Source organism: Dama dama, chromosome 19 (assembly GCF_033118175.1).
Source record: "Dama dama isolate Ldn47 chromosome 19, ASM3311817v1, whole genome shotgun sequence".
NCBI classification, from domain to species: domain Eukaryota; kingdom Metazoa; phylum Chordata; class Mammalia; order Artiodactyla; family Cervidae; genus Dama; species Dama dama.
Window position 1 is genome coordinate 90,856,473 of NC_083699.1, and position 249,813 is coordinate 91,106,285.

The 249,813-nt window shown below is 36.6% G+C and overlaps 2 protein-coding genes and 1 long non-coding RNA gene across 8 annotated transcripts; 1 reads left to right on the forward strand and 2 right to left on the reverse strand.

Moving 5' to 3' along the window:
* Positions 1-6,276: 6,276 nt before the first annotated feature.
* XRN1 (5'-3' exoribonuclease 1) lies at positions 6,277-116,084 on the reverse strand. 5 transcript variants are annotated; one of them, XM_061167774.1, is made up of 43 exons: positions 115,953-116,084; positions 104,144-104,376; positions 99,737-99,834; positions 98,527-98,636; positions 98,326-98,436; positions 96,724-96,806; positions 95,402-95,489; positions 95,152-95,320; positions 94,200-94,267; positions 93,741-93,878; positions 92,089-92,155; positions 91,774-91,879; positions 84,994-85,083; positions 82,939-83,095; positions 81,274-81,393; positions 75,627-75,796; positions 74,494-74,614; positions 74,297-74,395; positions 70,295-70,398; positions 67,414-67,545; positions 65,038-65,200; positions 64,227-64,340; positions 59,873-59,971; positions 57,096-57,211; positions 56,458-56,604; positions 51,386-51,475; positions 50,873-51,008; positions 47,659-47,715; positions 47,392-47,524; positions 44,403-44,472; positions 39,138-39,345; positions 38,565-38,660; positions 31,800-31,902; positions 24,968-25,029; positions 23,477-23,587; positions 23,198-23,320; positions 22,619-22,778; positions 20,591-20,769; positions 18,816-18,929; positions 18,628-18,730; positions 12,040-12,078; positions 11,528-11,688; positions 6,277-11,054 (listed from the first exon to the last, which is right to left on the reverse strand). In XM_061167774.1, exons 1-43 carry the CDS (start codon positions 116,025-116,027, stop codon positions 10,755-10,757), a joined length of 5,223 nt encoding a protein of 1,740 aa, XP_061023757.1. In that variant the 5' UTR covers positions 116,028-116,084; the 3' UTR covers positions 6,277-10,754. The 5 variants fall into 5 exon arrangements, with proteins under 5 accessions (XP_061023757.1, XP_061023759.1, XP_061023756.1 ...); XM_061167776.1 differs by having other exon boundaries at positions 11,528-11,649; positions 22,619-22,781; XM_061167773.1 differs by having other exon boundaries at positions 22,619-22,781.
* Positions 116,085-116,216: 132 nt separating this feature from the next.
* LOC133073790 (uncharacterized) lies at positions 116,217-131,933 on the forward strand. Its single transcript, XR_009697044.1, has 3 exons — positions 116,217-116,375; positions 126,671-126,758; positions 131,595-131,933. It is a non-coding gene; the product is annotated as an uncharacterized LOC133073790 (long non-coding RNA).
* ATR (ATR serine/threonine kinase) lies at positions 117,297-231,885 on the reverse strand. 2 transcript variants are annotated; one of them, XM_061167771.1, is made up of 47 exons: positions 231,746-231,885; positions 217,821-217,912; positions 216,537-216,686; positions 214,185-215,062; positions 213,176-213,354; positions 212,376-212,567; positions 211,158-211,348; positions 210,539-210,691; positions 209,644-209,836; positions 209,159-209,421; positions 207,244-207,434; positions 207,055-207,155; positions 206,696-206,867; positions 205,905-206,075; positions 204,129-204,323; positions 202,774-202,959; positions 191,884-191,976; positions 190,256-190,386; positions 188,742-188,885; positions 186,678-186,771; positions 185,564-185,689; positions 180,181-180,387; positions 175,626-175,739; positions 171,806-171,921; positions 168,948-169,068; positions 167,266-167,403; positions 165,442-165,652; positions 162,175-162,353; positions 158,530-158,694; positions 157,377-157,468; positions 152,171-152,262; positions 151,756-151,933; positions 150,208-150,387; positions 149,616-149,775; positions 147,661-147,840; positions 143,599-143,741; positions 135,661-135,758; positions 134,652-134,884; positions 133,565-133,699; positions 131,875-132,075; positions 128,027-128,170; positions 125,434-125,584; positions 124,680-124,836; positions 124,400-124,553; positions 122,989-123,140; positions 118,888-118,993; positions 117,297-117,663 (listed from the first exon to the last, which is right to left on the reverse strand). In XM_061167771.1, the coding sequence occupies exons 1-47, from the start codon at positions 231,802-231,804 to the stop codon at positions 117,490-117,492; spliced, it is 7,935 nt and encodes a 2,644-aa protein (XP_061023754.1). In that variant the 5' UTR covers positions 231,805-231,885; the 3' UTR covers positions 117,297-117,489. The 2 variants fall into 2 exon arrangements, with proteins under 2 accessions (XP_061023754.1, XP_061023755.1); XM_061167772.1 differs by lacking the exon at positions 128,027-128,170.
* Positions 231,886-249,813: the final 17,928 nt, after the last annotated feature.

Here is a 249,813-nt window from a genome sequence, read left to right on the forward strand (position 1 = left end):
AAAAGCTTTGAAAATGCCCTTCTCAGAACACTGTGATGAGAATTAAATGACAATACTATAAAGCACTTCGTCTGTAAGCAGTATTGTTGCTTTTCTTTGGCAATAGGCCAATTCTTAGAAGAAGAGGACCTGCACAAAGGTAATAACCAGGAGGATGGAGAGAAAAGAGCACCTATAGGAGATGAGATTGCATCACGGCTTGAGAACTACATGTGGGGGGTGAAGAAAAGGAGAAATCGAAGATGACTCATGTGATTGTGACCACTCTTATTTACCAGTAATAAGTGTAGAAATAATCATATGATGATACTTCAGCCAAAAATGATGACTTCCTTCACTTAGTGGCACTCAGGAAGTGTCATTGGAAAATTATCTTCTGACAACCCCAGAGATACTGTTTAAGAATCTACTGATGTTTGATTAAGTTATTGAGGTGGGGGAAGTGGTTTGTGTGTGTTGAATTCAGGAAGCATTTATCTAGCAATGTTGGAGAGTGTGCATGCCGGCTGAGTCTCTCAGTCATATCTATTTCTCTGCAACTCCATGGACTGTAGCCCACCAGGCTCCTCTGCAAGAATACTGGAGTGGGTTGCCATTTCCTCTTCCAGGGGATCTTCTTGACTTAGGGATCGAACCTGAGTCTCCTTTGTTTCCGGCATTGACAGCTGGATGCTTTACCACTGAGCCACCTGGGAATCTCTACCAATGGTGGACTACAGCTTAAAGAAGGAAAGCAAAGATCGCAAAAGCTGCATTAATCATTTGTCTCACAGCTTATTCTGCAATACATGCAGACCCTGGGGTTTTAGTTCCTGGATTCCTTGCTATGGACACCTGCATTTGTCTGATACAGTTAACTTGAGCTTTGCTTCATATTCTCAGTCAAGCCTCTTTATGGGGACTCTACATTACCCCTTATGGGTATATTACCCCTTATGGCTTTTTTCTTTCCAGAGAGTAATAAATGAAATCAATGAGTTCTGACTAATATCTACTGTTCTTAGGCAAGCATCTATGTGCTCATTCTCTAGAAAAGACATATTATTTCGCAACAAAATTCCCAATCAAAAGTCCCTCTTTGGCTGGAAATCGTCAGCTTACTTTTAAATGTTCTGATTAAAAAGAGAGAGAAAAAGAGAACTTTCCCTCAAGGGTCCTGAATGAGGTAGGAGCCTTGTGTGATAAATACACAGTCATCTCTTTGTGAAGGGAATAAAGACTGTATGCTGGCTGATTCCTGGCTTCTCTTCTTGCTCCTTTGAAGTTCTTTCCTGGAAACCCAGGTTTCCTGACAGCACTCAGCACACAGTAGGCCCTCAGCTAACACTCATGGAACCATATCAAAGCATCTCCCTCAGGTGGTGTTCCAGGTTCTCCTTTCTGCACTGCCAGCCCTGCTAAATCTACACCTGGTCTCTGCTGGCATTTCCTCCACTCATTTATTGCCTTCTGCTAGAAAGCTCACCTTTTCTGGTACTGTATCACTCCTTGCATCCTTTTTTTTTTTTTTTAAATAATCTTTCAATAGTATTTTTATTTATTTAGGTCATACCATGTAGCATGTGGGATCTTAATTCCCAGACCAGGGATCAAACCTGTGCCCCCTGCAGTGAAAGTGCAGAGTCTTAACCACTGAGCCACCAGGGAAGCCTCACCCCCTTCATTCTTGGAGGAACACATGTGTGGGAACACCCACTGGCCTGTTTGTACTTGTCACAGGCCCTATAACCCAAGTCACAGGAGTGGGAATGTATTCCTGGAAAGAACTGACCTTAAGCACCCCTACAGACAGAACTGCAACCAGAAGGCTGTATGCGCATTAAGTTTTGCTGCAAGTAGTCAAAGCCAGTTTCGAGATAATGTTCTGTTTTTAAAAATCTTGGTTCATTCATTCACTCCTGGCCACATTCTTTTAAAAATATCAGCTATGGAGGGCCACAAGACCTGGCAAGTTTGTGCCTAGAGATCTATACTGTCTTTGCAGCCTGTCCAGCTAAGAATCTTGACCACAAATTTTCTCTTGTCAAATGAAATAAAGATAGACATACTGTCATATATATGTTTTTCCAGTGGTCATGAATGGATTTGAGATTGGACTATAAAAAAGGCTGAGCACCAAAGAATTGATGCTTTTGGACTGTGGTGTTGGAGAAGATTCTTGAGAGTCCCTTGGACTGCAAGGAGATCCAACCAGTCCATCCTAAAGGACATCATTCCTGGGTGTTCAGTGGAAGCACTGATGTTGAAGCTGAAACTCCAACACTTTGGCCACCTGATGTGAAGAGCTGACTCTGAAAAGACCCTGATGTTGGGAAAGATTGAGGGCAGGAGGAGAAGGGGACGACAGAGGATGAGATGGTTGGATGGCATCACCAACTTGATGGACATGGGTTTGGGTGGACTCCGGGAGTTGGTGATGGACAGGGAGGACTGGAGTGCTGTGGTTCATGGGGTTGCAGAGTCAGACACGACTGAACTGACTGTCATAGATAGTGGTTCCTGCCATCCTGGTGCTGCAAATGGTTGTCTCTCTTGGGGCTGTTGCTCCAGAGGTGTGAGTTGGATAGGGAAAGACCTGGATCCATTTTGAGAAGCTATCAACGACGGGGGCTTCCTTGAGTATCTAGATTCCTGATGGTGCCGCCTCCAGAAAAGCAGGGACCCAGGACAGTTTGCTTTTGGTCTGATGAGTAATCCATTCTCTTTGGTCTTCCCAACTTTAAGTACAATTCTAGGCCATTCTGAGTGATTCCTTCACTCAAATAGTCTTGGGTGTCCTGCAGGGTAGGTTGTTTTTCTGTGAAGGACCTCCATTCCAGGATAGAGAACTCTGCTGACATCTAACAAACTCTTTGGGTTCCACAGGTAGTTTGACCCCTGTGCCCCACTTATCCAGTTAGGTGTCATATCAGTCATTTGACAACCTGAGCAGAGCTAATTGCTCAATGAGGTGCTTGAGGGAGCTCTGCTAATGTGGATGGATGGATCTCTAATAAAGCAAGCATAGTAATATGTTAATGGTATTATCTAGGTATTGGTTATGATCCCCTGGTAGCTCAGTGGTAAAGAACCTGCCTGCAGTGCAAAGGACACAGGAGACTCGGGTTTGATCCTTGGGTCGGGAAGATCCCCTGGAGGAGGAAATGACAGCCTACTTCAGTATCTGTGCTGGGGAAATCCTGTGGACAGAGGAGCTTGGCAGGCTACAGTCCATGGGGTCACAAAGAGTCGTACATGACTGAGCACATACAGGTATTGGGTATGTAGATGTTTACTGTATAGTATTTTAAACTTTGCTATCTATTAGAAAAGTTTCATAGCGAAACATTGGAAAAGAGAAAAAAAAATCCTTTCAAGTGTCTAGCACTGTGAGTGGTGATCAGCTATCTTTAGCTGTTCTACCTGGTGTTCAGAGAAGCCTGTGGACCTAGGAAGGGGAACATCATAGTGGCAGAGCATGCCAAGATTCAGATATACTTGTTGAAGGAAACGGACAAGTTTCAGAATGATGCCTAAAACATGACACCATTTACATGTGCAGATCGTGTGTGTGGCATCAAAAAAGGAAACATACCTTTACCTCTAGAAAGTAGTCAAAAGATTTTACTCTTATTTGCTTTCAAAATTTGTAGGAAACTTAGCCATGTAATATTTAAATGGTTAAAAATTAATTTAAAAGGAAGAAGTAGACTAGAACATGGATTTGGGCATTCAACAGATCTCTTCTGAATTTCAGCTCAGGAACATATTGTATCTTTGGGCAAGTCAGCCTTTTATCTTACTTTCCTTATGTGTGAAATGAGTTAATACTATTTTTATGTTACTATGTTTTGAAGATTGAAAGTGTTATATAAAGTGAATGGTACCTCGTGGATAGCCTGTACATAGTAACTGTTATTATCACTAAGCCTGGAGCACAAACCTTCAGTGCTATATTCATAGAGGCATAATGAATGATAGGATGTGGGAGAAAGTAATTCTCAGGAAGACTTGGAGCTCTTGTGTTGTTTCTAGATCCAATATGCCATGAACTGCAGAGAGAATCTCTGGTAAAACATTAATGGGTCAGCCTGAGAAGGTGATGCTGGAAACTCTGATTCTACATTTCTGGTTCTCTTTGCTGTCCAACATGCTACACAATATAGGGAGTTTCTAAGAGTTAGTGAGTTTGCATCATTCTTCCTGAATGACTGAAACGGCTTTCGGTTTGTCTATCATTTCCACTCTCTCTAATCTGTTCTCTGCAATGACACCAATTTTCATCTTGAAAGAAAACAACCCATTCTTAAAATCATGTGATGGCTGTTATGAGAATAGCATTTAGGAGTATGTCACATCCTTACCTTTTTTGCTTCAAAGAACATAGCTCTTTAGGAATGGGCTGCGGCAGCCACATTTGTGTCAGTTGATCTTACTTGCTTACATGGTGATGGACATCTGACCCAAACTTAGCTCATTTGGAGTTGAGATGGAGAGATGCTAGTCTTATGCTGGTTGCTGGAACTGAAGCAATGTCCAAAGGGAATATGGAAGCCTTGAGTGTTAAACAGAAAGGCAGAGGTGAAGACTAGAGAATGGAGGTATCTTCTGATAGCTTTCTATTCTTGGTCCAGGCCCCTGTGAAGCTCAGCCATGTTTCTGCTTTTTGGTTCTAGATTTTCTGCGTTCATATAATACATTCTATTCCCTCTTTATTTTTTTCTTGAGTTGCTTTAAATGGGATTTTGTTACATCCAAACAAAAAAGCTTGGACTAAGCTTTTTGTCTGAAACTCAAGACACTTTAGCATGATCTGCAGTGGTATGGTCTTATGCCTACCTTCACCTCCATTTTTCCTCTGATCCCTCTTAATCTGCACTATATCTAATTCAGCTCTGATCAATTTCCTTCCCTTGCTTGGCTCCTTTAAGTTTCAGTCCTCCAGAAGAGACCCTGATATCTTCCCAGTCTGTGAGACATCCCTTTCTTGTATGTACTTGTTATACTGGTATTACACTTGGTGGTTTAATTTTTCCTTCTCTGCTAGACTTCATGGATGATCAAGACTAGGTCTAGGTCTTATTCATAACTCTATGCCTGAACTAAACCCTTAAAAGATACCACTAAATAGCAAATGAAATGAATGAAATAATGTTTAAAATAAAACTAGAGAGAATTGGTATAGAAACTAGATTAGAAAGCCTAAGCTTTAGAGTAAAGCAAAGCAAAGACCATAGGATTTGGAATCAGACTACTGCCTACATTGTAAGGTCCTGAGAATTAAAGGAGACAATCTTCATAAACAAGGTAGTATATTGGCCTGTGATACTAAATCCCTAATAAGGATTTAATAATTAGTAGGTATATTTATTTATTGTTCCTATATTTAGGAAGTCAGTGAAACATGGCTAAGACTCTTACAACTGTAGGAATACATGACTGCATAAAGCACCTCAAGATTCTAAAGGCAACCATTTCCTAAGCTGAAGGAGTTTGACTGGGATTACCCTTGTATGAAGGCTGTTTGCAGGCACATCAGAGAGTAGGCTCCAATTACCATTAGGGCAAGGCTGTTTTACAGAGCTCCTTTTATGTATAAACTATAAGGACTGATTGCCAGCTCAGAATGTGGTTGTTTCTTAACAGCCTGCCTTTGAGAGGTCTAGGTTTCCTCAACAACCCACAGTCCAGGAGCGGTAGCCCCTCAAGGTGACCTGCCCCCATCCCCAACTATAGATGCTGGAACAAAGACCTGACCTACAGAGGGTCACGCCTCAGAGCCCATGGCCCCATGGAGAGTAAGAGTGTGAATTGGAAAGTAACACCTCAATTAAGGTTCAGTTCCTAATAAGCCTCCTTGTACTTCCTGGATTGGATTCTCTGAGACAGTCCTGAATTCTTAAAACAAATGTCCTTTTCTTAAGCTAACGTGAGAGGATTTTGATTTGTTTATTGATTTTCAATTTAAAAAGTGGCACTAAGTACCCAGTGCTTTAAATATATTACCCATACAAGGGGTGTTGTTTTCTTCCTTTAGGACATGAAGAAACTGAGGCATAAGCATTACATAACTTGCCAATCCTAATATAATGACATGTTTACAATTAGAGGCAGAGCCAGGATCTGAACTGTGGCCATCAGAATCTACAGTTCAGACTTTCTCCACCAATCATGCTGTCAAGTTTATGCTAATTGACACAGATTCAAAATACCAATATAAAAGGATATGAGGTTTAAGTGAATCCTGTAATCTATTTTTAATATCACTGCAAACATACAAGAACAAAAGCTTATGAAATCATTCTCAAATGTTTAATTAAAATCCATATAGCATTTAACATGTATAGATGTTTAAACTCTTTCAGTGACTCATATTTTAGAATCCTTTTACACAACATTTTGAGGCTAACTTCATGCCAAAAATCTACAAATGTACAGTTTAACACAAAAATACATTTGGAGTCCATTCCAATGCAAGTTGAAAACACTTTAATTGCAGACGATGTATAGATATTTAAAAAAGAAAAGCTACAAAATGAGCACATAAAAGTCTTCCCTTTTGAATTTTTAATAAAATACTGCTCTGTATAAGATCTAATGAAAAATTCCAGTTACTTATAAAATACTTATGTGAGGAAAAAAAAAGAATTAAGATCTATATGTATGAATTATACTTACTTACATTGTTTAAATGAAAAAAATGTTGAACTTGTTGATGATACAGTACACTATTACTCATATATCAAAATAGATGCAAACACTCAAAGAAGCAATTGGATGCAGGCAAAAGAAAATATAAGACTTAGGGCCAAAAGAGCCCCTAAGTTCCAAAACAAACAAAAAATTCACTCCTATTACTTCATGAGAAAACAGTATGAAGATTTGGCTCCAATTACTAAAACATCTACAGGCATTTAATTATTTGGCCTGGGCAATTTACTAGTACATCAACTGCTGAAATAACAGCAATAGGTGTATTGTTGGAAAAAAATTAATTTTTATAGGTTTAAATATGTAAAACTTTATCTACTGGAAACCAGAGTCTCCATCACGAATTGCACTTGAGATGGCTGAATGCATTGATTGAGCAAGGCATTATTGTTGGTTCACTGAAACACACAAAGAAACACAAAAGCAGCTATGGATTTCTGATATTCTTAACTCTGAAGACTACTGTCTGTGTTTTCCTCTCTCTAAAAGACGCATCAGTGGTGTTGGAGATAAGTCAGTGAAACTCCAGCCTGTCCTCGTTCTGATTGTCATGGTCTCTTACTGCTCCCTGGCGGAAGATGGAACAATCTGAGGGAAATATGAGCCAGCTCTGTCTGAAACATATTCATTTCTAGGATTTTTAAGCATTATCCCAACTAGGAAAGGAAGCTCCTGCAAAAAAGACTGCTTCACTGACAAAGCTTATAAGGTGTACAGAAAGAACAATGTCAGTTTAAGTTCTGTCACTCTCTAGAAAAATGATTGATTTTTTTTTTTCAGAGGTAGAGAATGTCTGTTATTTCTCTCCAATAAATGAATTCCCCTCCCCAGTAAAAACACAATTTGGAAGCAAGATGGTACTAAGAAATATAGCAAGCTCAAAAAGCTGGGAAATTGTACATAGTGGCTTTAAAAAAAAGAGGCTCTGGACAATGAGATGAAGTATATTAGAATGAACTTTAGTGGAGAGGGGGACAATTCTCGCTAATTTAAACTAGACAATCACTATGATAATGTATGATTTACTAATACAAACAGAACAGATGATTTGAAAGTGAGTAAACAAATCACTGCAATTCATCTATGTCCTTGAGCTAGAAAGAGTATAGTCTGAAAATGCAGTGAGGGACAGGTCTTATTTAACTGGTCTCCTTCCAACTGGCTCCCTATCTGTCCCTCCTCCCAAATCCAGATTAGTTTGAAAAATATCAGTTTAAAACCAAAGCAAGTACCTGATCATGAAAAAGGAAATAAACAAGAAAACCTGCACCAAGAGTTCTTCATCTCTCCCACCAATAGGAAAAAAAAGATCAAACTTTTGTTTTTCAGTTCTAAAAGAACTACTTACCCCTCTGAACAGCAAGGAAAGTCTTAAATTGAAACCAAAGTACATAGAGAGGTGAAATTAATTTTTCAGGCAACTGAGTCTCAGACGTTTACAAATGAGCCTGCATGATGTTTAAATCAATTAATACAGTCTATCTGTAAAATTATAAGACTCAGGTAATGTATGGGAAATGGTGAAAAGGACTGAAAGGACCAAACTTCACAATTCACTTAATCTGCTCAAAAACAAAAAAAAGAGAAAACTTTATTGAACAAGCTTATCTAGAAATAATGTTTTAGTAAGGAGAGGAAAGTTTAAATAGATTTAACTGCTCTTGTGATGTGGAAACATGAAGCATTCTGGGGAACCTGCCCTTCTGTGCCTTACACAGTCCAGGGTTTCCACACAAAGTCCACAACAGATTCAACAGTTGAATAAGCATATTTCTAAATTTTGGGGTAGTCTGAGTCTGTGCCATCCACAAAGGGAAAATTGTTAAGTTTCCCAAATCTTTCAGTGGATCTAGATTCCTCAAGACTGTCATGAGATACAAACAGTCTCTGCTTTTTACATCCTCTCCAGAGAGGGCGCATCTATTGCTCTCAGGCCCACCTCTGGAATAGGTGTACAAGGGAAGAAAATATAGATGAATGCATGACACCATCTAGTCATTATGGATTTCTCTCCCATTTTAATCTCTCTTTAGTCTTGAGTTGCTTTAGGAGAAGAATGAAAAGAAAACACTTTTATTGCCTATCCATCTAGAATTGTCAGTTTGCTTTGTTTGACTACTGAGAAAACCTCCTTATGTGGGTTCAGTGGTGCTATGCTTATCAAAGTTTCTCTTGAAGTTTTTGGAAGATGGCATGTGCTCCTTCGGTGCTTTAATAAAGATGTGGGCTGTACACTGTTTGTATAGGGGGGGTCACAGAGGAATGGTGAGTGAGGCAATTCTTCAATGCTGGAGTTTGTACAGTTACATAAGATGGAAAATATCATACACTTTAAAGTAGTAGAGGTTAACATAATCTTATTGTCACAATTCAACTTTTTTGTGTTTCCATAAAAGACATTTCCTTAAAAAAAACAACTTTGTGAGGCAAAAAGGACAAACTCTGAGAATTACTTGAGCCTCATTACTTCAGATCCTCCTACAGTGAAACATGTATTCCCAAAAACAAAATGTTGGGAACCAATGAACATCTAAATCTAGGAAAATTAACAGAAAACAAAATCACAGAAACTCACATGACTATCATAAATGACAAATAATGAACACTTATCTCATACTAAAGGCACTACTAATATACAAATATCCTATTAACACTTAGAGAAACTCTAACATTTAGCAGTTAGAGAAAGAAACCCATTTAACTCAATACTAGCATTTTAAAAAACAAATAGACTAAGACTCATGGCAGAGTTTTCAATGAGCCAAATGAAACTAGATATAATAATAAGCAGCTCCATACAAAGATTGTGGTTCCTACTTTTAAAATACTTTTTAAAAAGTATGATAACTTACTTCCTTAAAAATATAAGCATATCACAAAAACTAAAGCATAAATATATATATATATGTATGTATATAAATCCAGGCCCTGGTACCGCTGAGAAATTTTCATAAATTCTGATATAATTTCAACAGCCACAGACTGAATAACACACACCCACATATGACATGTACAGACAAAATGCCAGAGTCACTGCACAGTCCAGCATAAAGCTAAAAGTATCGAAAGAGAATGAGGACAGGCATTTGTCATGTAAATAATGCATATTATTTAGAATAATGCCTAAAAACTTAGAATTTCATCGTCCCAGGAAACAATACACATGGACCAACAACGGAGCTGTCATGTATGCTTAAGTGAGCAAGTAAAAAGCTAAACAAAAGGATAAAACACTTTAATTAATGACATGATTAATATTTTGTACTTCTATCAGAAGATTAATTTGTAATCATTATACCCTGTAGATTTTGAAACTTAATTTTTTATTAGAGGTTAACTAATGCTGGTTCTTGAATAATCTAAAAAATCGTAATTATTTCCTCAAATCTAGATCACTATGTATAGTTCTAAGCAGTTAAATGAAATATTCTGATCAAAATTCTGAAATTGCTTTGGTACAAAACGGAGAATAAAGCAAAACTGGCAGCACCCCACAACGTGATCACGTCACAACAGGTCTAAAGGACCCTCAGAGATAACAGAACGTAAGTTAAAATGCCTATAAATAAGCGCCACTCTTCTGACAATTCTATTACATCATTAAAAAGAGAAATAAAATCTACATTCAGTAAATTATACTTGAGGCCCAATTTTCATGCTCCATTTAATTATCCCTCAATGATAGTGTAAAAAAAATGTTTATTATTATTGCAGTACCATGTCTAATTCATAGTTCAAGATGCTTTTAATGACAAGGCCAATGGTTAGAGTGGTACATGTGAATGCTCCGTCCACTGATAGTATTTTAACACAAGGTTTTAGTTTTCTTTTTTTACACCTTTATTGAGGTATAATTGATGTAAAACAAATTGCACATACTTAAGATGCACAGTTTGATTTACAGTCTTTTAAATAGCATGAAAGTGCCTGACAACTAGAAAATTAAAAAATTTAATTGAAATATATTGTTTTAAAATAGTACATTGCAATTTCTCGTGAGACACAGATATGGATTTATAAAAAGGTGGGAGGAAAGGAAAGAAATTTAATTCCAAGTACCAAATTTATTCAGAAGGTTTAGAAACGCCAAAATTGACAGCCAGTTTTCTTGATTTTCTTCTTGAAGAGCTTGGTGCCGACTTCTGGTGAGGCATACTATGGCCTGGGGAGGCAGCTGCAACTTGGAAAGAAGATGCAGGTTGAGGGATCTGAGAGGATGGTAAGGAAGCTGATGAAGTCTCCTGTGGAATTCCTTTGGTGACATCAGAAGATGCTGACTGGCTAGTGTGAAGCGGGGTGACTTGATAACTCTGGGCCTCCTTATTCTCAAAGTTCTTTTTGTTTGCAACTCTTTTTTTAGTTACCTTTGAGGAATAAAAGAATGATTAATTAACAATGTAGTAAAAAAAAAACTAGTGTCAGAAAATACCATAAATCATGCTGCTAATACTTGTCAAGCACTGCTGACTTGTGACTTTCACTTCTAATCTCCAAACCAGACTTTAGAAATTCAAGGAATTTAGTTATGAATAAGATATCTTAAATTTATCCATAATTTCAGCATAAAGAAAATGTATATTCCTGATTTTAAATCACTGTTTTAGGAAAGGATATTATTACTTGCTACAATTATTTATTAGAACACAGACTCAGACAGCAGGAACTAGGTTAGACGGTTCACTAGTGGTCAAAACATATTCTCAGCACCGACTCCAGTACTGATCAGGCTTCTACTTGGCACTGAGTATGTTATCACTCAACAAATAAAATTTTGTCAATAGCTTTTGAACAGTAAAATATTCTCTTAAAAATACAGCAATTCTCTTCTAGGTCTCACCTGTAGAGGTATGAACTGATTGTGCACACCAGCTGGCATTCCCCCAGCCATGGGCATGGTCCCAGCATACGGTGTATGATGGAAGGGCTTCCCAGGAACTGGCATTGGTGGTCCCCATGGCACTGAGCCAAAGAGATGAGATGATGAAGGCATGATATTAGCTATTAAAAATCATGGAAAAGCTATTTTAGTAAAATGGCATCATTAAAGCCCTGAAATTTAAGACCTCCCTTTGCTACTTTTCCTTTTAGCTTATTTCACTTTGGCAAAGAGTATACACTTCAGTTCTGTTTAACCTTGCTTACAACATTCAAAGTCCTCTTAAGGACTGTGAACCACCTACATTCAGCTTATCATTATGCTGTCTGGCCTATGAAGGCCAATAGTACCTTATACTGATACAAGCCTTAGGAATATTTGTAATACTATTTAAAAAAAAATAATAGGGTCATAAATCTGTCCCTTGGGGGAGAAAAGCCAGGGCAGAAAGAGAGAAATCTTAAGGATCTCACCTGCCCCCAATGCTAAGTTGCTTCCATAGTGATCCCAGCCTACAAAAAAAAACCAGAAAAGCTCAAGTCTTGAAATTTGATCACTTTCATATGATACACACAATCTTTCTTTTCCCTATTCTAACATTTGTAATTCAAGAATTAAAAAAAAAAATTTCACTGCTTGTTTCCTGCTGAAAGTGCACCTGAATCAGTGGTTCCCAAAACTGATTTGTCTATCTGAATCACACGGAAGCTTGTTAAATACAGATTCCTGGGCAAAGCTCCAGACCTGCTAATCAGACTCTGAGGGCCCAGGAATCTGCATTGTTAATAAGCTCCACAAGTGACCCTTACACAGTCAGCGCCAGCGCAGTATTTGGGAACTACTGCATTGAACAGTAACAACCAGGACTCGCACACTGCCACCAAAGAAGGTCTGCACTGTGCTCAAAGCTGCTTTTTAGAGAGAAAAAAGCAGACAGAATTTAAGACTATATAGCTTCATTAAAACTCAGCTACGTTTGAGAGAAGCTTGTGAGTATACCTTTAGATATATGTACTAATTACTTAAAACTAATTTATATATAGTTTCTGGATTTTTTTGATGTGGGTAATTTTTAAAATTTTTACTGAATTCATTACAATATTGCTTCTGTTTTATGTTTTTGATTTCTTGGGCCATCAGGCATATGAGATCCTAGCTCCCCAACCAGGTATTGAACCTGCATTGGAAGGTGAAGTGTTAACCAACGGACTGCCAGGGAAATCCCCTGGATTCATCTTTGAAAGTGAAAAAGCAGTCAAAATAGATTTTCTAAGTTATAGTGGACTTACTACCTTGAGTTATATGAAAACATCAGATTTATTGTGTCACAAAAATTCTATGACTAACCATTGTTCATACAGGCAAAGGAATGCCAGTGTGGTATAGTAACAAGATTGTGGGTTTTGTTACCAGATAGATTTGCTTTTGAATGCTAGTACTGCTACTTAGTAAGTTATGGCCTTAGAAAAATTACATTTTTTAAACAAATCAAAGTAAAAATAATTATACACATACGGACTGTAATAAAAAGGGTTTTCAACAAAATATAGCAGTCATCTGGTCCATTCCAGGTTTAACTGTTTTAGCTATTTATTTGCACACTGTTCAATAATTTGCTTATACTACTAGCTGATTTTTCAACTTTAGGCATTTTTAGACTAAAACTACTATGATAGATCAAAATTCAGTTCTTTTATACCACCCTTCACTACTTTCCCTGTCCTCCCAATATATTATAATATTCGTTTAAAAAATGTAGAGTTTGTGGTATGTCACTATACACATATTATCACTTCCAAGTCAAGTAGGGTACTCTGATTATTTTTTTTTTCCTTCTAAAACATAAAAAACTCTTTTAAGAGTAATTACCTTTTACAAGCACTTTAGTCTTTTATACACCTATCCTTCACATTTTTTTCCAAATGCTGCCCATCTATCAGATCATTATCTCACCTGCCAAGACCTTCCCCTGCCCTTTCAATTGAGACCAGTTACTTTCTACACCTGCTGAGCAGCTAGCATTATGGAATTTCCATTCATCGCATAAGTATATTAGGTATTGTGTAGTTTAGTTTCATGTGTGTGTGTGAAAGTCGCTCAGTTGTGTCTGACTCTTTGCAACCCCATGGACAATTCTCCAGGCCAGAATACTGGAGTGGGTAGCCTTTCCCTTCTCCAGGAGATCTTCCCGACCCAGGAATTGAACCGGGGTCTCCTGCATTACATGCAGATTCTTTACCAACTGACCTATCAGGCAAGTCCTTAGTTTCATGGTTTTCTTTAAAACAAACAAACAAACAAAAAAAACTATTGCTTTGCTTTTTGGAGCGCAGAATTCAGTAACTTCTAAAGAACAGTGCATAATAAGTAAATCTGCTTGTCTGAAATGTCTTCATTCTACCCTTGCACTAGATTCACACTTTGGCTTTAGAGAGAAATCTAAGATGAAACTAATTCTGTCTCAGCATTTTGAGGTCATCAATGTTCAACTGCTTTCTAGCTTCTAGTCTATGCTCAATGATGCAATAACATTTTGATTTTTGATCTTTTATTTGTATTTTTCCTTCATCTCTGACCCTCTTTATTCAGTTCAGTCGCTCAGTTGTGTCCGACTCTTTGCCACCCCATGGACTGCAGGATGCCAGGCCTCCCTGTCCATCACCAACTCCTGGAGTTTACCCAAACTCATGTCCATCGAGTCAGTGATGCCATCCAACCATCTCATCCTCTGTCGTCCCCTTCTCCTCCAACCTTCAATCTTTCCCAGCATCAGGGTCTTTTCAAATGAGTCAGTTCTTCACATCAGGTAGCCAAGGTATTGGAGTTTCAGCTTCAGCATCAATCTTTCCAATGAATATTCAGCATTGATTTTCCTTTAGGATGAACTGGTTGGATTTCCTTGCAGTCCAAGTAACTCTCAAGAGTCTTCTCCAACACCACAGTTCAAAAGCATCAATTCTTCGGTGCTCAGCTTTCTATATTGTCCAACTCTCACATCCATACATGACTACTGGAAAAACCATAGCTTTGAAAAGATGGACCTTTGCTGGCAAAGCAATGGCTCTGCTTTTTAATATGCTATCTAGGTTGGTTATAACTTTTCTTCCGAGGAGCAAGCGTCTTTTAATTTCATGGCTGCAGTCACCATCTGCAGTGATTTTGGAGCCCAAGAAAATAAAGTCTCTCACTGTTTCCCCATCTATTTGCCATGCAGTGATGGGACCAGATGCCATGATCTTTGTTTTCTGAATGTTGAGTTTTAAGCCAAGTTTTTCCACTCTCCTCTTTCACTTTCATCAAGAGGCTCTTTAGTTCTTCTTCACTTTCTGCCATAAGTGATTCATGTCAATGTATGGCAAAAACCACTACAATATTGTAAAGTAATTAGCCTCTAACTAATAAAAATAAATGAAGAAGAAAAAAAAAAAAAGAAAACACACAACAACAATAAAATATGACAATATCATAGAAGGAAAAAAAAAAAGTGTGGTGTCATCTGAGTATCTGAGGTTATTGATATATCTCCCAGCAATCTTAATTCCAGCTTGTGCTTCATCCAGACCAGTGTTTCTCATGATGTTCTGCATATTAGTTAAATAAGCAGGGTGACAATATACAGCCTTGACTTACTCCTTTCTTGATTTGGAACCAGTCTGTTATTCCATGTCCAGTTCTAACAGTTGCTTCATGACCTGCACACAGATTTCTCAGGAGGCAGATCAGGTGGTCTGGTATGCCCATCTCTTTCAGAATTTTCCACAATTTATTGTGATCCACACAGTCAAAGGCTTTGGCATAGTCAATAAAACAGATGTTTTTCTGTAACTCTTTTTCAATGATCCAGTGGATGTTGGCAATTTGATCTCTGGTTCCTCTGCCTTTTCTAAAACCAGCTTGAACACCTGGAAGTTCATGGTTCATGTACTGTTGAAGTCTGGCTTGGAGAATTTTGAGCATTACTTTGCTAGCATGTGAAATGAATGCATCTGTGTGGTAGTTGGAGCATTCTTTGGCATTGCCTTTCTTTGGGACTGGAATGAAAACTGACCTTTTCCAGTCCTGTGGCCACTGCTGAGTTTCCAAATTTGTTGGCATATTGAGTGCAGCACTTTCACAGCATCATCTTTTAGGATCTGGAATAGCTCAACTGGAATTCCATCACCTCCACTAGCTTTGTTCGTAGTGATGCTTCCTATGTCCCGCTTGGCTTCTCATTCCAGGATGTCTGGCTCTAGGTGAGTGATCATACCATCGTCACTTTCTGGGTCGTGAAGATCTTTTTTGTATAGTTTTTCTGTGTATTCTTGCCACCTCTTCTTAATATCTTCTGCTTCTGTTAGGTCCCTACCATTTCTGTCCTTTATTGAGCTCATCTTTGCATGAAAAGTTCCCTTGGCATCTCTAATTTTCTTGAAGAGATCTCTAGTCTTTCCCCTTCTATTGTTTTCCTCTAACTTCTTTGCTTTGCTTTCTTATCTCTCCTTGTTATTCTTTGGAACTGCATTCAGATGGGTATATCTTTCTTTTTCTCCTTTGCCTTTCACTTCTCTTCTTCTCATAGCTGTTTGTAAGGCCTCCTCAGACAACCGCTTTGCCTTTTTGCACTTCTTTTTCTTGGGGATGGTCTTTATCACTGTCTCTTGTACAATGTCACGAACCTCCGTCTATAGTTCTTCAGGCACTCTGCCTATCAGATCTAATCCCTTGAATCTATTTGTCACTTCCACTGTATAATTGTAAGGGATTTGATTTAGGTCATACCTGAATGGTCTAGTGGTTTTCCCTACTTTCCTCAATTTAAGCCTGAATTTGTCAGTAAGGAGTTCATGATCTGAGCCACAGTCAGCTCCCAGTCTTGTTTTTGCTGACTATATAGAGCTTCTCCATTTTCGACTGCTAAGAATACAATCAATCTGATTTCAGTATTGATCATCTGGTGATGTCCATGTGTAGTCTTCTCTTGTGCTGTTTTTGTTACGACCAGTGCATTCTCTTGGCAAAACTTTGCTAGCCTTTGCCCTGCTTCATTTTATACTCCATGGTCAAACTTGCCTGTTACTCCAGGTATTTCTTGATTTCCTACTTTTGCATTCCAGTCCACTATAATGAAAAGGATATCTTTTTTGGGTGTTAGTTCTAAAAGGTCTTGTAGGTTTTTATAGAACCGTTCAACTTCAGCTTCTTCAGCATTACTGGTCAGGGCTTAGACTTAAATTACAGTGAAACTGAATGGTTTGCCTCGGAAATGAACAGAGATCATTCCGTCATTTTAGAGACTGCATCTAAGTACTGCATTTCAGACTCTATTGTTGACTATGATGGCTGCTCCATTTCTTCTAAGGGATTCTTGCCCACAGTAGTAGATATAATGGTCATCTGAGTTAAATTCACCCATTCCAGTCCATTTTAGTTCGCTGATTCCTAAAAGGTTGAAGTTCATTGTTGCCATCTCCTGTGTGACCACTTCCAATTTGCCTTGATTCATGGACCTAACATTCCAGGTTCCTAAGCAATATTGCTTTTAACAGCATCGGACTTTACTTCCATACCAGTCACATCCACAACTGAGTGCTGTTTTTGCTTTGTTTACTGTTTCCCTTTATTGCTGGTATTCTAAATCCCAAGGCAATCTGTGTCTCTTTTCATTTAGTGCTAAGCATCTGGTGGCTCTTTCAGTTTACAGATGCATGTCCCTTGGTCAGAAGAAACTATTTCTTTGATAACTTTCCTCCTTTCCAATGATCTCTGGTCTCTTTTTTTGGAACTCCAATTAGATAAGTATTGGATCTACGGACCATTCCTCTAAATCTCTCTTACTTCTTATTTTCCTCCTTTTATGTTGATCTTTTTCCTGAGATTTCTGTGGCTTTGCTTTACCTATTGAATTTTAAAATTTTTGCTTAACAATTTTTGTTCTCCAATTATTCTTTTATTGATGAATTCTTGTTCTTAATTTTTTTTGGGGGGGTTGCAATACTGTTTCATTTCATAAGAATGCTAACCAAAGCCGTCTCTGAAGTTCTTTTCTTTCTAACACTATCTCCAGGTCCCTTTCATTTATCTTTGTTTAAGCTCTTATAGAGATTTTCCTAAAGTGTTCAGTGGTTTCTCACAGTCTATTATTTCTTCATATTAAAGAGCAAGACATTAAAACTATGATTAGAAGCAGTGTCTGTGTTGGGAGGGTTCAGGGCTAGATGACTTGAGATCCTCAGCTTCTCTCTAGGATGACTGAATAGTGAGCCAGCCTTTTGGTTGGGACATCCTCCAAAAGTTGGTGGGTCTTTCGCTTGGAATTCAATGAATTTCTCAAAAAATCATCCTCTAACTTCCTATCTGGGCTAAGGCTTGTTACAGCCTGGGAATAGGATGGGAAAAGGAACTTCATGTAGCCTCAGTTTCCAGCCTACTATCTCATTTCTATTCTGTACCTGCTGTCTCATATGTATGGAGCTTTCTGGAGACCATACCTCCAGGCTTTTGCCTGAAGATGTTAACTGCTTGACTGTGTGGGGGAAGGCTCTGGGGAGGAGTTTCATCATTCTTGCTACACATGTTGAACTGATTCCCTCTTTTCAGGCCATGCCTCTGATAGCTTCTGACACTTTCAAGTTCTGAATCTCTTGGGAACTGTGAGGGACAATCTGCTCATCTGTTGGTTTGTATCCTCTTTTATACACTCTTCAGTTGAGCATAACCCTACTCTGTTGCTGGAAAAAAAAAATCGGTTTCTATTTCTCTTCTTTTCTCATCACAAACTCTTTTCAATTTCTAATGTGCTGATATTTCTTCTCTCATCTCTTTGTCCTTATAGGTTCACACTTAAAATAGTTCATTATTCAGTTTAAGGGAGTCTGGGCAAAGAGAAGAGATAACCAGTTTAATACTCCCTGAATTTCTAGATGAATCTGCAGGCTCTGGTTTCAGGCTTACCCCTTACAACTCCTTACATTACCGAGACATTTAGATCATTTTTTGGTTCCTTGAAGTGATGCTTCTTAAAAGAACTTTCTAAAAACAATAATTAAATGGTAAATATTTAGACAAGAAAGATACCTTACCAGTAGGTTGGGGAAAAACTGGAGGAATGGTTCCAGGTGGTACAGCTGGAGGATAACTTGGAAATATTCGTGGAGGCAAAGGGAAATTCACTCCTAAGGAGCCCTATGGAAGTATTTAAAGTTATAAAAACAATGCAGCAAAAACATCTACTTAAAGATTTAGTAGAGAATTCATGGACAGTTCTCACCAATTGTTGTATAGCAAAAAGTGCAGCTTTTTCCTTGGCTTCATTTTCAGAATGGCACTGTGGCCCATGTACCAGTAAGCCATTAGATAATTTTACCTGGCAAACTGTCATTGTCTAAAAAAAGAGAACAGGAATGTTTATGAAGTTATCTGTCCGGGAAGTTGACCTCCTCCTAGAAAGCTTAAACAAGTAGAATAATGTCATCTAACATTCTGTAAAGAACAATTTCAAGAATTCAAAGAAGGACTATAGCTTAAGTTTTCAGTTATGATGCAAAAACTTTAAAACTGTTCCCTTATCTTTCAGTGTTTACAAAGTTAAAATGATCTCTAAGCTAGCTGAAGGGTCAGGAATCCTAGTGTAAATGAAAGTCAGCTAAACTTTCTTCTTTACATCTAGGATCAGGAAACTAGGTTTCCTATTTGTTTTTGTATGTAAGATTTTATTGGAGCACAGCCAAGTCTACTCTTTTATGGTTTGCCTATACCTACTATAACTGCAGAGGAAAGCAGTTGTGACAGAGACCATATGGCCCACAAAGCCTGAAATATTTACTATCTGGCTGTTTATAGAAAAAATTTGCTGACCCCTGCTTTCCACCATCCTTTAAATAGCAGACATTTTGCTAACATGAATTAACTGCCAAAATCTTAAAAACACAGAAGTTCTGACTGATTTATATTTACATTTGAATGACAATTCTTTACAGTATACTTTTTTCCTTTATAAAAAAGACTTTTAGAAAAATGCTTTTTCAAAAAGTAGTCATATTTATGTAGTAGTATTACTAAGTACAGTATTATTACTGTCATTCTTAATATTATGTTCGTATCATTATACTAACATAGTATTATTACCATTATTATTAATGGTTGTTTTAGGTAAGAATATGTCAAGAGTTTGGATGTAAAAAGGATAAAACAGATTTCCTGTAGTGGTTCTCAAGGTGTGGTATGGGGACCTCAGAGGTCCCTGAGACCCTTTCCAGAGCTTCAAACTATTTTTATAATAATACAAAAATGTTCTTTGTTCTTTTCGCTCTCACTTTCTCATAAGTATAGAGAGAACCAAATGTTCATTAATATAATTTCAAATTCTACAATTGCACTAACTTTAAAGAAAATACCATGTTTTAATGTTGTTTATCAAAAAATATCCACAATGATATGAAAAGACTATTAAAATTTTCTTCCTTTTTTCCAACTATTCGTGTGAGGTCAGATTTTCTTCATGTATTTCAACCAAAACCACATATTACACGAGATGGACAGTAAGAAGCAGATATGAGAATTTAGCTTCTTCTATTAATCTAGAAGATGGAAAAGACTTGCAAAAATGTAGGGCAATAACATTCTTCTCACTAAATTTTTTCAAAAAGTCATTTTTAATTAACAACTTAAATTTTTTTTCATTTTTAATTTGGTAAATATGGATATAATACAAGTAAACAAAAGTTCTTTGGGGTTCTCAAAAAAAAAAGATGGGTAGTTTCTGAAACCAGTTTGACAGCTGCACTGTACACCAAGACCCCTACCCCTATCATCGCTCTGAAGAGTCCTGCGAGGCAACCTGCTGCTCAAGTTCCTGTCAGTGTCACTGAGGGCTCTGGTTATGCATACATGGAAAAGCCAGAGGGATAAGTATTCATCTATGCTTCTCATAAAGTCAAAAATACCAGCTCCACTATATTATTTCCAGCCAAAGATTTTCAGTTGATTTGCTTAAGCTCAGTGATCAATAACTTATGCAAACAGAAGAACAGTAGTATGCTATACCTGTGGTGTTCTCAGAAAGGAGAAATCTGGTTGTGGCATTCCAACAAGGGAACAAATTCGAGAAAGTTCAGTTACTGGTGTAGACACAGGAGGAATCTGGCCAGTAGGCCAGCAAACACTGTCCATAGACTGAACATTATGGTACTCACTAGCACTGTGAGGCTTGTTCATAAAAGATGCTACAAAAAAAGAGAAAAGGACATATCTACATTAAATGATACTTCAAACTACGCAATTATGGCAGGGCTTTACAGAATAGCAAGTAAGACACAGTTAAAAAGTGAAAAGAGGAACTTCCCATGAAGCAAATGTAAAAACTATTTAGTCTTGCCTAAAATAACTAGAACTAAATGAAGATTTTTAGATGATTATAATTAATTATTGACATATAATTAAGATAAAGATTTAAAAATATAAGTTGATGACTGCCAAAAATTAACATCATGAGAGATTAACACGTTGTAGGCAAAATCTAAACAAGCAAATGGCTTTCTTGAGCTGATTTATAATTAATTCTTAAGGTTTTTTTCTTTAATTTTTATTGGAGTATAGTTGCTTTACAGTGTTGTGCTAGTTTCTGCTGTATGGTAAAATGAATCAGTTATACGTATACATATATTCGCTCTTCTTTAGATTTGTTCCCAAAAATAATTAGTCACCACAGACCACTGAGTAGAGTGTTAAAATTCTTAAGTTTTGAGGCTTGTGTTAAAATTCTTAAGTTTTGAGGCTTCAGCTTTGGTTTTCTCAAAATCCATCTTACTTTCTGAGCCACATGGATCAATGTTTTTTGCTCTAAAATAGTGATTCCTGAATGTTTTTTTCTGAACTTAAACCTTCCAAGTGCCTTTATATAGAATATGATTTAAAAATTCTGAAAGATCACATTCTTTATAATCAAGAAACTCACCAACAGAACAAAAGCACACCCTAGTGGAGAATGAATCTAAACCTCTAACTATCATAGATTAAAAAATAAGTAGCTTGCCCAAAGTCACACATTAGTTCTGTTACATGGGCTGGATTCTGAGCTTTTCATTCTAAGGTATGTGATATTTTTTACTATACTGAAATATAGTAAAAGTTACTTGTTTTTGACAGTGGGATCATACTTACCTGATACTGTTTTAAAATTTTATTTTGCTCTATTTCAAGCATATATCTGTCACTATGATATATATTGTTTCCTGAGAGTTATTGGAATTTTAATTATTTATCCTGATACTCAGTGGATAAATGAAGTTAGGCTCTGATGTTGTTCCAGATTTTGATCCTTAATAAATTCAAATTGGCTTATTTAAAAATGTGTTTTACCTGAGAAACTTCTGTCCCCACCTACCATTATTCCTGGTGGACTTTTGAAGATAATTACAGAGACAAAATATTAAGTATAGTGGACACAGAAGTAGGGGCGATGATCGACAACTAGTGAAGTCCAGTTGTGTGCCAGCTGTTATGCTGTAGGCTTCACAGACTTATGGTAAGTGCCACTTTCCAATGTGTGCCTCCATTAATTATTTTTAATTGATTTTATAGCTTCTTTTTTATGCGAGTCAAGTTATTTTAACATAACACTAATACCAATTATTGGCACCTAGGATGTGTTAGACACAGTGCTAACTGCTTTATCTATGTCATATAATTATTGCAACAGACATCTGCAATGTTATTTCACAGATAAAAGAAAAGGTAAATAATATATTTAAATTACATAATAATTTTTAAAATATTGAGAAAAAGCTAAAATGTAAAAACTTTTCTAGGTTTGGAATCTACAGAATGAGTATATGATATAATTTAAGTAGTTACAAGAAGATAATGAGAGATCTACTGGTTACAGTTATTTAATACATTGTTATGTAATGACATAAGCATAAGAAAACATACTCTTATTACCCTTCATTATACTTAAAAAAATAAAAGTAGTCTTATCTTTAAAAATTACAAGATTAAAAAAACAAATGAACTGAATTTTTGAAGTTGGCTATTAGCTTACTTAATTTCTTATTAAGTACTTAGTTTACTTACTCAATTTCTTATTTTGTTTAGGTTGTGAGGAAGATCCATATTCATCTCTTCTACTAGAGGAAACAGTGACTTCATTACCAAACTGTTTCATTTCATTCTTACGGTCCATACTGTCAGAGCTGTCAATTTTTAGAATTTCTTTAAGCATCCGAGTTCCCTTCTGCTTTGAAAATGATTGGTATGAGATAGTGGGGGTAGAGAGAAAAGTTAAACAGAGTTACAGAGCTCACTGATCCTCCTTTTAATAAGTTCTATTGTTAAAAATTAAGACAATAACTACATTCAGATAAAGAATAAGGAAAATCAAGAGAGTTGAAAAAAAATCCACATTTCCTGGCAAAGAAATAATAATTATCATTCCTGCTTAATTTCTGACCAAATAGTCTGGGAACAATGTTTGAAAAACAAGGGAGTTATGGTGGCTAAACTGCCCAGGACAGCCCGGTTTTCCTCACAGGACGACAATAATACGCATCACATCAGCCTATGTAAAAGAAGCTGTCTTAACTGTTGCACAGGGAACGTGTGGCCAACAATAATGAAATTACCATAGTGTACAAGCTCCTACAAAATACGAACCATAGCAAATGACTGTGGTGACAAATGTTCTTCACTTGGAGGCTCTTCATGATGAGATGACTGTATTTCATTTTCTTTGGAGATATTCAAGGATGCTAAGAAGTTCTCAATTCCGGGATTAGGCTAAAAGAATAAATATTTTGTGCATGAAGTTTTGAAAGTACACGGACCTGAAAATCACTAAGAGTTTTATATACAAAAACGATCATTCAATTTTCACTCACTCGTCTTTCCAAGTGTTAAAGTGTGGGAAGAGAAACTGAATGAATGGTCTTTTACCTTATCAACAGCACTTGGATGACCAGTCACAACTTTTTGATTTTCTGAGACTTCTGAACCTTCATTTCTCTTCAGTAGCTTAATATTACATTTGGCAGGCCCTCCAAATGTCTATAAAAGAGTAAGAATGGGTTTTTGTGTAAATAAAATTATAGTTACTACTTAACAGTATTCTAAATAAATCACTGCAAACTTTTTGGAGTGTTATTTTTTCTTTTATATCATAGGAAAAAAAGGGTGGGGGGGCCCATAAACTTGATGAGGGAAAAAATTACATCTTAACCTCCATTAATCTCTAAATAAGATTTAGCATTCCCTTCAATTATGAATGTAGGCAATAAACTATTAATACAACGGTGGTGATTCTAATGGCATTTCAATATAATTGGTTTTCTCTCAAATCTTATGTATTTTATTGTAGCATTAATACTATTATTCTCAGAAAGAGTCCATACGCTTCACCAAAGAGGCCCACAGCACTAAAGAGTTTATGAACTCCTTTTCTAGAAGAAAGGAAGTTATAGCATAAGAGTTTCAGAAGGAGAGGGCTTTCAAAGTCATGTAATTCAACCCTTTATTGGTATCTGAAAATTAATGGGCTCCATTACTCAGAACCTGTTATGTGCCAAGATATCTGCTAAGATATCTTTTATAAATATATTATAGCTTATAAGAGATCTAACTTTTTAAAAAACTTTGTTATAAAACATAATATGTATATAAAATGCACAAATGAGAAGTATACACGTATATTTTTAGATTTAAAGTGTTTTTTTAATTATCAAATGTATATACACTGTTTATCAATCAGCAGAAACTCTTAAAATAAAACAGAAATGATCTCAGTTTTTCTTATTAACCTAACTCCACAGAATTAACTGTTAACTTTTCCATGTTGGTCTATATACTTTCATTGAATATACAAACATGCGTGCATGCTTAGCCGCTCGGTCGTGTCCAATTCTTTGTGACCCCATGGACAGCAGCCCGTATTTCCAAATATTTTATAAATATAAGGTACACACACTCATACAAGTAGGCATGTTTGTATGTATTTATATAGGGCTTTCCTGGTAGCTCAGCTGGTAAAGAATTCCCATGGAGAGAGGAGCCTTGAGGGCTGCAGTTCATAGGGTTGCAAAGAGTCAGACAAGAGTGAGGGACTAAGCACTAGCACCAGACTATACATAATGAATGAGAAGGACAAGTGATATATTTTAGTCTCCATTTTAAAGATGAAGAAATTGAGGCTGTGAAAAGTGCAGTGACTTGCTCAAGGCCACTGAACCATTAAACAGCAGAACCAGAATGTATCTCTAATTCCAAGTCTTAGACTCTAGCTGTGCAACCTCCCATCCAAGGGACTGACAGGCTCAGCAACCATCTTGCCACACACATTATGAATCTGGTTGAAAGGCTGCAAAGTTACGGCAGATGCCACCAATTCCAATAAAAAGTGGGCTACTAGAAATTTGATTTTAAGAAGCTTACCTGCCTATTTAACATTTTTTGTGACCGACTCTCAGTTTTAGGACTCTTACACTCTTCTTTAACTAGACAAAGAAAATAGAAATTCTGTTAAATGAAATTTGTTGCATACTTATTAAATTTACCAAATATTCACCACAGCAAGGCACAGTGCTAAAGAACTCACTGAATTTCACAGAGGGAGACAAAGGCCCTGCTTTTGAGGAACTTGTAATCTAGACGAGGGGGAGAAAAGATACAGGCAACAACAAGGGAAAAAGAAAGGTGGCATCTAATTGAGTCTTGCAGAACGGCATGTTTCCAGAGGGCAGAATAGGGGGCTAAGTATTCCAGCAAAGAAAATAATAAGAGAAAAGACAAATAACAGGAGAAGCAGAAGGCAAGGAATATTTGTGGCACTCTAAATAGACAAGTTCTGCTGGAGGCTAAGAAGTATAATGCAGCTTAGATGAACTAGAGGAGCAGGCTGCAGGCATAATCTGCCAAGGACTGAAGACTATGGAATTACACTGGAGGTAATGGGCATAATCACAGAAAAGTTTTGATCAGGTAGGAATCTGATCAGAATTGTGCTTTAAGAAAATTAAAATATAGCAGTGGCTTATTATATAGAAAGAGTAAGAGACCAATGAGGAAGCTATGTTAGTATTCTTGTTAAGAGGAAATTAGAACAGAAAGAGAATGAAAAAGGATAGATTAGAAGAGGAGGGAGGGAAGGGAAAAAGGATGAAGGAAGAAAAGATGGAAGAAAGAAAAAAAGGAAGGAGGAAGAAAGAGAAGGACACAAGAGGAAAGAGAGGATGAGGAAGGAAGTAGAGGGAAGGGATGGAAGGGAGGGAGGGGATGGAATGAGAGAAAAGGGAAGTAAGGCACAAAGATAAGAAGGGAAGGGAAGAGAGAGAACAGAGAGGGTAAAAGAAGAAAGGAAGGAAAGGAAGAATTCTTGCAAAAAAGGAGGAAAAGTAAAAGTAATATGACATGATTCAACATTAAACCTTTGTTGAGACACACAAGAAAACTAATTGGAATTCCACCTAATGTAAACGGCTTACATACTTTTATATAAAGAATAACTTGAAGAAGAATCACAAACATTTTAATTAACTATAAAATCTTGAAGCTTTAATTATCAGATTTATGGGGACATGAATCTATATTTAACTTAAAATGTAAAAGAAACAAAATAACATATAGATATTGGTGCAAAACAAAAACAAAAATCTGAACCAAAGTTATAAAACAAGAAAAGTTTTTTCAAAATAGTTTTTAGAAAAACATTTTATAAAGACTATTCTTAAACTATAGGAAATATATAAATACATAAAATACCATGTGCATATAAAATATAATCAATTAGATTCAGGACTCAGCACTTGGTATTTTCCTCTGCTGGAAAGCTCCTCAGCAAGCTGATTCCACTTCCCTTTCATTTGGGTCTCTATTCAAACGTATCCTTGGAGAGGTATTACTTGACTACACAATTTAAAACAGCATCTGCATCACTCAATCTTCTTACTCTGCTTTATTTTTCATCATAGATTTATTATTACTACAGATTATGGAATTTATTCTTTGCCTATTGTTAGTCTCAACCTTAGAATATAAAGTCCATTAGGTCAGAAAACTTGTCTGACTTATCCCCAGCACCTAAAACAATACCTTGCACATAATACAACTGAATAAATAGATAAATGAATAACAAAAGAGCCATATTTTGAACATGAAGAGCAATCTGATACAATTTAGGAATACTATGATCAAGAGAAGAGAAAAAGTAACTGTAAGATGAAGGTTCTCATCTGTGTATCTGTATTCCCTACTGTGCCTAAAACACAGTGGACTACTGAAATGAATGAAGAGTCAGAATATATAAAATATGTTAGAGAATATGAACAACAAAATACTTGCACATATTCTTAACAAAAATCTGTAATATAATTTGAATTTATTTATATATTTATTTTACATTTTTTGGCCATGCCTTGCAGCATGTAAGATCTTAGGTTCCCCAACCAAAGACTAAACTTGTGCCCCTGCAGTGGAAGCATGACGTCTTAACCACTGGACTGCCAGGGAAGTCCCTGGAGTAATGTAATAGGCAAGTGTTTATATACACAAAAAGGTAACTGGGTTACTCTAAATAAAATTTAAATTTATCTCAAAATGTGGTCAGTGAGGTGACATTAGCAAAAATACTGAAGGACCTCTACAAATTCTTTCCTCCATAAAAGCAATAAGAAAATGAATATAAATACTACCAGAATCCTAATTTTCAGAATGATGGAAATTAATCAAAGACCTGCAACAATCTGGGATGTATTTCTTCAAGAAAAAAGACTGAATCTTAGTAAAAGCAGTGAGCTTTGTGACATTTGAACTTGCCCAACTCAGTTCCATCCCTTACTCTCCAGTTCCATGAAGCCTTGGAAAAAAAAAAAGGTAGTATTTTTTTTGGTGAAAATCCACAGCCTGGCTGCTACTTGAGATTAGAATGAGGCTAGAGCTCTTTCAAAGTGTTATTCCAACATTCTATGAGCCCAGTATTACCATGATACCAAAATTAAAGACATCACAAGAAAATTACAAATGTCCTTTATGAATACAGATGCAAAGATCCTCAACAAAATACCAGTGAATAGAATCTTGTAGTGTATAAGGAGGATTATACACCAAGATCTAGTGGGATTTATCCCAGGTGTGCAAGGTTGGTTCAACATATGAAAAACAATCAATGAAAAAAAACACATCGAACGCACAAAGGACAGAAACCATGTGATCATCTCAAAAGTCAAAGAAACAGCATATGACAAAAACTAACATCCCTCCAAGGTTAAAAAAAATTAACAATCTAGGAATACAAAGAAACTTCTTCACCTAATAAAGGGCAGCTATCAAAACCCCACAGTTAACATTATATTTAATGATGAAAGACTGAAAGCTTACCCTTAAGATCAAGACAAGGATGCTTACCCTCACCACTTCTATTTAACTGGTGATTTTAGCCACACAATTAGGCAAGAAAAATAAACAAGGCATCCAGATTGTATAGGAAGAAGTAAAACTACATTTGTGGAAGCCACAAAAAACTAGGGCTAATAAATAAGTTCAACAAGGTGGAGGAATACAAAATTAATATACAAAAGTTAATTTCTATAAATAGTAATGAATAATATGCTCTCAAAATTAAGAAAACAGCTCCACTGACAACTGCAATAGAATAAAATACTTAATAATAAATTTAACAAAAAATTCAAGACTTATACACTGAATACTACAAGACATCATTGAAAGAAATAGAAAGGCTTACTGAAGATGACAATACTACGCAAAGTGGTCTACAGGTTCAGTATAATCCCTATAGAAATTCCAGCTGCCATATTTGCAGAAATAGACAAGCTGATCCTAAAATTTACATGGAAATGCAAGAGACCAGAACTTGACAATATAATCTTGAAAAACAAAGGTGGAGGATTCAAATTTTCCAATTGCAAAACTGATAACAAAACTATGGTAATGAAGATGGTGTGTTGTGCACAAAAATATGGAATATAGATCTGTGAAATGCAATCAGAGACTAGAAATAAACCTATGCATCTATGGTCAACTGATTTCTGACAAGGGTGCCAAGACAATTCAATGGAGTGCAAAGAAAATTGAACGAGCAAAGAACAGTCTTTTAATACATAGTGCTAGGACAACTAGATGTCTGTATGCAAAAGAGTGAATATGGACTTATACCACATATGCAGTTACTCAAAAATGGAAAAAAGACCTAAATGTTACAGATAAAACTGTAATGTTCTTAGAAGAAAACACAGGTGTAAATTTTTGTGACCTTGAATTAGGTAGTGGTTGCTTAGATGATACCTAAAGCACAAGCAACTAAAGAAAAAGTAGAAATAGATAAATTGGACTTGGTCAAAATTAAAAACTTTTGTGCTTCAAGGACACTGTAAAGAAAGTTAAAAGACAACCACAGAATGATAGCACATATCTGCAAATCAAATATCTGAACAGTATATAGTATATAGAACATAAAAAGTACTTCATAGGATATGGAATATTAAAAGTACTCTTACAACTCAAGAACGAAAAGACAATCTAACTTTTTAAATTTTATTTTCAAGCAATGTATTTTTAACTTGGATGCAAACAAACAACAAAAAAAAAAGAGAGAGAGAGAGAGAGAGAGAGAGAGAGAGAGAAAATCCCCTGGAGACCAAAACTGTAAATCAAGGTAGGATTAGTTGATTTGTCCCTCTGGGCAGTGTTCCTGACCTGGTTTGATTTAAACTTCGCTTTGCAGGTGAAGAACCGAAGGCTCATAAGGAGCGTGGCATTTCACATGGATGTGACTTCTTAGGGGCGTGGTTTCCTAGGAGAGGTGATCCGAGGCTTTGAATCAACTGCCACAGCATATGAAAGTGCAAGGTCATGGTTCTTATGCTCTCACACTAGTCCTCCCATTACTGTCATTACTACCATTGCTGCTGCCGTCATTAACAAAAGCACTGAGTATTCCTGATGGAGCCCAGAACCCAGTGGCTGTTCCGAGGAGTCAATAAGGGCAGTTCAGCTGATTCAGTCTTTTCTGGGTACAAACACCCTTAAACTTGACCACTGTCCACTGAGGACGAGGCTGTTGTTCCATCGTCCAGAAGAGAAGCCTGAGGCCCAGCGTGGAGGAGCCCGGTGTACAAGGAGAGGGCAGGCTGCATCCCAATACACTCCTGCTCCTACCAGAATTCAGGGTGGAGTGGCCACAGGTCACCAAGGCTTGGCCACTGACACAGGTACTCCCTTGCCAGGGCTGCCACTGCTGGGGGCTGGGTACCAGGAGCAGTGGGGTACAGGTTGGCACACTTTCCCAGCTGGGTGCATGCCTGAATGGGGTGCACGCTCCTTTCAGGGTACCCACACTTGCCTCCGGCCTACACCTTCCGGCCTGAGAGACACATTAGCTGTGACCCCCCATCTTCCGCCAGACCCTGGCAACCACAAACCCGCTCTTTATCTCTGTGGATTTTCTTGTTCTGGACACTTTGTAGAAATGGACTCACACATTCTATGGCTTTCTGTGTCTGGCTTTTCTTACCTGCATTGTATCTGGCGGCTCACCTGCTTTGCAGGGTGTGTCACGCCAAAGTTTGAATTTGTATTGCCTGCCCTGTGTCCCTGGGACCCCAGCAGCACTAGCACCTTCCCAAAGCCCAGGATCTGGAGAGGCACCCCACCACACCCCTGGCATGGAGCGTGGTATTGCACACACACTCTGGGCCCAGTGGCTACTCACACCTGGTCCTCTAACCTCTGCCAAGAACCCTTTGTCCTTTCCTTTCCTCAAGCTAACACTCACACACCCTCTTGGCCTCATCTCACATGCCTCCTTCTCAGGGAAGCCCTCCATGCAGGCATGGACCTCTGAGAGCTTGTCTCTTGGCTCTGTCCACTTCCCCCACCTCGTCCCTATCTTGTAGGGTTTCATCCTGCACCCTCTGTGCCTTATCTGTCTCCTGGGTTAGGCTGCAGATTCAAGTGGGCTGGGTGTGTGTGTGAGTCACTCGGTCATGTCCAACTCTTTGTGATCCCATGGACTGTGGCCTGCCAGGCTTCTCTGTCCATGGAATTCTCCAGGCAAGAATACTGGAGTGGGTACCTCCTCCAGTGAAGACAATCTAATTTTAAAATGAGCAAAGGATTTGAACATTTCTCCAAAGAAGATAAACAGCCAATAAGCACATGAAAACATGTTCAGCACTATTAGTTATTAATGAATTAGAAATGAAAACCACAAGGAGACTCCACTTTACATTTACTAGGATGACTATAACAAAAAAGTTGGATAACAACACTCCATAGCAAGTGTTGTGGAGGATGTGAAGAAATTGGACCCTCATATACTGCTGGTGGGAATGTAAAATGGTACATTTTGGAAAACAGCGTGGTAGTTCCACAAAAAGTTAGGCATAGAGTTAACTCAGTTAACTCAGTAAATAAATAAAAGACTCAGTTATTTCTTAACTTCATATATACTCAAGAGACCTGTAACCATATGTTCACACAAAAGTGAAGTCACTCAGTCGTGTCCGACTCTTTGCGACCCCATGGACTGTAGCCTACCAGGCTCCTCCATCCATGGGATTTTCCAGGCAAGAGTACTGGAGTGGGTTGCCATTTCCTTCTCCAGAGGATCTTCCTGACCCAGGGATCGAACCTGGGTCTCCTGCATTGTAGGCAGACACTTTACCATCTGTGCCACCAGGTGTTCACACAAAAACTTGTACATAAATATTCGCAGTAGCATTATTTATTATAACACAAAAGTGCAAATGACCAAAATATCCATCAATGGGAGGATGGATCAACAAAATGTTCTATTCATATAATAGAAAATTGTTTAGTCCTAAAAAGGAATGAAGTACTGATATATGCTACAACATGGATGAATCTTGAAAAGATTATGCCGAGTGAGTGGAATCAGTCTCAAAGATCACATATTTAATGTTTCTATTTATAGGAAATGTCCAGAACAGGTCAATCCACAGAGGCAGAAGTAATTAGCAGCTGCCAGGGATAGGGGAATGACTACTAGTAAGTACAGACTAATGAGTATGACTACTAATAAGTATGATATTTCTTTTTGGGGTGATGAAAATGTTCTAAATTTAGATACTAGCATTGGTTGTACAACTTTGTGAAAACACTAAAAAAACACTGATTGAACTATATAAGGATGAATTTTATGATATGTGAATTATAACAATAAAGCTGTTAATTTATAAAAATAAAAGGAAGCACTTAGCACCACATATATACTTTCTAACTCATAACTTACATTTTCTGTGAGGCTCATGTTTTCTCTGCTTAACGCTGTTGTCATTAAAGCCAGTTTTATGATGTTGAGTTACTTGACTTATTTCTTGAGGTAGAACTGCACCCTGAAAGTTAAAATTCTTATAAATGATTTAAATAAACTCTTAATATTAAAACCACTTCTCTTCCTCAATGCTTAATAGTTACTTTATTATTTTTTTGTAAAAATTATAGACTTCACTAGAAAAAGATTTAAGGAATTCAGAAAAGTAAAGATAATTTAAGAAAACCATTCAAATTCTACCACCCTTGAAATAACTATTATTGACATTATGATCATCACTCCAGACACTTCTCTATGCACTAGATATAAAGGTACATAGAAAATAATCACTTTATAAAAATGCTTTCAACAGAAAGAATTAAGTTTAATTTTGTTTGAAGTTAATTCAGAAACCAAAGATCAAACTTTAGTTGAATGTTTCTTCACAACAGAAATATCAGCCTCTAAAGATCTTTCTAAATTTGCTTCAAAGTAACCCTACCTCTAGAGTATGTGAGATGAGAGATGAGTAGGTGTTAAGAAGAGAGAACTGGACATGTTCAAGGTAAAGGATCAGTACTATTCTCTTCACTTCATTACTTTAAATATTTCCATTAATGAATTTTTAAAAATTTATCATTCCTGCCCCTATGTTATAAAAGTTGAGGACATTAGTCCTTCCACATCCCTTCCCCCAGCACCTGATCTTTATTAATTAATATTTATGTTGTCAAGGTATCCAAGTGCTGGAAGACTACTACTACCAGATAGCAAGACTGATTATAAAGCTACTGTAACTGAGACAGCACATGAATGGACAAAATTAGCAAAATGACATATGAGTAAGTTTCACATAAAGATCATACCTAATCTTTTTGCTTTCTGATAGGGAGAAGAGGCGTGAAGGCAAAAAGAGACAGATAACTTGCCATAGCTGAAGAGGGAGGCAGAAGCAGAGTAGAGGCTGGAGATGTTCAATATAAATTAATCTTCCTATAATGATTAATTTTGCTTCTGGTGGACCCTATTTATTTTCTTCTGAGCACAGATGAATGAACACTGGGTATGAGCAAAGGCATCTCATGTTCTAGTTGGCAGTGGACATGCTCCAAAACAGTTGTGATATGCACCAAAGTGTGAAGGAAGGTCTAGTGAATTCACATGCACAGGAACATCTAGGGTTCTTTGGTCTTTAAGACTAAAGAAAAGGGCCAGGAGATTTCCATCTGCACAGCACAATGGCTGGTGGGAATTTGGGCTATAGCAGTTCATTTCAGGGAATTCTGATGCTAAAAAGGGAATCAAAATATCAGGATCAATAGATTGGTTTGAACAAATATTGTGTGTCTATAATGTGCCAGGCATAGTAAGATGTACTTTGCATCCATTATCTTAACATCATTATAATAATGCTACAATCATAAAAATGCTATGGTGTATTCAGATTCTATGTTACAGATGACAGAACTGAGGCTCAAAATGATAATGGTTATAGGAGAGCTGACATCTGAGCCCTAATTCTAAAACCCATGTTCACAGTATGATTTCAGAGAAAAAGTGCCATAACTTTAATAAGAAAGAAAATATTCCACTTTTAAGTATAGTTTTTTGAATTATTCTGTTTGATGTCTACATGTCTATTTATGTTAGTTGTACTGTTACATTCTGCCAATAAAAACTTGAACGTTTCTTAAAAGACTTTTTAAAAAAGCAGTTTTATCAACAGGTTCACAGTAATACTGAGAGGAAGGTACAAAGATTCCCCTATCCCCCCCACCCCCACCTCCATACACGCATAGCCTTCCCCATTATTATCATCTCCCACTGGAGTAGTACATTTGTGACAACTGATGAACCTACACTGACACATAACTGCTACTTAAAGTCCATATTTTACATTGGTTCCACTCTCGTTGTTATATATTCTGTGGGTCTGGACAAATGTGTAATGACATGTATCTACCATTATATGGAATATATTCATGGCTCCAAAAATCTTCTGTGCTCCACCTATTATCTCTCCCTTTCCCAATAATCCCTGGCGACCACTGTTATTTTTACTGTCTCTGTAGTTTTGCCTTTCCCAGAAGCTTGAATACCTTAAAAAAAATCATGTTGAGTTCTCTTGAATTTGCTTATTAGATGAATAGCAGGCTGCTTATTAATGCTTCATGGATATAAGGGTTATATGTGGTAGCTCATAATTGTTAGAATATAGAGGAGAAAAAACATGGGAGTGTTCGGTTGATATGAATAATGAAATAGCACCTTAATAACAGGAGATGCATACAGAAGATTCTATGGAAATACAAAATATCAAGTGTTGGGTTCCATCTAAAGGAAATTGGCGGTAATATGCCAGTAGACCTTTTGGCAGTGAGAGAGGAAAGAGAAGGAAGGAACAATACAAACATGTAACCTGAAATGGAAATTATCTGTTTATGGGAGAGGGAAAGTAAGGAGATCAATTTGACTGGAAGAGAGCATTTTACCAAACAGCTGGACATATTTTATATAAGAACTGTGCAGGGTTGGATTATAGAAGACCTAGATATTAGTTTGAGTTGAGGCTGAACTCCAGTAGTTTTAAACAGGGAGCCCTATACATTCTAGAATATTTGAGTAACATTGTTTTAGGGTTTGAAAAGACCTGAGAGTTCATCTAAGTCCAATGCCTTAATTTTATACCTGAGGGCAAAGAAGCCCAGGGAAATTAGATTTGTGCAATTTGAGGCACAAAACCTGATTTCCTAATTCTGAGTCTAATATCAGGTTTATCTTCACTATACCGCCTCAGGGTATAAAGTGAGTACAAAACTAGGAATCTTGGACTTCCCTGCAGGTACAGTGGATAGGAACCTGCATGTCAACGTAGGGGTCATGGGTTCGACCCCTGGTCTGGGGAAGACTTCACATGCCGTGGAGCAACTAAGCCCATGTGCCACAACTACTGAGCCTGAGAAGCCACAGCAATGAGAAGCCTGCACACCACAACTAGAGAATAGCCCCTGTTCACTACAACTAGAGAAAGCCCACGCAAAAGGACAAAGACCCAACACAGCCAAAAAATAAATAAATAAAAATTATAAAAAACCCCCGGGAGTTCTTATTAATTAGATACTTGACTCAATTATGCCATGGGGCCAAATCAGGTGAAAAGATCTTTAGGAAAGATTATGTAGGTAGTACTACATAAGAAGGGCTAGAAAGACATAACAAACAGGAAGCACAGACAGGAGGTTTATCTAGGGCTAGGGGCACAATTTAAGGTCCCGTTGTAAAAACTGAGAAGGGGCAAAAAGATTTGGGATCTCAATGCAAAAAACATTAGAAAGAAGCAAAAACTTTTAACTTCATGCTTTTCAGATTATATGCCCAGGTAAATGGTTATGCTGGAAAGAAGGTATAAGAGGTTTTAGGTGAGGTCAGTTGTGAGATATCTTAAAGTTGAGGTGATGGTGTAGCATCCATCTATACCCGTCTTCTAGAAAGCGGAGATACTGCTTGATCTTGATTGAAAGGTTGGAATCAGACACAGACCGAGTGGTAAATAGCAGAGAAGTAAGAGTCACCGTTAGGCAATGAGGCAACAGGGAAAACCAATCTGTTGTGTTTTGGGAACAGTCCCCAGTGAAAGGTTGAAAGCATACAAAGAACTTGAACACAAAGGGAAGGGAAAGAGGAGACTCAGGGTAATGTTTTCTCTTAGAGCAGAATTCCTTGAAAGAATTACCTATATTTGCTTCCTCCGACTTCTCTCTTCCTCTTCTCTCTTAAACCCACTCTTATCAGTATTTCACTCCTATCATTCAACTGAAACTGCTCTTGTCAAGGTTCCCAATGGCCTTCATGTGTTAAATTCTGTATGTAGTCAATTCTCAGCTTTCATCTTAACTGATCCATCTACAGCATTTGACACAGCTGATTACTCTATTATAACATCTATTCTTCACTTGGCATGTAGAAACCACCCTTCCCTGGCTTCCTTCCTGTCTCACGGGCCAATCCTTCTCAGTCTTCTTTTTAGTCTCTCCAACTCTTGAAGGGTGGAATGCTCGAAGGTTAAGTTACTGAACCCCTTTTCTATCTATATCCAAGAAAGTGGATATAGATAACATCAGTTCAGTTCAGTCGCTCAGTCGTGTCCAACTCTTTTCGACCCCATGAATTGCAGCATGCCAGGCGTCCCTGTCCATCACAAACTTCCGGAGTTTACTCAAACTCATGTCCATAGAGTGGGTGATGCCATCCAGCCATCTCATCTTCTGTCGTCCTCTTCTCCTCCTGCCCCCAATCCCTCCCAGCATCAGGGTCTTTCCCAGTGAGTCAACTCTTCGCATGAGGTGGCCAAAGTATTGGAGTTTCAGCTTCAACATCAGTCCTTCCAATGAACACCCAGGATTGATCTTTAGGATGGACTGGTTGGATCTCCTTGCGGTCCAAGGGACTCTCAAGAGTCTTCTCCAACACCACAGTTCAAAAGCATCAATTTTTTGGTGCTCAGCTTTCTTCACAGTCCAATTCTCACATCCATACATGACCACTGGAAAAACCATAGCCTTGACTAGACAGACCTTTTTTGGCAAAGTAATGTCTCTGCTTTTTAATATGCTGTCTAGGTTGGTCATAAGTTTCCTTCCAAGGAGTAAGTGTCTTTTAATTTCATGGCTGCAATCACCATCTGCAGTGATTTTGGATCCCCCAAAAATAAAGTCTGACACTGTTTCCCCGTCTATAGATAACATATATATATATATACATATATATATATACACATATCTTGGGTATATTTAAATATATGTATATATATATGCACATATATTCACATCTGCACATACATAAAACAACTTCCAAATTAAATTTATCTCGCTAGCCTGAACAACATTTATGACCTTCAGACTCAAATGTCCAACTCTACATCTCCACTCAGATATCTAACTCTGATATCTCTTCTTAAATGTTTAACATGCATCTCAAACTGATCCTCCCCTACAGATCTACCAGACCTTCAGTTTTTCCCATCTCAGTTAACAGCCCACCTATCATTTTAGTTACTCAGACCTGAAGAGTCATATCCTTTAATACATTATTTCTCTTTTACCCCATATCCATTTCATCATCAGCTGGAAATCCCTTCCAAATATGTTAAGAATTTGACTACTTCTCACAGGGTCCTACTATCCTGATCCAAGTCAATATCAACTCAATCTTGATGATTTCAGTAGTTTCTGAACTACCCTGTTTCCATCTTGGTTCCTCTACATTCTATTCTCAAGGTAGCAGGCAGAGTGATAGAATTAAAATATAAGTCAAATCATGTCACTCTGCTGTGCAAAACCCTCTACTGATTCCTTGTCTGAGTAAAAGCCAATGTCCTTATAATGATCCAGAAGGACCTACTAGTATCTATCTGTTAGCTCTCTAATTACATTTCCTACAACTCACTGTACTGATTCAGACAAATGGTCTTCTTCCTTGTGTATGTCAGAGATCACCACTCCCAACAGGAGTTTTGACTTCGTCTGGAATACTCTCTCCTCAGATATTTATATATCCTACTCTTCATTTCATTCAAATCTTTGCCCAAATGTTACTAGAACATTCCATTTAAAATTACAAAACCTTACCTGCCCTCTCCACTAAATTCCCTATCCTGCTTCCCTACAATTTTTCTCAAACTTATATTATCATCTAATATCATTTATTATTTTTTTTGTCTTATTTATTATCCTCTTCTCCCTACTATACTAATTGTATGAGAGCCCGGATTTTTGTTTTGTTTACAGCTGTATTCTTGGTGCATAGAACAATGCCTGGCACATGGTAGGCACTTAATGTATTGAATGAATGAAAGAATGATTTAAAAAAGCACTCCTGAAGAATGAGTGGTTGGCAATATTAAATAAACAGAGGAAAAAAGGGTTTAAAAATCTGGATATGGGTTACATTTATGTAGAAAGCATTTATGAATGGTCTAAGGAAAGCGTAAAATATAGTCTATTGGCAGAGGTGACTTGTGCACTGTCACTCTCACCCTTTTTTTTTTAATTTTAGATTTTTTTCCCCCATTTTATTATTTATTTATTTTAAAATTGAAGTATAGCTGACTTAAAATGTTATCACTCTCATTTTTATTTACATTTCACCATCATTGCCTTTGCTATTTTCCCCTCTCTAGCACTGATAATGCCACCATGACTGGAGATAATTAGGCCCTCATGGTGCAGGCCACCATGAGAGGACATTCCTTTTTGACCGAAGCTGAGAAGAAGGTAACTAGCAAAAAATGTAGTAGGAATTTGTTCCTTTTCATCTTCCTTTGTTTGCTGCCTGAGTCTCCTCTTTTAGCAGAATTTCTTTCCTTTTCTTAATCTTGATCATGGAATGTGAATTCGCTCATTCATATTTAAGACAACCAACTGTCAGCATAAAGCTATACATTCAAGTGGAAGAGAATAAGTTAATGAATACCATTAAAGCCTTTATTAAATTTAAAATATAGTTATTATGATTTGTAAACAACTAGAAAAAAATCCCAAACTGATTTAAAATAAAAATTTTCTATAGTCTTACTCATTGGTCCAAAAACATATGTGGCTGAAGAGAACTATGAAAATTTAAGATCAAAAGTGTTATTTCTCTTTTATGAGATTTCAGAAGAAAAACTAATCACTGCATACCTAAAAGAGAAATATAAAATAAATTAACAAAAAATGAAATGTCCATTAAGCAAGGTATACTAACCTTCTCTTGTAGCAGTGGCTGAAAGTGTTGAACCTTTCCGGATCCTTGTAAGGACTGCCAAATGTTACAAAATTCATCATCATCTCTAGCAGGTACCTGAGGAAGTACAAAAAACTTCTTAAGGAAAACTGAAACATAAATATGCACCAAAAAGACCAGTAGTTACCTACAAGATTTGAGAGGATTTTTGCTTGTTTACTTTGTTATCATCTACTTACCTGTTTCCTAATTAGTCTATAATAAACCTGTTATTTGGATTTAAAAGTCTGGTTAAAATTTTAGGCCATGAAATTAAATCAAGTTAAGTATCTCACATAAAACAATTCAAGTTTTGCCCTCAGGGAGATGAAATAAAGGAAATCACACATGAGTTATATGGTGGGCATTTGAAAACTGCTTTTGATAAACATGATATAGTCCCCTCCTTTTTACCCTTCAAATTAATGTCATTTTGTAGGGGATAACATAGATCATTTGGGTGATATAATTCAAAATATAAGAGTTAATCCATGAGGTAAATGTATAAACAGAAAACAGTTATTTTCAAGCTCATTATTTAAATAAAAATCTTACTTGAGTAGGAACAAAAAGTGATTGAGGAGAATGGTTCAGGCCTCGCAAATGCCCAGATGAAACTGATGAATTTGAGCTATAGTGATTCACAGCTGGCTGTGGTTTCACAATGGCTGTCAACTTCTGATTTCCAGTTTCAGAGCGACTCCCATGAGAAAGGTTCACCAAGGCACTTGTTGGCAGTCGATAACCTCTACCAGGTGAGCACCTAAAAATAAAAAGTTGTATCAGGGTAAGAGGGAACTAAAACTAAATGTGCTAGGGAGAAGAATCAAGTAATTTTGGGTGGACTGTTCATAATTTAATTAATAAATATTATTTTTATTTTCAATTAACTGATTGATTTATGGCTGCACCAGGTCTTAGTTGCTGCGTGAAGGCTTTCGCTATTTGCGGCAAGCAGGGGCTACCCTCTCAGTGGGCGGTGGCTTCTCAAAGTTGGGCAGCTCTAGGCTGTGGGCTCAGCAGTTGTGGTGCACAGGCTTAGTGTCCTCCCCGCCCTCCTGCATGTGGAATCTTTCTGGACCAGAGACTGAACCTGTGTTCCCTGCATTAACCACTGGACCACCAGGGAAGTTCTGAATATTACTTTTAAATTCAGGAACTTGAAATTGGAGAAAGATCTCAATTTGTAAGATGATATATCTCTGGAAAGTTTTTGAATAGACTATTCAGTGCTATTAAGTGGGAGACAAATGTTGCAGAGGTGTAGGGGAGTGTGTGTGAGCTAAGCTTGTCCTTGAAAAGGCTTGCAACAGAATAGCTTAGTTAACTAATGAATTAAATTTCCACCTTCTTTAAAAAAAAAATAGTGGTTTATACAGTCTGGGTTATGCAGCTACCCAATGTGCAGCTAGTGTGGCTCTATTGATACAACAGGAAAAATGCTAGCTTTGATCACTTCCATTTCCTGATCAATGGTTGAGTTGAGCTCTTTTTATCCTCATCTTCCCATCTTAAAGTTCTAGACCTGGGAAGGCTAAGAGACAAGCATTTGTGATTTCTTCCTTCTTGGTCATGATGAAAGTGTTTAGATATTAAAATAAGCCCTCTGTGGTCAAAAGTTTTCAACTCTGTCACTTCTTTAGAATGTAATATTCTTATAGTCTGAGATCATGGGGAAGTAGAATTCTTTCATAAGAAATCTTTGTAAGATTTCCAGAAAATATTTTTGTGAGAACAATACTATAAGATTCTGCATTATGAAATGAATATACTGCAGGCAGGCAATCTTTTATATAACTTTCAATCAATCAAGAAATCCAGTGTCTCTACCTAGGAAGAGAAAAACAAACCCTGAGAAAGAAGTTAATCTTAAGAACATATTTCAAAAGTTATTTGGCTAAGGTTATTGGTAACCAACTGAAAATCAAAATCAGATATGGGATCCAGACTCTGCTGCTGCATTTAAAGGCACAGACAATGCCTTTGGCTAACAGGCACATTCAAGTTGCAAAACAATAATACCATTCTGAAGGTGATCACTTGCTGTAAGGACTGAAGATTGTGATTTTATGCAAAGAGATTAAGTAAGAGTAATTCACTTTTAATTTTAATTACCACTAATCAAAACAGAAAAGAAACTAAACAAACTTCAGTTGAGTTTTCCAGCTGGTGTTTAGAAAAGAAAGGAAAACTGGAAAGGATTTCACTGAATCCTCACAATCACCTAGTGAAGTGTACACCTTCATTATGGATGAGGATATTGAGGGTCAGAATGCCTTTAACTAACCTACCCAAGGAAACACCAAAGTTGAGTGAGAGAGCTCACAATTCTAATATTCGATGGTGCCTGTCATTCTAAAAATCCTTTTTTCTGTCACTTTAAACTTTCTATTAATGGCTGCCCAAAATAGACTTGAGGAGGTCTCTGCCATGGTAAGCTAAAAACAAACAATACAACCTTTTTGCTTTAAACCTCCTAGTTCAGTTCAATAGTTGTCATGTCCAACTCTTTGTGACGTCATGGACTGTAGCACGCCAGGCCTCCCTGTCCATCACCAACTCCTGGAGTTTACTCAAACTCATGTGCATTGAGTCAGTGATGCAATCCAACCATCTCATACTCCATCCAACCATCTCATCCCTTTCTCCTTCCGCCTTCAATCTTTCCCAGCGTCAGGGTCTTTTCAAATGAGTCAGCTCTTCTGGGCATCGGGTGGCCAAAGTATTGGAGTTTCAGCTTCAACATCAGTCCTTCCAATGAATATTCAGCACCGATTTCCTTTAGGATGGACTTGTTGGATCTCCTTGCGGTCCAAGGGACTCTCGAGTCTTCTCCAACACCACAGTTCAAAGGCATCAATTCTTTGGTGCTTAGCTTTCTTTATAGTCCAACTCTAACATCCATACATGACTACTGGAAAAACCATAGCTTTGACCAGATGGACCTTTGTTGGCAAAGTAATGTCTCTGCTTTTTAATATGCTACCTAGGTTGGTCATAACTTTCCTTCCAAGGAGTAAGCGTTTTTTAATTTCATGGCTGCAATCACCATCTGCAGTGATTTTGGAGCCCCCAAAAATAAAGTCTCTCACTGTTTCCTCATCTATTGGCATGAAGTGATGGGACCAGATGCCATGATCTTAGTTTTCTGAATGTTGAGCTTTAAGCCAACTTTTTCACTCTCCTCCTTCACTTTCATCAAGAGGCTCTTTAGTTCCTCTTCGCTTTCTACTGTAAGTGTGGTGTCACCTGCATATCTGAGGTTATTGATATTTCTCCCAGCAATCTTGATTCTAGCTTGTGCTTCATCCAGACCAGTGTTTCTCATGATGTACTCTGCATATAAGTTAAATAAGCAGGATGACAATATACAGCTGTGTCATACTTCTTTCCTGATTTGGAACCAGTCTGTTGTTCCATGTCTGGTTCTAACTGTTGCTTCCTGACCTGCATACAGATTTCTCAAGAGGCAGGTCAGGTGGTCTGGTATGCCCATCTCTTTCAGAGTTTATCACAGTTTGTTGTGATCCACACAGTCAAAGGCTTTGGCATAGCCAATAAAGCAGAAATAGATGTTTTTCTGGAACTCTCTTGCTTTTTCAATGATCCAGCGGATGTTGGCAACTTGATCTCAGGTTCCTCTGCCTTTTCTAAAACCAGCTTGAACATCTGGAAGTTCACAGTTCATGTACTGTTGAACCCTGGCTTGGAGAATTTCGAGCATTAGTTTGCTAGCATGTGAGATGAGTGCAATTGTGCGGAGGTTTGAGCATTCTTTGGCATTGTCTCTCTTTGGAATTAGAATGAAAACTGACCTTTTCCAGTCCTGTGGCCACTGCTGAGTTTTCCAAATTTGCTGGCATATTGAGTGCAGCACCTTTACAGCATCATCTTTTAGGATTTGAAATAGCTCAACTGGAATTTCATTACTGCCTCTAGCTTTGTTCATAGTGATGTTTCCTAAGGCCCACTTGACTTCACATTCCAGGATGTCTGGCTCTAGGTGAGTGATCACACCATCGTGATTATCTGGGTCGTGAAGATCTTTTTTTGTATAGTTCTTCTGTGTATTCTTGCCACCTCTTCTTCTTCTTTTAAATTAATTTATTTATTTTAATTGGAGGCTAACTACTTTACAATATTGTAGTGGTTTTTGCCATAGATCGACATGAATCAGCCATGGGCGCAAATGTGTTCCCCATCCAGAACCCTCCTCCCACCTCCCTCCCCACCCCATCCCTCAGGGTCATCCCAGTGCACCAGCCCTGAGCACCCTGTCTCATGCATCAAACCTGGACTGGTGATCCGCTTCACGTATGATAATATACACATTTCAACGCTACCCTCTCTAATCATCCCACCCTCGCCTTCTCCCACAGAGTCTAAAAGTCTGCTCTGTACATCTGTGTCTCTCTTGCTGTCTCGCATATAGTGTCATCATTACCATCTTTCTAAATTCCATATATATGTGTTAGTATACTATATTGGTGATTTTCTTTCTGACTTACTTCACTCTGTATAATAGGCTCCAGTTTCATCCACCTCATTTAAATGCATTCTTTTTAATGGCTGAGTAACATTCCATTGTGCATATGTACCACAGCTTTCTTATCCATTCGTCTGCTGATGGACATCTAGGCTGCTTCCATGTCCTGGCTATTGTAAACAGTGCTGTGATGAACACTGGGGTACAGCTATCTCTTTCAATCCTGGTTTCCTCAGTGTGTATGCCCAGCAGTGGGATTGCTGGGTCATATTTGCCACCTCTTCTAAGTATCTTCTGCTTCTGGTAGGTCCATACCATTTCTGTCCTTTATTGAGCCCATCTTTGCATGAAATTTCTCTTGGCATCTCTAATTTTTTTGAAGAGATCTCTAGTTTTTCCCATTCTATTGTTTTCCTCTATTTCCTTGCACTGATCACCAAGGAAGTCTTTCTTATCTCTCCTTGCTATTCTTTGGAACTCTGCGTTCAAATGGGTATATCTTTCATTTTCTCCTTTGCCAGTTATCCTAACTGCCAGTTAGCTTTTCTCCCCTTCAAGTTCAAACTTCTCAAGGGTCAGCTGTTTCTTGCTCCTTTACTCCACTTGCTGTTCACTCCTCAAACCACTCTAACCTAGCCTGAGCATCTACAATTTCACTAAAACAAATGACAAAGAGTTATTATGCCTTTCGACTCAAAGAATGTTTCTATTCCTCAAGTTATTTAACCATTAAAAAAATGCAATCTGATCATGCCACACTTCTGATTTGATAGCTTCACACTGCTTTAAGGGTAAAGACCAAGACACCACAATCCTTAGCATGTCCTGAAAGCGGGTTACTGGTTCCTGCAGTGTGGTCCTTGCTCTTTTCCCTTACTCTAATCTTACATAGTTGCTGAGGCTGACACACCTGCATTCTCTTAGTCTTTTAAATGAGTGAAAATGTCCTCTGCTGCATATGCTATTGTTTTTCTGACCACCTGTTACTACTCTTTCAGTACCTAGTCTTCATGTCCCATTTTAAACATCACTTCAAGAAAGCCTTTCTAGAACTCTCAGAACAGATCACACTCTATTATAGATACTTCTTCCCAGCACTTGTCACATTTTAATTAAAAATTATTGTTTTTAGTAATTAGTTATATCCCTTACTAAAGTGAAAGCTCTGTGAGGGAAGAAGCCATGTCTGTCTCATTAACTGTTACAACCCTAGTAACAATATGATGTCTCATACGTACTAGGAACTGAAACTGTGGACAAATAAGCAAGTAATGTAAAGTCACTGGCCATATGGACATATTTACGAAGTGTAATTATCCTCTGGAAATACACACCTTATTGTTAAGCCTCCAGGAAATTCTTCATCAAATAATACTTCAAATAGTACATCAGCTTCTCTATTAGCTGTTTAAAAAAGAGAGATTGAAAAATCATATGATTAAAAAAAATAGAATGTGAGTTTTTGGAGTTTTAGAAGCATACAACTATCAATACAGATGCAAATGAAAAGAAGATAACCTCACAGATTCCCTTACCGGTATTAACTTAAAGAAAAATAATACTATTTTAAATTAGATGCTGTGAGAATTAATTATATTTTTATCTGTTTTTTATATGTTGGAAATTATTCACAAAAAGAGAGTTAATAAAAGAGATAACTCTGGAATTTGTAGTTTAGAAAGTTTTACAGTTAGACAAAGGAAATGAAGATTTGAAGACATGGCAGTAATGAGAAAAAGAGAATGGACAGAAAGGATATATTACTAGATAGAATTGGCAGGAGTTTGTGACCTATATAGATAAAAAGACTGGAGATGGCAAAGATGACTCCAACGTTCTGGCAGGAGATGACTTGGTAGATAATGGATGTCATGATTGAGACATGATACATGTGAGGAAGACTATGGTACAATAAACCTTAAAGAGGAGCAGAGAAGAATAAATTTGGCAGACAGGATGATAGGATAAAACTGGAGAGTTTAAATTTACTGAGGTTCCAAGGTAAAGTGAAATCATTAGCTGTAACATTTGAATTCTAAGCCCAAACTAATCAGAGAGTCTATCACATAAGTTCAGAACGGAATCTCTCTCTCTCCCCACCTCCACCTCCACCCTTTCCATTCCTTTGGTTCCGTTTTTCTGGAGAACCCTGACTAATATCATATCTGATACTGTGTTAACCCAGGGTAGGCACTAGGGGATATGTCCCTCATTCTCAGTCTTTCATTGTCCAATTGGAACCAGGCCTGCAGAGCTTTGAAGGCTATATCCTTCATCTGACACTTTTACCCAAGAAAGTGGGGCTCAATGAGAGGCAACAGTCTCTTCTGTGAAGGTTTGAGATCCACTTTTCAGGTTTCTTTTCTTGTCTGAGGGAGGAGCCACTTACTGAAAAGATTATTGACCAAAGGATTGTTCACCCCCTTTAGTGGAGATTTCTATGGAGATGAGGCATCAGGGGAAGGCAGTAAGACAAATATTCCACTTTACATTCCATGTCCATGGGATGTATGCTTAATAAATGACAAAGCTTTTTCTACTCAGTGTAGATACAGCTTTAAAATTCTTCTCTAGACAAAATTCTAACTGGTTACTACTACTGACTGGGGTTGTCAGAAGAAAGGAAACTTCTGTTATCAGTACTAAGGCCTTTTCAGGACAACCTAATCAGACTAGACTTCACTAAGCTCAGAATTTGAACTGCCAATGCGTGAGGCCGGGCAGATAGCAGCAGGAGGGTTGCTTCATGACATGCATGTGCCCCTTACCATACCTAGCCTGGGTGTGTTAACCTACTTGACTTTCTTGTATTCATTTTAAGCACCAAAAAACACATCCAAAAAATTCAACGAAGAATCAGGGAAGAAAATTCTCTTTTAGAGATAGACCCCAAGAAGATGTGCAAAATATGGAGAACCAGCGCTCAAAGTTAGAAAAGAATCAGGGGAAAGAGTTCAAATCCCAGCTCTGTCACTTACTTCTATAAACTTGGGCAAGTCACTTAAACTCTTGGATGAAATAGTATCAGGACTTCCCTAGTGGCTCACTAGTAAAAAATTCGCCTGCCAACGCAGAAGACGTGGGTTTGATCCCTGATCCGGGAAGATCCGAGATGCCTCAGAGCAACTAGGCCATGCACAATTATTGAGCCTGTGCTCTAGAGTTGGAGAACCACAACAACTGAGGCCATGTGCTGCAACTACTGAAGCCCAAGCACCTAGAGCTGGTGCTCCACAACAAGAAAAGCCACCACAATGAGAAGCCCACGCACCACAACCAGAGGGTAGCCCCCACTCGCCACAACTAGAGAAAAGCCCACACAGCAACAAAGACCCAGCACAGCCAACAATAAATAAATAAATAAAATTATAATTAAAAAAAGAAACAGTATCTACTTCTCACGCAAACGGGAGGGTTAAACATAAACGTGCCCTGCACCTGAACACCGTTGCCAATAAATAAGCAGTTCTCTTAGGCTCATGGCCTGTCTGCTCTTCCATCTTTCTGGACAGTGAGACCAAGACTGAGTGCCTGAGATATGGAAGGACAGTGCTGCCGGTGCCCTAGCCTCTAGGTACCTGATGTGTTCCTTTGTGTTGGGTTGACTAGTTTTAGAATCTATATTGCAAAGCTTCTCACTCCAGGCATCCCTTTGAAGAATTTTTAGATTCTTAGCTAATTCTTCCCTTTTCTTTCCATACTCATTTTTCCTTTTCTTTTTGTAAAAAACACAACATAAAATTTATCATTGTAACCATTTTTAAGTGTACAGTACTATAGTGTTAACTATATGTACATTGTTGCACAATGGATTGATGGATTTCTTTTATATACATAATTTAGTTGTATTCATAAAATTCAAATTAACATGCAAATCTCTTAACTGTAAATAAGCTCATACATGTTTGTTTATTTCTCTGCAGAAATCAAGTGATTACAAGGACTATTAAGGCAAAGCCCCGGACATGGTTAGATGAAACCCAACAAAATGTTTGTTTTAGTTTCATGAAAACACATATATGTATTCTGACCAAGCTTTTAGATAATTTTAATGTGTTACACATAAGCTACCAAATTTTCAGCAGTCCTTCTCCAACTTTCACATCTTTTAATTATTTCCCAGATGATTACACAGACGGAAAAGGAGAATTTCCTTTGAAAACTGAAGCTGGAAAAAATTAACTAAAACATAAAAGGATTTAGTGTTTTTACTGAGTTACAGTTGCTTTCTGCTTGTATATAAGACATACGGTATATATATATATATATATAAGACATAGAGTATAAATGCAGATGGAGACATATCAAGTATTGAGTTATTACCCCCTTTAATTCCTATGATGGTGCCCCGAAGGCCAACTGGAACGGAAAAGTTCTCTCTCACATTTACAACACGGTCAAAGAGACGAAATTCTGCATCCCGATCAGGAATAACCCCATGTTGCTGTTCCAAAGGCTGAAAAGAAAGATGTAAATATATAATTATCAACTCTCATTTAAAATTTTTCTACTAATATACTGAAAACATTTTGTTCCTTCTGTACTTTCAAAGCAAAACAACAACTTTGAATTCTCTGAGAGGAAACTTACTCTGTATAGCAAATGGGGCTTCACTGTCACTCGAACTTTCTTATTATTCTTTCTTTGCTGAGGAAAAAAAATTTTTAAAATATTTTAAAAATATTAAAATTAAAAACGATTATCTAGTATTTGTACATGCCTAAATTTTAAAAAGCTAAAAGAAGTGAGTAATTTTAAGACTATATGACTTTCTTCAGATGCAAGCAAGGATGAATAAATTAATTCTTGAATCTTTTTCAAGTAAAACTTTTTTGTTGACATATAAGACATATAGAAAAATTTTTAATCTGATAAAAAAATGACGGTCTTACTGACAAGTTTTCAGCCCAAGGCAGATGCCTACTGAAAACAGCAAGAAAGAAAGATGTGAGAAGAAATTTAAAGCAGTTTAAAAGAACTGTGCCTGGAAGGTTGCATATGAAAATACAACCCATATGCTTAACACATCCCTAGGCATTATTACTCGGAGAAGGCAATGGCACCCCACTCCAGTACCCTTGCCTGGAAAATCCCATGGATAGAGGAGCCTGGTAGGCTGCAGTCCATGGGGTCACTAAGAGTTACACATGACTGAGCAACTTCACTTTCATGCATTGGAGAAGGAAATGGCAACCCACTCCAGTATTCTTGCCTGGAGAATCCCAGGGACGGGGGAGCCTGGTGGGCTGCTGTCTATGGGGTCGCACAGAGTCGGACATCACTGAAGTGACTTAGCAGTAGCAGGCATTATTACTATCAATAAAATTATAGCATTGATTAGAAAATATGGCATTCAAACCTGATTATGAGGCAAATTAACAAACAAGGGCATTTTCACTATAGGTCCCAATCCATAGCTACTGAATAAAAAATTATGGGGAATAACTACTCAAAGAGTGATCACTTGGGAGCTTGTTAGAAATGCAGAACATCAAGAGCTGCTCATCTGAGAGCTACTGAATCAGAACCTGTATTTTAACAAGATCCTCCAGTGATTCATTTGGACATAAAGTTTAAGAAGTCCTGCTCTGAGGGTGGAATCCAGAATGTGTGTTTTTTAAAATATTTCTCCAGTAATTCTGATAATTAGCTGAGTTTGGGAACCACTGTCCACTAAAAAAACTATGGATACTTTTAATCATGACCCTGCATTAAAATGAAAAGTTTAAATTATATTCAGAATGTTAAGTTCAGTTTTTAGTTTTTCTCCTTCTTTAATTACCTAATAACACTATAAAACTGAAAAGGGGAAAAAAAATCACTCATAACTGCTCCTCCTTGACTCGTTAACAGGTTTAAAAAAAAAATCCTTTCTTATCTATATGTACATACATTTTTTAAATGCTATCATCAAAATGACAGACTACAACTTTGCACGTGTATTATCAGTTTGCAAAATAAGGGGAGAATGTGTAAAACATTTTATAACGCTCTGCATCCAAATGGGTTCAGATAAAATTTGGGGACTTAAAAGTTATAAACTTTTGTTAAGTGGAAAACTCATTTCAAAAGTAATGCTGGACAAATAGACTTTACATTGAAAGACAATTATTAAAAAGAAATGCAGATTTTCTATCTTCAACTGAATATCATTAACCTTTCAAAATATCAAACTCTTGGCTCCAAGCCTTATATTATTTTCTTAAGAGTCATCTAGTGGTGATTTTTCAGGCTGTATTCACAGCTCTTCAGCACATGACAAAAGAATTCAAATAATAACAGCTAAGTATTATTAAACATCAGTAATAGCCAGGCATTATTAGGAGTTTATATGTATTAATGTAGGTAATTTTTTTTTTTTTTTTTGAGGACTATATGAGATGGTACTATTTTATTCTTATTTTACCAGTCAGGAAATGCAGGCACGGAAAGGTTAACTATCTTGCCTAAGGTTTTAAGCATTGAAAGAGGGATGGGGTACCAGGGCTTCAGACCCAGTTCTTAACTTACTCTGCTATTAGTTCAAACAAGAGAGCACTGTGTGAGCAAACAACAGTATTTTAATAAAAAGGCAAATGTGTGAAAAATAAAATTGTAGGCTTAGAAAAGGAACATAATTAACCCATTTTCTATTGCATCAAGGCAGAGAATCAAAATAGATAAAAACAGTTAAGCCTACATAGAAGGTTATTACTTTTTAAAATCAAGACATAAAAATGGAGAGTTTAAGTGGAATTTCTTTTTTTTTTTTTTTTAAAGTGGAATTTCAAAAATACACAGTAGTTGAATGAGTTTATCAGTGGGAAAGTACATTTTAGGAGTGATTCTGTAAAAGTGAAATAAACATAATTTTTATGTTCTATAAAAAGATGGGAACTTCCCTGGTGGCACAGTGGACAGGAACCCACCTGCCAATGATGAGAACATGGGTTCAATCCCTGGTTCAGGATGATTCTACATGCCGTGGAGCTAGGCATCATGTTCCACAACTTCTGAGCTCAAGCGCTACGACTATTGAAGCCAAGAGCCTAGAGCTTGTGCTCCACAACAAGAGAAGCCCCCACAATGAGAAGCCAGTGCCCTGCAACTGAGAGGAGCCCCCACTCGCAGAAACTAGAGAAAGCCCATGCACAACAAAGACCCAGTGCAGCCAAAAAATAAATAATTAAAATAAAAATGAATTGTATCTTTAAAGAACTTAGAATAGGAAAGAACTGAGAGTTAACCTTATTTCTCAATCACAAACTTTTTATTGACTAGACTCATAAAATATTAATTCTTAAAATCAGAAACAGTCCATGGAATTCTCTAGGCCAGAATACTAGAGTGGGTAGCCTTTCCCTTCTCCAGGGGATCTTCCCAACACAGAGACTGAACCCAGGTCTCCCACATTGCAGGCGGATTCTTTACCCGCTGAGCCACAAGGGAAGCCCAAGAATACTGGAGTGGGTGGCTTATCCTTTCTCCAGTGGATCTTCCCGACCCAGGAATTGAACTGGGATCTACTGTATTGCAGGCAGATTCTTTACCAACTGAGATTATCAGGGAAGCCCTCAGAAACACTACAAGGACATAAAAATTTAAACGCTATGGGCTTTCTTATATTGACATACATTTATATTTATGTAGACAAACTTGATGGACACTAGAAAAGGCTGGAATACTTTTTAAAATTATAGAATAATTTGATATCATTTAGAATCACTAAATAAATAAATTTGACTGATACAAATTATTTATAGGATAACAAATAGTTCATTTAACTTCAAATCTCATCAGTAATCTTCATTATTGAAAATCATACCTTGCACTTTTCAATTTCTTCTTCAATTTTCTCTACAATAGCTGCATCCAGAATTTGTAAATCGCAAGAAGACCGAGACAAAGTACTGACAGGATGTCCCTTTAGCCAAGTAATAATTTCTTGAACTTTCTCAGCACTATATTAAAAACAATAATTTTTTCACATTAATTAAAACTTTCTGAGGACTTATATAAAAAGCTTGATATAAACTTTCTGAAGGCTGTGAATTAAAAATGATATAAAATATTTAATTAACCACTATACTTAATTGGGACTAATTATAAACCTAATGTAAATATGGACATTAATTAAAAAAACACAAAAATTAGTTTAAAAGTACTTTACTGATATAAATGAAAGAGAAAAAATCATTTTAAGATCTTAAAGCAAGAACAAAACAATACAAAATCCTCCCCCCAAAAGTAATATAAATTCTTGAGAAACTAACTACTACTTAACAGTGGAACCACTAAATTGAGCTATGAGGCAATGAATCTCATAAATTTTGCTTACCCATTCTCATTTTCTCCAGGCCAAATGTCATCTTCATAGAACACATCCTCTTGGCTATTTTTGGCTATATAACTGAATAGTTCTGGAGCTCTAGCCAAAGAAACAAATGATAACAGTGCTTTTAAAAATATACAAGCCAAATTTCATAAAAACTTCTGATCAAATAATTCTGGGTCTTAAGGGGATATATTAAATACATTGAGAATTGATTACTACACACACATAAGGGATAGAGAGTAAAAAATTCAAAGTATTCACAGGCCCTCATAAAAAGATGGAGAAATGACAATTCATAAATATAATAAACTATTACAAATACTTATAAACTTCAGTCACTGATTCTGTCCTCCTTGGACTATAATGACAGGTGATAAATATACAAAATAATATGTACAGGTTCACAATAAAGCTAGAGCACTTCACAATAGAATGAATGAAAATCCATTAAAAGTTTCTTCTGATATTCTTTTTTTCTTCTGATATTCTTCAAAATTCCATTGTTCCCTGAACACTGTAGCAGTACTTCCAAATACATATACCAAATACATATACATATACCTGGTATATATGTAGGAATATATGTGCTTATTTTTGCTCCTTTCCCAGCCCACGATAAGAATAGTAAAGGATAAAAAAGGGCATGGGCCTAGAAGACAGATGAAGAGAGAAGCAGAGAAGCTGATAACATATGCGAGTTAACAAAACTTTAGAAACTGAAAACTGAATAGAGAAGTGTGAAATGATTTGACGGATGGGAATAAGCTGTACCCTAAGCCACCAGAGTGGGAAGTCAACAAGAAGCAAGTTGATGCGAACTGTGGAAGTCTGCAAAAGCTCAGGAGATATGAACTCTGTATGTTTTAATGCCACACTACGGGGTGAGGTTTATGAGGCTTTTAGTTGAAAAATTTGTATAATAAACAGGCAGTCATCTCTACCTCAGTGTAACTCCTGTAGTTTATTTTTGGAGAAGTTGAACAGGGGCTGCTCAAGCTTTGTATATCCCAGGCACAGGACATTGGATGCGAGGGGCATGAGGAGGAGAGGACAGGTGCTCTACTGAAAACAGGGCATAAATGAAAGTATAACTACTATACGTGCCACTAGGAAGCAGGCTAGGAAGTATAACATCTGTAAGAAGCAGACCCTGAGATGAAGATGAACATGGAGGAAGTTTATTAGTGTGGTCTGTGAAAATAACACCTGTGGAAGGGAAGGAAGCCGAACTGGGCACACTTAGAAGTTGGGCTGTGGTTCATTCTTAATGAACTCCTTGGCCAGCAGCATAAAGATCTCAAACCAGGATGGCTCCCCAGACTTATTCTGCACTGGGACAATCAGGTTGGCTGAGCCTTTATATCACTGTATTTATTTTTTTTAAACATATCTCCTTATTGATGAGGTACTGGATATGACGCTATTGCAGGAAAGGGATGTAACTACGTGAGGCAGTTCTCTTCTGCCAGGCAACTTCTGCAGAGGTCTTACTGCCGAGGGCTGAGAGACAGCAGCATTCCTGCTGCCCAGGGAATAGGTTTTCAGTCCTCAAGAGGCATCTGGGGGTGTACTACAGAATCCACTATGTAATGAAACCCCATTCCTCTGGTTAATTTCCAGAACACTTGAAGTTTGTTTTGTTCTCCACATCTGTGCTCCAAGTAAAACATTGGAGAACACATTTCTGGGAAAACTACTCAGCCCAACAGAAAAGATATACATATAGGTAGTGATATTTGGAGATGCTCTGCCAAAATAGCCCAGTCCCACTGAACAAGCCTAATTGAAGCACATTAAATTTCCAATCAGTTTTTTAACACTGCACACTAAAATATGGTAAGACACTAAAGAACTACCAGGCCAAAAAAAAAAAAAAAAAAAAGCTTCAAAACAAACAAACAACCTCTTCCCACCCCAAATCCAAAACACTTTAACATGAAAGGAGAGATAAAATCAAAAAGAAAAGAAAAAAAAGAAAAGCAATCTGTAGAAAACAGAAAATATTGAGAACAGAAGAAAATCTAGATTGCTATCATTAGATAATAAAAGATATTTCATTTATTATAAGAACAAGATGCTATATATTAGGAATGTCAGAGAATGAGGACACTCTTTTAGAAATTAAAAATGGTTAAATAAAAATAAAAAACAGTGTCAGTTAAAGGTGAAGAAATCTCCCACAGAGTAGAACAGGAGTATAACAATATAAAAAATGGATAAGAAGAGATAAGAAAATTAGGAGAATTAATCCATAGGTCTAACATCTATCAAAAGGAATCTTGGAAAGAAAACAACAACAAAATGGTGACAAGGAAATTATCAAAGAAATAATACGAGAAAGTTTTTTGGAATGGAAGGGCATCAGTTTCAAGTCTGAAAGGGCTGAACAGCAAAATGAAAGAAAAATGACACACCATCGTATTATTAAACAGCTTTGGTAAAGGAACATTCTAGAAAGGTTTCAGAAAATGAAAATAGATCATCCATAAAGATTCAGAATCAGAATGGCACAAGACTTCTTGACAGCAAAGGAAACAAGAGAATGGAGCAGTGCTTTTCAAATTCTGAACGAAGAGAATCTCCAATCCAGGACTCTAGACCCAGGTGAGCTATCAATCAAGTATCAGGGAGGTTTGAAGAAATGTCCAGATGTGTAGGCTTTCTCAGGAAGCTACCTGAATATATCAAGTTGAAAAGTCAAGAAAAAGCAGGCTAAATATGACATTTTAAAAGAAATGTGGAGGTAAATAGAAGAAATAATCTAAATTTTCAGATGGTAATTTGGGGTTGAAATGTATCCCCTCCATCCCTCTCAAATAAGAGTTGAAGTTTCAACTCCTAGTACCTCAGAATGTGACTTTACTGTGAAGTAGGTTTTGTAACCGAAGTACAGCTGATTTACAATGTTGTACCAATCTCTGCTGGAAAGTGACTTAGTTATAAACATACATACATTCTTTTATATTAATTTCCATTATGGTTTATCACAGGATATTGAATACATGAAGTAGGGTTTTAAAAAAAGTAATCAAACTAAATGTCATTAGGAGAAGCCCCAATCCAATATGACCAGTGTTCTTATAAAAGGGGAAATTTGGACAAAGAGATAGACACAAAGGAAAGATGATATGCAGCAAAGGAAACCATAGACCAAACAAAAAGATAACCCACAGAATGGGAGAAAATATTTGCAAACAAAGTGACTGACAAAGGATTAATCTCTTAAATACACAAAAAGTTTACATAGCTCTATGTTAGAAAAACAAACTACTCAATCAAAAAATGGGCAGATCTATGAGAAATAGACATTTCTCCAAAGAGGACACACAGATGGCCAAAAGGTACATGAAAATATGTTCAGTAGTGCTAGAGAGGGTGTGGAGAAAGGGGAACCCTGCTACACTGTTGGTGGGAATATAAACTGATACAACCACTGTGGCAAACAGTATGGAGGTTCCATGAAAGACTAAAAATAGAATTACTATCGGATCCAGCAATCTCACTCCTGGGCCAGTATCTTAAGAAAAACACAATCCAAAAAGATAAATGCACCCTAATGTTCACTGCAGCACTATTAATTTACAATAGCCAAGACATGGAAGCAACAGAAATGTCCATCGGCAGAAGAGTGGATAAAGAAGATGTATACATATATTCAATGGAATATTATTCAGCCATAAAAAGGTATGAAATAATGCCATTTACAGCAACATGAATGGACCTAGATTATCATACTAAGTGAAATCAGACAGAGAAAGACAAATATAATATGGTATCATTCATATGTGGAATCTAATTTTAAAAAAATGATACAAATGAACTTATGTATTTGTACACTATACAAATGTACAAAACAGAAACAGACTTTCAAAAACAAACTTATGATTACCAAAGGGGAAACGTGGGGGACAGGGATAAATCAGGAGCTTGGGATGAACACACATACACTACCATATATAAGATAGATAACCAACAAGGACAGAGGAGCCTGGCGGGCTACAGTTCATAGGGTCGCACAGAGTTGGACACAACTCAAGTGACTCAGCATGCATGCATAACCAACAAGGACATGTTATATAGCACAAGGAACACTATTCAATGTTCTGTGATAACCTGTAGGGAAAAGAATGTAAAAAAGAATGAATATATATATGCTTTAATATAACTGAATCACTTTGCTGTACACCTGAAAGACAATGCTGTAAATCAACTGCACTCCAGTAAAATTAAAAGAAAAAGATGGTATTAAGACACACAGGGAGGAAAACCATGTGAAGATGGAGGACTGGGGTAATACAGCTATAGGCTAAGGAACAAAACTTGTGAGGCTACAAGAAGCTAGGAGGGAGGCATGGACGGTTCCTTCCCTAGCACCTCCAGGGCAGGTATGGCCCTATCAACACCTTGATTTTGGACTCTGGTCTCCAGAACTGTGAGACAATAAATTCTTGTCATTTTAAGCCACGCAGTTTGTGGTACTTTGGCAAAGCAGCCCTAGAAAACTAATGATTCTCAAGTATGAGAGAGAAACCAGTGAAACAATGGAGAGAACATTCAATCATTTAACAGAAATAAGAGATATTTCCTGTAAATCTTTGACACTGAGTAAAATCAGTAAATCCTGGTACTCAGATTTCTTACTTTTATAATGAGGAGTTGAGACCTTTTGATTTCTCAGACTATTTCAGTAATAAAAATCAATAATTCTAGGATAGTAATCGACTGTCCAGCTGGAGTTTTAAGAAAATTCACTATGCCAAGGGTTGTTGTGTTTATACATATTAATTTTATTACTACTGACATAGACATTTAGACTAGTAAAAAATTTATGACAGTAAATTAAGGAAAATTTTAATTAAAAATTAAATTCTCATTATCCTTTTTCACTGTGAATAATTTAAGTACAGTATTTTCCCACTCTATTTTAGTTAATGTCTATAACACTCCATGACATTAAATTAATTTATATGTATCATGTTTTACTAAAGGAAACACTTTCCTTATCAGCAAGGGAAAATCCTTATCACATTCTTATGTTTTTGGATGCCTCGTAGGATCCTGCCATAGGAACTTACCTCTCCAAGTACTCTGCAAGAAGCTGTTCTGCTGCAGATGAATACATCCATTCGTTTCCAACTTTCTTAGTATATCCAGGTACCTCCTCATTTTTTTTGTTGAATTTGAGATTCAAACCCACATTTGCTTTATGGTCTCCATGAGGGCTGAATTTAAACCACACACACACATACACACAAAAGTTTTAAAATTTTGTTCAAAGAATACAAAGCTTGCTTTCAATTTTTAGAAAAGTTTTCTATGTTTTAGCTATCATGGTTATTTCCAAAGTAGTAGAAGTAGAAAAACTAGAGGAAAGGCTTCAAAACCCAAGTTATTAAAGCATATAAATAGATTATATAATTAGAGAGGAGAATGAAATAGGAAAATTCAGGGAAATATATTATGAGATTCACACACACCTTCTGATACCTTTTTTCAAGGTTCAATTTGTTAGCTGCTAAAAATAAGAACTGTCTTTCCAACCACCTACAGCACGTGCCATTTAGATGAAAGATCACCATCAGAGGATTTATATGTAATTTTTAAGGAAAATTCAAAGCAATAAGAGAAAATAAATACTGAAATATTAACCATTTTATTTTTATCATTTATTTTTTTCTGCCACTTTAAGTAAATTTCTCTAACATAAACTTACTTTCTCCTAGATCCTCTTCCAATAAAAATACTTCCTGTAAACCTTGAAACAAGGTATCCACTCACTCCAAGGCGACTGGCCAACACATATCCTGGGTTGTACTTTATAGAATATTTCTTTAAATATAAAAACAAAAAAGTCAATTATGGAAACAAAATGCATTAAAGCAGTATATCTTTACCTTTAAAATCTGGAGACAATCAAGACACCACTAACATTTTGGATTGTGGCAATGAAAAGATTTTTTTAAAAGTAAGTGACCTATTTTCCCACCCTACCCCCAACTTTTTTTAAAGAGGATTTATAGGTAGAATATTTCTGCTCTTTTCTATCCTTAAAGGACAGGATTCCCAAGGATGAATGAAAGAGGGAGGAAATAACACAGTTTGTGAAACTGTCTCAAGACATAAACTCTACTTTAAGTACTAAATGGCAAGTTCTATAGGTGAGGACTAATTTTAAAAAATTACTTTTCATATTCTAAGAAGGACCCGGTAAAGTACCAGGGACAAAATGAGGCCTTGATAATTACAACATTGAATTAAAACATGAGTATGTCATCAAAATAGCTGCTACTGAGCAAGACTGAGTGCCCTTCATATGTGGATATATGTAACATTTATTTCTCCTAATTATTAATTATCATATGAAAATAACAAGTATGTAGAGGCTCATAATAGCATCGTTAATATAATTCAGTCAATGAAATGTAACCTTTATTTATGTATTTAGGGGAAGAAACTATGAAGATAGTCAAATTAAAAAGAAGTATCAGATCATATAATTTTTAACCAGGAGGCAAATTACTCACACATTCAGTACCAACGTGGGTAAGCTATAACATACTATTAACACCATGTGTGCAATAATACACACATACTTATTTTATATAAATTTCATATACTATATTCTTGTAAATGAATATAGAAATATAATAAATGCTGTATTTATTAATAAATTATATAATTATTTTATATTCTTATTTCATGGGAATATAAGGATAGTTTATCATCAGTAAAGTGAAATTTCCAGAGATTTGTTAAGGAATTATTTTCCACCATTATTTTTTTAATGATCATGTCTATAATGACCCCTAAATGAACAAATTCTTTAGGCACTTGAGACATAGAGTCACTTTTTTTTAAAAAGTCACTCAGTTGTGTTCACTCTTTGTGACCCCATGGACTATATACAATCCTTGGAATTCTCCAGGCCAGAATACTGGAGTGGGTAGCCTTTCCCTTCTCCAGGGGATCTTCACAACCCAGGAATCGAACCCAGGTCTCCTGCATTGTAGGCGGATTCTTAACCAGCTGAGTCACCAAGGAAGCCCAAGAATACTGGAGTGGGCAGCCTATCCCTTCTCCAGCAGATCTTCCCAACCCAGGAATCGAACCAGGGTCTCCTGCATTGCAGGCAGATTCTTTACCAACTGAGCTACTAGGGAAGCCCCATAAAGTCACTATCACAATACATTAATATGCTAATAAAGAATGCAATTTTTCCATCAAAATCATTATCAGATTTAGAAATAATACAAACAAATCAAGTAATGCTTTCCAGAATAGAAAGAAAGCATTAAGGCAGTGGTTCTCTACCAGAGATCGTACCGCTTTTTGAATAAGCATTTGAACAACAACTAATGACACAGGCTACAAGTACTTAGTGTCCAGGGACCAAGGATGCCAACTGTCCTGGCATATACAGGGCAGTTCTCTTTAACACACAGTTGACCCACTCAAGAAAATAATTAGTACTCCTTGTGAAAAATACTGGGTTATAGTATGGTTAAAATCAATTAAATCACCATAAATATCCTAGTGTATGTAAAATAAGAAGTAGAGAAAGAAAAGGTTTGAGTGAAAGTTAAAGAAGGCATGTAAAGAGAAGGAAGATATACTGGAGAAGGCATGCCTGCACCCTTAGTGCTGGGCAGGCTGTTTCAGATCCAGAAAAAGCCAAGGGTGAAGCAGCACAAGCTCTGCCTCCACTGACTCCCACACAAAGCTCTAGCTTCTTCATTTAAAGGTTCACTTTCCTGATTTCCTGACTACGACTTCTGAATTATTTCTCCAAAAGAGACCCCATGGCAAGATTTTAGGGCCTTCTCTGCTCTTCATAAAGGTTCCTCATGTGTATGCTGATAACTAACGCCTTAAATTCATTTCTTAGGAAATAAAGTTTTAGATTTTACCACTAGTGAAAATAAAATATAAGTAGCAACAGTTGGCTAAATGTGAATTAATTTCAGTCAAGTTAATTATCTAATCAATCAGTATGAACAAATGACAGATATCAGGATTATCACCTTATTTTAAAAGGGAAAAATAAAAATGTCATGAACTTAAGTGCAGTTTCTAATTTTGTCCAGCGACTGTTCATCTTTACCTGAATAGAGATGCATAACCTTTGCAAGAAAGTCATTTGTCACTTGTAACCAAAAGTTCAGGCTTTAACTATGAAAAGCTTTAAAAAACCGGTCTATTCCCAGAAGGTATACTAATCAATGAGCCACTTACAAGCTTGAACAAAATAACCCATAACAACTATTACAGATTAATAATAGGATTTCAGCAGTTTTTTTCACCCCAAAGATCTGCATGAAGTTTTGAGCACAGATGCCATACTTATTTCTAAAAAATACTACAGGCAACTGTGAGAGAATTTAATCAGTGTTAAATAAAATATTTGCAATAACTCAAAGGAGGTACCAAAAATATCCTTCTAACATTTTAAAAGTTAATTCTAAATTAAACAATACGGACTATTATACTCACATGCTGGTTCTGTATTAAAGCATCAAGATTGGGTTCACATGGAATGCTGAAAACCACACGAATTCTGCCTTCTGTAATCACATCCCCTGAATCCTGAACCTTAGAGTCAAAAAAAAAAATCACAATATATTTGAGTCTCTTTCATTACATTTTATTTACTTATTCTTCTACTTATTTGAACAGTTTATTATTTCTGAAATACAGTAAAACAAGGTGGATAGTGGAAATTTTCTTGGAACTTATAAGTGAATGTGCTTATATTATAAATTTGAGTCACTGTACTTTGCTTTAACCAGTTGTTAACCAGTCTTTTTATTAAAAAAAAAAAAAAACACAAAAAACTAACTTCAATTTGCAAATAAGTTCAAACTACCAAAAAGTTGCAAAAATAATAAGTCAAAGAACATTTACCCAGATTCACCTATTATTAGCATTTTACTAACGTTTGTGCTCTATGTGTATTTGTGTGATTCCATACTCAGTCATTAAGTTGTGTCCAACTCTTTGTGACCCCAAGGACTGTAGCCCAACCAGGCTCCTCTGTCCATGGGATTTCCAAGACCAGAATACTGGAGTGGGTTGCCATTTCTTTCTCCAGGGGATCTTCCTAACCCAGGAATAGAACCCAGGTCTCCTGCTTGGCAGGAGGATTCTTTACTCCTGAATTACCGGGAAGCCCCCATGTGTGTATTTACATACACATAATTATTTTCTGGAAATTTCTGAGGGTATATTATATATATCATATATGGGCTTCCCTGGTGGTTCATGGTAGGGAATCTGCCTGCAATGCAGGAGACCCTTGGATCAGGAAGATCCCTTAGAGAAGGGAATGGCAAATCACTCCAGTATTCTTGCCTGGAGAATTCCATGGACAGAGGAGCCTGCAGGCTATATACAGTCCAAGGGGTTGCAGAGTCGGACATAACTAAGCGACAAACACTTTCATCATGTGTATATTTCAGTTCAGTTCAGTTGCTCAGTCGTGTCCGACTCTTTGCGATCCCATGAATTGCAGCATGCCAGGTCTCCCTGTCCATCACCAACTCTCGGAGTCCACTCAAACTCATGTCCATCGAGTTGGTGATGCCATCCAGTCATCTCATCCTCTGTCGGCCCCTTCTCCTGCCCCCAATCCCTCCCAGCATCATTTCCAATGAATCAACTCTTCGCATGAGGTGGCCAAAGTACTGGAATTTCAGCTTCAACATCAGTCCTTCCAATGAACACCCAGGACTGATCTCCTTTAGGATGGACTTGTTGGATCTCCTTGCAGTCCAAAGGACTCTCAAGAGGCTTCTCCAACAATACAGTTCAAAAGCATCAATTTTTCGGCACTCAGCTTTCTTCACAGTCCAACTCTCACAACCATACACGACTACTGGAAAAACCACAGCCTTGACTAGACAGACCTTTGTTGGCAAAGTAATGTCTCTGCTTTTTAATATGCTATCTAGGTTGGTCATAACTTTCCTTCCAAGGAGTAAGTGTCTTTTAATTTCATGGCTGCAATCACCATCTGCAGTAATTTTGGAGCCCCCCAAAATAAAGTCTGACACTGTTTCCACTGTTTCCCCATCTATTTCCCATGAGGTGATGGTACCGGATGCCATGATCTTAGTTTTCTGAATGTTGAGCTTTAAGCCAACTTTTTCACTCTCCTCTTTCACTTTCATCAAGAGGCTTTTTAGTTCCTCTTTACTTTCTGCCATAAGGGTGGTGTCATCTGCATATCTGAGGTTGTTGATATTTCTCCTGGCAATCTTGATTCCAGCTTGTGCTTCTTCCAGCACAGTGTATCTCATGATGTACTCTGCATATAAGTTAAATAAGCAGGGTGACAATATACAGCCCTGACATACTCCTTTTCCTATTTGGAACCAGTCTGTTGTTCCATTTCTGGTTCTAACTTTTGCTTCCTGACCTGCATACAGGTTTCTCAAAAGGCAGGTCAGGTGGTCTGGTATGCCCATCTCTTTCAGAATTTTCCACAGTTTATTGTGATCCACACAGTCAAAGGCTTTGGCATAGTCAATAAAGCAGAAATAGATGTTTTTCTGGAACTCTCTGGCTTTTTTGATGATCCAGTGGATGTTGGCAATTTGATCTCTGGTTCCTCTGCCTTTTCTAAAACTAGCTTGAACATCTGGAAGTTCACGGTTCACGTATTGCTGAAGCCTGGCTTGGAGAATTTTGAGCATTACTTTACTAGCGTATGAGATGAGTGCAATTGTGTGGTAGTTTGAGCATTCTTTGGCATAGCCTTTCTTTGGAATTGGAATGAAAACTGAGCTTTTCCAGTCCTGTGGCCACTACTGAGTTTTCCAAATTTGCTGGCATATTGAGTGCAGCACTTTCACAGCATCATCTTTCAGCATTTGAAGTAGCTCAACTGGAATTCCATCACCTCCACTAGCTTTGTTCGTAGTGATGCTTTCTAAGGCCCGCTTGACTTCACATTCCAGGATGTCTGGCTCTAGGTGAGCTATCACACCACTGTGATTATCTGGGATGTGAAGATCTTTTTTGTACAGTTCTTCTGTGTATTCTTGCCACCTCTTCTTAATATCTTCTGCTTCTTTAGGTCCATACCATTTCTGTCCTTTATTGAACTCATCTTTGCATGAAATGTACATAATTACTTTTTGAAAATTTCTGAGAGTGTATTAAATACCTCACACCTGTAACCACTAAATATTTTGGTAAATAAGGATATTTTATTATATTACCATAGTATAGTTATCAAGTACATAAACTTACAACAAATACTTTATTCTACTGCCTGGGTATCAATTTTGTCTGTTGACCTAAAAATGACTATATTTATAGAAAAGTCTTTCTCTCCCTCTACTACAGGACCAAGCAAGGATCAGATATTGCATTTTGTTGTCATATCTCTTTAGCCTCCTTTAATCTAGAATTTACCCAGAGTGCCTTTTATACACTAACCTTTCAAAGAATACATTTCATTCCTCCCTCTCCACCCTGTGTTTTAAAAAAAAGTTCTACAATTTGGATTTTTCTAGTGCTTTTTTGTGATTAGGTTAGTGTTATATATTCTCAGCCAGAAGAGTACACAGAGAACATGTCCTTTGTAGGCTATCCCGTCTGGAGGTACAGAATATTCACCTGCCCCTCAATGATATTAATATTAATCATATAATCAAGATGTCGCTCAACTTCTTAATTACACAATGATAGTTTTTTGTTTTCCCTGCAACTAAATAAACAACCTATGGGGAGACATTTTCTAAGACCATGAAAATATCTTGCTCCTGGATCAAAGGCTCCCCTTAGATTTATCTTCCAATGACTGTTGCCTGATCTAACCTGAATCACAATGCATATTAAACGGTGGTTTTCCAACTCCCTCACTCCCTCCACAATTACCCTTGAAATTATACTAGAAGCAAAAGCTCTTCCCCTCCTCATTTATCTATTTCTTATCATTATGGAATCATGCATTCCTAATGTTTTATAATTAACATGTACTCGATTAGTACTTAAACAGTCCCACATTTGGCAAGTTGGAAGCTCTTCAACCTGGTTCCTGTGTTTCTGTGATATGGTCACATCATTCTTGTGAATACTTTCTTACTTTCCCACATAACTAGAGGTTCTAGGCTCATCTTGAACTTATTCTGCCCCAGCCCTGTATTCAGCCTTTTCTTTGAGAAGCCTCATTCCTTTTATTGGGATATGGTGTTAGAGATCAAGATCAACATGTTACATGGTACCACGGTGTCTTTGCTCCAATTCTTAAAGCAAATACAGCCAGAAAATATATCTATGTGTGGAGACATATACATTTATACATCTACAAATATACACACACAGATATATACACACACGTGCCGATATACATATCTATAAACCTTTAAAGGTATTTTAGTAATCATGAGTTCACATTACTACCTCCAATTTTAATCTTTCCTCACACGTTCTTCCTTGCATTCTCCTGTTCTGTACATGCATGTACCTCTTCTCATGTGAGAGGTGGAGTTCCCCAAAACATCAACACGTATATAAATTCATCATAATTTACATCTAAAATACACAATAATACATCTAAAATAATTTCAGAACTGCCTCATGGATACTACCACAATAAATAAATCTACAAAAATAGAGATCAGAATCTGAATTCTTTTTCCATCACCTCCTGATCTCAATGTGCTCAACACTAAAAATATATAGCCAAATACTGTGCTTATAAATTAGATGAATAAATTTGTTCTTATTTTTCCCCTTCAGTATTACATTTTCACTTTACATCTAAATGAAGAGAAGTTAAATAATTGTATGAACTTGAAACCAGGAAGAATTTTAATTAGTAATAATAACAGAAACTAACCTCTCCAGCACATCCATAGTAGGGTGTTCCCAGCATAAAGACCATACTTCTAGGAGGAAACAAGTCATCCAATGTTTTTATACTGGAGAAACGGGAATCAAAAGCTCGGATGTCCTATGTAGAATGAAATATAAAAGTGAGTCATCATGGTCAAAATTTCTGTAGATTGCATATCAAGATTTTTGTCCTATGAGATTATGACTATGTGGTCTACAAATGTCAAATGTAAAGATTTTCTACATAACAATACTAGAAATGAAATTTTATCTCCTTATATGCCAGCCACTCTTCTAGGTACTTCACACATTTATTAGCTCACTTCATCCTCAAGACAACCCTCTGTAGCAAAGACCATTACTAGACCCACGTTATAGATGAGGAAACTAAAGAATGGGAAGAGGTGATCTTGTCTTAGCTTATACAGCTAAGAAAGAAACTCAGTCGGTGCTCTTACTCACTATGCTACACTATTTCCCCCAAATTACATTATCGCTACATGCTTTTAGAAAACTTGGCCCCCTCACAACATCTAAGATCACAAACACAATAGCAATAAATGTATTAATTTATTTAAAGCAAGATTTTTTTTTGAGGATAAAAATAAATAAATACAAAAGACAAGTTTCCTAGACATACCCAGAATGAGTACCTGAGCATGTTATAATCCTTTTAAAGACCATAGTATCTTGCAAATTACATTAAATAACAATATCAATTATATATTGCTGCATATTAATATGATTTAGTCTTTTCTTTATACAGTGTACAACAGTGTACATTAAGATAGGATGGAGACCTGATGGAGACTTACTTTGACAATGGTTTGATAAACAAATGGAAGAACTTGTTTTGACCACTGTTTCTCTAGACGGACTTCTCCATTTTGATTTATTTGATATTTACGACCTGTGAGTAACTGACCATATACAACTGCAGATGTTTCATTTATTATTATTCCTTTTCTTCTCAGGTAGCTCAAAGAAGAAATAAAAAATAAAGTTGTGTATGAGTGTGTATACATTCTATGATAGTCAACATCAAACCACCAACTCATAATCAAATGCATAAATAAATGTGCTAGTAGTTCTGAGTACCTAATAAGACTTTTTACACTATTCTGTGGCTACCCTTCCCAAAGTCTGTAAGATTAAATAAGAACTCAGAGAGTTATAAGAAACTCCCACGTTTTATACCCACTCGGCTGGCTCAAACAAAAAGCAGCAAAAACAAGAATGGTGGAAAGGATATGGAGAAACTTGTAAACTGAAACACTTGTACACTGCTGATGGGAGTGTAAAATGGTGCAGCCACTGTGGAAAACAGTTTTGACAGTTCCTCAGAAAGTTAAACACAGAACTGCTAAACAGCCCAGCAATTTCACCTCTAGGTATATAACCAAAGAACTGGAAACAGTTCTAAATATTTATAGGCCAATGCTCATAGCAGCGCTATTCACAATAGCAAAAGGGTGGAAAGAAACCATATGTCCACCAACAGATGAACGCATAAACAAAAGGTGACACATACATAAAATGAAATATTTGGCCATAAAAAGAAGTAAGTACTGATATATACTACAATGTGTATGAACCCCTTAAACATGCTATGTGAAATCAGCCAGATAGACAAGGTCACATATTATGTGATTCCATTTATATGAAATATCCAGAACAGGTGAATCCAAAAAGACAGGAAATAGAGACTGACTGGGAGAGGCATTCAGTGGGTCTTTTCAGTCTAAACCAGGGGTTGGCAAGCTATGGCCATGGGCCAAATTCAGACTGCTTCCTGTTGTTATAAATAAATTTTATTCATTTATTTATTTAATGTCAATGGTTGCTTTTGTGATACAACAACAGAGTTGAGTAGTTGTAACAAAAACCATAAAATCCACAAAGTCTAAAGTATTTACTCTCCAGCCTTTACAGAAAAAGTTTGCTGATCCTTTCTCAGCTTGATCTTTTAGCTCACTGATTCAGTCTTCAGTATGCCCATATTTATACTTAGAAGACCTACTGAACTAATTATGAAAATCACAGTTTTAACTTTTGTATACATGCTTATACTTAAACATATGTATTATATAATATGTATTATAGTTACCTACATAGTACATGGTTTAATAACATTACTATATATATTTTCTATAGCAAAATTTAAATTATGGTGAAAAAACCAGATGTGTTCCCTATCCTTATGGAGCATACTATCCATGAAAAGAATCATTAGAGTAATCACACTCATAAATCTATTAATATGATTCTATTTATGTGCTATAAAAGATAATTCAGAATAATGTGAGCTATGACAAGGGTATCTAACTTATACTACTGGGAGGCAAAAAATGCTCTACTTTTCCCTCTAACAGCTATGTTTATCTCCTTTTATGCTGGATAGCTCTTCATGGTCATTTAAAATTTTTCCTGTTTAATATTTTTAGAATAAGGATATTGTGGCCTGGTATTAGCTCTTAAATTACAGAAGAGATATCTTCTTGAGTTCTCATTTATCAGTAGATGCTATTACAGCTTAAACAGGAGGACTGATGGATATACATTTATAACAACACTTTATGTGCCACTGCCAGTTTCTATTACTCTATCTTGATTTAGGGAATTCCAGTGTTTGGATGAAAAAAGAGAGGTACTATTAAAGTAGGCTCATGGGACACAAAGCATCCTGAAAATTCAGGGTTAGCTTCTTCATTACTTAGTTGGTACAGAACTTACATTTCTGAATTCAGGGGCATAAAGGGTTTGGATATATGGAAGACAGAAGAGTAGGGAAGAGGGAAGGGTGAAAAACAAAGGAGAGTATTCCATCTTATTCTTATTACTTACATGTGGGCAAGAAATTTATGACCTTATGGTTAGTTAAATTAATGCTCAAATTCAGGCAACTTATTAACTGTGTATTCCTAGGGTAAGTGACTATGTCTTTCCTTCCTTCCTTCCTTTATTTTTTGGTACATCGTGAAGTATTTTACTGACAAACTGGACAAGGTTCTAACTGCTGCTAATTAGATATTATTTTAAATTAGAACTCATTACTTTTTTAATATATAAAATGAAGATGCACTCAGTATTCAGAGTAACCACAGTGTTAAGTGAAAAATCAGTTAAAGAATAAGTACATTAGACCACCACATTCTAGTTCAATGACATTAAATACTATTTATAATACTCACTATTCTGAAATTCCTTGTACTTCTTTTGTCCAATTACATTGTTCTTTGTCTCCGAGATGGACCACTTTAGATGGTGGTGCAGTTCTTCCCAAATAAAGCTTCTGTGTTCCTGGAGGTTCTTCCAAGTAAAACCTTGAAAATTAAAATAAAAATTAAATTACCCCCAAATTTGTGGTTTAACATAGAGTTACAGTAGTGTGAGTCTTCAAAGTGAAAAGATTTCTACATGGTATAATAGAAAGAAAAAAAAAAGCCTCCTTTTTTAAAACTGCAAAAGGAATTTCAGAACAAGGACTTGTAAAATATTTTAATCAATTGGGATGGGGAATACGTGTAAATCCATGGCTGATTCATATCAATGTATGACAAAACCCACTGAAATGTTGTGAAGTGATTGGGCTCCAACTAATAAAAAAAAAAAAAAATTTTAATCAAAATTTAAAAACAAATAGTATTCTTTCTCTTTAAGAAATTAAAATACATAATAAAATACAATTTTTTAAAGAATTAATACTCTCAAATTCAATACAATATTTTTGCGAAAAAAAAGTTTAACTTGATCCTAATCAAGCCACCATACCTAACTCCCAGTTTACAGGAAATACGGGGGATGGAGGACCAATTTAAATGACACTAATAGGAAACAACTACGTAAATTCAGAATTCTACAAAATAACTGACCTGAACTCTAAGAAAAAAAGGCAGGGAAGTAAGTTTAGCTAGGTCTTAGGATATAAAATTAATATACAGGATCAATTACATTTCTGTATACTAGCAGGGGAAATGGAACCTTAAAATATAATACCATCTATTGTTGTGGTTGTTTAGTCGCTAAGTCATGTCCGACCCTTTTGCGACCTCATAGACGGCAGCCTGCCAGGCTCCTCTGTCCATGGAACTCTCCAGGCAAGAATACTGGAATGGGTAGCCATTCCCTTCTCAAGGGGATTGGCCTGACCCAGGAATTGAACCTACATCTCCTGCACTTTAGGCGCATTCTTTATCACTGATCCATCTGGGAAGCCCAATACCATTTAGTTGCTTCAAAAATTTTAAATACTTATGTAGGTATAAATCTAACAAAATATGTACAGGTTCAGTATGCTGAAAAAACAAAATAGCGATAAAAGAAATCAAAGATTAAAATAAATGGAGCGATAAAAGGAGATTCATTCAGATCAGAAAATTCAACAAAGATGTCAAATCTCCCTAAATTATAAGTTTAATACAATTCCTATCAAAATCTCTCAAAGATTTTTTTATAGATATTAAAAAAATTCTAAAATACATATGGAAAGGCAAAGGACCAAAAATATCTTAAATAATTTTGAAAAGTAAAAAAATGGTGGAAGGAATCCTCTACCTAAGGTTAAGACTCACTACACAGCTACAGTAACAACACAACGTGGTGCTGGCATAAAAAACAGACACAGAGACAAATGGAACAAAACGGAAAACCCACAATGCAGATCCATACAAATATGCTCAACTTATTTTTGACAAAGATGTAAAAGCAATCTAATGGAGGAAGGAGAGCTTTTTCAACAAACAGTGCTAGAGCAAGCAATTCAATATTCATAGGTAAATATATGAAACTTGACCTTATACCTTATATAAAAATTGATGCAAAATAGATCATGGATTTAAGTGCAAAAGGAGGAAAAACTATAAAAAAATTTCAAGGTAATCTTTGGGACTTAGGGTTAGGTGAAGAGTGCTTAGATGCAAAAGCATGATCCATTAAAAAAAAAAAAAACAACTAATAAAAAACTAAACTTCAACAAAAAGGCAGGGGAAGTGAATTCTGGTGATTAAAAAAGAATCCTCAAGATTCATATTAGCACTGACTTCTCACCAACAAAATTAAATGACAAGACAAACTGAGATATGTTTGCAGAGATCTGAGGAAAAAGATTAGGCTTCTAATTCTAAACCTATGTGGGGGAAAAACAACACAAAAAATCTTTTGGATAAGTAATAATTCAGAAAGCATTAACATCCTTACGTTTTCTCTGGAAAAAAAATTACTTTAGGAAGTTTTAGACATGAAAAATAAAAGAACAAGATGTCAGGCCAAGTTTACATGAAATAAACATAAAAGATGTCAAAGAATAGATTGGCTAAATACTCACTGATAAAATAATTGTGAAATTTAATAAAGTGTTAAGAAATTATCTTTAGAATAGAAGATATGTATTTTAAAAATTACATATTATTTAAATGAAACCTGGGAAGGGTATGGAAAAGGTAAAGTTACCTTTACCTTTTTTGATATTCAGTCTTGTCAGAAATAAATATATTTGCTAACAATGACAACTGGTAGGAAAGAATTAGGCTATGGAACTTTCAAGCTATTAAAAGGAAAAGAAGGCAAAAGGGTAAAAATAATATATGCATCTAAAATATATGCATCTCAAGGGATGTACAATAAACTGTCAGCAGTGGTTGAACTTGAAGGGTGTGATTAGAGAACTTCCATTTCCACTATAGAGCGTAAATATTTTACACATATTGTATCAGTTAAAATGTATGAATGCTGCTGCTGCTGCTAAGTCGCTTCAGTTGTGTCTGACTCTGTGTGACCCCATAGACGGCAGCCCAGCCCACCAGGCTCCTCTGTCAATGGGATTCTCCAGGCAAGAATAATGGAGTGGGCTGCCATTTCCTTCTCCAAGGCATGCATGCATGCATGCTAAGTCGCTTTAGTTGTGTCCGACTCTGTGCGACCCTATGGACAACAGCCCAACAGGCTCCTCTGTCCACAGGATTCTCTAGGCAAGAATACTGGAGTGGGTTGCCATTTCCTTCTCCAAAATGTATGAATAAAAGCCATCAAACAGCAAAGCATACACACACTTTCAAATTACAAATAAAATCTTACTTAGTTTCTCCATCTGATACACCGACAACTCTAGCTTCTTCAAGATGAGGCCAATTAACAAAGACAGACTTCCCAAGCACTGACGAAGCTATATTTTCTACACTCTTAAAGTAAAAGCAGAAAAGTTCATTATTGTTTTAGGTCCAAGAGAAAATTTTACAGAGGCAAAATTAAATAATTAAAAACTGGTTTGTGTTTATAACTGTGTACTTAAAATCTACAAAACCCCACCTTAGTAATATAAAAATATTTGATCGCTCGAGCCAATTATTCCCTGCTAGTAACTGCTCTTCACAGCTTTATTTCAAGTTAATTATTCTATCCAGTCAAATTTTGTTTTTTAAATTTCTCTTCTTTAAGATGTGCCTTTATTTAAGCTAACTACTCTTTTTTTTTTTTCTTTCTAGTACATTTTCAAGGATTTCTGTTCCTTTAGATTTTTGGTTTTTTTCCCCTTTCCTTTTTTCAAAAAATAGTTTTAAGTTGTTTTTACCTATCTGCCTTTTTTTACTCTTTATAATTTATTATGAATCTGTGGAAGTTTACCAATATAACCTTCCCCTCTGCCAATCTCTTATTAGACGGGAACTATGACCAACTTAAGCACTTTTCAACAGCATAAACATCACACTAGGAAGCTTGCCTCCTCATTTCTTCAATGGCATTGGCAGTTATTAGTGATGTGTAGCCCACTGATTTTTTTACTTGGTGAGAAAACAGATTTCAGTAACTTCAAACAAAAGAACACTAACCTATAATGTGAGTATTACTGCTCATGATATAGCCAACATTAATAGAAATATTGTCACCAAGAAACTCAGGTTTTTAGTTCTGCTTCTAACTAGCTGAGCCAATGTCTGCTTTTCAATCTCCTTAATTTAATTTTTTTTAATTTGTAAAACTAATGAGCTGGATTAGTTGCTTTACAAAATTCCATCCAGTAGTAAAATTCTATGATTCTATTATTCTCATGATTATCTGTTTATTTTTCTCATGGGAACTGAAAAAAGTGAAAAGAACAGCACCGATGTCTAGAAAAGAGCTATTATTCATAATCTCATATCAGAGAGCATAAAAAGAATCTAAGAAATGTGATTTCATTTGTGATTGGTATGATTAAATAAGAACACTAGACTTATCTCAAGTTAGAAACCACGGGTTCAAAATTGGGTTCTAGTTCTTTTCAGCTATAGAGTGTTAAGCAAATCCTTTAATCCCACCGAGTCTCAGTTTTCTTTTGTGAGAAGCTGTAACATCTATCTCACAATATTCATTTAAGGATAAAATAATATACACAAAAACCTTTGTAAACTATAAAATGCTGTACAGTCAGCCTTTTGTATCCATGGGTTCCACATCTGCAGACTCAACCAACATCTGATGGAGAATACTTTGGGGAAAAAAAACAACTTCAGAAAGTTTCAAAAAGCAAAACTTGAATCTGCCAAATGTTGGCAACTACTTACATAGCATACAAATTGCATTTATAATTATTTATATTGTACTAGGTATTATAAGCAACAAAGATGATTTAAAGTGTAAGGAAGGATATATGTAGGTCATATGCAAACGTGATAGCTTTTTTTGGGGGGGGGGGGGCGTCACATGGATGTAGCTGTTCCGCAGGCATGTGGAATCTTCTCGTATCAGGGACTGAACCCACTTTCTCCTGCATTGGCTAACGGATTCTTTACCAAGGAAGCTGCAACACCATTTTATATAAGATACTTGAGCATCCACTGGATTTTAGGATCAATTGAGAGTCCTGGAACCAATGCTCCATGGATATCAACTGGTTACTGTATAAATATTCTGTATGAAAAATATCTTAAATAAAAATTCTTAAAAGGAAACATTACTACTATTGGTTAGACAACAACAACTTTGTAGTAGAAACTGAAGTTGAAATATAAATTTTAATCCCCTTTTTATTACGCTTGATCATTATAAGCAAATATTTCTTTAATAATTAGAGATGACTATTTTTAGACTTTGGGAGATAATTTTATTTTATTATATGTAGACATTTCTTACTGTGAACATATAAAAGAATGACTATTCTGATAAAACAAATTTCAACATTATTAGAACTAGGCGCCCTTGTACTTTTCCTTTCTATATATCTAATTTCATTCTCCCACACTTCCTTCATGTGGAGGAAAAGTTATCCTACTTGCCCAGATTAATCCTTTCACTTAAGCCCTACAGGAAATCCCTTATTTCCTCACATCCCTTCCCTCCCCGGTGACTTTAAGACCTCCGTTGTTCTTCAGCTCTACTGTTCTGCTTAACAAGCTCTACTGTTCTGCTTTGCTTAACAAGCTGCCTCTTCTTTACCTACAGCTGTTTCCAGCCTTTTCAATGAGAAACTTCTGAACTAAGGGCTTAAGATCTGCTTCCTTTGCTTTCCATCTAACTAGCTGCAGACTAGTACTCAGGAACTGGACTTCTGCCTCCAACAACCTACTGGAATGGAATTCTCAAAGTCCAATAATGGTGACCAAAGGACCTAGTTTAATTCACTAGGTCTAATTCACAGACCTAGTTTTCACTCTTCTTGAACTGCATGTACCATCTACTCATGCTTTTGTGATACTACTTAACTTGGGAATCATTCTCTTTCTTCTCTGAGCACTGTCACTTTTACTGGCTCCTTTTCCACCCTTTATATCTGTATTTCTTTACAATGAGGCCTTGAATCCTCAGAATTCCCTTTTATTAGGGAAGTCAGCCCCAAGGCCCCAGCCATCACTTCCCTGCTCATGACCTGCATATCCCTATTGCCCTCCAAGCCTTAGCTCTATGTATTCAACTGTGTATAATCATCTTTCTTGACTGAACTTTTTCATCTGAACCACAGAACACAAAAAACAATCTGACTAGGGATTTTATCAATTCTCCTAAGGATGATACTTAACTAGTACTATTCCAAATGCATAAAAACTAATTAAATTTTTATAAGCAAATGGATGACTTAGGGCATTAGGGCTTAAATCTCTTGTGGAACCCTGCTAAGAAAGGCTGACAGGGCAGCTCCAGATAAATGTTCTAGGACCAACTTAAAATTCTATTACTGATCATTTATCCCCTCAAACAAGTGCCTCTCCCATTTTAACCTCTTTATTCCAATAAACAGTTTAACTATTTTTCAATTGATTAGTCTGATATTTAGAGTCAGTCATATTTAATATTTTCTTTTTCTTTGCATCCCCTATTTTTGAACAAATGACAGAACTTGTGAATTTAGTCTTGTTCATCTAGATCTATTACCACTTTCATAGTTTATGTCTTTATTATCTAAGGCTTCTATAACCACAACCTCAACTTACAGGCTTTTCCATTTTCTTCCATTTCTCTTTTATGCAATTTAGTCTATTATGCTGCTACCAAATTAATTTTTATGAAAATATCAATTTCAAGATAACAGTCACGAAAAAATAAGTCCAAACTCCTTAGCCTGGTATTCAAGGTCCTCCATAATCTGGCCTCAATCTGTTTTTTCAACCTTCTCTTCTACTATTTCCCAACACAAGTCCTCTGCTTCAGTCAGGTTTATCTATTCCTTCTCCTCAAATACATCACATTTACTCTAAAAAAAGAAAAAGTATTAAAAATTTCAGATATACAAAAAGGTTAAAAAGATAATGTGTTAATACCACACTTACTTTTGACTATAATTTCCAACTCATGTTATTTTTTTCAACTGGCATACCTTTCCCCTCATTTTTCCTCTGTGATAATCTATTAGTACCCTGCTTAAGTCTATTCCCATCTATAGATCTGTATTTAACTTAAATTCACACAGCTCATCTTTTCAAAATTCCTCCAGAATTTTTTGCTCATTATGTCACAATTATACATATCCTTTAATCTGTATTAATGTTTCTTTACTCTATCCTTATTTCCTGTGAATTTCTGGAGTCCTACATGTTATATCACTTTGGCAAACACGTTGCAGCTAGAACACTTTTATGCATAATATACAATAAAGAAAATACTTACAAGCTCATCTGACTCAGCATTCACTAAGATTTCCAACATCATGTTTTCTCCACGACTGCTTTGCTGGAATACTTGAACCCCACTTTTCTTCAAAAAAAACTTTAAAAGAATTCATAGAATTTAATTTTTAATTATTTTTCCATAGTTACTTCACTTTCAATAAAGTAAAAAAAATTCTGAACTAAACAGCCACTGACTTTGTGTTTGATGTGTTTCAAAGTAGGAAATCCACAGAAATATAATGCCTTCTGGTCAACCTTGGTTATTTTGTTCTTGCTTATATCTATACGCCAAGCATCTAATGATATTATTTTATACCTGGAAAATAAATAAAGGTATTTGATTTAAAATTCATACATTACAAGCAATCACAGGTTTTCAGCATCCCTTCAGTATTTTGCAAGAGTTATCCTTGCTTTTAAACAGGAGAATAACAATTTGCCCTTTAAGACAAAGAAAATATACAGCAGCAGATTCTCCGTTGTTACTACTTCAGACACAACCATGACTGTAACATACTGAGTGGAAATTTTCCCATTTATTTAAAAATACATATAATATATATATGCATAAATATATAATACATATAAAATATATAAATTATACATGTATATATGATTTTTATACTAAAGGAATATATAACACATACTACAAATCTCTACATCCTCCATGTTCCAAAACCTAGAATGGAAAATAAACACTTTATAATGTCTATTTCATCTTTCTCTTTAAGAAAAGGAAAAATCATAATGGAGAGAAGTTTACTTTATCTGCAACTCAACTTCCATCTGTGTATTACTGCAGGGAAGATGAGAAAAGAGAAAAAACAAGGAAAACATTTTAATGAAGAAGAGAAAGAAGAAATGGACTGAAATGGATTTGAGGCAAGAAAACAGAGGAGCTCTTTTATTTCTTGTTTTTCTTCTTTCCTGTTGGGTGGTTAGGGAATGTAAAAGGTAAAGTCATAGCATGTCAAATAATGCTGGGAGCAGACACTGGCAATGAAAACAAAAATTCACACATTTCTTGAGGAAGAGAAGAGATAGACACTGTGGGGAATGCCAGGGGCAGTAGGGTAGGGAACAACTTTAACAGAAGACAGAAACAGAGAAGCAGAATTGGACCAAAGCAGAGAACTACAGAAACAACTGAGACAGACAGAGATGCTATGATCCTTGGAAAGCTGGATGTAATTCATTATCAGTTGCATACAAATGTCATAAATTATCTGTTAATTTTCGAAATAGATATTCAAAAGCTTTTTAAAAGTTAATTTTAACATTATTTTTTCTGCACTCTCTGTTTTTGAAGAATTACCACACAACATTACCTTGCACAGCATCGCTCTACGGGAGGAAACTTTTCTGGCCATGGAGAGGGGTAGGTGAACTCTGTGTTGCTGTCAAACCAGCACATTAGGCACTCACTATGTTGATTTCTTTTTCTCTCTTCTTTTTTGAGGGAGTGGTTACATGTCTCCATGGCTTCTAACAATCGCTTCTGAATATAAATATTGAAGAGAGGGGTCAAAAACATAAAAATTCTGTAATCTTATAGAATGAATCTTTTCCCTCAGAAAACAAATTTACTATTTGTGCTCTTAAAAAGCAAAAATCTTAGTAACAGAATTCTTTTCAACTTAATTACATGAAAAACTGATGTGCTATTCTTGTTTCTAAGGGCAATAGAATATTTCTTGTCACTACAAATTCCTCTGAAAATATTACTCCAACAGCAGCCACTAAAGTGTGGCTAAGAACAGCAGAGAATCAAAATTTAAATATGAATTTATCATAATTCACTGCTCCTTAATCTCTCACATTGCAAATGTGCATTAATATAGAAATGTTCATCTTTATGATTATCTTTTTATATTTAATGCAATTCCAATGAAAATCACAATGGTTTAAAATATATTTTTCAAAGGAAAAATGATGTTAGTGTTCATACTGGAAGAATAAAGGTTGAACTGCAAAGTTATCAAGAACTTGTCCAATGAGGTCCTATCACTTTTTATAAAATCACCTATAAGCAAAACACTTAAGTATGGACACCACAAAAGACCCACAGACCATAAGAACAAAATAAATAGTTAAAAAACAAATCCAAATATATGTCAAACATAGTATTCCAGACACTTAAAATAATGTTTTTGTCCAGTTGGAAAAGAAAGCACACATATATTTCAATATCATACTATATACAAAACAAGTAGTAATGAGACAACAAAGTATTAGAAGAAAATCTAGAAAAGTATTGATAATTTTTTTTAAAGTATTGATAATTTGTAGTGAAAAATTCTTAAGTAAGGCAGAAAAAAGCCTAGCCACTTTAAGGAAAAAGACATTTTTAAGTAAAAGAAAATGTATGTGATAAAAGAGGTCATGAACAAATCAACAAGCAAATGCCACACTGGGAAAAAATATTCCTAGCATACAAAGAGCTGCTCAAAATTAAAAAAAAAAAAAAAAATGAGGGGAAGGATATAAACAGACAATTTATAAAAGGGAAAATGCAAAAGACAAACACACATAAAAATATATCAAATTAGGGATCAGATAAAAATAAACTTGAATAATAATAAAATGGCATTCTTTATCATCAGTAGACTGGTCAAAATTAAACAGTAACATTCAGGACTAGAAAAGCAGAGAAGTAGGTACTCTCAAGTACTGATGGTGTGAATTAGACCAGTCTTTTTGAAAAAGAATCTGGTAAAATTAATTAAAACAAAAACCATACACTCCCATTAACCAAGCATTTCTGCTTTGGGGATTCTACCTTATAAAAATAAAACTACCAATACATAAGAATGTATTAACAAACAAAAAGAAAACATAAATACATGAGTACTTTTATCATAGCATTGTGTACAATAGCAAAAACATGAAGAGTTGTAAGAATTTGCAAAATCAGTATGGTGTGTTCCCATGTACTTTTCACCCAATGATAACATCTTACACACAGCCACAGTACGTTATCAAAACCAGGAAATTGACACTGGTACACCATCACTACAGACTTATTAAGATTTCAATGTGCTTAGTTGCTCAGTTGTGTCCGACTCTTAGGGACCCTACAGACTGTAGCCTGCCAGGTTCCTCTGTCCATGGGGATTCTCCAGGCAAGAGTACTGGAGTGGGTTGCCATGCCTTCCTCCAGGGGATCTTCCCAACCTAGGGATCAAACCCAGGACACCTGCATTGCAGGTGGATTCTTTACTGTCTGAGCCACCAGGGAAGCTCCAGATTTCACTAGTTTTTATATGTAAATACTGTGATGAGATGGCTGGATGGCATCTCCGACTCGATGGACATGAGTTTGAGTAAACTCTGGGAGTTGGTAATGGACAGGGAGGCCTGGCGTGCTGTGATTCATGGGGTCACAAAGAGTCGGAGACGACTGAGCAACTGAACTGAACTGAACTGAACTGTGTATGTACAGCAGTATGGAATTCTTATCAAAAGTGCAGATTCATATGTGTGCGCTCAGTCGCTCAGTGGTGTCCGATTCTTTGCGACCCCTATGGACTGTAGCCTGCCAGGCTCCTATGTCCACAGGATATTCTTCAGGCAAGAACACTGGAGTGGGTTGCCATGCCCTCCTCCAGGGGATCTTTCCAACTCAGGGATCGAACCCAGGTTTCCTGCATTGCAGGCGGATTCTTTACCATCTGAGCCACCAGGGAAGCTTCATGTAACCACCTCTAAAACTGGAATACAGGACTGTCACATCACTGTAAAGAAACTCCTTCACATTATCCCTTTATACCCATACCCATATATTGCTCAGTCGTGTCCGACTCTTTGCGACCCCGTGGACCGTAGCCCACCAGGCTCCGCCATCCATTGGATTCTCCGGGCAAGAATACCGGAGTGGGTTGCCATTTCCTCCTCCAGGGGATCTTCTCGACCCAGGGATTGAACTCAGGTCTCCTGCATTGCAGGCAGACGCTTTAACCTCCGAGCCACCAGGGAAGCCCTTATCCCTTTAGAGTCACACCCTATCCCCCAACGACCTGTTTTATATTATAATAATTTCATCATTTCAAACATATTACATAAATGGAACCTTCTAAGATTGACTTTTTCAGTCAAATGAACTTTTTCCCATCCGTTGTTTATAGAAATAGTTCTTTTTATTGCTGAGTAGTATGCCATTTTATGAATGTATTACAGGTTTTTTTAAATCCATTCACTCATTGAAAGATATCCGAATTTTTTTTCCAGTTTGGAGTTATCACAAATAACTTGCTCTGGACAATAATGTACAGGTTTTTACAAAAATATATAGCCAGCTGTTTCAGTACCAATTGTTAAAAAGCTTTTTCTTTACCTACTGAATAGCTCTGATGTCTTAAATGAAAATTTATTCACTGGTCAAGTATAGATGTAGGTTGTTTGGCTTCTATTCTGTTTCACTGATCTATGTCTATTATGATGCAGGAAACAGACTGCCTTGATTACTTTAGCCTAATGGTAAGTCATGAAATCAGATAATGAAAGTCTTTCAGTACTGTTCTTCTTACAGATTGTTTTGGCTACTCTAGATACTTTGCAATTTCATCAAAACTTTAAAACTGGACTTTTGATTTTTATACAAAAATTTGCTGCATTTTTGCTGGGATTATGTTGAGCCCAAAGATCAATATGGGAAGAGGTTATGTCTTAACAATATTAAATCTTCTATTCCCTGAACATGGTATATTCTTCCATTTATTTAGGTCTCCATAACTCAACACTATTTGCAGTTTTCAGTGTGCATGCTGTTAAATTTATAAATGTGAATTTTATATTTCTTAATGCTACTGAAAGTAAAAGTCTTTTTATTTAAAAAATTTATATTTTCCAATTTTTTGTTGCTAGTATATACAAACATAATTGAATTTTGTATAGATTTTATAGTTTGTGACCTTGTTAAATTTACTTATTGTTAATACTATCTTTTTGAAGATTCCTTGGAATTTTCTATTTTTGTAGTAATGCTATGTGCATATAAAAACAATTTTTCTTCTTCCTTTCTAATCTACATGACTTTATTTCTTTCCCTTGACTTAATACAGTGGACTCCTAGTACAGTATTAGAAAGAATTGATTAGAATGAACATCCTTGTCTTAAACTTGATTTTACAAAGAAAACATTCAAAACTTTACTACTAAGTATACTGTTAGCAGTGCACACGTGTGTGCTAAATCACTTCAGTTGCGTCCGACTCTTTGTGACCCTATGGACTGTAGCCCACCAGGTTACTCTCTCCATGGGTTTTTAAAGCATGCATTCGGTTTTGACTTCCCTGGTGGCTCAGACAGTAAAAACATCTGCCTACAATGAGGGAGACCCGGATTTGATCCCCGGGTCAGGAAGATTCCCTGGAGAAGGAAATGGCAACCCACTCCAGTACTCTTGCCTGGAAAATCCCATGGATGGAGGAGCCTGGTAGGCTACAGTCCATGGGGTCGCAAAGAGTCAGACACGACTGAGCAACTTCACTTATTTGGTTGAGGACGTTTCCTCTTATTTCTAGTAGTTAAGCATTTCTATTAAAATTGGACATTGAATACTCAAATGTGGTAAATCACATTGAAAACCAACACTGCATTTCTAAAATAAATCTCATTTGGTTAGGAGTATTATCCTTCTATATTACTGGATCCCATCTGGCTTGACTTTGTTAAAAGTTTTGCATCTACTTTAGGAGGGATATTATCAAGTAATTTTCTTTTCTTGTAGTATCATTGACTATTATGCTGGCCTAATATGATATACTGGGAAGTGATTATTTCTCTTCTATGTTCTCAAAGTTTGTATAAAATTGATATTATTTCTTTCATGAAGGCTTACCAGAATTCACAAGTCAAGACATCTGAGCCTAGAATTTTTCTCTGTGAGACGATTTAAAATTATGAACTAAATGTCTTTAAAAGATATAGGATTACGTAGATTTTTATGTTTTTTTTTCCTGTCAGTTTTGTTGAATCGTGTTTAAAGAACCGTGTTCACTTTATTTGGGTTGTTAAATTTGTTGGCATAAAATAGTTCACAATACGCCTTATCGATTTTTTTCGTAACTATAGGATTTATAGGACACCTCTTCTTTCATTCTAAATTTATGTGTTCTCCCCTGGTGCTCTAGTTTTTTTTAAGCCTTTTTTGATATGTCTTTCTAGGATTTATCAATTTTATTAATCTTTCAAGAGGATCAACTTTTGGTTTCATTGATTTTTCTCTATTGTTTGTTCAGTTTCCATGGATTTCTGCTCCTGTCTTTTTGTTTTCTTCATTCTGCTTAGTTTGGATATAAATTGCTCTTGTTTTTCTAGCTTCTTATGGTAGGAAGTTTAATTTACTTCAAAATATTTTCTTGTTTAGTATAAGCATCTAGAACCTTAAGTTTCCCTTTTAGGCCTTGCTTTAGTTTTATCACACAGATTATGATATGTGTTCTCATATCATTCATATAAAACATTTCAAATATTCCTTTAAGTTTCTTTAATATATGGATTATTTAGAAGTGTGTTATTTGATTTCAAAAGTTTTATACATTTTCAGAGATCTGTTGCTGATTTTTAACTTAATTCTATGTGGTCAGAGAACATTCACCTTATGATTTCACCCTTTTAAATTTATTGAGATATTTTTATGCCTTACCAAATAATCTTGGTGAACAGTCTTTCACTTAAAAATGTGTATTCCTTAGTTGCTAGGTATACTGTCCTACAAATATTAATGAGGTTAAGTAGGTTTATAGTGTTATTTAAGTCTTTCATCTTTGGTAATACTCTGTTCTGAAGCCTACCTGGTCTAATATTAGTAAAGCAATGCCAGCTTCCTTATAATTAGCATACACAGAAGTTTTGATGCACAGAACAAAGATGAGAATAGTTAAAACTCATTAACACAAATGGTGATTAAAATCCACTGCTCATTTATGTGAAGTAATCTCTACAACTGTATACATAACCATTTCATGTACTGACCTCATCAATAAAAGGTATTAGTACCACAGCTTCCCATTCCTGTTGTTTCCCATTTAGGTCAGTTTTAAAATCAGGTGGATAATATTCTATAATTGGCGAGTCGTCACTGGTCATCAAATGCTGTGAAAACATAAAATAGTGCAATAGAAATGTAAGAACTAATATCAATGTAGCTTTTTGTTAATATATTTATAATATTTGTTTACCTATTACAGTATAAAATTTCTAAGCAAGGCAAAAGTAAGTTTTCACATCTTAGATATGTTATAGTATACTTGTTATATTTTGATTTTCAAATATGAGACTTCTAATTTCACTGCCACTCATCACTTTCTTATTCCACTAAGCTAGCTATATAGCCAAACTATCCTTACTCTGAATTTTATCATTTCTATCTTCTATAGTCTTTTCACTCTACAAGGCTCATCTAAATTGTTTTTCCATTCAGATTTCAGTTCATTTCACACACTCCATTTTTAATCTTAGACAATTTATTTTCATGTCATAATCAACTAATTTTATTAAGTTATATAACTGTCATCTAAGATAATTTAAAAAGAAAAAGAAATCCAAAAATACAAGAATCTCCTTACCACCAGTAGCAAAGATAGAAAGCCCAATAAGACATGTTTTTATTAGAGATTTTATAACAGAAGTAGATAAAGAAACCTAAACCTAAAGATATCCTCTAGGAAATGAATATAGAAGATCATGACATAAAAAATTTTAAAGAAATAAAAGCATATTTCTCAGGGTAATATTCAAAATAAAATAGTCAGTATGTCATGGGTACAGAAGAATCAAAACATATGTGGCTATAAAAATCTGCATGGCTATATTAGTCCTGAGTGGTTAAATATCAATTCTTAATGTACTGAAGGTAGGAAAAAAAGCATCAAAGAAACTAAAGGAAGGAAGGCCATGGGCCAGGATGAAGGACAGGTTAAGTTTCAGAAAGATTTAGAAGGAAGCTGGACACTGTTCAAACGGCGAAGGTATGTGGTATGTATATATTTATGTGTGTCTATTTCAATTCCTGACACCAGACCACAGAATTAGAACAGACTGATGCTCTAGAAGAACTAAACTGAAGTTTACCCGCAAAATCAGTTTAGTAGGCTTAGTGTAATTTTGGTGACCCAATCACCCCTGAAACAGCTTTCTCCTGTTATAGGAAGTACGTTAATCAGAGAGAAGTTTTTTATTCCATAATTTGATAAATGAAATTCTTAAAATCCAAATATAAATGGAAGTAGCAATTTTGTTGAGATAAACAACTTATTAGAATCATCCATATTCTAATAGGTAAAGAGTAAAAGAGAACAGAAACGAAATCTGTAATATCTGGACAGAGTAGATGGCTTTAGATTTTGCCAAGCTCAATTTACTTTCATCAGTGCAGAGACAAACTGGAGATGTGCTTAAAGATACTGAAAACAAAGCTGCCATGCTTTGAACGGTTTATGAAATGTGTTTGCATTTTTAAAACAAAGTTAACTTTAAATCAAGGAATTACTTTTCAAGAGACTTAAGGAATACTATATTTGAAACTGAAAATAAATATATTTAGCTATTAAAGAAATTTGGGTATGATGTTTCTAGGTTTGGAGGAGGAACTCCTAAATATTAAAAAGAACACAAATACATTTTAATTCTAAAACCCACCTGGTAGCATGCAGGGAGTAAATTTTTGCTAGCTGCTGGAAGTACAGCAAGCAGCTGTTCAAATGGCTTAAAAGGTTTTCCCAGTTCAAAATGGATTTTGAGTGTACTGATGTTGCGGATATCAGACAGGAAAGGTGCATAATGGTACGGATAAAACCTGTAAGACAAAACTGAGCTCTAAACAATTGGCAAACTTTATGAAACAGATCAATAGTTAGTACATACTTTTCAATATTCTATTTTAATAGCTGTGCCTCTGTGGGTGTGTTCAAGTCATGTCCACAAACAGCAATAATTCTAAAGAAAAAAATCACTCATAATTCTGCCACATGAATATAAGAAATCAGCAATGTTGAAAAATGTAGATTATTTGATGACAACAAGTATTTTATTTCCTTAATTTTTAAAGTGCAGTTTGTATTTCAAAAATTTAGACGTATGTAATTGAAGGGTATATATATTAATAACACATATAAAAATAATTTCTTTTTTATATAAATAATACAATGACTCCAGTTTCAGAAGTATTGAGTGTCAATCTTCCAAACAATAGATTCTCAGAATGAACTAATGAGGCAGTCAGAAGACATTCAGTTACTTCATGTGGGCCTGAGCTTCTCTCACGAAGACACAGGGAAGTCTGAGCTCATATGGTTGTTACTAGTCAGCTCTAAGAATCATCATCTTTGAATTAGTGTGTATACATATATATTGTGTTTGTGATAAGGATTAAACCATTTGTCAATCATGCACACCAACTTTTTGTTTTTAAAATCTTCCCATATTTAACATGAAGAAATATTTTTAGAAATTTCAAACATATAATTTTTTCATTTTTTGTTAAAAATTAAAATTTTTAAAAAAGCCAATTACCCTAAACATATAATTTTTAAAAAATTTAAAAATAATTTCAATGTTCTTAAGGTCTGACTAAAAACATAAAAATAAAAGCCAACAAAATAATTTTATATTCCACAATTATGGCATACTTCAAAAGAATGGGAACGTTTAGGAGGCAGAATTGCATGCAGAACAATAGACTTTGGAAATCAGATAGGCATGCACTTGAATACTGGTGCGTGACACTGGAAAGGTTATTTAATCCTCTGAGCCTCATCTATCAAAAGCAGAAAACAAAATTTACTTTAAACAGCTTTGAGGACTATATGAGCACACGCTTTACAAGTGCTTGGCCTCAATGCCTGGTAATATAATAGGTATAACTTATACTCACTCTCTTAAAAAATGGCAAATCAAGGATATTTTTTGTCACTAGAGTGCTCTTCAGAGATGCCCTGAGAATCCTGTTAGTTATTGCAGATATTTTTTTAAAGGCTATTAGTAAGCAAAATTCTATTAATAATTAATGCCACATTATTCTGCACTGGTATGTTTTACTGTTGGTGCTTTAAAACAGAGCCTAGAAGGTGCTCTCAAAACAAAACAAAACAAGCTATCTCATCACTTAAAAGTGTCTATTTTTCCCTGTATCATTTTTTGACTTGTTTTCTATTTCAGTGGATGGTTTGGAAATGTAGATGGAACTTGCTGGAATAGGAAACATGAGATAAATAGAGAGTTATTACTATTCCAGGAGAAGTAAATTCTTTTCTCCTTTCTTCATTACCCTTCCCAGTCTAACATTCATATAATTCATTCTTCATTACTCCTAACAGAAAAAATTTTCAAACATATAAAGATGTAGAGAAGAATATAATAAACAATCCCACTTAACCATCACTCAGACCCAGTAATTGTCAAGACTTTGTGACACTTCATTCATTATGATAGAAAATTTAAATCCTTAGATTAACAGAGAGCTTTTTATTATGGGCCATCTACTACAGCTGGAAGTATCTTTGTTATAAAAGGATCTTTTTAAAATATTACAATACTAAAAAAGATTCTTTTTCCTTTAAACTTGGCTGTATGTACCTTTTTAAAAATACTATTAATATCATAAATAGAAGTAAAAAGGAGAGATTATCAAATGAGCTTACAGTAGAATGAGCCATTATAAAATACAAAACTTTATTTTGGTTTTTATTCCCTCACCAGCTCCAGGACTGAACGCCATGATAGTAATAGTGCAAAATCCACTGTATCGCCTGAACATAACATGCAGCTTGATCAGCCAGAAAGTCACTGAAAACAGAAAAGAATATTTTCATTTTAACATTATTTCCTGAAGACAGGCCATTGTGTTTAAAACATGATATCTCCTAATATCACATTCTGCCTCACACGTTTTATTTAATCAATGAATAAGCCAAAAACTGCAATCAGAAAAAACTCTAAAATATTATTGTAAAAAATTCTATCATACCAGATTAAAAATTTGCCTTATAGTTTTCCTAAACCAACTATTTGACTACTTAAACCTGCTGTGCATACTTACAGTCAATGTACTATATCTTTGGTATCAAGTTTGAAGGTTTAATGAAGCTTTCTAAACAGTGGCACTACCACTTTCTTAAATATTCAGAGTGTGATGGAAAACAAAGATGGAAATCTTATTTGGCAGGATGCCTGAGAGAATCACAGGAGGAAATCAGGAAGATTTTAAAATCTGGTTATAGCAGCTAGAACATATTTTGAAAAGTATTATATTCACTGAACAATATTCCCTTTAATGTCTTTTTCTCAAAAAACTATCATTTAAGGTAAAATAATCACACACACACAGCAAAAAAAGAGCACCCTGAGGACTTCCCCGGTGGTACAGTGGCTGGGAGTCCACCTCCTAATGAAGGGCACAAGAGACTGATACCTGGTCTGGGAAGATCAAGGCTATGGTTTTTCCAGTGGTCATGTGTGGATGTGAGAGCTGGACTGTAAAGAAAGCTGAGCACTGAAGAATTGATGCTTTTGAACTGTGTTGCTGGAGAAGCCTCTTGAGAGTCCCTTGGACTGCAAGGAGATCCAACCAGTCCATCCTAAAGATCAATCCTGGGTGTTCATTGGAAGGACTGATGTTGAAGCTGAAACTCCAATACTTTGGCCACCTGATGTGAAGAACTGACTCATTTGAAAAGATCCTGATGCTGGGAGGGATTGAGGGCAGGAGGAGAAGGGGACGACAGAGGATGAGATGGATGGATGGCATCACCAATCAATGGATATGAGTTTGGGTAGGCTCCGGGAGTTGGTGATGGACAGAGAGGCCTGGTCTGCTGCAGTTCATGGGGTTGCAAAGAGTCAGACACGACTGAGTGACTGAACTGAACTGAACTGAACTGGGAAGATCCCACAGGCTGTGGAGCAACTAAGCTTGTAAGCCACAACGACTGAAGCCTGCAAGTCCAAGCCTGTGCTCCACAAGAGAAGCCACCACAATGAGAAGCCTGTGCACTGAGATGAAGAGTAGGCCCCGCTTGCTGCAACTAGAGAAAGCCCGTGATCAGCAACAAAGACTCAGAGCAAACAAGGATAAAATTAATTAATTAAAAAATGAGCACCCTAGGTAAACCCCAAAGTGGCTATAACACTTGTTAGTGTTTGCTACCAAAATTCAGGTGGAGGTTTACCATCTGAGCCAACAGGGAGGCCCCCAGGCAGATATTCCTAAGTGAAATTGTAGATCTACGCATTTCTGGAAGTTACATTTTTTAAAATGAAATGCGTGACTCTTATTATAAAAGAACTGTTTCATTATTGAAAACTGAGACAATGATGAAAAGCGCTTTTATTACCTTATAGTAATTTTGGTATGTTTTGGTATGTAATTTTGGTTTGACATTTTGGTATTTTTCTCAGTCTTTTTATCCCCAAGTTTTTCCTTTTTAAATATAAATGACAGTATACTGTGTATATGATTTTGTATCCTCTTTTAAAATTTATATTTAATAATTTACTGAAAGTATCTTTCTAAATTTTTATTAACTTTTCATAACTACCAGTTTAACAGTTCTATATATTCTGGAAGCACTAGAGATGGCAGAGATAGTGACTGTAATGAGGAGGAAGTGGAGACAATTATGATGAATCTTCTCACTGGACACGTCTATTGTTTCTAATTTTTTACTATTTAAAAAAATTTCCTTGTGTATAAAGATCATCTGTGTCTAAGTTTATATTTTTATGATAGATTAACAATTAGAATGATTGGGTCAAAGGCTTTTAGATACATACTTTCCAAAATATTTTTTAAAAATAATTTCTATTTATTTATTTTTGGCTGTGCTGGATCTTCACTGCTGTTCAGGCTTTTCTCTAGTTGCAGTGTGTGGGCTTTTCATTGCAGTGGCTTCTCTTTTTACAGAGAATGGCTCAGCAGTTGCGGTTCCCGGGCTCTAGAGGACAGGCTCAAGAGCTGTGGTGCACGGACTGAGTTGCTCTGCAGCATATGGGAACTTCCCAGATCAGGGATCAGACTCGTGTCCCATGCATTGGCAGGTGGACTCTTTACCACTGAGCCACCAGCGAAGCCCTCCAAAATAATTTTGCCTACTTATATTTCCATCAGATATCAAGGGAAGAAATCTACCACCACTCCTGGACCACTGAATATAACAACTTAAAAAGATTTGCTTATTTGCTAGGCAAACAAACAGTATCTCATTTTTATAACCTCATATTTTAATAAATAAAAAGGAAATAAAACAGAAGAGTAGTCCCCTAGCAAATCAAGCATTTAATTGCAGCTACTATACTTCTCTATAACATAATCAAGGAAATATAAGAACTAAGGAATAAAGAATTAAATGCATAACTATTTTATTTCTAAGTCTCAAAAGTCCTACTTGCTAATGATATCTGACAAAACTTCAAATGACCTGATGGCTGTACTACAATTTCTTTATCTCTAGCTACCAGAAGTAAGTATGAATACAGGCCTTACACAAAGACGATGTCTAGACTAGAAAACAGTCTGAGTAAATGGAGCAACATGGAAATCTTGGGTCTTTCCTTGAGCAGTCTCTAGGAAACATTCTTAGTATTTTATTTTTTTAAAAAGTAAAAATAATAGTATAGAAAATATATAAGTATAGTGTATATAATAAGGGTACAAAGAATTTTATGAAACTTTATCTCATTGACAGAAAAACAGCCTCATTTCATGGTTAAGGATGGGCTCCGGGGCCAGATTGCCTGTTACTTATAGTCTGGCTTTGCCACTCATTACCTTTGCATATCACCTGGAGCAAATCACTTAAATCTCTCTATTCCTTAACTTCCTCTATTTTAAAATAATAATAATAATTCTACTTATCTTAAAAAACTGTTGTGAGAATTACAATTTAACATTTTCACATTATTACATATATTTATATATGCTTATATTTTTAAATTATAAATGAGTTAATATTTTTTAAATGTTTAGGATAGTGCCTGGCACTAGACCAATAGTCAATATTGAGATCAGATTGATTATGTTCTTTGCAGCCAAAGATGGAGAAGCTCTATACAGTAAGCAAACTGGAGCTGACTGTGGCTCAGATCATGAGCTCCTGAGTGCAAAATTCAGGCTTAAACTGAAGACAGTAGGGAAAACCACTAGGCCATTCAGGTACGACCTAAATCAAATCCCTTATGATCATACAGTGGCAGTGACAAATAGATTCAAAGGACTGCATCTGAAAGAGTGCCTGAAGGACCACGGACAGAGGTTTATAACACTGTACAGGAGGCAGTGACTGAAAGCATCCCAAAGAAAAAGAAATGTAAAAGGGCAAACTGGTTGGTTGAGGAGGCTTTACAAATAACTGAGGAAAGAAGAAAAGCAAAAGGCAGGAGAGAATGGGAAAGATATACCCAATAGAATGCAGAAGTCCAGAGAACAGCAAGTAGAGATAAGTAAATGAAAAATGCATAGAAATAGAGGAAAACAACAGAATGGGAAGGATGAGATCTATTCAAGAAAATTGGAGATACCAAGGGGACATTTCATGTAAGGACAGGCATGATATAGGACAGAAATGGTAAGGTCCTAATAGAAGTAGAAGAGATTAAGAGATGGCAAGAATACACAGAACTATATAAAAAAGGTCTTAATAACCCTGATAACCATGATTGTGTAGTCACTCAACTAGAGGCAGCCATCCTGGAGTGTGAAGTCAAGTGGGCCTTAAGAAGCATTACTCCAAACAATGCTAGTAGAGGTGATGGAATTCCAGCTGAGCTATTTCAAATCCTAAAAGATGATGCTATGAAAGTGCTGCACTCAGCATGTCAGCAAATTTGGAAAACTCAGCAGTGGTCACAGGATTGGAAAACGTCAGTTTTCATTCCAATCCCAAGGAAGAGCAATGCCAAAGAATGCTCCAATGACCAGACAATTGTGCTCATTTCACATGCTAGCAAGGTTATGCTCAAAATCCTTTAAGTGAGGCTTTAGTATACATGAACCGAGAACATCTAGATTACAAGTTGGGTTTCAAAGATGCAGAGGAACCAGAGATCAAATTGCCAACATTTGTTGGATCATGGAGAGAGCAAAGGAATTCCAGAAAATCATCTGCTTCATTGACTACATGAAAGCCTTTGATTGTGTGGATCACAACAAGCTGCGGAAAATTCTTAAAGAGATGGGAGTACCAGACCACCTTACCTGTTTCCTGAGAAACCTGTATGCAGGTCAAGAATCAACAATTAGAACTGGACATGGAACAACGGACTGGTTCAAAATTGGGAAAGCAGTATGACAAGGCTGTATATTATCATCCTGCTTATTTATTTTATATGCAGAGTTCAGTTCAGTTCAGTTCAGTTGCTCAGTCGTGTCCGATTCTTTGCGACCCCATGAATCGCAGCATGCCAGGCCTCCCTGTCCATCACCAACTCCAGGAGTTTACCCAAACTCATGTCCATCAAGTCGGTGATGCCATCCAGCCATCTCATCCTCTGTCGTCCCCTTCTCCTCCTGTCCCCAATCCCTCCCAGCATCAGGGTCTTTTCCAATGAGTCAACTCTTCGCATGAGGTGGCCAAAGTATTGGAGTTTCAGCGTCAGTATCAGTCCTTCCAATGAACACCCAGGACTGATCTCCTTTAGGATGGACTTCTTGGATCTCCCTGCAGTCCAAGGGACTCTCAAGAGGCTTCTCCAACAACACAGTTCAAAAGCATCAATTCTTCGGCGCTCAGCTTTCTTCACAGTCCAACTCTCACATCCACACATGACCACTGGAAAAACCATAGCCTTGACTAGATGGACCTGTGTTGGCAAAGTAATGTTTCTGCTTTTTAATATGCTATCTAGGTTGGTCATAACTTTCCTTCCAAGGAGTAAGCGTCTTTTAATTTCATGGCTGCAATCACCATCTGCAGTAATTTTGGAGCCCCCAAAAATTAAGTCTGACACTGTTTCCACTGTCTCCCCATCTATTTCCCATGAAGTGATGGGACCAGATGCCATGACCTTAGTTTTCTGAATGTTGAGCAGAGTACATCAAGTGAAATGCCAGGCTGGATGAATCACAAGCTGGAATCAAGATGGCCAGGAGAAATATCAGCAGCCTCAAATATGCAGATGACACCACCCTTATGGCAGAAAGTGAAGAGGAACTAAAGAGCCTCTTGAGGAGATGAAAGAGGAGAGTAAAAAGCTGGCTTATAACTCAACATTCAAAAAACTAAGATCATGGCATCTGGTCCCATTACTTCAAGGCAAATAAGGGAAAAAAAGGAAGCAGTTACAGATTTTATTTTCTTAGGCTTCAAGATCACTGCAGACAGTGACTGTAGATATGAAATTAAAAGATGCTTGCTCCTTGGAAGAAAAGCTATGCAAACCTAGACAGCGTATTAAAAAGCAGAGACATCACTTTGCCAATAAAAGTCTGTATAGTCAAAGCTATGGCTTTCCAGTAGTCATGTATGGACGTGAGATTTGGACCATAAAGATGGCTGAGTGCTAAAGAACTGATACTTTCTAACTGAGGTGTTGGAGAAGACTCTTGAGAGTCTTGAGAGTCCCTTGGACTGCAAGGAGATCAAAGCAGTCAATCCTAAAAGAAATCAGTCCTGAATATTCTTTGGAAGGACTGATGCAGAAGCTGAAGCTCCAATACTGTGGCCATCTGATGTAAAGTGCTGACTCACTGGAAAAGACCCTGATGCTGGTAAAGACTGAAGGCAGGAGGAGAAGGGGACGACAGAGTTTGAGATGGTTGGATGGCATCACTGACTCTGTGGACCTGAGTTTGAGCAAGCTCCGGGAGTTGGTGATGGACAGGGAAGTCTGGTGTCCTGCAGTCCACAGGATTGCAAAGAGTTGGACACAACTGAGTGACTGAACTGAACTGAACTGTTATAGAGGGCTGTAGTTCAGAATGTGAGCCACCATTTTAGAGGTCAAGCTGTTAAGGAACTTTTATACTAGTTCCTAACCTGAGGCTGAGCCAGGTAGCCTTTGAGATAAGTGTGATGTGAGCTTTAGAAGAAATGAAGCAAAACACTAACCATTTTCTATCTGGCAATTTTTATCATAGGCATACAGTTGAGACTTGAACAATGCAGAAGTTAGGGACGCCAACCCTCTTGCAGTAGAAAATCCACTCATAACTTTAGATAGCTCTCTGTATCTGCAGTTCCACATCTATGGATTCAACCAACTGGGAAAAATGCAGTACTGTATTAAGTCTTCAGTAAAAACAATCCACATGTAAGTGGACCTATGCAGATCAAGCCCATGTTATTCAAGGGTATACTGCATAATACATGCCAATGAATATTATCTTCTTCAAAACCACAGTAGTTGAAAGGTCTACAGTAATTTGCGAAACAAAAAATCCTTTCTTCCCATTACCGTAACCATCAAAATCATGCTGTTTTCTGTAGAACTGCAAAGTCTACTTTTTCCTACTTTAAAGTAAAAGCAATGGCAAGAACATACTCAGAAACTACGTCAACTCCCATCTTTGTCATGTAATATGTTCTTTTATATTGCCTAAACTCGGTTTCAAATAGGTCATCATCTTCCATCTCTTCTTCTAAATTATCTGGAAAAAAGATAAACAGACAGTGGCTGACAATTAAGAACATTCCATTTTTCCATTTAATGCTTTGATAAATACACGTCAAAGTAGATGTTTATAAACTATCATAGAAATCTGTTTCATCCAATATTACTGAATTAGTCCTAATAATGGAATATAATAACTATTCTGTCGAAAAAAATAACATATATTAAAATACAGTTTGTACTCACCCTTAGAAGTTACCACTTCTTCTCCATTTTTGTCTAAAGCAGCCCAACATATGGAATTTTCCTGGCCCTATTAAAAATTATAAATCAATATAAAAGCAAGATATACTTCAAGATGAGACATTTAACAGAAAGATTTACAAAATATTAAAGATAACTGAATGATCTTTAAGTGACATACTGTAAAAGTTTATTTTAAAAATAATCCTCAAATGCTGTGTAAATGTTTTTGGTTTTATATCACTTGTTTCCTGAAGCTAAAATCTTTATTATTACAACTTAACATTTAGGCCCCTCAATGATAAGTAACAATGCTCACCAATACAAAAGAAAAATATTTGTCTAAGAAAAAACATTTCAAAATCATTTCATTTACTTAGAGAAAAGTACACAATCAATATCAAATCCTTTCAACATTTTTATATGTCAAATTCCACGCTACTGTTAACAAGAAACAATCTGTTTATAACTGAATCCAATAATTACAACTATTACCTATTTTTTATATCTCTGGTTCCCATCGTTCCTATAACTCTACCCTCCACTTCTATTTTCTTCCACGCAACTCATCTGCTTTTCTAAAGTTCTTCCATTTCATCACATTGTTCATATCCTGCCCATCTATTTTTCCACTCTTGTAATTTCATCCTTTCTCTTCTCTATTTTCTGATTGCCTACCAACTGCCAGTGACTTTCACTAGTTCTTCCAATCTAGGGTCTCTGCCAATTTTTTTGTCTGGGCTGTTTCTCCAGTTTCTTTGTTTTACCTGTGTCTCTAAAGTTAACTACATACCCCCAGACGACTTGTGAAGTTTAAGGAATGAGCTGAGGTGGGTGGAGCCAGGGATTACTGATATTTAAGTTTGGAGTAAACGTCCCCCAAAAGTTGCAGAGCCTGTTTTATTAAGATAAAAAACAGAGTAGAATGCAAACTGCTGCTAAGTTCCATAGAGGAAAAGCTAAGCAGTTAGAAAGACTACACTAAGATCAGGATAGTTGCCCTTTCTGGAGCAAGAGCTATTAGGCTTGAACTTAAATAGAAGCAGTACAGCCAAGAGACTACAGGAAGCTCAACAATTTCACCAGAATCCAATAACTATGGACTGGCTGAGGAGAATTTCAGAAGAGGTTTATTTTCCAAGCTAACACACATAAGACATTCTTTACGGCTTACAAAAGGTGTTTTACAGGGTACTAGCATATTCTAAGTGGCTCTATTATTCATTTATCAAGCACCTAACATTTACCATATATTATGACACTGTATTTTATATATGATTTTATAAATTATTTCTAGAGAAAAATAAGTGATCTTATAACATTAAATGCTACTATAAATATCCACATTTTTAAAGAGATAACTAATTTTCTGGGTTCTTAGAAATGTCTCTACACTTATTAATAGAATGGAAGAGCAAAGAAAATGCAATGCTTTTCAATGGCAAAAATAAACTGCTTTTCAAAGATCAGATTTAAATGATGGTATCTAATACAGAAAAAGAAACCAAACAATTTTTAAAATGAACATAAAGGAAAAGAGGAAATGAAACCAAAATGAGGAACCCCAAAATCATAAGAAAGAAAATGAGAAACAAGGAATATCAGTTTTACCTTTACAGGTAAAAAAATGAAAGGACACCTAAAAAAATGGACACCTTTGATTTTTTCTTTTCCTTGAAGTTCTTGGCTTCTTCTGCTGCAACACCTGCTGCTTCATTGAGGTACTTGTTACCAACTTTGCTTTCAAACCACTTGAGGTCCACAAAAACTTCACTGAAGTGTTCTCGATCAAACTACACAGAAATAGTTAAATTTATTTTAAAATAACTTAAGTATGTCTAGAAGAAAATAAAACAAACTTTTAACAATGACTGCTTCTAGGGCATAGGAAATCAGAAGATATTACTTTTGATGCATATAGGGACTTTATTTACTACTCTGAAAACTAAAAATAAAAAGTGAGTAGAAACAAAAATAATTTAGATGAAATTATTCATACAAAATAACCAACTGGAGTAGAACTATAGAAATTTTTTCTTCTGGTATTATGTAACTGGTTACTGACCATTTATAGCTACCCTGGGACAGAAAAACAAAAACTTATAGTTACTTACATCTGATAGTTTCACAAGGTATTTCTCAAATCGAGGTAAGTTGAGATGCCCACTTTCATTAATATAACCTAAACGGAACAAAAAATGAATTTGCACTAAATGTTGACATTTAAAAAAAAATAATTTTATAAATTCTTTTTTTTACAAAACATTGAGTTTCGATTAATCAAGAAAAAACACTCAGTGCTGGACCATATAAGTGACCCTAGTTTCTACAGACTTGATGTTACTGTAATACACAATATGTAAGAATTGAAGCAAAATAGAAAAAGTTTCAGGTTTACATAATAAGAATCCTCCCAAATTTCCAAACACTGGGGTGACAGTTAATTAAATTAAGTCAAGTTCTAGAATTGAGGTCACTTATTTGATATGGTAACTTAAGAAGAAAAAGACAAATATCCTGCTACTCAATTGATTGATTGATTGATTCATTGTATGGTCTGCAAGATCTTAGTTCCCTGGCCAGAGACTGAACCCGTGCCTTTGACAGTGTATGTGTGGCGTCCTAACCCCTGGACTGCCAGGGAACTCGGCTGTCTGCTTCATTCAGCGTCAGCACCACCTGTCAGTTTCCCACCGTAAACCTAAAAGTCTCTCCCTGATAGTAAATACTCTGACGTTTATCCATGCAGAAAACTGAATTTCTACAGTTAAACATGAAAAGAGCTAAGTGAAACCAACAACCTCTGCAGGCTTTTGTAAGCCATTAAAGGTAGAGATTAGTTAGGTATCTATGAATAAATGAGATTGCTTAACTTGTGTCATCTTCTCTGTTTGTGAACCATTGAAAATTGCAACTTTAGAACTTGGTGCCTTAGACTAAAAGAAACTCTAAATTCTTTTCCTACTTTAGCTGTGCATACAATAATCTAATAAACTGAGTGACATTTCCAGGGTTAGTTGAGTTTTAAATTAAAGTAGCCTCAAATGGATATTAAACTTTTCTTACCCCCAAGTTCTGGCAGGATGGTAATATATGTTCCATAAAGAAGAGGCAGTGCATCATGATTAATATGTAAATGAGGTAGATGAGGGATAAAATCATTGCCAACAAGAAATCCCATCAAAATCCAATCATCTATTATCCTTTCAATATCATATTTAAATGTGATCTTGTCCTATAGCAATATGAAGAAAAGAGTCAAATCCTTTGGAAATTTCTGCATATTCACCTCTGATCTATTTATGTTAATACTTACTTTTAATGCTGAAAACTCATAGTCAATATACTCTCTCATTAAAGACAAGTGTAGGAGGTGAAATGTGGTTTCTTCTGGTGCGCATACCCTGTAATTAGTCAGATGATCAACACAGAGTTAATTATATTTTTAAGGTTCAAGTTTAAAAGTGTGGCTTAAAATAAAATTTATCACTACAGTATAATTAATTCTTGTCATTAAGGCATGTAATTTATATGTAAGCTGCAGGGTAATGGTAAGATAAAAACATAATAACAATTATAATAGATATAAAGTTCAAAATAATTGGTTTAGAGCACGCTTTCTGTGGAAGGACTCACAGAATTAAGAAAGTCTAAATAATAAATAACAAATGTAAGAAATCAATGGGATTTGTTCTGGCCCACCTAAGGATGGCTACAAGCAAAAAGCATATAGATTAGTGAGTATATATACTTTTATATCTACTGCAGTATAGGTTAAGGCTTCAATGGTGCAGCACTATTACTTTCTCCTCTTACCTTTCCCTGGCTTGGTCCAGGGGTCTATATTCCTCGCTGTTGGCTTATATTCCAAGATTAATTACAAGTAAGAATGTAAGTTTCTTAGAGCATATTAAAAGCATTTATCCACCATGAACAAGTGGCATTTTCACAGGAATGCAAAAATGGTTCAACATAAGATAAATCAATGTAATACACCATATTAATAAACAAAGGAAAAAAACCCACATACTCATTCAACAGAAAAAGCCTATGTCAAAATTCAACACCCTTTCATGATAAAAATACTCAGCAACGCAGAAATAGAAAGGAATTTCCTTAGAATGATTAAGGGAATTTATGAAAAATCCACCACTAAGAGCATAATCAATGCTGAGAGACTGAAATTAACTTGACATGGATCAAAGACTTAAATGTAAGAGTTAAAACTTATAAAACCCTTAGACTAAAATGGGAAAAAGCTTTATGACATTGGATTCGGCAATGATTTCTTAGACACTACACTAAGAACTGTACATGACTCCATGGACATGAATTTGAGCCAACTCTGGGAGACAGTGAAGGACAGGGAAGGCTGGCGTGCTGCAGTCCATGGGGTCGCAAAGAGTTGAACATGACTGAATGACTGAACAACACTAAAATGTATACACAACAAAAGAAAAATATAGACCGGAACTCATCAAATTTAAAAATTTTGTACATCAAATGACACTATCAACAGGGTTAAAAGGCAGCCCACAGAATGGGAGAAAATATTTACAGACCATATGCCTGTTAAGGGATTACTATTCCTAATTTAATTTCTGGTCTACCTCCCAATTTATAGGCAGTATGATTTACCTTTGAGTCTTTTTGCCACCAAATCGAACTTCTTCTCTTAAAAGAGAGAAATGTGCCTCATGACTTGTTAATCCAAGCATAATCTGTTGAAAAATGATTAAGAAATGTTTTTATTCTCTCATTTTTATAGCATCAGGTTCACAAAAGCAATCAACAACATTTCTATATAAAGAAGAACATGCTTATTTAAGGAAAATAATTAGCAAGTTAAATATATAAACCTCAAAATATGATCCATTTATAGGTGATGAATGGGGTAAATTGTGTGTACTTTCGTAAGAAAACAATGTTCACCTCAGACTCACATAACCTTTACAACCACACCACTGCATCCCTATAATAATAATCTCTCTTGGTTTTTATTTCTTTCTACTTGCCATGGGGGAATGGGAAGGAATTAGAGGCAATAGCATTTCCAAATCAGAAAAATACAGGACTCTTCTGGAGGTCAGGATACCTTTAGAAGGTGAAACCTTGGGGAAAAAAAAAACTGGGAAAGGATCTTTTCAGTTAATATTCTCACATAGTATTCTAATCCCCAAAGTAAGTCAAATAGTTTAGTGAGACATATCAACCAACTGCAATGCAGAGTTTAATTTAATCCTGATTCACACAAAATAAAACATTTATGAATCAATCAGGGAAATGAGAATGCTAAATGGTTTTCTATATATTAAAGAGTGATTTATTAATATTGTTTTATATGGGATAATGACACTGGAGCTATTTTATTATTTTTAATATTCTCGATCATGAAATATTTATAGACTAAATAATATAATGTCATATACTTCAAGAATCCAGAGGAGGAGGAGGAAGGATACAGATGGTTAGGAAAAGGAGCTGAAAGTAATCGAAGGAGGAAGGAGGACACAAAGACGTTCATTATGCTCGCTCTTCTATTTTTGTTCATTCTTGCAAATTTCTGTAATAAAAAGTTAAAAAATGTCTAGCAGGGACTTCCCTTGGTGGTCCAATGGTTAAGAATCCACCTGCCAATGCGGGGACACGAGCTCAATCCCTAGTCCAGGAAGTTCTGACGCTGCTGTGGAGCAACTGAGCCCTTGAGCCACAACTACTAAGCCCATGCTCTACAGCCCATGCTCTGCAACAAGAGAAGCCACTGCAATAAGAACCCTGCACGAAAAAAAAAAAAAAAGAACCCTGCACAATGCAATGAAAAGTAGCCCCCACTCACTGCAATCAGAGAAAGCCCGAGTGCAGCAATGAAGACTCTGTGCAGCAGCAACAACAACAAAGTCTAGCAAACTTGGGTTGTGGAGTTATCAGGCGGTATTAAAAACCCTGTATTAAGCATGAGAATAAAAAGGGTCCTCTACCCAGAACTCAACAGAGAATTCACGGCACTAGGGTCAGTCAGGTGTGAATACTAACTATATGCACCTGTTGATCATAAACAATGGCAAAAGAACACCTTTTCCAAATGTTTTGAACTTTGGTAACAGCAGAAGTAGCAATTATTATCATGTCGCTAATATTTCTTTCCACAACCAGAAATCTGCTAATATTAAGACTAAGTTTCCTAAACAGGTATTTATCATAATGGCATAAAACTACAATAACAATAAGCATTTTACCTACCAAGTCAGCATCTAAGCCATAAAGACAGTGCCTGGTGTTTGGATCATGATCTGGCTTTGCCTTCTCGGATCTGATAAACTCCATGATTTTATGCTCTCCTTCGCCAGGAGTCTAGATATAATGTTAAAAAAAAAATGCAGTAATATGCTACATTTCTCAAGATTCAGTTGAAAAACTGTTTAAATAAGAAAAGATAATAACCTCATGGCCTGAGAAGTAGATGGTAACTCCTTGCCACGATTTGTCTGTAGAAATTTTCATATTTACAAAGTACTTCAGATGTTCATGTAACCTGGCCATGAATTCAGTCCCTTTAAATAAAACGATTTTAGAAATTTAATCTGAATGAGATATAAAAACAGAGTTATCAGTGATAGCATGAAACTGGATATGGGTGGGGAGGCTGAAAGCTCTCTTGCTTATCTTGCAAAGCAAATCACAACTATTTCCAATTTCACTAGTCAGCCCTATGTGAGGTTAATGTCAGATATAGAAAGTCGAAGAATTTTACTACTGCCTTGGGACTATACTTCAAATATTTTCACACAAGGGCAGAGTTTCAACTATCTAACAAACGTCAATCTTCTATCTCCTCTGCTGGATTCTAAAAGTTTTTGTTTTCTTTTTGTAAGATTGCCAATAACAACAACAACTGTTATTATTACTACTTTTAACTAAAAAAAATTACTATTAATCTGGAAACAGAGTATACAATGATTATGTTTTAGGAAAAGCCTAGATGATCAACAGTCAAAGGCAACACAGTCTTAAACCATATAATGATAAACTGCTTATTAAATTGAGCAGTGTCATTAGGGCACGTAATGAAGAGAAAACTACCACAGTAAGAAATTAATGAGAAGATACAATTTTAAGACTTTTCTTCAATGTGAAGGGTTATAATGATGTTAGACTCTAGGAAGTGCAGACTATGCTATTGCATTTAAAATTAAACTTGTAATACTGATAATTAATCCTTAAAGTCACAGAAGTCTTAACCACCTCTGAGGAGCAAAACAGTAAGCATTCTAGATAAGGAAAATGGGTTTCTTATCCAGAATAAAACAAGCTGGCTAGATGAACTTGGGTGAGCTACAACCTCACTGAGTCAGTTCTCATACAAATAAATGCCAAGACTAGGACTGATCTTGTAAGTTCGTTCTAGGTCAGGAATTCTGTGCATGTGGGAGAATCCTGTCTATAGTTGCTCTTATCAGCATCTGTAAATTCCTACAGTGGGTCTTCATAAGGGCATTTATAACCAAGGTGACCAAACCATCTTATGAAGTGACATAACTGGGAAAATATAACAAATGGAATTCTAAGGACAAAAAAAAAAAAAAAAGAGGTTACAAAAGAAAACTAAATTTACATTTTAAATTTCCTAGAATTTTTCTCTCAGTGAATTTACCTGGTGTAATGCAGTTGGAATCAAATCTGGCCTCTGCAGGAAGAGTTTCTCCTTTTTCTATTGCCTTTTTAATTTTGTCTTCAGCCTCCTTTGCTGACCTTAAATGTTAAGGGGAAAAAAAGAATCCTCAACTTTCTGGGAAAAAAAGAGATCTCTATATACAGTAAACTGTCATTTAGAAGCTTTTGTAACTAAAATACTAATTCATCAATTTTAAGTTCAAAACATGTAAGTTTTGAAATGACTATAACCAATAAAAATGAGCCTCAGATTTGCTTGTTTTATTTATTTAAAGAATTAAGTTTTTCAGCTATGGACTATAGAAGCAGAACATTATAATAGTATAAAACTGACATAGAATGTTATCCTTTGGATTCCCTCATGAAAATATCTAAAATGAAAGCCTAATAACATTAATGACATCAGTAGACAAAATGATTTCATTTTTGAGGCAACAGAATTTGCTAGGAAGAAGATGATTATTTTAGAGTCTGACAGAAACAGCTTTGAATATCAGCATCCCAATTCCAGTATGGTTTCTCTGGTAACTCACGTGTGGCACACAAATATGCCACAAGGCACATAATTGAGTAAGTCCTGCTTTATGTACATTTTCTACAGCCCTGTTACTAGTTCTAACTACTGTGCTCTGTTGAATTCTATTTCTGTGATAAACTCCTCTTTGTTTGAAAGAAGAGTTCACCTCTCTCTCACCAACCTCTTCAATATAACAAAAACTTTGAAGATAACAACTCATTTGTAATCTCTCCAATAGAAGCTATTCTTTCCTCATTTCTCCTCTTTCTTCTTTGAAGAAATGATTATTCAATGTTACTATGTGATAAGTTCTTGGGCTACAACAAAAAAGAAATGATTCCTCTTCTTAGAGTTTACACGCTAGACAGAGTGTAAGAAAACAGTGAAGAGACAGTTGCTTAGTCGTGTCTGACTCTTTGCGACCCCATGGACTGTAGCCTGCCAGGCTCCTCTGTCCATGGAATTCTCCAGGCACTAGAGTAGCCATTCCCTTCTCCAGGGGATCTTCCAGACCTAGAGATCAAATCCAGGTCTCCTGCATTGCAGGCAGATTCTTCACTATCTGAGCCACCAGGGAAGCCCTAGAGTATAAGAAATAGATAGAAATTAAATACACTGTTTAATGTAGCTGTAATACAGAGAATGTCTGGGACAGGAATAAGGTAAAACTACTAGTCTAGGTAGAAGATTATGAAGGCCAGACTGACGCAGTAGCAGTAAAGATGAAAAGAAGTAAATAGATATGACTTAGATGTGAGGAATGAGGAAGAGGGAGAGGTCCAAATTTCTCTTGGACTTTGGAGTTGCGCAGCTATTTGCATGCTGCTTTCACAGAAATAGGGACATAGAAGGAAGGCAAGTTTGAGGCAAAGATGAGTTCAATTCTGAATATGTTAAGCCTGAAATGTATCTGTGGTATCCAGAAAGAGTCATTTAGCAGGCATTTGGATATATAGAAGTTCTGAGAAGAGATATCCACCAAAAGATAACTTGGGAGTCTGTCCAGTTTCAGTAATTAAAGCCAGTGGATAAAATCTCTCAGGACACAGGACAGAACCTTAAGAAACATCAGTTTTTAAGAAAAAAAAAGGAGGGGAAGAGAAGATAAGGAGATTAAGAAGGTAGAGTCGGGGACCTCCCTGGTGGTCCAGGGGCTAAGACTCTGGTGCTCTCAATGCAGGTGGCCAGGGTTCAGTCCCTGGTCAGGGAACTAAATTCCACATGCCACAACTAAGGCCCAGCACAACCAAATAAATAAACTTTTGTTTTTCTTTTTAAAGGTAGTGTTGGAGGGAATTCCCTGGTGGTCCAGTGGTTAGGACTCAGTGCTTCCATTCCTGGGGCCCAGGCTTGACTCCTGGTCAAAGACAGTAGTTACCTGAAGGTTATAGGAAAGAAGTTCAAGAGAGAAATAATGGTCAACACTGCTAAATACAGGAGATAAATGAAGCAATATAAAAACAGAATTATTCTTTAGATTTAGTCTCTTTAAGAAATTTATTTGTAATTTTGTAAGGAAATTTCAGGGGCATGAGGGGCATGAAAGGAGCAGACTTAAAAATGAGTAAGAGATGTGTAGAGATTATGATCAGAGAATACGAATGAAGGCAACAGTCACTATGGAGAATGAGATAGGGCTAGCTGGGGGACTTTGGGGAAACATGGAACGCGGGATACCACCACAGTATTGAGTAAACGCTTGTGGTGGTTATGGTGAATTGGCCCTCAACATCCACTCCTTTCTTCTAGTTCATCTTCTGAGGTGGGAAAGCTATAAAAAATTAAACTCTCAGGCTTCCTTCAGCTAGGTTTCTGGATGTGACTTAGATTTTGTCAGATGTTTCCATAAAACATTTGGAAGGGAGAAGTTTGGTAAGTGTACATGACAGTTGTGGCACTGGGGTTGTAGGCAGGGGTGTGTTTTACCAACAGCAAAAGAGATTTCAATATTTAGCAACTTTATAAGTGCTGAGAAGCAAGGTGCAGGGCATCTGTTTTTTTTTTCCAGTATAGATATGGCAGATGTATTGGGGCCTTGGGGCTAACAGATAAATTTATGGCTTCTTTATTGTTGAATTATAACTAAATTGACCCCTTCATGGATCACAGCCTTGTCATGGTGAAGGGACTTACATAACTCGATGAAGCTATGAACCATGCTGTGTAGGCCACACAAGACAGACGGGTCACAGTGAAGAGTTCTGACAAAATGTGGTACACTGGAGGAGGAAACAGCAACCCAGTCCAGTATTCTTGCCTAGAGAACCTCATGAATAGCATAGAAAGGCAAAGATATGACACTCGAACAGGAGTCCCCCAGGTTGGAAGGTGTTCAATATGCTACTGGGGATGGGTGAAGGGCAATTACCAATAGCTCCAGAAAGAATGAAGCAGCTGGGCCAAAGTGGAAATGACACTCAATTGTGGGTGTGTCTGGTGGTGAAAGTAAAGCCAGTGCTATAAAGAACAATACCACATTGGAACCTGGAATGTTAGGTCCGTGAATGAAGGTAAATTGGATATGAGCAAGGAGATGGCAAGCTTGAATAGCAACATCTTAGGAATCAGTGAACTAAAATGGACAGGATTGGGCAAATTTAATTTAGATGGTCATTATATCTACTACTGGGGGACAGAAATCTTTTGACTTTCACAATGATTTTATAAGTACCCAATTCTCTGTATTATATCCCTTTCTGCTTAGACCAAACTTCTATGACCTGTAACTGAACAGTGACTGACACAGTGGGCTTATATAATCCCTTTTCAACACTAGATTTTCTAGCCCAGCAGCTCCCCAAAATTAGTTTAACAATTATCAGGAGAATCTGGTAAAAAAAAAAAAAAAACAGTTTCCAGGGCACAATTTTTGGAGATTCAGATTAAAGTCTTGGGTGGTACTTGAGAATCTAAATTTGAGTAAGAGATGGCCCCTGTCTTCAAGGAGTTCATTGTTCCAGTATCTTCAGTGTCTTTTCTCTTTTGATATTTAAATCTCTATAGTTTACCATCCTCTTCCCATTCTCAGGGCTAAACTCCTCTGAAGTCCTCTCCCAACCTTCCTTGATCTTTTCCACGTTTGATTCAACAGAGCCCATTCTCTCCTTTACCTACGACTGTGATAAAAGGAAAGGACCCATTATGCTATGGACCTATCAAACTCACTAGACTCAGGGTTTCTTTCCTTCACCTCCAGCAACCCTCTTAACTCTACTTTTGCTACTCAAAACAAGGACACAGCATGTTTTCACTGTTATTTAGAAATATCCCACAGGTACAGGATTTTTACTTTAGCATCGTTTTTCTGTGTACAACCCTTTTCCAACCTTTTACTTCTCTTACTCCCCAAGTTATCCAAAGGGTTGATAATACTTAAGTGTCCTAACTCAGCTCTCTTCTACTCCCTAATCACCTTGCAGTTTCATTTGCCTTTCTATTCAGAGGACCCGTATTCAAGCAGAGTCAGAATCAAGCCCAGGGTCAAATTAAATGTCAGTGACATCCTCATTAGCACAATCTCTCATTCACTACACAGTTCCATAGCTCAGGATGAAATACTATAGGAACTTTACTACGACTATTCCAAATTACTAAGTTTTGAGAAGTCTGAAAAATTTGTGACAGAGAACAGAGTAACTTTATCCAATCCAACATATACCCTGAGAAATAACATGTCATTTGAATAATTAATTTGTTTACTTGGTAAAATGTGCCATGGTAAGTGTGAGATAACTTCCATTTCTGCAGGGGATTTAAGCAGAAAAGAAACATGAAAAGGAGGCGCACTGTGTTAAGCCAAGCCAGTTATCTTTAAAATATTATATTTTATTAATCTAAATGGCATTCTAAAACAAATCATAAATGTTTTACCTAAAACGCCTCCCACGCTGTTGGTTCATCTTTGCTCGAGGAGCCACACCATCAACAGCCATGAAGAATACTTTCCTGGGCTTAATAATGCGGAACAACACTTCCAAGTAGTGAAAAATATCAGTGAAGATTTTATCATCTGAAATTCTGAAGTGAACATCATCATCATTAGGATGGGAACACTGATGTATAATTCCATTCATATCCAGGTATAAGTTATCAAATTCAGGAATCTAAAAAACAAAAAAATGACCAAGACCATTATTATAATCACATATACATAAGCATCTGATAAAAAGCAGGATATAGGAGATTATTCTGATTATATAAAAACTCAGTAAACACAGTTGAATAAATAAACAAACAGGAGGAATAAGGAAGACAGAGACATATTATGTGGTTTCACTATGCACCAAAAGCTTGATCACATTTACTGCCAGGAAATTATTTACTTATTTAAAATATGATAACCTGAGAATACATCAAATAAAGCACTTGATTGATCTGGTACTCAAAATATTAGTCTCCTTTCTTCCGTTTGAGATTAATTTCTAAAAGCCTCAATTTTCTCTATAAATGGGTAACATGATACATATGTATATCAAATGGCTATATGCACATGGTCATTAAAAGGTTTTACAAGCGATTTAAAGCCTCATTGAATATCTGGTTTCACTGAAGTGTGTGTGTGTGTGTGTGTGTGTGTGTGTGTGCGTGCGCGCGCTCAGTTGCTTCAGTTGTGTCCAACTCTTTGCAACCCCATGGACTGTGGCCTGCCAGGATTCTCTGTCCATGGAATTTTCCAGGGAAGAATCCTGGAATGGGTCGCTATGCCTTCCTCCAGGGGACGTTCCCAACCCAGGGATTGAACCTGCATCTCTTATGTCTCCTGCACTGGCAGGCAGGTTCTTTATCACTAGCACCACCTAGAAAACTTTCACTGAAAATAGAATCACTAATTTAGTTATATTAATTTAAAAAGCTTAGATTATGCCAAGAAATTTAGGAAATTTTGAAAACTGATTTTTCATTCATGGATTAAATAATTTCTAAATTTTGGCTAAGAGGCATCTCCTATTACAGAAAGGCCTTCATGGTTCTGATTCCGATCTACTTTTCCTCCATTTAAATATTTATGGGCAAGGCTTCCCTCATGGCTCAGACTCAGGTAAATAATATGCCTATAATGCAGGAGACCCAGCTTCCTTCCCTGAGTTGGGAAGATCCCCAGGAGAAGGGAATGGCAACCACTCCAGTATTCTTGCCTGGAGAATTCCATGGACAGAGGAGCCTGGCAAGCTATAGTCTGTGGGGTCACAAAAAGCTGGACACAACTGAGCAACTAACACTTCACTTCAAGGCGAACTAACACTTCACTTCAAGGTGAACGCTCTGAAACAAATATACAACACAAAAAACTGAAACAGGCACAACTTAATATCTAGTAAAATAAAGGAACGTGAGAGGAGCCTGCCTTATATGCTAATGAAAGAAAGGTATTTTGAATTTTCAAATATAAAAACATAATGGGCTTTCTTAAACTTAATGAAAACTATCTCTGAAACAATTATTCAAATTTTACCACAGGCATAGGTAACAAAGGGGCTTCCCTGGTAGCTCTGCTGGTAAAGAATCCACCTGGCAATGTGGGAGACCTGGGTTCGATCCCTGGGTTGGGAAGATGCCTTGGAGAAGGGAAAGTACTCCAGTATTCTGGCCTGGAGAATTCCATGGACTGTATAGTCCATGGGGTCTCAGAGAGTCAGACACTACTGAGTGACTTTCACTTTCACTTCACTTAGGTAACAATATATTTTCTTATTATTGAGAAAACAGTATGCCTTTGAGTTTTAGGTGTAAAGTTTTGGTCTTTGAATCAATGAACACCACAAAAACATATTTATAAAATACCCCTTTACATAAGATTGTACTAAGTATTACACAAAAAATAATTTAAATGCTCTTACTGAGTAACAGGTTCAAATGAAATGACAATTGTGATCATGAGGTTCTAAATGTACATATAAGATTTACTGTTTGGGGCTTCCCTGGTGGCTCAGTGGTAAAGAATCCTCTTAACAGTGCAGGGGACACAGGTTCATTCGATCCCTGGCCTGGGAAGATCCCACATGCCTCAGGACAACTAAGCCTGTGCTCCACAGTTATTGAGTCCACATGATGCAACCACTGAAGCCCCTGTGCCTAGATCTCATGCTGTGCAACAAGAAAAACCACTAAGGTGAGAAACCCAAGAACTTCAACTAGAGAGTAGTCCCCCCTCACTGCAACTGGAGAAGGCCTACCCACAGCAACAAAGACCCAACACAGCCATAAGTAAATAAATCTTAAAAAAAAAAAATAAAAAAAATTACTGTTTCAAGAAATCTAAAAACCTCAATCAAAATCTCAATGTGGTTATTTTTTTGGAGGGGGTGGAGGTACTTTATAAAATGATTACAAAGTTTCCTTAGGAAATAATCTTGCAGGGATGCATATTAAAGGGAGAGTAATGACAGAAAACCTGCCCTATATGATATTTTAAATTAAAAAATAGTTTAATTGAACCAAATAGTTTTAGCTGTAGTCCAAGGAGACACAGAAAGGTAGTACATAAGAGACATTCCAAATCAGTGAAAAAAAGGGATGGGGCACCTAGCTAACTACTTGGAAACAAAACTGTAATTCAACTTATAACAAAATAATGTCAGAAGGATTAGACATTTTAATGTGAGAAATATAAGTCAGAAAATTATATACAAATACATTGGTAGTTTTCAGGTGGGGAAAGTCAGAAATCATAAATCAAACAAATGATGAAGTTGGCTACCTGAAAATGCCAATGAGGGGATCTAAGAGATGTGGGTTTGATCCCTGAAAATGTATTTTTAAAATCTTGTAGGGTTAACAAGAAAGTGTCATAAACAAACTCAACTGAAAAATGACAAAATGCAGGAAGATGCTTGCAAATTAGGACAAAGTCAATACTTCTAATATACAAAAAAACCCCTAAAATATTAAGTAAGAAAAACATTATATGTTAAAAGCATGGAAAATGCAAAGCAATTCAAAAAGGAAGAAACATAAAGTTTAAATCATATGAAAAAAATGTTCAACATACCCGATTTCTAATTAATATGATACATCATTTTTCCCATAATGTTGGCAAAAGACTAATGTTACCCAGTATAGGTAAGGGTTTGGAGAAATGCCTATTTCATGTTAATAAAAGCAAGAGCTGGCATTTATTAAGTACTTATTAGGTGTCAAACGTTGGGTTAAACACATATTCATTCTCTCAATTATGGTTAAAAATCTTAAAAGAAAAGATATTTAGATTTCCCATTTTACATTAGAGGAAAATCACAGAGTCAGAAAAGAGAGGTGGCATTTACACACAACAGTCTGGGATGGTAATATAAACTGGTATAATGAACATGAAAACATATATCAAAATCTGAGGTGTGCAATCTTTGACTCAGGATTTCTACTATTAGAAATTTATTCTGAGAAATAATCAGAAATGTGAAATGTGCAAAAATATGTAACTACAAAATTATTCACGGTAGTATGCTCAGAAAAGATAAAAAATGAAAACAATGCCTAATAATAAAGAAAACTGAAAATGGTACATTAACACAACTGAGTATTACAAAGCAATTACAAATTATGACATTATTATTCATATTTGGTACGGGATAATGTAAAAAATGATTTCCAGGTGGCGCAGTAGTAAAGAATCAGCCTGCCAATGAGGGGATCTAAGAGATGTGGGTTTGATCCCTGGATTGGGAACATCCCATGGAGGAAGGCATGGCAACTAACTCCAGTATTCCCTGGAGAATCCCAGGGACAGAGGAGCCTGCTGGGCTACTAACTGGGCATGCACACACAAAGTACATAATATATATGGTCAAGTGACAAAAGTAGGTTATAAAACAGCAGGTAAATTATTCTCCCATGTTTTGAAAATACTTATCTACATGTGTATCTGCATAGAAAAGCTAGAAGGATATAGAAACAAGATGCTACTGGTCTTTAATCCTGGATGATTAATCTCATTTGCTCTTTTCTTTCCTCTAGACTATACACTGGTCTTCCCAGGGAGCCCAGACTGTAAATAATCAGCCTGTAATTTTGGAGACCTGGGTTTGATCCCTGGGTTGGGAAGATCCCCTGGAGAAGGCAACGGCTACCCAGTCCAGTATTCTGGCATGGAGAATTCCATGGACAGAGAAGCCTGGCAGGCCACAGTCCATGGGGTCGCAAAAAGTACAAGACAACTGAGCGACTTTCACTGACTGACTGCAACTATATGATACCTTTCACATCTTTCTGCATTATATGAACTTTTATATAATGAGTACCTTTATAAACTAAAAAAAACGTAATTTTCCTTTTTGACAAAAAAATTTTAATTCCCTTAGGTTTCAGATTAGTAAGAAAGATACGGAATGATAATCATCGGCCAATGTGGTGAAGAAAATGATCACACACAGAAGAATCCTACTCTTTTACTAAGACATAATACTGAGTTCTTACATCTGCAAGTTAGAAAGTATCTTATACTTTCCCCCTCCTTCTACTCTATATCTAATTAGCCATAAAGATTTCATTTTGTTTTTAACATCTTAAATGTTCCCAGAATATCACCTTCCTACCCATTCTCATTGTCTCAGGCAACCCAATCTTTTTCCCCATCCCCAGATTTCCCACCTTACTTCATACCTTCAGTTTTCCATCTGTAGTACCTGTTTCTAGTTTTCACACCACAGCTTAGCCATTTTCCTAAAGCATAATCTGATCACATGGCTGCCTTTTTAAACTTATACTACAAATTCTTTTTTTTTTTTTACTACAAATTCTTAATGCCATAAAATGTCCTATATGATTTGGCTGTTATCTCTCCCACCAGTTGCCATATTCCTTCCTGTTTCCACATATATCCTACAAACTAAAGGCAGTAAATTACTCAGTTCAGCTCAGTCACTCAGTCGTGTCAGACTCTTTGCGACCCCATGGACTGCAGCACTCCAGGCTTCTCTGTCCATCAGCAACTCCCAGAGCTTGCTCAAACTTATGTCCATCGAGTCAGTGATGCCATTCAACCATCTCATCCTCTATCGTCCCCTTCTCCTCCCGCCTTCAATCTTTCCCAGCATCACGGTCTTTTCTAATGAGTCAGTTCTTCACATCAGGTGGCCAAAGTACTGGAGTCTCAGCTTCAGCATCTGTCTTCCAATGAATATTCAGTACTGATCTCCTTTAGGATTGACTGGTTTGATCTCCTTGCGGTGCAAGGGACTCTCAAGAGTCTTCTCCAACAACACAGTTCAAAAGCATCAATTCTTCAGTGCTCAGCTTTATTTATGGTCCAACTTTCACATCCATACATGACTACTGGGATGTCTAGCTAGTACATCTAGCTTTGACTAGATGGACGTATGTCGGCGAAGTAATGGCCCTGCTATTTAATATGCCGTCTCGGTTGGTCATAGCTTTTCTTCCGAAGAGCAAGTGTCTTTTAATTTCATGGCTGTAGTCACCATATGCAGTGATTTTGGAGTCCAAGAAAATAGGCTCTCAATGTTTCAATTGTTTCCCCATCTATTTGCAATGAAGTGATAGGACCAGATGCCATGATCTTAGTTTTCTGAATGTTGAGTTTTAAGCTGGCTTTTACCTCTCCTCTTTCACTTTCATCAAGAGGCTCTTCAGTACCTCTTCTCTCTCTGCCATGGGGTGGTGTCATGTGTTTCTGAGGTTAGTGATATTTCGCTTGGCAATCTTGATTCCAGCTTGTGCTTCATCCAGTCCAGCATTTCTCATGATGTACTCTGCATATAAGTTAAATAAGCAGGGTGACAATATACAGCCTTGAAGGACTCCTTTCCCAGTTTGGAACCAGTCTGTTGTTCCATGTCCAGTTCTAACTGTTGCTTCTTGACCTCCATACAGAGTTCTCAGGAGGCAGGTCAGGTGGTCTGCTATTCTCATCTCTTTAAGAATTTTCCACAGTTTCTTGTGATCCACACAGTCAAAGGCTTTGGCATAGTCAATAAAGCAGAAGTAAATGTTTTTCTGGAATTCTCTTGCTTTTACGATGATCCAACAGATGTTGGCAATTTGATCTCTGGTTCCTCTGCCTCTTCTAAATCCAGCATTAACATCTGAAAGTTCTTGGATCACATACTGTTGAAGTCTGGCTTGGAGAATTTTGAGCATTACTTTACTAGCGTGTGAGCTGGGTGCAATTGTGCAGTAGTCTGAACATTCTCTGGCATTTCCTTTCTCTGGGATTGGAATGAAAACGGACCTTTTCCAGACCTGTGGCCACTGCTGAGTTTTCCAAATTTGCTGGCATGTTGAGTGCAGCACTTTCACAGCATCATCTTTTAGGATTTGGAATAGCTCAACTGGAATTCCATCACCTCCACTAGCTTTGTTCGTGGTGATGCTTCCTAAGGTCCACTTGACTTCACATTCCAGGATGTCTGGCTCTAGGTGAGTGATCACACCATAGTGATCATCTGGGTTGTGAAGATCTTTTTTGTACAGTTCTGTGTATTCTTGCCACCTCTTCTTAATATCTTCCGCTTCTGTTAGGTCCATACCATTTCTGTCCTTTATTGAGCCCATCTTTGCATGAAATATTCCCTTGGTATCTCTAATTTTCTTGAAGAGATCTCTAGTCTTTCCCTTTCTATTGTTTTTCTCTATTTCTTTGCACTGATCATTGAGGAAGGCTTTCCTTCCTATTATTATTACTCCTTCCTATTTCCTTCCCCTTACTATTCTTTGGAACTCTGCATTCAAACGGGTATATCTTTTCTTTTCTCCTTTGTTTTTTGCTTCGCTTCTTTTCACAGCTGTTTCTAAGGCCTCCTCAGAGAGCCATTTTGCTTTTTTGCATTTCTTTTTCTTGGGGAATCCTCTTGATCCCTGTCTCCTATACAATGTCACTAACCTCCTTTGATAGTAAGGGGTGGTGGGCGGTGGCTGCATGGCGCTGGAGCGGTGAGGAGCCAAGAGGAGATAGCCCACGTCCAAGGTCAGGAGCAGAGGCCATGAGGAGATACCCCACGTCCAGGGTCCCAGCAAGATGGCAGGCACCGAGTGAAGGCGTCAGAGGGCAGACAGACAGAAACCACAATCACAGAAAACTAACCAATCCAATCACATCACCACAGCCTTATCTAACTCAATGAAACTATGAGCCATGCCACGTAGGGTCACCCAAGACAGACGGGTCATGGTGGAGAGTTCTGACAAAATGTGGCCCACTGGAGAAGAGAATGGCAAACCACTTCAGTATTCTTGCCTTGAGAACCCCATGAACAGCATGAAAAGGCAAAAAGATAGGACACTGAAAGATGAACTCCCCAGATCGGTAGGTGCCCAACATGCTACTGGAGATCATCAGAGAAATAACTCCATAAAGAAAGAAGAGATGGAGCCACAGCAAAAACAACACCCAGTTGTGCAGTGACTGGTGATGGAAGCAAGGTCCGATGCTGTAAAGAGCAATATTGCATAGGAACTGGAATGTTAAGTCCATGTATCAAGGCAAATTGGAAGAGGTCAAACAGGAGATGGCAACAATGAACTTCGACATTTTAGTAATCAGCAAACTAAAATGGACTGCAATGGGTGAATTTAACTTAGATGACCATCATATCTATTACTGTGGGCATATCTATTACTTCTTCCCTTAGAAGAAATGGAGTAGCCCTCATAGTCAACAAAAGAGTTCGAAATGCAGTACTTGGATGCAATCTCAAAAACAACAGAATGATCTCTGTTCATTTCCAAGGCAAACCATTCAACATCACGGTATCCAAGTCTATGCCCTGACCAGTAATGCTGAAGAAGCTGAAGTTGAACAGTTCTATGAAGACCTACAAGACCTTTTAGAACTAACACCCCAAAAAGATGTCCTTTTCATTATAGGGGACTGGAATGCAAAAGTAGGAAGTCAAGAAACACCTGGAGTAACAAGGCATATTTGGCCTTGGAGTACAGAATGAAGCAGGGCAAACGCTCAGAGTTCTGCCAAGAGAATGCACTGGTCATAGCAAACACCTTCTTCCAACAACACAAGAGAAGACTCTACACATGGACATCACCATATGGTCAATACCAAAATTAGATTGATTATATTCTTTGCAGCCAAAGATGAGAAGCTCTATACAGTCAGCAAAAACAAGACCGGGAGTTGACTGTGACTCAGATCATGAACTCCTGATTGCCAAATTCAGACTTAAATTGAAGAAAGTAGGGAAAATCACTAGACCATTCAGGTATGACCTAAATCAAATCCCTTATGATGATACAGGGGAAATGGGAAACAGACTTAAGGGACTAGATCCAATAGAGTGCCTGATGAACTACATTTGATCAGCTTATATGTAAAACTGGGTATAGTATCCTTATGTTACTCCATAAAGTACTACTGTGAAAAATTGTGATGGGAACCTAATTTCCTTTCCTTTAAAAGTCATAATTTTCTTTTTTCTAGGTGACAAAGCTTTTTTCTCTTTTTCTTTTTAAAGTCCATGAATTTTACTAGAACATACTAGAACATGTCTTGATGTTGGTCATCTGTGTCAATATTCTTGGGTACATGGTATATTCTTTCAACATGGTTTCAATTTGTTTTCTAACTTCAGGAAAATTTTAATTATAGTTTTCATATTTTTCTATTATTTTGCTTTGATTTCCTTTTTCAAGAATGCCTATTAGTGTTCTTTGACTATATTTATCATTACTTTCACTCGAATCTTTTTTATCTTTTAAAATTTTCTTTTATTTCCACCTTCTATCTTTTTTTTCTTATGGTTAATTTGCTTTTTCCTTGCTACTAGGCTTCATTTCTGACATGATTTTGTCATTTACATCTAATTTTCTCTAGGTTCTATCATCTTATTCCTGAATTTCTGTAATTGATTATATGTTGTTTTTCATGTCTTATATCATTTTCTTAGTGCCTTTTTAGCTCACTCTGAAATAGGAGGTTATCATTTTGATCTGTTTTGTGTGCATGTCTTTATTGCAAGCTTTTATTATGTCTCTGTGTGTGTGTGCTAAGTCACTTCAGTCGTGTCTGACTCTTAGCGTGTCTGACTGTAGCCCTCCAGGCTCCTTTGTCCATGGGATTCTCCAGGTAAGAATACTGGAGTGGGTTGTTATGTCCTCCTCCATAGGATTTTCCCAACCCAGGGATCGAACCTGGTCTCTAATGTCTCCACTGGCAGACAGGTTCTTCATCACTAGGGTCACCAGGATTATTGCCTGTACGAATGTTATTTTGTTCCCCTTTCCCCCGTAACTTTGCATACTATACACCCTTGACATTTTTCTATTGTTTATTTTTATGTAAATTTAATTTTTCCTGAACTTTTGGAAGAACGATGCATTTAGAAAAACTTTAAAGCTTCCTCTTCTGCTACTTTGGGATAGTATTAAAAATATGGTGGTTTGCTTGGTTTGTTTTCTAAGATTTCTTGACTCTGTAATTCTTCCCCACTTTTATCTTCACTTTCTTCTCTTATCTCTTGTCCCGTTCGTGATAAAATTTTATTTCACTCCTGGCAGTTTTTCTTTAGGGTAGGCTGTGCCTTAGAATGGTGCCTTGGCAAGTTAGTTCTGAAGGTTCACAGGAGTTAGTCTGCTCTTGCCATTTAAAACCCTTCAGTTACAGCTACTGCTACTAATAGGCCTGGGGAGTCTTAGTCTTAGTAAATATCCTGGAGTTCCATTCTCAGGTTCATCAGATGTTGCCCCATTTTCTTCTTCTTCCTCTTGCAGAGATGCCAATATCAACAAGGTCTAGAGGTTATTGGTAGTCTGTCCCCACTTATTTTATCTTGGAATTCTTGGGGATACCCTGTCACACGGTTTTCTTGCAACTGTTTTATCAATTTAAATTTTGCAATCTAGTATCTGTTTCTGTTTTTAAGTAAGTTTTCAGAGAAATCAAAAACTATGCCCTGTCATTACTACCATCATTTTACTAGAACCCACTCCTCCATTCAATCCCTTCCCCCAAGGACTAGCTTTTGAACTACTGTGACTTACTTAGCACTACCATCTTTTAAGTACTGCTTGAGAGAATAGCTAGTGATTGCTTTTTGAAAGACATCACTTTGATGAACAAAGTTTTAAACCTATTATTAGTGCTCATGTCATAAAACTTCCTGAGAGCTATTATTTTTGTTCAGCAACAAAATTTCTCAAGATGGAGAAAATCCAAGATCCTTACATCAAACCAAATTCTTTGCCAAAGGGTAGGGAGGTAAAATAATACTGAACAGATTGCGTATTATCAAGTTAGTCTGAATGTCTTAATTTAGAGAGAAAGTGACTGATACATGGCAGGTACTCAAATGTTTGTTGAGTGAAGGATCCAGGAAAAACCTAAGTTAGTTGTCACTATTTTCATCCTCTTCTCTGAAAGAAATGTTTTCCTGTCTAACTCAAACTACGTTTCAGATAAATTAAAGACAAACTACCATTCTGCAAGTTTTGGTAAGCTTTTCCTCATATACCAAATCTGATAGGAATCCGACAACAAAGAATACCTCCGGGAAGTTTAACCCTACCTTCACACTTACATAGTATTTTTTAAAAAGAATAAATCATAATTTAAGAGATTAAATCATAACACCAGCATGATGGTGTTCACTGGATTATTTCCCCTCATATTAAACAATGCTATCATCACAACTAAGTCAATTAGCTATACAAATTTTAAAAATAATTTTTCCCCTGTAAAATATAAAATGGACAAGAGATCTACCAAAACCATTAAATAAACACAAGCAACAAACACTAACCCCAGATTCTAGTTTATCTAATATACTATTGTCGTTCAGTTGCTAAGTCGTGTCGGAGCCTTTGCCCATCTACTGCAGCACGCCAGGCTTTCCTGTCCTTCACTATCTCCCGGAGTTTGTTGGCTTAATATTTTTTGCCACAGTTGCAATACATGAACTACATTTTTGAGGCGTGCACATAAACTCTGCTCTGGGGTCATTATATACCGAATAAGACGATTACAAGTATTAGTGCTCTTACAATCTGTTTCTCTTTCCGTTCTCCCTACTTCTTTCCCTCTCTCCCCCTTTCTCTAACACTAACACACACGCACGCACATACACGCACAATGAAGCCTTCAAATAAGTGCCCTGGTCCCGTCCAAATGTATTTTTATTTCTTTCGGAGCTGGGGATTGGTACGGTTCTTGGGGTAATAGAAAAAATGTACCGAAAGGCATCATAAATATGAACCATCAGCCACGTCAGAAAGTCTAGGCGTTGGGGGTGGGGCGGGATGCAGCTCGAGATAAGGGAAAGTAAACAGGGGTATTCAACGGCTGAGGCCGTTAGTAGTGTTCGTAGGTTGGTCTGCTGGCTCTGGTGGGGACCCGGGGGAGGCCCTAAGAGAACACCCACTCCTCTTCGAAACGTCCAGAAAGAAAACGAAACCTGCAACTTCCTGGGAAGGAAGGCGAAGCACTCCGGAGAGCGTCGCTCCCCCGGACTTGATGTCGGAGTCACGCAGGCCCTGCCCGGGCAGGAGCTGTCAGAACCGTCGCATCCCCGCGGCTCTGCCCACAGGAGGGCGACCTGCGCGTTCGCTCCCACTCAGATCACCAGGGTGTCCTCAAATGTCCTGCTCCCCTCCCTTCGGCGCTCAGCCAGCTGACGACGAGCAGCAGGAGGCGGCTGGGATCCCAGGTCCCAGGGTGGAGAGAGGGCCGCCGAGCCCCGGGTCCTCCGCCTTCTCAGCCGCTGACCCCGTGCTCACCCACCTGATGCTCCTTCACCACTTCGCTGAGGCAGGGATATCGCTCCGAGATCCATCGGTAAAACTTGGGGACTCCCATTTCGGCCGTCAATATTAACTCCAGGCAGGGCCAAACCGAAACCAAACGCCCCGCCGGGGCCTACGCAGCCGCCTCCGGCCGTCGCTCCGCGGATGACAACACACCGCCCGCCCGACCATAGAGAGCGGCCGCCGGGCCTAGAGCGGCCGGCTCCGAGGCCGCATCCCCGGGGCGGGGCTCTAGTCCCGGCCGAAAGGCTCGACGCAGAGCTTCCTGGTGGGTTACACGGCAGAAACCCAAAGTGCGTTTGAATGTGCGTGCGAAATTCAATCATGAGATTGTCCGTTGATGGAGCCGTGCGCTATCAGTGGATTTGGAAGTGGTGTGGAAACCCCATGAATGACGACTGTAAGAACCCTGGCTCTTTCCGTCTCTTACAAATCTCAGTGGTTTTCAACATGAATTTGTAAAGGTCCGATGATTTATTTGGTTTACTTTGTGAGCGGAAATTTTTCGAGATTACGACAGTTTCTTTTCAAAACTTTCTTTTTTCAAATTACTTGCTTAAAATAATTTCCTAATACCCCTCCATCCAGCTTACTCTACAACTCTTTACATTATACTTTCCTTGAATAGGAAAGTATATGTTTAGTTTTGACATTTATACCTCTTGGGTTACCCCCATCACACTTGAACTATACAAAAGGCAGAATTTTGTAAGGTGAACTTAAGTGAAATTACCTGTTATGAAAAGTTTTCCATTTATTTCTATATAATCTCATTGCTTTGTAATTACCATTAATTATTTTACATCTTCTGTAATAAAACATACCCCCAAGTTTATTATTAAAATTGTTTAGATTTTAAAACCTGTGAAATGTGAAGTACTGCTTTTCCCCCAAACTATAGGATTCTGCATTCTGGTGCACTTTTAGTATGGTAGTATCTTTAAAATTACAGAATGTTTTCATATTCATGCTAATTGACTAACTTTTCTCTCCTTATCATATTTTAAACCATACCAAAAAAAAAAAAAGGAGTTTTACTAAGTGAACTTAATAATGTACTATTTTTGTTTACATCTCTCTTACTAGGCAATTCCCAGAGGGCAGGGCAAGTATTGTTAGCTAGCTCTGTGCACAAATATAGCACAGTGTTAACATAAAGAGTATTTATTCAATGTAATTTTTTGTTCAAATGAATCCTTATGCTAGCACTTATAATCAGTGAAAATTGTGAAATGAAATTAGGCTGGCTTGTTTTTTGCAAATATCTTTTTAGAGCATAAAAACATACAATATTCCATTTCTCCAGTTATAATACACAGTATATATTAAGAAAACAGTTTATTTCATAACAACATATATTATTTTAAATATTATTAACAATCAGGGAGAAATACCAGTTACTCTGAGAATATAAACATATGTTGTACTTTGGAATTGAATAGATACAACCACAGATTAATGCACCAAATGCATTAAATTTAGATTATTAACATATTCTTTAAAGTAATTCCATTTTACATATATGGGGTCCAACCAAGGTACATCTGGCATAGCAAATTTTCATCAGTAGCTTCTTGTATAAGGTAATGCACGTGTCCTTCGATAGATAATGGCAGCCCTGTCACTCTATTTCGGGTCTTGATTACACCTTGCAGTCGCTGCTCGATGTCAAGAACATGAGTCTTGGCCTAAAAAGAAATGGAAGATCATAAGAACTAAGGACCCAATGACATGTGGATATATGTTTATAAACTGGAATTACTGACTTTCTGTTATTTAACAAATATTAATGCCATTTTACTGACCTTTACTGCCTTTATAAAAGCAAATAAGACAAAAGAGAGAAGAAACAAATATGATAACTCGAGCTACTGATCTTAAAACTTGCAATGTTGACCTAACATCAACTGCATGGATGTTTTTCAGGACTAAGTGAAATATCAATAATCTCTTCCACATTAGAAGTCTAGAACAATAATTAATATAAAAAAACTACCCTAAAAAGTGTTTAGGACATAAACATTTGAATATTAATATTCTAGGAATAGCAATAATACTCTGATGCCTAATATTTTCCATTAGTATATGCAAATGGGAGTTCTATATGAGCATCTGGAATCCTACACATTTCTCTCAATCAAAACAGCATATCAGAATGCAAGTGAGAATGATGTTATTAGAATAACAATCCTCAACCTATTCTAACTTATTTAAAATAACTATCTGGAAAATTTGAGTCTTCAACCAATATAGTCATCTCACTGCAGCCAATGATTCAACCAACAATGGATTGAAAAAATTCAGGGGAAAAAAATTCCAGAGAGTTCCAAAACAGAAAACTTGAATTTGCCATGTACCAGCAACTATTTACAAAGCATTTACACTATATTTACAACTATTTACATGGTATTTACTTTGTACTAGGTACTATACGTAATCTAGAGATGACTTAAAGTATATGGGATGATATACACAGGTTATATACAACGCCATGTCATTTTATATAAGGGATTTGAGCAATTCAGGATTTTGGTATCCACTCCAAGGGGGTCCTGGAACCTATCTCCAGTGGAAACCAAGGGAAAAGGGACTACTCTGTTAGTAGAGTGACTTCTACATATTGAAGCTGAGACCTGCTGCTCTATAAATTCAGGCAATTTGTGTTCACGTTTTTCCCCCTCTTTATCATATTGTGAATTGTTATGATTAAACAGGCATATCTTGAACTACTTTTATTACATGATGGATAACAGTGTTAACATTAGTAATGACAAAACTTACAGCATTGTCATACTACGTGGAGAACTAAATTTCAGTGTATTCAGTAGTCAGTCACTGAAAGTATTTAGAATCAGTTTCCATTTGCAGAGAAATACAATATCAATTCATATCAAGCTACACCTTCTACTAACCTTTTCATTGACAACTTCCCCTGTTTCATTCAGTGCTGCTTTGGAATGCCCTTTCACTGGTTTACTCCATTCCACAAGAGGATCATGTAGAAAAGTCTTTAAGACACTAAAATGGAAACAAATATTATGATACAGTGTTATTTTTATAAACAAGAATTCTCATTAAAGTCAACACTTAGGTGAAGGGTAACTGAAGGATGAGAAAGCTAATCCTAATACTTTACTAAACACATTACTACTATTTCAGAAAATGCTGTACTTCCTCTTTCAGAGAATTTGCCTTTGCCTACACATAACCAATGTATTCTACCATAATGCCTGGTAGACAGCTCTTAAATAAAAAAAAGTGGGTAAGTAAGCTTTAAATGTTTTTCTAAAAAACTACTTCCCACAACTAACATCATATGTAATGGTGAAAGACTGGCTTCTTTACCCCTAAGGTTAGGAACAAGACAAGGATGTAGATGTCTCCCCACTGCTATTTGATGTTGATCTAGCTAGGACAATTAGCTAAGGAAAAGAAAAGGCACTGAGATTAGATTGGAAAGAAGTAAAATTCTATCTACAGATGACCTGCTGTTGTAGAGAGAAAAACCTTAAGGCATCTATAAAAATAACTATTACAACAAATAAATGGGTTATGTAAGATTGCAGGATGCAAGATCAACATATCAATTTAGTTATGTTTCTGTACACTAGCAGTGAACAAACATGAAATTAAGAAAAAAATGCCTTTCAGAATAGCATTAAAAGGAATAAAATACTTAGGAACACATTTTTAAAAAGTTAACTACAAGATTTGCAAACTAAAAATTATAAAACATTGTTGAAAGAAATTGAAGAAGACTTAAATAAATAGAAAGACTTATCAACTTCATGGATCAGAAGACAATATTGTTAAGATGGCACTGCTCCCTAAATTGATTTACAGATTCAGTGTCATTCCTATCAAAATTTAGGCTGGCCATTGCTGAAAATGACAATATGATCTTAACAGTGTATATGGAAACGCAAGATACTTGTAACAGTTAAATAATCTTGAAAAAAAAAAATTGGAGGATTCACACTTCCTGATTTCAAAGTGAAAGCGAAGTTGCTCAGTCGTGTCGGACTCTTTGCGTCCCCACGGACTGTAGCCTACCAGGCTCCTCCATCAGTGGGATTTCCCAGGCAAGAGTACTGGAGTGGGTTGCCATTTCCTTCTCCAGGGGATCTTCCCGACGCAGGAATCGAACCTGGGTCTCCCTCATTGTAGGCAGACGCTTTTACCATCTGAGCCACCAAGGAAGTCCTTACTACAAACCTACAGTAATCAGGACAGTGTGCTGTTGGCATAAGGTCAGACATACAGATCAATGGAATAAAACTGAGAATCTAGAAATAAGCCTTTACATGTATGGTCATTTTGTTTTCAACAGAAGTGTCAAGACAATTAAATAAGAGAAAAATAATGTTTTCAAAAATGGTGCTGAAACAACTGGATATATATATTTAAATGAATAGAGCCCTACTTCACTCTAGATGCACAAAATAACTAAAAATGATCAAAGATTTAAATAAGAGCTACGTGGAGAAGGAAATGGCAACCCACTCCACTACTCTTGCCTGGAAAAGTCCATGGATGGAGGAGCCTGATAGGCTACAGTCCATGGGGTTGCAGAGTCAGACATGACTGAGCAACTTCACTTTCTTTCTTTCTATAGTTCCTTTTGGAGAAGGAAATGGCAACCCACTCTGGTACTCTTGCCTGGAGAATCCCAGGGATGGAGGGGCCTGGTGGGCTACAGTCTGTGGGGTTGCACAGAGTCGGACACGACTAAGCAACTAACACACACACACACACACATACTCTGCAAATATTGGTGCATGAGGTATGCAAACGTGTTTACTTTTATAAGTAAACAGCACAAAGTATTGTAAACAATCCCCCAAAAAGCCGTTTTGTATTATGGTTAGTTTGTTTTTTTGTATCCAGCAAATAGTTGCATTTTAATTGCAACCTGAAATTGTCCTTGTAAGAAGAGATTTCATCTGTTCACAATAAACCACAGTTTGGGTGTATTTTGTATATTTGGGTTTAAAAAAAAATTAAATAAGAGCTAAAACTGTAAAACACTTAAGACATACATGTGACTCTTCATGACTTTGAATTATACAGTAGTTTCTTAGATATGACACCAAAAAGTACAAATAACAACAACAAGTGTAGATAAATTAGTCATCAAAGGTAAAAACTGTTTTGCTTCAAAGGGCATCATCAAAAATGAATCAGCAATTCATATATCAGAGAAAATACTTGCAAATCATATATTCATGAAGGTCTGTATCCAGAGTATTTAAAGAACTCTCACAACTCAAAGACTAATAATCCAGTTTTTAAAATGGGCAAAGGATTTAAATAGACATTTGTCCAAAGAATATACGCAGGTGACCAATAAATACATGAAAAGATGATCAACATAATTGATCATTAGGGAAATGTAATCTGAAACAATGACATACAATTTCACACCCACAAACATTGTTATTGTTTAGTTGCTAAATCATGTCCGACTCTTTTGTGATCCCATGAACTGTAACCTGCCAGGCTCCTCTGTCCATGGGATTTTCCAGTCAAGAATACTGTAGTAGGTTGCCATTTCCTTCTCCAGGGGATCTTCCCAACCCAGGGATCAAACCTGCGTCTCCTGCATTGGCAGGTGGATTCTTTACCATTGAGCCATGTGGGAAACCCCAAATAAAATAGACAATAACAAGTTCTGGTAAGGATGTGGAGAAATTGGAACCCTCAGACACTGCTAGTAGGACTATAATGTATTACATCTGCTTTTCAAAACAGCTTGAAAGCTCCTCAAAATGTTAAGCTTAGAGTTAACTCATGATGAGGATTCTACTCCTAGGTATAACCAAAAGAAAACTTGTATCAACATGAAACTTGTACTCAATGTTCACAGCCACAGTATACACAATGGCTAAAACAATCCAAATTTTAACTGATGAACTGATAAACAAAAGGTGGTATATCCATATAATAGAATATTATTTGGCAATAAAAAAGAATGAAGTACTGATACATGCTACAGCACAGATAAAACCTTAACATTATGCTAGTGAAAGATGACACACATGAAAGGTCACATTTTGTGTAATTCCATTTATATGTGAAATATTCAGAATAGGCAAATCTATAGAGACAGAAGCAGTGACAGATTTTTTGGGTTCCCAAATCACTTCAGACAGTGACTGCAGCCATGAAAAGACACTTCTTGGAAGGAAAGCTATGACAAACCTAGACAATGTATTAAAAAAGCAGAGACATCACTCTGCCCACAAAGGTCCTTATAGTCAAAGTTTGGTTTTTTCAATAGTTATGTATGAATGTGAGAGTTGGACCATAAAGAAGTCTGAGCACTGAAGAACTGATGCTTTCGAACTGTGATGCTGGAGAAGACTCTCAAGAGTCTCTTGGACTGCAAGTAGATCAAATCAGTCCATCCTGAAGGAAGTCAACCCTGAATATTCATTGGGAGGACTGATGCTGAAGCGGAAGCTCCAATACTTTGGCCTGATGTAAGGAGCCGACTCACTGGAAAAGACCCTGATGCTGGGAAAGACTGACAGCAGGAGAGAAGGGGGCGGCAGAGGATGAGATGCGTAGAGAGCATCACGGATTTAGCGGAAGTGAATTTGGGCAAACTCCAGGAGTTAGTGTAGTCTGGCGTGCCATGCGGTTGCAAAGAGTAGCACACGATTTAGCAACTGAACAACAACAAGAAATAGAGACAGAAAGAGATCAGTGGTTACCAGGAGATGGTGGGGGAGTAGAATTGTGGAGTGACTGCTAATTTCTTTCGGAAGTGATGAAAATATTTTATAATTAGATAGTGATAGTCACACAATCTTGTGAATATACTAAGACCACTGTCGTATATGTATTAAGACTGAATTTTTTGTTATGTAAAATCTTATCTTAATGAAAGGTATTATTAAAGAAAAACTTCAACCAGTACAAAGTAGCTTCTGTATAAAGAAAACATACTTAAGAACCAATAGTCACATCCAAAGTTACTATTAAATTGTTTACAGAATATAAAGGATTACCTCATTAAAGGTTCTCTCTGATCTCGCATTAGTCTCATTGTAACTTCACAAGCTCTTCGAAAAAGACCTTCTGTTCCCATTGGACCCATTCCATTAACCATATTATGAGTCAGGCGAAATGGAACAATTTCTGGGACCTCAAAGGTTTCTCCCTTAAAACAAGGCATTTCATTAAAAAGTAAAAATGCTGTAATTTTAAGATATGCAAAAATTTTGGAGCTTCATATTTAGACTCTTAGCAAAGAGCAAACATACTCTCAACATATTTATATTTGCAACTTACATTAGTGGCCTATATCATGAGTCATATGACTACCTCTGCTTTTGAGGAATTGAAACACAACTCCTTGGATAAGATTTAGAGGATGGGTAGATTCATCTTTCACTGAATTACTAAAGTGAATAGCATTATAGAGAAATATTTATGATTCATTATTTAGCCTTATATTAACGGGGCTTCCCTGGTGGCTCAGACAGTAAAGAGTGCAACACAGGAGACCCAGGTTCAATCCCTGGGTTGGGAAGATCCCCTGGAGAAGGGAAAGGCAACCCATTCCAGTATTCTTGCCTGGAGAATTCCATGGGCAGAGGAGCCTGGTGGGCTACAGTCTATGGAGTTGCAAAGAGTCAGACATGACTGAGCAACTCACACACACAAATCCCTGAGACAGGAAATGTATATAACATGTATTATGATGAAGTCCAGTTCATTTATTTTCTGCCATTCTCTAACCTGCCTTTCCTAGAGTGTTTTCATCCCTCTGGTCAGTTTCCCTAAGTTCCTCTCTTGTATGAATCCCCTATACCAGTGGTTTATCTCTGATTTGTTTTCTGTTGAGTCTGTGGCTTTTCATGGTTTCCAAACAGCAGATGGCAACCCATAGAGAATCAGGATGAAGAAAAGAGTGGGTTTAATTATCAGTTTGCCTTTCAGGATCATGACATTGGAAAATTGGAGGGTGGCCTTAAGGAGAGTCCAACTACCTTCATTTATTACCAAACCCCAGTCTGGACTTACAGAATCTGAATTTCCTAGGTATCTGCATTACAAAAAATTTCTTAGATGATTCTGATGTGCTGCCAGGTTTGGAAACAATCACATAAATTACTATCTCTTTAAAACTGAGTCTTAGTAAAACAAACTGTTCATTTAAGAGAACTATGAGTCAGAACTTAGATCTATACTTTTGGATTTATAAGTTCAGTGCTTTAGTTTTACTGTATCACTCTTTTGAGTTCTCTCCAACCTAAGTTGCTTTACTGAGGGATATGGGATCCACTGACTAAAACCAACTCACAATGTCACTTAACTGAGACTGTAACTGCTACAAATTGTCTAGGAAGAACAGCTGTTGAGGAAAGGATATTAGGAGAAAACATACAATCAACTATGGTAAGTCATATCACATACCTTATTGAAGAGACAGTTGAAATCCACATGTACACATTCACCAGTCAAAGAATCAAAGAGAATGTTTTCACCATGACGGTCTCCAAGGCCCAGGATATAACCGACCATTGACATAACTGCAGTGGAACGACAGTATGCTGATCTGCTACTGTACCTAAAGGAAATATAATGCCTATCAAATATCCTTGTATCATATGAGGCAACATATATATATATATATATATATATATATATATTTTAAAGCTAGCCATAACAGTATATTATATTCTTGGTAACTAACCATGAAGTAGGATCAGGGAATGTTCTCAGAAACCACTCATGAAAAACAGGAGGATGCCTGGGCAGGAGAAATTCTTGGAATACTTTGAGTTTTTCAGACAAAGCTGCTGATTTTGGTAGCATACACTGCCGAAGTTCCTTCCCTGTCATATAAACTCCTGCAAGGTAAAGTGATTTCCATTAATCACACAAGCCAAATGGAAAAAGGGGCAATTTTCTTTTGGTGAAAATAGGACAGGAAAATATCTACTTTTAATCAAATTGTATTCAATTTTATTCAAATTATTTTATTCCATGGGTTATAATCTAATACTGTCACTGTTTATTTTGGTGCTTAAATTAGTCGAGGTTTGGCCTGTGGGAGAGTCTAATCCTAGTCTAACACTCTGGTTTCATTCTAGCTTTATCTTTCCTTTTCTTTCTCTAATAATGTAAAACTAGCTCTCATTAACCATAGTGTATTTATTTACTTACTCAAGTCCAGTTTACACATAAAGTAGTTTAAGAATTGCTAACCAATAACTCCTAAAAAAACATTTTCATATATATATTTGTAAGCTATCTCAAATCCTTTTGTAATAAATAAAAAGACTTAAAACACAAGGAAGGAAGGAAGGAAGAAATGTCTTAAGTACTTCTGTATATAGTACCTAGAAATTTTACTATGGCTTATACCCCCAAAATGTACAATGATATATGTTAATAATCATTATACCTATATTGTATGTTTATACCATAAGAATTAATTTTAGTACCCTTTTCTTTATATAGTTTGGTCAGAATAGGTCTCAAACCAGCAGTGTTGTTGACCCATTCAATAATCCCACATTCATCGTTCAGTGGAATAACTGCATATGTTCGAATATGAAGTTCTCTTCTACGAGATTCTGCATCTTTTCTTAAGCACTATTAAAAAAAAAAACACATACACTTAAAAGTTAAAAATTTCTAAATGTTAGGTCAAATCTATCTAAAGATTTTTCTTTTCATAGCAAAAGAATGTCAATAAAAGCTTACTATGTAGTATAGATGAATAATTCTTCAGAATGGTAGAGCAAGAAACTATTGGGACAGTATCCATAATTTATTTCCAAATCATTAAAAATGCCTTGGGTAAGTACTTCTTTAAATTATTCACTATTAATGTGACAACAATACAGTCTTCAAAATTATTATAATTATGACAAATAATGACAAAATAATCTTTAAAAATTGCTTCCAAGATATTCCTGAAACATTAAGTCCTCAGTCACAGAGAATCTGTTTAATTTTATCCAAAAGATGCATGATCAAAAAAATATGAGTTTTACGATATCCCCATATAGCTTCATTTGAAAAATCATCTAGCAGAGGAAAGCTTTTCACATCTCATCTACTTAATCCTAAAATACACTAGGTAAGGATAAACTGTTATTTAATTCTGGAACTGTATGAAATGAACAAACTACGCACAGATCTATGATTGTAACCTGTCAAATTCAAAAACACAAGCAACTGATCAAAAATACATTTTAAGTGTTACGAATAAATAGGCTACACAAACGTCAGCAAAATAGTATGGCATGAGAGTCGCATAGCAAGATCAGTAATATGGCCTCCTAGACCAACATAATGAGACTAGTTTTTTACCATCAGGCTATTTGACCATGTTAATGTGGGGGAATGGTAATGAAACAACTTAATTGGTAACAAAGCTGATTAAGGTAAATTTATAAATGAAATCCAGGCCACTTGATACTCCCAACTAGAAAAACACTCAAGGAGCTTTAGAACAAACACACTGATGGTTTAATATCAGTAAATTAAGTTACCAAACAACATTTTAAATAAAGACTATTCCTTCCCTTCATAATACCTTTGAAATGGGTTTTTAATATGGAATTAGTTTTTAAACTACCTTTGGTTAAACTGAGCACAAATCATAGTTCTCCTTAAAAAAACAAACAGAACAAAACAAAACTCATCTGCTGCTATATGTTTTCTATGTTAAAGGTCCATGACTTTTCCTGCTAATAAAAGAGATACCAGTAAAATGTAGAAAGGGGATAGAGAGGAAGAATGAAGAGCATATTAAAAAAAGGTAAGGTTTTCACAGTATGGTTTAATTTTTTACCAATATAAAAATAGATGCACTTATAAAAACCTGGCTAGAGAATAATTCAAAACACCTAAAGACCATACATTTATAATAACCTTTTAATGAGATTTTTCATACCATCTCTGAGACAGAAATCAAGCACTTACCAATAGCACTGGAAAAAAAAAAATAATAATGATCACCTTTAAAAAGAGTACTGGTAAAAATAGAACTAACATTTTTTTTCTAGCACTGAAACATAAAACACAAATAAATCTGATAGAAAAAGTACATTACAGATAACTTAAACATTACATAGAAAATATTATCCTTTATTAATATGTCTTTTACTTTTTTTTCTCAATATAACAAAAGTATCTTACTTTTAAAAAATTAAGTGAAACCAGCAATTCCACTTCAGGACACATTTCCAAAAGACAGCAGGGACTTGAATAGATATCTGTATCTATCTATGTTCATGGCAGCATTATTCACAACAGTCAAAAGGTAGAAGCAACCCATGTGTCCACTGATGGGTGAATGGATAAATAAAATGTGGTATACACATTCAATTGTATATTATCCAACTTTATAAAGGAAAGAAATTCTGACATGCTGTATATAACATGGATGAACTTGACGACATAATGCTAAGTGAAAAAGCCAGCACTGTGGGCTTCCCTGGTGGCTCAGATGATAAAGAATCCACCTGCAATGTAGGAGACCTAGGTTCGATCCTGGGTTGGGAGGAGGAGGGCATGACAATCCACTCTAGTATTCTTGCCTGGAGAATCCCCATGGACAGAGGTGCCTGGTGGGCTACAGTCCACAAGGTTGCAAAGAGTTGGACACGACTGAGTGACTGAGCAAAAAGGACAAATACTATTTGACTCCACTTACATGAGATATCTAGAGTAGTTAAATTCAGAGACATAAAGTAGAATGGTGGTTAGCAAAGCCTGGGCTAGGACAGGAATAGGGAGTTTACTATTCAATAGATACAGAGTTTCAGTTTGAGAAGATGAAAAAAGTTCAGGAGAAGGATGACTACACAATAATGTGAATGTACTTAATACCACTAAATTGAACTGAACACTTAAAAATGATTAAGATGGTAATAAATTTTATGTTAAGTATACTTTATCCTGATAAATTAAGTGAACATGAAAAAGGCAGTATAGTTTATTTCTTCTTCAAGCAGAATCTACTTGCCCATATCTCATTGATAGTAATTATGGCAATTCTAAAATAAAAGCAAACTGTATCCAAACCTTATTAATCAAGGAATTGAATTCCATTAGTCTACAATCCTTTCTCAAGTCATCTTTTGGCTTACACATCATAATGTAGAACTTTCCATCAGATCCTTTTAAAGAGATCTTCTTTGGTTTCTGAAGAGAGGCAAGAATTTCTACCTAAAAGATGATGAGTTATATATAAATTAAGGTCAAATTTTTTGCTTAAATTTCTTTTTTTTTTTTTTTGCTTTTTTAAGAAAAATTATTTCTTTTTAATTGAAGGATAATTGCTTTACGATATTGAGTTGGTTTCTGCCATACATCAACATGAATCAGCCATAGGTATATGTATACCCCTCTCTCTTGAACCTTTCTCCCCAAAACTTTTTGTTTAAATTTCTATGTGTATTATATTGTGTAACCTCACATAATTAAAGGAAAATATAATAACCTGTATTATATAGAAAGTTTACTATTTTATTAATTTATCTTTATCTATGATCTATGAAGAGAATGGTTGCCCATAAGTAGAGACACATTTTCACCCATTAGACATGCTACTGAAGTAAAAGGATTACTTTGTCAGCAATGTAAGCTCATATTATCCAAATTTAGGCAGCCTCTTAAAGCAGCCAGAATGTTTAAATGATTTTTGAAACATTTTCCTTAGAACTTTTCTGTAGAACCTAAGACAGTTTTTAAATACCTTTAAAGGTAAGAAATCAGAAAGAAATGGCAAGAAATCAGATTGATTATATTCTTTGCAACCAAAGATGGAGAAGCTCTATAAAGTCAGCAAGAACAAGACCGGATCTGACTGTGGCTCAGATCATGAACTCTTTATTGCCAAATTCAAACTTAAATTGAAGAAAGTAGGGAAAATCACTAGACCATTCAGGTATGACCTAAATCAAATTCCTTACAACTATACAGTGGAAATGACAAATAGATTCAAGGAATTAGATCTGATAGAGTGTCTGAAGAACTATGGATGGAGGTTCAAGACATAGTACAAGAGGCAGGGATCAAGACCATCCCCAAGAAAAAGAAATGCAAAAAGGCAAAATGGCTGTCTGAGGAGGTCTTACAAACTGCTATGAAAAGAAGAGATGCAAAAGGCAAAGGAGCAAAGGAGAGATATGCCCATTTGAATGCAGAGTTCCAAAAAATAGCAAGGAGAGATAAGAAAGTCTTCCTCAGTGATCAATGCAAAGAAATAGAGGAAAACAACAGAATGGGAAAGACTAGCTATCTCTTCAAGAAAATTAGATACCAAGGGAACTTTTCATGCAGAGATGGGCACAATAAAGACAGAAATGGTATGGACCTAAGAGAAGCAGAAGATATTAAAAAGAGGTGGCAAGAATACACAGAAGAACTATACAAAAAAGATCTTCACGACCCAGATGATCACGATGGTGTGATCACTGACCTAGAGCCAGACATCCTGGAATGTGCAGTCAAGCAGGCCTCAGGAAGCATCACTACGAACAAAGCTACTGCTACTGCTGCAAAGTCACTTCAGTAATGTCTGACTCTGTGCGACCCCATAGATGGCAGCCCATCCGGCTCCCCCGTCCCTGGGATTCTCCAGGCAAGAACACTGGAGTGGGTTGCCATTTCCTTCTCCAATGCATGAAAGTGAAAAGTGAAAGTGAAGTCGCTCAGTCGTGTCCAACTCTTAGCGACCCCGTGGACCACAGCCTACCAGGCTCCTCCGTTGGCAAGAGTACTGGAGTGGGGTGCAATTGCTTACTCCGACGAACAAAGCTAGTGGAGGTGACAGAATTCCAGTTGAGCTATTTCAAATCCTAAAAGATGATACTGTGAAAGTGCCGCATTCAGTATGCCAGCAAGTTTGGAAAACACAGCAGTGGCCACAGGACTGGAAAAGGTCAGTTTTCATTCCAATCCCAAAGAAAGGCAATGCCAGAGAATGCTCAAACTACTGCACAATTGTACTCATCTCACTAGCAAAGTAATGCTCAAAATTCTCCACGCCAGGCTTCAACAGTACGTGAACCATGAACTTCCAGGTGTTCAAGCTGGATTTAGAAAAGGCAGAGGAACCAGAGATCAAATTGCCAACATCCGTTGGATCATCAAAAAAGCAAGAGAGTTCCAGAAAAACACCTATTTCTGCTTTACTGACTATGCCAAAGCTTTTGATGTGTGAATCACAACCAACTGTGGAAAATTCTTCAAGAGATGGGAATAGCAGACCACCTGACCTGCCTCCTGAGAAATCTGTATGCAGGCCAAGAAGCAACAGTTAGAACTGGACTAGAACAACAGACTGGTTCCAAATCGGGAAAGGAGTACATCAAGGCTGTATATTGTCACCCTGCTTATTTAACTCATATGCAGAGTACATCATGAGAAATGCTGGACTGGATGAAGCACAAACTGGAATTAAGATTTCTGGGAGAAATATAAATAACCTCAGATATGCAGATGACAACCACCTTTATGGCAGAAAGCAAAGAACTAAGGAGCCTCTTGATGAAAGTGAAAGAGGAGAGTGAAAAAGTTGGCTTAAAGCTCAACATTCAGAAAACTAAGATAATGGCATCCAGTCCCATCACTCCATAGTAAATATGTGGGGAAACAGTGGAAACAGTGACAGACTTTATATTTTGGGGCTCCAAAATCACTGCAGATGGTGACTGCAGCCATGAAATTAAAAGAGGCTTGTTCCTTGGAAGAAAAGCTATGACCAAGCCAGATAGCATATTAAAAACAGAGACATTACTTTACCAACAAAGGTCCTTCTAGTCAAAGCTATGGTTTTTCCAGTAGTCATGTATGATGTGAGAGTTGGACTATAAAGAAAGCTGAGTGCCAAAGAATTGATGCTTTTGAACTGTGGTGTTGAAGAAGACTCTTGAGAGTACCTAGGACAGCAAGAAGATCCAACCAGTCAATCCTAAAGGAAATCAGTCTTGAACATTCATTGGAAGGACTGATGCTGAAGCTGAAACTCGAAGACTTTGGCCACCTGATACGAAGAACTGACTCATCTGAAAAGACCCTGATGCTGGGAAAGATTGAAGGCTGGAGGAAAAGGGGACGACAGAGGATGAGATGGTTGGATGGCATCATCGACTCAAGGGACATGAGTTTGAGTAAACTCCAGGAATTGGCGATAGACAAGGAGGCTTGACATGCTGCAGTCCATGGGGTGGCAAAAAGTCTGACATGACTGAGCGACTGAACTGATACTGATACTGAATGGTAAGAAATGTTGATCAATAGAAAGTAATTTGATTTTTGACAAAAGAACTCCTTCAAAATCAGGTCCAATTAAAGATATAAGTTAATAAGCTGAATAATATTCTTAAGAACAAAGCATGATTATAAGTAACAAGAATGATTTCATTATGTGGCTTAATAGCTGGATCTGAAGCTAACAGTTAAAACAGAAGTACTAGAATAAATCTAGAGTTTTCAAAAGTATTTATTTTGAAGTACTTTGGTACTATTTCTCTAAGATAGCAACAGCAACAATAAATCAAGCTCCTCCTAGCTGAATTTCACTTCTTTCCAAAACATAAATTACAAACAAAATTGTGTTTTGTTCTCTTTCTCTCTCCATTTTTAGGACAAAGAAGAATTTGGAAGAAGAAAATTATGGAAAAATAAAGATTTTAGTCATACTAAGAGAAAATGAACATCTGAAAAATCAAAATACTAGATTGAATGTGGGATTTTTATTACTTTTGTTCCATTAGTATAATAGAGTATTAATTTTCTGTATTTCTAATCATTTTTTTCTTTACAAACACAAAAAATTCACTTAGTCTCTGAGAAAAACACTTTTAAACTTAATTTGCAATTTTTTAACAATCTTAAAAACACAGCAACATAAAAATGCAGTTTACCGTATCATCAAAGCCTGCAATATAGGCCCAATGCCCAGGAAATGGCTCATGGTTAGCATGGGCACCCGGGATTGATGGAAGAGTAGGTATCATGACTGACTGTAAAGGAATGAGGATTTCACTAAACGTTGCTTCTTGTACCAGCTTTTTAAGCATTCTAAAATGAGTGCTCATGCTCAGTGTGGAACTACTTCCATCCACCTGGGGGGGGAAAAATAGTACATTTTAATTTCTCTGTTTACCTTCAATTACAGAATGCTTAATTTTACCCAGAGAAAAATTTCACTTCTATAATATCTTAACTTCAATGGCTCAGCAGTCTGTAGTTTTCTAATTTAAAAAAAAAATACATCATCTCATTTAAACCTCTTTGTATTCCTTGACCTCATCAATAATAACAGTACCTACATTATAGGATATTAAATGACAAGATAATAGTGGCCTACAATTTGTTAGCACACATTACAAATTCCGAAGGGATCCTTACATCAAACTTTTTTTTGTACCAAATTTCATTTGGTAGCAAAAAGATACCTGAATTTCTCACTTAGTGCAAATATTAACATGTTTCACTGCAGAAATAGTTATTATCTGATTATGGGATACCCTGTCAGATTACCCCTAGTGATGATACTTCAAAAGTATATGTATTATAATACCTTTAAAAATCTGAAAAATCCTGAGTTTCTAATATATCTGGCCATAAAGATTTTACATAAAGAACTAGAAGTTTGTACATGTAAAGCACTTAAAAAAGTGCCAGTGTTTTATAAATGCTGGCCATTATCATAACATTATCTTTCACAATGTCAAGTGCATCAGAGGTCACATAGGATTAATGCAAATAGCCAAAACAGATTACTCTTTCAAGATGTTTATTGAAGGGAAGGTGAGAAATAGGGTATTTTATATTTTCTCACCTGTAAATAGATGATAGAGTGATTTGTAAAGTGAGGTCTAGCTATTTATCTTATAGTCTGTCCCTCCTTATAAATACCTTTATCCTCACTTTTACCTTTCCTACACATTCTTTAGGTATTTTCCCCTCTAATTCCTTAGGAAGAACAGCAGTTCATTCCTGTAAGTACATCCATATTCCAGTCATACACCTACTAGAAAGGTAGCTATTACACTAGATGACAACCATCTGTGTGGTTTCCCATGTGACCATGAGTATCTCAGGGCAGGAGAACATGTCTTATTCATCTTTGTTTCCCTTAGCACAGTGCCTATCCCCTGGAAGATTATGAAATGTGTACTAACAAGAATGAAACTCAAAACTTTCCTCTTGCATGTGTACATTACTGTATATGAATTTTGAAAGTTTGAAGATATGACAGAAAACAGAGAGAGAACTCTGGATATTTTATATACTTATATTTCATATCTGCCACTTTAAAAAATTTCTAATAAATACAGATAATTCACTCTCAGAAGAATTTATATTAAGAACTTTTAGAAATTTAGAGAATATTTGAGAGAGGGTATAAGTTAGAAATTAAAAAAACAGTTTCATTAAGGTAAACTGCACATATTTAAAGTACATGGTTTGATAACTTTTGATGTATGTGTATACTAAGATGTGAGAATTTGAATTTAACTAATCAAAATAAAACCCACTAAAATCATATGGAAGTTTTGTATAAAGTCACCCAACTTGATTTATAAGTAGTAAAATTTATGATAGTACCGATTTGTTGCACAGTTCTAGAAGTTTATCTGTTAGGCGAGTTGCATCTCCAACAAACTTTTCTAAGGATTTTTTCATTTGAATAGCTTTATTTAGGATTTCCTTGCATCTGTTTACACGCATGGGATAAGAAGACTGTCATAAAAAAAAGTTCAATTGTTAAAAGATTTTTAAGAGATAACAAAATCTTTTTTGTTAAGATAACAAAACTTTGGTTGACAAAAATCAGCTTAAACAATAAACATGATGAAAGTTTACAGTGATACAAATTTCCTAGAAGTCAATTTGGCAATACTATCAACAGCCACAGAAATGCTGCTCCTGTGACCTGATGAATCCTCCTCTTAGGATCTACCCTGAAGAAGTAATCAGAAATGAGAATAAATACAGGTGTGTCCAGATGTTTTGTAACAGCAAAGAAAGTGAACAACCTTAATAATCCATAAGAGTTGAACATAGATGGGTAACCATTATAGAATTTTACAAAATTAAAAAAATTGTGTCTTCAAAGGAATATTTAATTACATGGGAACATGATTATGGTAACAGTCTTAAGTGAAAAATATGAAATCATGTACCTATGTAATCCAAATTTAGTGCTAAAATATGCAGAGATAATCAAAATACAAAAATACATCAAAATATTAATGATATAAACAGTGAATTTTAATTATCTTTTTTATATCTGTATATATTCTAAATCTCCTAATACACTAATTAAATATATTTACCAACTTGTACATTCCTATTAATAATGCACTAAAAACTTTCTAGTAATTTTTAATTTAAAAAAACTTGAAAAAAAAACTGGTTACCATTTTACACCAAGCACTAACAGTTTACTATATTTTCATAAAGAAAATGCATGATAAATCCTTTGATCTTAAACACACTATTTACTTAATTTGATATATATTTCTGAATTTTACAATGAGAAATAGTGCTACAATTTCTTTTTAAAAATACTTAAAATGTATTTCTTGCTACAAATCTAATATAAGAGAAACACCCTGGACATGTATCAGTATTAAATAATCAATGCCACATAAAATGGAAAAAGACAATGGCTTTGTGTTTAATATATCACCTTTGACACAGCTGTCATCATCCACATTGCTTGCTGAGGATAGGCCAGAAGCACTTTGGCTATAATTTCCATCAAGACAACAAAAACTTCATCATGAGAATGACAAATTCGGGAGATCAACTGTGAAAAGGCAGTCAAAAACTGATATGGAGCTAACTGATTTGTGTGCTCTGTGATAACTTTGTTTATTTTAACTAAATCATTTCTCATTTGTACACGATCAGAGCGGCCAGCTGGAAAAAAAAAAAAAATCAAAGTTAAAAATACCAGCAAAAAAACCCACAAAAAACCCCAAAACAGTGTCTCAGTTTCACAGAAAACAATTTTGCTTTAAAAACAGATTTAAGATATATGTTATTCCCAAGTCCAAAGCTATAAAACTTGCCAATTTGTGAAAAGATAATTTTTCTGTCCTTGTAGGAAACAATGGCAACCCACTCCAGTACTCTTGCCTGGAAAATCCCATGGACGGAGGAGCCTGGTAGGCTGCAGTCCATGGGGTCGCTAAGAGTTGGACATGACTAAGCAACTTCACTTTCACTTTTCACTTTCACGCACTGGAGAAAGAAATGGCAACCCACTCCAGTGTTCTTGCTTGGAGAATCCCAGGGATGGGGGAGCCTGGTGGGTTGCCGTCTATGGGTTCGCACAGAATCAGACACGACTGAAGTGACTTAGCAGCAGCAGCAGCAGGAAAAAATATTTAACTGAAATATTTTTTCCACTGAAAATATTTTCCACTGAAAAACTCAAGGCCCGTTAATTTTCACTAGAAGCAAAGAGAACAAGCCACAAGCCATAGTAATTTTTAAGGTCAACTATTTGGCTTAAACTAGTATTTTTCAATATGTATTAGGTTGACCAAGGAATGAGCAAGGCTTTGCAACTGCAACAACTTTAAAAAGTCTTTGTTTAGTCTTTCTCCTCTTTTTTAACACTTGATTTCTTGCTCACATGTAAATTATAATTCTTCTCAGTCCCTTAAAATTTTTTATCAAAAAAATCATACCTTTTTCCCATTCATATGCCTTAGCACCAAAATCAAGCCATAATGATAACATTCGTGGCATTGATTGATATATGAACTGATTTCCATACTGTAAAGATCTGCAATTATATAGAAAAGGTATTAACATAGTATTAATTTTTATATCATATGAATTAAAATTTAAAGACTCTACCACTTAAGGAATATACTTTTTATATTAAGGAAAATAATTTTTGCCCATAATTGTAGTATCAGTATTTTTCCTCTCTTCCCATTTGACTCATCTCTTCCCATTTTTTCCTTTATAACTTCCTCACTAAGTTCTACATTACAGGGACCAAAAATAACTCAGGTATTGACCAAGTCAAAGTCCTGTCAATACTTGTTTCAAATTGTCCTTGGGATTTGTACCTTTATTTGTATTCCATGGCCATAAGCGTAGGTTAGGCCTAATCACTTCATTTCTGGGAAACCAGAGTAACTTCGTCTTCCTAATTCGACATTTCTTCCTTTCAATAAATTCCAGACTAACATTCCTGAAATTCTAGCTTTATTATACTTCCTCCTCTTCAAAAACAGGAATCAATTAACTATATATAAGACTATATGAATGACTCTGCTGAGGATTCAAATATATACAACCTTTTCTCTCTAAAACTTTGCAGTCTTAGTCTCTCACTATTCACCAGCATACATCTTCTATCAAGTCTGATTTCCTCACCATCCTCTCAGCAAACCATGCAACCCTGTCTCTCTGCCAAATCTGTGAAAAGTTAATACAGGCATCAGTTCAGTTCAGTCGCTCAGTCGTGTCCAACTCTTTGTGACCCCATGAACTGCAGCATGCCAGGCTTCCGTGTCCATCACCAACTCCTGGAGCTTGCTCAAACTTAGGTCCATTGAGTCAGTGATGCCATCCAACCATCTCATCCTTTGTCATCCCTGTCTCTTCCTGCCTTCAATCTTTCCCATCATCAGGGTCTTTTCCAATGAGTGAGTTCTTCACTGACCAAAGTATTCACTGGCCAAAGTACTGGAGCTTCAGCTTCGTCCTTCCAACGAACATGATTGTCTTCCTTTAGGATTGACTGGTTGGATCTCCTTGAAGTCCAAGGGACTCTCAAGAGTCTTCTCTAACACCACAGTTCAAAAGCATCAGTTCTTCAGTGCTCAGCTTTCCATATGGTCCAACTCTCACACCCATACATGACCACTGGAAAAACTATAGCTTTGACTAGATGGACCTCTGTCAGCAAAGTAAGGTCTCTGCTTTTCAACATGCTGTCTAGGTTGGTCATAGCTTTTCTTCTGAGGAGCAAGCGACTTTTAATTTAATGGCTGCAGTCACCATGTGCAGTGATTTTGGAGCCCAAGAAAATAAAGTCTCTCACTGTTTCCAGTGTTTCCCCATCTATTTGCCATGAAGTGATGGGACCACATGCCATGATCTTAGTTTTCTGAATGTTGAGTTTTAAGCCGGCTTTTTCACTCTCCTCTTTCACTTTCATCAAGAGGCTCCTTAGTTCTTCTTCGCTTTCTGCCATAAGGGTGGTTGTCATCTGCATATCTGAGGTTACTGATATTTCTCCTGGCAATCTTGATTCCAGCTCATGCTTCACCCAGCCTGGCATTTTGCATGATGTACTCTGCATATAAGTTAAATAAGCAGGGTGACAATATACAGCCTTGAAGTACTCTTTTCCCAATTTGGAATCAGTCTGTTGTTCCATGTCCAGTTCTAACTGTTGCTTCTTGACTTGCATACAGATTTCTCAGGAGGCAGGTCAGGTGGTCTGCTATTCCCATCTCTTGAAGAATTTTCCACAGTTTACTGTGATCCACATAGTCAAAGGCTTTGGTGTAGTCAATAAAGCAGAAGTAGGTGTTTTTCTGGAACTCTTTTGCTTTTCCTATGAGCCAACGGATGTTGGCAATTTGATCGCTGGTTCCTCTGCGTATCTCAGAAATATTTCATGTTTGGTACCAGACCACTGTGACAAATTAAATGTCATAGTAGAGTGAGTCACACATTTTTTGGTCTCTCAGTGCATATAAAAGTCACGTTTACACTATACTGTATAGTCTACTAAGTGTGCAATAGCATGGTTGACTATAATGTTAGCTGTGGGTTTGATGTATATGGCCTCTACTATGTTGAGGTATGTTTCTACTATAACCACTTTATTGAGACTTTTTATAAATGGGTATTGAATCTTCTCAAATGTTTTTCTCTACATCTATTGAGAGGATCATATGGTTTTTACCCTTCATTTTATTAATGTGATGTACCAAGTTAATTGATTTGTGGATGTTGAATCATTCCTGCATCCTTGGAATAAATCCCACTTGATCACGTGTTTAATCCTTTTAATGAATTATAGCAGCTGATTTGCTAGTTATTTTATTGAGGATTTTGGTGTCTATGTTCATTAGAGATAATAGCCTGTAATTTTCATTTTTGTGTGTTGTCTTTGTCTGATTTTGGTATCAGAGTGATGTTGGCCTCATAAACAGTGTTTCTTCCTCTTCAATTTTTGTGAAGAATTTGAAAGGGATAGTGTTAAATCTTCTTTGAATGTTTGGTAGAATGGACCTGTGAAGCTGTCTGCTCCTGTTTCTTCATCATTCAGTCTTGGAAGGGTATATATGGTTCTAAGAATTTGTCCATTTCTTCTAGGTCATCCAATTTGTTCAAACAGCTGTCCATAATATTCTCTTATAATCATTTGTATTTCTGTGATATCTGTTGCTATTTCTCCTCTCTTATTTCTAATTTTGCAGAGGCTTCTCTCTTTTTTTCTTGGTGAGTCTAGATAATGGTTGGTCAATTTTCTTTACCTTTTCAGAGAACCAGCTTTTATTTTCACTGACCTTTTCTACTGTCTTTTTAGCCTCTATTTCATTTAATAATTTCCACTCTGATATTATTTTCTTCCTTCTATGAACTTTGGGCATTGTTTGTTCTTCTTTTTCTAGTTCCTTTAGGTTGTAAGGTTAGATTGAGATTTTTCTTGTTTCTTAAGGTAGGCCTGTACTGCTATAAATTTCCCTCTTAGTACTGCTTTTGTTGCATCCCATATATTTTTGGTATACCATATTTTCATTTTTCTTCAGGTAATTTTAAATTAAATTTAAATTTAATTAAATTCTTCTTTGATTTGTTGACCTAATAGTTGTTCAGTAGCATGCTGTTCAGTCTCCATATACCTGCCATTTTTTCACCTTTCTTCTTGTAGTTATTTCCAGTTTCATACCATACCTTTGGGATAGATACTTGATATGATTTTAATCTTCTTAAATTTACTGAGCTTGTTCTGTGGCTCAAGATATGGCCTGTCCTTGAGAACGTTCCATGTGCACTTGAGAAGAATATGTATTCTGCTGCATTTGGATGTTCTGTACAGATCTATCAAATCCACCTTCTTCTGCTGTTGCCTTGTTGAATTTCTCTATAGATGATTTATACATTGATGCAAGTGAGATGTTAAAATCCCCTGTTGTTATTGTGCTGCTGTCAATTTCCATTTGCTTGTACTATCATCTTCCATTCCTTCAATTTGAGCTTATGTTTGTCTTCAGAGCTGATCTAGAGGCAGCATATCATTGGGTCTTGTTTTTTTAATCCATCCAACCACTTTGTGGCTTTTGGTTGGTGAATTCAATCCATTTACATTTTTGGTGATAGATGAGGACTTAGTACTGTCATTTTAGCTTTCGTTTTCTGGTTGTTCTAGATCTCTATTTTTTTTTTTTTCCTTATGTGATGTCTGCCATTTTGGTTTAGAGGTTTTCTGTCTTTCATAGTTTCCTCCTTTTTTATGTTTCATGCTTCTACTCTAGATTTATATTTTGTGGTTCTCATGGAATCTGTATGAAACCTCTCATAGATAGGATCTGCTGGTAGGATCTTATCTTCATTTAACTACATAGGATCTGTCCTTTTCCTCTTTCCCTTTTGTATTTTTTGTTGTTTCAAATTATCCCTTTTATGTTGTGAATTTGTCACTGAATTGAAGTAACTATAGTTGTTTTTTCAACTATTTTCCCCCTTTAACTGCTATGCTACAACAGAGTGTGTGTTTAAAAACCTATTGTGAAATAGATGGAGAAATATACCATGTTCATGGATTGGAAGAATCAATATAGTGAAAATGAGTATACTATCCAAAGCAATCTATAGATTCAGTGCAATCCCTATCAAGCTACCAATGGTATTTTTCAGAAAACAATTTCACAATTTGCATGGAAATACAAAAAACCTCGAATAGCCAAAGCAATCTTTAGAAAGAAGAATGGAACTGGAGGAATCAACCTGCCTGACTTCAGGCTATACTACAAAGCTGCAGTCATCAAGACAGTATGGTACTGGCACAAAGACAGAAACATAGATCAATGGAGCAAAATAGAAAGCCCAGAGATAAGTCCACACACCTATGGACACTTTATCTTTGACAGAGGAGGCGAGAATATACAATAGAGAAAAAACAATCTCTTTAACAAATGGTGCTGGGAAAACTGGTTAACTACTTGTAAAAGAATCAAACTAGAACACTTTCTAACACTATACACAAAAATAAACTCAAAATGGATTAAAGATCTAAATGTAAGACCAGAAACTATAAAACTCCTAGAGGAAAACATAGGCAAAACACTCTCTGATGTAAATCATAGCAGGATCCTCTATGACCCACCTCCCAGAATAATGGCAATAAAAGCAAAAATTAACAAATGGGACCTAATGAAACTTAAAAGCTTTTGCACAACGAAGGAAACTATAAGCAAGGTGAAAAGGCAGCCTTCAGAATGGGAGAAAATAATAGCAAATTAAGCAACTGACAAAGAATTGATCTCAAAAATATACAAGCAGTTCATGCAGCTCAATTCCAGAAAAATAAGTGACCCAATCAAAAAATGGGCCAAAGAACTAAACAGACACTTCTCCAAAGAAGACATACAGATGGCTAACAAACACATGAAAAGATGCTCAACATCACTCATTATCAGAGAAATGCCAATCAAAACCACAATGAGGTACCATCCCACGCCAGTCAGAATGGCTGCTATCAAAAAGTCTATAAACAATAAATGCTGGAGAGGGTGTGGAGAAAAGGGAACCCTCTTACACTGTTGGTGGGAATGCAAACTAGTACAGCCACCATGGAGAACAGTGTGGAGATTTCTTAAAAAACTGGAAATAGAACTGCCATATGACCCAGCAATCCCACTCTTGGGCATACACACCGAGGAAACCAGATCTGAAAGAGACACATGCACCCCAATGTTCATCGCAGCACTGTTTATAATAGCCAGGACATGGAAGCAACCTAGATGCCCATCAGCAGACGAATGCTTAAGGAAGCTGTGGTACATATACACCATGGAATATTACTCAGCCATTAAAAAGAATACATTTGAATCAGTTCTAATGGGATGCATGAAACTGGAGCCCATTATACAGAGTGAAGTAAGCCAGAAAGATAAACACCAATACAGTATACTAACACATATATATGGAATTTTAAAAGATGGTAACCATAACCCTGTATGCAAGACAGAAAGAGACACAGATGTATAGAACAGACTTTTGGACTCTATGGGAGAAGGCAAGGGTGGGATGATCTGAGAGAACAGCATCAAAACATGTATATTATCAAGTGTGAAACAGATTGCCAGTCCAGGTTGGATGCAAGAGACAAGTGCTCGGGGCTGGTGCACTCGGATGACCCAGAGGGATGGAGTGGGGAGGGAGGTGGGAGGGGGGATCAGGATGGGGAACACATGTAAATCCATGGCTGATTCATGTCAATGTATGGCAAAAACCACTACAATATTGTAAAGTAATTAGCCTCCAACTAATAAAAAAAAAAATGAAAAAAAAAAAAAGCATCGTTTCTTCTGCGCTCAGCTTTCTTTATAGTCCAACTCTCACATCCATACATGGCTATTGGAAAAACCATAGCTTTGACCAGATGGACCTTTGTTGGCAAAGTAATGTCTCTGCTTTTTCGTTTAATTACGTCTTAAATCCTACCTTCTTCATGAGGCCTAACAAACTTCTGCAGCAATTCAGTGCAAAGAGCTATATTACTTTTGATATCATGACACCAGAGGCTTCAGTTTTTTTACTTCAGATTTGCCCCAAATCCATGGCTCCTGGACTTGTTTGGCTCATTTTTGGTATCTTGCTAATATCAAGAAGATATTTCTAATATCTCTACCATTTATTTTGATATTCGATCACATTCTACTATGTACCATTAGTTAAACATTTTGTGTGCTAATCTTTCTTTATCCAGTTGGACTGTAGCTCCTTGAGGGAAAACACTAATGATATTAGTAATAACATAGTAAGTCAGTCACTCGGGATAAGCATCAATAGATGAGTTTATTTACACCTTTAAACACACAAATGTTTTATTTTAACTACTATGGATAAAATATGTTCTAAAATAGTCTTACATTTTTTTAGCCCTGCTTTTTAAACTGTACTTTTAAAAATCTCACATTACCTAATAGTTTTAAGCAGTCAAGGACTCTAAATAACTCGTTGTTTTAGAAGAAATGTGTTAAATAAATTCTGTATATCAATCACATGGTACATGTCAAAACTAAAGAGCAAATGAAAGGCATTACTTATTTTAGAAAAGAAAAATGCATTTAATAACTATGCCCTGCTTATGCTTCCATTTCAAAATGCCAATATGCCAGAAATTCTTCCTCAATAACAAGCTATTAGTAATCAATGATAAATTAGGTTTGGATTTTATAAAACTTGAATTCCAAGGAGTTCCCTGGTAGGCTTAGTGGTTAGGATTCCAGGCTTTTCAGGATTGCTGTGGCCCTTGTTTAATCCCTGGTTGGGGAACTGAGATCCCACAAGCCATGCAGTAGGGCCAAAAAATAAACAAACAAAAAAACAAACAGCAAGAACAAAAACCCCTCTGAATTCCATTTTGGGAAGAAAGGCTTGGCCAAATCTTACAATCTTAACACTGACAATGAATAAACAAACACTGCCTTAATTCCTAAAAATACTGAATTGAGAAGCCAAAATACCAAATAATAGGTAACTTTATGTAGATTTATTGCTCTGAAGTAAGTTACTTTTCAAGGTAAAGCAATGGTACATGAGTATGATAAGAAGAATGAGTAGAATGTTATTATTACTTCTCAGGAATTAACAATTTGTAACAATATAAACTGTAGGCATGAGATAATATACTCTATGACTATAATACACTAATATATGAAATTCAGTTACATTTTACCTGTTATCTAGTTTAAAGATAAGCTCTTTCTACAAGTCTAGTGTCAGAACTGGGCTTCCCAAGTGGCACTAGTGGTAAAGAACCTGCCCGCCAATTTAGGAGACATAAGAGATGTGAGTTCTATTCCTGGGTCGGCAAGATACCCTGGAAGAGGGCACGTCAACCCACTCCAGTATTCTAGTGGAGAATCCCATGGACAGGGGAGCCTGGCAGGCTACAGTCCATAGGGTTGCAAAGAGTCAAACATGACTCACATGACTTAGCACGCACAATGTAAGAACCACTTTTATATGTACTACTTCTTAGCAGAATGGTCTGGAAGGAGACATTTCACTGCAATTAAATACAACCATTAAATACATTAGAATTAGGGTCTTCTAAAATTCTAGGGAAGGAGACTCAGAGGATGAGGGTCCAGAGTGGGAAGGACACAATTTTCATTGTATGTTCTTGGTACTACTGAACTTTAAAAACACATGAATATATTACTTACTCCATTAAAATAGTTGTTATTTAAAGGGAAGGGAAAAAATTGTATAAAGAAAAAACTTACATCTCATCTAAAGTGATAGTCTGAACCAATGGTAAAGCAAAAAACATCCTACGTATGCAAAGATCTGTGATAACAGTTCAGTATCAACAGAACCATCCTGATCTGTTTAATCAGCAAATATGCAGTTCTTACTCTCACCTTCCGAAGTGAAGAAGTATATATCGAATGAGATCACCCTGCTTTTCCATCTTGTTATCTGTGACCATGGGCATCAACTTGTCATAGTACTTGGCAAGGTAGAAATGTCCATCCTCCCACTCTGGCAGAAACAAGGTCACATCCTATAGAAGAGAACACAGAATACTCAGTTAAGAAAATCCCCCATTATGCTGGTAAAGTAAAGCATCAATAGATAATTAGGGATCAAAAGTATGAAACCCACATCTAGTCAGGGTAAAGTCAAAGGCAGACTGACACTTTGGTGTAAATAAGAGCTACTTTCTTACAAAGCTCTTCTCAGGATGGCTGATGTTCTGATGGGTTGCCCACTGACCAACATGTCATGATAATTAGCTATGTAGGGGGGAAAAAACTCCACTGGCACTCTATATAATACATCAGAATAATTTTCAGATGGATTAAAGTATTTCATATGTATGTGCACATGTTTATTTTTATTGTTTTTAAAAAAACCTCAGAGAAAGAAGTAATATCAAATCTCTGAAGAGGACAGGACTTTAAAAGCAAACAGATATGGTTAAAAAAACCACATATCTTATTTTTCTCTAAGATCTCTCATAAGTTATTGCTCCCCTCTTCTCAACTACTTCATAACCAGGCTTCTAAAAAGAATTCTCCATCTCACATTCATTCCTCAAACTGTTTCTTTTCACCTTCAGTCAACACCACTCCACTAAAGCAGCAACTTAAACAGATACTTTCCGATTCTGAACTCATGTGAGCTCTCTTCAGCATCCTGCTGTTGGCTATGCCATTTCTCCTTTGAATCCCTTTCTTCCTTTTGCTTTTGTGAGGCCACAACCTTCCAAGTTTTCTCCTACCTTTCTGGCCACTCCTTCTGAATTGCCTTTGTCATTTCCTCTCCTTTTCCTTTATATTTGTATATTTGTGTGATTTATTAATTTTTCAATGATATTATTTAAAATGTGATGAAAAATACATAGAATAGCTGAGTAAAAATTAAAAAAATAAATAAATAAAGCTGTGCTCTTAATTCAAAAACATGGTTTAGGCCAGGAACCTTTAAATAAGATCTTAAATTTTCTCTTAATTTAATCCTAAAACCTTCCAGATACAAACCTGCTTGTGGACAGAGGAGAGAATGACAGGACTAGATGGATGGAACAGAGATGCTGGATTCATGTGCCTAAAACTGGCCACAGGGACAAGGATTCCAGTGTGCTTTTACCATCTAGTCATGAAAAGTGTGACAGTGTTACTCAGTCGTGTCCAACTCCTTGCGACACCATGGACTGTAGCCTGCCAGGCTCCTCTGTCTAAGGAATTTTCCAGGCAAGAATACTGGAGGGGGTTGCCATTCCCTTCTCCAGGGGATCTTCCCAAACCAGGGATCAAACCCAGGTCTCCCGAAATGCACAACTGAGTAACTGAACAACAACAATTGCTATACATACAGTATTCCATTAAAGGAATATGTTATAATTTGTTTATCTATTCTATAACTGAATGACATTTTTACTTCCAGTTTAAAATCTACAAATAATGTTGGTACAAACATTTTTATTTCTTTGTATATGTCATATGCAGACATGTTGAGCATTGGTAAAGTGGCTATCATAGTGTTATCCCCTTTAGGAGAAAACATCAAGCTGTTTTCCAAAATGACTGACAATTTATACGTCCAGCAGCACTGTATGAGCATCTAAATGCTCCACAGTCTTTCTAACCCTTTAAAATATCAATCTTTTAAATTTTAACCATTCTTGTAGGTATATAGTGTTAGGTCATAATACCTTTAAAACTGAACTACAGTTGATTTACAATATTTTATTAGTTTTATCATAATACTTTTTAAATTTACATCTATTCTTATCTACTCAATTAACATTTTTTTTTTTTTTTGGTGGGGTCATTTATATATTTACTTCCGTGAAGTTTTCTATTCAATATTAAAATTGAGCTATCTGTATTTTTATTGCCTTTTAAGAGTTCTTATTATATTCTGGATATGAGTCTCTTGTCATTTATATATTGGAAAATATCTTGTAATCTACAGCTTGTCTTTACATTCTTTAAAAAATATTTATATTGGGGGCTTTCCTGGTGGTTCAGTGGTAAAGAATCAGCCTGCTAAGAGATACTGGTTTGATCTCTGATTTGGGAAGATCCCACATGTTGTGGAGCAACTAAGCCCATGTGCCACAATTACTGAGCCTCTGCTCTAGAGCCCAAGAGCTGCAACTACTGAGCCCACATGTCACAATTACTGAAGCCCACGTGCCCTAGAGCCTGTGCTCTGCAACAAGAGAAGCCACTGCAATGAGAAGCCTGCACACTGCCACTAGAGAGTAGCCCCTGCTTGCTGTACCTAGAGAAAAGCCCACACAGCAATGAAGACCCAGCATGGCCAAAATAAATAAAGTATTCATAATTATTAATAAATATATATTTATTTTAAATTGAAATACAGTTGATGTATAATATTATGTTAGTTTCAGGTGTACTACACAGTGATTTGACATTTGCATATACTATGAAATGATCACTATAAGTCTAGTAACCATCTGTCCCCATACAAAATTATTACAATATTTTTGACCATATTCCTTACGCTGTATATCTTCATGACTTATTTATTATAACTGAAGGTTTGTACCTCTTAATCCCCTTCATCTATTCCCCCTCCACCCACCTCCCCTCACTCTTGCATTTATCTTCTTAATGATACCTTTCCATAAACAGAAATTAATACTTTTAATTTAGTCAAATTTATTAATTGTTTCCTTTTATGGTTGTTGCTTTTGGTCTGTTTAAGATGTCCTGAGCTACCTCTAGGTTTGAAGATACTCTCCTATGTTCTATTTTGGGAAATTTATTATTTTGCCTTTTACATTTAGATCTATAATCTCCTTGAAGTTTATTTTTATGTTATAAAGAAGACATAAAGTTTGATTTCTCCCACATAAGATATCCAAATGACACAACAGCATTTATTGCAAAGAGTATTTCTCACAATTCTCTAATATCATCAAGAATACATTTCTGAGTTCTCTCTACTGTCCTACTGGTTGTCTAACCTATGTGAACACAACATCACTTGGAATTCTATACCTTTATAATAAGTCTTAAAAACACATGCTGGTTATTCTCGGTTGTTTGCCCTTCCAAACTATAGTTGTCACACTTAATTATTTTCTACCCTGCTCTGTGTCCCAAAAGACTGACACTGTTGATTTATATCAATGGGCCTACTTGCCTTCTGAAAATTGTTTTTCTTATAGTTTCCTCATGATTATTCCTGCCTTAGCAGCTGTTTCCATCTGGACTTTACATACAGTTTTAGTTATATGTATGTATATTGGTATTTAGTCAAAGAATCTAGAACTTTTCATTTAACTCCTTTTTCTCAGGTAGCCTGCCTCACAATTCTAGCCATCTGTCTTATTTTATTATTCTTTATCTTTTATATTCTAAGTTTTTAGGGCTTTTTTTTTTTTTTCCTATTCCTTTTCTAACGCCTTGAAATTGATTCTCAGCTCACTAATTTTGAGCTTTTATTTTCTTCTAACATATGTAAATAAAATTTCAAATTCTCTTTAAGAATGGCTTTAGCTGAATCCAAGTTTTGCTATGTCTTATTTTTATGACCATTCAGTTCAAAGTATTTTTAAATTTCTATTGTAGTTTTTTCTTTGACCCATGGGTTACTGAGAAGTATCCCTTTTGTAACACCATCTATGTAAGTCTTACTTTCTAGTAAGGAAGGTATTCATTGTGTTCAAAAATTTTCAGGCTAGGATATGGTTAACTTTGGGGAGGAGGGTGAAAGGGTAAGTTGAGTAGTGCTAATACTCTACTTCATGACATGAGTGGTGGTTTCATGAGTATATTTATTTTGTGATAATTCCTCCAACTATATATTTACATTACATACTCACTAAAAAGTCAAAAAAGCTTCCTGGCTATTTTTCTACATGTTCTTCCATATGGAATTTAAAATAACTTTTCTATTTTCAAAAACAACAAAAAAGTGAGAAATTGCATTATACATACACTTACCTTATATTTTTTCATAATTGCATTGCTTTCAAAGTTAGCTGTTTCTTCCATAAAACGGCCCACTAGTAGCGTAGCTCGACCATGGATTAACATGTTCTTACCCTCAGGTGGGGTTTTATTTTCAGGAAAACATAACTCAACACCCTTTTGAAGAACAATTAGTGCCTGGTGAACATCACCCTGAAAGAAAAAAGGCAATAAAAGATTTTTAACTTAGGAACAAATTTTCATATTCTGAAAAGTAAATAATATTGTTAGAATTTACAGTTCATTAGGTATTGTATGTATAAATCTGTTTGTAATTTCATGTTCATCTTGCATTTTCCTTCTATGAAAGTAAAATCCTAAAAAGAAATTATTGCTTCATTTCATGTAGAACTCCTATACTCATTTATTCAATTGTTTTTTTTTTACAATCAAAGTATAGGGCACTAAAGATATAAGTAGATGGTTAGAAATAAACATAAATATGTCAAAATCTCCAGCTTAAAAAAGTTCATTGTCAAGTGAGGAAATAAACTATAAAACAACAACACAATGTGCCAAGTGCAATTAACAGAAGAATATACATGGGTATTATGGAACTGTCTGCTAAATCTACCTAAAAATATAAGAAAATAGAGTTGAGCTATGGTCAGGCAGGATAATCAAATGAGGAAAACCTGAATTAGATCTTAAAGAACGAACAGTAATTTTCCTGGCAAAGAATTCAGTGAAGGACTTTCTTGGTAGAAGGAACAATGATTTTAATTGGGAGAAGGCAAGTAGTCTGGTTTTAGCTGAAGACTAAAAGGTTTGTGAGATAGTGACAAATGAAGCCAAAAAGGAAGTGTGGACTCAATGAGAAAGAGCCTTGTGTACTTAGTAGAGTTCTGACTTAACCCTAAAGCTGCAAAGAATACTTTGAAGGATTTTAATGGGGGAGCCGTGTGCACTTTAGAAAGAGGATAGACTGTAGTAATGAACACCAAGAAGTGGTGAGAGCTCAAGAAAAAAAAAAAAAATCTGTTAATATTGTCAGAGGCTGTAAATGCTAAGGGCACGAAGGAAAATAGTAAAGATAAAGTAAGAGAGAAAGAATTCAAAAGATATTTTTAAGATACATTTAGTCTTCCATTAGATGTAGAAAGTGAGGGAAGGAAGGGCCAGATTTCTGTCATAGATAAGAGGATGTGCCAGAGCTCTACTTAGACGAATTGGGAATATGGGAGGGGAAAGAGACACTGAATTTTATATACTGAATTGCATTTTGAGCATACTGAGTTTAAGGTTCTACAATATACACATGGACCATCATTAGTTCTGAAAATTATAAGATACTGACTAATGCAGGCTCTGCCTGCCATAAGCTATGCCTCTGTTAATTCTAGACTGGTGGCAAGCATGAAGAGATGTAAGGAAGAGCCATTTAAATCTGGGGCACAAGTTTTTCAAGGAGTTTAGATATTTTAAAAAGTCCCCTTCCTATAACTGTAGCTTTAATCTGAGGATTGCTGAGAATTTTTGTTCTGAAGCTAAGCCCTTCCTGACAGACTAGATTAAAAGTGAATTTTCACAGCAATGCTGGCAAGTCTACACAAAACTAATTATCTGCCAAGAATGTAAGTAAGGACAGGGTTATGCTCACTTAAATATTTTTTAAGTACCTACTACATGCACTCATGTAAACATATAGAAGGTAAAATCCAAGTAAAAATTGGTCATTTCCCTCAAGAAAAAAATGAAAGACAAGATGAAAACTGAAAGAACTGCATTTTCAGTCTTAAAATGGGAAAATATTTGGGACTTCAGTACAGAAGGAAGTTTCTTCCAAATGATGGTAGATAAATGATGCAGAAAGGTGACAGAAAAGGAAGGTTCTGAATTTAGATGAGGGATCATCTCTGTCAGGACTTTGTAGGAAGTACCCAATCTACAACAGAAGATATATATGATGATGTGCCCTTGGCCATTACCTTGGACCACAGCCACTTTGCTCTTTCCACATATAGTTCAGCGAGTCGTGAATCTCCAGCATTGAGGAGAGCATTATAGGCTGTCTGGTGGTGACCAGCCTTTCGAGCTACTCTGGCACTCTGTAGCCAGCATTCTCCAACCATTTCACTATAATCTGGTCTAATGAAATGTGACAAAACAGAGGGAAAAGAGCATTTTTAAGTATATTCAATAATTTAATTGTACTATCCCTTCCCAATATGGAACCCTCTCAGTGTATCTTTTCAAAGGAATCAAGATTAATTTGTTAAAAGACTAATTTTAATTTTCTTAGAGTTCTCCATTGTTATCAATTACAAGGCTATGAAGATTTTACTACTGACTTATACCTGTACCTCCCTCAAGTGTTTTTAATATCCAAAAATATGATATATAGCACATAAAAGTAATTTTTAAGTTCTAGGTTCAACTATATAGTGCAGTCTTGGCCAAAACTGACAATAGAAAAAACAGATTCAGAGACAAATTAGGAAAGACAAATACTCCAAATAGTATGAAAATATAATACTAAATACACAATAACTGACATTAAAAAAAAAAAGTGTGTAAAACCTTTTGTTGAGGCTTAATAAAGCTCTCCGGAGAGCCAGAATAGGCTCTTTCGCTCTGTAGGAATTCTGGGTCATTTCTAGTCGGGCTACCCAGTTTAGTGAATCTTCTTGAACACTGTCACCTGGAGACTGGTGAAAGAGTGGCTTGATGCTATGCTCCAACTCACACAACATGTGCAATCTGAAGACAGACAGAGCCTATATTAATATCTTGTCATATATTTAGTTACATTAATCTGACATATAAAGCATATACTTTAACCATGAAGAATATGGAATGTGAAGTTTTCTTTGGAAGAACTTTAACCGATATATATTCTTGATATATAAACACTAACATTTATAACATTTCAAATTGAGTATAAACACCAATTTATGTTGATTTGAATATTTAGTGCTATGTATGATTCCCAGATTACCCTAGTTAAACTGGAGAAGGGTATATAAAACTAAATTCAAATGTATGAAAGCCATTTGAATGTATAAAATTCAAATGTATAAATATAAAGAAGATAATGTTGTTTAGTTGCTAAGTTGTATTCAACTCTTTGAGACCCCATGGACTGTAGCCTGCCAGACTCCTCTGTCCATGGGATTTCCCAGGCAAGAATACTGGAGTGGGTTGCCATTTTGTTCTACAGGGGATCTTCCTGACCCTGACCTGCATCTCTTGCTTGGCAGAGGATTCTTTACCACTGAGTTACCTGGGAAAACTCAACATAAATATTTGTGTATATTGCTGGTGCTATTGTAAGAGGACCTGGTATGGTAGATGCCAGTAAAAAATTGTGAAATGAATACAATTTTAATTGTTATTTTTCCTCAGGCTGATGGAAACATTTGTGATGCATTCATATCAGCTTCTTCCCATTTCTATGACAGCATTCAAGCATACAGTTGAGTAGCTACAGAGCTAAATTAATCTCAGTGGTCCAATCTCTGGTTTCATTAAGCTGTTATCAAAGGGGCTGATACAAATTTTAATAAATTTTTCTGGACTAAAAAAGCAAATGCTTATTTTTCAATTCCTACAGTTCAGTTATAACATATTTTATCATTTTCTTCAGGTAAATTAACAGACCTAAAATGTTTTCCATCATTGCCTTCTTTACCTCTAAAAGGCAATATTACTTGTGAGTAATGTAATGCCTATATTTAAGGGGGGAAATTTGAGCTGGGAAATGTCAAATGCATTTCTAAATGAGAAAAAGGAAAAGGAACCAAAAGTACTGACACCAATGTGCCAGGCAGAGTAGGTGTCTAGTTATTTAGGCTATAAAGAAAAGAAACTATGACTCTATATCAGGATAAATGTAAGATCCTTTTACAGTTTTTTAGCAGTCTCATAATTGCCTTTCTAATTTAAAGGATATACATTAAAAAAAAAACTATAGATAGGGTGATTGTGAGGCTAAAAAAATGCAAGAGCCATTTTGTGTAGCTATGCATGACACCAAACATACTATCACTTATTTAGTAGGCACAAAATTCCAAGTCAGTCACATGACACCTGCAAACCAGGAATATAAAAATGGAAACCTCAAAATACCTAACAATATATTCATATCCACGTTGATAAGAGCCTCTTTCAAAGCTTGCAGCTGAAAGCGGCACAATTTGCTCTGCTCTCACTAGTTTCAATGTGTCATAAAAAACTGTGATATCTTTTTTCTTAGCTGATAATAATAGCTGTCCCAGTCTGACACTCCATGTTGTAGATTTCCCATCTGAAAAACAATTGACAAAGAGTCAAGGATTGCCATGATAGCTGGTCCCAGAACAAGCTTTATTTCATTTGGTAAAACAGTCAACAGAAATTTGGAACAGATGCTTTCATTCCACTTTGAACTAAACAAGGCAATCATAAGAAAAGCTGACAGATTAATTACAAATATTGCTTCACTACTTAGGTCTGAATATTTATGTCATATTAAAACTGGTTATTTTTTAAAAAGTAATTGTACCTTCTGCCAAATAGTTTTCTACTAAATCCCACTGTGACAATTTCCAAGCTGCTTCCACCCTGTATGTGTTTAATTCATCTGTCCATTCAGACCTATTAAAAGAAATCCATATCAATTAAACATTTATTTAAATATAAGGTGGTATTTACGGACTTTTCATTGGTTTAGATACTCTATTTATTATATTTTGTACTTAAGTATAAAATAATTAATTTCTATCTGCAACAATCCCAATTTTAATCTTTCCAGTCCCCAAAAATATTTTTTCTTTTTTTTTTTCTGTTTTTTATTTTATTTATTTTTTTTTTTTAGGCTTATTTAATTTTTTTATTAGTTGGAGGCTAATTACTTCACACCAAAAATATTTGTTCAATAATTACAATTGAAATTGTATTTTACAGCAATTACAATTGAAATTTTCAATAATTACAATTGAAATTGAATTACAATTTCAGTAATTCGATTATTTTCAGTAATTACTTCTGATAGGGCCATTTAAAAATATCATTTTTGACAAATTTGCCATATATTAAATCAGAATTAATGCCTGGATAATTACAAAGAACAGTTGCACGATTAGCTGCAGGTTTAACGTTAACAAAGAGCACGGAGGAAAAAGAGCCAACTGAACATATATGTATCACAGCTAAGTAATTCTAATAACCTGGGATTTTGAACTAAATTTAAGACAAAAACATAGAAACTCGTGGTGTGGATTGAGCATTAGGGAACACAGGACACTCAGTAAGGGCATAACCAAGTTACACATTATGTGTCAATAGTATAAAAAAAGATACAAAATTAGCTACCTAAAATACTTCTCTATTCTTAAATTATTTTCAGTTGCTTTAAAATTGGGGTTTGTAAAAGCAGTATGATATAGGTTACTATTTTTTCTAAGCATCCTACTTATGTGATACTAAGATGGCTAGTGATATTTAGATCATGACTGTATAGAAGAAGCTACACTTTCCCCATGTTTCTTCTTTATTAAATCATATTATGTGAATACCTGCTATATGTTAGACCTTAGGCCAGGCACATTTTTCCATTTAATTAGCTAATAATACCAAAATGTACCCATATCCCCATATTATAAATAAGGTAACAGATTCAGACAGGCTGGGATCAATGCCCTTAAAAGCCCTCTTTGTTCTTTCTGTGGTAAAAATACATAAAGAAAGCATAACAAAGGAATCAATTAATTATTTTAAAAAAATATAAAGTAGCAGCATAAATACTGAATATTTTCTAATTTCTGAATACCACCAAAAATGATTTAGAACAAAGCTAAAAGAAACACAACAGAAATATAACTTTCAAAAATCCAACTTTGAATAACTTCACAAGTTTATTACAACATGCTGAAGTATCAAAAATTTTAGGATCTAAATCTGAGTAGAATTAGCAAGAGCTGCTCTCCAGAGGGGACTGTTGTTTTCATTCAGTCACTATGCCATGTCCAACTCTTTGCAACCCCATGGACTGTAGCACATGAGGCTCCTCTGTCCTCCACCATCTCCCAGAGTTTGCTCAAACTCAAGTACATTGAGTTAGTGATGCCACCCAACCATTTCGTCCTCTGTCATCCCCTTCTCCTCCTGCCTTCAATCCCTCTGAGCATCAGGGTCTTTTTCAGTAAGTCAGCTCTTCACATCGGGTGGCCAAAGTATTGGAGCTTCAGCTTTAGCATCAGTCCTTCCAATGAATATTCAGGACTGATTTCCTTTAGGATTGACAGGTTTGATCTTGCAGTGCGAGGGACTTTCAAGTGTCTTCTCCAGCAACACAATCTGAAATGATCAATTCTTAAGCTCTTAGTCTTCTTTATGGTTCAACTCTCACATTCATACATGTCTATTGGAATAGCTTTGACTATATGGACCTTTGTCAGCAAAGTGATGTCTCTGCTTTTTAATATGCTTTCTAGGTTTGTCCTAGCTTTAATTGCAAGAAGCAAGTGTCTTTTAATTCCATGGTTGCAGTCACCATCTGCAGTGATTCTGGAGCCCAAGAAAATAAAATTGTCAATGCTCCCACTTCTTCCCCTTTTATCTGCCATGAAGTGATGGAACTAGATGCCATGACCTTAACCCAGAGGGTCACACCAAGTACTGTAGCAAATGGCCATAAGGATCAGGCTGTGATAACTTACTTCCATAAATGCATTAAAAAGATGACTATGTACTGCTGTATTTAAAATGGACAACCAACAAAGGACTTACTGTACAACAAGGGAACACAGCTCAATGTTATATGGAAGACTGGATGAGAAGGGAGTTTGGGGGAGAATGGATACAGGTATAATAAGCATGGCTGTGCTGTCTACCTGAAACTATTGTTTCATTGTTAATTAACAATGTTAACATTAATTAACAATGTTAATTAATCTGCTTTAACATTGTTAATCTGCTATACTCCAATACAAAATTTAAAAACAGAAAAGACTGTGTACTTTAAGCACAGTCAATAATTTTGGAGAAATATTTGTTTAAACGCAAGTATTCTCCCCAAGAAAAACACATCCCCTCAATGACCACTTGCACCAGTAACATAGTATCCTTCGTTGAATACTGAAGCTTGCCTTTTCACAGCCCAATGATCAGTAGGCTCTATGTACCCCAGATCCAAAAAGAAGAGCATGCAGTGTGCATCATAAGGAATTAAGACACACTGTTTGAGCCATGACAAACTTTCCCAAATTCCTGAAACCCTTTTATTCATCAGGTCTCTCAAATAATCTGGAGAAACAAGTCTAAAACATATATCCAATCTTTCCCTGCTTCTATAAAGCTTTTTTCCCCCATCATTTTATAAATTCCACTACTTTGAAACCACATAACTAAGACTGAGTTTCTCTGCTCTCAGACACCCTAGAACAGTGGTCTTTAAAATCATAGTTTGGAATTTATAGAACCTGTATTTAGAAGTACTGCATGAACTAACTAAAAACAGTGGCCTGTGCTCTTTGGTAAAGTAAGATGATCCCATCTGTTTGACCAGATATCACTGTCTGGACACTCACCTAGAGCCAGACATCCTGGAATGTGAAGTCAAATGGGCCTTAGGAAGAATCATTAAGAACAAAGCTAGTGGAAGTGATGGAATTCCAGTTAAGCTATTTCAAACCCTACAAGATGATGCTGTGAAAGTCCTGCACTCAATATGCCAGCAAATTTGGAAAACTCAGCAGTGGCCACAGGACTGGGAAAGGTCAGTTTTCATTCCAATCCTTAAGAAAGGCAAAGCCAGAGAATGCTCAAACTACCGCACAGCTGCACTCATCTCACACGCTAGTAAAGTAATGCCCAAAATTCTTCAAGCCAGGCTTCAGCAATACGTGAACCATGAAAACTTCCAGATGTTCAAGCTGGTTTTAGAAAAGGCAGAGGAACCAGAGATCAAATTGTCAACATCCGCTGGATCACTGAAAAAGCAAGAGAGTTCCAGAAAAACATCTATTTCTGCATTATTGACTATGCCAAAGCCTTTGACTGTGTGGATCACAACAAACTGTGGAAAATTCTGAAAGAGATGGGACTACCAGACCACCTGATCTGCCTCTTGAGAAACCTATATGCAGGTCAGGAAGCAACAGTTAGAACTGGACATGGAACAACAGACTGGTTCCAAATAGGAAAAGGAGTGTAAGGGCTGTATATTGTCACCCTACTTATTTAACTTATATGCAGAGTACATCATGAGAAATGCTGGGCTGGAAGAAGCACAAGCTGGAATTAAGATTGCCTGGAGAAATATCAGATATGCAGATGACACCACCCTCATGGCAGAAAGCAAAGAAGAACTAGAGAGTCTTTTGATGAAGGTGAAGGAGGAGAGTGAAAAAGTTGGCTTAAAGCCCAACATTCAGAAAACTAGATCATGGCATCTGGTTCTGTCACTTCATGGCAAACAGATGGGGAAACAGTGGCTGACTTTATTTTTGGGGGCTCCTATATCACTGCAGATGGTGACTGCAGCCATGAAATTAAAAGACGCTTACTCCTTGGAAGGAAAGTTATGACCAACCTAGACAGCATATTAAAAAGCAGAGACATTACTTTGTCAAGAAACATCCATATAGTCAAGGCTATGGTTTTTCCAGTAGTCATGTATGGATGTGAGGGTTAGACTATGAAGAAAGCTGAGCGCCAAAGAATTGATGCTTTTGAACTGTGGTGTTGGAGAAGACTCTTGAGAGTCCCTTGGACTGCAAAGAGATCCAACCAGTCCTCCTAAAGGAGATCAGTCCTGGGTGTTCACTGGAAGGACTGATGTTGAAGCTGAAACTCCAATACTTTGGCCACCTGTTGCGAAGAGCTGACGCATTTGAAAAGACCCCAATGCTGGGAAAGATTGAGGGCAGAAGGAGAAGGGGACGACAGAGGATGAGATGGTTGGATGGCATCACCAACTCAATGGACATGGGTTTGGGTAACTCCGGGAGTTGGTGATGGACAGGGAGGCCTGGCGTGCTGAGGTTCATGGGGTCGCAAAGAGTTGGACATGACTGAGTGACTGAACTGAACTGAACACTGTCCTGAAAAGTCATTTGGGGTCTGGCAAACATATTAAGGAAAAAGGCTTTCAGCCGGCAGAGCCAAGGAAGTTTCAAAAGCAAAACCAACCTTCCTAATTATTCTTTATATTAAAAGAAACATGCACGACTTAATCTTTGCCACATATAAGCACTTTCTGGGGGATATCATTTGGTTTGCTATAAGAAACCTATTTTCTTTAGGAAAGGAAGGTTGTTTTCATTTTTATTAGTCTTTTAGGGGAAAACAACCCCTAAATTTTAGAGTGGTATTCTTCATTCAGTCACAAAATTTCCCTCTCTCCAACACATAAAATAACTGGTGCTGATTATGTAGGCAGAGCTTAGATACCCTTTGGAAGTATGAATATGAACTCCACCCATAGTAGGTAAAGACAGGCAGGTTCCTGTCATAAAGCAAATTTAATTCAAAGATGATTCTTTGCACAAAAGATAAGCTGTTAAGTGCTAGACTGACTTACAAGAGAGAGAGTAGGACAAAATATTTTTTGGTGCTTATGTCCAAAACCATGAAAACAGAAAAGATTTCATTACTTTAGTAAACATTATTTCAACCCAATCAGTCAATTTAAAATTTCCCATTTCAAAATAATACAAAAAAAAATTCTTTTAAAAAGCATTACTTGGGAAAAAAAAAAAAAGCATTACCTGTTAGCATGCACTCCATTCACCTGAGTGATTACAGTAGACAGTTGACCAAGACCTAACATGGACTTCACAACACCATGATAGTGAATGATCTGGAAATTTAAAAGCATTTAAAATAGCAATTGTTACTTCAAATACATCTTAGGAACCAAAAAGTGTTTAAACTGCTAGTCCTTAGAAAATGCTATCTTCTTCACTGAGCCTACCTTTCTTAGTTTAACAAGTGACTTGCTTGGCTATATGGCAGAGTCCTCTGCCGACGTCCTATACACATCTGAATTGTTTTTTTTTTTTTAATTCAGACAACCTAAAAAATATCTCAGATTGAATTTATTATTTTTCCCAGATAAGGTCTAATTTTTGGCTCAGAACAAATATAAAAGTAACAGTATTTCTTAATACTTCGTTTAAAGACTGTCATTTCTCATGTAAAAATTAAACTCAAAGGTTACAATATTATTAGTATAGATTTTAGGCTATAGAAACTGAAAAGTTAAATAGGATTATGAAGTAGTCTTTAAAATTGAGAACAAGATTGTGAAAAATAAAGGCCCTATACACTGAACTTCTGAGAAAATGAACAGGCCAATTATGACAAAAAAGGAATACCTAAGATTAGAGAGATTCTAAGCCAATATTGTAAACCAGTGATTCTAAACCTCTTTCCTGTTCTAATATACATGAGAAACATGACATACCCCCATTAGTAACTGTAGCTCAGTGATACTAAGGAATCATTTCAGAGACTCCCAGATGGTGATGGGGCATGTGTAATCTGAACAAGTTTCTTATGCTATAGAGAATCACTATTATTATTAAAAATTGATGCAAATCTTATACTTTTAATAGTAAAGCAAAATTACATTAATTTCAGAGTAACTGAACATACAGCTTAAAACCAAGTATATATATTCCACAATAAATCTCATTCATTTGGGGGATTTGTAAGGTCATAGAAATTTGGTACTGGAAAGGATCTTTGAGATCATCTAACATGTCTATAATTTTATCAATCAGGAAACTCAAGTTCAGAGATGGTTAAATATTTTCCAGACACAGAGTGACACTGGTAGAGACAGTACTGAAATTAAGGTTTCCAGAGATTCTAGTTCACAGTTCTTTTTATTATGTTGCCTTTCATTTCTTTTCTTACCTCGTCTGGTTCTAACTGAATAGCCCTGTCATAACAAGCAGTGGCATCCCTCAGTAAGCCGATGCTTTCATGTTCAAGGATCTGTTCTTTCAGAGATGGTTCCGCCTTTCGAATTGCGCTTACTCCAGCCACTCCATCTGGTTCATGCATAGCAGCATATAATTTCTTTGTTCAATCATTAAAGAAACAATGAAATAAGAAAAAAGACACAACTAGAAATAAAACCACCCGTTCATGTAAAAAAGCATATAAGCATTTTTTTCCTCAAAGCAGCAATAAATATTTGTTTCAGGGTAGATTCACATTAAAACTGCAAACTTATTTTAAGTCATTCTGTTCCACTTAAATATACCCGTATTCCACTTAAATACAAATCTCTACTAGTAACTGCTAGTGACAATGAGAATGAGATGAGACAATGAGATGAGACAATCAGATGAGATGGTTAGATAGCATCACTGACTCAATGGACATGAATTTGAGCCAACTCTGAGATACTGGGAAGGACAAGTGAGCCTGTTGTGCTGCAGTCCATGGGGTCACAAAGAGTTGGACACGACTTAGAGACTGAATAACAAGAAACACAAGACACTAAATCTGGGTTCAAAGGAGATATTCAGGCTGAAGATAAAAATTTGGGACCAGTTAGCACAAAGATGGCAGGGGAAAGGATGAAATGATTTATGAAATGAACAGAGGGAGAGAAAAGAGGACACTAGAGTACTTCTATATTTATAGATGAGGAAGAACTAGCAAATGAAACTGAGAGGAGACTAGCTTGAAGAAACCTAGAATATGTGGTATCCCAGAAGCTGTGGGAGAAAAGAAAATATCTTAATAAAGGTGTGGTCAAATGATCCCATGAGGTTAAGAAAATGAGGACTGGGAGGTATTTATTATTTGGCAACATGGAGGCCACCAATTTTCTCTCTTTTTAAACTTTTATTGGTGAATAGTTGCTTTACAACGTTGCGTTAGTTTCTGTTGTGCAACTAAGTGAATCAGCTATGTCGTTGTTGTTCAGTCACCCAGCCGTGTATAACTCTTTGCAAACGCAGGGACTGTAGCACGCCAGGTTTCCCTGTCCCTCACCATCTTCTGGAGTTTGCCTAAATTCGTGTCTGTTGCATTGGTGATGCCATCCAACCATCTCATCCTCTGAAGCCCTCTTCTTCTGCCCTCAATCTTTTCCAGCATCAGGGTCTTTTCCATTGAGTCAGTTCTTCATATCAGGTGGCCAAAGTACTGGAGTTTCAGCTTCAGCATCAGTCCTTTCAATGAGTATTTAGGGTTGATTTCCTTTAATATTGACTGGTTTAATCTCCTTGCTGTCCAAGGGACCCATAGGAATCTTCTCCAGCACCACAGTTTGAAGGTACCAATTCTCTGGCTCTCTGGCTTCTTTATGGTCCAGCTCTCACAACAGTATGTGACCATGGAGAAGACCATAACCTTGACTATACAGACATTTGTCAGCAGAGTAATGAATCAGCTAACCATATACACATATCCCCTCTTTTTAAGATTTCTTTCCCATTTAGGTCACCACAGAGCAGAGTATTGAGTACAGTTTTCTGTGCTATACAGTAGGTTCTCATTTAGTTCAGTTGAGTTGCTCAGTTGTGTCCGACTCTTTGCGACCCCATGACTGCCGCACACCAGGCTTCCCTGTCCATCACCAACTCCCAGAGCCTAGTCAAACTCATATCCATCGCGTCAGTGATGCCATCCATCTCATCCTCTGTCATCCCCTTCTCCTCCCACCTTCAATCTTTCCCAGCATCAGGGTCTTTTCCAATGAGTCAGTTCTTTGCATCAGGTGCCCAAAATATTGGAGTTTCAGCTTCAGCATCAGTCCTTCCAATGAATATTCAGGGCTGATTTCTTTCAGATTGACTGGTTGTATCTCTTTGCAGTCCAAGGGACTCTCAAGAGTCTTCTCCAATACCATAGTTCAAAAGCATCAATTCTTCAGTGCTCAGCTTTCTTTGTAGCCCAACTCTCATATCCATACATGACTATTGGAAAAACCATAGCTTTGACTAGATGGATGTTTCTTGACAAAGGAACGTCACTGCTTTTTAATATGCTATATAGGTTGGTCATAGCTTTTCTTCCAAGGAGCAATATGCTGTCTAGGTTGGTCATAGCTTTTTTCCAAGGAGCAAATGTCTTTTAATTTCATGGCTGCAGTCACCATCTGCAGTGATTTTGGAGTCCCAAAAAATAAAGTGTCTCACTGTTTCCATTGTTTCCCCATCTATTTGCCATGAAGTGATGGACCGGATGCCATGATCTTAGTTTTCTGAATGTTGAGTTTTAAGCCAACTTTTTCCCCTCTCCTCTATCACTTTCATCAAGAGGCTCTTTAGTCCTTCTTCGCTTTCTGCCATAAGGGTGGTGTCATCTGCATATCTGAGGTTATTGATATTTGTCCAGGCAACCTTGATTCCAGCTTATGCTTCATCCCATGAACAGTATGAAAAGTTTCTCATTAGTTGTCTATTGTATACATAATAGTGTGTATATATATATACATATATATATATGTCAGTGATTTTCTTAGCAAGAATAGAGTCAGTTGAATGGAGAAAGAACTCTTATTGGAATGGGCAAAGAGTAAATAAGAAACCAAGGTCTATAGAGAAGATGGGCAATTCTTTTAAAAACTGGCTATGGAGGGAAACAGAAAGTTTAGAGGTATCTGAAAAAAGATACTGTAAGATCTTTTCAAGGGAATTACCAAAAAATTAAAATAGGTGATACCAGAACATGTCTATATACTCTATGTACTCTGGTTGAGAAAGAAAAGTTAATCATACTGGAGAAAGAAGGAATATCTGAAGGAGTAAAATACTTGAAATAAAAAATAAAAGTAGAAGAACTGAATTTTGGCAGGAAGGGATTCTTCCTTAGGAACAGAATAGAGAAGAAAAAGAATGTGGTGCAGAATCCAATGAATTTTCAGATTTGGTAGATTTGGCTTCTATTTTCCTAATGAACAATAAAGCAAGGTCATCAATTGAGAGTAAGTGAAGTGAGAAGAGACATGAAGAGAAGGTAAGAAATAGTCATCATGAAGAGAGGGAAAGTAGTCTTAACTAGAGACACATAGACTTAAGGCAGTGTTAAAGAGTTCTGCGGAAGTTTGAGATTATGAATGTAAAGGAAAACCAGTTAAATATTCACTGTGTGATTTTTCTATAGTGATGTTCAGCTGCTTACATGCAAACAATGGGAAAACACATGGGTGAGTTTATTCAGGACTGGAGTCTTACAAGGTGAATACAATACAGAGGGAGAAAGACATGGGAGTTGAATGCCCTAATAAAGGAATGACTTTAACAATTAAGAAGAGACTAATGCTAGACAAGGAGGCAAACAAAGACAGGAGAGACTGTCACCAAAAGACTACAAGCTACTTATTTTCCAGTTCTCTCACAGTATTCTGCTTTTCAACCTGAAAAGAAGCCCACCAATCTTGGCCTCTTATTTAATTCACTGTATTACCCTACTGGTACTAACTTTCTTTTCTTCTATACACAATCATAGTATTATCATCTAAACCAATAAAATGAACAATCTAAACATAAAAGACTAGCAATATTAAACATTATTATTAAGTTCACTATATTAATTTCAAACCTGTAAAAATCCAAGATGCTCTTGAATGTTTTGCTTCTTTTCTGTAATAAATGATTCAAAGTGCATTACAGCTCGTGTGTATGCTTTGGAGCGAAAGGATGCTACTGCCAGAGTATCCTGAGGTATGAGGTCTAGAAAACGAGATACACTCTGATAGTCTTCATAATCCACAGTAGACACTAGATCATAAAAAGATAATTGAGTAATTAAAAACTTAGAAGATAAAATTTTAAACGTATACATTTAAATTTATTTTATGAAATAAATTAATCTACATGTACCAGTGTATCTTATTTAGAATGTAACTACGAGCAAGATGACTGCTCAGAGGACTCTTGCTCCAACAGCAATTATTACTTACCTTACTTTAAACAGTCATTTAACTTATTTGGACTTCTGTTTCTATGGACAGAGGAGCCTGGGGAGCTAAAGTCCATGGTGTTGCAAAGAATCAGTCATGACTGAGCAACTAACACACACACTTTCCTATAAATACTAGCATCTGTTTTGCTTTCCTTAAAGGTTGTAAGGATTAAATGTAAATTCACATTAAATGTTGAGGATATATAAAGATGATACAAAAGATCTAGTGTGCAAAGAATCCTCCTGCCAATGCAGGTTAGACGTAAGAGATGCAGGTTCGATCCCTGTGGTGGGAAGATCCCCTGGAGGAGGGCAAGGCAACCCACTACAGCATTCTTGCCTGCAGAATCCCATGGACAGAAGAGCCTGGCAGGCTGCAGTCCAGAGAGTCGCACAGAGTTGGATACGACTGATGTGACTTAGCACACATGCACAAAAGATACAAAGATGAGTTATTTATTATTAATAACTATAAAAACTGATAAAATATGAGTTGGGAAAAAGCAGAATTATGGAAATAGCTTTCTTTTTAAAGTTTAGAATTCTTTATTAACAATCTATTTCTTTCCTGTGTTGCTGTATCTACAACATTAACTATTAAGCTGGAAATATAGAAAGTAAAAGTGCCTTTCAAGTAAAATCACAAATACTTTAAAATGGTAATTTTTTTTAAAAGAATCTAAGAAAAGACCTAACTGAGAAACATCTGGACTAGCTAGTTTAAGAAGTCTTATTTAAAAGCCATAGCTTTTAATAATGACTCATAACAGCATGTAGAAAACAGAAAACAAATTTCATAATCCAGATAGTAAATTTAAATGAAATTATATTTAAAATAAGTTTCTTACTTCCATCAAAATTTGTAATTCATTTCAAATTATGAGAAATGTTAAAGGTATTGTACTTTTGAAACATTACAAATGTTACTCTTAAAAGCTAGAATTTTCATTACAATGTTAGTAAGAAATGATAAACAGTTTGTGTTTGGTTTTTATGTACCATTTTCACATGCAGAAACAGAAAACAAACATTTAATTGTAGAGTTAACATAAAACATATCAATATGTTGTAGAGAAAAAAAAGTCATATTGTAGAGAAAAACATTCCCCTAAAAAGATAATTATTTGTCAGTCCAAAATGTCCTAAAAAAAATAAACTATTGTGCTTAACAATAGTTTAACAATTGTTAATAGCTTAACAATAACAATAGCTTAACAATAACTATTGTGCTTAACAGGAATGTATGTGTTTCCACTGATAGAGGAACGAGAAGGAGATGCTCACAAGTGGAGAACTTAAGTAAAGGCCTCTTTAAGGGTCTTAGTCAGTTTTTCCAATTAGTCTCAAAGCTTTGGGGGAAAATCATGTTTTCTCACTAAAATGGCTGAAGTACAGAGAAGCAGAATGATCACATACTTTACCCATTTGCCACAAGAATGAAAAGTACAAAAGTTTAAAGACATTAAGTGTATCTATTAATGTCTGAAGAATGTAATTCATCAAAATCTTACCAAATGCTTATATCATAGGGGAAAGTATCATTTTAGACTCTAATGAGATTCCTCTTTTAGTCACCTTAGTGGGAGTTGTAATATCAAAGGGAAAAAAAATAGCATGTTAGCAGGTATAACAGGGTATTAGTGTTGTAATATATACTAACCATATTTTTTTTTTTTTTTGGCGAGAGAATCTGTAGTTTATTTTTTTGTATTGGTGTTTTTTTAATTGTACATAATTGCTTTACAATGTTGTGTTAGTTTCTGCTGTACAACAAAGTGAATTAGCTATATGTATACATTTATCCCCTCCATCTTGGAGAGAATCTGCAGACTCAAAAGATATAACAATGCTGAACTGAAAGAAACTGTAAAGTGTGAATATTGTTTGTAAATTAATTCAAACAAATTATTTAAAAATATGACATTCATGAGATAATTAGAACTTCGGAAACTGGATATTTGATATTAAGGGATAATGACCAGTTTTTTTAGGTATCATATTTGCAAAGAGTCCTTATCTTTTAGAGCTACACTCTCAAATATTATAGATGAAATAATGATACCTAGGATTTGTTTACAAACAATACGGGGTAGATAAGTACACAGCAGTACAGATTAACAATATTACTAATTCCTTTTATTATTAATTAATTTTAATTGGAGGCTAATTACTTTACAACACTGTGGTGGTTTTTGCCATAGATCGACATGAATCAGCCATGGGTGTACGCGTCACCCTGCCCTGAACCCCTCTCCCTCCTCCCTCCCCATACTAAGCATATCTGGAGAGGCTGCTGGGTACCAAACACTACCAGAGACAGGGAAAAAGAGAATAAAATAAGTGAAATGAATAAAAAAAAAATAGGTCATGAAATGAATGAAAGTAAAACCTTTGAAATGTAAAACTTAAATGTGAAAATGACTATAAAGAGTATCTCATAAGTAAAAAAAGATAAAGAACACTTATTTACATACACATATACGTATACATACAATGTATACACACATTGAGGGAACATGGAATAAATGAGTTAACAGTGAGGAGTGGGTTAATAACAACATTAACCTAGCATTTATTTCACACTTTACAATTTACTATATATAATCATCAACCCACTTAATCCTCAATCTTCTGGGGGAGATAATATAAACCTTATTTTATGCAAAGAAAAATTAGGTATATGTTTTGCTTAAGGAACTGAGAGTAGAGTTTAAAGAGAGGCTTTCTTACTATAAAGTAACCACCTTTTCTCAGACAAGGCCATCTCCTGGGGAGGTAGGGGTAAAAGGCATGCAAGAAAATATAGGTCTTTTAAAATCTTATGCTTAAATTATAGAATTGATATAGGAAGGAGCTAACTGGTTAATAATAAAGAGAAGGAAGTATACAGAACTTATGACTTACCCACAGAGTCCACCTTCTCTCTATTTGATTTGCCTTGTGCAAATTTTTCAGCATTCAGTGCCTGAAACTTGTGCCTTGCCCACTGTGTGAGATGGTCAAGCATGGAGAACACAGTCTGTGTACTGAGTTGACACAGATCAGATGCACTGTCTTGGGTACTTAAGGTATGATGATCATCATGCTTTAGAACTGCCATAATTTCTGCATAAACCTAAGAAGAACCATTTTATGGTTAATGATTTATCTACATAATACCATTTTACTATTACCTGATATATAAGGTTGACCATTTTAAGGGAATAATTTTCAAAAGAAAAAAAATCCATGATAGATTAATAATAAATTATCTTTCTCATTAAAATTAAGCCAATAAAATGCTTCTCTGAAGAGAAAATATACTGTAAAATAGTCACAAAAATAGACTTGGCCAAGGTGGTTGAGACTATCCAAGCGCCTGTGAGAGATTATGATGTCTTTTTCGTGCTTTATCCGCAAACAGACACTTCAAACAAAAGGAAAGCCCGCTGCTCACTGTGGCAGTTTCTAGGATGTCACTGTCAAACAGGCAAGTAGATATTCATGTGCAAAGCTCTGTGGTAGGATTCAGACATTCTCCAGCTATGGGTTCTGCTCCAAGGAAGCCCCCTTGTGTGTACACATGATGTGCACACATGAACAATACAAGGTAACATATGATAAGGTGTAAATAGAGTGACAATATCATGGGGCACTTAAACCCTGAATATACACAGGTTCAAGGGAGGCAGTCATGAGAAGTTAGGGTCCTAGCCTGCAGTTTGATTTTCTTAATTAAGGTGGGCCCTTTTCTCAAAGCAAAACTTTTTTGCCTCCAAAATCTGATCTGTGTTAATTCTAAGGTCCCTTGTACTCAAAGAGTCTGTGTTTCCATGTCATTTAACCTCTCTGTGTCTTAATTTCCTCATCAATAAAATGGAGTTACAGACCATGCTCTGTAATGACACACCAATTTTAAAGCAAAACAAAATCACTCTGCAAAGTTGCTTTGTTGCCTTACTGAATCAGATCAAAAGGGCACAGAGTGCCCTTCTTCTCATTTTCTAAGGTTTCTTGGTTTTGACAGTAGGAAATCTGTCAAGCTTGAACCTGCAAGCCTCTTAAGGCCTTTTAAACTAAAATGATATATTTGAAAAAGTTAATAGTGACTTTTGTCATATTTTGGATTTGTGCCAAATGCTTAGTATATTAGTTAATATTTAAGAAAATAAAGCAGAGTTCCTATTAAAACAAACAAAACAAAAAACAAAAAAAGAGAGTCACAAAAATAAACACAGTATCTGCAGAAATCATTTCAGAGTAATTGAAGGGCATGTACAAACAAAAAAAAATCAAAAGAAAATATGTTCATGATACTGGATAAGAGAAGGCACCGCATAAAAGGCTTAACAATAAAAAGTTATAAAAGATATACAAATTTGGCATTTATATTTAAAATTTCTCATGGCAAAAGATATAAGCAAAGGTTAAAAAGAAAACCATAAACTGGAAAAAAATTTTCTACGACACGACTGGCACAAATTGGTATCCAGAATACATATCAAACTCCTACTAATTATTTAAAAAGGCACACACATACACAACCCCAAATAGGTAAAGGATATGAACTAGGCATTAAACAACTCTTTGATAAATAAAAGTTTAAAAAAGGATTTTGTAAGTGTTTAGATATGTCATTACATAGCATACATTGATCTACATTTCCAACTAATACATAGCCTTTTTAATACTAACTACATTTCCCAAATGTTTGTACAAACAGAAACCAAATAAAATGATGTATCTCACCTCTTGTTGATCTTCTTGATTACACCCCAACAAAACATATACTAAAATATGTGGAAGAAGATAGATGGTCACCTTGAAATCATGCTTCATCATAATGCTACAGCAAGTGAAGATTTTACTGGCAAGATCATGCCGAACCTATAAACTCCAATGGTTTAGAGACAGTGAGTAGTTTTGTACATTTTATTCTTTTGATTAACACCAAAACACAACATGTGAGCTAGTCTATCACTGTAGAGTAGGTATTCTCCTATGAAGAAAGGCACTCAAGTAGGGAGGATTTAGCTCACCATCCCTCTGGTCAAGTGTCTAAACTGCTGAGACCCCTACAAGAGCAACATAGCTACTTAGGCTGCCAACTATCTCAGCAAAACTGGTCTTTCCCCCCTAGACTTCATTTTAAAATGCAGCACGTTTTGTTACAGATTAACTTTGCTAATTATATTATCTTTTACTTAGCTACATTAAATTTAGTATATTTATTCCCTGAACAAATAGATGAGGAAAGTAACCAGAAAGTATTTCCTGGGCCAGCAAATTACACACAAGACCACATTTTTATTAAGTAATCAACAATGACTAACTATAGGAAAGAAAATAAAAGAAATAAAGTTTACATTACTTGGTGTTAGAGTCAAATTTTATTGGTATGATCCAACCCTCAATTTACCAGCATTAATGTTCTCCTATAAAAGTTTAAAGGTTTTTCCTTCTTCAAATACAAATGCTTCACTAAAAAAAAAAAACTAAATACAGCTAAATAAAATATTCCACAGCTGAAAGTAATTAATTTAATAGTATTAATTTAACATTTCACAGATTATATTTTCAGTATATTCACTAAAAAAGAGAAAAACTTTATTGAAATTATCAGATATAATTTATTATTAGCTTTAAAACACTAATAGAAATATGAATAAACAACAAAAGTTGTGAAATTTAAATACACATTAAACATTTTGGGGGAACACAAAGGTACCTTTTTTCTGTCAGATATGTAAAAATTTCATATTAACGAAAATATCAGGGACATATCTCTATTTTTCCATGAAATTTCATTTTTAAAAAACCTTTACTTTTATTTGGGTTTCCCTGGTGGCTCAGCTGGTAAAGAATCTACCTGCAATACAGGAGACCTGGGTTTGATCCCTCTGTTGGGAAGAACCCCTGGAGAAGGGAAAGGCTACCCACTCCAGTATTCTGACCTGGAGAATTCCATGGACGGGATAATCCATGGGGTCACAAAGAGTCAGATATGACTGAACAACTTTCACATTCACATTACTTTTATTTTGGAGGAAGTTCACATGATGTATTCTCTTTTAGAAATGGCCACCGAGGGATAATATATCTTTTTATTACCTGAGAAATCTTTTTATTTATATAAAAAAGTCTGATAAGGCATTTATATTCTTTTAAACAATATTATTTAAAACATAAAATGATAGGATGTAATGTAATAGACATTTTATAAACACACTAAGAACACAATTATTTGCTTGATTAGACAACTTCCTTCTTACTCAGAAACTGTTACAAAGAGAAACTCTCTATTAGTAAACGTTTTCTACAAAAATTTCTATCACTTTTCAGTACCTACTGTGTGTGCTATGCATTCAGATAAATGTTCTCATTTCCTTTACAATTTCTATTCAGTTAAATTCTGGACAAGGCTCTCTTACCTTTGTTATAAGATAACCTGCCCAAGACGCTGACCATTCCGCAAAATTATTACCTAATTTACTTAAGTAAATTGGCTTCTTTACTCCAGACCAATCTGTTGATTTCTGAGAACTCTTATATCTGTAATTTAAAAATTGTTTATAAAAAATTAATATATATCCATCTGTCTAGAACTTTAGTATAAGGAATTATATCAACTCTTTTGCTGACTACCCCAATACAGCCTTGCCTTTACTGAAATCTGACTAGACACCACTTTCCCTAAAGCCTTCTTAGTGATGGGGTGATAGGTCATTCTTGAACTCTCCAAGCACATCAAAGTATTTGAGTCTGCTTCTTCCCTTCCTCAATGCTCCTTTCAGATCCTTCCAACCCCATCCTGGAATAAAAAAGATCTGTTCCTTTGAGGTTCAAGTCATCCACATATATATACTATACTCTACTCATCATGGACATCTACCAACTCACTGATAAATTTAGCAGATTGTTCAGCATTTTCTTTCCTCCCCAAGTCTTATCATCCTGAGTGACTTCAATGTCTGGTTGGACCATCTAGTCAAACTGAAAACTTCTCAATGACCTTCTCCTCTACTTCTTTTTCAGGACTCCCTTGCCAAAACAGAGAAACTTCTTCACTTCCAAAATGTACTATTTATTTAGACCCCACTTTACGGCCACAGTTTCCCAAAGTTCCAGTTCTTTCACCCAGTTACTGACACATCTGTTCTCTCTCACTGAGATCTTCTGTCTCTTGATTCTGCTAAACTCTTCTAATCTATAATGCCTCCTTTTCATTTACTTCTTTTCCTAACCAGCTTGGTTTCTATGGTCCTTCACTTCAAGCATTCTCTTGGTAATATCCTCTATACACTCCACTGCCACACTGTCTTTACCAGCTGGAGCCATCCACCAAGCTTCAAATCTTGAATCAGTCTAAATGCTTGCCTTCACTGAAATGATATCAAGGCCACTGCACTGACAGAGGAAACATCATGAAATTGCTTATGAGATCAGTACTACTACATATCTTAGTTTTCAACCTCAATGGACTTCTATGCTGCCCAGAAATCCTATATATTCCTTATCAGCTCTCTCTTCTCTTTTCCACAGTGGCTATTTCAAATGATCATTATTCTCCTTACATGACCTATTACCACTGAACTGCTACTTTCAGCCAATAATCTTATCTCTTATACTTCTTACTTCATGGAGAAAAAAGAAACCATTAACACAACCCCACAGTTAAATGTGTAAATAAGTTCTATCCATCATTTTATCTTCCCCTATTACAAAGAAAGAGACTTCACTTCCTTTAATCACCCATGAGATATATGGCTAGTATTCTGGATGCTCCTTGGAGCCTTATTTTATCAATTATCACTTCTCTCTCTTGAGAGTGCCTTAGCACATACACATCAAAAGTTTCAACTCATACTCAATTTAAAGTAGATTTTTTCCAATATAACTTCAACATGATTCTTTCTATTTGCTCCTCAGCACTAACATTTAAACCTGTTCAAACAGGTCTCATCTTACACATGTATACAGCAATTATTGAGGTGAGTGGGTTCCTTTTTAATCACCAGTGTAAGGTTTGGAAATGACAAATATAATTAATGCCCTACACTCAAGGTTCTCAGCAAACATTATGTATTTCACTATATCGTAAATTGCTAAAAAATGAAAAATCCAGTGTCTCTCAGTTAACCATCATTATTTTGAACCATCATGAATATAATTCTCTGGATGATTTTTACAGGTTTTATGCTAAACTTAGAAAACTATGGATATTGGGGAACAAGTAAGGCTCTGTCAAGTCACATCCTGATATTTTCTCCTAAAATTATTTCTGTGGCAATTGTGAACCATAGTTCACAGATCTATCTATCTAGTTCACAGAAACTCTTAAGCATCTACAAGTGCTATAAAATACAGATAAAGAAATGGAGAAGTATAGAGTTCTCAAAACAGAAAAACCAAATTTTATTTTATCTTAATAAACTATATCTTTAAATAGTACTATTCATAAGAAATAAAATGATGTTTAAAAGGCTTCTAAATATTAAAAGGTATATAGCAAATAAGTATACATACTTAAGGGCTCTTATAAAGAATTTTACTATGTGCCTAAGTACTGTACTAGGATTCAAATGCTAATTTATCCAAGGTCAAATATCCAATAATTTTGGTACTTAGACTACCTAAAACTAAAGTTTCTAACTAAAAATAATTAATGGACTTCAATCAATCCTAACAAAATTTTTAAAATGGCAAAAAAAAAAAAAGGTAAGAAATTTTTTTTTTTTTTTTAAGGAGAAGAAAATATTTTCACAGGGCTTCGCAGATGGCACCAGTGGTAAAGAACCCGCCTGCCCATGTAGGAGATTTAAGAAACACGAGTTCAATCTCTTGGTCAGGGAAGATCCCCTGGAGGACGGCATGGCAACCCACTCCAGCATTCGTGCCTGAAGAATCCCACGGACAGAGGAGCCTGGCAGGCTATAGTCCAAAGGGTCACAAAGAGTTGGACACAATTGAAGTGACTTAGCACATACACATCAAAAGTTTCAACTCATACTCAATTTAAAGTAGATTTTTTCCAAAGTACTACTGACAGTTGAATTAAAAGATAATCCTTTCAGCTTCAATGAATTTGTCTAAATATCCAAAGTTATAGAATTTAAACAATGAGCAGATTGTTCTCATTTTGACTAGATTATAAACATAAATCATAGTGGAAAAAAATATCAGAATGTACTAAAAACACTTTTAATGCTAAAAAGTTATATCAAAAGTAACATTTATTTTATAAAGTTAAAAACAATTCTATCAAAATAATATTAATGAGTTTACAGACCTAGTATTTAGATGTGGTTCCAGTATTTCCCGAACATGCTCAGGAAATCGCCTCCACAATTGGTGACCGGGGCCATCAGTTTGCATCTCTCTGCAGTCATAAATGGAAAGTAACTCCTACAAATATATATTTTACAGTTGTAAATCATCAATGAAACAGATACATCTTTACATCCACCAACATTCTACATACTACAGCTATAAAAATACATAGAAAAATATATAAAATTATAACATTTTGCAATTATGAACTTGCTTAGATTTATCTCAATGCTTAAAACCATTCAGGTGACTTACTCAGGGTCACAAAGCTGTGGTAGTACCAATAATGGAACATGTAATTTGCATGCTACATATAACATGTTCTAAAATGACTAAGAGTTATTTGGAGGAAAAAATTTGAATCTTCTATACTTGCAGAATTTTTAGAGTGTGACCTTTTCTGAATTTTAATTCAGTTCAGTTCAGTTCAGCTCAGTTCAGTTGCTCAGTCGTGTCCGACTCTTTGCGAGCCCATGAATCGTGGCACGCCAGGCCTCCCTGTCCATCACCAACTCCCGGAGTTTACTCAAACTCATGTCCATCGAGTCAGTGATGTCATCCAGTCATCTCATCCTCTGTCATCCCTTTCTCTTCCTGCCCCCAATCCCTCCCAGCATCAGGGTCTTTTCCAATGAGTCAACTCTTCGCATGAGGTGGCCAAAGTACTGGAGTTTCAGCTTCATCATCTGTCCTTCCAATGAACACCCAGGACTGACCTCCTTTAGGATGGACTGGTTGGATCTCCTCCTTGCAGTCCAAGGGACTCTCAAGAGTCTTCTCCAACACCGCAGTCCAAAAGCATCAATTTTTCAGTGCTCAGCTTTCTTCACAGTTCAACTCTCATATCCATACATGACTACTGGAAAAACCATAGCCTTGACTAGACAGACCTTTGTTGGTAAAGTAATGTCTCTGCTTTTTAATATGCTATCTAGGTTGGTCATAAGTTTCCTCCCAAGGAGTAAGCGTCTTTTAACTTCATGGCTGCAGTCACCATCTGCAGGGATTTTGGAGCCCCAAAAAATAAAGTCTGACACTGTTTCCACTGTTTCCTCATCTATTTCCCATGAAGTGATGGGAGCAGATGCCATGATCTTAGTTTCTGAATTTTAATTAAAGTACTATAAATCCAAAATAGTTCAAAAATTCAAGATATTTCAAATTCTAGATATAACATACTGAGCTTAAAATTCTGAAAATAAGATGCAAATGTTTAAGACCAATTTATTAGTCAAATCCAGCAATGAAATGGTTATATTTTACTTTCCTGAAAATAAAACAAGTGGGATTTTATAGATGAAGGAAAAAAACCTTTCTAATATCAATCTTTAAAACAAGACAAATGTTAGGATATTATCTTTCATCACCTACTATTCTTTCTTTACAATTCCACTGTAAAGGACCATATGCAACAGATATATTCTTATTAATAACAATTATAAACACTAACAGAATATGTACTTTATATTTAGAATTAGATAAATCAAAAGGTACAAACTTCCAGTTATAAATAAATATTAGAGATATAATGTATAACATGATAAATATAATTAACACTGCTATATGTTATATATGAAAGCTGTTAAGGTAAATCTGAGTTCTAATCACAAGGGAAAACATTCCTTGTGCTAAAAAAATTTAACTTTTTAAAAATCTAATTTTGTATTTATATGAGATAAATGGATGTTCATTAAACTTGTGATAATCATTTCATGGTGTACCTAAGTCAAATCATTATGCTATGCACCTTAAACTTATACAGTACTGTATGTCAATTATCTCTCTACAAAGTTGGAAGAAAAAACAAACAAAAAACACTAATATACTTACAGTTGTATATCTTGTTTCATATTTCACTGAGAAAATAAGCAATCACAAGAGACCTCTACAACTTCCATGCTAATATCTCCCCAGCATGACAATACCACATCAGTGCTTATATGCTCTGCTTCCTCTCTTGTTACTAAAGATGAACTGTTTTTGCTTTTAATTAAGGCTACTCTTCCCACTTGTACACTGTATTCCACATCTCTTTACCTAGTTAAAATAGTGTTACATCAGTTCTCTTCTATATCATCACTATTCTCCCCTCGCTGAACTGTTCCCAAGCACATGTAAACACATTGTCATTTTTCCCATCTTTACCCCTATTTCCTCCCTAGCTACAATCTCATTCTTCTGATCTCCTTGATAGAACACTCTTTAAAAGAATTTCTGTAATTTTTCTAATTCCTCTCCTCCCACATGTTCTTAAAAATACTCTAATGAGGCTTTCTAAACTACACTGAAACTGCTTTTTTCAAGGACAGCAATGATCTCTATGTTACTATAGCCAATGGTCAACTGTTAGTCCTGAAATTATTATACCTATAGAATATGGTCAGCATTTAGATCACTCCATACTTCCTGAAGGGGCTTCCCTGGTGGCTCAGACAGTAAAGAATCTGCCTGCAATGTGGGAGACCTGGGTCATATCCCTGGGTTGGAAAGATCCCCTGGAGTGGGAAATGGCAACCCACTCAGTATTCTTGCCTGGAAAATTTCATGGATGGAGGAGCCTGGTGGGCTTTCAGTTCATGGGGTTGCAAAGAGTCCAACATGACTGAGTAACTAACACACACACAGACATACTTTCTGAAACACTTTCTTGTCTTCCAGAATGCCATCTTCTCCCACCTTATTGGTAGCTCCTTCTGCATTTTCTTACTTTTTCCCTCTTCTCAGTGACTCCTCATTATCCAGGTCTCAGTTACTAGAACCTTTTTACCTATACATACTTCCTCAGAAACACAGTTTTAAATACCATATCTACTACGAACTATGAACACCTCCAATTTGTATCTTTAACTCAGGCCTCTAATCATGAATTTCAGACCTGAATATCTAACAAAATAAGAAAATATTTTAATTGAAAAAATATCATGAAAAGGGGCAAAGAAAACTGGAAAAGTATTTGTTACATGTATGGAAGACACAGGGTTAATTTCCACTACATCCAAATAGGTCTTAAAAGGTCAATTAAAAAAATAGACCATTACCAAGTGAAAAATGGGAAAAGATCATTTAGAGAAAATTCACAAAAAAGCAATAAATATGTAAAAGATGTTATACTGCTCTTATAATTAAGCATAAATTAATATGAAACAGTATCATATTTTGTCTGTCACAGTGGCAAAGATTTAAAATTTTAATTAAAGGCAGGTTTGTCAAGGGAGTATAAAGTGGTGAAGCTTTTTTGATAATCAAATGTAAGCTCTGTATTTGCTCTGAGATTTTAATTTCAAGATATCTATATTATTGATATACTCACTCAAATACTCAGAAATTGTACATACGTTTTCTAAATAATTTTTTTGTAAAAACAAGATATTGAACAGAACCTGCTTATCTTAAATAAAGTTTTTTAAACAAATTACAGTATGTTATATTGAATATAAAGTCACCGAAAAGAATGAATTAGAGCTATATGTACTGACATGGAAAATTACACAAGATATACTATTAAACACAAAAGAAAATCAACAAATATGATCTCCTTGTTTGCTGGAGAACACATATATATTTGTATATAAATAGAAAAAATGTCAAAGTACGTATAATAATCGGTTAGGAGGGTGTATTTCTGTACTCTTCAAATTTTTGTCAAGAACTTGTATACTTGTATTATTTTGATAATAAAAATGATAGTTAAAAATGAAGAGTTCCTAAAGTATAGAATTTACAACTTTCTTAATAGAATTTAATAACATAAAGCCAGTAAGGTCTACATACACTCTTACCTGAATGGCATAAGCAGCTGAATCTTGAGCTCGGCTGTTATCTGCATACGCAAGGTAAGCTCTTGTTAGTTCCATCAATAATCCGTAGGCAAAATTTGAATCTTCTACTCCAGTCTCAAAAAAAAAAGAGAAAAAATTATAGGATAATTTGTATACATTTTCTTAAATTGTACAGTGCATACCATGGTGAATTCAACTTAGTTACTTAAGTGAATTTAACTTAGAGAAGGAAAGCTCAGTAAGGTTCAAACGAAGTTTGGTACCAAGTCTAAAATATAATCTGTAGCTAAGAAGCCAAATCTAATGCTTTTAGACTATTTTTAAAGTGTTAGACTCATTCAATTTTTACAGAGTCAGCAATTTGCATATTTTGGTTTTTTCACTCTTAAAAAGAAAACTTGTTCTACAGAATTTCCTAAATTGCATTCTACAGATTTCCCACATTCATTTGACCATGGAAACATTTTTATATACACACTATTAAAACATCCTGGGAAATTAGTTTCTCATGGAGACACTGAGCAATTGGGTTTAAATAGTAAAATTTAAATAATCAATTAGATTTTAAGTATTTGTCACAATTATATTAGAAAGTTTATTTAAAAGAATGCAGCACTCCAGACTAGGCTTCAACTTTATATTTTTTGGCTAAAGGTCTCTGCAGTAGTATTAAGGAATAAACTCAGAAATCACCTAAATTATCTAGTTTAGATCAAGTTGCCACTAAAGACAAAACGGGTCGGCGGTGGTCTGCTGCAGGGACAGGGGCTCTGGGTACAGTTGACTTGGGTATGGCATAAGCCCTCTTGGAGGAGGTCGCCATTAACCCCACCACAGAGCTGCCAGAACTTACACCGGACTGAGAAATAGACTCTTGGAGGGCACAACAGAACCACATGTACCAGGACCCAGGAGAAAGGAGGAGTGACCCCACAAGAGACCCCAAGTCCCGGACTTGGCTGTGGGTGTCCGGGAGTCTCCAGTGGAGGCCTGGGTCAGTGGTGGCCTGCTGCAGGGTTGGGGGCACTGAGTGTAGCAATACATGCACGGGATCTTTTGAGGGAGGTCACCATTATCTTCATTACCTCCACCATAGTTTGGCGCCAGGTTCCCTCCACCCATCAACATAAAATTGAATGAAAGATTTACTGAGCATGGCCCCACCCATCAGAACAAGACCCAGTTTCCCCCACAGTCAGTCTTTACCATAAGGAACCTTTCATAAGCCTCTTATCTTTCTCCATCAGAGGGCAGACAGTCTGAAAACCACATTCACAGAAAACTAACCAATCTAATCACAGGGACCACAGCCTTGTCTAACTCAAGGAAACTATGAGCTATGCCATGTAGGGCCACCCAAGACAGACGGGTCATGGTGGACAGTTCTGACTGTGGTCCACTGGAGAAGGGAATGGCAAACCACTTCAGTATTCTTGCCTTGAGAACCCCATGAACAGTATGAAAAGGCAAAAAGACAGGACACTGAAAGATGAACTCCCCAGGTTGGTAGGTGCCCAATATGCTACCAGAGATCAATGGAAAACTAACTCCAGAAAGAATGAAGAGATGGAGCCAAAGCAAAAACAACACCCAGTTGTGGATGTGACTGGTGATAGAAGCAAGGTCCGATGCTGTAAAGAGCAATATTGCATAGGAACCTGGAATGCTAGGTCCATGAATCAATGCAAATTGGAAGTGGTCAAACAGGAGATGGCAACAACAAACTTCAACATTTTAGGAGTCAGCGAACTAAAATGGACTGGAATGGGTGAATTTAATTCAGATGACCATTATATCTACTACTGTGGGCAAGAATCCCTTAGAAGAAATAGAGTAGCCCTCATAGTCAACAAAATAGTCCGAAATGCAGCACTTGGATGCAATCTCAAAAATGACAGAATGATCTCTGTTCGTTTCCAAGGCAAACCATTGAACATCACAGTAATTCAAGTCTATGCCCCCACTAGTAATGTTGAAGAAGCTGAAGTTGAATGGTTCTATGAAGATCTACAAGACCTTTTACAACTAACCACCACAAAAGATGTCCTTTTCATTATCGGGGACTGGAATGCAAAAGTAGGAAGTCAAGAAACACCTGGAGTAACAGATAAATTTGGCCTTGGAGTACAGAATGAAGCAGGGCAAAGGCTAATAGAGTTTTACAAAGAGAATGCATTGGTCATAGCAAACACCCTCTTCCAACAATACATGAGAAGACGCTACACATGGACATCACCAGATGGTCAACACTGAAATCAGACTGATTATATTTCTTTGCAGCCAAAGATGGAGAAGCTCTATATAGTCAGGAAGAAAAGACTGGGAGCTGACTGTGGCTCAAATCATGAACTCCTTATTGCCAAATTCAAACTTAAATTGAATAAAGTAGGGAAAACCACTGGACCATTCAGGTATGACCTAAATCAAATCCCTAACGATTATACAGGGGAAGTGAGAAATAGATTTAAGGGACTAGATCTGATAGACAGAGTGCCTGGTGAACTATGGACGGAGGTTTGTGACACTGTACAGGAGACAGGGATCAAGACCATCCCCAAGAAAAAGAAATTCAAAAAGGCAAAATAGTTGTCTGAGGGGGCCTTACAAATAGCTATGAAAAGAAGAGAAGCAAAACGCAAAGGAGAAAAGACGAGATATACCCATTTGAATGCAGAGTTCCAAAGAACAGCAAGGAGAGATAAGAAAGCCTTCCTCAGTGATCAGTGCAAAGAAATAGAGAAAAACAATAGAATGGGAAAGACTAGAGATCTCTTAAGAAAAGTAGAGATACCAAGGGAATATTTCATGCAAAGATGGCTCAATAAAGAACAGAAATGTTATGAACCTAACAGAAGCAGAAGATATTAAGAAGAGGTGGTAAGAATACACAAGAACTGTACAAAAAAGATCTTCATGACACAGATAATCATGATGGTGTGATCACTCACCTAGAGCCAGACATCATGGAATGCGCAGTCAAACAGGCCTTAGGAAGCATCATCATGAACAAAGCTAGTGGAGGTGATGGAATTCCAGTTGAGCTATTTCAAATCCTAAAAGATGATGCTATGAAAGTGCTGCACTCAATATGCCAGCAAATTTGGAAAACTCAGCAGTGGCCACAGGACTGGAAAAGGCCAGTTTTCATTTCAAGCCCTAATAAAGGCAATGCCAAAGAATGCTCAAACTACCGCACAGTTGCACTCATCTCACACACTAGTAAAATAATGTTCAAAATTCTCCAAGCCAGGCTTCAACAATATGTGAACCATGAACTTCCAGATGTTCAAGCTGGCTTTAGAAAAGGCAGTGGAACCAGAGATCAAATTGCCAACATCTGCTGGATCATCAAAAAAGCAAGAGAGTTCCAGAAAAACATCTATTTCTGCTTTATTGACTATGCCAAAGCCTTTGACTGTGTGGATCACAATAAACTGTGGATAATTCTGAAAGAGATGGGAATACCAGGACACCTGACCTGCCTCTTGAGAAACCTGTATGTAGGTCAGGAAGTAACAGTTAGAACTGAACATGGAACAACAGACTGGTTCCAAATAGGAAAAGGAGTTTGTCAAGGCTGTATATTGTCACTGTGCTTATTTAACTTATATTCAGAGTACATCATGAGAAATGCTGGGCTTGATGAAGCACAAGCTGGAATCAAGATTGCTGGGAGAAATATTAATAACCTCAGATATGCAGATGGTACCACCCTTATGGCAGAAAGTGATGAAGACCTAAAGAGCCTCTTGATGAAGGTGAAGGAGGAGACTGAAAAAGTTGGCTTAAAGCTCAACATTCAGAAAACAAAGATCATGGCATCTGATCTTACGAAGTCATGGCAAACAGATGGGGAAACTGGAAACAGTGAGAGGCTTTATTTTCGGGGGCTCCAAAATCACTGCAGATGGTGACTGCAGCCATGAAATTAAAAGACTCTTGCTCCTTGGAAGAAAAGTTATGACCAACCTAGATAGCATATTAAAAAGCAGAGACATTACTTTGCCAACAAAGGTCTGTCTAGTTAAAGCTATGGTTTTTCCGGTAGTCACGTATGGATATGAGAGTTGGGCTATAATGAAAGCTGAGCACCGAAGAACTGATGCTTTTGAACTGTGGTGTTGGAGAAGACTCTTGAGAGTCCCTTGGACTCCAAGGAGATCCAAGCAGTCCATCCTAAAGGAAATCAATCTGAATATTCATTGGAAGGACTGATGTTGAAGCTGAAACTCCTATACTTTGGCCACCTGATGCGAAGAGCTGACTCATTTGAAAAGACCTTGATGCTGGGAAAGACTGAAGGCAAGAGGAAAAGGGGACGACAGAGGATGAGATGGTTGGCATCACTGAAACGATGGACATGAATTTGAATAAGCTCTGGGAGTTCGTGATGGACAGGGAGGCCTGGCGTGCCACGATTCATGGGGTCGCAAAGAGTCGGACACGACTGAGCGACTGAACTGAAGGACAAACTGAATAGTTTCTTGTAAATGGAACACAGAAATCCCATTAGGAGAGAGAACTCTTCTTTTCATTTCAAATTATCATAACTTACCACAAATGTAAAATCTTTTCCTTGGGTGTCAGTGGTTGAGAAATCTAGTCGACCTGGATCTATTGCCCCCAATTCCCCTAAACATTCCCCACAGAGCAACCGAGCTTGAGAGTTTGCATCTTGGCAACCTTTCAAGAGCACTGTCACCAACTGTGAGATAACAGGTTCCACTGTTTCACTATCTGTTGCGTATTTGATCAGTTTTTCCTAAAATAAAAGTAGAAAGAAAGTTTATATGTATCTTCTACAAACTAGTATACTTTCCTAACTAGAAAGCTTAAAAACATTAAGGAATATCTGATAAATACTGATAAAATTAAACTCTTGTTCTGCATTCTTTTCACTGAGTTTTTGCTGAGTTCACATACTATAATTCACAATATGTTCTGTAGGATTAGAATCATTAAGTGTGTTTAAGAGTTTTAATTATTAATCTACTAAATAAATAGGTACTGAGTATTATTACATCAGTATACAGAAGTAAGACATGGTTTTATTCCAATGAGTTCACAACCTAAAGGGAAAACAGATATACAAACAAATAATTAAAATATCATACAATATGTGCATTAACAAATACGTGTACAAGGTAAAGAAGCAGTGAAAAAGATGAAAAAGAGCCCAGAGTAATTTTTCAAGCATAACAGGTATTTCAGTAAATACTTCAAGAAGGAAGAGTTATTAGTTCAAATAAGAAAACTGAAGAGTACAAAAAGCAAGTACAGGAGAAAAAGATACAGGAAAAGAATTTGATGGGGATGATTTTTTTTTAAAAGACACAGGAAAAAGAGGTAGGTTTTATGAAAAAAATACGTTGGTTCAAGTAATCTTTCTTCATCCACCTCCTGAGGATGCTGTAATAAAAAACTTAGGGATAAGAAGTGACTACTCTCAAGCCAGGTAAGATTTAGATATTGTATCTTTTTAACCATTTTAGAACTACTTCATTTACATAATTTTCCTGCTAGCAAAAGTAATGCACATACAAGCATTTCAAACTCCATATTAAAACTGTGATTCAAATTAGAGTAATATATTTAGAAAGAAAAATAAAAAGACAACTTTATCTCACCTAGAATCTTTAATAGTAGCTCACTTAAATTAACATTATAGGTTAATTCAGGCATAAATACTTAAAAGAGATGAACCAGTAACCAATAAACAGCAAAACTAATACAATTATAGGCATTTATTGTCTTGCTAAAACTAGATAGTAAGGAAAAGAACATTTTAGTTGTAAAAGATAAATGTAGTTCATACTAAACATATAAATGAGACACTAAAAGAAAGATAATTTTAAAATATACTTATTTAATAAGTTCTTAAGAATGTTTTACTTCACTTCTAGGTTACATAAACTGGGTTTGTACTTTCAACAAAAATTATCCAATTCCAAAAGAATTATGTGTTCAACACATCTATTTAGAAAGCGTTTTTAATGTATGAATCCAATTTTATCATTTTCCAAATGCCTAACCAGTTGTCAAAAAATCCATGTTGCTCTAATTATTTGAAATGTTACTTTTATATCATAAATGTCCATATATGCTTGGGTCTATTTTCAGACTTTCTGTTTCTTCCCACTGGTCTGTTTATTCATGTATCAGTATCACACTTTTATATTTTTCCTAGCTATTTTTACACGTCTGTTCTTCCATCTGAACATTAGTATGAAGTTTTCTAGTTTAAAAAAAACCAACTTAGCATCTTTGGGATGGCATTAAATTTATATATTATACTAGGAAGAACTAAAATCTTCATTAATATTGAGCCAACTTAATAAATAAGGGGTATTTCTGTTTAAATCAATTATATTTTTGCGTCTATCAGGAGTGTTTCAAAGTTTTCCTTACTGGTTTATACATTTTTTGTAACACTTATTTGTAAGTATATTATCTCCTTCTGTTACTACTACAAATTGGGTTTTCCAACAAGTCTTCTACCTGGTTACTGCTAGTTATATGAAGATTATGATTTTTATATTCTCTTTACTGAATTTATTTGTTGTCTGAGTTAGTTTATTGATATTTTCTATAGTTTTCCAAGTATATTACATGGCATCTGTAAATAGGGCTAGTTTCATGTCTTTTCGAAATCTTATGCCTCTGATGGTTTTCTCTAATCTAAGTTCATTGGCCAATACTTCCAACTGAATATTAAATTGCAGTGGAGATAATGAGCAAGTTTGTTTTTAGTGGGAAGGTGTCTTATTTCCCCATCAAGCATGCATGTGTGTATGCACACGTGTGTATGTTGTACACATATACACATATATGTATATGTATACATTTATGATATATCAAAGTACTATCCATCGATTCCTATTTTCTTGAGTGCTTTTATCTGAAATGGATGCTATAGTTTGTCAAACGCTATTTCAGCATTTATGAAAATAACAGCATTATATTTTCTGTTTAATTCTATTATTAGTTCCCTCATCATTTTCCCTCAATCTCTGAGCCCCAGGCAACCATTAGTCTATCTTCTCTAGTTTAGTTCCTCAGAAGTACATATATTCATAATGTATCTTCTTTGTAAGTTCTGTATCTTCTCTTGTATCTTTGTGAATTACAGTGTTTAGCATTATAAAGTGCCCCCTCTTTGTCACATTTGATACTTTTTGGTTTCTATTCTACTTTGCCTAGTGGCAGAATCAGAATTCCTACTTTCTTATTTCAATTTATCTGTCATAAATTTGCTCCTTCCTTTACTTTTAGCCTTTCTAAATAATTTATTTTATATGTGTGTATTACAGAGTTGTTTTCTGCTTTGTAAAACAACTTGTAATTTTTTTTCTTTCTTTTCACATTTATTAATATGATTGATATGTTGGGCCTCAATTCTATCAGCTTTTTAAAATTATAATACTATGTATATTATAATCAGTTCCTAAGATTTAATTTCTTTTGGTACAAAAGAAAAAGTATACTTTTGTTCTAGAGATATCCTTTATATAAATAGGCTTCCCTGGTGGCTCAGATGGTAAAGAAGCAGCCTGCAATACAGAAGACCCAGGTTTAATCCCTGGGTCAGGAAGATCCCTTGGAGAAGGCAATGGCAATCCACTCCAGTATTCTTGCCTGGAGAATCCCATGACTTTTAAAATTATAATACTGTATGTATTATAACTAGCTTCTAAAATTTAATTTCTTTTGGTAAAGAAGAAAATTTATACTTTTGTTCTAGAGGTATCCTTTATATAGAGGTATCCTTTACATAAATAAAAAAGTATCTTTATTTAATCTTCTTTAACCAGTTTTAAATAGTATATTTTGACTCCCAGTTATTGCCTACACAATAGGGACTAAGCTCATTTTACTTATATCTTAGTCTCTTCTTCTCTCATTTAAAAAAAATGTATACTTTCTATCTTATTAAAATCTATAGCACTTACATAGAATTCTCCTGAAGTTGTCCCCACTGTTGTTAAATATATAACTAATAACCATCAGTTCTTTTGCCAAAGTCTCTCCAGTCATCTCTTCATTGAAGGAAGCCATTCTCTAGCCTATCTCTTAGGAAGGGCTTGCTTGTGAAACTTGTATTTCTTCAGTTCTTATATGTTAAAACCCTGTTTATTATTCATGATACTCTAAGGACAGCTTGCCTTATTCTTTATGTCCTTTACATTTTTGAAAATGCTGCTATCATCTAGGTCTATTCTGTATATTACTGTTGAGAATAATGATACTAACTTACTTTTCTTGACCTTTTAAGTGATTTTTTAAGAATATTCTCTTTTACCTGTAGGTCCTGAAGATTTCTTATTATTAAATTCTAAGATATGTCTCAGAGTTGACTATGCTGAGATCAATTTTTACAGGTACACAATGGGTCCTTTCAATATACAGACTTAGGTCTTTTATTTACAGAAAAATTACTTGGATTATAGCTTTAAATATTAGAACTATTGTTTTATTTTTCTTCTTTACAAACTCCATTTGTATGTGAAATCTTTGCCGAATTTCCATTTCATCTGCTTCTTTGATCCTCTGTACTCCTTTCTCTAACCTCATTTTTGTTCTCTTGATTATTCTCCTGCCTTTTTTCAATGCTCCTTCCTAAAGTTTTAGTCACATATACTCCTCCTGTATGCTCCTCATAATTTAACCTTCATTTCTTCAATTTCTTTCTTCAGTTCAGTCACCTCTTGTTTCATATCTTGGTTTTTTGCCCATTTTTCTTTTTAAATTCTTCATTCAATTCCTCTTTTTTTTGGGGGGGTTGGGCATGCCAGATAGCTTGTGATATATTAGATGATGTTACCTGCTTGCCACAGTTGGAAAAGAAATCATTTTTCTTGTTTGTCCTAGATGTTTTGGGTCAGTGTGCTGATTATATTTTCTACTGATAATGCAGAACTACAGTTAGGAGACCGTGATACCTACATTCAAAGAGATTCAAGGCTCCTCCATGTGGTAGCATCATGACCACACTGGCTGCTTCCCACCTTGGGTATATACAAGCTCAGTGACCCAGAAGAATGTACTTGCTACCATCATGTATATCTTTTATCCTAAGAAAATGCTTCTTTCTATCATGAAAACAAATACAACCCAGCTTGCAATCCACTAACTCCTGAGGGTCTTAGGCCTCACATCTTATCATATGAGTTCTTGATATGCAAAAATGAAAACTTCATTGAAAATTTTTTTCCATTTCATAGATTTACAGTGATCTGATATTTTAAATACCAAGTCTCACTCTCACTAAGGTTAGGGATAATCTATATTATGCTGACAAGGAAAAGAATAAAGTTCACTGGCCTCATAAAAACTTAAAATTTAGCTTTATTAAAACTAACAGAATTAATTCCATCAAAATCAAAAATGGCAAAATTATTGAAATTTTACATGGAAGATATCTACAGGAAATACATGAGAAGACTCATATAAACTGCATACATCCTTCCTTAGGAAGATGTAGTAACCTAAAATATAACTGCCAAATCATGATCCTTCCAAAAAAACAAGAAAAAAAATATGCAGACCTCTTCAGCCTTAAAGGGCATCTCATGAATTTACTGATTCTAGGTCAGATCTGATAATCTTGGTAAAATAAAAATCACTTTTTTCATTGAACCTACTGAATCTCAAGCAAATATGCCTATCGTCTTTTCTTGAAATCCACCCTTTCTTTCCTGTAGCTCTTTAATTATATCTTAGGCTTCCCTGGTAGCTTAAACTGTAAAGAATCTGCCTGCAATGCAGGAGACTCGGGTTTGATCCCAGGGTAGGGAAGATTCCCTAGAGAAGGGAATGGGTACCCACTCCAGTATTCTTGCCTGGAGAATCCCAAGGACAGGGAAGCCTGGTGGGCTACAGTCCATGGGATCGCAAACAGTTGGATGCAATTGAGCGACTGACACTTTGACTTTTCATACCTGATTTTTATACAATGTTTCCTTCAAGCTCGTAAGAGCATGAATACGGACGTCTACATTTTCATGCTGAATTGCTTTCATGGATAGCTGAAGAGTTGTCTGAAGATCAGTACTCTCAGAGGTCTCCTATAAAAAGAGCACAGAGGGATACACCTTATCAGTTAACCACATCAGGAACCATTTCAGAAGGTCTGGATTTCCTACACCATTACCATTAAAGTAGTTAAACGGTACCCCAATTGAATGCAGTTTTAAAGAGTAATTTCTATCTCTTCTTTTGTATAGCATATCAATTTTCAGTAATTCTCAGGGAAAGGGATTTTCTTCCAAAATTTTTAGAGAAAAATTTTATATCAACTAAATAAGAATTTACTTATCCAAAATAAACCCTTCTTGGTAAGAAATTCAAGTTTCCCTTAATTTAAAAAGGGCTACATAAAAGCCTTGAACAAGGTCTACAGATTATGCAAATAACTCACTCCTTATTTTGACTACTTACTGTCTTATGACTGATGATTTACCCAGTAAAAAAGCATATAGAGTATTCAGAATGAATCTTGGGATCTGTAATAAATACATTTTCTACTCTGACCCATGCTCAGGTGTCCCACTTTCTGCCCTAAAATAAAATCACCAACAATCGCTTTTAAATTTCAGAGAGTTCACTAAACTTCCAGATATTGGAATGACAGATGATTCTCCTTCTAAAGCTCAGAATTAGTCAGACCTGACATATCTATACCACGGTTTATAGCACAAAGTAATTGGCATCGTCCCACAGCATTTTTTTTCCTTTACTCAGAGTATGCAGCTATGGTCACTTCTTTTAGGGACTGTAAGTAAGAACATATTGATCTGGGTATGGATGGCACAAAAACTGTATCCTTTGCTCTCTGTTCTATCTAATTCTATATTACATCTTTGATCCAGATGCTAAAACTTCCTTCTAAAAATCAGACTCAAGATAGGATTATACAGTAATCAGAAATTAGGCATCAGAATATGACTATAATATCCCCAGACATCATTCTAAAGAATCTGTATTCAGTGTTTTAGCACTTGGAAATAATCTTGTGTGAACGATCTCCTTAACCATACATAAAAAATTGAATACCTTTCTATATTCCTGTAGAACCGCTTTTATCTTTTTTAATTCTTGATGATCAGGTAAAAAATATATTTCATGAAGAAAATCTTGCACAGCATCCCTAACAGTCAGTTGAAAGAAAAAGAATTATTTACCAAATATGAACACTAAAAAACACCACAAAGCAGAGGTTGAAACTAAAGCCAACTTAATTCACATTTAAAAGTGCTAGCTGATTGTTGACAAGTTGAGGATGCTCAGCCAATACTGGCAAATAATCAAATCTGAGAAAATCACCCTGTAGCAGTCTGCTACATTAGTGGCTCTGAAAAATCTCTATGTCTTGATATACACTCCCATGTAGAGTCACTTCAGCTTCAATTTGGGCTAGGTGTGTGATTTGTTTTAAAAATTAGAATGTGGAAGAGATGCTGAACTGACTTTGGGTCTAAGTGTTAAAAAGGTCTGGCAGCTTCTGGTTTTGTTCTCATGAGAGTCCTGAGTCACCATGTAAGAAGTCTGGTCACCATCAGGGACAAGCTACATGGAGACAGTGAGAAGCTCTGAGACTAAATGGAAAGAGGAAGAAGTCCAGTCAAGTCTACCTGCTGGCTGATTGCAATGACCACTGGTAAGAACAGCCAAGGAACTGACCAGCTGAACCCCAGTCCAGACTGCAAAATTATGAGTACTAGGTTTTGAAGTGGTTTATAATGCAGCAATAGAAACTCAACCCCCAAATATAAATTCTCACAAAGATATATTAGAGAAAAATACATAAGTAATTCTTACTGGAGGTTACAATTTTTAACATGCTTCAAACATAAAGCTCTAATATTTCTAGGTCCAAATAAAAGGGTTTCTAAATTCTATCTTTACTAACTCATGCAACAAACACATATTAAGTAACTTCTATGTGCTACTATTTCCTAGAAACTGGGGATGTAACAACCAAGAAAATTGCAATAATTCCTTCACTCAAAAGCTTAAAGTCTTCTCTCTAGTAGAGTGAAAGAGAATTGTTTCATTATATGAAAAGGCAGAGAAATGATTCCTCTATAATAAACAGCAAAGATAAACTATTTGCATAGTAATCCAAAAGGTATTTGAAAAGTGATCTAGATCAGTGATAATGTTGTTCTACTATGTTCAGAATACCAAAAATAGAAGTATTTTAACTGGAAAAAACTCCATTAACTTTTTATTCTTTATTTACTCCTTGATTGGATAGTTCCTGAAAATGACTAATGGAAGTGCAATAGCATATGGATAAGTAAGTAAATAGTACTTAAATTCTAATTTTTCAGAAGCAAAGGAACCCTGATATACAACAGTATGTGCAAAAATGAAAAACAAAAATAAAAACAGGTGTACAGAAAGACATTCCAAACTAAAGAGCATCCTAAGTGAAAAATAAAAATGGAAAGGAGTAATGCAATATTCTTGCATTAGCAATGTGGATTGACTACAGCCTGGTATCTGCTTTGAAAAATCTTGGCAAAGAATTTTAAGAAATAAGATGTGGCCAGATTTTAGAAAGCTTTAAATATCCAGATAAACAATTTGGAATTCAGAAATGGAGAATCACAGAATGTCTCTCCATGATGGAATGATAAAGATAAAGAGATATTTTAAAACATGAACAATACAAAGAAACATAATAAAAACTTAAACGAAGGGAGGCTGGTTAAAGGGTTATTGCAATGAATAAGGGTTTGAAATAAGGCAAGCTGTAGAAACTATGTGATTAGCCCTCCTAACCTTTTTCATGCATTCAACTGTCTGCCTTTTAACTGTGAGAAGAAAGGTAAATTTAGCTTCACCTCTTTCAAAACTGATGAAAAATAATTTTGAGCTATTATTGATCTACTAACTATTAAGCTTAAAATATAATTACAATAAAAGCCATGTCACAACTGAAAGCCATGTCATATCAGTTTGATATGTATTGACTTTAAGCATGTCAATTACTTCTATTTATTAATGGACTCTAAATTAAAAAGAATGTGAACAGTTTACCACAGTAATCCTAATACCTTGATACAAAAATGCAGTAATAAAAAGCTGCTATCTCTATTTCAGTTACAATACCTGTTTTCAATTATGAGGTAGTGAAATATAGCTGCAGTTTCTTTAGGCTGGATGTGTATGAGTGGTAACAAAGCTACTATTACATGACTGAGAAGGGAGCCTAGATAAGCGTGATCCAGGCAACGAACAAAGCAGTCCCAAGCTCTATGTGGAAAAAAAAAAAGTTAAAAGTCACATCAGTTAATTATTAGCTGAACAAACAATGGTAAATACAAAGAATAAGACTATAAGGCAGCTGTAAAGTAAGAAAGATCAGTCAGTATACTGAAATCAAGTGACCTCTATAACACACTAAGTCAAAAAAAGCAAGAAGAAAAACAAAGCTTATAATATGCTACCTTTTGGGGCAGGATTAATATTTTTAAAAAAAAGCATCTGTGAGTGTGTATGCATTTGCTTATACTTTTAGAAAAGGGGGGACTACACAAAATAAAATTAGACACATCTATTTTTGAGCAATTTAGGAACGACGGCTAGATTCTCTGGGTGTAACTTATTACACAAATCTGAATTTAGGACAAAGTAAATGTGTTATATGATTTTTAAATTAAATAAAATAGAAGGAAAAAATCAACCTCTAAAAATATTAAGCAAACTGAAACAACTGAACATCACAATACCAAGTAGATGGCACAGGCACACAGGAAAGAATTATTTTACATGACTTTAAAACATGACTTTATTCTTTCTTAAAAAAATTATCTTTCATATTCTTTTCCATTATAATTTATCACAGAATTCTGAATATAGTAAAACATTATTCTGACTGTACATCTCCAGTAAAATTTAGTCAAGAACAAAAAGAAACTTTAAGAAGCTTAAACTGCATTCAGGAGTTTTATTGTTAGCAGTAATACTGAAATTAAACTAAATTAGCAATGAGCCAAATCCTACATGCCAAAATCTCACTGGCCAAAAAGAAATGTCGAGAGGGTGTTTAAGGGATTAATCTATTTACGGGACTTACTTAGGGGGCCATATAATCAAATGTGTGACATTTTATTTGGATTTTAATTCAAATAAGTCAACATCTTTGGGGAAAACATCTCTGAGACAACTGGAGAAATCTGAATTTTTAGACGGTATTAAGGAAATCCTTATTAATTCTGCTAAGTATAATAATTTATGATGGTTACATATTTTTAAGATGCCCTTATCCATTAGATACCTCTAAGGTTTTAGAAATAAAATGATATGATATTGGGTTTTCTTTAAAACATTCTAAGTAACAATAAGTAGAAGTAGAAGGGTTAAATAAAATAAGATTAACAAAGTTGCTAACTACCGAGGTTGGGAAGTGAGTATGCAGCGGTTCATTACACTATTCTATTTCTCAGGATATTAAAAGATTTCACAGCAAAATGTTTTAAAAGAAGTAAACACATTCCCTTTTCAGTGCAAATACCTCTCTATATTACATCTGGTTTGAACCCAATTTCCCTCAAAGGGATAAGAATTCAAGTTAGTGTTACTGGGAGATGCAAAATATCTAATGAACTCAGGTTGCCATTTACCTGCAACACAATTCAGGAAAATCATCCTTGAATCGAAGGCCAGTTCTCAGCGTGGTCATCATCTTCACCCTCACAGAACTGACATGTTTGGGTCCCATCAATTTCATTAAAGACATTAAACTGTTCAAGGCCTGAAAAGTAAGTAGGGCTTCAAAATAAAGCCACAAACACACTGGCAGGAGCAGATGAGCCCTAAGGACAAGTGCTTTCCATCTTAATCTCAGTGTATATCTATTCTCTGACAACACAAAGCCTAATGGTGGTAGTTTATTTTGTTCAAGTGCTTTTGTAAGAATTATAATTTGAAAAATACAAGTTGGGTTCCTTGCTTTTTTTTTCCTGCTTTTGAAAGTGATTTGTTATTTTGGTCCTTGTGGTCCTCTTAAGCAGTAATTTTCATTTATTAAAACCATAATACCAATTTTTTTCTCCATATCCATCTTAAGCAGCTATGCAACACATGCATTTATGTCCTAACGGTACTAAATTCAAATGCTCTAATTTAGTAAAACAGGTAACTAATGACATTCTCAGAAAATAGTACACACATTTTATTGTGTGGAACACAGAATCAGACTTGTATGAATAGCTTCAGATTCTAACAAATGGGTAAAGAAACTCTCCGGTCAACCTTAACTATGTGGAAAAACACGAAAGCTCTTTATGTTTTAAACAAACAAACTCTAGTTTTCTTAGACTTGAGGTTATCCTTTCACTTGGGATAACAATAAGAAAGATTTTACATAGACAGAAGTCATTTCGGGGATTAAATTCACCAGTTGACACCAAAAGAACAAGTATTTGTTGCTGAAATTTTTATAGATTAATATTGTACCCCGTCTTTCCTAGCTCTTTAAGGTCATTAAGAATGTGGAGTATAGATTGGAAAAAAAGCATCTATTCATGGGCTTTTATTATAATTTTACTGACTGCAGAGTGGGAAGCAATAAAAATGAAAATTTAATCAGTATCTAAAATACTATCCCAAACTACAGACAAAAATTTCCATTTGTGATAGCAATCATAATGAAACTACACTGAATGCGTTTAAATATATACAGATAAATACAGAAGTTACTTTACTTTCTGTAGCCCAACACTTTTGGTATTCAAAAACACCATGAGACATGACTCACATGAGACCAATTTGGGTTAACGAATTTAATAATGCAACTTTTGTTTGCGCTGTCAGGGAATGCTGGTCTCTTTTCTTCCCATCGACCTAGATATTGTGATGATGTAAGCCTGAAGCTGCTGGAGCCATCACCTGGCACTCAAGTTAGAGCTAATCCAAGGAAATTTGAGTTAAGTGATTAATTCTGAGAATAAAATACTGAAAATCAAGTTATGCCAGAGGCTATGTATTATCTTTATACTTTTAGTTACATAGGCAACAAATTCCTTCAAGTCACTTTGGGTGAGTTTTCTGTCCCTTATAAACAAAAGAACAGTAAATGATAACATTTTCTTTTCAGATTCCTCAAAAGCATATGTGAGTTGTTCAGGAATACAGAATATCATGTTTGACAATTTTTTTTCTTTCACTGTTTGCAGCTAGAAGCAGATATCTCCTACATATTCTATATGAATTCTGTTCTGGCCCTTTGTAACCAACTACCATCACCTACCATTTTCTTATCTTCAATACCAACACTGGAGCTTAGCAACTGCATATTGAAAAAAGCCAAAATGCCCAACAACTTGGGTTGCAAGTAATCAGCCTAAGGGGAAAAAAACCAACACATAAAAAAGGTATTACATAGTTTCACACAGACCAAATTTCATAAGTCAACCATTTATTTAATATCATTTCTGTTTTATCTAACTACATTAGAATACTGGAAATAACCAGTGGCAGAATTACATTTCTCCCAAAGCATGTATTTTCACATGTAATACTTTAAAAATTAATAAAACTGATTCACAATTGTCATGATAATATATGAGATAATATATGATTAAATAGTTCTATACCGAGAGAAAATCATAAGCTTTTGAACTAGAGTTGAGCTATGGTAGAATCCTCAGGATCTGACTCATGTCAGGATCCAGGGTGGTGAGGATATTTATCCTAAGGGGAAGAATAGAAAAAGACAAGTGAACGTCCTTATTTAGAGCATTTAGAGCTAAGGTGGGAAAAACAAGTTACTTGAACAAGGAACAGGTCCTCTGCCAGAGGGGCTTTTCCCAGGTGCCACTAGTGGTAAAGAACCTGCCTGCCAATGCAGGAGACACAGAGATACAGGTTCGATCCCTGGGTCGGGAAGATCCCCTGGAGGAGGAAATGGCAACCCACTCCAGTACTCTTGCCTGCAGAATCCCTGTAGAGGAGCCTGGTGAACCACAGTCCAGAGTGTCACAAAGAGTCAGACACGACTGAAGCAACTTAGCACACAGGCACACGCACCCCGCCAGAATGACGGTCTGCCCTAGCGGTCAATATCCCCTGAGGAAACAGTAACAGGGCTACAAACCTTGGGCATCAACAGCTACAAGATAGGTATCACTAATTATGGCATTTGGGGTCTCCTGAAGTGGACAGGGTTAACTCTTTCTTGCAAGAGGGGCATAGAGGACAGGGTATGGACTTTAAGTCAGCCAAACCTGGGTCCAAATCCCAATTTTAAAACCTCCTATTTAGAAAGATGGTAACGATAACCCTATAGGCAAAACAGAAAAAGAGACACAGATGTACAGAACAGACTTTTGGACTCTGTAGGAGAAGGTGAAGGTGGGATGTTTTAAGAGAACAGCATCGAAACATATATATTATCTAGGGTGAAAGAGATCACCAGCCCAGGTTGGATACATAAGACAAGTGCTCGGGGCTGGTGCACTGGGAAGACCCAGAGGGATCGGGTAGAGAGGGAGGTGGGAGGGGGAATCGGGATGGGGAATACATGTAAATCCATGGCTGATTCATGTCAATGTATGACAAAAACCACTACAATACTGTAAAGTAATTAGCCTCCAACTAATAAAAATAAATGGGAAAAAAAAAAACTTCCTAGTTTATGATGTTGGATGAGTTACTCAGCTCTTCTGAGTCTATAAGATGGGAACAATGAAAGTATCAACTGCATAAAGCTACTGTAGAGATTAAATAAGATAATATGTATTAAATGCTTAGAATACAGCAAATGTTAAATAAAACTTAATATTATTACAAACTGGGACTGTGAGTACTCTGCAAAGAACTTTCCTCTCTATAAAAAGTCTTCAACAGGGGGCTTCCCTGGTGGCTTGGTGGTAAAGAATTCATCTGTCAGTACAGGAGACAAGGATTCAATCCCTGGTCCAGGAAAAATCTCACGTGCTGTGGAGCAACTAGACTTCTGAACCACAACTACTGAGCCTGTGCTCTAGAGCCCAAGAATCCCAACTACTGAGCCCACATGCTGTAACTACTGAAACCTGACAACCCGTGCTCCGCAACAAGGGAAGCAACTGCGATGAGAGACCAGCACACCACACTGAGGAAAAGCTTCTGCTCACCACAACTAGAGAAAAGCCTGCACAGCAGCAAAGATCCAGCAGAGCCAAAAATAAATAAATAAAAATTTTAAAAATCTTTACCAAAATTAGTTAGGACAAGAACATGAGTAATGTGCATGTTTAAGCTACCACAATAAACACAATGAAGGTGTGATTAAAAAAAAAAAAAAAAACTTCATATATTGGCAAGAAAAGGGACCAAAAACAAGGAGGGAAGCTGGGGAGAAGCAGCAATTAGAATATTTTCCAACTCCAGGAAAAAGTTGCATTGTTTGACACTGAGGTACCTAATTCAAGTATCTTTAGGTCACACACGCTACCAGGTTGGGTGAGGAGGTAAGAAAGGTGTACACTAGCTCACTGTAGAGAGGAAGCTTAGTGTCCAACACATTCTCCAGATTAAATGTTGGGATAAACTTTTTTCTCTTGCAGAGGACAGAGAATCATCTGTTTACCAAAGCCTAAAACTGCACTTAATTTACAAACTTCCAATTTGGATTAAGACTCAAGTTTAATATGTCATAATTCACTAATTGCAAGGTTCTAGCTCATTCCTAAATGAAAAGTTGATATAGGTGATACTCACATAATCTATGTCAACATTCTAATTTCTTACACTTAGACAAATAGTTCATTTATCTGCCACTCACCAAATATTTATTATGTATGTCTAGAATACTCTGCTAGGTACAAGTGTACAAGATAAGCAGTCACTTTCTCCCTACTAGCTTACACGGGAGACTGATAGAAGATGATGACATTTAATAAGTAAGTATGTAAATAAGTTTGTAATAAGTGCTATAAAGAAACAGACATGGTCATATGAGAGAGAAGAACTGGAATGACGTGATTAGGAATTTAGATGGGATGATCAGGAAACTCTAAGATCTAAAGAATGAGAAACATCCAGGAGAAAATTCCAAGTAAAGAGACTATCTACTGTAAAGGTTGTGAAGGAGGAAAAAGCTTGACATCTTTAAGAAACATAAACAATACTGAAACATAGGAAGGAAGGAAGATAAAAGTTGTACAATATGTGAGGGTGGAAAAGTAGGCACCACGTAGAGCCTTATAGAGTAATGAAAATCCCAGAAGAAATTTAACCAAGGGAATGAGTTTAAGCTGTCAGAAGAGTATTTCAAATGCTGTGTAAGTAACTGATTAAAGACGTAGGAAAGAAAGAGCAAAATGAGAGAATAATTAGGAAGTTATCACAGTTGTCCTGGAGTAAGATGATGGTCACTTGTATAAGGGTGGTGGCTGCAGATAAGGAAAGACAGACTTGGGGGACAGACTTGAAAGGACTTGTTGATACTTAATTTTAAAGGATACAGGAAATGGAGGGCTCATGAATGCCTTCTAGGTTTTGATCTGAGGAACTGATATCTGAGGACAGATATTGTAGATATTGGTACCATTTTCTGAGAAGTAAAGAGGAACAGGTTAGGGAAGGAAAATAGAGATTTTTATAATTTGGGCTTCCATACTGGCTCAGATGGTAAAGAATCTGCCTGCAAGGCAGGAGACCCAGATTCAATCCCTGGGTTGTGAAGATCTCCTGGATAAGGAAACCAGTGGCAACCCACTCCATTATTTTTGCCTGGAGAATTCCATGGACAAAGGAGCCTGGCAAGCTACAGTCCATGGTGTCACAAAGAGTCAGACATGACTGACTGACTAACATTGGGGAATGGAAATGTAATGTTTGGACTTGTTTGACATGTTTAAAAAGACAGGCAAACATAGATGATAAACAGGAGGTTGGACAGTCTCGGTTTGTCAATTTCCTCATCCTCAGATCCATTCTCTGTCCTTTTCTGCCTGCCTATCTCTGTTTATTTCCACTGCAAACCATTCAATATCACAGTAATCCAAGTATATGCCCCAAACAGTACTGCTGAAGAAGCTGAAGTTAAACGGTTCTTTGAAGACCTATAAGACCTTATAGAACTGACACCCAAAAAAGATGTCCTTTTCATCAGAGGGGACTGGCATGCAAAAGGAGGAAGTCAAGAGATAACTGGAGTAACAGGCAAATTTGGCCTTGGAGTACAAGCTAAAGCAGGGCAAAGGCTAACAGAGTTTTGCCAAGAAAATGCACTGGTCATAGCAAACACCATCCTCCAACAACACATGAGAAGACTACACATGGACATCACCAGATGGTCAATACTGAAATTAGATTGATTACATTCTTTTCAGCCAAAGATGGAGAAGCTCTATATAGTCAGCAAAAACAAGACCGGGAACTGAAGGTGGCTCAGATCATGAACTCCTTACTGTCAAATTCAGACTGAAATTGAAGAAAGTAGGGAAAACCATTAGACCATTCAGATATGACCTAAATCAAATCCCTTATGATTATACAGTGGAAATGACAAATAGATTCAAGGGATTAGATCTGATAGACAGAGTGCCTGAAGAACTATAGACAGGGGTTCATGCCATTATACAGGGGGCAGTAATCAAGACCATCCCCAAGAAAAAGAAATGCAAAAGGCAAAATGGTTGTCTGACAAGGCCTTACAAATAGCTGAGAAAAGAAAAGAAGTGAAAGGCAAAAGAGAAAAGGAAAGATATGCCCATCTGAATGTAGAGTTCCAAAGAATAGCAAGGAGAGATAAAAAAACCCTTCCTCAGTGATCAATGCAAAGAAATAGAGGAAAACAATAGAATGGGAAAGACTAGAGATCTCTTCAAGAAAATTAGAGATACCAAGGGAACATTTCATGCAAAGATAGACACAATAAAGGACAGAAATGGTGTCTGAATGTAGAGTTCCAAAGAATAGCAAGGAGAGATAAAAAACCCTTCCTCAGTGATCAATGCAAAGAAATAGAGGAAAACAATAGAATGGGAAAGACTAGAGATCTCTTAAGAAAATTAGAGATACCAAGGGAACATTTCATGCAAAGATAGACACAATAAAGGACAGAAATGGTACAGACTTAACAGAAGCAGAAGATATTAAGGAGAGGTGGCAAGAATACACAGAAAAACTGTACAAAAAAGATCTTCACGACACAGATAATCATGATGGTATGATCACTCACCTAGAGCCAGACATCCTGGAATGCGAAATCAAGTGGGCCTTAGGAAACATCACTACGAACAAAATTAGTGGAGGTGATCGAATTCTAGTTGAGCTATTTCAAATCCTAAAAGATGATGCTATGAAAGTGCTGCACTCAATATGCCAGCAAATTTGGAAAACTCAGCAGTGGCCACAGGACTGGAAAAGGTCAGTTTTCATTCCAATTCCAAAGAAAGGCAATGCCAAAGAATGTTCAAACTACCACACAATTGCACTTATCTCACACGCTAGTAAAGTAATGCTCAAAATTCTCCAAGCCAGGCTTCAACAGTATGTGAATGGTGAACTTCTAGATGTTCAAGCTGGATTTAGAAAAGGCAGAGGAACCAGAGACCAAGTTGCCAGCATCCACTGGATCATCGAAAAAGCAAGAGAGTTCCAGAAAAACATCTATTTCTGCTTTATTGACTACGCCAAAGCCTTTGACTGTGTGATCACAATAAACTGTGGAAAATTCTGAAAGAGATGGGAATACCAGACCACCTGACCTGCCTCCTGAGAAATATGTATGCAGGTCAAGAAGCAACAGTTAGAACCAGACATGGAACATCAGACTGGTTCCAAATTGGGAAAGGAGTACGTCAAGGCTGTATATTGTCACCCTGCTTATTTAACTTATATGCAGAATACATAATGTGAAATTCTGGACTGGATGAATGACAAGCTGGAATCAAGAGTGCCAGGAGAAATATCAATAGCCTCAGATACATAGATGACACCACTCTTATGGCAGAAAGGGAAGAACCAAAGAGCCTCTTGATGAAAGTGAAAGAGGACAGTGAAAAAGTTGGCTTAAATCTCAACATTCAGAAAACAAAGATCATGGCATCTGGTCCCATCATTTCATGGCAAACAGATGGAGAAACAGTGGAAACAGTGAGAGGCTTTATATTTTTGGGCTCCAAAATCACTGCAGATGGTGACTGCAGCCATGAAATTAAAAGATGTTTGCTGCTTGGAATGAAAGCTATGACCAACCTAGATAACATATTAAAAAGCAGAGACATAATTTTTTACTTTGACTGTGCGGACCTTTGTCAGCTAATTGCTGGGGAGAAGTAGCAAGTAGAATATTTTCCAACTCCAGGAAAAAGATGCATTGTTTGACACTGAGGTACCTAATTCATGTATCTTTAGGTCACACATGATACCAGGTTGGGTGAGGAGGTAAGAAAGGTATACACTAGGTCACTGTAGAGAGGAAGCTTAGGGTCTGCCTAGTCAAAGCTATGGTTTTTCCAGTAGTCCTATATGGATGTGAGAGTTGGACTATAGAGGAAGTTGAGCGCAAAAGAACTGATGCTTTTGAACTGTCGTGTTGAAGAAGACTCTTGAGAGTCCCTTGGACTGCAAGGAGATCAAAGAGTCAATCCTAAAGGAAATCAGTCCTGAATATTCATTGCAAGGATTGATGCTGAAGCTGAAACTCCAATACTTTGGCCACCTGATTGTGAAGAATTGATTCATTGGAAAAGACCCTGATGCTGGGAAAGGTTGAAGGCAGGAGGAGAAGAGGACGACAGAGGATGAGATAGCTGGATGGCATCACCGACTTGATGGACGTGAGTTTGAGCAAGCTCCAGGAGTTGGTGATAGACAAGGAAGCCTGGTGTGCTGCAGTCCATGGGGTGGCAAAGAGTCAGACATGACTGAGCAACTAAACTGAACTGTACTGATGTGCCTGGGAGGCCAACCAGATTTCATCACTCAAGATTCCTTTTCCTCTGGGTTTCCGGCTAAATTCAGTCAAGTGGAGCCACCAATAGGAGAACATAGGGCAGGAGTAGAGAGTGTGATATTTATAACTTCCTGCACTATCTGGGTTGTGAGGTGCTTCTGGTAGTGGTTATATTCCTCCACGACAAGAGCCCTTCCCAAGCACCATGGTTCTAGCTCTCTGGTGATACCATTTCTTCTTGCCCAGGAGTAAGGGGAGCATATGTTTCCTGCTGTTTCTAGTCTTGGGTTTCTTAACATTCCCTGCTAGTTCTCTTAACCTTGCTTATGTCAGTGAAAATAGCCCCTTCATTAAATTATTTTCAATGAAACATTTGCGTGTGTGCCATCTGTTTCCTGCCAGGACCTAACTTGCATTAAGTCCACAAGCCCAAAGTTCAAGAGAGTTCTGGACTAGAATTTCAATTACAAAATCATCAAAATATAAATCATATTAAAGGACCAGAGGAATTCAGATTCCCTCTCATTTAAGGAGAGAATATTTATAGAGAAAAAGACCCAATTACATAGTACTGAATCTAACATATAGAGAATAAGTAGACAAAGTACAGATTAAGAATGAGTGGACAATCACCAATGAGTGAATATATGAATGAATATTATACACACACACACACATATATATACAATGGAATATTGTGCTTAGTTGCTCAGTCATGTCTGACTCTGTTATGCCATAGACTATAGTCTGCCAAGCTCCTACGTCCATGAGGATTCTCCAGGCAAGAATGCTGTAGTGGGTTGCCACGCCTTCCTCCAGGGGATCTTCCCAACCCAGGGATCCAACCCAGTCTCCTGCATTGCATGAGGATCTTTAGTGTCTGAGCTACCAGGGAAGCCCAAGAATACTGGAGTGGGTAGCCTGTCCCTTCTACAGGGGAACTTCCTAACCCAGGAATTGAACCAGGGTCTCCTACATTGGATTCCTGACCAGCTGAACTACCTGGGAAGCCCACTGGAATACCACTCAGCCATAAAAAGAATGAAATAATGCCATTTGCAGCAACATGGGTGAACCTAGAGATTATCACACTAAACAAAATGTCAGAAAGAGAAAGATAAACACTATATGCTATCACTTATACATGGAATCTAAAATATGGCACAAATGAACTTATCTATGAAAAGAAACAGATTCACAGACATAGAGAACAGACTTGTGGTTACAGGAGTGGGAGAGGGATGGACTGGGAGTTTGTGATTAGCAGATGCAAACTATTATATATAGAATGAATAAATAGCAAGGCCCTATTGTATATATAACACAGGGAACTATAGTCAGTATCATTTAACAGACCATAACAGAAAGGAACATGAAAAAGAATAGATATATATGTATAAATGAATTACTGTATTCACAACAGAAATTAACAAAACATTGTAAATCAACCATACTTCAATAAAATAAATTAAGAAATAAAGAATGAGTGGACAGTGAAGCAAAAAGAAAATCAAGAAAATATGGTGTCACAGATGCACAGAGGAAGGGATGGTCAGCTGTACTGAACACCAGTGAAAGTCGAATAAGACAGAAAAAGAGAAGCAACCACTGGATTTGAAAGCTGCTGCTGCTGCTAAGTCACGTCAGTCGTGTCCAACTCTGTGTGACCCCATAGACGGCAGCCCACCAGGCTCCCTGGGATTCTCCAGGCAAGAATACTGGAGTGGGTTGCCACTTCCTTCTCCAGTGCAGGAAAGTGAAAAGTGAAAGTGAAGTCGCTCAGTCATGTCCCCATGGACTGTAGCCTACCAGGCTCCTCCATCCATGGGATTTTCCAGGCAAGAGTACTGGAGTGGGGTGCCATTGCCTTCTCCGGGATTTGACAGCAGGAAGATCATTTTTGACCCTGACAAGATGAAAATTTCAGTAGAATATTTCAAACAGAGTCAGAGTTGAATGAGTTAAAGAATGGTGGTAAATGAGAAAGCCAAGACAGAAACCTCTCAAGATATTCTGCTGATAGTATTTTGAATATCTTCAAAGAATGAGGACAATCAAAAGAAAAAAATAGTGAGTCTGAGACTTATATGTTTTTTCTACATGAAGAAATAAAGCAGTAAGATGATTTCAGATACAAATTTAAGACAGGGAAAGACAAAAAGGAATATTTCCTAACCTGCCTTAAACCCAACAAAGAATTTAAATATAGTTTAGAACTGATAAAGTTAGTATGTTGTGCCAAGGAAGGGATAGTGCCACCAGGGGAAGCTATGAATGTATTCTGATCCACAGTTAAAAGGTAGTGAAGAAAAATAAACAGCTTTACCCAATGAAAAAATAAAATCTAAAATCATTTGAAAATGTATATTTTTCATCCTGATATGTATGCTGTGACCATGCAATTTAAATAAACAGTCTTTTCAAGACAAAAATTCAAATTTAAAATTTAAATAAATCTCTAGCATTTGGGAAATACATAAAACACCTGTTTTTCAACGGTATTTTTCACAGAACTAGAACAAATAATTTCACAATTTGTATGGAAATACAAAAAACCTCGAATAGCCAAAGTAATCTTGAGAAAGAAGAATGGAACTGGAGGAATCAACCTGCCTGACTTCAGACTCTACTACAAAGCCACAGTCATCAAGACAGTATGGTACTGGCACAAAGACAGAAATATAGATCCATGGAACAGAATAGAAAGCCCAGAGATAAATCCACGAACCTATGGACACCTTATCTTCGACAAAGGAGGCAAGGATATACAATGGAAAAAAGACAACCTCTTTAACAAGTGGTGCTCGGAAAGCTGGTCAACCACTTGTAAAAGAATGAAACTAGGACACTTTCTAACACCATACACAAAAATAAACTCAAAATGGATTAAAGATCTAAATGTAAGACCAGAAACTATAAAACTCCTAGAGGAGAACATAGGCAAAACACTCTCTGACATGAATCACAGCAGGATCCTCTATGACCCACCTCCCAGAATATTGGAAATAAAAGCAAAAATTAACAAATGGGACCTAATGAAACTTAAAAGCTTTTGCACAGCAAAGGAAACTATAAGTAAGGTGAAAAGACAGCCCTCAGATTGGGAGAAAATAATAACAAATGAAGAAACAGACAAAGGATTAATCTCAAAAATATACAAGCAACTCCTGCAGCTCAATTCCAGAAAAATAAATGACCCAATCAAAAAATGGACCAAAGAACTAAACAGACATTTCTCCAAAGAAGATATACAGATGGCTAACAAACACATGAAAAGATGCTCAACATCACTCATTATCAGAGAAATGCAAATCAAAACCACAGTGAGGTACCATTACACGCCAGTCAGGATGGCTGCTGTCCAAAAGTCTACAAGCAATAAAGGCTGGAGAGGGTGTGGAGAAAAGGGAACCCTCTTACACTGTTGGTGGGAATGCAAACTAGTACAGCCACTATGGAGAACAGTGTGGAGATTCCTTAAAAAACTGGAAATAGAACTGCCATATGACCCAGCAATCCCACTTCTGGGCATACACACTGAGGAAACCAGATCTGAAAGAGACACGTGCACCCCAATGTTCATCGCAGCACTGTTTATAATAGCCAGGACATGGAAGCAACCTAGATGCCCATCAGCAGACGAATGCTTAAGGAAGCTGTGGTACATATACACCATGGAATATTACTCAGCCATTAAAAAGAATTCATTTGAATCAGTTCTAATTAGATGGATGAAACTGGAGCCCATTATACAGAGTGAAGCAAGCCAGAAAGATAAAGAACATTACAGCATTCTAATACATATATATGGAATTTAGAAAGATGGTAACGATAACCCTATATGCAAAACAGAAAAAGAGACACAGATGTACAGAACAGACTTTTGGACTCTGTGGGAGAAGGCGAGGGTGGGATGTTTCGCGAGAACAGCATGTATATTATCTATAGTGAAACAGATCACCAGCCCAGGTGGGATGCATGAGACAAGTGCTTGGGCCTGGTGCACTGGGAAGACCCAGAGGAATCGGGTGGAGAGGGAGGTGGTAGGGGGGATTGGGATGGGGAATACATGTAACTCCATGGCTGATTCATGTCAATGTATGACAAAACCCACTGCAATGTTGTGAAGTAATTAGCCTCCAACTAATAAAAATAAATGAAAAAAACAAAAAAAACCCTGTTCTTTTCAATTTCATAAAGCTACAAAAAGGAGAAAAGCAAACCAAAAAACCCATATAATGTATTCCTTACCATAAGCTCAGGTGATGTGATATCTCTTGGACCTTGATATGGATCATCACTAGATGCAAATGAGGCAAGTATTGACAAACCATTGAAAACCTGTTGATAGTGTTCACCAATACGGAGCAATAATTCATTATGCAGTCCTTGGAAATCTTGTCTCAGCAGGCTCCCCAGTTCAATTTCTGTTTCATTCTAACCCAAAGATTCATTAAAAAAAAAAAAAAAGTTGGTTTTTTCCTCCATACTAACATCTTAGAAATAAGTGTATTGATTTTAATACACTATAGTTAATCAGGAGCTCTGGATTAGGTGACAAGAATTACTAGTGATATTTAAAAGGCATTGGAAAAGGATTCTAATCTAGACTTTTCCTGGTAGGTTTGCCATGGACTACAGGTAAAAAAGAGAAGTGATCAGACTTTATTTTGAAATAAAATTTTTAAAAGGGAGGTATAGTTTTTTTATTAAGTTTTAAAATGTCATTACATTCAAAGAAATGTAACCCCTGAGAAGAAAATTAGTGGCTCTGCCTCTCTCTGCCTTAGCTTTCTCATCCACAAAATGGAAAAATAATAGTACTTTATCTCACTGGGTAGCTGAGAGGAGTTATGCAAGTGAAATAATCCATAAAAATTGCTTAGCAAAGTTTCTGACATGTAAGCATTGGAATGCTGTTACCATTCCACTTTCATAATACAGATTTTCTTTCTCAAAATGAATAAATACAGTTAATATTCAAAAAGACTCATGTAGAAAGAGATCCATAGCTGGCATATCATGAAATACAGGAAATAAATGAACTTTGGAGAAAAACAATAATTACATATGCATATCTGACAGGTTCTCTTGTTCCCAGGTAGCCTCTTATTCGTCAGATTTCGTTGCTACTACACTACTACGACACCAAAAAAAGCAGCATTGGCTATAATTTTAAATTTGAAAACTAGCAAGAAAGTGGGCCAAACTGTAATCAGAGCACCAAGTAATTAAATTCAATGCTGTCATTATACTACAGTTGAACGATATTGCCTCTTCTGACAGATATAATTATCTATCATTAGTCATTGATAGTTACAATCAATTAATAAATTCTAAAATGAAATTAGTTGTGAAGCTGATCCATGAATGGATGGCTATCATATACCATCATGGTAAAACAATAAAAAAAAAATAACAAAAGAATAATTCTATTTAATACTCTCCTTTGGCCCAGGACAATACTTATTTATGTACCACTTGAACTTATATTACCCTAAGATGGATTATAAACTACTCACTCTACTTCCATAAGAATGTCACAACAGCTTTCCTATAATGCTAATTTATACAAAAGAGTAAAACATATACAAATATTCAATTACCTTTAGATAATGAAGGGCACGTTCTAATTCATCCTTGGAACAGGAACAGACCAAATGGGAAAAAATATACTTGAAGTTATTTATTAAAATCTCTCTACGATTGACATTTAACTGTTTTCCTAAAGTTCGAATGAGAGCAGAAGCTGCAGGGCTTGCTTTGGCAGCAAGGTCAGGTAGCAACACTTGTAATGTTCTCTGAAAAAGAAACACTACAATTACCAAAGAGCACGTCTGACCAGGTGATAAAACATTCACATGAGCTATGTACAAAAATACTTAAAAATACCACTCAAATTTGGAGTCCACCTACAACATATCTGAATTCAGATTTACCACTTATTCACTCAACAGACATGTACTGAGCATCTACTATGGCACAGGCACTGCAGATATAGCAGTGAAAAATGGGCAAGGTTCCTGATGGCATAAAGTTTACACTGGAGGTGGGGAGAGATAGAACTAAATAAACTAATGTTCAAGTAGCAAAGAAAATAATTTCTCATTAGTACATATTCATGCTCTTAATTAGAGCAGAGGTTCCAAGCTTGATCTATTATTTGAGCTAACTAGTATTTAGACAATAAACAAGAGGAGACATAAATACAGTATTTTAACTTCTTCAAATTAAGAAGCTGATGCTACAATATTAAAGAAAACCTTTTTAATACACTGCCATCCTAACATGGCAACAAATCTATTTTGATTTTGGTCTATTTCCTTTAAGATCTTGTTCTTAAATAATATACAAAATTCCAAACATAAAATGATTGGCCTTTCATTTATTCACATATCTAACAAACAACTACTGCATGTCAGTGACTATTCTTGGCACTGAAGATGTGACAGTAAACAAGACCCAAGCCCTACCCTCAGAGGCTCTTATACCTTATTTGTGTTATGTCTTTCAACTTAATCCAGGAAGACTGGACATTATAAGGTAGTTTCTACCAAGTATTTATAATTATTGTGTTACAGTGCATAACATTTTATGACCTAATTATTAGATACTTAAGTTTCTTCTCAGGGTTTTGTTTATTTGATACTTGGAAAATGCTGCAATAAACCTCTGTGCTTTGAGGCCCCCAGATGAAATTACTGAATGAAAAGGTAAAAATATCTTTGTGGTCCTTAGTGTATAGTATCATAGTTCCTTCTAAGCTTTGCCCAATTTACACACGATTTAGTTTTGTTAAAATATAAAATACTATAGGGAAAAATTTTGCATATATCATTATTATAATTTATTAACTAATAATATTAACCTTTGCCTTTGGGAAAACATAAGAAGATAACCTATACCATCCATTTTTGAAACCTCAGCCCCACTAATGACTTTTCCAAGGCTTCCCAAACCACTACATACTACAAACTCGATTATCTGAATTCACATGTCATCTATAGCATTAGTTTGTACTCCCACTCCTTAGGGATAGATACGATCATATTAGACTTTGCCTTACCAATGAAATCCATCATAGCACTAAAGACATAAATGCTTGATGAACTGAATTAATTAGCATTAATTAATTAGCATTAACTTTTCAAGATAACCATAAAGAGCAATGACTCAAAACAACACATATTTCACTTTTATAACATAATATTATCATATCAAAGTCAAAAGATAACATGTAAATTTGAAAATCTATGGTCCTCATTATACTTGCCAGATAAATAAACAATGCCAGATTTTCTTAAAAAATAGAGAGAGAATGGAATAAACACAAAATACTGAACTGAAAACCTCAATAAAATCAACTATACTATGCAACATACAGTAAGGAAACGATTAAGATCAGGAAAGTCAAACACATTGGCAATTTCAGACAAGGTATTTAAAGCCATTTCTCGCTGGTGAGCCACATCTTGTTTTCGCATCTCAGCATTCTGGCATGGAGTACTAGGAAGTGCCGTCATCTGACTGGAGTGGAGGGATTCTACCAAAAACTAGAGCAAAATGATGTCAGTTTTCACACAAGGAAGAACATTTATCTATTATGTTTTAGGCTAACATAAAGGCCAGTATCAGAGTTCTAAACATATTACCTGACTAGTTCATTTAATTTTTGTAACAACCTTAATGAGGTATATATAAACACCCTTTTATAGATAAAGTAACCAGGCTTAGTTAAACTGGAATATGTTCTTAAGGATTACACCACTAGCACAGAGCAAAGCCTGTATTTTAACATTTCCCAACTTTTCAGACTGAACCTTTCTTGAATGAACCTTTCTTAAAACAAAGTACCTTATCCATAATATCAAAGCATAAAAAAGTTTATCACTAAAAGAAAGACTAATAAAAAAAAGACTTCTCTTAATAGATTACTTCTCTTAATAGATTAACAATAGAGTGTAGTAATTATTATAAGATGATTTTTTCCCCCTCTCCCATTTATAGCTTAAATCTTCAGACTAGGATGCTAAAATATAAAAATGACAAGATGTAGGGTCTTTTAAATAAACCAAATACATCATTAAAAAAGAAACATCTCTCTTAAAACAAGAAAAGTAGCTTTTGCAAAGTACTGCTATTTTCTTTAGTCAAGGCCAGTGCTGAATCTCACCTGACAGATGGGTTTCTTATACTGGCTGAAAAAGTTCTGCAGTTTAACACTTTTAGCCGCAACCAGTGCTCTAATTTCTGTGTACGCTGCTCCAGAGACAGACGCTGACTTGGATAATAAACAATGCAACAAGTGCAAGAGGGCAAAAGGTACCAAATCTCCTTTTGCTGCCCTAAAATTATTAAAAAAATAATTATTATCAATGTCTTGAAAATAAAAATCTATAAATAAATGCAAACTGTTATCACATTTCTCTCTATAACATCACAACTCTCATATCACCATTTCTAACAGCAGGCAAACAAAAAAGGTGAATGGCCAAAATAAATAAGGCAGTATATGAAAGCTGCCAAACTTACCTTCCAATATCCCCTGTTGTAAGAATCAAGGTATCCTTCAATTCATTATTTCTTGAGATCTGAGCATGTGTATATGCTTCCTTCATCCTTAGGACAAAAAGCTAGAACAACAAGATTAACTAGTTAAATTTTTAGAACCAGGTTTATGAAAATACATAAAAATAAAAATTTAAAATAAAAGTCATCAACCTCTTTTATAAATCCATCCTCAGCATCCAAGGATTCCAATATATACTTGATATTTCCACTAAAAGCCACTCTAACATCCTTGTCTGGATCTTCCATTAAATTTAATAAAGTTCCAAGAACCGTTTTTACTTCTGTTTCATCTTCTCTAAAATCAAGATGCTTACAAAGATGATGCAGATTTTCTATGAAAGCTAAAAACAAGAGCATATAATACCTAAGTTAACACATTAAATTTAAAAGTTGTACTATAAAAATATTGCCAATAAATAATACACTACAAAGAATGTTAAGTTGTCTTATAAAGTCAATATTTTGTGTTTAAATTTGTAAAGCATATAGAACTGTGGAGGATTAAAATGAATACTTGAAAAACTAATATACCTATAAATTTAAATTTACTTTAGGGATTTCACTGGTGGTCCAATGGTTAAGAATCTGCCTGCCAATGCAGGGGACATGGGTTCCATCCCTAGTCGGGAAAGACCTCACTTGCCACAGAGCAACTATGCCAATGCACTACAACTATTGAGCTTGAACTCTAGAAGCCGTGAGCCACAGCTTCTGAAGCCTGCCCTATAGAGTCTGTGCTCCACAAGAGAAGCCACCACAGTGAGAAGCCTGCACACCTCAACAAAGGATAGCCCTGCTCACCTTAATTATAGAAAGATGGCACGGAGCAAGAAAGACCCAGCACAGGCAAAAATAAATAAATAATCTTTTATATTAAAAAAATTTATGTTATGTTTTTAGTAGAAGTTATACGTAATTTAAATCTAAAATAAATTCTAGAATTTTTAAAGTTATAAAATGATTACTCACTCAGATTTTTTAAATTACTGGGATAGACTTAAAAGCATATTACCGTAATCTAAAGAAGTGTGAATAAAGGGAAAGCTTGTTGTTTTTTTTGTTTGTTTAGTCACTAAGTCATGTCCAACTCTTTTGCAACCCCACAGACTGTAGCCCACCAGGCTCCTCTGTCCACAGGATTTCCCAGGCAAGAATACTGGAATGGATTGCCATGTTCTTCTCCAGGGAATCTTCCCCACCCAGGGATCGAACCCATGCCTCCTGTTCTGGTAGATAAGTTCTTCACCACTGAGCCAGAGAGTTTCTTGGACTGTAAGGAGATCCAACCAGTCAATCCTAAAGGAAATCAGCTCTGAATATTCATTGGAAGGACTGATGCTGAAGCTGAAACTCCAATACTTTGGCCACCTGATGTGAAGAACTGACTCATTGGAAAAGACCCTGATGCTGGGAAACATTGAAGGCAGGAGGAGAAGGGGACGACAGAAGATGAGATGGTTGGATGGCATCACTGACTTGACGGACATGAGTTTGAGTAAGCTCTGGGAGTTGGTGATGGACAGAGAACTCTGGCGTGCTGCAGTCCATGGGGTCACAGAGTCTGACACAACTTAGTGACTCAACAACAATAACCACCCAAAGCAAGCCGTCATCCAAGTATGTGTATACATTTCATGCTCCCAACAAATTCATACACCATTACCATTGGAAAGTGGTAAAGATATAATCTATACTCCTCAGGGGGCAAAGTATCGGATTATTTGAAGTTCTGAAGGTCCAGAGCAGTGCCAGGGGACACATTAAGAATGTCCCTGGGATCACTAGAGATACAGGATACTGAACCCCGCAGTATTGAACCAAACAATAGGTATGTCCCTTACACTGTCCAATCACAAGAGCATTTTAAAACTCTAAAAATTACTTCCCTTGTTAGTTCTGTGATACAGTCTATCAGACATCCTGTTTATGAATAATTACATAAACATTGAATCTATCAAGCAAGTCTAATTTTTTAAGGCTTCAGGCTAACTCTACCATTGTTTTTTTTTTTAAAGGATCTTAAATAGGTTTTAAAATATTAAATTAATCATAACAAACCACTTACCAAGTTTCACTGGGCTAGGTGTTTTTTTTTTCAGTAGGAAAAGGAATGGCTTGCAAACAGAAGATTTTAGTCGAGAAGATGAACATTCATGTTGAGAAGCGACTTTTAGGCTCTTACATAAGAGGTCAATATGCCCATATTCAGAGAAAGGTTCTGTTAAAGAACTTGTCAAATAAAACTTGCCATGAAGTGTACAGACAAGCTGACCAAGTACAGATGCAAATTCTTTTTTGACAATGTCAGAATCATCTTTGACTTTATCTCTGGGGGAAAAAAAAAGGACTAAATCTTTTGTTTTATTTTGTGGTCTAAATAGTCTTGCTTCATTTGGTGCAAAAGTACTGATTAAACAAAGAACAGAAGCAAAAAAATTTTAATTCTAAAACTAAAAGCAACATTTGTTCTATATATCCAGCAATAAACATAAATTTGTATATATGAAATCTGTCCAAATTGTATACTCAAATTAAAATATTAATACATACACAAGAATCTTGGGAACTCTGTTATAAGGATTCTGCTGCTGCAGTAAGATAAAGAATCCATTAATACAACTTGTCCGGATTACTTCGTGAGAGCTCTGCAGGGCCCAGCTGTAAACTGCTGTTCTCCACTCAAGGTGTATTCTTCTTGGAAACAGAGTTAGAAGAAATACACATCGTGATTGGGCCTGGGGTGCTAAAAAAATTAAGCCTATTAATCAAGATTTCTAAGTGTTAATTTTACATACACACACCATATATATGTATTCCTTATTGTAAAATCAAATAACATTTAAAATACATACAGCATTTAATTAAAAGCTCCTTTTCCATATATCAAGCACATGCACTGAAAAAGGTCCATGTATAATCCTACTAGTAACAGTGAAATCTAAATTGAAAATTACACCCATCAAACACCAAAAAATATATACTTGTTTAGGTTGTTACATCTTTGACTTTTTTTTTTGGCTACACCATGCAGCCTGTGGCATTTTAGCTCCCTGACTAGGGATCAAATCTGGGCCCTCCACAGTGAAAGCACAGTCTTAACCACTGTACTGCCAAGGAATTCCCTCTCTTTTTTAAGATAGCAAAAAATTTAAAATTTGAAAATGCCAAGTGCTGGTGAAGATGTGAAACAAAAGGAACTCATATTTTGCTAACAGCGATGTAATTTAGAATGACATCTTTGGAGAACAATGTGCCAGAATAGAGCTGAGGATGCATAAATCCTACAATTTATCCCTTTCTACATGTCTAACTCCTTTTTGAATTATTAAAAAATGTACATTATTTTGTAATTATTAAAAAACAGAAATGATAACTGTTAGAAGTCTTATATAGAGATAAGTTAAAACAAAACAAATCACACATATAGAATTTTATGACCACTTACAGTAGCTATCAGAAATCCTCTGGCTTAATGTTAGAAGACTGGTGGCAAATGTGGTCAACTTTAAAGAGTCATCATCAGAATGGAAACAAATCCATGGAAGTGAGAGCACTCCACATAAATCTTCCAGGATATGATCTTCAAAAGAAGTGTTTACTACAGAAACACATAATAGGTGGTTAATGGTATCTTTTCCTTAAAAGATGTCTTCTTTCAATTAAAAAAAAAGACATTCTACACATCAAATGGAATTACAACAAACATTCAATAAACAGGGGTTCTTAACATAAAGATGATGTTCTGAGGTCTGTGAATCCAAAGGAATTAAATGTGACTTTATGAAATTATGCATTTATATTTTTAGGAGAATCATAGCATTCTTTAGATTCTCAAAATAAAATTTAAAATTTATAAATAATTTCTACTGACTGAAAAAGAATACTAAAAGTATTGTACAAATAAATTTAGAACTTATAAATTACTGATACGCTTAACAGAACTGAAATCAAGAATAAACTTTTGGGCATTCCCAACACTGGTTCATTTAGGCCTTAGGCAAAAAAGAAAACTTATTTCCATACTGATTACTGGTTATTTTGATCCATTGCTTTTTTGTACTCACCTTGAATATACATCAAAGCATCATATATTTTTACCACTTTGTCAATAATTGTCTCCAGATCAGGTTTCTGAACAGATTCTAACAAAGTTCTACAGCTCCTAAGCACTTTTGTGTAAAAATCCACAGACATCCAAGTTATCCTTACTGAAGGTTTCTTCTTACACTTCTGTTGACAGTCCTTGAAATTATAGCTGCAGTTAAAACATTTTTTAAGACAATTAAAATGAATTTTATTATAGTCAAAACTAATATTGTAGTAAGCCAAAAGAAATTGTGAGTATAAAACTAACCTAAAACTTTAAACCAATTCAAAGTAAATATGCATATCAATTAATATATCATTATTATTTTAAGTTTAATCTCTTTATGTCAGTCTAAATCACACATGATTTGGTAATTAATGTTAATCTATGCTATTTAAATGTGATACCACCAGGCTTTAAAACAACAGAAGATATAGCTGTATAAACCCTTTCTTAACAATAGGAAAAAGCAGACTTTATCCAAATTAGCTATTACTTTAAGTTATCTCAAATTCCAAATTTAAGGCAATCTGAATTAATACAGCTTCTTTAATCTCCTTCATAACTTTGTATTAGCTAGTTAAGAGTGACTCAGGAAAATTAAAAGATTAAAAAAAAAAAGAAAAACAAAGAGTGAGTCAGGAAACACAGAATAAATGATCATATAAAAAATGATCAAGGAGTGTTGGTGTATAACATGGCAGTAAAAAATAAGACTAAATCTTCAGAGAGGTTCACACTTTATTCCTTCTGATAGAGTAATTAACCTATATTAAGAATGCTAAACTAAAAATATCTCTAATGAGTTTTAAATTCCTACTTTTATTATCAAAGGGAAAGTTCTTTTGATGAAATATTTGGCTTGAAGAGCACTGAATTTTGAGTTGTATAAAAAAATATTCTACCTTTCCACCCCAGAAAGTTAGTTCAGGCTTCAGACAAAAAAGAGCCTCAATTTTGAATGTGTAAAGAGGACATAAAAACATTTACTTCACAGAATTGTTGTAAAGATTAAATAAGATATGTACAGTACTTAACATAGTATCTGGCATTTAGCAGACGCTCAATACAAAACAAATTTCTCTTTCACTGAAAAATTTTGTGTTCTAAGGTCACAAAAATCAAGTGAATAAAGAGGTCTTCCAAAACAATAAATTTAAATGTATTACACCCAGAAAATACAAGTTGTTTTTACCAGTCCATGTTTTGATGAGAACAATGAACAGTACACAGAGCAGTCAGTTGTAGAATGACAGCAATTCCTTCTAAAACCTCAATAATAGGATGCTTCACATTATTGGATTCAAGGAAAATTTGAAGGTCCTCAGCCTTCTGTTTCAGTGCACTCCATAATATGCTCTTTTTGTTCATATCCACATGTTTAATTCTGTAATTAATTATAACCAGAGTGTAAAGATTCATATTCATATGAATTTATATAATCTTGTTTGTACATGAAAAATATTTTAAACAAAAGACAGCATGTAATGGCAACCACTGACATTTTGTTTGTTTTTTGCTATACCATATGGCTTGCGGGATCTTAGTTCCCCAACCAGGAATTGAACCCAGGCCATGGCAGTGAAAGCACTGAGTCCTCATCACTGCACCACCAGGGAAATCCCTACAACTACTGAAATTTATAATAACTTTTACAGTTGGCTAAAATATGGGAATTCTTTAGCTACATTACAAAAAAAATAATTTGTTAACATTTTTTAAATTGTTGATAGATGTATAGTCACAGAGATTTTTTAATGTATTAAAAAGTCAAATCAGGCAAGTAAATACTTTTAACTAACCATATTTAGTCATGGAATCTTTTATACTAAAATAGACTACAAGAACTATTAGACTTTTCAAGCACTCCTTCGACTACTTATAGAAAGAACAAATGCTCTTCGTGTATTTAAGGCAAAGCACTTAAATAAAGGTGATTTTTAAGTCACTAAAGTTTTATTTAGTGGCTAAATACAAACTGAATGAAAGTCTTACTCCTCAGTCTGTTTTGGTGCTCTTTTGGAAGAGTTTAAAGATGAGCTGAGTCGACGCCTTTTGGGTGACAGTCCATTGCTATTACTGCTGAGGTTTTCCTGTTGAATTTGGCACTGAACTTCATCAATGATTTCCATACTTTCCATTTTTAAGGCTGCATAAAGTGGGCCCAACAAATACTGAGGAAGCAAAAATAATTTAAAAAACTATTTCTTAGAAAATAAGTTTATATGTATTATTCATAGATAGCAAAAATGCATTAGGTATTAAGATTCCAAAGAAGGTAAATTATTTTCAGAGTCTCATCAAACAAAACAAAAACCTAAGTTAATCTAATAAGAGCTATGGTTCTATAGTTTTAGAAGGCCTAAGACAAATCCTTCTATAACCTGTTTTCCCTTGACCAAAATACCACAAAGAAAAATTCTACAAGGAAACGACTAACTTCTTTTATACAATAAATCTAGCAATATTTACAGATAAAGTAAACTAAAATATTTAATCAATTTATTGCATAACTATTGTATCACACTCCCACAGTTCAAATAGAAAAAAAGGCATAATTTGGCATGACTAGTACTATATACTCATAGGTTTTCTAGAAGTGATTGATTATAACCTGTCAAAGAAAAAGTCTAGGTGAGTGCTCAAAGTTTTTGCAATGAAGTTGATACCCTGAATTCAATGAAGTTGAATTAAAAGGGGCCCCCTTTTAATCAATAATGCAACAAACACGTTAACTCTTCACAAACTCTACTTTAAAACATTCTACTCCATTGGCAATTTATTACCAACATAGTGAACAAATCTTTCTGAAACCAAGTTAAAAATCCGTAATAGGAAGCCAAAGTAGATTATAAAAAGTATCCCATTCTGAATGTACATTATTATAGCTATTCTAGCAACCAAGAAAAGATATTCTATTTCCTCTTTATTACTCTTGCACAATGCATACACTTAAATTAAGGCAAAAATATATGCTTAACAAGTAACCTTAAAAATGACTTACCTCCACATCTGCCTGAACTCCAAGCACATCTACAAGAGCTTTACAAATATTTCTCACATAAACCTTCCTGACTTGTAAAGCAGATTCATACCCAGCTGGCACATATTTAAGGAAATACTGCAGTAAGTGGCACAAAGCTGCTTTTAGCAAATCAGACTTAAGCTGCAAAAGCACACCATCTTCAAACATGACACAGAGTTTTTCTAGCAGCATATTTAAGTAGACAGGCTCAATATTTCTATAAGCTTCTGTTTCAGAAGAGAACAGGGTCTTTATCAGTTTTGATAATGGCTCTTCATAGAGTTTCAATTGGTCAGCATCCATTTCTACTAGTTGTTTTAATAATTCCAAAAATGAGCTGAAAAAAGTGCTGGCTGGTTGTGCTGGTAGTCCTCCAAGCTCAAAGAGTTCACTTAAAAGGCTAATTGCTAAGGATTTAACTTTTGGACTCCCATACTCTAGCAGAACACAACCTATCTGCCAAAGTAAGAGTTCCTGCCTTCTAAAAAACACAATTGCAATAATACGAATAAGAACCGTCAATAAAGTGACTTCAATAAACTCTAAATTTTGCATGTTCATGAGCTGCAAAGGAGCTGGCTGTAAATATCCTACAAGTTCATCAAACTGACTTAAAAATCGATGAACTACCACTGGCCATTCCACAAAGTGTTCTACTGCATCTCTTTTGTGCAGGTAAATCAAGTCTTCAAAAAGATGTAATAATTCCTTCATCAGTACTCCAAAAATAGCAGGACTCTTGCTTTTAAAAAGAAATAATAATGCACAGATGACTTCACAGATTTTTTTGTGTAACATATGACAGGATGGAGTGGCTGCAATCCGCAGAAGTCTTGTTATGATCCAATTACTGAATTCTTTGAAATAAACAGAAAAAGATATTAAATAAATAAGTATATTAGAGTGCTACTTAATTTGCTAAATGCTTGATTTATTTTTAAAGTATAAACTTCATTGACAAAATAGTCTAAAACATTCCCTACACAATGGAAACATAATAATTTAGAATTCCAATTTGGAGTCAGACAAGATCCTAGCTTTCCACTTAGTACTTGTGTGAACTTTTCATTTCTCTAAACTTCTGTAACTTCATCTTTGAAAAGGGGACAATGACACCTACTTTATATGTTATCCTGACCAAGTAAGATAATATACATGGAATTTTCCACATAGTGCCCAAAGTTAACTAAATGCTCAATAAATAGTTATCATTCCCAACAAATGTTATTGAATGGTGACTCTGCCTCAGATGCATAAGAACAAATCAGTCATAGTCTTGTTCTCCTAAATCCTACAATATAATTTCTCGAACTTTTAAATTGCAACTAAGAGATGTATTTTACATCACAGTGTAGCATAAATATGCATATTATTTTATTTAATAAATGATACAAGTTTCATAAAATATTACTTATTCTGCAATGTACTATGATATTTCTAGTCAATTATATTTCATCTTCAATACCCACTAAATGGCTTATAACCTGTTGTTTAAAAGTCAATGTGGCAAAGAATATAGATTAACAAGTATTTATAATGTATTAATAGTTTAATAAGTACCATGACAGAAGAAATGTAGAGCACTTTGTATCAACAGAGCATAAAGAAAGAGCAACTAAGCTAGTCCTAGCATAGACCATCAGTAATGGTCAGAAAAGACTTTTTAGAGGACATACTATCAAAGTTGACTCTTAAGATTCAAGCAAAAAAAAAAAAGATTCAAGCAAAAAATTTTAAAATACTCTATGCATTGTACAGAAAAAAAGATATTTGCTTTACATCTCTTTATGATGAAGCCAACAAAGGGACAAAAGTAGTGAGAATAAGGAGAAAAGCCTGGAAAAAAGTTTCAACATCCAGAATGGGAGTAGTAAGCTTGTTCTGAGAGGGCCAAATATGAAATATTTCAGGCTTAAGGGCATATGATCTCCATGTCAACTACTCAGTTGCCTTTGAAGTAGCTGCAGACAATATATAAATGAATGATCATGGCTATGTTCCAACAAAACTTTGTTTCCAGAAACAGGCAGCCAGCCTATGAGTCATGGTTTGCTAAGGTGCGATATAAAAAGGCATTATCGAAAACAGAAAAAGGAAAACTGCTCAAATGTTCAATGGCATATAAACATATGCAGTTACTTCTGCTCCATTCGTATTTAGTTCATAATAAAAGAAAACAAGGATGTATGAAATAAAACCATTTTGCTCCCTCAACTTATAGCAAATTTGACCAAAATACGCATAACAATGTGTTTGTGACATTTCAGAAGAGCAGAAGAGGCAGAATTCATAAAAGAGATTGCAAATGAATGTACAAACAGGAGAACTTACCAATACAACTGCCTTTGGCTTCATTTTGCCCATGGCTTCCATTCACATTTACAAACATAAGTGGGGAGGACTTCATGATATGCTGGATGAAATCAAGCAACATCACAGAGGTTGGCTGAGAGTCAGTTTTCTTTACAAGTTCCAGAGCAACTGAAACAACAAAAGATTCATTTTAAAGAGTCATAACAAATTAAGTGGCAGTCTTTTTCTTAAGAAACTAGTCTCTGGTGACAAGAATTATGTCCAACACAATGTTTATGATAAATTCATGGGATTAAACACTAAAATCCTATCTTCCTAATTTTAAATGTTTAATAATCACATGTATCCATCTATCATATATGCATTTACCAAACATATAGGCTATAGGCCTGTAATATTCCTGGCACTGTGTTAAAACCTGAGGATTAAAAAAAACCCTAACAATCAGGTGAGGGAGTCAGACAAATAAACTAGTAATTATATCAATAATATGATGTGTTAACTACACTAATCTACAATAAATGAAACAAAGGTCTGCAAAGAGCCTGTGAAGGAGCTGATTCCCAGATGATGAGAAGTTGGTCAAACAGACAGGGTAAGGACAAGTGGTCTAAACAGATAGAGTACCATATGAAAATACATTTTGCAAGTACTCAGTAGCCCTTTGTCATTTTTCAGGAACTCAAAATTTTACTGACTGAAAAAGAAAGGCTAGATGACTATTGTAATTCTTAAAATATATGTCAAATTTGGAGTTAAATTTATAAATCATGAGCCACATGCCACTCCAGATTATCCCTTCCATGTAATTTCAGCAGACATGGTGCATATGACACCATCTTACCAAGTTGGTAGTATTTGTCTTTTAGACTGTTAAAAACAGTAAATAGTTGATTCTTATTTACCTTATTTACCTGGACAGAATCTTATTACCTTCCATAGACAAAGTGGCCAACTCTTATACAGAGTTTCTTAAAGTGACATTTGCTTTTTTTCAACCACTGACATAAGATCTATCTAAAAGAGAACTGGCCAAATATTTTTATTTAAAATAATTCATATATCAAAGAAGAATCAATGGCAAGCAGTATCTAGATAACAAAGAGGAAAACAGAATTATTTTAAAAGTGTAAATCACATTATGTAATAAGTAATACATACTTTAATACGAACAACAACAAGTAACTATCATAAATCCTAACTATATATCTAAAGCTACATGGAGAAAAATGCTACTATAATGTGCATACATGAAAAAGAAAACAATTCTTAAGATTTGTATCAGAAATAATTGTTTCTTACCAACATTTACGTCTGTAAGTATTCGGTCAATGAACTGACATAGAATTTGTCTTGGCTTCTGTACAACAGTACTGTATTCCTCTGGACTGGCACTAAAACACAAATAAAATGCTTTTAACCCTTAAAGGGATGATACCACTCTAACGGCAGCAAGCAAAGAGGAATTAAAGACCCTCTTGATGAGGGTGAAGGAGGAGACTGAAAAAGCCAGCTTAAAACTAAATATTAAAAAAACTAAAATCATGGCATCCAGCCCCATTACTTCATGGCAAATAGAAGGGGAGAAGGTGGCAACAGTGACAGATTCCCTCGTCTTGAGCTCTAAAATCCCTGTGGATGGTGACTGCAGCCATGAAATCAGAAAACAATTGCTTCTTGGCAGGAAAGCTATGACAAACCTAGACAGTGTGTCGAAAAGCAGAGACATCACTCAGCCAACAAAGGTCCATACAGTCAAGGCTATGGTCTTCCCAATGGTCACGTAGGGTTGTGAGAGCTGGACTGTAAAGAAGGCAGAGCACCAAAGAATTAATGCCTCTGAACTGTGGTGCTAGAGAAGACTCTTGAGAGTTCCTTGGACAGCAAGGAGATCAAACCAGGCAATCTTAAAGGAAATCAACCCTGAATACTCATTGGAAGGACTGATGTTGAAGCTGAAGCACTGGTATTTTGGTCACCTGATGTGAACAGCCAATTCTCAAAAAGTCCCTGATGCTGGGAGAGACTGAGGGCAGAAAGAAAGAGGGTATCAGAGGATAAGATGGCTGGATAGCATCACCAATGCAATGGACATGAACTTGGGCAAACTCTGGGAGATGATGAAGGACAGGGAGGCCTGGCATGCTGCAATCCATGGGGTCACAAACACTTGGACACAACTGGGCGAATGAACAAAAACCCTTAAAGAGACTCACAATTTCATCTGTAAAAAATTCTCTAAAGTTGAACTTACCAAATGTGTTTAGTTTTAATGTTGACACTGATAGTATTCTGCAAAGTATACAATCTGCAAAGTCTAGACCTGTCTTGCCCAATATGGTAAATCTTTATCACACGCTATTGAGAACCTGATATATAGTTAGTCCAAAATGAGATGTGCTACAACTATGATATACACATTGGATTTGGAATATTCTCTACCAAAAATATGTAATAATGCACTAATAATTTTATATTAATTACATGTTAAAATGATAACATCTGGATATACTGAGTTAAATAATATATTTTGGGTTTCTTTAGTTTATTTTATTTTAATTGAAGCATAATTGACTTATGACATTGTATTAGTTTCTGATATACAGCAAACTGAATCAGTTATCATATATTCTTTTTCATATTATTTTCTATTATGATTTATTACAGGATATTCAATACAGCTTTCTGTGCTATACAATAGGATGTTGTTTATCCATCTGCATATAATAATGGCATCTGCTAGCCCCAAACTCCCTGTCCAACTCTCCCCTGCTCCCCACCTTTGGCAGCCACAAGTCTGTTCTCTATGTCTGAGTCTGTTTCTGATTCATAAATAAGTTCATTTGCATTTGTATTTTAAATTACACATATAAGTGATATATACAATATGGTAATAATATATATTGCTAAAATTAATTTCAGCTATTTCCATTTTGTAATGTGGGAAATTTTCAATTATATATGTGACTTCCTTCATAGTTCTATTGAATAGATCTAGACTTCTAGAAAAATCAAAAGACAACAGCTTCTTCAACAAAGAAATTCCAAGGGAAAAAAGAGAGAAGAAACTTATAATGAAGACTTAAGAGCCGTATCGACCAAGTACAATGGCTGATCCTACATTGGATTCTGAATCAAGAATAAAAACTAATAGCAAACTATAAATGACAACTGGGGAAATTTGAGCAGACTAGTTATTTGATGTTTTTAAGAAATTAAAGTTTTAGATACGATAATGGTATTGTGGTATGTCTAAAAAGTTTTTACACTCTAGAAATAAATAGTGGTATTTATTGATAAAATGATGTCTGGAATTTGCTGCAAAGTACTCTGAGGAGTAGATTTAAATCTATTAAGAAATCTATTTAAATCTATTGAGAAATAAGGGACTAGATCTGATAGACAGAGTGCCTGATGAACTATGGACGGAGGTTCGTGACACTGTAGAGGAGACAGGGACCAAGACCATCCCCAAGAAAAAGAAAAGCAAAAAAGCAAAATGGCTGTCTGAGGAGGGCTTACAAGCAGCTATGAAAAGAAGAGTAGCAAAAAACAAAGGAGAAAAGGAAAGATATACCCATTTGAATGCAGAGTTCCAAAGAATAGCAAGGAGAGATAAGAAAGACTTTCTCAGTGATCAGTGCAAAGAAAACAGAGGAAAACAATAGAATGGGAAAGACTAGAGATCTCTTAAGAAAATCAGAGATACTAAGGGAACATTTCATGCAAAGATGGGCTCAATAAAGGACAGAAATGGTATGGACCTAACAGAAGCAGAAGATATTAAGAGGTGGTGGCAAGACTACACAGAAGAACTGTACAAAAAAGATCTTCACGACCCAGATAAACATGATGGTGTCATCACTCACGTAGAGCCAGACATCCTGGAATGTGAAGTCAAGTGGGCCTTAGGAAGAATCACTATGAACAAAGCTAGTGGAGGTGATGGAATTCCAGTTGAGCTATTTCAAATCCTAAAAGATGATGCTATGAAAGTGCTGCACTCAATATGCCAGCAAATTTGGAAAACTCAGCAGTGGCCACAGGACTGGAAAAGGTCAGTTTTCATTCCAACCCCTAAGAAAGGCAATGCCAAAGAATGCTGAAACTACCGCACAATTGCACTCATCTCACATGCCAGTAAAATAATGCTCAAAATTCTCCAAGCCAGGCTTTAGCAATACGTGAACTGTGAACTTCCAGATGTTCAAGCTGGTTTTAGAAAAGCAGAGGAACCAGAGATCAAATTGCCAACATCCGCTGGATCATCGAAAAAGCAAGAGAGTTCCAGAAAAACATCTATTTCTGCTTTATTGACTATGCCAAAGCCTTTGACTGTGTGGATCACAATAAACTGTGGGTAAGTCTGAAAGAGATGGGAATCCCAGACCACCTGACCTGCTTCTTGAGAAATCTGTATGCAGCTCAGGAAGCAACAGTTAAAACTGAACATGGAACAACAGACTGGCTCCAAATAGGAAAAGGAGTACGTCAAGGCTGTATATTGTCACTGTGCTTATTTAACTTATATGCAGAATACATCATGAGAAACACTGGGCTGGATGAAGCACAAGCTGGAATCAAGATTGCCAGGAGAAATAACAATAATCTCAGATATGCAGATGACACCTCAGATGTGCAGATGATACCACCCTATGGCAGAAAACGAAGAACTAAAGAGCCTCTTGATGAAAGTGAAAGAGGAGAGTGAAAAAGTTGTCTTAAAGCTCAACATTCAGAAAGCTAAGATCATGGCATCTGGTCCCATCACTTCATGGCAAATAGATGGGCAAACAGTGGAAACAGGGAGAGGCTTTATTTTGGGGGGCTTCAAAGTCACTGCAAATGGTGATTGCAGCCATGAAATTAAAAGACGCGTACTCCTTGGAAAGAAAGTTATGACCGACCTAGACAGCATATTAAAAAGCAGAGACATTACTTTGTCAACAAAGGTCCGTCTAGTCAAGGCTATGGTTTTTCCAGTAGTCGTGTATGGATGTGAGAGTTGGACTATAAAGAAAGCTGAGTGCCAAAGAATTGATACTTTTGAACTGTGTTGTTGGAGAAGACTCTTGAGAGTCCCTAGGACTGCAAGGAGATACAACCAGTTCATCCTAAAGGAGATCAGTCCTGAGTGTTCACTGGAAGGACTAATGTTGAAGCTGAAACTCCAATACTTTGGCCACCTGATTCGAGAAGCTGACTCATCTGAAAAGACCCTGATGCTGGGAAAGATGGAGGGCAGGAGGAGAAGGGGACAACAGAGGATGAGATGATTGTATGGCATCACTGACTCAATGGACATGAGTTTGGCTAAACTCCAGGAGTTGGTGATGGACAGGGAAGCCTGGCATGCTGTGGTCCATGGGGTCGCAAAGAGTCGGACATGACTGAGCAACTGAACTGAACTGAACTGAACTCTGAGGAGAGGAACAGAGCCATGAATTGATTATTATCATTATGGGAAGTGGGAAATCTATACACTATTTTTTATTTTATGTTCAAAACTTTCCACAATAAAAATTCAATAAATGTTAGGAAAAAATAAACATAGAGGCCTAAGAACAACCAAGAAAAAGTAATATTAAAAGGAGATACAATAATTAATCTGAGGAGGAGTATCCTAGAATCCTGAATGAATTCAACTTGAGTTCTATAATTTTGTATAAGTAACCAAGCCAGTCCATCCTGAAGGAGATAAGTCCTGGGTGTTCACTGGAAGGACTGATGCTGAAGCTGAAACTCCAATACTTTGGCCACCTCATGTGAAGAGTTGACTCATTGGAAAAGACCCTGATGCTGGGAGGGATTGGGGGCAGGAGGAGAAGGGGACGACAGAGGATGAGATGGCTGGACGGCATCACCGACTCAATGGGCATGAGTTTGAGTAAACTCCGGGAGTTTGTGATGGACAGGGAGGCCTGGCATGCTGCGATTCATGGGGTCGCAAAGAGTTGGACATGACTGAGCGACTGAACTGAATTGAACTGACTGAACCAAGGAATAGAACATAAGAATATAATAGAAAGTCTGTGTTCCACTACATGATAAGGAATCATAGAGTCATTCATGTAATCAACAAACACTTACTGAGTGCGTATCATGTACCAGAGAACTCATCAGAAGCTACTACTGGGAAGGTAAAAGATAGTTTAATGGAGGAGACTGATAAGTCAATCTAGCCCTCTATTCAGGCCGGATTATGATGCTAATCACCAAAACAGTTAACACAGGTGGAAACACAGGTATGGGGAGGAAAAAACCCCAGTTTTAGAAATAGCGAGTTTAAAGTCTCAAGGGAACTAAGTGGGATGTCCAAAAGACTGCTGGAATTACAGTTCTAGACCTCAAGTGAAACAGGATATAGACTAACTAGCCTAGAGATATAGACTAAGTTATTGATATATAATAGTACATATCAAGCAAAGCTAAACATACTGTATTATGTCATATTTCACATGAAATAAAATCAGGAAATTAGACCCTGATTTTCACATGAGGAATCTGATTCTTACACAGATTATATAATCTACCAGTATTACAGCTAGTAGTAGTGGAAGCCTTGAATAAGAATGCAAATGTAGTAACAGGAAAGCCAAAGACAGAACCCTAAGTTAAGGTTAGAGGAGCCAAGGGGAGAAAAAAAAAAGGGTCAGAGAAACAGAAAAGTCATGAGAAATGTGTTCTAGAATCCAAGGAGAATTTTAGGAGGGAGCTGTCAACAAGATCAAATAAAAGTAGTTAAAATGTCCTTTGCATATATATTTTATATGGTAAAATATATTTAACATAAAATTTACCATCTTAACCTTTAAGAGTACAGTTCTGTGGCATTAAGCACATTCACATTATCCTACACCGTCACCACCATCCCTCTCTAGCACTTTTTCGTCTTCCCAAACTGAAACTGTACTCGGTAAACAATTATCTCCCAACTTCCTCCTCTTCCTCCCACAATTCTGTTTCTATGAATTCGACTACATCATACAAGTTGCATTCTCGATTTGTCCATTGTGACTGACTTATTTCACTTAGCATGTCTTCACAGTTCATGTGTGTTGTAACATGTGTCAGAATTTCCTTCTTTTTTAAGGCTAAATAATATTCTATATACTGTGTGTATATATCACATTTTATCTATCTTTCCACAGACACTTGAGCTGCTTTCACCATTTAGCTACTGTGAATAATGCCCCTACAAAGGTGAGAACACAATATCTGTTTCATTCCCTTTCAGTTATTTTGGGTATATACATAGACGTGAAATGCAAGATTGTATGGTAATTCTACGTTTAATTTTTTTGAGAAACTGCCATACTGCTTCCACAATAGCTGCATCATTTTACAGCCCTACTAACAATTTACAATTTACTTATCCTTACCAACACTTGTTATTTTGTTGGTTTTCTTTTTTTTCAAATAGTACCCATCCTCATGGAGTTACAATGATATCTCTTTGTAGTTTTGATTCACAATTTCCTAGTAATTAGGGATGTTGAACATCTTTTCATGTGCTTTTTGCCCATTTGTCTTTCTTCTTTGGAGAAAGTCTATTCAAGACCTTTCTTTCTTTTTAAGTCTCATGCTCCACTGACCCTCTCCTCATTTTTAAGTCAGGTTAATTTTGTTGTTGCTGTTGATAATGAGCTGTAGTTCTTAATATTTTTTGGCTGATAACTCCTTACAGATATATGATTTGCAAACATTTTCTTTCCTTCCATGGGTAGTCCTTTCACTCTGCTGATACTGTGCTGTATAAAATTTTTAATTTTAATAATTTAAAATTTATTTTTTGATATGCTGTCATGCTTTTGGTGTCATATTCAAGAAATCACTGCCAAATCCAATGTCATGAAGCTTTTACCCTAAGAGTTCTAAGAGTTTTACAGTTTTTACTCTTTCATTTAGGTCTTTGATCCATTTTAAGTTAAATTTTTTAATGTCCTTTGGATTTTAAAATTTTAATGTAGAGGTAAAGGCAGAAGCCAGATTTTAAAGGGTTGAAAAACAAATGAAATGTGAATATTGAGAGGAGCATGCTCTTTCTAAATAAAGCTTGACCATGAAATGAAAAGAAGAATTGGAGTTGGTGCTAACTAAATGAATACATGAGATCAAGACAATTTTGTTTTGTTTCCCTCAAGATGAAGAGACTTGAACAACTAATTTTTGAAACTTGGCTTTCCTTCCCGGGATCCAAGTTCAAGTAGAGATAATCCTTATGACTAATGATAATCATTAATATATATTTATTAATATAGGATGAAAGGATGAGTAAAGGTACTAATAATATAATAAATTCAAAAGACAAAGCAAGATGCCTTGCTTCAAGGAAGTTGCTGAGGAGAGGGGAAGAATGCACATAAATAATTTTAATCAATACACACCTGCAGCAGGAAACAACTAACTCTGTCTAGAGGATTCATGGAAAGCTGTGTATAAGTGATGAACTTACTCCATCACTTCTACTGGCAAAACAGCTGAGGATATATTCGGTAAGCTGGTTATTTACAAAAAATAAAATTAAGTATTTCATATAAATAACTTATAACATCTACATAGTACTGTAAATAGGAGAAGGCAATGGCACCCCACTCCAGTACTCTTGCGTGGAAAGTCCCATGGATGGAGGAGCCTGGTAGGCTGCAGTCCATGGGGTTGCTGAGAGTTGTACATGACTGAGCGGCTTCACTTTCACTTTACACTTTCATGCATTGGAGAAGGAAATGTCAACCCACTCCAGTGTTCTTGCCTGGAGAATCCCAGGGACAGGGAAGCCTGGTGGGCTGCCATCTATGGGGTCGCAAAGAGTCAGACACGACTGAAGTGACTTAGCAGCAGCGGCAGCAGTACTGTAAATGTACATATATTTTCCCACTTAAACAATGCTAACAGAAAAAATGAGAAAGCTAATTATTTTCTTGATTATTCAATCACAAAGTCCAATTATAATTGATTACATACTGGACCCAAGGCATCTACAGTTTATAACTGCCATGATGGAAATGGTCCTGATACATAGTAAATAGTCCAAAAAACTTTGTTGAATGAATCGATGGTTCATAAGAATCTTTCTGAATCTTATGCCTCCGTTATCCTTAATGTATAATCTTTTCCGAAACTGTGGAATATCTACCAATAGACCATAGGATCCTAGAGGTGGGAGACTCTGTTTCTCTATGAATTTCTGCACTACCAAGAGACCACAAGCTGCTACAGAAGAGAAACTGTGTTTTAATTCTCTTTGCATCGCCTACACCCCACCTAGAATTGTGTCCTGTTTGACAAAAAACCACTAAGTAACTGAAATAATAAATATTTACAAATAATGTAAACCCTAGGCACACAGAATCAAAGAACAAGTAGTTGCATTTATACATGAAAGAGAAAGAACTTTGTGTTATTTATCTTATTATTTAAACCAGACCTGGCCAATAGAAATATAATGCAAGCCACATGCATAATTATAAATTTTCTAATAATCACATTAAGAATGTAAAGAGAAACAGGCAATTTTCATCACAATAATATGTCAAAAATATTATCTGAAAATGTAATCAATATAAAAATTATTAATGAGATTGTCTATACTCCTTTTGGGAACTTATTCTTTGAAACCTAGTATCTCATATTTATAGCATATCTCAATTTTAGATTAGACTCATGTGAAATGCTCAATGGCCACATAAAGTTGGTGTCTATAGTATACGATAGGATATCACAGATTTAAATATAACCAAAAATTTTTCAAGTGTGAAATTACAAGGTAACATGACTTGTCTTAGACAAAATCAGGAGATTTTGTCATAAACCAAGTGTAATTTGACAAGTGTCACTTCAAAACGTGAATGAGGAGGTCTGTGGTGAAGAGGAACTAGGATTGTGGGTGGTGGTGAGAGTTTCCTATAAAGTCTAAGTTTGTAAAAAAGACTATGCATTCATGTGTCATTTGCATAATTTTTAAAAATCAGTTTATAAAGGTGAAGTCATTATCATTTATTATATGTACTATTAGAATAAAGAAATTCATGGGAGGGTAAGCATTTCTTATTTTGCAACCTCTACCTTAGAACTGAGCTGAAGAGGGTATACTTTTTCAAAAGTATACAATAATATTTGGGTGGTAATTTTTGTATCACATGGAGTTTGGATACGTTTAACAAACACTCGAACACCTCGCCTGGGGCAAGCATCAAATGCTAGGAAAACCAAGATACCATGTATTTGCCAAGTTGATGATTTTGAAGTGTGGTGTTGGAGAAGACTCCTGAGAGTCCCTTGGACTACAAGGAGATCAAACCAGTCAATCCTAAAGGAAATCAGTTCTCAATATTCATTGGAAGGACTGATGCTGAAGCCAATACTTTGGCCACCTGATGTAAAAGGCTGACTCATTAGAAAAAACCCTGATGCTGGGAAAGACTGAAGGCAGGAGGAGAAGGAGACAACAGAGGATGAGACAGTTGGATGGCATCACAGACTCGATGGACATTGAGTCTGAGCAAGCTCCGGGAGCTGGTGATGGACAGGGAAGCCTGGCGTGCTGCAGTCCATGGTGTTGCAAAGAGTCGGACACAACTGAGCAACTCAACTGAACTGATGTATCTGCCCTAAACCAATGAGTAGTTTAAAGGACAAAAAAGTAAAAAGGCAATTTTAACACAGTGTGGTTAAGAGTTAATACAGCCAAGACAGAACATAAAAGGGACACTAAGTCCTGAGCAGGACCTGGAGGAGTCAAGGCTCCTTGGAGGAGTCAAGGCTCCCTGAAGGAGGTGACACAAAGTAGAATCCCTAGGGGGCTAGGCAGGTAAAATAAGGGAAGGAAGGGGGGTATTCCTGTGGAGGAAACATGTGTAAAGGCTCAGGAAAAAGAACATAAGCTGCTCTAGAAACTGTCAGAGGGTCTGCATGGCCAAAGACCAGGGAGACATTATCTGGAAATGAAGCTGAAGAGGGACAATAAGGTCAAAGCTCAAAGAACCGACTAAGGAGTTTGAATTCTGTACGGAAGGGGATGGGACAGCAAAAGGTTCTAAGTAGGTGAATAAATTTACATGTTTTTAAAATATGAATTCAATTATGTTAATTCCATGGCTTCCTATTGAACTTAATTTCTACCCTATAAAATGCTAAAGTATCTGGCCTCTGCGTACCCCTCCATCCTTAATGCTACTGTCCTCTTTGCTCCCTATGTTCCAGGTTTCTTCCTCTTCTTTACAAAGCAGGCTTATTCCCACCTAGGGATCTTTGTATTTCCTATTCCATCTCAGACATTTCTCCTCCCAGTTTCACATTATGAGCTTTTTCTCTCACATCATGAGAGTCTTCTCACCATCTAAACCTTCTCCAGTGGCTAATGTTGCTGCTCTCCAGTCCCTCATCTCCCTCCCATTGTCTCATTTAACATTTTAATGGGAACTATCACTACTGGAAAATATTTTGTGACTACAAAGTAACTGTAAACAGGAAAGTCAGAGAAGGTTCTTGGAAATGATATCTGAATGGAATCAGCCCGTGTTTAGATAGAAGAAACAACAAGTGTAAAGGAATGAAGGCAGGAACGACCTTGGTGTACTCTAAAATAAGGCCAATGTCATTGGAGTAGAGAGGGCAAGGGATGAATACACGGCTGTAAGGTCAGAGGTAGGCAGAAGCCAGATTATGGTGGACCTTAGAGGCTCTGGGAGGGAGTTTGCATTTTATTCTAAATATGCTGGAAAACCAAGGGAAGATTTTGAGCAGGGGAATAATGTTATATAATCTACAATATGATTCATGGTTGTAAAAATCACTTTGGTTGCTGAGAAGGAAATCCACTGTAAGTAGGTAAGAGTAGAAATGAAGAGATTAACTGAGAAATTACTTTAATAGTCTAGATAAGAAATTATGGTGATAGCAGTGGAGATGGTGAAACGTGTTTTTTTAAAGGTAGGATGGACAGGATTTGCTGATGGATTACTAAGGCATAAAGGAAAAAAAAAATTAAGGATAACTCTCAGGATTTTGATTGGTAAATTTATAATAACCTGGGGAAGGAACAGATTTAAGAACAGTAAATCATAAGTGTTGCTTTGAATATGTTAATTTTAATTTATGAGTGTAGATATTGAGTAAGAACCTAACATATATCTTTGGGCTAGAGATATAAATTTGGGAGCCTTCAGCATATGCATGCATGTGTGCTAAGTCACTTCACTCATGTCTGATTCATTTTTGATCATTTTTGATGCTATGGACCATAGTCCACCAGGCTCCTATGTCCATGGGATTCTCCAAGCAGGAATAATGGAGTGGGTTGCCACGCCCTCCCCTAGGGGATCTTCCTGACCCAAGGAACAAACCCATGTCTTTTACATCTCCTGCATTGGCAGGTGGAGTCTTTACTACTAGCACCACCTGGGAAACCCTATCCGCACATAGGCAATATTTAAAGCCACAGGACTAGACAAGCTGCTGAGGAATAAGATGGAATGAGGGGTTTGTGTGGTTAAGAATCCACCTTGCAATGCAGGGGACACTGGTTTGATCCCTAGTCTGGTAAGATTCCACAGGCTGTGAGGCAACTAAGCCCATGTGCCACAACTACTGAGCCCACACACTAGAGCCCATGCTCCACAACAAGAGAAGCCTCTGCAATGAGAAGACCTCACACTGCAACTAGAGAGCAGCCCCAGCTCGCCACAACTGGTGAGAGGCTGTGTGCAGCAACGAAGACCCATCACAGCCAAAAATAAATAAAATAACAATAAATGAATATTAAAAAGAAAAAAGATGGAAAGAAGACTAAGGATATAGCCTGAAAGCACATACAGAGTCAAGAACGATGCCCAGATTTCTGGTTTGGAAAAATGAATGAACAGGGTATCATTCACTGAAATATCCCTACCTCAGCAAATGAGAGAATTTAAAAAAAAAGCTTGGGGAGGTTGGGATATGTGGAGAATTTGTATTGGATATATTGAGTCTTAACTGTACACAGGACACCCAAGGAACAAGTGGGTTACACTAACAACTGCCAATATACAGTTGCATTTTGGTTCTGCAGGAAGGAAATACGGTTTGGAGACACACATCTGGAGTCATCAAATAGCAGATGGTAGTCAAAAGCAGCAGAATGGATGAGAATACCAGAAAGACTATGCAGAGTAAAAAAAGTTCAACCAGCAAAAAACAGGAACAAAATTTATCCCTGAGAGACAGAGGAAGAAGAGACTACACATTAAAACAGTAACATCTTACTTTTTTCAGAAATGTAACTACTGTGACCAATTAAGGGGGGGGGGGGGGGCGGGGAAATGGGGAAATAAAGCTTTGATGGCTTCACTCTGCAAACCTAGCTCCAATAACTGCTATCTCTTTGACTTTAATTCTTCAATTTTCATGACTCCATTTCTTAATCAAGTGATAGTATTTGCTCCATTCCACCAGATCATGGAGATACTGGGAGACTGAGTAAGCTTGAATGAAGCAGTTGCAATGAAAAAAATCATGATCGTTAAGAACTATTACTAGACAATTCTCTATGTGTCAGTTTTTCTACTCCTTCTATTAGAATGGCTACAAATGAGTAAAAGGTAACCTAAGTTCTGTTGATGAAAGAGAGTATAAATAAATCCAAGATACTATTATTTTCATTAACAAGTATTAAAGAGGAAGACAGAAAAGGGAAGAGAAGTATTAATCAGTAAGTTCTATATTAAAGCAAGGTGGGGAAAACACACTGAGCTTCACACTGGGCCCGAAAGATGAAATCTGTATATCAGTTTCCCATATGAACACCTGCCTTCATCTTATTTTAGAAAGGCAGATGTTACTTTACAAAATGTTACCACAAGTATGCTTGCAACATTCATGCAAAGTGGGAAAAAATTATACACACAACAATATGATGATTCAGTTAAGACAAGTATGGTCCCTTCATTTACATCCTCCTATTTACGTAACTGAGGAAGACTAAATGTCAATGTCTGCAGGATGTACAAGTGGAGATAGACACAAATGTATGGCAAAAAGAAACGGAATTAAATATCCCATGGGATTAATGTCAGTTGTGGCTGTGTGCTAAGTTTCCAAGCAGTTTAAGAAATCGAAAAGCAACTATTCCAACTGACAGTTCAACTGCAGCAGTGGTACAAGCCCACTTATTTTCTATTCACAGTGTATTACAAAAATTAAACAAACAAAAACCCTGTCTCTCGTCTTCAGGCCAGGTTTAGGAAAGGCTATGTGTGTGTTGAATGGGGACAGCAGCCAGTGACATCTGTCCCCTCTCTTTCAGCAGCTCGTTTACAGACTTTTACTTTTACTTGGGTGGTAAAGAATCCACCTGCAATGCAGGAAACATGGATTTGTTCCATTGCTGGGTCGGAAAGACCCACTCCAGTATTCTTGTCTGGAAAATCCCATGGATAAAGGAGCCTGGTGGGCTGCGGACAAAAACGTCATCGACAGAGGAGCCTGGCAGTCTACAGTCCATGGGGTCACAAAGAGTCAGACAGGACGTTTACGGGAAATAACAACTTGCAACTGGAACATTAAGCTATCTTCAAATTTTGGCAACAATCTGTGAACATTTATGTTTTGTGGACGTTGTGGGAGATCCCTGGGGTTTCTGAGTAAAATAACGTTTTGAAGAGTGGATGATCAGTACGAAAAGGTCCCATTTCCAGAATGGCCTATGGTTTCATTTAGAAACTTTTTCAAACAACTGGGCTTCCTTGCACAAAATCAGAACGAGTGCTTTTTCTTCCGAGGGTAGTTTTGGGTCAAAAAGCTAAATACCAATACCAAATACTAAATACCACCAGGGATCATAAAGCATAGGAACTAGGGGAAGTGCAGGGGGCAAGCACCCTATCTAAGGGACGAGGCTTTCGAGAAGCAAATGAGTGAAGGAAAGTGACAAGAAAGTGATCAGAAGGCACCTTCCCTCCCGAGGCTGAAGCAATTCCCCGGGGGCTCGGGATGGGGGGTGGGGGAAGAACTCCCGCCCGCGGCTGAGGTAAAGTGGGGCCAACAGACGACCCGTCCCCTCCAACTCGCATCCCGCAGGTCTGCGGCGCCTCCCTGGCGCCCAGCGACCTTTCAACGGCCTCTCTGAGGGAGAAGCGCTCCAGTCAACCCTGGAGCATCTCCACAAGGGCCGCGGTCGGGGTTGAGGGGATCGGAGCCGGGGCGCGCGCGACCGGTGAGGGAGAGCACGTTAGACTCCAGCCTGGCCCTACCTGCCCAGCTCCCGGAGGGCTGGGATCATAGACGCCAGTTCCAAGCCATGCTCGCCCATCCTGAGGACTCGGGGCACTCTTCAGGTACAACCAGGCGGGCTCCTCGCGTCTCCACGCCTACTTCTGGTGAGGAGGCGCGGCGCCCGACGGAGCCCCACGGGGCCCAAAACTCCTCCCGGAAGCCGCGGCCGGTCAGCTCTCTAGGCCGGCGTTCGTTTCCGCGTAGGACCCGGGGGAGGCCTGGAGGCCGTGAGGGGGCGTGGCGAGGGGCGGGACGCGCTCCGGTCAGGTTTCCCGCGTGAGGTTCTCGCTGAGCCTGGAGCGCCCAGCAGGCGAGATTTGCCAGCTTTGGTTTGTAGCTGCTCTGCTCTACCACTCCCAGCCACAGAGGCTCAGAGAAGCCTGACCCCTGAATCTGGGGACGACAGGGGCGTGATGGGGACCAACCCAGAATTCCTCGCATCACAAACTTGAAAACAGGCAATTCAGCAGCTAAAGGCCCGGGATTAGATCGCAGGTTTCCTCCCCATGGAGTCACGCTCCCAGGTTCCTCATTTTCTACCACTCTCTTGGCATCCTTTCTGAGAGATACGGGGCAGAAATTGGGCTCCTCCTCTTTGTTTCAGCAGATTTCACCTCCCCTCCCTCCTCCGTCAACTAGACGTCCCCCTTAGGTTTCTTTGAGGATTCTCGCAACTTTTAATATTGAAAAAGAGAGTAGAAATGTATTTATTTGTGTCTCATAAAGTAAGCAACAGTACTATATATTTAATATATTTATGTCACTGTTACGGGCATCTATTACCTGTGATTTAACTTTTAAAGTAAAATCAGTGGCTTTTGGCTGTGGATATTTTCTAGCTCAACCCAGTTTATTTATGAAAAAATGGTCATAATAAGAGACTGTTAATATGTCAAAATTATGTATTTAATCAGACAAGGCGTGCGGTGTGCTTACATTTGTTACTTCGCAAATGAGAATAATCATTATACAGTATCTTAAAAAAAAAAAGAACAAACTCAAAGTGATGGAGTGACAGTCAAATACACTCCTGCCTCAGGGATTTTTGCATTTGTTGCACCCTTTGTCACCCTGCTTATTTAACTTATATGCAGAGTACATCATGAGAAACGCTGGACTGGAGGAAGCACAAGCTGGAATCAAGATTGCCAAGAGAAATATCAATAACCTCAGATAGGCAGATGACACCACCCTATGGCAGAAAGTGAAGAGGAACTAAAGAGCCTCTTGATGAAACTGAAAGAGGAGAGTCAAAAAGTTGGCTTAAAGCTCAACATTCAGAAAACTAAGATCATGGCATCCGGTCCCATCACTTCATGGGAAATAGATGGGGAAACAGCGGAAACAGTGGCTGACTTTATTTTTCTGGGCTCCAAAATCACTGCAGATGGTGATTGCAGCCATGAAATTAAAAGACACTTACTCCTTGGAAGGAAAGTTATGATCAACCTAGATAGCATATTAAAAAGCAGAGACATTACTTTGTCAACAAAAGTCCATCTGGTCAAGGCTGTGTTTTTTTTTTTTTCTATTTATTTTTATTTGGAGGCTAATTACTTTACAATATTGTAGTGGCTTTTGCCATACATTGACATGAATCAAGGCTGTGGTTTTTCCAGTAGTCATGTATGGATGTGAGAGTTGGACTGTAAAGAAAGCTGAGCGCCAAAGAATTGATGCTTTTGAACTGTGGTGTTGGAGAAGACTCTTGAGAGTCCCTTGGACTGCAAGGAGATCCAACCAGTCCATCCTAAAGGAGATCAGTCCTGAATATTCATTGGAAGGACGGATGCTGAAGCTGCAACTCCAGTACTTTGGCCACCTCATGTGAAGAGCTGACTCATTTGAAAAGACGCTGATGCTGGGAAAGATTGAGGGCAGGAGGAGAAGGGGACGACAGAGGATGAGATGGTTGGATGGCATCACCGACTCAATGGACATGGGTTTGGGTGGACTCCGGGAGTTGGTGATGGACAGGGAGGCCTGGCGTGCTGAGGTTCATGGGGTTGCAAAGAGTCAGACAGGACTGAGTGACTGAACTGACTTGTCTTGACTTCTTTCATGCTGAAATGTCCCTTGAGAGCTTCATATAGACTAGCACACTTAAACTCACTCTTTTCTTCTCCATCCTGATTTATTTCTTCATGACACATAGAACCAAATTACATACAATTTATTGGCTGTCTCCTCCAATTAGAATATAAGCTCCTTGAGAGCAGGATTTTGTCAGTTTTATTCACTGCTGAGATATCCCAGGATCTAAAACAGTGCCTCGTACATAGCTGGTATGTACTAAATACTTGTAAAATAGTAGAATGCTTCACAGGGAACTCTGCTCAACTCTACTCTACTCTACTGCATGGGAAAAGAATCTTGAAAAAAAAAGAATGGATATATGTATATGTATAACTGATTGACATTGCTGTTCACCTGAAACTAACACAACACTGTAAATCAACTATACTCAGATTTAAAAAAAATTTAAGTAATAAAAATAACCATTAAAATAAAAAGAAATGGAGAAAAAGAACACAGCAGGCTTCACCAAAGGGGTAACCCATTCTTAATGAAAGTCCTCTAACAAAGTCAATGTATTCTTAGTTTATCACAAAAATTCACTTACAGGACGGTTCACTGTAGATGATATCTTGCTAAAGGTGGTATTTGCAGAGGGAGATGTAGAGCCAGTAACTGTTTTGTAAAAGTTTAAGGTTAAATTTTAGTCTTATTTAAAAAAAAAAGTGGAATGCTATAGTGGGAAGAACATGGGATTAGGCTTTGAGGCCTTGTGCAAGTTCTCTTTTCATCTGCTAGAAAACTACGAAGTTATTCAGTAAAGTTACTTAACCTCTCTGTACTTGTTTTTCCATCTATAAAATAAGATTAATAATACCTGTCTTGTAAGATTACAGTAAATATTAAATAAGAGGTGGTAGTGTCCTACAGCAAAATACCATTTTTTGTTCTTTAAAAAAATTTTTAATTGACGGATAATTGCTTCAGTGTGGTGTTAGTTTCTGCTGCACAACAAAGTGAATCAGCTATAAGTGTGTATATATATATATCTCTCCTCTCCCTCTTGAGCCTTCATCCCACCTCCCCCTTATCCCACTCCTCTAGGTCATGACAGAGCCCCAAACTGAGCTCCCTGTGCTAAAGAGCAGCCTCCCACTAGCTGTCTATTTTACACATAGTAGTGTATATATGTCAATGCTACTCTCCCAATTCGTCCCACTGTCTCCTTTCCCCTCTGTGCCCACAAGTCCATTCTCTGCCTCTGCATCTCTATTCCTGCCCTGCAAATATGTTCATCAGTACCATTTTTCTAGAGCCCATACATGATATATGGTATTTGTTTTTCTCTTTCTGACTTCGTTCTGTGTGACAGATTCTAGGTTCATCCACTTCACTACAACTGAGTCTATTTCATTCCTTTTTATGGCTGAATAATATTCCATTGTATATCATATATACAACTTCTTTATCTAATGTGTACTATATATACAACTCTATACAAGAATACCATTTCTTAGGTAAAATGAAGTATGAATTCTGAAGATGATAAGTGGAAAAAAGCAAAGTGCAGAGAGATACATAACGATATTAAATTACTACATACCATTTTAAAACCAGACTTTGTGTGAGTGAATCATGTATGCACACATGTCTGATAAAAGTATAGAAACATGGTTAGGGAGGATATACATCAACTCCTGGAGAATAATACCTCTGGATAGGGATAGAAGGGAATGAAATGATAAGGTTTCAACACATTTGTGAAGGTTTTCTTTTAGTAGGATTAGATTAATTATGATAAATTTAACATTTGTTGTATTTGAGTGACATTTGACCTCTCCCAAATTCTTCCTTCTGTTCAGATGGTTCTCTGAGCTTTATATGTCATATGTCTACCTTTCTGCTGCATTTTTTTCTTGAATTTTTCCCAGGCATTTTATTTTTGTTTACATTTTTATTATGGCAATTTTCAACTATACACAAAAATAGTGATGTTGGAGAAGACTCTTGAAAGTCTCTTGGACTTCAAGGAGATCCAACCTGTCCATCCTACAGGAAATCAGTCCTGAATATTCATTGAAAGGACTGATGCTGAAGCTGAAACTCCAATACTTTGGCCACATGATGCGAAGAACTGACTCATTAGAAAAGACCCTGATGTTGGGAAAGACTGAAGGCAGGAGGAGAAGGGGACAACAGAGGATGAGATGGTTGGATGGCATCACCGACTCAATGGACATGAGTTTGAATAAACTCCAGGGGTTGGTGATGGACAGGGAGGCCTGGCGTGCTGCAGTCCATGGGGTCGCAAAGAGTCAGATAAAACTGAGCAACTGAACTGAACTGAGACAGAGTAGGATAAGGAATGTGCGCCCCCCACCCCCGCACCCCGCCCCATGACCATCACCCAACTCAACAACTATCAGCATATGGCCAGCCTTTGTTTCATCTATAACCACCCCTCTTGTTTTGTCTCTCTCTGATTGGATTATTTTAAAGAAAATCTCAGACAACTCATCAATTTATCTGTAAACACTATTTTGTGTCTCAATGATAAGGACTCAATTCTACCTCCTGTAAGTGTCACACCCATCCACTTCTCTCCCAATCCCAGTGCCGTATTGCCATTCTAGTTTCAGACCATCGGATGTCTTATGCCCAAATTACTTCAATGACATTCTTGCTTGTCTTTCTTCCCTTGGGCTTGTTTTTTCTCCAATCTATTCTCCTCACTGAAGTGTTCCAACTTTTTTTGATCAACAGTATTATTGAAAACATTTAAAATATGTACACTGACATATGCATATTTATTAAGCACATATATTTAGTGCTATATTCCAATACACATGGACATAAGTCAGCTATTGATTGCCTCTTGTCTTCCTCTCATCCTCTCCCCCTCTGTCTCATTTGGGGTAGTGGAATGTGTGGGGAGAGAAGCAGGAAGCAGAGAAGCTGAGGTGAGTGGGTTCCTGTGTCCTTGGGACCTTGGTTTCCTAACCCCAGCATCTCAGGTCAATTGACAATAGGACACCTACCAATGTCCTAGAAGTTTCAGCCAGCCTGTGTATACTATTATTCTATAATAATTATAGAATTGTCCCCACTGATGATTAAACTTCCCTGTTGGCTCAGACAGTAAAGAATCTGCCTGCCGATGCAGGAGATGCTGGTTCGATCTCTGGGTCAGGAAGATCCCCTGGAGAAGTGAATGGCAACCCACTCCAGTATTCTTGCCTGGAGAATCCGGTGGACAGAGGACCCTAGCGGTCCCTGGGATCGCAGAGAGTCTGACATGACTGAGCAACCAACACTTTCACATGATTAAACTAGAATGAGAAATGACCACCAGGTGGCACAGCAACCTAAGAGACCAAGATGAACTTGTTCTGTCAGAAGCCCAAATTCCTGGCTGCTTACCTCAGCAAGTTCCATTGTAATGCAGTGGACTTTTTGTTTTAAATTCCGTTTTCTCAGGATTTTATTGTATATACTAAAATAGAAATCTTAAAGAAATGAGCTTAAGAAATATAAACAATTTTACAAGTTCCTTTCTACAACTGAATGGACTTCAATACACACCTCCTTGGTACACACGCACACACAGATTCACATTTCAAATTATTTTTAATAACTTTCATTTCTTAAAAAATTTTTAAGTTATTTCTTTTTTACTACTTAGTAATTTTCATTTTTAATGGTTTTAAAACTTTGCTCCAAGGTGATGCCAATGCTGTTTGGAATTGTTCTACACAGCAGACAGAGCATCTTTCCAAAATCTGAATGTGATTATGCCATTCATGTGCTTCAGTAGCTTGACCATGTGTTGAATATTGCCAGTTTAGTGGGTAAGAAGGGGCACATGTCTGTTGGTTTTCATTGGATAAAGCCTCAAGTAACAGACCAACATAACCACAAGTCAACATTCTGAAACTTAATAATGCAGAACAAGTGATTCTGTACAGCCAAGCTGCATTAATGAATTAGTTTAATTCTATTAAATCCATTTAAGAGAAACATTGAAAAAGTACATTATCAAAAAAATACCTTGTTCTCATAATGGAACTTAAAATATTGAAGAAACTTAAACATAAACCATTTATCTTCCTATCCATGTGTACATCTACTAAAGCTGTATTACAAGAGTAGGACTCCATTGTATTTGGAGATAATTCAGAAATGACATAGTACTTTTGTATGTGTCCAGGAGATTTCTATCTCAGTAATGAATTATTGGCATTTACATTGCTAAGTTCTGAACTATGACCCTAAGTTTATATCAAATGTGTTTGAATGGTAAGGATTATCTGCATTTGCAACCATTATTTTTTGTGTGTGCTCAGGCATATTCGACTCTTTGCAACCCTATGTACTGTAGCCCGCCAGGCTCCTCTGTCCATAGGATTTATCAGGCAAGAATACTGGAGTGGGTTGCCATTTCCTCCTCCAGGGGATCTTCCTTTCTCAGGGATTGAATCCGAATCTCCTATGTCTCCTGAATTGCCAGGTGGATTCTTTACCACTGAGCCACCAGGTGGTGCAGGTTTGATCCCTGGGTCAGGAAGATCTCCTGGAGGAAGAAATGGCAACTTACTCCAGTATTCTTGCCTGGGAAATCCCTTGGACAGAGGAGCCTGACAGGCTTACATGGGGTTGCAGAGAATTGGACACAATTTAGCAACTGAGCACAAGACGCTCTGTGATACAAATAAAGCTTGAAGAGATGATTCTGAGTTCTCCAACTTGAGCATGCATCAGAATCACCTGAAAGGCTTATTAAAACAGATTCCTGAGCACCAGCCCATTCTAATTCAATGGGTCTGAAAGGGACCTCAATGCCTTGCATTTTTAATGGGCTCTTAGGTAATGCTGATGCTGCTTATCTGTGTACCACACTTTGGGTTAGCACTATTTTAGAGTAGTGTTTCTTATCCTTGACCACACATTTGAAATTATGTGAGTGAGAAGCTTTTTTAAAGTATCTGGGTGATGGTAAACCTCATTAGAATCCAAGAAGGCAGAGTAGGAAGACCTTGAGCTAACCTCGTCCCACAGGCACATCAGAATTATTGATGTAATTATTTACAGAGTAACTATTGTTGAGAAAGACTGGAAGATCAGCAGAAAAGATTTCTACAACTAAAGATATAAGGAAGGAACCACAATGTGATAGGTAAGCGGGGTGGAAGCATGGTATAGTTAAGACCCAGGTGGGCAACACACAAACTGAAGCATAATCGCAACTGCCCACCCAAGGAGTGAGGGGTTTGAGCCCCACATCGGGCTCCCCAAACTAGGGGTTTTGCACCAGGAAGACAAGGCCTCAAAAAGTTTGGCTTTGAAGACAAGTGTGGGAGAGCCAGAGGGCTGGGGGAAATAGAGACTTTAAAAGGGCACACAGAATATGTCACACGCTCCAGAACTCAGGGCAGAAGTGAGAATTTGAAATGAGCCTGGGTCAGCCTCCCAGAGAGGCACAGCAATTAGAGTTCACCCTGGAGACACAGACAGTGGTAGCAGCCATTTTGGGGAGCACCGTCTATCACAAGGACACTGGAGCTGACAAATGCCATTTGGAATCCTGTCACTGGCAGGATTGGCACCAGGACTCAGCCCTGCCCACTGGCATTTGACAGTCTCATCTACCAGCAGCATCTACCAGTGCTGCCTTAAACCCCCCTGAGCACACAGCCACCCTAACTCAGCCCCACACACCAGGGGGCCCTGGCCCTGGCCCTGAACACCAGTGCATCAGCATTAGCCTTAGGGCCCCACAGCCAGAGCCCCTGGGATCTGGTTCCATCCACCAGTGGGCTGGTATTAGCCCAGGGACTGGCCTCAGCCATCAGTAGGTAGACACCAGCCCTAGGACCCCCTGGGCCCCAGTTCCACCTACGAGTAGGCCAAAACACCAGCTCAAGGACCCCAGGCTCTGCAACCAGAGACCCTAGGGTGCAGCTCTGTCCACTAGTGGGCTGGTACTAGCCCCAGGAAGTGGCCGTACTCACCATGGGTGGACGCTAGGCCCAGGACTGCCAAGCCCTGCAGCTTGCTGTACCAGGACCCAGCCCTCTCATCAGCAGGCCAACACCAGTCCCAAGACCCCCTGGGTCCTAGTCCAGCCCCCCAGCAGACCAACACCAGCCCTAGGACACCCTACCCCCACCCTGGACCCTGGCCTTGCCCACCAGCAGATGGATGACAGATCTGAGACAAATTAGACCCCTCACCCATCTGCCCTGGGATTGAGCCACACTCACCAGTGTGCCAACACTAGCTTTGGGACACCTTATATCAGGAACTGGCCACACCCACCAGCAGGCCAATACTAGATCCCGCACCCACAGCCCAGCAATCATGCACCTCAGAACCTGACCCCACCTATCAGGGGCCAGTACTAGTCCCCAGACCCACCAGGGCCCCACAGACAGCAGCCTCTACACAAAGCAGGACCTGGCAACTAACCAGATCAGGGACCAGCCATGCCTACAGATCACCCACAGTAGTCAGCACGTCCCAACAGAAGGCATAGCCCGAATGGGGAGCACTCCTAGAATATAGGTCTGGTGACCAGAGGGCAGTGTGCTGTTGGAACTCATAGGACATCTACAAGAAGCCACTTCTCCAAGGTCAGGAAACATAACCAACCTACCAGATACATACAAATAAAGGCAAAAAATTAGGCCAATCCAGGCAATAGAGGAATATGTTCTAAATGAAGGAAGAAGAAAAACCCCCAGAAGAAGAACTAAATGGAGATAGGCAATCTACCTGATAGACAGTTCAAGGTAATGATTATAAAGATGTTCAAAAAACTAGGGAGAAGATTGGGTGAGCAGAGTGAGATGTGAGGTTTTTAACAAAGAGAAAATATAAAGAAGAAACTGATGAAGAATAATTGAAATGAAAAGTACACTAGAAGGAATCAAAGTAGATGGTACAGAGGAACGGATCAGCAAGCTGGAAGACAGAGTGGTGGAAATGCTGAAACTGAACAGAGAAAAGAAAAAAAAAAAGAAAAGAAATGAGAACAATTTAAGAGGTCTCTGAGACAACATCAAGCATACTAACATTTCTATAAAGATTCCAGAAGAAGAGAGAAAGGAACAGAAAACATCCTTGAACACATAATAGCCAAAAACTTCCCTAACATGGGAAAGGAAACAGACAAACAAGTTCAAGAAGCACAAAGAGTCCCAAACAGAATCAACCCAAAAGAGACCACACCAAGACACGCTGTAATTAAAATGACAAAAATTAAAGGTAAAGAAAATATTGAAAGCGGTATAAGAAAAGCCACAAATTATGGGCAGGGAAACTCCCATCAGTCTATCAGCTGACTTCTCAGCAGAAACTCTGCAGGCCAGAATGGAGTGGTGTGATGTATTTAAAGAGATAAAAGGGGGAACCTGCAATCAAGAATATTCAAGCCAGGCAGAGCTTGCTTGCCTGCCAGCTTGCATCTCTTACAAGCGTCCTATGTTAATAAATCTGTTTCTTGCCTGTTACTTGGCCTCTCACTGAATTCCTTCTGTGCTGAAACACAAAGAAACTGAACCTCAGTAAGTCCAGACACCAAGCAAGACTCCAGCCTCTGTGACCTTTCCTGAGTTCCAAAGTGCTGATCAACAGTTGCTAATCGAGGGAGGAGTGGCCAAGAAACCACCTGACACAAGATTATAGGGACCAGAGAAGCACATCAAGCTTAGGGGACCAACCACCCAAAAGGCGGAGGGGGGAATTAGATGAAGGTGGTCAAAAGTGACCAGCTTTCAGTTATAAGTAAGTATTTGTGATGTGATGTGCGTGTGTATGTGTATGCTCAGTTGCTCAGTCGTGTCCAACTCTTAGCGACCCCATGGACTGTAGCTCTCCAGACTCCCCTGTCTGGGAGTCTCCAGGCAAGAATGCTGGAGTGGGTTGCCATTTTCTCCTCCGGGGAATCTTCCTGACCCAGGGATCAAACCTGCATCTCCTGCATTGGCAGGCAGGTTCTTTACCATTGAGCCACCGGGGAAGCCCCAGTAAGACGTAAATATATAAATATACAGAGTGGGTTGCCATTTCCTACTTCAGGGGATCTTCCCAACTTAGGGATCAAACGTGCATCCCTTATGTCTCCTGCATTGGCAGGCAGGTTCTTTACCACTAGCGCCACCTGGGAAGCCCAAAGATATATTATTTTATAATATATAACTTATTTATATATATAAAAATTACTTTATATATTTATTTATATATTACAACATAATATGAAAAATTAAAGGTATTGGGCATCCCCAGAGATTATGATTTGATTGATTTGGAGTAAGACATATATATATACATATACACATACATATTTATGTATATACATAAATGCATTTGTCTTCTTGCCAACAAGTTCAAGCATCTACTCATATGTCTATTAATTATTTGGATTTCTTTTTCTGTTAATTACCTATTTTATTATTTTGGTTGCATCTTCTTATTGATTTATAGGAGCATTTTAATATATTATGGACATTAATTCTTTTCTGATAGATACTCTAAAAATATGTTTTCTTTGTCAGTTGCTTGTCATACAGAAATTTTATTTTTTATTGTATCAAACCTGTCCATATTTTCCCTAATGTATTCTGAGTTTTGAGTATTCCTTAGGAAGATAAGAGCTTCCCTGGTGGTGGTAGTTTATTTGCTAAATCATGTCTTACTCTTATGAACCTATGGACTGTAGCCTGCCAGGCTCCTCTGTCCATAGGATTCTCCAGGCAAGGATACTGGAGTAGGTTGCCATTTCCTTCCCCAGGGGATCTTCCTGACCCAGGAATCAAACCTGGGTCTCCTGCATTGCAGGCAGATTATTTACTGACTGAGCTACAAGGGAAGCTGGTGGTTTTAAGTAAAGAATCTGCCTGCAATTCAGGAGATACAGAAGACTTGGGTTTGATCCCTGGGTCAGGAAGGATCATGTATATGTTGTCATGCCCCGGAGGAGGGCATGGCAACCCGCTCCAGTATTCTTGCCTGGAGAATACCATGGACAGAGGAGCCTTGTGGTCTATAGTCCATACAGTTGCAAAGAGTCGGACAGGACTGAAGCAACTTAGCACACACGCAGGAAGATTAACCCCAAGGTTAAAAATGTTCTTTTATAGTTTTTACCAAGATCTTTGTATTTGAGTTTCCTAGTATTTGTTTATTTATTGATCATTTTTGAGTAAGACAACATGTTCCCCATATGGACCATGTATTTGTTGGGATTGAAGTCCCTTTTGTTAGTTTATGAACAAAGAGGTTTATTACAAGATGTAGATAATATACAGAATTGTTGGGAGAAATGGGCTTCATTATGAGGATTCAAGAACTCCCCAAATTATCTGTAAAAGTGGTTGTGAACTCTGAAAAGGATCAGGAAGCTGCCAAAAGAGGATTATGCCTTCCCTCTCTTCTCATACAATTCAATTTTCAACCAAAAGGTCTTACATGACTTGAAAGTGAAAGTGTTAGTCACTCAGTCATGTCTGACTCTTTGTAATCCCATGGATGATTTTTATTTTCTTTAAAAATCCTGCCAGGCTTGGTCTATGAAATTCTCCAGGCAAGAATACTGGAGTGAGCAGCCATTCCCTTCTCCGGGCGATCTTCCTGATCCAGGAATTGAACCCAGGTCTCCTGCATTGCAGGCAGATTCTTTACTATCTGAGCCACCAGGGAAGCCCACAATGACTTGATGAAGCCTTACATGACTTGATGAATCCTAAATCATATCTAGAACCATACTGATAAGTAAATTTGGGTCTTTAGAGTTTGGCTCTCCAAACTTCTTTAAGGCATTCAAGAAGGTAGCTGGGACAATCCACAGTGTCAGTATATTATTGACTAGTCTCTCACTTTCCCATTTAAAAAAAAATTCCACTTATTTAGTTTTGACTGCGTTAGGTCTTTGTTGCAGCACATGGGCTTTCTCTAGTTGCAAAGAGCAGGGGCTACTCTCTAGTTCTGTTGCAAGGGCTTTTCATTGGGGTGGGTTCTCTTGTTTCAGAGCAGGGGCTCTAGGGTGTGTGGGTTTCAGTAGTTGCAGCATGTATGCCCAGTAGTTGTGGTACACAAACTTAGTTGTCCTAAGGCATATGGAATCATCCTGGACCAGGGATTGAACCCATGTCCCCTGCATTGGCAGGTGGATTCCCAACCACTGGACCGACAGGGAAGTCCACTCCCTCATTATTCTGATGTATCATCATCTGCATAAATACATGATAGATGAAAAAATATGTGGAGACAGTCTGTCACACCCACAGCTGTTTTCCTTTCCTATTTCTCATCTGTTTCAATTCATGTTGCACATTATTTTTTTGAACTAAGGATGTGGAAGGTGTGCGGGAGGATAGAGAATGTAGTAAACAGTCCCAGATCACCCTTCCATGCCCTCAAGTGATTTCCCCTTAGTGTCTGTTAGGCTGACTTAGTCCTGGAAAAATTCCTCAGCTGGTTCTTCCAGTTCCTACCTGCTCACCTACACCTATTCTAAAATGGGATCATCTATTTCATTCTTTATCTCAGCCATCGAAATTTTAAATTCCCAACTATCTAATCAAAATTTTTGTACTTGAAATATGTTATTATTCTTTGAAGTTATCAATAATATTTTTCAAATGTTATCTTCTGATTATTGCCTGGCTCTGTTTTCTCTAATATTATTTGTAGAGATGGTGCTTCTCACAGTCATTTTTCCTCAAATGTGTGATATAATGTATAGTTATCTGTTTAATTTTGTATTTCATTTATTTTTATTGAAGTATTGTTGATTTAACAATTTTGTATTTTAGAATTTTTTTTCTCTTTATTAAATTTTTTGGGATCTCAGTTCCCTGACCAGAGATCAAATGCGCGCCCCCTTTGGTGGAAGCATGGAGTCTTAAACACTGGACCGCCCATAAAGGCCTCATTTTACCTTTTTATTCACTGTAGCCATCCTCAGGGCTTCCCAGGGGGCTCAGTGGTAAAGAATTCACCTGCCAATGAAGGAGATGCAGGAGATTCAGGTTCGATCCCTGAGCAGCCCACTCCAGTATTCTTGCCTGGGAAATCCCATGGAAAGAGGAACCTGGTGGGCTTATAATCCATAAGTCACGAAGAGTTAGACACAACTTAGTCACTGAGCATGCACATAGCCATCCTCTGCCAATCTGGGGTAAAGAACAGTACTTGAGAGGTAAGAATGTGTTGGTAGCCCACCCTCCAGGTGTGGAAGACTGTTCTTATTCCTGGAACTCTGTAGCTAATCGGATCACAGTTTAGACCCCACTGAGGGGTAGAAAGGTGTTGGCTCACCTGGCCGCTCTAAACCTCTCAGGGCCCTCTTTCCATTTCTCGATCTGTTAGCTGACCTTGCACACCTTCCCCTCAACTGTTCCATCCTTTGCCTTAGCCCCCTCCTCTGCATGATTTGAGCTGAACTTTCCTTCCGTTTTCTTTCTCTGAGATGTGCTCTTTCTGTATTCTGGTTTTTTTTTTTTTTTAATTTTTTAATTAATTTAGTTATTTTTGGCTATGCTGGATCTTCACCACTGCACAGGCTTTTTCTCTAATTTCAGTGAGTGGGGCTACTCTCCAGCTGCAGTGCGCAGGCTTCTCATCTGGGTGGACTCTCTTACTCTGGAGCACAGTCTCTGGCCTGAAGGCTTCCGCAGCTGTGGTATGTGGGCTTCAGAAGTTGCAGCTCCTGGGCTCCAGAGCACAGAATCAGTTTTTGTGGTGCATGGACTTAGTTGCTTGAGGCATGTGGGACTTTCCCGGCGCAGGGATCAAAACTGTGTCTCCTGCGTTGGCAGGTGGATTCTTTACCACTGAGCCACCAGGAAAGGCCTGTATTCTGTTTTCTCAACATTTCTGGTTTGTTGATGGCAGTTTTTCTTGTTTTCCTAGGATTTTTTTTAAACTTCTTAAAGGTATCTTCTCTATCATTTCTTGAAATTTTATGTGGTAGGTATGGTATAGGTGCATGTGCTTGGTTGGCTATTTTGATCCAATTTCTATTAAATAGTGTATCTATGTGTGTGAGTGTGAGTGTGAGTGTGTGTGTGTGTGTGTGTGTGTGTGTGTGTGAGACAGAGAGAGAGAGAGATTTTGCATTATTTACTATTTCATTTCTCAGATTATTCTTTTCTTCTCCAAATGACATAAAAAAATAAAGCTAGAGTTACACTGAATCTTAGCCTTTTTCACTTGTATTATTCTTCTTTATTCTGAAAAAAAGATAAAGATCAAATAAAAATGTTCCTACCATGCCTCTTGGTATTATCCAATGTCATTCTAAATGCTCCTAATTTAGGGGAGCATTTTGCAAGGGGGCATGGGTTTGATGGTTGGGGAATGATCCCACATGCTGCATAGTGTGGCCAAATTTTTTTAAATTTTAAATTAAAAAAATAAAAATGCTCCTACTTTTCCTGAAATAGGAGGTAAACTGGTAGGAGCTGACTTCAGGATTAGGATCAGGGGATGGGTAGCAATTGGTGTGATTACAAACATTTTAGAAAACACCAGACTTTGGGGAACTAACACTAACCACATTCACAGAAATTCACTTTATAACCCCAAATACCTGGTTGGTTTTTTTTTTTTTCCTTGAGTATGGGATATACTTGCCTAGTGGTTCAGTCAGTAAAGAGTCTGCCTGCAATGTGGGAGACCCAGGTTCCATCCCTGGGTTGTGAAGATCCCCTGGAGAAGGAAATGGCTATCCACTCCAGTATTCTTGCCTGGAAAATTCCATGGACAGAGGAGCCTGGTGGGTCGGACTCGACTGAGTGACTAACTCTTTCCTTCACTTTTCTTTCGTTCAAGGGATATGTTGTAAATTTGCAGGGACTTGTTGTGATAACACAAATTTGGAGTTGGATTTGAGTTGGAATCCTAGTCCACCACTCATTCATTCTCTCTCTGTTTTTAATATTTCTGAATCTCCACCTTTGTCCTTTGTTGTTGTTCAGTTGCTAAGTCTTGTCCGACTCTTTGAGACCCCATAAACTGCAGCTTGCCAGGGTTCCCTGTCCTTCACTATTTCCCTGAGTTTGCTCAAACTCATGTCCATTGAGTCAATGATGCCATCCAACCATCTCATACTCTGTTGCCCGCTTCTCCTCCTGCCCTCAATCTTTCCCAGCATCAGGGTCTTCTCCAATGAGTCAGCTCTTTGCATTGGGTGGTCAAAGTATTGGAACTTATGTATTATTCTTATTATTATATTACTAATATTTTTATAAGCTGTCGAAGAGCCAGAAAATGATCCCTATTTCAATTGAAGTTAGTGATTTTATTTTTTTTAACCTACAGGTGGAGCATATAATTGGGCATAAATTCAGGTGATTGTAAACAAATGTTTAAAGTTGGGACTACTGTGGAAAAACAGGAACATAAGGTTATGATAACTAGAGTGTATACTTTTGAGTGTATACTTCTGGCACAACCAGAATAGTTGTGCCAAGCAAATACAACATCTTTTCTCTGTGACTTCTTCCTACCTGATGGCATTATTTCCATTGCTTTCAAACTATTACTCTTTCAATTAATAGTGGGATCTTCTTATCAAATAAATTCTCATAGTATACCTGGATATGGAAGTAATAGTGCTCTGGTTGGACTGGGATCCTTAACCCAGAGTTCTGCTTATTTATCATCTCCATGACACCCCAGGATCCTGGAAACACAATTTGGAGAACTTATTTCTCACTGGTGGATATGTAATCAGTTTAGCAAGTAACAGTTTTCTTTATCATTATTATGCATTGGTGTGCATTTCTAATTATATACTTTGTTCACTTTTATTTTTGTGAGATACTTTGGGGAAATACTTTATTTTTTCAGCAATACATTTACAAATCACATTTGGGAGTTTGTTACTTTTACAGGTGGGTTGTTTCAGATATTTTATATTGATTATGTTTAACTTCTTCTACAGACAGTGATTTTTTTGTTATTGTTTTTGCCTTCTCTAAAAATCAGGTTACACATATTTAGAGTTTACACTTCCCCAAGACCTCATCTTGGTCAATATCTCCACTAAATCAAGAACTCATAGGAGTCTTTGATTAAATTTTCCTTACCTTTATTGGAAAATATATAAAATGAATGTCATAAATTTAAAGTGTATAATTTAGTTTTGACAGTTGTACATTTCTGTGAAATTTCCACTATAATCAATAAAAGCTTGCTTTTCCATCATCCCCAAAAGATTATTACTGCCTCTTGACAGCCCATTCCTTCCTTCACTCCTGGCTCTAGGCAATTACTAGTTTGCTTTTTGTCAATTTAGGTTATTTTGAACTTCATATAAACGGAATCATTTATTTGTCTCTGGCCTCTTTAACTCAGCACAATACTTTTGAAATTTATCCATGTTGGAGCCTGTATGAGTAATTCTTCCCCTTGCCCTTTTTCTGATGAGTCTTATTCCATTGCATAGATGCACCACATTTGTTTATCCATTTACCTGTTGGTGGGCATTTGGATTCCTTCTGATTGGGCCTAGTGTGAAAAATAGGCCTTCCCAGATGGCTCAGTCGTAATGAATCCACCTGCCACCACAGGAGATGCAGGGAACTTGGGTTCGATCCCTGGGTCAGGAAGATTCCCTGGAGGAGGAAATGGCAATCCACTCCAATATTCTTGCCTGGGAAAACCCACAGACAGAGGAGCCTGGCGGGCTACAGTTCTTAGAGTCGCAAAGAGTGGGACAGGACTGAGCACGCATGCAAGAATATTGTGAAAAAAAAGCTGCCATGAACATTCATATTCAAGTCTTTGTATGATTATATTTTAGTTTCTCTTGGGTAATACCTGTGAATGGAATGGCTGGATTACATGGCAGATGTGTGTTTAACCTTTACATTGTGAGAACTTACACCTCCTCTTGTACATCTGGGCTCAGATAAGGATACTGAAGCCACTGATTTCTCCAGGTTTAACACAGGGAAAAATCCTCATCCTCCTCAGCCTTAGCCTTGCTCAGTCGTATCCGACTGTGACCCCATGGACTATAGCCCCCCAGGCTCCTCTGTCCATGGGATTCTCCAGACAAGAATACTGGAATGGATTGCCATGCCCTCCTCCAGGGGATCTCCCCAACCCAGGGATCAAACCCAGATCTGCATTGCAGTCAGATTCTTTACCACTCAGCCACGAGAGAAGCCCAGCCTTAGCCCATCTACTTCCAATTGCTATCACCTCCTTTGGGTTTCTAAAATAACTCCAACATCCTTCTTCTTCTCTCAAGCTGTACTAATATCAACGCAGGATTTCTTGAGCAGCTATTTCGTACCCAGCACTGTGCTAAACACTAAACGGTCACACAAAACTTAGAATTAAATGGGGACCCCCTCTTGTTGCCCAGACACAGTCCAAGAGACCACAACGATAGATTATGCTACAGGCAAAATACATGAGTACTCTTGTGGTTGCATTCCACTCACTTGACTCACATCCTAGAGGAAATATTCCACCTTTATTTGCTTGTGAGCTGTAGTTATTTGTTTATTTTTAAAGTAGGTGTGGCTGTTAAATGAAAAGGAAGTGCTATGTGAAATACCAGAGAGGAGAGAGAAAACTTTCTCTTTTAATATCTATATCTATATATTTTTCTCTGGACCAGAGGTCAAGAGAAATATGTAATTTGATATGTGCACTGTGCTCAGTCACTTTTCGTGGCTGACTCTTTGTCACCTCATGGACTGTAGCCCGCCAGGCTCCTCTGAACGTGGAATTTTCCTGTCAAGAATACTGGAGTGGGTTGCCACTTCCTTCTCCAATTTGATATATACATATATTTAATATATATTAAATTACATACATATATTACATAAATTTATACATATACATGAGGGTTCCAGGTGGCTCAGTGGGTATAGAATCTACCTGCAATGCTGGAGATGCAGGAGACGCAGTTTTGATCCCTGGGTGGGCAAGATCCCCTGGAGGAGGGCATGGTGCCTGTGCTCTGCTTCGTCGCTCAGTCGTGTCCAACTCTTTGCGACCCTATAGCCCAAGG

Excerpts from the sequence above, each read along its gene's own strand:
- ATR (XM_061167771.1), bottom strand. The coding sequence starts at position 231,804 with ATGGGCGAGCATGGCTTGGAACTGGCGTCTATGATCCCAGCCCTCCGG. Across the intron at positions 212,568-213,175 it reads GCACCAAAACAGACTGAGGA|AATTAAACATGTGGATATGA; the intron begins GTAAGACTTTCA and ends AATTAATTACAG. Across the intron at positions 150,388-151,755 it reads GGATATGAATATATTGTTAG|ATTGCACATGTTGTGTGAGT; the intron begins GTATTTTGAGGT and ends GTCTGTCTTCAG.
- XRN1 (XM_061167773.1), bottom strand. The coding sequence starts at position 116,027 with ATGGGAGTCCCCAAGTTTTACCGATGGATCTCGGAGCGATATCCCTGC. Across the intron at positions 39,346-44,402 it reads CCTGGAGGCTTAACAATAAG|GTGCTCACCTGGTAGAGGTT; the intron begins GTGTGTATTTCC and ends TTTTATTTTTAG. Across the intron at positions 11,689-12,039 it reads CAACTTAGCATTGGGGGCAG|CTAATATCATGCCTTCATCA; the intron begins GTGAGATCCTTA and ends GATTTTTAATAG.